This window comes from Gobius niger (assembly GCF_951799975.1).
Source record: "Gobius niger genome assembly, chromosome: 2".
Lineage (NCBI taxonomy): Eukaryota > Metazoa > Chordata > Actinopteri > Gobiiformes > Gobiidae > Gobius > Gobius niger.
The window spans coordinates 13,528,817-13,777,494 of record NC_136853.1 but is presented as its reverse complement, the minus strand read 5'-3'; the positions used below and the strand labels follow the sequence as shown (position 1 = coordinate 13,777,494).

The 248,678-nt window shown below is 41.7% G+C and overlaps 2 protein-coding genes across 3 annotated transcripts; one reads left to right on the top strand and one right to left on the bottom strand.

The window, feature by feature from the left end:
- Nucleotides 1-5,762: 5,762 nt before the first annotated feature.
- plppr1 (phospholipid phosphatase related 1) lies at nt 5,763-76,314 on the top strand. 2 transcript variants are annotated; one of them, XM_079582633.1, is made up of 8 exons: nt 5,763-5,961; nt 30,497-30,607; nt 45,959-46,147; nt 58,353-58,485; nt 64,780-65,030; nt 69,155-69,331; nt 74,615-74,746; nt 75,798-76,314. In XM_079582633.1, the coding sequence occupies exons 2-8, from the start codon at nt 30,548-30,550 to the stop codon at nt 75,801-75,803; spliced, it is 948 nt and encodes a 315-aa protein (XP_079438759.1). In that variant the 5' UTR covers nt 5,763-5,961; nt 30,497-30,547; the 3' UTR covers nt 75,804-76,314. The 2 variants fall into 2 exon arrangements, with proteins under 2 accessions (XP_079438759.1, XP_079438758.1); XM_079582632.1 differs by having other exon boundaries at nt 5,766-5,961; nt 75,973-76,314.
- Nucleotides 76,315-82,061: 5,747 nt separating this feature from the next.
- On the bottom strand, nt 82,062-169,353 carry grin3a (glutamate receptor, ionotropic, N-methyl-D-aspartate 3A). Its single transcript, XM_079582562.1, has 10 exons — nt 168,403-169,353; nt 149,639-150,351; nt 128,105-128,774; nt 124,473-124,856; nt 119,957-120,102; nt 110,192-110,307; nt 107,529-107,680; nt 99,263-99,424; nt 97,773-97,843; nt 82,062-83,567 (listed from the first exon to the last, which is right to left on the bottom strand). The coding sequence occupies exons 1-10, from the start codon at nt 169,063-169,065 to the stop codon at nt 83,024-83,026; spliced, it is 3,621 nt and encodes a 1,206-aa protein (XP_079438688.1). The 5' UTR covers nt 169,066-169,353; the 3' UTR covers nt 82,062-83,023.
- Between the last annotated feature and the right edge of the window lie 79,325 nt (nt 169,354-248,678).

Sequence of the window (248,678 nt, the reverse complement as noted above, 5' to 3'; positions counted from 1 at the left end):
CTTCTTCTTTTCCTTCATCTTTTCTCTTCCTTCTTCTTCTTTTCCTTCTTCTTTTCCTTCTTTCCTTCTTCTTCTTTTCCTTCTTCTTCTTTTCCTTTTTCTTCTTCTTTTCTCTTCCTTCTTCTTCTTTTCTTTCTTTTTCTTCTTCTTCTTTTCCTTCTTCTTCTTTTCTTCTTTTCCTTCTTCTTCTTCTTTTCCTTCTTTCCTTCTTCTTCTTTTCCTTCTTTTCCTTCTTCTTTTCTCTTCCTTCTTCTTCTTTTCCTTCTTCTTCTTCTTTTCCTTCTTTCCTTCTTATTCTTTTCCTTCTTCTTCTTCTTCTTCTTCTTTTTCTTCTTCTTTTCCTTCTTCTGCTTTTCCTTTTTCTTCTTCTTTTCTCTTCCTTCTTCTTTTCTTTCTTTTTCTTCTTCTTCTTTTCCTTCTTCTTTTCCTTTTTTCTTCTTCTTTCCTCTTCCTTCTTCTTTTCCTTCTTCTTCTTCTTTTCCTTTTTTCTTCTTCTTTCCTCTTCCTTCTTTTCTTTTCCTTCTTCTTCTTCTTTTCCTTCTTTTCCTTCTTCTTCTTCTTCTTCTTCTTCTTCTTCTTCTTCTTCTTCTTCTTCTTCTTCTTCTTCTTCCTCTTCTTCTTCTTCTTCTTCTTCTTCTTCTTCTTCTTCTGTGCAAGCTGCCATGCTTGTTTTGTTCAGGATGGACCATATGTTTCCCTGGTTGGTTAATCCATGTGTCCGTTCCAATCATGCCCATTGGAACTACTGGACACCACATGAGGTGATGGTATTGTCTGTCTCACTAACTTGCACTGAAGGCTGTAATTTGGCTTGGAAATAATCTTCTTTTGAGATTAATTAGTTAAGTGTAAATCTAATTTTCCACAGGTTTAAGCCAACCTGACCCTCATCCATGCTGGCTGATTAAAGAGTGTGGTGCATGGATGTCCTCTCTGAATGCCATCAATGTTTGTTTGCATGACTTTGCAGTGACCCTTGTCTGGTCAACAAGCTGCTGTTGCCCTCTGTGAGCTCTCACTGAGGCTCAGCTGTATAGATGGCATCTCCTCTGTAGTGCGCTGTAAACTCAGGGGAGTAGAGCGGCGCTACCGGGAGTCAGTCATGTGTAATAGATAAAAACATATAGTGTAATGCATTTGTAATACGTAAAGTCTACTTAATGTTACTGACTGCACTACCTAGAGTTATTTAGTTAGTTAGTAGGCTTGAGTTCTATATTTTCCTGACAATAAATACTGTATTAGTTTTTCTGTTGGGCAATGGCAAAAGATGAAATAGTATGGCCATTTCAGTGCTGTCCATTAAAGGCTATACACAGACCAAATTAAAATTAAAAACAAACAAAAACAAACATTCAGTTCAATTAGTAAATAAATAATACAAAATATGTAACTTATTAGCCTGACTTTAACAAGTCTTGAAAAATCGTAACTGAACTTAAAGGGACTAGATGCAAGTTGGCCATTTTATACTCATTACTGCCACCTCAGGCCAAATGTGTAACTGCACCTTCTGTATTAAGCTCGTGCATGACGGCACTTCGGACCCAAAGCAACAACTTTTTGAGTGACAGTGCAGGATTTTAGAAGCAGTTGTGGTGAACAGGTCTGGGCTCGTTCTACACATCAGGACATGGCTGGAACATGTAGGGGGAGGAAAATACATAATCTTAACATTTTTAAACTCTGTATAGTCCCTTTAAGAAAGCAAACTTTTGGTTTATTGATTTCAGTCAATAGCTCGTCTTTGCAGCACACAAACAGTTGAGCCTTCCCTAAAACTATTTATAAATATAAAAAAAAACAACAACAACGTCTGAATATTTTCCCACAGCAACGGAGCCACAGGAAAACGGGGGACTCACCACAACTCTCTTTTATCACTGGAGACATTAATGGAGTTTGGCTCAGTAAAAAAATGTGTTGTCATCCAACTCTGATGGAAATAAACGGAAGCCATGCAGCTGTGTTTACATGAAAACTATGGAGCAGCCACATTACAGTAATGGGCTTACACCACTGGAGGATTTGACAAAAATTATGGATAATTCCATCTAATGTGTGCAGATTAGTATTTATACTATTTTGTTACATTTTCTGCACCTTCAAAGTAAATTAGAACTCTAAGGCTGTGTCCAAATGTCCACCTTAGCCCCTGCTTCCTCATGTACTATATAGTGCCACACTATTTAGTGGACTATGTCGGACACTCATGTGATTTCGGACATCCAGCTCTCTAGTTTCCCCTCGCCGCATGTTGTAATGTGCTTAGAGAAAGCGGTTTGTGTCCAAACCCCCAACTGAGTGAGCGCACAAGGAAGTTTGCCAAACTCCATTAATAGCCTAATCTATTTCTGCAAGAAAGACCAACAAAATTCCAGGGACTGTTTAATATTTATGGATAAATATTAGTAAGATATGTCGGATTTTACACGAACGAAGAAAAATGAATTGGAGTATTACCTTATTGCCTCCAGGGGGAAACTATGGATCCTTTAACTGCTCAAGCTAAAGGTAAGCAACTTTTCATTATATTTATATGGTTTATTTATTAAGAATAAGCAACACGCAACTGAAACAGCTTTTTCCATTCATTTGTGTTGTGGTTAGTTCAAGGTCGGCTGTTCTCGACTCTCGCAATTCACTGTAGTCTGTATTGACCCGTCGAGTGACCATCGCTCCTCACTACTTTTCAGAACTTGTGAGTGCACTACTTTCTTCTCTCTGGTCTTTCAGACACGTCTACAAAATTCTGTGACCACGACATAGCTCACTATATAGGAAATAGTGTGGACATTCTGACGCAGCTAAACTTTTAAAACCTGGGTTTCCATTTCCTGGACAATTTTGTGTGAATTGTTCCTTGGTGTGTTCCTGTAGTTTTGAGTAATCTTGTTTACTTTGATCGTGTCGTGAAACGCTCTGACCTGTATTTCCAGGATGGATTTTTGTTGCGTCAGGTGGAACACAACTTGTAAAACCCATATCCATCCGCCGACCAAAGTGTGTTCATCAAGGCATCATTGATGAGCATGCCGTTAATTGAAAGCTTGTATTTATCTTTCCCTCGTTTGCCTACATCTATTCGAAACAGTAGAAAATGATTGGACCCCCACAAACTGTTATAGCTGTTTTCAGTCCATGCTTTATTGCTAGATCTAAGGTTCTAACTCTACATACTCTACATATGCGAGACAGATATTGATGGTATTGCAATTTATTCTGCTCATATCATACAGATGTGACTGAAGGCATTTTAAGAGACGTCTGGGGAGTCAGTGCAGGGCTTACGGAGCAGCAGGAGAAGGAGGGATGCTGAGTTTAATGTAGCATAGTCCTGGAATCTAGATCACTGAACACACTACAGTCTCCTTAGTCAGAAAGGCTACTCTGATCTCCACATGTCTGCCCCACTTTAACGAAGAGCCGCCGCGATGCTCTGGGTCCTCACAGTATCGCAGTGGAGTAAAACAGAAACGGAAACAAAGATGTGAGAGTTAAACTTACTCATATTGGCGGAGCAAGTTGTGGAGCGACGGCCCATGGTCTGCTGCCAGAATGTGGATGATGTCTCTGTCAGTGGGGGCCCTGACAGTGAGTCTGATGAACCAGGTCTCGGTGGGTTTCGTCTCTGGACGTGTGTGTGCGACGGGATGAGCACAGCCTGTCAGAGCACTGCCTGGAGAAAGAGAGCGAGAGCGAGCGAGCGTGGTCATCAGGGGGATAAGGATGCAACCACGGCCAACATAATGCAAGGGCAGAGCAGTGATTCAGTTGTACTCATATAATAGGGATATTAAATGTTGTTGACGGATTTTGCGAATTGCTCAAATTTAAAAACATGAGGCCTCGAGCCAGTGTGCCCTGTGTCAGTGGTAACAAGCCTAAATAAAGCAGGTTAATCCTCCATAACAGTATCCAAGTGTGGGACGCAGCCTTTTTTCAAGTTCATGTCTTGCTAAATGTTTCTGACACTGATGATGTGAGAACGTTTAATTATTTTTGATCGTTTAAAGGAACAGGCCACGGCTTTTCCATACTGAGATATGTTCTTACCTGAACTTAGACGAGTCGATGCGTAGCTGTCTGGTCTTTGTGCGTGCGACCAAAGACGTTGTTAGCATATCGCCTCTCCCAGAATATTCCTTCAGCTTCAAACTGGGGTGGTTAGAAGCTACCGATTTAAATACAGCTACGTGAAAAGTTACACGATCCAAGCCGAGCTACAAAAAAATTAAACATGTCGATTTTCTAAGCCGATGAAAAGGGGTACTATATTGTAAGGCGCAATAATACCTTAAAGCAGGGGTAGCAACGTCAGACCCGGGGGCCAAATTCGGCCCTCCAGCATAAAACCTTTGGCCCCCAAGAGAATTTTGAAGAAACATTTATTCATAAATCAGAGACCAAATACATGAAAAGGACTCTAAAATGTGGAAAATGCTGTCAGTTTTTTCATATTTCCCAGCAAAACAGCCCATTGCGTCATATATTATGTGCAAAACTTATATTTGTAGAAAAAGGATGCTTTACTTTGGGCTACAACTGTGTGTTTCGGCCCTTGGTGTTTTGGAAATGAAAATTAGCCCTCCATGACACAAACTTGCCTACCCCTGCCTTAAAGGAACAGGCCACCGTTTTTCCATACTGAGACATGTTCTTACCTGGGCTTAAACAAGTTGATGCGCACCTGTCTGGCCTTTATGCGTACGCTCAGTCACGCAAAACGAACAAAGATATTGTTAGCATTTGGCCTCTCCCAATGTATTCCTATGGCTCCAAACGGGGGGGAAGTTTGAAGCTACCACGCTCTTCCACGGGCACGCACACAGACCAGACAGGTACGTATCAACTTGTTTAAGCTCAGGTAAGAACATAACTCAGTATGGAAAAAACGTGGCCTGTTCCTTTAAGAGCACTTCGATGTCGGCACAGTAAAGTCGAAATGCTCCTAAGGTATTATTACGCCAAACAATATAGTACCCCTTTTATCGGCTTTGAAAATCGACATGTTTAATTATGGTATTGTTAAAATGGTGGCCCATTCCTTTAATTATGGCTATGTTCATGTAACGTGGTAAGGTATTGGGTTCCCCTTACATCACAAGTAGAGGCAGAAATAGAAAAAAAACAATAGGTGTTTTACTGTTTACAATGTTTAAAATGCATTTAGTTAAATAGGTCCTTGTTACTTTTTTATGCCGTCCGTTTCAAGCCAAACCAGTGCCGTGAGCAAACGCATACATTGCATGCAACTTCCCAACAAATACAGAAATGAAGGTAAAACAAGAATGCAGTGGCTGCCTCTGTCCCACGTTCCAGTGGACTTCTCCAAAACCACTGATTTGTCCTGGTTTTACACAATTTCTGAGCCAATTTGGCTTCCCCCACAAACTAAAATTGAGTTCAGTTTTTAATGTGGAAAATCTGGTCCCCCTAGTGGCGCGTGTGTCCAATGGTAAAAAAAATAAAAAATAAAATAAAGCCTGCCTTCGTCACATTTAATTAAAGGTATTCCAGCGTCACCGCCGTGTGGCAAATCCCCCTTATCTTGTTCATGCGTAAAAGTGAGTCTTTCCGCATCCTCCTTCACTTTTCAACATGAACTCAAATGACCGTCTTTTCCTGGACGCCGAGGTCTCCGGGGTAGTCCGTCTGGGAATACGAACATTAAACACTAGGCTGCCCTGTCGCCTTTAACACAGGGCCCCAACATAGAATTAGGTTCGCTCCACTAGAGGCGAGTGTGTGCGTCTTGTCCCCGCCCCCCCGACAAGGCACAGCATCCATCCTCATGCTTCCTCACGATGCGTGAGCCCCATCTCAAACCAGAGAGGAGCTGAGCAGCCCAAGGAATAGTAGTAGCGTAGTAGTGGCGGTGCTCACGGCTTCCTTTCATCGTTTCCCCCCCCCCATTCTCTTTAATGGATACACATTTTTTGTGGAATACGTCCCATCGTGGTAAGTACCTGGCACTTTGGCGTTAAGAGATTTGGTCGTGGGAAAGGAAAGAATCGAGGCTGTGTTGCTATTGTCTGTAGCAAGTTCTGACTATAATCAAGTCGTAGCGCCGGTGTGAGTCTTTTTCTGCGCTCGGTTTGGCCAGGACATTGGAAATCTACTGCTTTGCCTGTGCTTATGTGAAGAGAATAGTATTTAAACGAGATGCGATGTCGGTATTTGGATAGACACCTGTCTCTACCAGCAACAGTGACCGCCCTCAAGCACGGTTTCTCCACCATGTTCATAGATTTTTGACACTGTAACCCTAACCGAAAAAACCCCCAAAACGTTTTATTTCATGCTCAAACATGAGCCTTAATCCGTGCGTAATTTTCACTCGTTAGGCTGCTCAATCGTGCCAGTTAAAATTCGCGTCCTACTCCCCGCCCCCCAACAACACAGACTGGCTGGCTGTCCGCTCCCCTCCTCGCAGTGCCCCCAGACGATGGGTTTCAGATCACTCACAGATTGAAATCCCATGGCTATTAAGAAGCCTCGATAAGCCACAAAAAGTAACCTTGAAATGGACCCCGCTTTTATGGGGCCCCCTCCTCGTTATGTTCTACACCTCTCTGAAGACCATTCGGCCTTTCACAGGGAATAAGGAATGAATGAAGTGTAGCTCAAGAACGTCTACCCAGTGCAATCTATCTTCATGGAGTTTAATTAAATTTCTGGTTGTCATAATTAGGTTAAAAAGAAAAAAACAAACAAACAAGCATTTGTAACAGCTTGTGATGTTATGAATCCATCCATCACCCTCATGAAGCATGTGTGTACAGGGATGTGGCCATTTTACATGGAGACACTCCTTGCCTGCAGTTTGCTTTTGGTGTGCAATGGTTAATCTTCTTTTCAACTAAAAAATAAGAAGCATTATCAAGTGTGACCCTGTTATAATATGTAATATCTAGAAATACAGCATTTCCTCACTAAATGCTATTGTTTTAGGCATTGATAGGTCTGCTTGACGATCCTAGTCAATCAAACATCTGTCATGTTTGGGATAGGCTTGTGACCCTCTGAAAGTCGTCCCAAAAGTGGGTTGCAGGACTTTTGTGGTCGAAGACGTACATAAAGTTGTTACTTGAGTAAAAGAATACTACTGGTGAAAAATTACTTCAATCTAAGTAAAAGTTGCTCAGTCAAATTATGTGAAAGTGCTGAGGTTTTCACCGTAGAAAATACTTAAGTAGTCAAAGTAAATAGTAGCCTCAAAATAATTTTAAGTGTTGTGAATAATAACTGTTGGAGATGTAGCAATGGGCTTCGAGAGGATAGATGAAGAATAGGCAGCAGTCAGGATGTCTTTATTTACCATCGGCATTAACAGAGACATGAACCTGAGACATTGCGCTAGTTCTACCATTGAAGTCTGTCCATGCTTCCACAGAACAGGGATAAATACCCTCGATCGAGCGTCAGACTGAGTGGCTGAGAGTATAGGCGCCTGAGCACCGCAGTCAAGGCTACGACAGAGATAGTACAACTTTACAGCTTGACACAATCATTTTGCAGCTTCAAAAACATGAAGGGATCACACTCAAGGCCATTGACAGTACGACTGCACTGCGCCACCTACTGTTCTAAAGTGTTCATTATAAGGCTTCAAATGCACAACATACATGGCCTAGTTTTACTTTTTGACTTTGGAGCTTTTGTCGAAATTTAATGGAGTAGAAAGAGTAGAAAGGAAATACATCTCAGGTAAAGTAAACTATTTGGTCACAGATGTGGTGATATAAGATGAATCCGGATACTAGTGTCATTCTATCTTAACCTTATCCTTTTCCGTACTAAAATCTCAGAGTAAATTCCACGTATTATATTGTTTATTGTAAGTGCCACCAGTTGTTACCGTGTAATTTGCTTGTGCATAATGTTTTCTCTGGAATTGTAATGTATGTCATATATGCCTCTAACCATGAATTACATATTTTGCACAAACAAAGAATCATATGGGAAAAGTTGAGCACCCTTAGCGTGCGTAATATGAGTTGCTGAAGCTTTTTGGAAACACATTTGGACAGGTGTAGATGTGCTTTACACATACTGTAGAGTAGAGTCCCTGATCTTAATAATAATAATGCATTGGTTTTATATAGCGCTTTTCTGGACACTCAAAGACGCTTTACATTGCACTATTCATTCATTCCATACTTGGTGGTGGTAAGCTACTATTGTAGCCACAGCTGCCCTGGGGTAGACTGACAGAAGCGATGCAACCAGTCTTTGCCATCGGCCCCTCCGACCATCACCAACCACTCACTCACTCACTACATTCGCTAGGCTTCCTGGTGTTACCAAACGGTCTCCCATCCAAGTAACGACCAGGCCCTTCCCTGCTTAGCTTCCAAGGTCTGACGGGATTGGGCATCGCAATGGCGGTATGGCCACTATGATCTTGAAGATGACTAAAAACCTTCACCAAGGCATTACACGTACTACCTCTACTTGTAAATAACACTTGTGTGTTTTGAAAGAATTGCTGATGATTTTCAGTTTTATTCCAGCAAGAATAAAACAAATACTTCATCTGGAAAATATTGGGATTACATTGGGTTTTTAACGTTAAGATAGATACAGAGGGCATCGCGTCATAGAAGGGGGCGTGGCCTTGCCGAGGGGGAAGGAAGTTTGGAATGTTTTGGAAAACTAACATTTTCTTTTTTTGGCTGAACTTGTTTATCACACAATAAAGTCAAGTCTAAATCAAAGTCCATATGGATGTTTTTTCACAGCAGATTGCTCAGTAGAAGCAAAACAAAGGCAGTTGTAGCTAGTGCTAGCTAGTGTTAGCATGTAGCAGGATTCTAACATGAAGCATTCTCTGTTATTTATGTATTTATGGGTTGTTGAACCACTTTGCTCCTCTCCACGTCTTTGTATCTTTATTTTGTAGAAAACTATATTCATAATTCAACATTTGTTAAAGTAGTTTTTGAATCATTAGAGAAAGATTAGATTTTCTCCACTTTGTTTCCCCCCTCAACTGCTTCAAAACATGACCATATATGGGCATTTCTGTATCTATTCACTTCATTGTGCATATTTTAAACATGTTCAAGAATTAACATTTGACTGAAGACTGAAATATGATCTACTTAAAGCCACACTGTGTAGGATTTTCACTTATAAATAAAATTGAAATACTAGCATTTATTTTATGATAGATTTTTTCATCATTGGAAAAATACCTCATAAATGTACAAACAAACATGTGTTTTTGCTGTGAGCGGCTCAGCTCTCCTAAGACATGACTGAAACTTTACTGGGAGTGGGTACGTCTCCAGCTCGTCTCCGTGGAGATGTTCACCATGGTCAGCAGAATTTGAGATTTAAGTAGGTTAGTTCCTCATCCAAATCCATTCTTTGATTATTCACTGCAGTAATAGCATTTTCTGTGTTGAGCTGGTCATTAGGAGCATGTTTTGCACTGATGGCAAAAATATAGTCCAAAAAGTTACACAGTGTCCCTTTAACTACAAATACAAATGCATCTCATATCATGCAACGTCTGTGGAGGTCTAAACTACAGGGTTCGCTGTAGTTTATCAAAGAAGAATAATGTATTGACACAATGCTTGTTCTATGTGGTTGAAAATCTTAAAAGGTCTTTTTTTGCAGGTATTTGTGGTTGAAAATGGAGGCTGCGAGTTTGTGGGTTTTTGCTGTGTGGTGGTTTTTGACAGGTGTAGCGGGGCACTTTCGTGTACTACAGCAGAAAGTGTTATTGCGCAGACAGATGGCAGGTGGCTGGGCTTCAGGTGAGCCTTTCCTTGGCTGTCACACACACACACAAAGAGAACGACTGCGCCTCCTGGCAAACATGCATTCTACTGTACCATGAGGCTGTAGCACAAATGTATAAGGCAGTGTTAACAACAACAGATGCTTTGTGCGTCAGATGTTGCTTTGCCAGTTTATATGATGAAGTCTGAAGTCATGCTGAGAGGACACTTTTTACCGCATGGTCCATCTCTCACATTATGACATCAGTGGAGGGCATCACCTCTGCTGAAGTCTACAGCAATGAGATTGAGGCACAGGCTGCTGTCAGGGATGTCGTAGCTTCTCCAAACATTCCTTCCGGTGGAAACCTAATAGCATGTTTCGACAATGAGGTGTTGTTGATTATTTTGCTGTGTGTGGTTTCAGGCCTGTGCACTTAATCACATTTTAACTTGATTCAATTATTGGTGTGGTGCTTTTGAGCAGAGGCAAGTTTATTTGTATAGCACCATTTGCACACAAGGCAAATCAAAGCAAGTCGAAATTAAGACTGCTATACATGCTTTTCAATCATGTGACCTTTGTTGTTATGGCGGCCATTTTGAATACCGAAGTAGAATTATGCAGTACTACAACATGTAACAATATCTCTCCTCACGATGAAAAAGAAAGACAAATGATTGACTGTGGCATTTTTATGTACTCGTAATCATTGCTCAAGAAGTAAATAGTAAAAACACGGCCCCAGAGATGCACGTTTATGTGAAGAAACCGGTGTTTAAGCTGCTCAAGATTTTAGCCCGCTACCGGTTAGCATTTAGCTTCAACAGCTCAGCTCCGACCTCTCCAAGAGAAAGCCTTGAACCACACTCCAAACATCTAGCCTTGGATACAACATCTGGGGTCAGTATTTCCTCAGTGTTCGTAGATGTGAGCCACACGTAGGGCTGTGCAATTAATCAAAATTCGATTACGATTATTACACTAAACGATTACAAAATTAGCATAATCGTTTTTTCTTTTTTTCAATTTGTTTTTTCAATTTTTTCTTTCTTTTTCATTTTTTTCTGGCAAAGCAGACTTGCATTATTTCATGGCGCTGGGATTATTTTCCCTTCACATTTCACGTGCCATGGCTCATGCTTTTGCCTGACATAAAAACAAACAGCGCTGTGTGATGATGTCATCAGGCCGCGCTGCTCAGTTTGCTTGCGCAGGTGTGAGGGCTGGCCAGCAGGGGGCAGGTGTGAAACAGAGACCTCTCCTTAATCGAGGCATACATGAAATCATTTGCACTTTTATGAATGCTCAGACAACAGAAAATATTCAGCATCGTTTTTTTTAAAATTAATAAATATATAAATAAAATAAAGACTTTTTTTTAAAGGCAACAAATAATCGTTTGAATAATCGTGATTTCAATTATGACATAAATAATCGTGATTATTATTTTTTCAATAATCGAGCAGCCCTAGCCACGTTTATCGTGTTGAAGCCAGCTGTCAATGGTTGACAGTTGCTAGCCAGTAGCATGCTAACGTCTTGAGCAGCTTAAACACTGGCTCAGACTGAGACTCTGTTGACATGACAAACTGTAAAAATCACAGAGAAAGGATTTTTGTTTCCTTTTTGATGTGTTAATTTAGTGAAGCAGCTCTTTAGTAAATCCTGCTGTAGCTCAACAGACAGAGCTGCGACGTCTGTGCCACATTTGCTGGTTATATCAGATAAACGTGCGTCTCTGAGGCCGTGTTTTAACTGTTTACTTCTTGAGCAATGATTACGAGCACATAAAAATGCCACTGTCAGTCAGGTGTCTTTCATTTCATCCTGAGTAGCGATATTGTTACATGTTGTAGTACTGCATAATTCTACTTCGGTATTCAAAATGGCCGCCGGAACTATGTGTGATGTCATTGGAGACGGATGTATACAGTGGTTGTCTTGCTGTTTCTAATTAGGATAGTCAGACTGGAGTAGCAGCCTTCTGGATGTATTGCTGCTAGAGGCCAGTGAGGAGGCCCTTACAGTAGTCTAACCTGCAGAAGACTTACATATGTGGATAAGCCTCCATAAGTCTGTTTTGGACACAATGCCTGTGTCTTTTGATTATCTCCATCATTGACTCTCAATGTTTAAACTGACTTTAAGGTTAGGTTAGATTCTTTTTGTTTCCGTGGGCCAAAGACAATGATTTCAGTCCTGTCTGAGTATAGCTGGAGAAAGTTGTTTTGCATTCGCACACTGATCTCATCTACTGCTCACTCAACTGCCATCAGTGACAGTAGATAATCTGAGTATCATCTGCACAGTTGTGGTAGGACGCATTATTGAGATCTGTGAGAGCATAAATGCAGCTTTCAGACCAGAAGATGCTCTGAGCTGAGAGGGATTCTTGGAAACCGGTAACATTCTAACCAGATTATCACATTTTGAAAACCTTAGCTATTATAATTTCCAATGGTTAAAGTCTTTTGCTAATTTTTGGACAAGGCAGACAATAACTTATCCACTATAATTCCCCGATGTCTGAATAAGAGGAGGAAAGCCGGAGCGTCGGTTAGTGAATTCTTAGAGAGAAAGACTCCAAAGGTCAGCGCACAACAGAGAGAGGACACTTACCTCCGGGCTGTTAACCTCGCCGACAAAATACAATCCACATTATATGAAACTAATTAAAAAGGGAAGTTTATCCAAGTGAATTAAAAAATTCCCTTGTATACAATCATAAATAAATATGTAACAAAATATATGTAGTGTATCATTTTCCTGCAACTCATAATAAAGTGGTCATTGCAACTATTTATTCAAAGGTTGTATTGTATAGTACAGGGGTGGCCAACCAGTCGGAAACCAAGAGCCGAAATTTTCAACCTTGATCCTATGAAGAGCCACAAAGGCACCGACCATTAGCGAGATCCCGGGGCGGTACTTTATTGTGATTAAATAGAATGTGACCGTTTTATTTAATCACAATAAACTATAACTTTATGCCTTTTTCTTTTTTTTAGATTGAATGGTTTTACTCCTCAACAAGATTGAAATACATGTATATTAAATGATATTTTGTGTTTCCTGTTCTGACTGAGACAGAATTAGATTATTATTATTATTTTTGTTTTTTTTAATGCTGGGGTGTGTTTGTATGTGGGGCCCTGCCCACTGAGCCCCCTTATCTGATCCACCCCTGGCCTGTGCGCTCAGTGCCTGCAGCTTCGTCCTGACTGGACTGTGCAGAGAACGCACTCTAGGCTGCACAAAGTTCATGAACTTTAACCAGGAGCCTCTGGACGTCTGAGAGTCTGTTTTAAGTTGCATCTGTTACAGTTATAGCACGTGTGAAAAGAAAAGTCATGACTTTGCGTATTTCCGCGTTACGATGTCGCGCTTCGCATCATACGCTTAATAAGAGCTCCGCTTTTTTCCATTTCCTAATTTTGATATTTTTCTGTGAATATGTGGCCAAATTACATCAAATAAAGAGTAGCTGATCAGAAATCTGAAAAAGCACAGAAGCTAATCCTAGTGCCACGATCTGCCTGCCTGTTGTTCAACCTACATCCCACTGTGAGTGACGCTGCACGGGCTCCTTTTACACGCCGCCTCGAAAAGGAGAGAGATACGGACTCTCATTCATGTAGAGATGGAAACAGGGTCTGTAGGACGATGGTTGGATTTTTGGTCAAAGGCTGTTAGTTTATGGGAAATATTTACCATTTATTTTGCAAAGAGCCGCATTGTATTAAACATATCCAATCATGCAAAGAGCCGCACTCTGATTGGCCAAGAGCCGCATGCGGCTCGAGAGCCGCGGGTTGGCCACCCCTGGTATAGTACAAGTCTTTTCACATCATACAGTAACTCATCCAGCAGTTCATTTACGCAATGATGGATAGTCTTTGCGAAACTGCCTTTTGTATTTAAAGATTATTAAATACAACACTCTCTTTCAAGGCCATTCTTTACAGTATCTTTGGTTCATTTACTGACTCCCACAGGTAGACTGGTTTGTTCTATTTGGCAACATTGGAAAACATGCTTTCCGATCTTGTACAAAAATGACTTTAAAGTGCTTCAATTACCTGAATTGATGTTGATTTTGAGTAGATTTGAACAATCTTATTACCAATGGAACAGGAATGATTCTTCTTGGCTTTGACTTTTGTGTCTCATTTCAAGTTTTTTTTTTAGATGTTCAAGATAATGTATCTTATCTTATGCAAATTAATGCTTGTTCCATTGGCAATCTTATTTGGAGACAGTACAAACCTGCTCAAACTCAGCATTTCTTGTCCTAATTCAAGTACATTTCAAGCCTTTAACCTAAGTTAAGAGGGCATTTTTTCCTCCCCAGTGGCACATGTCTGTTAACAAAGAGAAATCCTTTTCAAAGAAGTTATTTTTGTGAGGCAACACATACTGTATAAATGTGTCTAAATGTTCAATAATCGTTGAATACCTGAATATAGTGAAGTATTCAGGTAGTATTACGAGCACTACTACACTGCCCAAAAAGTGCACAGACCAACCAAAATGAGCTCGAAGCCCTCCACACCCCTCAAACTCTCGCTCACGCTCTCTGGTTCTTGTGCACGTCCTGGAAAATGAAACATTGTGATGGTACAGCACTGCCTGAAGCTCAGCTACTACTAGCTGACTAACATAAAGAAACCAACAACTTTGATGCTATAATTAAAGCAGTACTAAGTAACTCATGCCCCTAGAGGCCATAAGCGCCACTGTAGGTGTCGTAGCAAGTTACGATTTTTACTCATTAATTGTCTGTGAGAGTAAATACTACAGTGACATAAGATTACAATTACAATTACACAATGGAGATCATTTTTCTTTACTCAAACTTGGCTGTAAATACTGTTTAAGTGGCGCTAGCCTGCTTTTAGCTTTGCCCATTAGCCTGTTTGCTGCGTGATTCCATTAGTGTGTATTGGTGGCTCTAACCCGTAGGCAGCGAAGTTGCATTTGTGGTTTTCTGGCCAGAGACACCAGGGGGAGATGAAAAAAACAAAACAATCATCCCATTAACACACTTGTATTACCTCAAGAGGGACTTCGAAAAGATTTATTAAGGTTATCAAGTTACTTAGTACTGCTTTAACAGCAAAGCTTTAAACAACACAGGCATGCACTAGTAGATTATAAAACCAGTGACACCTTATATGTCCCGCCAGTCCTTGGACATTCAGCTCCCCTCCTCCTGCAGAACTGACTATTGATCACAATCACACATACAATCACACATACAAGCCCTCACTCAGCCTCTCCACTGATGACAGGTATTTGATCACTATGGGATAGAGACCGATGGGGGATGGTACTATTAGTGCAGTGGGGGTTTCCTGACAAAGCAGAGGATATGTAATTGGGACGTCCCGCGGGAGATCTCTCTAGCTGGAGGTGAGATAGGCGGCGTCTCTGGAGATCGAGCTGCGCATGCTGATACATACATACGGCGTGGAACTGCTGCACAGCCAGGAAATGTAGGCCAAATTTGACAATGTTTTGGTGATTTGATGAACATGTTTGATGAATAAGAAGCGTGCCAGATATAATTCAAGCTTTTCATCCAAGACATGTATAATTAGCTCCAATGAAGGGGCGCTAATGGAGAAACACTTCACTAAATCATAGCCGCACATTCCAGCTGGCTTTGTACAACGGCTGATTTTGTGGGTATAACGATAATACGTGTTTCTCTAATTTTGAAATATTCTAATTCTTTTGTATTGCTAGAGTGCATAAAGCACAGTGGGAGGTTTGGTCCATTTGTCTTGGGGGGCCACGTTGACGCCCTATGTTTTGTCTGAACCACCCAAGGCGCTGGACAAAAAGCATTTTGTTGGAAATTCCATGACATGAATAATTATTGATGAACCACTGACCTTTGTGTTTACTTGGTTTATTTATTTATCTTTTTAAACTCTCATTCAGGCCACATTTTATCAGCTTGCTGCGATTCAACATTTGATTTGTGAAATATTAAGAATATGAAAAAAAAAGGACATGTATTTATGGGATTCCTTTAAACGTAGGTGAGAAGCTCCAAGACTTGGAGAAATGGTGGTATTTAGACCATTGTCCTTCTTTCCCCCTGGTTTTATGTCTCACAGTGGCACTTTGTCCGGTTCTCAAAGGGGTTGCTGCAGTGGAAGAGGATTTATTGCTCGTATGGATGTTTTCTGGGAGAGCAGCAGCAATTTAGGTTCTCGTCTTCTCTCGTCACATGATTGTTAAAGCTTGAAATGTATTTATCAGCCACACAAGCGTACTAATTAAAGGCTAAGCAGGCTACACCAAGTTTAATTTACAACTGGTTTGAGACATGGTTACCAGTATGGGTGTAGTGTATCATTCCAGCCAGCATAGCATGTTTGGTTCAGTCTACTTTTCAACCATTGACCTTCAATTCTGAGTGAAAGTGCAGAACGTCTTTTCCGATGTATTATTTGTTATATAAAATCAAGGTTTAGAAAGGGGTGGGACTAGGACAAGGTAACCCCTCCCTGTGGTCTTTATTTATTCAGCCTGTGGTCAGAAATTGTTTGTGTCACTGACGGAGCTTATTGGATGAGAGGAGCAGCGTCCTACACTTTAACTAAACAGTACAGATGATGACTCAAGAACCTTTGTCTGTGATGAGCTTCCTAACACAGCTTAGTGTTGTGTCAGAAACATACCTATGGTTTTGTTATGGGTTAGTCTTGTTGAGATGCTCATAGGGATAGGTACTGTTAATCGATACCAAAATGGTATCGGAAAAACAAGTTTTGGTACTACTGGTTTTAAAAGCTTGAATAAGTGATACACATGTAAAAGAAATAGTCTTTTTTCTGGTTCTAGTTGACAGATATTTCAGTAAAGGTATTGAAAAAGGTATTGTTCAGATATCGGTATCGAAAACCAAGTATCGTTAAAATACCGGTATTGAAAAATAAAGTAGCGGCACCCAGACCTAGCTACTCATGCATGTTTTAATCCTCGTTACATTTAAAGTACCATCTTATCTTATCTTACTCTCATGGCAATTATTTAAGGCCATTACACCTACCTCAGTTCTATAATAGCCAAACAGTTTGTCTATCTCTGGGACTCCGCTCTCATTATCTTCCACCCAGGCTCCCCTCCTCTCTCCCTCCCCCAGAGAGCAACAAGAGGCAAAAATGTCTACACGGGACCTGGCAACTAACATTTACAGTGCATGTTGAAAGCTTTAAGTAAGCACAAGATGTGATAATCACGATCTTCCTGTACTGCTCAATAATTGTATTTGTGGATGTGCTGCAGGAGGTTTCTGTTATGAATCACCTCATGTATGCAGATGTCCTGGATGTGTTCTGTCCAGTTAGTGCAGAACTTCAACATCTTCTGAATATCTGTTCACAATATGGAGTATATGAAAAGCAATATAATGATTGTGAGAACTAAGGATGACATGTCTCTAACATCCCTTGAGTTCACCCTGTGTGGCAGTGTTCTTAACGTCACAGATGAGGAGATGAAGTACTTGGCTCATTATATTTGAAGTGACCAGCTGTGTAAACTGTATGGACAATCTAACATGTTATCATTATGTGTTCTGTGGATGTCAAACTTAACTTGTTTATAACCTTTTTTTCCCCTCTGGACATACACTGCACAGCTGTGGCAAAGTTTTAAAAAGTCCAGCCTGCAGAGGCTCACAGTTGCATATAATGGCAGGCTGCTGTTACAGATGCTGACTGTGGATACGCTCTTGTCCTGCTGCACTTAGTCACTGTAAATTCATGCGTAAACTTAGCAACTCAGAATGCCATTGTACAGACTGTAGTGTGTCTTGAGCAGAGGTTCCGTTTCGGGGCACTGGCAGACTGGCAGACCTGCGTCCAGATCCGGAGTCTGGACCCCAAAGCCTTTCCATCCTCTCTATATACTTAATATCTCAGGATGAATTGGCAATTATTTAAACAGTATTAATAACACTGATCAGCTCTGCTATGTAATTAGACAATCTGTGCTTATGTTTTGCATTTTAAGAGCAATTACTGCACATGTTCAGACCCTGAACATATATCGAAAGTTACAAAAGTAAAGTTTGTGGACCTCGAGCCGATTTTGTTGGGGACCCCTTGTCGGACACTTTGGCCAGCTGGGTAGGAAAGACAGGTGGTAAACTTATCACAGTCCCTGCCTATCCAGTTCTGTCTGTGTGATCAGCTGCACAACGCGTGTTGGGCTGTAGGATGCCCTTCCGCACCTGTAATGTGGCTTCAGGTGCAAAATAAAAGCGATTCATTTTCTCACAGCTGAAATATTATGGAAGGACAGAGCAAAACACAAGCTAAATGTATCAAAAGACAGCCTCAAATGATTCACCATGCACCTAGCTGCCACACTCAGAGCGGCTTCAGACACTGGGAAACTCCCGGGGCAGTCTGAACGGACAAGCCGGGGAAAGCGCCTCTAAACACGGCCACACTCCCGTGAAGAGCCGCTGGGAGGCATCGCTTTAGTTTGACTGAACATGTGCAGGTTGAATATGCATTAGCTCTTAAACACACTTTTGTAAAAGTACCTGTTGGAGAAAAGTGTTTCCAGTGCGGTGATAGCGCTTCAACTGCGCTGTGTAAAAGAGCCTAAAGGCACGATGATAGACATATAACCATTTTTAATATTTAGACCTGTCTCACACTTTGTTCTACCAGTCATTGACTTACGTGCAAGATTGTATTTAGCCGATTTTCCTTTTTCTTCTCCAGACTTTTTCTCTCGAGGGGAAATTAGTTTTCACTGACATCTCTTGTCAAACCGGCCAAAAGATGGCTTCAGCCGGCTGACGGAAACCCTGGTCCTGAGATCAGCTCAATGAGATTCACATCAAACATCCTGTGTGCTTCTGCCTTAAAGGGACTACACAGAGTTTAAAAATGTTAAAATTATGTATTTTCCTCCCCCTACATGTTCCAGCCATGTCCTAATGTGTAGAATGAGCTTAGACCTGTTCACCACAACTGCCTCTAAAATCCTGGAAGTGCCGTCTTGCATGAGCTTAATATAGAAGCTGGAGTTACGCATAAGACCTGAGGCGGCAGTAGTGAGCATAAAATGACGAACTTGCATCTAGCCCCTTTAAAGTGTGTGGCAGCTAGAGAATTGCTGGTGCCTATCGTTTACCTTGTAACTATGGATCATGTGTTCGCACTTGTGTCCTTAATAAAGATTGAATGAATATCACCAAATATCACAAAAAAGCATAGCATGAATAAACTTAAATGTAATATCTCAAAACTTAAAGGCACAACTTTAGTCTGAAAATGATGGAGCTACAGATCCGTGCGATGAGGATACACTGCTGACGTCTCATTCGGGCTAAAAACAGAGAGCTCTGACATCATGCGCTTTGATCTAAATATATGTCTCAAAATTTAACAGGAGCAAACATGGGAAATGAGACAGAAAAACACACTGAGCTTTCTCCATACTGGGGGAAAATGCGCACCATTTTCTCGTCTTCTTAGATATTTCCACTCATCCATATGCAATCGGCACCTACAGCATTCGCTCTTGTTAACTAATAGCCCTTGTTGTGGTTGGGAGCAATAATCACGACCCGAGGCATGAATACCCAACAGGACGCTAACTAGCTCTTTTGATCTTGAATAAATAAAGATATACCATTTAATTGAGTGCAAATACAAGAGCAGGGCATCTGAGTTATCTAAGCCTTTGCCGCGAGCATGAGCTACGTATCAAAAGTCCCAACAGATAAGCAAATTAGACGGTTATTGCTCCTTTAAATAGATGGTATCTCTCAGATGTTGTGCAATTGCTACAAGTAGGCGTCCATTTAAATTTTAAACTGAGGTTTTATCCAGGGGTGGCCTTGAAAACAACTAGTCCACTTCTTACATCAACTAAGTGTTTGATCAAATCTAAAACTGCAGATGATCCTAACACCCGGAGGAGCCCAAGTACCACAGTTTGATGCCGATACTGAACTCTGACGATTTTCAAAACACAACATTCACACCATTACAGTAATAATAGGTGTGTTTGGCAGTATATATGCATGATGATATACCTACACTGTATTTCAATTGCCTCTTTGGTGACAGATCCACGTACACAACCCTCTAAGTGCATTTTTAGAAAGGCTGCTTTGAGAATCTCGTGCCTCTTTAGAAGCCACTCTCCTAATGATGTCCCCAATGTTATCCAAGACAGATATTCACATGCTCTTAATAATTCAGCTGTGTAAAAGCTTTTTAACTGCCTCGTAAGTGGAAGTTTGAATATTTATATGATTGTGCTAGATTAAAAAGCCGAGTGAAGAAAAGCTCTTAAAGTCAGGGGTAATTTGCGACGCTAGAACTTTGAAAGGACTCTTTGGCGGTTTTGGTGGCGAGATGGCTTTGCGTAATCGGGGAGAAGCAGGAGGTGAGAGCGGGGCCAGCCTCGATGGCGTTCTGGGAAGTGTAAGAGTTGAGACAAAGTGCGTTTCAGGTTTTCTGAGAAGTTCACAGGATCTCATGAAAACGGCCTAAATCTGCCAAAGACAGCAAATGCATATTGATGCTGCGTTCCAGTTCGGTCGGAAGCCGGAAATCCAACGTTTTCTCCGAATTGTAGCGTTCCAGTTAGGGCTGTCCCGATAATTACTATATCGACTTATCGTTCAGTAAATAACAGATAAACTCTATATTTTTGGGCTCTATATTTATCGTTGGTACATTTATTATCATTTCCCCCTATTTTTTCTTTGTAAAACTTTGATTTCTGACTGAAGTGAATTGAGTTCCATTATATTTCATGTTTATTGCAGCTTGTGTGGTATTTCAGGATATATTGATGCACTTTTAGAACAAAGGTTTGCTGTCATTTTTATGCCTGAGACTTGACAGTATCTAGTATCATTAGAGTCATTAACATCGTGGTGACAAGCCGAGTTCCAGTTGTTCAGTTCGTCAGAGATTGTCAAAAGTTACAACTTTGTTGTGGATGCAAAATCAGTTTGCAGTGGTATTGTACTTCATAGTAATATTGAGTCAGAGCTATTTTGTCTTTTAACACATTGAGGCTGTGCTGTTTTGGGGATTTACCTGTAGAGTGCCAACAATCCAGCCCATTTTTCATGATATTTGTAGGACCACAGCATATTCTATGTTTTAGCTATGGACACATGCTATGGCTCGTTTTAAAGGTGAGACTCTAAGAGAGACTCTAAGCTCTCAGTAGGTGAAAACAGTTTAATTCTACAGAGGCTAGTTTATTATCAAAATCACAGATTTTTTTCTAGAAACGGAAATAAAGGGGGTTTTATGCAACACTCACCTTCCTTTTCTCCTCTCTCCAACTCTCTCCTCTCTGGCACTAGCGTTATGGGAAGAGGCAAATGCCTAAATATCTCTGTTTCAAGTCAAGTTTCAACAACAACATTGCTGACACGTTTTGAAACACCACGTGTTGCCGCAGATCGATCACTTTTTATTGCATGCGCATTTAAACAGCCTGGTTCTCGGATTGAAGACCTAAACAGGATGTTTCTCAGTCGTCCTTGAACTGATTTTGACCATTTAAAAACTGAAAGAAACGTTAAAATCTCAAATGTTTTGATCTTTTCATGGGAAGCCGCTCTGCTTTGTCAAAAGTGCTCCAGAAAGCGAGAGAGAAGTGTTGGCTCTCCAGCTGTTCGCTATGCAAAATACCACGCCCCCTTGGACTAAAAAAAAAGAGAAAGAAATGCAATAATATATATATAATGTCCAGATCATGACTTTCACAAGTTTTTGATCTTCATTTATTTAACTTCTGTTCATCACAGAGCTACCAAAATCACACATAAGGAATTCTTTCTTCTCCCACCCCGGATGTGTTTAAAAGCAGGCACTGCGTGTACTGACGTGCAATTGCAAGTCTGATTGCAAGAAATGTTGCAAAATTAGACAGAAGTTACCGTGTGCTTGAAATTCAGTTGAAATGGCTTTCCGGGCTCGCTTAATCCACTTGTTCCCACTTGCCATCTAATAGAGACCTCTCCACCCTCCATTGCTTCAGTTTCTGTCTCCTCTCCTCTGGCCTGACCCTGACCAGGAGACGTCCACTCAGATGATATATCTGCAGTCATATTTCATAGTCAGCCAGTGGCCCCTCGGAGGAAGAGAGAAAACCCCCGTCTAGACCGAGTCATCACGGAGCTGCCTGGGCGAAGACGAGACACTGATGACTTTTGACAAGGGCTGTAGGCGAAGCATCTTACTACTTCTAATCTCAATACAATAGACAAGCAATTGAAAATGTACCTTCCACCATTTTCAGTTACTACATTAATATTTCAAAGTATGAATTAGATGCGTGATTAAAAAAATTAATAAAATGCACAGGGGATGTCCTGTGATACTCCCCCTCCCCCCCCTTTCAAACTGTGAATTACATTTGATTGCAATTTTAGAGTGTCCTAAAGCAAGAGACTTATGCCAGTGTCTGGGTGCGATGGTTCAGAGATGACTCTGTGCTAAGCTCTGGGGCTGCTGGGAAATAAATGAGTGCAGTGGAAAGTGTGTGACTTGATGGCAGACCTCTGGAAACGCTCTGATTTGAATCATCTGTCACGCAGCCTGCAGTCACATCAGCCTCACTCACTGTGTCCGCTCCGCATGTGTCACATGTGCTACAATTCAGGAACGCCAGAAGTCGGGCTGCAGGATTTTAGAAATCAAAACTGCAACGTGTGCAATGTTTAAACTTGGCATATTGCTGTAATTATCTCGATAGAATAATATTCCCAAACAAATTATGAAAACATTTACAAGATTTGACACATCCACGTCCTGCACACAAGAAACATGGATACGCAAAACAGGGTTTATACAGGCAGCAGCAAGTAAGTTAATGGATTTTAATGACATTTTAATGCCATAAACAGAAAAAAATCTGCAAATTTCTTTTCTCAACATTAGCACTCATTCCGTGAAATGAATTAGGGGAAACTTTGAAATTCAAAAGCAAAAGGGAAATGACCTGTGAGCAAATAATTGTGTACGATTTCAACCAAAAACTGCAGGAAAATTAGATGTATTGCCAGTTTGAGTCCAATTTAATGCTTTTCATGACATTTAAGGCCTTAAAGGTACATTACACAACTTTTTTGTGTGGTAAAAAAAAAATATATATATATTTGTGTTTAATTGACTTTTTTGTGACCCAATGGCTGCATGCGTGGTTATCATGGCACCTTTACTTCCCATCACGGTGGCCTCTACAACGCTCCAGGATCAACTCTTTTGTAGGTTTTGTGGTCACTGAGTCACTGAAAGGTCAAATACACATACATAATGAAAAGTTGCGTAATGCTCTTTCAACTTCAGCAGAGTTAATTTAATGACCTTTAAAGGGACAAGATGCTCGTTGGTCTTTTTTATACTCACTACTGCCACCTCAGGTCTTTCGCGTAACTGCAGGTTATTCGGACACAAATTAACACCTTTTTGAGTGACAGAGCAGGATTTTAGAGGCAGTTGTGGTGAACAGGTCTGAGCTCATTCTACACATTAGGACGTTGCTGGAACATGTAGGAGGAAAATACTTAATTTTTACATTTTTAAACTCCGTATAGTCCCTGTAATGTTTTTTAATGCCCCAGAATGTATTCCTTACATTTAGCCAAAACAATCAGCAATGTGTCTATTCTACTCGCTTAGATAATTTTTTCAATTGAAATATATTGAGATATTGATGTTCACTGTGCTGCTTGAGCAAAGTCGTGTATGGTCAGAATGGCCTATGGGCATTTCTGAATTACTGCACCAATCACATAACGTTGTCCTTGGATGCTGGTAAATAGCAAATGACCTTTTTATTTATTTGATTGGGACAGTGCACATAAATGAACAATTATATACAAATTGTAATAACTGTGTCAGATTATAGCAAAATTACACGAGTGGTCCCAAGGCAGGACAGAATAACAGCAGTACAATACAGGAATACAAAGCACCGTATAAAAACAAAACAAATGGCATTTTAATTCAAGTGAGAGCAGGACTGATTTACTTTAGGAACATGTTTGTTGCTTTCTCCAAGAGATGAAGTTTGGTATTCTCTTATATTTGTTGTCGCTGTTCCAAAAACAGAGGTCACGGACAGTAGTTTGTCCAAATGTTGTTCTTCCGTGTGAGACTCTGAGACCCCTCACCAGTTTGGTTTTAATGTAGTTACATAGTGGGGGCGGGGCATGAAGTGGTTTGTACTGTATATAAGGCAACAGTTTATACATTTTAAAAATTGAGCATTTTGTGTTTTTCAAGGATTTTGCGTTGATGATATGATGGGGGTTTTTGATCCAGTATTTGATAAGGGTTTCTATGTGACCAGGATGTGATACAGTAATCTATGTGTGAAAGGATCATTGATCATTGGCCTGATTTGTTTGAAGTTGTGTAAATTGACTTTATTGCATCAGCAGTGTGTTTAATGTGTTTTTAAAGGAGAATGTTGGGTCCAGAGATACTTAAGCTCCTCAACAAGGTCAAGCTTTGCGTCAAAAGGGAACACATCGGATCAATCCAGTTTATTGGGGTGTGTTTTTGTGAACATCATTGATGCAACATTCTTTTTGTTTGATATTAAAGCAGTACTAAGTAACTGCTTTAAGAAAAGGGTTTATTGTTTACCTTAATAAATCCTTTCCGTTGTTCCTCTGGGGGTAGTGCAAGTGTTAATGGGATGATTGGGGGACCTTTCACCTCCCCCGGTGTCTCTGGCCAGAAAACCACAATTGTAACTTCCCTGCCACCGGGTAAGAGTCACCCATAGAGTTTGGGAAATTCCACAGTTACCAAGGAGATCCGCCATCTTTGCAGCTGTTAGCATACATTTTCATGGACAAAGAAAATAGTCGTGGAACAACCCTGTTAGCTGCTGAGTTACTGCTGGTAAATACATCAAACACACTGTGGTGTCCAAGTGTTTTAATGTGAACAATAACAGTATTTTAACTTTTAAAATCTCCATTAGTTTACAATTGCTGCTAATCCCATAATGCTTAGCGATGTGACGTCACATTCCCGAACTCTATACACACTAATGGAATCATGAAGAAGAAGCTAACAGGCTAACGGGCAAAGCTAACTGTGGGCTAGCGCCACTTAAACAGTATTTACAGCAAAGTTTCAGTGAAAAAAAATGATCTCCATTGTGTAATTGGATGTACAATATCCCTCTGCCCCTATGTCTTTTCTGTCAGTGTAGTATTTACTCTCACGGACAATTAATGAGTAAAAAAACGCTACATGCTACGACACCTGCAGTGGCGCTTATGGCCTCTCGGGGCACGAGTTACTTAGCACTGCTTTAAGTTTGAGTCGGTGAGCCGCTGTTGCATGTCCACCAGGGCTGCTGGGAGGGTAGATGGTGTCTCTGCAGAAATCTTAGAAAACTGTATTAAGGCAACAGAATTCATCCATGATTTGTGTCTGAGCTAAACATGTTCTGTATCCAGGGCTTGCGTTCACGTGATGCATCATAACATTCCTGAGAGTCTATTGTTAAAACTGAGGTCATGCTTGTCTTTTCTGCGGCCAATAACTGAATCTGCTCATAAGAGGCAAAGTGCTAACACGGTATTACCCGCAATATTGCAACTGATACCTTGGTTTCACTATTTACCCATTTGTAATGAATCATCAACCGGATTAAGTCGAGCATTTCTCCGGAGGCACCACTGAGCTGTAAGGCTGCTCTGACATTGATCTTCAGTGAGCAGAGGGAAATGGGAATTATTACATTTTCCGCCCAGGTAAATAAGATTACAAGTTAATTCTGCAGTTCCGGTGGGTGTTAAACGCTTAACAATATGTTGCACAGCTGAAGGGTGGAGGTTGATAGTGTTTACTCGGCGCCTGGATGCTGTTTCCCACACATGCGGACTGACAATGGATTATTCCTCAGTGAAGTGTGGCTCACGATCCAGGCAGGTCGATAAAATGGACACGTACTTAGAGACTGATTAGAGTCCTGGACAGTGCAGTCTGATGCGATCAATGTGTTTGATGCTTCTTTTCCTATACGTATCAATGGGGCGCATTAAATAAAATATGGTTTATGTGTGTTTGGCAAAAAGTAAATTATAGATATGAAGGATTGTTCGAATAATTTCCTTCGGTTGCACGTCATGGCGCTGACCTCAGAGCCCTTGTGCTGCCCCCCTCTCTCTGTAATTGTGAAGTGCAGTGGCTGAAAAATTCATTCCATGTGTGACTGACTTTGACTGGGCCCTTGCGAATATGACTTTGATGTCTGTTACTACGTTTTATTTCAGAAAGCATTTGGGTGTAATTGGATTAGTCATTGTTATTGTTTTTCTGAATTCATAAGACACTGTTGTTCCTGAAACACGTCTCCCTAAGCACAAGCTCACTGTTTTCTTCATTAGGAATCAATCCTCAAGTGCACTTTGTTATCTAATGTGAACTTTGTTGTCAAAACTTCCATGTGCTTGAAAGTGCAAATACAAATGAAGCTGCAACAAAATAACAGTTTACAAGAGAGTGATGAAAAAGACAGAGAGAGCACTCATATTGATTATAAAGGCTTTTCTCTCTGGTCAAGTCTGATAGTAGTAACTTCAACTGAAAAAGTCACCGTTGTACCTTTATGTACAGCAACATAGCATAAGTTTCTACACTTGCGTCCATGTTGCTTCATAATCGTTTTACTGATTGGTTGTGACAATTACAATATGCTTCTTGCTTGAGATTTAGAGAGAAAAAATAAAGTAACTTGGCCCCTTCAAAAAGTTTCACTGTATTTGCCTGATAGTGCTGAGAGTTTTAAGAATCCACTTGATTCATTTTGTGCACCACATATGTTAGCAAATCGAGAACACATATGACACTCATCATCATCATGAAAGTACATTTTTTATAAAGGTTTGTTTCGGTTTGTTTCTTAAAGTCCTATATCTGCCTCGTAGGCAGGGCAAGGCAAATGTATTTATACAGCACATTTCATGCACAAGGCAAATCAATGTGCCTCACAGCAACAACAAAAACACAATAAAACACATCAAACAATACACTCATAAAAATATACAAAATTACAAATATGGGTCTATTAAAACTATATATTAAAAGTAACTAAAATACCATCAATTGCCATAGGCAGCAGTACATAGGCAGCCTGGACTTAAACATAGTAAGAGTTGAGGCCTGTCTCACGTCCTTGTTGAGGCTGTTCCACACTTTTGCCGTGTGAAACTGAAACGCAGCCTCACCGTGTTTAGTGGTGACTCTAGGAACCACCAGGAGACCCCTCCCTGAGGATCTCAAGGCCCAAGACAGTTCATACTGCTGTACCACGTCAGCTATTTACTTTGGTGCCCGACCATGAAGAGACTTGTAAACAAGCAGAGCTGTTTTAAAATCTATTCTGTGAGCAGCAGGAAGCCAGTGCAGAGACAGGAGCACTGGACTAATGTGGTCGTATTTCCTGGTTTTGGTCAGGACTCGAGCAGCAGCGTTCTGGATGTACTGCAGCTGTCGAACAGCTCGACAGAGGCCAGTGAACAGGACGTTACAATAGTCTAACCAACTGGAGACAAATGCATGAATTAATCTTTCCAAGTCCAGTTTAGACACTATGTTTTTTTTATTTTAGCAATGTTTTTTAGGTGGTAATAGGCAGCTGATATCATGGACTTAATATGACTGTTAAAATGCAGGTCTAAGTCCATGATTACCCATAGATTTCCAACTTGATTTTTAGGTTCTAGTGAAAGAGCTTCAAGATGACCAATGACAACCTCTCTGTGTTTTTGTGGGTCAAAGACAATTATCTCAGTTGTATCTTTATTTAACTGAAGGAAGTTATTTTGCATCCACACACTAATCTGTTTGATACAGTGACACAGTGTATATACAGGCCCATGTTCAACTACTGACAATGAAACATAGATCTGAGTATCGTCTGCGTAATTGTGATAAGATACATTGTTACCGGATATTAATTGACCTAACGGAAGCATGTACAAATTGAACAAGAGGGGCCCCAGAATTGACCCCTGGGGAACCCCACAAGTCAATGCCATTTGGTCTGAGACACAGTTTCCCATGGCGACATAGTAAGTTTGTTCCTCGAGGTAGGATCTGAGCCACTCGAAGGGCTTTCCAGAGGGCCTTGTAATATTCTCTCGTAAGAAGTGTTGGGTAACTTTAGTTTAAAAAGTAACTTGTTCATTTTGCTCATAACATTACTGTGTTATTTAATTATGAAAGCAACATGTTAGAGTACTTATGCGTTACCAATAAGAAACATCTATACTGTATATAGCCTTCATAGTCGATCACTTTTTCCGATGAGGAATGCTCCATTTCACAAACTGATTCACCAAAAAAGCTAGCTCACGCTATCAACAGCCCGATACCAGTAAACATATTCAATAATAGTACACTAAATTTGCTTCTGAGATTCATTTTGTATGTGGACAAATTACAGGTGGTGACTGGCCGTGTGATGGTTGTGGCTGGTCCTGGGTGTGGTTGTGCGGGGACGTTGTATCTTTCTACCACGTGACAGAAAAAAATGTGATTGGCATACTTGGTTGGAAAAGAAAACGCAAATTCAAGTATTGTACCCATAATTGGCTGATTACTACTTGCCAATATGCATTACAGGAATAATGTTATATTGGTGCGTTGCTGATGTTGTTGCGTTGTCGCCTTGCTGCAGCTGTGATTGGCTGTGATTGTTGTACTGTTTGTTGCCATCAGGTTGTCGTACATTGCCTTGCGCTACTGATACTGATACTTACAGGGGTGGGACTTATAAGTTTACTTCCTCCCACTCCTTTTCGAGTTTTTGTACAGTATTATTATGTATATTTATTTATATATATGAAAGCATGTGTTGTTGTTTTGGAGGGCTAACTTTTTGTGGTTTTCCTTTTAAGCTTCGCAAGTTGCAACCATTACTGTATTGTCCTTTTCGCCAGTAGGTTCAAAAATAATGTTAGTACTTCCATGATATGAACGTGCTCGCTTGAAAGCACTGCCATGTTGCTGACCTGATGTGAAGTTTTGGAGCACAGTCTGCAAGACAAGGGAGATATCAGGACCCAAACTAACAGTGTAACTGATTTGATCTGACCTGCAAATGCAAAACCAACTTGTTACTTTTCTCGTTACTCTGAAACCAGTAAGTCGCGCGCTACCCCCAACACTGCTCCTAAGAGTGAAGTGTGGACAAATTAGGAAAAAAGTCTGCAGTCCGCTTTCTGAGTACTGTGTGCAGTCAATTTCCAGATTGAAAAGAATTTAGTGTCTATTTTATCAACCCACTATAACAAATAAACAAAGATACAGATATAAACTTGAGCTTTAGTATACGATTTGTGCTGTTGCATGGTATACTTTTGATACATATATGCACATTCTATTTTTATTTGAATATAAATTGAACCTGAAATTGAGGGACAAATAACATTGTGGACATATCCGCTCAAGTTTCTGACGCTCGGTTATGGCGTCACACGCTCAAGGTCTGTTGAAAAGTGAATTCTTCTGCTTTAGTGTACATGTAACCACATTTGCTTGTGTGGACTTTGACGACTCTGGCACAGTTTAAATATCAATATTTTTCCAGCATAATTAGAAAAGAATATGCTAGTCTTGTGATTGTTGCGCACTCATGATTATTCCCTGTTTTTAATTAAAACTCTGATTTTTTCAGAGCTTATCTAAGTACTCCACCTCCTCACCACATGCTCCCTTTGTTATCAGCACTGCACAGTTAGCAAAACGGAGCACTACAGCAGCAGCATAATGACTGTAAATCTATGACAATTATTTATACAGGCGAGTCTGATCAATAGCAATTATTCAACCATTTCTTTAGCACAAAGAAGAAACTCTTGCCTCTTTCGCTATGCACCTAATCAATGCCTTTTATTCAAAACAGCTCAATGAATGTCTATTGGTTATTGGGCACACTAAGAACTTTTGCAGCTTTTAAGCTCTATCTGACAAGCTGTATAAGAACTGATTTGTATAGTTCTCGGCTCATCATTGGTTCAACGTTTAAGCATCCATTTGATAACGTTTAAATTCAGTTCTCAAGTACATGAGTGTTGAGTTTCAGCAAGACACTTTCCAACTCCTATTAGAAAAAACAACAGCTTAATCTATTTCGTAAATTGTTTTTTGCTGTCTTGTTTCCTCTAAATGAATCTCACTAGCTTTGTATTATATTCCTATTTAATGTGTCTTCTTTGGGATCTCTTTGCCTGATTGGAAACCTAATTGGACTAAAACGCTTGTAATTAAATACCGGCCACATGTTATTATGATGATCTCTTGCCTCCAGTGCTGCTAAGAAGCAAAAGACAATGCTTTGCACGCATTAATGCGGAATCCTTGCAGAACGCCAGTCCCCTCAGTTTTGTGATGAGGCTGAGGATTTGAGTGTCGCACTGATGTGCAGAGGGGATTCCAGAAGCCCAAAGAGGATACAAGGGCATTTGAGACTGCCTTTCATCTCCTGCCAATAGGATTAGTTTGCGTTCAAATCAATATAAGGGGGCAAGGAATTCATATTTTTTTTTATATATTTAAAAAGCTGTTGGTATTTAAAGCAGATGTCGGGATGTCACCAATGAAGGTCAAATGGTGTCATAAAAACAACAGTCCTAATAGATCTTTGCAACTCAAGTAAGTGTATTTAATCTATGGATGATTATTTGAATTCTTGACATTTGTTTTGATTTATGTCTCTGCAGAGTGAGCGGCAGTGAATCCGGAAAGGGGGTGGGCCCCCGAAAGGAGACAAGATGGCCTCTAACAACACCATTCGCAGCTATTCCATCATCCCGTGTTTCATCTTCATCGAGGTGAGGAGGTCTCTTGTTCATAAATCAAACATTACTCATGATTGCATTCTGCATACAGTGGGTTGTTCAGGACGTTTTCATACTGTAATATATACAGGCTGTACCTTCTTTCTAGTTTAGAAACATTTAAAGGAAGTCTGAAACCTCTCTGACCACACTTGTGGATAGCGTTTCTGCTGAATCTACAGTGTACACAAAGTGCTGTTTCACCGTTGAGCTCCTCTGGTAAATTATACACAACGAACTGAAGCGTGAAGTGCTGCACATCTGCTAGGGCTGTATCTGTGCAAAAGTCACTTCGTCCATATTTAATTACCGCATCAGCTCCAAGTCCTTAATCAGAGCGATGTCTCCAGACACCTTGCATTACTGTATCCACTCCCTCCCCTCTTTTTCATGCTTCACTGGTCAGAAAGCGTTCTAGTTTATGTCAGAGTTTTGTTTCACTCTGCCGGGCAGCTCCTTTAAAGCTTCAGCCTGAAGTGTGTGCCCTAGTTACATTGGTCGAACTTGATGTGGATTGAGACTGATTGGTTTTCAAGCATATTTAGTAGCAATGACCATTCTCCTTACCTTATGAAGCATCCAGCAAGGTTGTCCATTGGTGACCACAGTATTTGCCAATAGTATGCGGATAAACTGAAGCCTTATCATTAGCTTAAAGGATCTGCAACTTTTTCTTTGTAATGCGTAACACTACGTTCCACATATTATGCAAATTATCTTTTTCTAAGATTTTCTAAATTATCAACTCAAATGACAGTCAGCATAATTTTCGAGCCTTTAACTGTTGGAGGATAATATGGATAATGGATATATGGATATATGGATAATAACCCCCCGTGGTTATTATGCAACTCATAGTTTCAATACATTTTAAAGGTTGTAAAGAACTGAAAATGGTCATTTGTTGAATTTGCAGCATTAGGAGGTCATATTTACTGAAATCAAAAGCTATTTCAATCAAAAACATTGTAATCGGTCAAGTTACATTTTAACACGGGACCATTATTTGATAGCAGCTTAAAAATTCTTGCATCCATTAAACTTGTGAGTTTTTGGAGCTTTCTACTTCTTTGCAGGATGTCAGAATAGCCTCCCAGAGCTGCTGTTTGGATGAAAACTGCCTCCCACCCTCATAGATGTTGTGCTTGTTGATGCTCCAAAGGTTCTCAATAGGGTTGAGGCCATTTTCACACCTTCAGGGAGCCTAAAAGGGTTCTGATTCTGTCCCAAAACATGACTCTGCCCCCTCCTTGCTGACGTGACAGCCTTGTTGGGACATTGTGGCCATTCACCAACCATCCACTACTCCATCCATCTGACCATCCAGAGTTACACGACACTCATCAGTGAACAACTGTTTGAAAATGAGTCCTCATGTATTTCTGGGCCACTGCAGCCGTTTCTGCTGGTCAGCATATACGTGTTCAGATTACAGGTTGAGAAGCACTAATAGTGGGGTTGAATGGCCAGCCAGATGCTCCTCCTTTCTGTTCAAAAGAAGAATCGTCAATTTAGAATAATTTGGACAATCTAAAATCCCTAAAACCGGAGCAAGAAAAGGAAAAAGGACATTTTTGAAAAAAGCTTCCTGCCACTTGTTCCTGCGTCATATCTAGTGTTTCTCTAATTGGTTGATCCCATCACGCACGCTCCCAGACTACAAGCGTGTGGAGAAAGTCCTTCTGTAGAGCAGTCTGTTAGCATGATTGAGGGACTGGCTCAGATTCAGGTTTGAAATGCCAATTTGCAGACACAGTGCCAATCACTGGAGTCAAATACGTGTTTATGATCTTGGCGTGTAAATGCTGTGAATGCATGTGTTACACTGCTCTACACATCTACCATTTCCATAATCATGCTCTTATAGTCCATAGGCGCTAATCCATGGAAGGAGTTTGCTGGTTCAGGACCAATTGGCAACTAACCTATTTCAGAGATTATAAGTAGATGTTTTTTTTTTCTGCATGGGCATTGCAGAAGTTGAGGTTTTAGCTCTAACACTGATTATTTATCACTCAACTATAGACTTGATCTTTGTGTAATTGAACCTTGTTGTGGTTTATATATATATTTAGTTTTGGTGGCCTCTACAACACTCCAGAATATTTTTGAATTAGTAAAAGTAGCTATGCTGCCAAAAATCTGAACGAAATGCCTGTAGGTGTCACGTTTTTCGATTCCCCCTGACAACAGTGCATGCTCTAATTTGAAAGAGCCTATCCTGGAAACACAACATGACTAAAGCTGATCAAATGCTCTCTCTTTTTTACTTATTCATGTCAGCTATGTCTTTTAGAATCTCTACCCTTGACATGGATTCCTTCACGTTAAAGCTGTTGTTTCAGTAGCTTTCTCTGCTCATTATCAAAAACATAAAAAAGATTGAAATCTCACATTTCTCTTCAGACCCTCTTGCCGATGTTTTCGTAGCTCCCACCTCCATGACTCATCTAAAGGCACTGCTTTTTCTTCGGTTTCTTTCATGTCTGTGTCAGCCTCATTTTTCTCATGCTCCTCCCCCATCCCAATATTTCACAAAAGCTTTCCTCTCTCCGTTTACACTTATTTGCATCAGTCCGTCTTTGCAATCCAGTCGTCCTTATTGCATTGTTCCTTCCTCCTACTTAACGGAACCCATGTTATTCAACATTTTGTAGCCTTTTAACTATAGGGGTGTGTATTGCCTAGTCTCTGGTGATACGATTCATATCCTGATTCATAGGTCACATCACGATACGATGCGATATATCCTGATATTATTAGTATTACACAATTATTGCAATATGTTTTTATTACTTTGGAAACAACTAGCCAATAAACAAGTACACCTTCATTAGATTTGTATCAAATTCTATCTATCTATTAGGGCTGGGACAAAATATCGGATCGGACTTGGATCGCAATACTTTGTGCTGCAATACCAAGTATCGATACTTTATCACGTATCGCAATACTTTCAATACTTGTGTTTGGAGGCATTTTTTAACATACACTCCTTTTTTTCAGTAACAGTTACAGCACTTTTTTTTTACATTTCGTGTTATTGTATTTTTCAATCACTTCAGTTAATGTCAAATGGCATTTGGTTTATAAACTATATCTATCTATCTATCTATCTATCTATCTATCTATCTATCTATCTATCTATCTATCTATCTATCTATCTATCTATCTATCTATCTATCTATCTATCTATCTATCTATCTATCTATCTATCTATCTATCAGCATCTCCTAACTCCTCCATAGTAAAACGTTTGCTGTTTCTCAACACTCTGCGAGACTACACTGGAAAAAGCCATTCATAGATCGGGCTGCGTGGTGTTATACTTATATACCTTCATCAGGCCCAAAGCGCTTTACAGTAACTACTGAGCCATTCACTCTCTCATTCATTCACCAATGTACGCGGACACTGGAGGCAAGGAGGGTGAAGTGTCTTGCCCAAGGACACAACGACAGAGCACATCTTCAGGAGTACTTCTTCAGGAGCTGGGATACTAGACTAAGTATTGTAGTTTTATTGAGTACAAGGCAAGTTGGTGTCTGTTGGTGCTACTTACCAGATGTTGTTGCAGCAATGTGAGAAAAATGCATTCTCAGAAAATGGTCCTTGAAGTTTCCCACAATGTCCCGTTAATACATATCTCTGGAGAAACAAGAAAGCAGTGCATTAATTCAAGATTGAAAGTAGATTGTTCTTTAAGTAAGACAGAAGATTTGTTTATCAATCACACATTGATCAGTAGTTTTAACTAAGAAGACAGCATGAATCCAGGCTTTTTCATGATGAGCTTATCTTGGTTTTGATGAAACATTTTACACACATGTTAATGTGTTTTGCGACTTGGACAGATCAAAAGGCTGTGTGGTCACATGACTCTGGGCACGATGGGAGCATCTGGGTCAGCGCCGCACAGCCAGAGGGCAGCTTACTTATGCACAGTTGTATGTATTTAGTCATATCAGTGTGCGCTGCTTTCACATCTGTTCTCAGATCTTGATCATTTGCAACTGGATTTTGCAAAGAAAGTAAATTGTGTGATGCCTCAAATCTTTGATAGCATACCGTGACCTCAGTTTGTTAAGATTTGTGTGTTTTATCATTTAAATTAGCCCAACTTGCCTGTACAGGTGTAAAACAAACACTACAACTCTGCACAGTATATTCATTTCCTTGTTTATTCTTGAGAAAAGCCAGCCACACCGTATAGTGAACATAAAGCCGAATATATGCAGGGCTACAGGCACACATATTAGGTTGGTTGTGTTAGAGAATTATCAATAGTGTTCGAGAGGATAGATGAAAAATAGGCTGCAGTTCCCATGATACAGACGGCATCTCGTCATAGAAGGGGGCGTGGCTTCGCCGAGGGGGAAAATAGAATCTTTAGAGAAACACAATTTTCCCTCTTTTTAGTCATTTTCTGGTGGAATGTGAACTTATTTATCACACATAAATAAAGTCAAATGTAAATCGGGCCCATATGGATATTTTCTCACAGCAGATTGTTCAGTAGAAGTGAAAAAACAGCAGTTATAGCAAGCGCTAGCTAACCGTTAGCATTAGCCCGATGCTAACATGTAGCATGAAGTTAGCATTCTCCGTTATTCATGTATTTATGGGCTTTTAAACCACTTTGCTCCTCTCCATGTCTTTGTATCATTATTTAGTAGAAACTATATTCATAATTCAGCATTTGTTACAGTATTTTTTGAATAATTAGACAAAGTTTAGATTTTTTCAAAATTTTCAAAAATGACCATATTTGCCGTCTGTATCTATATGACTGTACAGCCTGACCCAGTATGATAAATAGCGATTTAATGTTATCCTCTAACAGGTTCCACCATTTGTTTCGGTGCACCAGAACATAATTCTTGAGCACCAAAAGTGAGATTCATCTTCCATATTAACACATTTTAAATAGATTTTAAGAGACAGTTACATTTATGTTTTAATGTAGTGTGTTTAAGAACGGAGTGCAGAATGAGAACATTCTGTTGATATTGGGGACATTACTGTTACTGTGAGATGGTAAGTTACAGATAAAGTTAAATTCATGAAACAGCTGCATTTAAAAAAAAAATGACGGAGAGTGAGATATCTGTGCTTTGAAGAATCGTTCCATCTTCTGGATGCAGAGTGATCATTTTCAATGGCGGATTTAGACAGCGCTTTGCTTAGTTTTCTTTTTAACTTTATCATTTGAATCTGCAGCGATAGATCCTTTATCTGAGTAAATCAAGCGTGCCTGGATAATGGTTACTCATATAGAGCAAATTTACTTACGGTATCACTATTTGCAGTGTAAATTATGATGAAAATTCTGTTCAAGCCATGAAACTAAAGTCTGGACACTCGTTCTAAGTGCTTTGTCGCATAAGTCGCACTTTGAAGCCCTGCTATGTGACTTTTTGCCTAAATTAGCTACATCGCTGGGATGTGTGTAAACCTCCATAATGTTAACCACTGCTATGCCAAAAAACGTCTCTGTTATCTCAATTTTTGCATCTCCTTTTTCACAAAAAATATAGGGTGAACAGTGGTTTTCCTTTATTGTCGTGCATTGGCGAATTCCTTCAAAAGAATCAATTAAAAACGGCGATTGCTTCAAGGTGAGAAAGACGAATAAGAACCGGCAATGCGTTCTGGAAAAGACGCCGACTCATGAAACATTTTTAAAATCTAGTCAAGAAAGACATGTTTAATATTAATGTGCGGATTGGAAGGAGAGCAGAGAGTTATGACAGGGGGAAACGAGGAAGGAAACGGAGATGAGTGGTTCGGCGGTGAATAATAGACGGAGGAAGAGGAAGGTTGCAGAAAAGATGAGAAATTAATTAAAGCCGATCGACGGGGGTGAGAAGAGAAGAATGAGGAGAATGAGGAGAATGGAGAGTGCTGTATGTTCTCCACCGGGACCTTATGTAACACTGAGCTCCAGGCTGCAATTAATAAGTATACTGTAACTAGGACTACACAGGCGTGCTATTGTCAGATAAGACGGGTTTTCTAGAGGAGCGTTTCAAAGAGGTCCCTCCTTAGTATGAGCAAGACAAGGGGTAGTGCAGCACATGATTTATTTCTTCTTAATTTCAGAATTCAGAATAATGTGCATGTGGGGTTCAAGGGGATTTAGCTCCTATTTCTGAGGATACAAACACCCAGACTCAATCTCTGCTGACACAGAAGAGAGCACAGTGGTTTGTGAAAGGCTAAAAATAATAGCTGCTTAAGTTATTTGCGTGACTTGCTGTATTCAAGAAGCAATATGGCCAATGCAATTGCACGATGGAGTCCGACGATGAGGGGAACTGTACAAATGTATAAAGATGCATCTCCAGGATTGTCTTATATACGAAGTCAGTTAAGCAAAATATGTTCCTTTTATTGTTTCATTTTCTCGTCGCAACATAAGGGGATGATGTATGAGTTGCAGCAAATTGTCAGAAACGTTAAAACCTTCCCAAGAACTCTATAGTCTGGAATGGAGCGAGATCTAAATTGTGTGTATCCAATGAGCGGTCTCTCTGGCTTTCTGTGCCCCCTAAAAGATGGAAATGATAATGTATTGAAAGAGTAGTTGCAGAGGGTGGGGGCTTAGGCACGAGAAGTTGGACCAGGAGTGTATAAGATAGGGGGCAAAGATGGAAGTGTATGTCCTACCCCAAATTTTTCAGATGACAAAATGTATCTTCATTCAGGTTGCGGATGGCCCTGGACACAAACCTTTCTTTAGCTGTGAAGTGCCACCCATGGTTGTAATCTGGAGCACATGGGACATTTGGGTAACACAACCCATGAAAAAATATGTCTATTGTGCTCGAGGTAGAAAGAGAGTTGGTTATATAATGTACTCCCATTCTTACTGTATAACGGCGTCATAAAACTGACTTTGAAGAGTTCTGCCGCCAACTAACTGCTCTCTCTCTCTGGAGTGTGTGCCTCCGCTTCTGACAGCCTTTTAAAACGGAACTACACAATGTTTTGGGGACAAATATCCTCCAAATGTAGCTGAATGTCAAAAGAAGAAAGAGGAGTTTTAAATCTTGATACATCTGCCTTTTACTGCATACAGCTTATAATAATGGTGTACAAAGTGTATCAAAGGTGTTTTGGCCGTCATATAGATGTGCCAGCTTTGATGAAAAATAAATTGTGGAAAATGACTACATAACTAATGCGCAAACGTACCGTACCTAGTGTTAACTACACATGGGCTGTAATCTAGAATGAGACGCTATGCACGCCTTTATTACTCTTTGTACATGTTACACCTCACACTTTAATGTGTAATTAATTACCTGTACATACGTGTGTTAATACTTTCTTGTTACCTGTACCTTGCTAAGGAAGACTCCGCACACCCGGGAGGCGACAGGTGCGTATAGAAGGCGAGGCAATTGATGCAAAAGTGAACAAAAGCTCCCGCACCCCGTCTCACTCATTAATGCATTTATTGCTGCCTGAAAGGCCCTGTCTCCCATGGTGGGCAGAGGTGTTGACTGCATGCTGTGGAGTCCTCCTGTGGTGATGTGGGGGTTCAGTTTTGTGGAGGCATTGGTTATATTTTGTACCTTTTGTGGAGTTGGATATGTATCTAGTGGCCAATGATAGTAAAAATCAGACCTGAATGTCCTGAAATCAACAGGCTGTATTTTTATCTTACATATTAGCATGTTGAGAGAATCAGAATAAATCCAACTGCTTCTGTGATTATTTACCTGACCAATAAGAGAGGGGATTGTGTGAACAGTGGACAGCATGTGTCTGTGTTTGACACATGCATGAAACAGAAAAAGCACTGATCGTCACAGGGTTTAGATCATGATTAAATTTTACATATTGACCACACAGAGAACAGAAAGACAGACGTTGGAGCAAAAAGCAACAAATGGATTGTCATAATAATGAAAGAGACTGCAATTTACTATGTACAAAGGCTGGCCTATTTACAACATAGCTGCAGGAGAGGCCAGAGAGAAGGATTTGCATGGTTCTGTTGTGTGTCGTATGGCCGGAGTCTCGGATGAGCAAGCATTGCATCTGCTGTATACGTAGACAGGCTGATGCGTAACAAATCAAAATATAGCCGCTGTGACAGATTTTCAGCATCAGATTTATCATAGTGTTTTTTTATTTTATTAATTTTTTTAGAAGATCTGCCGATGTTTTGACGATAAAAACTACCTTGAATAGCTTGTCACACTAAATGAGAAAAACAAAACAAGACTAAAATATTGGTGCTTTATACTTCAGGTGCTTTGTTTTCTACGAATGCATTCAAAATCGAAATGGGCGGAGCTTCACAGCCAGATGGTCCCGGGTTCTCTGTGTGGAGTTTGTTTTGCCCGTTTCAGCGTAGGTTTCCTCTGGGTGCTCCAGGTTCCCCTACCGCTAAAAACATGTACAATAGACCGGGAAGTAGAGCTCCCAAATTTTTGCTGTGATAGTGCTAACCTTTAACAAACGGAGGTGGCTGTTTCAAGACATCAGGAAAGCCTTCGATACATAGCCACCGACTCGACTGCTGTTTTTATGTGTTTTTGTATTTACTGTTGTCTACGATGATTCTTGTTTTTATCCTGGAAAGCGTTCTGGGCACCTTCTGGTTGTTGTTGGGCGCTATACAAATAATATTTGATTGATTGATTGATTGATTGATTGATTGAAAAAGTTATACAATATTTTAAATGATAAAATACGCACCCCCAACCTCGCCATAAAACACACTTTTCCAGTGAATACGATAGTGCTTTTCCTTTGTTGTAAGGGCACTGTGAAATACGGCAGTGTATGTAAAATTCTAGCTGTGGCAGAGTGCTGCTCTAAAATAGCCTGCTAAAGAGCTCAACTGCAGCTGCCAAAGAAGACAGATAATAGCACGCTGCAGTGACTTTGTATAGGCTTTTTCCTGACAGGCGTCTTGTCACACTGTCCTTCACAGCAGCGAGGCAGCGAGGGGCTAGAGGCATCGCGGCTATAATAGAGCATTAACTTATGCCTTACCCAGAATAAGACACGCTTGTCCAGTCGGAGGAGTGTGACACAAGAACCAGCTTAAAGTTCCTAGAATAGCAGGACGCCATTCTCAAAATATGTACGTAAAAGTACTGTTAGGATGAAAAAAAGTGCAAATGTTTTAACATGCACTATAGTAAAGTTGTGATAAAAAATCTAAATACCCTGATATGGCTATTTTTCAGAGAATATGAATGATAACACTCATAGTTAGTGGTTGTGTAAAGCCAGTTATGGTCAAACAACTGAGTTTACAAGACAAAATAAACAACCAACATGGCCCTGATCAAATGTTTACATACTCAATTTTTCTGCTGGTAAAGCGGCCCATTCTTCTTTGCAAAAAGCCTCCAGTTCCTGTACGCTTTATGCCAAAAAAAAAAAAAAAAAAGCCTACAGGAACTGGACAGCCCAAATTCCTGGGCTGTCTTGCATGAACTGCACGTTTGAGATCATCTCCTCAGAGTGGCTCAATGATATTGAGATCAGGAGACTGAGATGGTCACTCCAGAACCTACACTTTGTTCTGCTGGAGGCAATGAAAGGTCGGCATGACCTTGTGCTTTGGATCGTTGTCATGTTGGAACGTGCACATTTTCATCAAGTTTCCTATGCCTTTGTAACTCACACATCCCCAAAACATGAGTGATCCACCTCCGTGTTTCACTGTAGGAATGGTGCACCGTTCATCACAGGCCTGGTTGACTCCTCCAAATGTAACGTTTATGGTTATGGCCAAAACGTTCCATTTTGGTTTCATCATTCCAAATGACATAGTTTCTGAAATGTTAAGGCTTGTCACTGTGCTGTTTGGCATATTGTAATTGGAGACTTTGTGGCATTTGAGAAGTAATTACTTTCTTCTGACGACTTTGCCATGCAGTCCATTTTTCATCAAGAGCCACGTGCATCTTGAATCAGATTCCCCCCCCCCTAGGGAGTCCTGTTTTTCAGCTGGTTCTTTGTGGGGTTTCTGTTCATCCACAATTTTCCTGCCAGTTGTTGGTCGAACTGACCTTGATTTGGTTTCAATAAAATCCTGCATTTTCCACTTAGTTTGAACACTGCAGATTAATACTCTCAGTGCCTTGGACAGTTCAACCACCTTTTCTTTGACAGTTCTATTGCTTTCCTCATGACTCAGAAACCAGAAGCGTCAGTGCAGCACTGGATGAAAGATGCCAAGGTCTGTCAGGAGCCCAAAAACTCACTGACCTTTTATACACACACAATCATTACAAACACAGATCACAGGTGAGGATGCTTACCTTTAGCAGCCATTCAAACCAGTTTGTGCATTTTAGGCCAGGATCACCAGGGTATGTGACCAGAGTTTTGGTAGTTTCTTTTTTTTATAATTTTTATCATGATTTAAAAAGAGAAAACTCAGTTGTTTGACGATAGATAAAGATGGCATCTCTGGAATCGCCCATATATGGTCATGTTTGAAAACAGTTAAGGAGGAAAACAATTTGGAGAAAAATCTAAATCCCAATGATGCTCTGACTGGGGACCTGGACGTGGGTGATTGGGAAGGAGTCCTACCTTGTGTTGCAGCGCGTGGTCGCAGAGGCAACAACTCTGGAGTTCGGAGAGGCCATGGAGGAGGACTATCGGTCGGCCTCGAAGAGATTCTGGCAAACCGTCCGGCGCCTTCACTAACTCTGTTTACAGTGCGGGTGGGGGGGCTGCAGACCTCGACTGGGGATGTCTGGGGATGTCTGGAAGGAGTACTTCGAGGATCTCCTCAATCCCACCATCACGTCTTCCGATGAGGAAGCAGAAGCTGGGGACTCGGAGGGGGGCTCGCCCATCACCGGGGCTGAAGTCACCGAGGTGGTGAGAAAGCTCCTCGGTGGCAGGGCTCCGGTGGTGGATGAGATTCTTCCTGAGTACCTTAAGTCTCTGGATGTTGTAGGACCGTCTTGGCTGACACGTCTCTGCAACATCGCGTGCTTTGGCCACATTGTATTGTAGACCTGACCAACTACAGCAACCCCAGATCAGACGGCAAACTACAGAACACACATAGTCTTCATGGAGGGTTAGTCTGTATTAAAATTACTAATCTGGTGCTTTAGACCTCTTCTTAAATGCATATGATTATTGTATTAGTTTAGCAGCTCATAATATTTCATTTATCTCTTGAAAATGCATCTCACTCTTGACAAAACCTTGACAAATGTTTTTTTTTTCCTTCCACTGAATTGGCCTCCTTTAGCTGACAATCACAGACTCACTAATAGATAGATGCCTGCAATAACGGACAGATCGGGTTGGAGAAGATTGGAGTTAGATTGAGCTGAACAAGTTGAAATTGCCTCTTTGGTGGCCCGTTTGTGGTAATTTGCGACGTTTTCACTGCGCTCATGATGTGGCGTGGCTTGTTGCGCGTTTACGTTCTTCTGTGAGTAATGTCTATGAGCTCCACAAGGACCTGGGCTGAGTGAGAGAGAAAATAGTGTGGCAGCTTAATAGATATTTCCCGTGAAAACAGGTTATGGCAGAGATGAAAGGGCCCCATCTTTCTCACGGGCAGTCAGATTGATCCATACCAATCCTATAATTTGGAGCTGGAGAACGTTTTAAAAGGGGCAACGGTATACAGCTAGAAGGATGATGGAGCGGCTTTTTCAAATGCAAATAAGCTTAAGTTCAGGAAGAAAGAATGTTTGAGGGAGTGCATGTGTTGGAGGCCTTTTCTTGTAAACATGTCATCTGAAGCTATGTTGAGGATTATGCAGCATTTTCAAAGCAGAGGACTTTGCATATTTTAACGTAGATTTTCGGATTCTACTTTATCCAATTAGCCTGCTGGATATATAGTGTTTTAGGGACAAATGGACTGAAACTGGAATGAAAAGTAAACCCAGTTTAAAATGTTCATTTGACCTTTGACATTCATGGAAACTTCAGTGTGGTTTGTAGTTTTTCTGTCAGATTCTGTAAAAAGAAAATGCTTGAACTAATCATGTGTAGGTTTGCATCACCATGTAGAGATTGGGCAAGACTGACAAACTATTTCCTTATGCAAATCTAAATGGAGATTGTCCATCATCGAAGTCCCAACGTTTGTTTCTCTTTTATGATCACATGGTATAAATACCACAGCATGATGCTGCAAAAATTGCTTGGAATTGCCTAAAATATTAATAAATAGTCCATATTCAGTGAGTTGGCATGGGAACTGTTATAACCAGCACACAAACACACACACCTAGAGCCATCTGTCTGTGGTCCGGATGTGCCAACAGTCCTCCCTCTTTAATTCCTCAGTCTTTCTGTTTCTGTCTCTCTTTGCCCTGCGGCCATATTGTTCCTCCTTCTCTCTCTGCAACGCTTTTTTTTTGGGGGGGGGGGATGCTACACCCAACGTCGATTAGTAACAGGCTAGAGGTGTATTAAGCACAGTGAACAATGGAGGCAGAAACATGATTTGCAAATAACTTTTATTGCTGTATCACAAATGTATTACACAGTAAGAAAAGAGGAGTTCTTGCCGAACCTAGAAGGTCCAGATTGTCACTGGTGTGTCCAGAAGTGCTATGAGTGTAAATGGATCATTGTTGGCCTTGCAACTTACTTTAAGCTCCTGCTACAGTCAGCGGCGAATCTAATTAGACAAATGCAATTCAGTTCTGGCTCACAAAAAGTTAATATCTATAGCCACAGTGGCCAGTGAGCAAAAGTCTTCAAGGTTCTTATCTAGTTTACAACGGGCTAGTTTATCTTTGTGTTCAAGATTCTCAGGCGACATCATTGCCCTTGTATCTATAAAACAGGGATACCAGCCGCTAGATAGTGTTATCGTGGCGTGTCAAGGGTGCTTTCTCATTATACTTTTGGCCTTGCTGAGCTTTCGGGCAGCTAGAGCGTATCCAATTTTTTACATTCAGCTCAAAGAACAAGTTCCAATTAAGACGGCTAACAAACTAATTTGTCCATTACAACATTGTGTCTATATCATGCTAATTACTTAGAGAATGCACGGCAGTATTTATTTTTACCAGAACGTTTTCACATGGCAGAACATAAGAACTTAATTAAAGCCAATGATCATATTATGTTTGTCTTCCAGCAGCAATGTGAGAGTCCCTTGTAGGGAAAGGCAGTGGGACGGGGGCATCTTGTGTGTGAAAGAGGTACTGCATGCACAAAGAAGGGTCTCACTTCATATCACAGAAACAGCATGATAAATGGATGGAAATAACATGGTAGCAAATGAATGTGTTGTTATTACAGGTTTGTGACCATATGATGAGATCTCTGAAGTAACGCTGAGCTGGTCTTGATTATTTACTCTTATATAGACGCCCTCTGGAAATAACAGGGAGCCGGGGCGAGAGTTGTGAGACAAGGTTCAACTGTATTATTGTTCCAATTCAGGAAATTTGTATGCAGCAGGTGTCCACACATGACACAGTAAAACAACAATCGTATGTAAACAAAGATCATACCGCCACAGCCATATGTATTAGTGCGGCTCTGAACTGCTGAGACTGTGGCCTGAGGTGCAGTTTCCCTGCTGAGCAACAGAAGAGCATTTAACTTTGTAGCAGCCTCAGGAATAAAAGAATTCCCAGCTGGATGAGTTCCCATCCAGGGCATTCTCAGCCTGTGTCTAGAGAGCGAAGTTAAACTCTTTCAAGACAGTGTTCATTTTGATAACATATTTTATTTTAGTCTTTTGACTAAAATGTAATTTAATTTTAGTCGAGATTTAGTCGACTAAAATTGCATGTCAATTTAGTCGACTAAATTTAAGACTAATTTAGTCGACTTTGCATTTATAATATTCATTATAATCATATTTAATCAAGGTCCTCGACTTCATGGAGCTGCTCCACATGAACAAAGCACAAACCTGTTCATTTGGCAGTGAATTTAAATGATCTGAAAGCTCTTTCAGACGGTCAATAGAAGTTTGGATGATTTTAGTCTCTCCTTTTTTCATTTTTATTTAGTCTTATTTTAGTCGACTAAAATATCTGGACATTTTAGTCATAGTTTTAGTCTCATGAGAAACTTTTAATTTAGTTTTAGTCCAATTTTAGTCGTCAAAAATAACACTTTGACTGAAATTAAGACTAAATATTTTTGTCAACGAAATTAACACTGCTTCAAGACACTCTATTATCTGTTGGGCTTCTTCTTCTTAAAGAGGAGAGTCTTTGCTGCACGTTTTTGCAGATAGCATTAGTGTTATTGTGCTTCAAAATCCTTGTCAATAATAGTCAACAATCCAGTTTCCCCTGGATTGCAGCGTCACTGCCACTAGGGGGCGACTTGTGAGTCAAGACAGTGGAGGGCAGCACTACAAACCATCAGACAAAAACAAAATATTGTGTATCTGTGCGTAATTGACCTTTTAGTGACCCCAGTATAGCACCTTTAATGATATAATTATGTATATATGAATAAGACTAATTTACTGGTTAATGTATTCCGTCTAGAAACATGTTTATTTAAATGTTAAATGCAAATGAAATGATGCGACAGACACTAGAGGGCCAGTTTGGGCCATTTTCAGTGAGTGAAGCGAGGATCCGCTATTTTTCATTTTGCTTTGTTGTTTTGTGCAATTTTGTGCAGTATCGGTATATTGTTATCATTATCGTGGGCCATGCATCGCAAATCATATTGAATCATGAGCTACCCAGCGCAACCCCAAGGCAACTGTGGCTACATGGTTTACCACCTCTGAGTCTGGAGTGAATCCCTTGTGAAACCCTTTGGGCGCAATGCAAATAAGACCTTCATCACCCCTCACTTATGTGGTCAGGAGTATCCAATTGATGAAGCAACCTATGAAGCCAACAGAAAGGCCCACGTAATTCAGAATCAGGTCTCCACGCTGTGAGGTGCTCGCCGCTCAGCCACCGTGTTGTTTCTCATCTAACCACTTCACATCATCAGACTTAAAACAAATTCTATTCCCAGCAGAGAGACGGATCCAGCGCCACTGGCTTTGCAACGCCCCCATGACTCAAAATACTGCAAAAATCACATTACCAGGCCGCTGTGACGCTAGCATGCTCTATTCATTATCGGTGACTAAAGATCCTGCTATACCATATAAAAAAACCCTCACCGCCTGCAGCTGCTTCCAAAGAGAGCCGGGAAAAGAGGCCAAAGACAAAAGATGCAGGAGAGAGAGAGAGTGGCGAAGGCATTTCCTGATTTATGTTGCTGTTTTTGCACCATACCATGTTCCAAAAGACGTCACAGCAAAACAGACCGGGGGTTGACTCAGTGTTCTTAAAGCATTTGAATTGAACAGAGCCGTAACCCGGACTGACTGCCATCATGTTCTTCTTCCAGCTGGTGATTATGTCCGGCACGGTGTTGCTGGCCTACTACATGGAGTGCACGGACCTGTTCAGCGTGCACGTGCAGGGCTTCTTCTGCAATGACGCGGAGCTGATGAAGCCGTACCCCGGGAGAGAAGAGGCCAGCTTCATCCCACCGCTCATCCTCTACTGTGTGGTGGCAGGGGCGCCCACTGCTGTCGTGAGTATGAATAGGAGTTATGCCAATATGTGCTTGTTCAGTTCTGGAAATTAATATTGGACATGGAAGATGACTGTACAGTGTGTCTTTATCAAGTGTTTAAAAGTTTGACCAAAAGTGCATGTACGAGTGGTTTATAAAAGAAACTACAACTTAAACACAATATAAACATCGGATTTACAAGTGTTCGTGTTTGTGTCCCCGGCATCATGGCCAGGACACGCTTGGAAAATTGATTTTTTTTGTTATATCAATTAGTTTTAATTGGATAAATAACAAAATAAAATAAAATGTAGTCATGATTCATCATCGACTGGAGGCCTGCACTTTCGTCAATTAGGGCTTGATTCATGACAGATGCCAGGATTTTACTTGTGCGAGACAGTATTTTTTCTTTATAGCAAACTGGTGTCATTCATAGGATCTGGCGACTGTGTGGTGGTCAGTCTGATCAAAAGTATATTTGTTATCAGTGAAATTAACATTTTTACCTCATATCTGTAGCACTAAGTTGTTTACAAGCCTGGAACAGTAAGTGTCAGTACTTTCAATACTTTTGAAATGTTTAATGGACTGGCTACTCTACCAGATATTTGTAATACTTCTCTGTTTATGGGCTGCTAGTTGTTTTAGCGCATTTTTATCTTGCATTTTTGGTCTTCATTTTCACTTTGTTGTGTTAATGCAGTTTTCAATCTTAACACTTCAGTGAATGTGGCCGTACCGCATTTGCTCTCTCCAAACTCGTCAGACCTGGGAAGCTAAGCAGGGAAGGGCCTGGTCGGTACTTGGATGGGAGACCGTTTTTGTAACACCAAGAAGCTTGGACGAATGTAGTGAGTGAGTGGTTGGTGGTGGTCGAAGGGCCGATGGTGCAGACTGGTTGCCTCGCTTCCATCAGTCTACCCTAGGGCAGCTGTGGCTGCAATATTAGCTAGCTTGCTACCACCAAGTATGGAGTGAATGAAAAGTGCAATGTAAAGCGTCTTTAAGTGTCCACAAAAGTGCGAAATACCATTACATTATTAGTATTATTATTATTAATGTCAGATGGCTTTTGTTTTATATCTTTTGGACTCATAACTTCTACAGTATCATATACGGAAGCGTCCTGGTCTAACTTGCGTGTCTGTTAAAATTTTTGCTGGTATCTCGTTATTTCAAGATAATTTCATGTTTGTACAATACACAGATCACATTATTTCATGAAATGAAATTATCACGTTATTTCATAATACCAATTTATTAAAATATCAGGTTATTTCATGAAACAACATGACTGGTTTGTTGGTGTGCGCCTGCCGAGCGGGCGGGATCATTTAATACAGACAATTTCTCTTTTCGTTGTGGACTTCTTTCTACTTTTTATGTTCAATCAACAATGACAAACTGTAGGATGACCAAGTATCAAACCAAGTATCTCTTCCAAAACTTGTGGTCGCTGTTTATTTGTTATTGGGCCAGAAGATGGCGCCGCATCACGTTCTGACTGCTGCCCGCACCAGTTGTGATTGTTGTGGGGCAGACACCGTGTGTCCACTTCAGGTCCAGTAATGGTTATACTGCCTGATTACTGACGCTCCATTTACTGCGTATGGATCGCTACTGGGCCAGATAAGACCAGTCGGGTCGCCAGTCAGCCAGCTGCGCCACAAGAATGACTCAGACATGATTCCTACTTGGGTTGGTATGGTATCATGAAATAATCTTTTTTTTTTTTTTGTATATTTCATAATAAATTGGTATCATTAAATAATCATATCATAAAATACTGGAACTTGATCTGTAGATTGTACAGACATGAAATGATAAAGAACGTGATATCAGAGAAAAAATAACACATATGCAAGTGAGACCAGGACCCTTACGTAATCATAAAACTTACTGTATGGTAATACATAATGTATAAAGCAGATCCTAAGTATTGTAATATGCATTGTATTGTGACTAATGTGTATCATCCCAGCCCTGATATTTACCTAAGAAACAAAAGTTGAATAGTGGCAATTAATTAACTTACTGCTACAAGCACCACATGACCACTACCTTACCCCTATGTTACTGTACAACGTACAAAATCCAAAATCAGTCCCTGGCATAGTCACAGTAAATACTGTGTGTCAACCAGTGTTGTCCCCTCTGACAAAGTGTGTTGGCACATACAGTAGTACCTGTTACTCCACTCTGTGTAACTGGCAAGCTTATGTATTGGCAGATATAAAGCGATTACAGCGCCGCGGGAAATGGGAAACTGAGGAGACATTTTGCCTGAAAATTGTGTTTGTCTGCTGTATTGTCTGATAAGCTGCAAAACATCCTATTCTACAAAATAAGCTGAAAATGCATCCACCCTCTCAAACAAACTGCCTTTTGCAACTGAAGAATCATACTTTACAAGAAAAGAAGTCATGATCCTCATTAGTCAGTCAATAAGACCTTAAGGACCTTTAGGATCTGGACAGTTCTTAAATGCTCTGCTGTCACTATTGTGTTCACTTGATTTCAAGTGTTCCTTTAAGGAGGATTTTTTAGGACCGGAGATACATGTGTCATCTGCATTTGACCCACGATTAAAAAATGCGACAGTCATGTTTCAGTCATGCATGAAGTTTGATACTATTGTAAGAAATGTGTCACCTGCATGTGATCCATCCTTCCTGTTTTACATAGCAGCAACAGCCTCCTGTACATTCTGCATATAATATGGATAAATCAGATCAACACGTCATATATGCTGTCAGGAAGTTGGCATACTCCAACACACGTATACTTGCTTTGAATACTAAATAGCTTGGCTTTCCTTGAGTGCTTAAAACAAAGCAGTTGAATCATATCTTATGGTAAAGCAAATAGGGCTTTTTATTTAATTATTTTTCAGGAGCATAAGCATTATTTGCTCCCCTTTATTCATAAGCACTCTGAACCATCTCCTTTAACTGCTGATGAGGCTGAAGAAAACATGAGCGTGATATTGAGACCAGGATACAAGGGGTCGGGCAAATGGGATGGTGAGCCAAGAGGATCATTTCTATGTCACCCCGGTGTATTTGAGGAAAAAAAGAACACTCCAAAAAGACTTTAAAAACTGTCAACCTGTCGCCGCCGATTTCTGAGATTTCCTAATTGCGGTTCAGCTGCTCATTTTGCAAGTCTACCTTACATAATGCCATGACCCATCTGCTGCTGTAGGACTTATCTGCTGTCACTATTGTGTTCACTTGATTTCAAGTGTGGACGGCTCTTTCTTGAGGTTAGGTTCATGTTTTTAAATTATGCACTGAATATCGTGAACATAAATACTTAATTACTTGAAATGGTTTTCTCCACATTATGTATACTTGTACTGTAAACGCTACATGGTGTTAGTGTGTGTGAGTTCATATTCATTCACTTTGCTCTGTTGATGTCATACACTGCCCTTGTGTACTATGACTAACATTTCTGATTCATTTTGGATTGCCCCTTGAGATGCACCATCTCATTTTCAAGGGAGTCCTTTTAATCATTCATTGAAAAGAATAAGAAGAGCCAAACAAGCACAGAACATGCCAATACACAAAAACACATGCCAAAAGAAAGACAGTGTGCTCCCCCTAAGACCCACTACATCCCCAGATTAACAAATTACACAGTTACATGGACAAGAATACGAAATGACATAGTGTTAAATTACATAATGAAGTCTCATAAGCTGTTTACATGACATCACAGCATTCTATAAAGCCTATGATTAAATACACTACAGAGAGAAAAGAAGAAGCCTCTGTCGAACACATGTGCGCTGTGTCTTTAAATGTGAGAATAGTGCCAGTTTAGATAAATGAAAAGATGTGTGATATTGGGAGGTTATTCCAGTCGGCGGGTGCTTTGTAACAAAATGCCCTTCGCCCTGTTTCCCAGTGAATTCTTGGTGTGGTAAAAAAAAAAAAGGATGTTGCAAGTGTCTTATGGGATAGGCTGAGGTGTGTCTGACATAATTAATAGATTTGAAAATAAAAATATACAAGTGATACAGTCTTCTTCTGTTTGGTGGCAGCCAGTCCATTTGTGTGCAATGATGTGTCATAAATGGACACCTTAGAACAAATCTACATATGGAATTAAATTAAATATAATCTACAGTATGCACTCACTGGAACATTAACAATGTCCTTTGATACGTGTACATCCTTTACAAAACAACTGAAAAACCACTGACTTATAAGGTTATAATGAAAGAGATGTTTATCCAAAATCTTCATCAGCCTTTATCAGAAAGCATAAACTGATTTACACATTAGACCAGACAATCTAAAATACTTATTTCTCATAAAAATAGTTATATTTGCAGCAAAAGTAAAAAAAAAAATCATATTTGAAAATTCTCCTTTCACTGCCAAGTATTGCTATACTTGCTCTGGACCAGACATTCATCATATGACATCACACAACAATGCATTATCCCGAAGTAATCCAAAAAGTACCTGTTTGAAGCAAATACTCCAAAAATCCCTTTTTAAAAAAAAATTGTAGTTACATGTTCATCCACCAGGTGTCACTCTTGTTCCACGCCTTCCCACAGACCACACCATATGTCTGTGGACTCTTGGGGTCAGTTCATTATTGATGCTCGTCCAACATTGTGGAGGAACCTCCTGAAGCATGCCGCCCTGCGTGTTTGATATCAGTCCATTTCTTTACGTAAGACATGCCGTCATGGTGTCTCCTATAAAGCATTCAGGTGCCTGTTGTCTGCTGAAGGTGACGCTGGTCCGAATCGCTGTGACAGTCAGGCAGGGCACACATGAGCTGCATGTCGATGGCATGTCCCCAGAACAAGAGGCAAACACCTGAGGAATGCATGAAAAGAAAGCATGGACTTTGCAGGCGAAGAGCGCGTGAAGTGAGACTTCAGTGGGGGTGCAGTATTATTAAAGATATCCTAGTCTTCAGTTAATAAACACTATTAAAATAAGTGCTTGCATCCTTGAAAGCAGCTTCCCGCACCGTGGCTTTTTGTTGAAATGATATTTGGCCAATAAAAATAAAATATTCTCTCTATACTGTACAGCACGGTGGCTCGAAGGTCAGCGTTTCGATTCCCATCTGGACGGGGCCTTCCTGTGTGGAGTTTGCATGTTCTCCCCGTGTCTGCGTAGGTTGGTGGTAAAAACATGTGCAATAGGTGAATCCTCCAGTCAGGTGTGTCTGACCACCAGCCTGGCTCCACATCATAGAGATATTTCCTTTGTAGTGACCTAGTATGAGTGGTCAGCATGGCGCCTTTATTTTCCATCACGGGGGTCTCTACAGCGCTCCAGAATCAATTATTTAGTTGTTTTTCTGGCGTGAGGGTCCGTCCGCAGTGAAAACCAACCAAACAGTTGGTCCTGGAGCCTCGTAGAGACCACTGAAATGGAACCTCTGTGATGGAAGGTAAAGGCGCCGTGCTGATCACTCATACAGCCGCTGAGTCACTACAAGGTCAAATAGTCACAAATATCAACTTTTATTTTCCACATAAAAAGTTGCATAATGCAGCTTTAAAGAAATAGGCCACTGCTTTTCCACACTGAGATATGTCCTTACCTGAGCTTAGACGAGTTAGACGTACCTGTCTATGGCTACAGGAATATACTGGGAGAGGCCAAATGCTAACAACATCTTTGGTCGTCGTGCTTGAAAGAGCGCACGCACAAAGACAGGTTCGCATCGTCTAAGCTCAGGTAAGAACATATCTCAGTATGGATTAAAGGTGGCCTGTTCCTTTAAGGAGGATTTTTTAGGACCGGAGATACATGTGTCACCTGCATTTGACCCACGATTAAAAAATGCGACAGTCATGTTTCAGTCATGCATGAAGTTTGATACTATTGTAGGAAATGTGTCACCTGCATGTGATCCATCCTTCCTGTTTTACATAGCAGCAACAGCCTCCTGTACATCCTGCATATAATATGGATAAATCAGATCAACACGTCATATATGCTGTCAGGAAGTTGGCATAGTCCAACACACGTATACTTGCTTTGAATACTAAATAGCTTGGCTCTCCTCGAGTGCCTAAAACAAAGCAGTTGAATCATATCTTACGGTAAAGCAAATAGGGCTTTTTATTTAATTATTTTTCAGGAGCATAAGCATTATTTGCACCCCTTTATTCATAAGCACTCTGAATCATCTCCTTTAACTGCTGATGAGGCTGAAGAAAACATGAGCGTGATGTTGAGACCAGGATACAAGGGGTCAGGCAAATGGGATGGTGAGCCAAGAGGATAATTTCTATGTCACCCCGGTGTATTTGAGGAAAAAAAGAACACTCCAAAAAAGACTTTAAAAACTGTCAACCTGTCGCCGCCGATTTCTGAGATTTCCTAATTGCGGTTCAGCTGCTCATTTTACAAGTCTACCTTACATAATGCCATGACCCATCTGCTGCTGTAGGACTTATCACACTCACTCCGCTCTTTCAATGGATATTTCTTATTAAGACTTCAAGAGCTACTTCATCAGGGCAGTAATTGGAAGAAGTGGCTGGCGGCGCGGCAGGCATCATCTATTTATTTGTAACGGAACATTGCCGGCCTTTATGCGTCCTGACCGGGGCTTTTATTAGCTTTGAACTCTAAGCATCCAGCATTGTTAAAGTTATAGGCCATTTTACTGCGGGCATAAAACACAGAGTTGTTTGTGTTTCATTTTGGGAGAAAGTTTTCCACCTCTTTTGAATATTTCTGCTTTATTTTGCCCAAGAATTTACATTAAAGGGGCTAGATGCAAGTTGGCCATTTTATACTCACTACTGCCACCTCAGGTCATACGTGTAACTGCACCTTCTATTAAGCTCGTGCACGACGGCACTTCGGACCAATGGCCGCTGGCTGCTCTGCTTTTTGACAGCGACACTAGGGGACGCCCTTGCCCATTGCTGTAGTACCTCCATATGGCCGCTAGTTCCCCATTGGAAAGCATTGGACTTTAGGCATGTTAAAAACAACTTTGAAGCCTGGTCCCAATTGTTTTGGAACTACCTAGAGCTAGATATTCCTCCTGTGATAACGCTGGGTTAGTTACAATTAAAGAGACCAGGGTGGTTTTTGTAAGAAAAAATGTAATTAATGAGGGCCGGACTGTTAGCATTGGAGCAGCGCAAGCTACACGTCACGCAAGGGCCGAGACGACAGTGAAGATCCTGTCTATGCTTCGGACCCGAAGTAAGAATTTTGTGAGTGACAGTGCAGGATTTTAGAGGCAGGTCTGGGCTCATTCTACACATTAGGACATTGTTGGAACATGTAAGGGGATGAAAATATATATACTTTTAACATTTTTAACTCTGTATAGTCCCTTTAAGGCAAGACACAACAGGTAAAATATGAAAAGAAATGTAGAGATATCCACCAGAAACCTGAACATGACTGACTGATAGATGTATTAATGTACTTCAAGTTTTGTTTCATTTCATATTTAATTTGTAGGTGCTTGTGCGCCCAACATGTTGTCACTTTGGAGCCCGATAATATCTATGGAGTAAAGTGGATTCAGGGTCATTATGAAAACACCTTTTTTGTCCTGCAGGATCTGCCCTTTAAAAATGAATAACATTTGTAAAAAATTGTTGTTCTCGAACAGTTTGGGGTGCAAACAGCAAAACAATGCAAGGCATAAAGGCAAGGCGATAAATTACTTAGTGTCTTCTGCGATTGGCAGAGAAAAAAGATTCCAGCGTTACTTCCAGCTGAGTGAGGGGTGACGGAGAATATGTTTGCAGTTTGGACACACTGTTCTGCACTGATTACGGCACACATAAATATAAAATGTGGGTTGCTGGTGCCGACTGGAGTGTGCTCATTAAACTGTTTGCCAAGTTGCACAGCTGCGGTTGATGTAAGATTTAGGGAGCCATCCAAGCTTATGTTAGTTACCCCTGCCATGGGGTTATAGGCCTATTGCCTTTTGATACACAAACAATGTGGTATGGTTTATCGTCGCTATAAGGCAGGGGTCTTCCTGTTTTTACAAATTCTAAATGGCATAGAGCTACTTACACTTTGAGGAAGTACTTTGAAGTAACTATGTGAATGTTATAGTAAAACCTTGACAGTTGGTTGTAGTAGCAGTAGTAGTAGTTGCCAAGATGATTGTATTTCAGCACAAAGGATATGAATTTAGTTGGCTCTTAATATTTTACTTCATTGACTTAAATCTTTGCAGATACAGAAGCACAGAAGCAATTTGTTTGACCAAAAGAAAATAACACACATTTTAAATGTGAGTTTCTTCTCCTTCACCTCATGTGCGAGCAATAGAAAACCTTGAGGGAGTTGCTAGAGCAGGGGTAGGCAACGTCAAATCTGGCCCTTCAGCACAGAAACTCTGGCCCTCAAGATGATTTTGTGAAACTCTTCTTATTATGCAAATAAGAGATCAAATTCCTTTTACAGTACTCTAAAAATGCAAGAAATAGTGTCAGTTTTTTAAAAATGCCCAGGGAGAATATCCCACTTGGTCCTACAGTATGTAACGTTAAACAGTGATTCTCAACTGGTGGGTCGGGACCCAAAAGTGGGTCGCGGAACCTTTTTCAGTGGGTTGTGAGTCTATAGGGAACTTTTTTTCAATATTTTACATCTAAAACTGCATGGAATTTCAGTTTTTAAAGGCATATCAACTGCTTGTACGATATATGACAAATAAAGTTTTTTTTTTGGTTATTTGGGCCTGCCATCCGGCGGTAGCGTTGGGCCGCAACGTGGGAACCACTGATGTAAAACTTTGGCATTTGCAGAAACAAGTTATTTACTTCACAATGTCGAGGTTTGGCCCTTGGTGTTTTGGCAATGAGGAAACTCAGCCCGCCTCGACGCAAACTTGCCTGCCCCTGCTGTAGAGGGTGCAGTAGGTCCATGTCCCGACTGAAGTGTTCCTAAATGAAGCAAACTTGTCGCATTATGGAGAAAGTATTTGGAAAACATTGGGGTGTTTAATGTATTGTGTGTTGTTCATCTGTACGCTAGTACAAAAATGTCTCTGCCCTTTGGAGACACACACGTTGATTACGTTTATACTACAGATAGTATCAGCCAATCAGAATTAACAATGGCATGCCTGGATGATGTCCAATTAGCATTATAGGCTTTAATTTACGGTCCACATAGCCGGAGGCGAGCTAACAGTGGAGGTTAGACAGGACATATTCATATTGTATGGTCTATGAAGCCGCTCATTCATCACAGTTACAGATTTATGGACTGCACGCTGGCTGTGTTTTGTTGCTCTTTTAACAAACTGGTTCTAGCTAAGGGACAGTGAGCTTCCAAGTTGCCAAAACTTTGGGTCAAGACGGTCAGATTTGCCAAGTGAAAATAAGACATTTTCAACAGATGCAGTAGTATTTTTTATTATCTAGTTTATCTAACTCGTCTACGTACTATCAATGCAACCAAAACAATAGATACATCAACGACAAGTGTATAGAATGAGAATTGAGGTGAACAATGCCTTTTTCCTGGTTCCATTTCTGCTCCCATCTCTGATCATTGTTGTTCACTCATCAATTAATCATGGCAAGACAACAGTGCCATAAACAACCGCTTCGACCTTTGCACCTCGGACCGAATGTCAGGCATTACATTCAACATACCCCCCTCCGTATTCAAAATGGCCCCCGATCTCGGTGAATCTTCATCACACCTGCCCGTTATATGACAATGAGGCTGGATAACGGAGTGACAAACACTCTGCCTGAATAATGTGGGCAGTGATTTTGTCATTTTAATGTCCTCTTTAATGCCACAGGTGAAATATGGGATGGCCTTTGAAGGGTAATGAGTTGTGAGAGTCTATAAAAGGGTGGATCTGATGGACCAGTGGCCAATGTTATCCACACGGGGACCAGCCAACTGCGCGGGTCGGCTCAAGTGTTCCTTAGACGTACAGCTCTCAATATTTTATGCGTGTTTTGACCTTTTCTATAATATACACAATGCAGATGTTCTCATTTGGGAACCGCTAAGTCAATTACAACTCATGCATGCAAACGGAATAGTTGTTTGTTTCTTAGTGACAGTGTTGTTTGAGCTGGGAGGATTTCCGAGAGAGAGAGAAGCGTGCATCTTGAGTTTAGGTTATTATTCATCAAGGGATAAATAGATGGTTCATTTTTGGATTTGGAAGTTGCAGAAGCTTGCATAAATCATTTGAGTCCAATGCAAATCGCTATGCGCGGTAGACGAGATTACTCCGTGCGCTCGCTGAATCAGTTACACTTTTTCTTTGAGGCGGGCTGAAAGAGAGCACACATGGCTCCTGCAGCGCTAACTTTTCATTTCAGTGATTAATTATGCGCCTTTGTTGCAATATAAACAATCAAATGCAATGTTTATCTGGGCATTTCCAACAGGATTTCGAACAGAAGTGAATAATCTCGGGCACCCCTGTTCGCCGCCCTCGTTGAATCTTGGCCACCGTCTGCTTTGCCAAAATGCTTAGCGCAAAAATATTTCACAAAGCCGGCAAAAGTATTTTCCTGGCACAAATTTGCTGGCGAGAATTGGGTAAAGGCCACAGGCGAGGACGGAGTAACCAGCGTGAGTTGCTCTTTATAACAAATAAATAGAACTCTGGTTGTGCCAGGCCAGTAAAATTACTCTAGCTCTTGTTTTGTCTTCAATTTTCACATTTTCTGTTTTTTTCAATACCACATTTCAAAAGAACCTCAGTAAACCAAAGTCCTTCCCAGTAATGGAAAATGAATTAGCGCTGTCAATCGATTATTTTTTTTAATCACGCTTAATCGTGGTTTATTTTTCTCTAGTAATTCTATACATTTTTAATACTTGGTGCTGGCCGACATTAAACACTCAAATGTAAAGCATTTACTCACATTTCATGAACCAAATCTTGACAGTTTCATAATTCTGTGAGAAAAGCCTCACAGCTTATGACGGGGATCAATCCAGCCCTTTCGCTCGCCCAAGGCTCGATAAGTCACATTTAGATACATTTTCTTGCGCTGAACATTTTGATCTGCAAACTTTTAGGTAAATAAAGTAGAGTTTAAGCCTGTTTGATGCATTAGTAGCTCTCTTTCTCTTTTGTTACGTAAAAGGACCTCATCGTCAGACCTCAGAAGCTAAGCAGGGAAGGTCTGGTCGGTACTTGGATGGGAGACTTTTTAGTAATACCAGGAAGCCTGTGTGAATGTAGTGTGGTTGGTGGTGGTCGGAGGGGCCGATGGCGCAGACTGGCAGCCTCGCTTCCCTCAGTCTACCCCAGGGCAGCTGCGGCTACAATAGTAGCTAACCACCACTGAGTATGGAGTGAATGAATAATGCAATGTGTTTCGTCTTTGAGTGTCCAGAAAAGTGCTATAACCAATGCATTATTAGATCACTGACATACAATAGTTAATGCAAGTGCTTTGTCTTTCAGGTCATGTGTGAACTCAGATACAGGAGTGTTTTTTGTCCAAACATATGACGCGATCGATTGATTATTTTTCCGATTGATCTGGAGTTAAAGCTTTAACTTTGACAGCCCTATGTTAAATACAAAGAAAAAACAGGCAATAAGACACAAACAATTCAATGCTGTACTGTTCCAGGACATGATTTATCAGCAATGCCAAAATGCCATTGATACAAATAAATAAATACAGGAAAATTTAATTCAATTACATCAAATTCATAATAATACATAATTATTGTATTTTAAGTGACAGTGTTTGTCTATTATAATTTCGCTCTCTCTTAGTTTCTTCTCAGTGTGTAGCAAGTACGAGAGTCTTTAATCCCAAACCCATTTTAGAGGCAGCCTGCCTCACTACAGGCATCTGGCAGAACATTTCAATTTGAATGTCCAGCAGCACTTTTCCATTAGAAGTGATGTAATATGCAGACCTTAAGATAGGATGCATCAAGACAAATGCTTTAACACAATCTGAGGCAAAGTCTCTCAGATAAAAATAATATAACAGCTTTTATGGTCTCCACTTCTGCTTAAATGGCTCCACAGTCCCTAAGTTGTTAGAAACATTGCCAGACAGAAAGATTTGGAAATGTGTGTCCCATGGGTGGGCGTCTTCCGGGCATTCCTACTGGTTTAAGGCTCCATCAAGCCTTAAACCAGTAGAGTAGATGCTGTATGGCTCATATTTGGCTCCTTTTTTTTTCTTTTTTCTTTTTGTTATCTCCATGCCAACCTCACATTTCCATTTGTTTTACAGATCTTTATTGGCGAGGTGGCCATGTATGTGATGAAGTCCACCAGGGAGGCTCTGCTGGTCCAGGAGAAGACCATAGTGACTGGCGACTGCTGTTACCTGAGCCCTCTCATCCGCCGCATCATTCGCTTCATAGGTAAGACCCTACCCCTTTGTGCAATGGTCACACTTTACACACCTGACATGAGCTCACAACTATGAACAGGAACATACAAATCACAACAAAGATCCAGAAGGTTTTATCACAAGAACTTAATTTTAGAACAGTAGGAATCGGGACTCTACCATTGTACCTGTCTGTATTGGTAAACAACGGGAGCTAGGTAAGACATTCAGCAAATTGGGAACATTGCCATTATTTTTGGTATACTTTTCTGCATCCACTGTGTCCACATTTCACCCCAGACATAAGACCATGTCCAGACTTGAAGATGTGCTCCCTCCATCACTCACACACAGGCCTGGGATGGATCCATTCATCTCTCTTGTCGGCCTTGAGAGAGAAGGCTGTGACTGAGCATCATGTTTAGTACTGTATACCGCCTTCAAACTGAATGGCAAGTGCTTCATAACAAGCTATTATTATTTCACAGATTGGATTCATGATACAGGGAAAGACAATTTGACTCTGTTGCTGATATGTTGGCTCACCTTATAGCATCATTGTCTTCCTCTGTCTCTCTATTTCATTGTTATGCATTCCTGCTTTTTTCAGTATTTTCCACCAGCTTGAGTCACGAGGCATCAGCTCAGCAAGTGCGAGAGGAAGTGTTCCTCTGTGTTTATATTGTCCAAGACGTGGAGATTGTAAATACATGAGCCTGCACTCGTCTCCACTGTGCGGTGGTTCAAAGAGAGCATCGTCGCTACCACCAAAGTTTCTTGCAGCGAGTTTCAAGCTCCAGGCGTGTTTAGCTGAGGCAAGTGCCCCCTGTTAGCGGTGTTTATTTCTGCGGAAAAGTGCAGGGAAAGTGAAATACGGACCCGTTCACGCCTGGCCTGTTATGTTTTGTCTCGATGGCTCTCTCTGCGACTATTCCAAAATATTGTACAAATGTTCTACTTTTAATCTTTGTTCTTGTCTCACTGTATGACCTGCATATTTGAGCTACGACCTAACATTTCAACAGTCTCTCCAAATCTAGTTTAGACACTTTTTAAAAAATCTTGGCTGTAAAATTGAAAATATTTTGAATTTACAGTACTGCTTGCTTCTACTTGGTCTTTATAAGTAAGTAAGTGCTTTGTCATTGCTCAAGAAATTGCATTAAAGTGTTGGGTTAGTCCTGAGCCGCTGTGACTGAGCGCGTCGCCATTGTGGGCCAACCTGCAGTCTGTTTTTGGAGGTGGGAGAAACCGGAAAACCCAGAGGAAACCCAGCTGGCTGCCTTCAGTGCTTCTGTGAAACGGTGCACCGCCTCCTGGGTTTGTCAAAAAAACAAACAAAAAAAAACACTTCTGTACCAAGAGAGAGGGAGGTTGCTGCTTGTTTGGCCCGTGCTTTGAACTGCCAGTGTTCAAGGTTGTGCTGCTTCTTTGGACTGAGACAAGAGTGACTAACCAAGCACACCAGAGCGCGTCCATCAGACGTCTCTGTGACAGCTCATACTTACGCTGTCACCTGTGAGGGGAGCCCCAATGCAAATCGCCCACTGTCAGCCAATATTTATGCACCACTTACTTGGCTTCCCTCTTCCTCCCGCTCTGTTTTATTGCTGTAAATAGGCATTGATTCAATAATAACATAGTGCTGTTGTCCAAACAGCCAAGTGGGCAGCTGTATTTCTATCTAAGCATGTGATGAGTTTACAATATACGCTGCCAGGACATTTCTGTTGGGACAGACTTTAAAAAAAAGGTACTGACAAATAAGGGAGATTTGTAAATGCATATTTTTTCATAATCTTTAGTGCCTGGATCCTGACATATTGTAATGTCAGTAATGTGATGGAGGATAAAACAATGGATTGGTATTTTAAGTATCAGTCCCAGTGGGTTACTCAAAGAAGACATAATAGTAGTTTTCCTCTTGTCTCATTTGGTGTGCATTCAAGCATAGCCACTTGGTACGTTGGGCCTGATACTATTTTACTTCCTTCTCCCAACTCGAGACAAAATGAGCCAAGTACTTTTAAGAGGGCTGTGAGGGCAGGAAATACAGCATTTGTGTTTGAATATTTTACAGATGAAACATAGAACAGTTGTAAGCAGCTTGTTGACCAGTGTGGTCTATGTAGGTAAAAAAATAATTTAAAAAGTCGTTATAAATGGTGCAGCTTATATTCAGGTGCGCTCAATAGTTTAGAATTTACGGTAGTAGCTTTCCTTCATATTTGGTTTCCCTTGTTTTTAGTTTTGCACTTTGGCTTTATTCGTTGGGTGATAAAACTCTGGAGCAGGCATTAAAACAACCTGCATTGTTGTTGTGCCATTTGTGGACTGTCTTATTTCCAATTTGCCAGTTTTAATTCAACAGACAAAATCCTTAAAGGTTATACATCATGCTTCATCGATTCTGAGAATGCTTTTGCTTTTTTTGTACAACACACCTGATGACTACTGCTGATATCACAAATTACACATGATTTTTTGTTTTTTGTTTCACAATTTATGGCGTCATTGAAAGTAAATCTCTTTTGCTAGAACAGTACTGTACTCAAGTAAGTTTCCTAGCGCCTAGCTGAAAGGAGAAAAATGCTCCTCGTTTCTCTTTAACGGCTGTATTGAAAATTGAAAATGTATTTTTTGCTCTTACGGTGGCAATGTGCTCATGGAAAATAAAAGGAAAAAGGCACACCCCACTTGCACACTTATTATTTCAGCTAGGAACTATATTTTGTACATTGTTTTATGGAACTTTTAACCCACAAACCCGTCCTGAGATCTGTCCCAAGGATATATTTGAACTAAACAGTGTTACGCTCTAAGCCTCATAAAAATTTCATAACTTTTTCCACCTCTATATCACCAAATGCTTCGTGCTTGAGTGCCTCATACTTAGATTCATTGACATTTAAGAAAATGTTTTTTTTTTACATAAATATATTCAATCTAAAATGTCAAGTTGTCAAGTCTTGGGTCCAACATTTGATTGCCTTTTTGCAAGTAATGTTTCCAATCTGATTGACCCTCCATTAGAGACTTGTATGTTTCAGTAATTTATCAGAGAACCAAGTTGAAATGAGCCCAGTTGTGATGATGTATAATGCAACTTTTGACTAAAACTGACAACTGTGAAAATGACACCAAACACAACATATCTGTAATTAAAGTAAAATACACATTTCCAGGATTTACTTCTTAATTGAATTGAAGCTATTATGTAAATATTGTAGAATTATTATAATTTTTTATACATTAAAGCAGTACTAAGCAACTCATGCCCCTAGAGGCCATAAGGCAGGTGTCGTAGCATGTTACGTTTTTTTACTCATTAATTGTCTCTGAGAGTAAATACTACGCTGACAGAAAAGACAAAGGGAGAGAGGGATATTGTACATCCAATTACACAATGGAGATAATTTTTTTCACTCAAACTTGGCTGTAAATATTGTTTAAGTGATGCTTGCCCCCAGTTAGCTTTGCCCGTTAGCCTGTTAGCTTCTTCTTCATTATTGCATGAGTGTGTATTGGGGCCTCCGACCCGGTGGCAGTCAAGTTGCAAGCATGGTTTTCTGGCCAGAGACACCAGAGGGAGATGACAGACCCCCCAATCATTCCCACAACATTTGCGTTACCCCCAGAGGAACTACGAAAAAGATTTATTACGGTAAACAAGTTACTTAGTGCTGCTTTAAATTTCAACTCCATTTCTTATTACACATTCACAAAGAACTTAATTTCAATTTTCTTTTCTTTCTTTTTTTATTATGTTTTTTATAGCTTTACATCCGAGTGCACCTGCCCGGCTTTCCTGACACAATCACCACCTCATTTCGGAATTGCCCATTTGAAATTCATAAGGCTGCACCTCTTCATACGAATTACTCTTCCATCCGGTTTGGGGACAATTTCTCAAATTTGCTGGATCATTGAAGTTTCAATAGTTCTCGTCTCTCTCTCTCTCGTTCTCTCTGTCTCTCCCTCCATCTCTGCTCCCCTCATTGCCCTTCACACAATCCATCCCCCTCTCCTACCTCCAGCAGATGAGAATACAAAGGAGAGTAATTTCATGGCTAAGCAGGCCAGATAATCAGCTGCACAGTAGCGGGAATACGAACACGGTCAGTGGTTGAGGTTGGTGAGCTTCCAAGTGTCAGCAGAATCATTCGTGCTACTTCATTTTGTTTATTTGCCAGCTCTTACCTGATGTCCACAAACTGCTTAGCACATTTTATTTCATGGAGAAAAACTGCTTTCCTGCCATGCCGGGATCTCGCTAACGTTAACTCACTGTGATGTGTAATCAATGCCTGAAGGTAAAGAGAGGAGTTTATCTCATCAGGCCCTTGTTAAACTAATCTGTGCACAATTGGTTGCATCAGGCTAATTGGTATGCTCACTTATCCCTGTGCTTTAAGTCTTTGATCAAAATGTTCCCCTGCACTCCATTGCCCTTTTCATTAAGGCAGGCATCCATGCAAGCTGACTTTTGGTTGCATTTTGGCTTCCCATCTTCCTCTTATGAAAACGATTACAGAAATGCACCCTGTGAAGTTCCTGCAGAGTCATAATATTGAAGAAAGTTTACCTACGGGCAGCAGTAGGGCTGAGCGATTTTGGGAAAAAAATAATCCGGATTGTTTTTCCCCATATTGATCGATCTCGATTTTCAATTACTTTTTTTTGTTTAAAAGAAAGAGACAATAAATGAGACCTTTCCTTGGACTAGCAAGTAAACAGATGCTGCAGCCAAACTGAAAACTCCAGCTCACTCAGAAGCAAAAACAAACTCCACACTTCTTGCGTCACAGCAACATCCCCTCACAACAACACACAAACATCTGCAAAAAGTGGAATGTTTGAAGAATGTCAGAAGCAGACAACGCGCGCATGTTTGTGTGCGGAGCCTCAAAAGAGTAGTTCAAAAGTTGAGTTCAAAATATGATCAAACTTATTCACTGTTAGAAGTCCAGCTAATCCACAGCTGCAGCCTCAAAAATAATCCACATGGTCCAAATAGCGATCAATAGTTTTCGAGATCGGTAGCTGATTTTACACTTTAAATCACCAGGTCCTCTCCTCTGGCTGCCGCATGTGCCATCCTTTGCTTCCTGTTTGTTTGGGCCGAGTGTTTCCCTGGGATCGACCTGACAGGCGCTGCAGCATTGCGCCGTCCATATTTTTTCCCAATTGGCCAATTCTCCTCGATTAAAACGCACCTCGATCTTATCGTGATCGACCTTTATTAAAATCATGATTAGATTAAAATCCGATTACCTGCCCAGAACTAGGCAGCAGTCAGATTCTAGATTCAGATGAGCTCAGCTGACTTTTGTAACCCTGTGTTTTTTAACCAGATAAGTGGTACAGTTTGAATTCAGTTACACCGTTTCGTCTCATCAGTCTTGACTCCTGTGTTGGGTGTGGGAGTCCGAGGCCCTGTTGTCAGAGATGTAGCTTGTCGCTACATAGCTTACCACCCCCGAATATGGAGTGTATGAAAAATAATCCGTTGTGAAGCCGAGTGCTTTGGTTATGGTTGCCAGGTGTCAGTGGCCAAACCTACTAAAAGTATCATACGGCATACGGACATACATACAGATGTATGGGGGGAGCTTCCAATGTGTTTCACTCCACAACCTTACCCCGTCTCTCTCATACCAAAAAAACAGCTCTTGTGGCCTTTGATTTGTGGTTTTGATCTTCAAAATAAGGTTTTTAATTAAGGAATAAGCTAAACATTGAATATTTTTCTTGGAAACAGCCCGGCAAATACCCACAGACAGGTTTTCACCCGCCGAAAAGCTGGTTTTGACTTGTGTCATGTGAAAAGCACTAGGATTCCTTTGTTCATACAAACTGACCATGACCAAACTTACATATTACTGTACATATGGTAATACGTTTTGTGTTCATTTGATGGTTAATATGAAACAAAGATTACAGAAACCCCTGTGAAGTTTTGAGGAACCTGATCTCCAGGTTAGGAATCCCTGACCATTTGATTCAGGAATGCTTCATGGGAAATCTTTGGTCAAAGGCAGCGTTTTTCAACAGATTAAGTTTCAGGAACCATTTCCAATTAATCAAGACTTTAAAGGTCTTTTGATTCCCTAATCATCCCATGACAATTTCACACAATAACCAGTATGTCAGGTGATATGTTCTGTGTTTTGCTTTGCCTAATGACAGCAGGGAGATGAGCTGATGGCACTGGGAGATGTCAATCCACACACTAATTTAGCCCGGATCTGAGTTGTACAGGGACGTAACGCCAGGCGGAAGTGATCTACTTATCAGCTCTCATAATGGTCTGTGTGTCCCGCAGGTGTGTTCGCATTCGGCCTCTTTGCCACCGACATCTTTGTGAACGCCGGTCAGGTGGTGACAGGGGGGCTCTCTCCGTACTTCCTGTCAGTCTGTAAACCCAACTACACCGGGACAGAGTGTCGCTTCAACCACCAGTTCATCATCAACGGCAACATCTGCACAGGCAACCCTATCGTCGTGGAGACGGCTCGCCGCTCCTTCCCCTCTAAGGATGCTTCTCTGAGTGTTTACTCGGCAGTGTACCTTACGGTGAGTAGAGAGAGGAGTGCCAGTACTTTAAATATATAATAATATTCACCATATTATATGTAATTTTACTTTTAATGTTGCACTGGGTTTTGTGTTGAGCAATATAAAAACTACTTGTGGTAGGCTCAAAAAATTTCCTGTCATGGAGTACTGTGACAACTGATGCAAGAAGAAAACTGAAGCTATAAAAACAACTAAAGAAGTTGAGACAATTGGGCACCACATCCTGGCATTAAAGGGACTATACAGAGTTTAAAAATGTAAAAACTAAGTGTTTTCCTCCCCCTACATGTTCCAGCCATATCCTTATGTGTAGAATGAGCTCAAACCTGTTAACCACAACTGCCTCTAAAATCCTGCACTGTCACTCAAAAGCAGTGGCGCAAAAAGGGCATACGCAATATATGCCTTGCATAGGGGCGCCAAAAGGACGGGGCGCCAATACGAGAGAGAGAAAACATATTTAAATATACACTGCTCACAAAAACTTAGGGCACACTCAAAAAACACAATGTAACTCCAAGTCAGTCACATTTCTGGGATATCAGACTGTCCAGTTAGGAAGCCACGCTTATTGTGAATCAATTTCACTTGGTGTTGTGGAAATTAAACAGACATCAGGTGGAAATTAGAGGCAATTAGCAAGATCACTCCAAAAGAGGAATGGTTTTGCAGGTGGTGATCACAGACCATTTTCCTGTCTTCATCCTTTGCACCGTATTTTTGGAACACTTTTGCATTTGTCCAGTGTTCTCACCACTAGAGGCATCATGAGGAGGCATCTACAACCCACAGAAGTTGCTCAGGGAGTGATGCTCATCCAAAATGGCATGTCCAGTCGTGCTGTGGCAAGAAGGTTTACTGTGTCTCCCAGCGCAGTGTCCAGAGCATGGAGGAGATACCAGGAGACAGGCCAGTACACCAGGAGACCTGGGGGAAGCCAACCGAGGTCAACAACCCAGCAGCAGGACCGCTATCTGCTCATTTGCGCATGGAGAAACAGGAGAAGCACTGCCCAAGCCCTACAAAATGACCTCCAGAGGGCCACAAATGTGCATGTTGGTCCTCAAGCGGTCAGAAACCGACTCACACACAAGTTGGGCCGGTGCTTACTGCCCAACACCGTGCAGCCCGATTGGCATTTGCCCGAGAACACAGCGATTGGCAGATTGGCCAATGGTGCCCTGTGCTCTTCACGGATGAGAGCAGGTTCACCCTGAGCACATGTGACAGACGTGACAGAGTCTGGAGACGCCCTGGAGAACGTTCTGCTGCTGCAACATCATCCAGCATGACCGGTTTGGTGGTGGGTCAGTGATGGTCTGGGGAGGCATTTCATTGGAGGGCCGCACAGCCCTCCATGTGCGAGCCAGAGGTTCCCTGACTGGCATTGGGTACCGGGATGAGATCCTCAGACCTATTGTAAGACCATATGCTGGTGCTGTGGGCCCTGGGTTCCTTCTGATGCCTGATAATGCCAGGCCACATGTGGCAAGAGTGTGTCAGCAGTTCCTGCATGATGAAGGTATTGATGTTATGGACTGGCCTGCCCGTTCCCCAGACTTAAATCCAATACAGCACATCTGGGACATCATGTCTCGGTCCATCCATCAATGCCACGTCGCACCACAGACTGTCCAGGAGCTGACTGATGCTCTAATCCAGGTCTGGGAGGAGATCCCTCAGGAGGACATCCGTGGTCTCATCAGGAGCATGCCCAGGCGTTGTAGGGAGTGCATTCAGGCACGTGGAGGCCACATACACTACTGAGGATGATAAAGACTCGTTTTGAGGAATTTCTACAGAATTTGGATCAACCAGTGACCTGATTTGTCACTTTGATTTTGACTATAATTTTGGATCCAGACCTAAAGGGGCTGAGAATTTGATTTCCATTTATCATTCTTATGTTATTTTGTTATTTTATTTTTTTTCAACACATTGCCCTACACTATGAATAAAGATTTTCATCCGAAAAATCGAATTGATTGACATCTAGGATGTGTTTTTTGAGTGTGCCCTACGTTTTTGTGAGCAGTGTAGTCGGTGCGCAAGGGACAGCGCCCCATACAGCACTTGACAGCGGAGCCCCATAGCGTCACCAGCGCCCCATTGTAGAGTCCTGCCCGGGAATGGATTTCAATCCCGTTCCCGCCCGCTCCTGACGCCCTACCCTGCCCGCTCCTGAGTCTCCTGCGGGAGTGCCCTCCCCTGTCCGCCCGGGGGAGTCTCAGGGGTCCCGACAAGTCCCGAGTTTTTGAAAGGCCAGCGCCGAGCGCACACCAGAACGCAGTGCACCATGTGCCAAGTGCCAACACGCTTCAAAGGCTTTTCTCAAACCGTGCAGCTTTAAACGCATTATCAAACACATTATCAGACAGAAAATGCCAAACGCAGGCCAGTGTTGTAAAAGAGAGAGCAAATGTGGCTCTTTTTTGCAGGTTAACAGCGAGTTGGTGACGGAAAGCTTACCCTCCCAGAGTGGAGTTCTGACGATGGTTTGTCTTTTTCCGCTACGTCTCTCGTAACTCCCAACAAAGTTTACAGCAGTCTCCTTTTGTCACAGCCCATGGCCTTGCCTGTGTCCCTGTAGAAGGGTAAAAACCTGTGTTTTCCTCCACGGAGCGCATCACCTCTCTGTAGAAATGTGATGAAACTGCGTTTCATGGCGTCTTGGTGTGCGTTGGCTTTAATGACTTATCCAAAGCGCAGCGCACGGACAGAGGGAGGTTTTGACAGGTATTGAACTGACCTGCGCCAGGAGAAAACAGCGGGTTTGACTGTGATTCAGCTGTAAGTCCGGTTGGTCAGTGCGGAGCAAAAGCAGCCAGTGGAGCTGCAGCGGCGTAGGGATCTTGTCTGCATCATCCCGGTGTCCACTGGTGGTGATGCGTAAAAGGCTGCACTACGTGTGTCTAGGCCTCTTTCAGACCGCACGCCGAGCGCCCTTTGCGGCCGAACTGCCTTGCGGCGAGCGGCATGTATTCATACTGCCACGGAGCGGGGGTGAAGTAGTATTGGACACAATGGCGCCAGCTTTGTGTCTGCATACCCCCCCGAAAGTGGGTAGTCGCATAAGGCCTGAGGTGGCAGTAGTGAGCATAAAATGACTAACTTGCATCGAGAACCTTTAATGTTTAACACACTGGGAAAACTGTTTTTTAGTGACCTCTAGACTAATTAATTATGTACCAGCATGGAGAATAACCTCCAAGCCCCCAAAGTGTGTGTAATTTCATTATTGTTATTTTAGAACCACCCTTGCTTCAAATGAACACTAATATTAATTATGTATAGTTTGTTGTTTACTTAGTTAGTTATGTATGTATGTAATATTGTCTTGGTGTAGTTTAGATGCAGACTGCAAAATGGTGACCAAAATAAGAACAGAAAATAAGATGTCAGACATGAGAAATGTCAAAGCACTAAACTGTCACCAGCCTGTGAACATAGAGGACACAGAGGTCCTTTTATATGCCTGTGTGTCGTAAATTCTGCCAACGTGTGAGCCGGCGATAACAGACATGTCAAACTGAACACTTCAAAGGTCAAACTTTGCTGTTCCTCTACGGAGTGATCCAGAGCATTCTTTCATGTTTCTACAGATGTCCTGCAAGGTGACATTTAACATTCCCATCAGGTGTAAACTTCGGTTTGGTTAAAGTCTTTGGATCAGAATGCCTTTCAACTTGTGCTTACAAATACACAAACAGGATAATTAAACACAATGTTAGTGGTATCTTTATTTTACTTTTTTAATTCATTATTGAATCAGTATTTTCATAACTGGTGTGACATAATATGTTAAAATATTTCTGATAATGGTGAAGGACAGTGCAATATAAAATTACTTTTAAAAAGATATGAAGAATGAAAGAGCCCAAGGATTTACCTGTTGTACAGTTCAGAAGTTCCTTTTGCAGGTTGACTCCACTTTATGATCTTTTATTCACATTTCACACACAACAAAAAGGCTTTGTTTTGTGAGAAATTTGACTTACATGATGTAAGGTTTTGACATCGTTTTAGTCTGTGCCCCTCCAATTCCGGGAAAAAAAAAGAAGAAGAAAGAAACGATTTAATCTACTAAAAGCGAAAATGATGAAAAACATTTCTCTTTTCAGATGTACATCACGAGCACGATCAAGACCAAGTCGAGTCGCCTTGCCAAACCCGTGCTGTGTTTAGGCACTCTGTGTTCAGCCTTTCTCACCGGACTCAACCGTGTCTCCGAGTACCGCAACCACTGCTCCGATGTGGTGGCCGGCTTCGTGCTGGGCTCTGCCGTCGCTTTGTTTTTGGTAAGAACAAAGTGTGGGTATTTCGAGGGGGGTAAAAAGAAGATTTAAATTTGAAAGTAGATCAAATAACTTCCATCTGTCACAGCTCTGGTGTTGAAATAAAGTAATGGTTCAAGTGAATTCATGATGTAGCTGCAGAGGGAGTGTTTTTCAGAGGCGTTTGAGCTGCTGAGTCCAGATCACACTAGGCACGCGAGCAAACGCCATCTTTGACCCAAACTCCCAAACAATTATACAAACAAACAAACTCACAAAGACTACCTAAAAGCCACACTGCGTAGAATTTTACCCAATAAATAAAACTGAAATACAAGCATTTGTTATATGACCAATATTTTCATCATGAGCCTTTGCTGTGAGCGGCTCACCTCTCCTCAGACATGACTGCAACTTTACCAGGAGTGGGTACGTCTCCTGCCCGTCTCCATGGAGATGTCGACTAAAGGCAGCAGACTTTGAGATTCAAACAGATTAGGTTCTCGTCCAAATCCACTCTTTGATTACCCACTGCTGCAATAGCATTTTCTGTGTCGAGATGGTCACTAGGAGCATGTTCAACAGTATAGTCCAAAATGTTACACAGAGTACCTTTAAATTGCCTATGCGCTTTTATTTAAGGCACATAGTCACAACCTCCTCCTGGCCATGACCTTTTGAAGAGTTGATTTTGAGGGGTTCAGTATCAGTGCCGATAAAGTGAAACCTCTTGACCATGCCACCTGGATCTGTTTAAACTACTCAAGTTTTGTATGAGATATTATTCAGTCTTGACCTTATCAGGGTAATTCTATTTCTGTACCGATTTATCCATAGAATCCATGAATAAGATCACTCTTTGTACCAGTATGTATAAAATAAATTGAATTTGTCCAGAATGGCTCTCCCATGCTAATGAAAAGGATCTTGATCCTGCCAGTATTAATATAAACAAAGTACAAGATTTCAAGAACCAGCATGTCAACTCATCAAACTTAATTCAACCTATCTTTTCCTTAAAAGCATGACAGCAGGGAAGGGAATTTTTTGTAGCAGCTTGAGTTTACACTGAAAAAAGACCGGAATGATCAATACCCCTACCAGCTCAACACGTAGTCGTGTCTTTGGGCCAAACACTTCACTCATGATGCTTAAAATAACTTTGTAAGTGGGTAGGTGCAGTTTGACTTCAATTGATTGAATGATTTATGAGCTACAGCAACTATTCTTGAACTCTGAAACGTCTTACTGAACTGGTACTAGGAATGTGTGTATTACGTTTCGAGGGTGTTTTTGCATGTACTGAATACCGCGTGGTCGGCAAGCAAACCCTTTCCATCGGACTCATCCCTTTCAAGGACAGCACATGATTCAAGTGATTTGTGGCACACTTCTTATTGCTTCACTCACTGGCACTGAATTTGAACTTTGTCAATGAAATGCAAAGTGATTGGTGACACCTTTAGAGGGTTGACGTCGAACAGGTCATGTACGTCTGGATTCCTATTCCTACCTAATTTGGAAAACTGGGAGCCATCTTTTCTGGTCTTCTGCGATGGACAAGTGAAGCGATATAGCGTTGACCTGAGTGGATATTGGTAAGGAGGGCTTTGTCCTTGAGTTACGAGGATGATCCCACCACCGCTCCCGTAATGAAGGTTATAAGCTTTCAATGATTGGGCCATCAAAATTGACACGGGCTGAGTGAGTGATCTCCCAGGAAAATGGACGTCCGAAAGTCGATCATCACCTCAGCACTTTTGAACCGGCTCATCTTCAGCGTATTACCGACGAACCATGAAGTGAATACAGCCACATATAACTCACACAATGACCTTATGTTGCCAATTGCGCTTATTAAAAACTTGTCACCAAAATGTAGGGGACGACTGACGGACTGCTGTCAAGAGGTGCGATAACTGGTGCTCGGAGACTGGAGATAAAATACTGTACGCTATGAATCTCTGTTCTACTGATCATAGGTAGTGATGGGATTAATGGAGCTGTAATAGGAGACAACTCTTTGGGATCCTATCACTGAGAGTGGATTCAACCAAGTTCACAAATGTTTTTCACCCTTTCAATTACGTGCATGTGGACAGGCTGCAGCGTGCCCTCACTCAATGCGCCTCTGACCATTTCAAATATCACATCCATCCATCCATCTTCTTCCACTTGTCCGTTGCCGGGTCGTGGGGGCGGCTGTTGGAGTTGCCCAAATCACATTGCACCAGCCCCTTATGGCTCCTCCTGCAGGTGGTGGGTCCACAGGAGGACGGCAACACGATTAACCGGGCCTGTTGGTCTCTCATAAGGGGCTTCTGACCCGCTCTTTGTCTGACCCGTCACCTAGGACCTGTTTGCCATGGGAGACCCTACTAGGGGCACGAAGCCCCCGACAACAGAGCTCCCAGGATCATGCGGGTGCTCAAACCCCTCCACCACGTTAAGGTGGCGATTCCAGGAGGGGTCAAATATTACAAATATTACTTTGGGGTAAAAAGAAGAGAAACAGACTTAATAATTAGTGCAAATATTTTTCATTTGTTATTGTGGCCATACCGCCTTTGCTATGGCCAATCCCGTCAGACCTTGGAAGCTAAGCAGGGAAGGGCCTGGCAGGACTTGGATGGGAGGGACACCAGGAAGCCTCGCGAATGGAGTGAGTGAGTGAGTGGTTGGTGGTGGTCGGAGGGGCCGATGGCGCAGACTGGTTGCCTCACTTGCGTTAGTCTACCCTATGGCAGCTGTGGCTATAATAGTAGCTTACCACCACCGAGCATGGAGTGAACGAATAGTGCAATGTAAAGCGTCTTTGAGTGTCCAGAAAAGCGCTATATAAAACCAATGCATTATTGTAATGTTCACATTAATAGAGCACTTTTCTAGCACTCACTGTCTATCAAAATCAGTCTTCTAGCTTTTGGAGTTAGTAACTGAGCTTATGTCAACCAAAAAAATGTACAGTGAAATAAGCAGCACAGCAGATGAGTGTCTTGAAAAGCACTATACAAATAAAATGTATTATTATTATTATTATTATACAACTATGTGAAACTATTGGAAAAACTGAAAGAAAATGTTACGTCTCTTTTCTCAAATGAAATACATTTCAATGATGCATCGTGGAAATCAAACACGTCCTGGCCATAATATCGCCAATGCCATTTTGAGAACGGGGTAGGGACATCAACTGCGAGAGAGCCTTAGACCAGAAGATCTTATCAAAAGATTTAGGAATCATTGTTTGGAGCTTTTGGAGATTGAGAATGGTGGTTTAATCCACACTTCCTGAGCTGGAAGTGTGTCTGTCACCGGGACAAAAGGAAAGCGTGCTCAGTGGACTCTGAATGAACTGACTGAGGGAAAGGCAAAAACAATAGGGCTGCGATGTTAGTCTTTTTCATTCATACAATTGCACACAGTGTTTCCATGAAATCCTAGGTTCGTGTCAGGTTCACCTTAAGATGATGGTGCTGATTGGATCATGCACACAAAATAACCTCCTTTTCACTGGTCATTTTCAGGACACAGGTGTGACCAAACGTAAAGTGTATCAAGTCCACGTTTTAATCCTTTTAACATTTACTTTGAACTAAATGCAAATTAAATAATGATGCAACAGTGCACTACACAAGCAAGCCTTCTCAGTCCAGGAAATCTGTTTTGTTTGCCAAACAATGAAACAGAAATGCATTTGGGGCATTTATTTGGTTACAAGGTCATATCACAGCACATGCAGCTGCTATTTGCTTTTTCAGCACTGTTGACGTATCAGGCACTGGATGAACGATGCGAAATCAACTGTGCATCCTTGAAAATGTGGAAATATATTTAGTTTGTGTGTTCAGTTTTAGTATTTGCAAAGTCAATTAGTGACATCTCCGACTTGGGTTATTGAGGCAAAAAATGAATGAAATGCTGTGGGAGTCAAGGCTACATCGTGAGTTTGATCAAAGTGTCTTGTTAGATCAGAAATACAAACTATCCGCAGATGGAGTTTGTGCACCATGTTTTAAAACAGATTAATCTAATCAGAAGCAAACTATCCAAACAAGTGTTGGAATCTGGATAATTTCTGACTCAGCCATGCAGGAGACACATCATAAATTGCAGTGCGGAGGCTGCAATTTCCCTTTGCTCACTGGCCCATGAACCCTCACAAACACAGGGACCTTGAGCCCTCTCTCTTCCGGTGATTCAGCCCGGCTTCATTTTCTGTGTGCTCCGCCTCAGGGCATGGCTGGCCAGGGGAAAGCCGCTCCCCTCTGGCTGCTTGCTTTGATTAACCAGTCGAAACCAGCGCGTGTGCCGGTGCCTCTAATGTTAAACACAGCACAGTGAATTTCTAACAGAGGGTGATTTACGCCACACTCTGATGAGGCAAACACAGGAGGGTCTGTCAACATGCACACGGCCCTACCTCCAAATATGGCCATCCGTGTTATCTTTGCGTTTGTACTGTAGTGCGTTGCCTGATTGAGTGTTTTGCTGCTGCAGCATTACCTATACAATGATTTTTTTTACAAATCACCAACTCCCTAATTGCTTACAGCGATCCAGTTTATCAAAAGTTGAAACCCTTACCATCCAGTGCCCATAAAAGGAGGACCAAAGTAATCAACAGATAGATGGACCAGGTGAGCCGGCCAAACTCAAAATACAGACGTGGCCTCGGGCCAACTGCTATGCAGCCAGAGAGGCCGAGACACACATCCAAACTAAGCAAAAAAACAACTGCACCAAGTCAAAAGAAAAGCGAAAAGAGGACAGCCGGTCTCACCTGGCCTGCAGCACCAGCGGACTCTGGACTGCAGGTGTGTGAGGGGCGAGCGAGAGGAGGAGTGGGAAGCTTCATAGGCCAGCGCTCCAGAGACAAATACAAACAATATTCAAAATTACTAAAGGAAGGTAAAGAAATACTAAATACTCATTAAAGCTAGACGTTTGCAAAACATACAGATATGTACGGAGCAGTCAGTCTGTCTTCTGGATTAATCTATCTGAGTTTGTTTGTGCTGATCCTCAGAGCAGTTCATGTTCTTACCAATGGGGACGCTGCAGCACAGCTCAACAGGTGACAAAGAGCAAATGGCAAACTAAATATGAGCACACTCTGCAAACTGGCTACCTTACACATATTTTTCAGGTATCATGGAGTAAAAAACGTTGTATGTGACACTATGCTTGTCATTGCAGTTTTCCGTCTTTGCAGCGCCCACTCGCAGAGTAAATGGAGAAACTCGTTATTGCTCCTTATCTCATTTTACTCTTCTGTTGAACTGTTGCCTGCATGTCTTTCTCCAGGGCATATGCGTCGTGAACAACTTCAAAGGCGTTCACGGTGCAGCAGGTAAACGGAAGCAGGAGGAGTACCGCGGTCTGCCCCTCATGACCTTCCCTCGAGTGGAGAGCCCCCTGGAGACGCTCAGTGCACAGGTAAAGCACATGCAGTTGACCCAACATCCAAAATCAGTTATCTCTATATAAGTACTCGTACCCCCAGTGACTGCCCCTCCCAGGGATAATTTGTGATGTTAAAATTTAAGGATGTACCAAATGGTTATGAAAAGCTAACGCTGTATCTGTAATTTTAAAAGCTACTTTAAATTACTGTACTTCTTAAATTTAACCATGCTGCCAACAACTATATATATGGATCCTTTTTATTTGAAATTATATATTTAAGATGACAGCTCAGATTGATCTTGTCACCACATCGATGTTTTTCACCTCTGTCTTCTTAAAGCAGTACTAAGTAACTTGTTTACCTTAATAAATCCTAGTTTTTCTGGGGGTAATACAAGTGTTAATGGGATGATTGGAGAGGGGGGGGGGGTTCATCTCCCCCTGTGTCTCTGGCCAGAAAACTACATTTTCAACTTCACTGCCTACGGGTCGGAGGCCCCAATACACACTAATAGAATCACAAAGAAGAAGCTAACAGGCTAACGGGAAAAGCTAACTGTGGGCTAGCACCACTTGAACAGTATTTACAGCCAAGTTTGTGTGAAAAAAAAAAATCTCCATTGTGCAATTGGCTGTACAATATCCCTCTCTGCCTTTGTCTTTTCTGTCAGCGCAGTATTTACTCTCACGGACAATTACTGAGTAAAAAAACGCAAACTGCTATGACATCTGCAGTGGCGCTTATGGCCTCTAGGGACATTAGCTACTTAGTACTGCTTTAAAAATGTTGAAATTCGATGTTATCAGTCCCCAATTGAGGGTGTCACTAAACATTTCTGTGTGTGTCTGTTTATCTTATACCTTTTATCTTCTTTCTTTCCATTTTTCTTTCCTACTTTTTGTCCTTCTTGCCTTCCTTCTCCGCACGCTGTCATTCTTCTCTGCTTGTGGCGTTTGTTAATTTCCCTATTTTCCACATTTATTCCTCGTTCGCTGTGGTTTCCCCCTTACATCCTTGCACTTTTATGTCTCCCTTTGTTGCTGTCTCTTCTATTATTCGTGTGTATCTGCTTTGTTACAGAGATGACACATGCTCTAAATAGCACCTCCCTCTCTTTTCTAATACGGCACTATACGGTCTGATAACACTGACTTTCATTTCAACCCCTTTTTTTTTCCTTTACCTTCCACCTCGGCCCTTTTGCACTTTGCGTTCTGCCCCCCTCTCCATCCCTGTGCTCCACGTGTGTTTGCAGAACCACTCGGCGTCCATGACAGAGGTCACATGACTAAGGGGGCAGCACCGGGTCACGTTTGCGTCTCCGCAGCACTTCCAGACACAATGACACGAGACGCAGGATGGCGAGGCTCCGATGGCTCAAATACTCACACACTACTGATATAAATGTTGTAGTGGCTGCAGGGATGCTTCTTTCAAATGCTTTGCTTTTTCTTCAGGCTGTGCAGAGCTGCATCGCCAAGGCACAACTTAAAGGTCAGGCTTTATATTAGGATCAATTCGCTTATTTGAGCTTTTAACCACGCTATAATGATGTTTCCGTGCCAAGAACCGCCCTGGACTGGTGTTTTGTTTCTTTCACATTGTTCTTCCTGTCAAAACCCGTCTCCACTCCTGCATAGGCGAGAATGTTGCAACCAGTGAAGCTCTTCAATGTTTTTAGAGTCGATACACACCTTTGCCTAAGTTGTTCTAATGACCATGTCCTTGCTCTTGCTCTTGTTCTTGTTTTTCTTTTCACTCTGCTGCATACCACAATATTAAGTTAGACTACAGGAAACAAAATAATCTGGGGGAAAAAGCATGATATTGAACCTTTAAACTGAACTTTTACTTAAAGCACAGGTGGCTCTTCCTGAAGGAGTAAAGCATTTGAAACATTGTCCTTGGCAGATCCCTGTGTTGATGTTGTAGAAACTTTTGTACATTTTGTATGAATGAGTGCTGTAGCCTGACGATGGGTTGCACAAGATTGTACTGGCCGGACGGACGGTCCATTCTGATTGGTTTTTAAAAACCCTTTTCTGTTGTCTACTGTTTTCTCTGTGTGAAAGCTTTAGAAAAAATATCAAAAGGTTCTTTGTAACATGGACAGTGCGGCTCCTTGTGAGTCAGTATGTTTGCATTTACACTGGGAAATCAAAGGTTCAGTTGTTGTATATAGGAGCACCAAGCACTCCCTTGCAAAATGAAGATTTGTGCCCAGAACTACATCTGGTATAAAAGCCAGTGTTGTGTTTCTCATCTGCTGCAGGAGAAAGAAAACAGGTGCTATAATGCATATATAGATCACGCGACAGGAAAAGCATTACAGAAGTAAAGACATTTGCCTGTTTGTTGTTGTGCTATGACAGTTTACCATATCTTACCCCCGAGCAGTACGAACTAGCATCAACCATTTTAACTTGGCACAATTTCTGTCTGCGGACTCTGTTAGTTTGAACTCACTTCTTCCAGGTGCTTTCCATATTGTGTCTGAAAACCAGTAAATGAATTGATGTTGTTGTGTGATATATGTCATTTGTACAGAAAATAAACAAACAAACAAAAAAATCCTTTTTATTATCTCCACTGTATATTACATGACCACAGGTCATATTTTGTAAAGATTTTTGTTAATCTGTATGATGCTTATGATCCATTTGGACCTGTCTGCCTGCTGTAAACTTGGATATGTTTTGGTATCAGTTTGGTGTTTCTTCCCTTTGGAGGAAATGAAAAGGAAAAGTGAGACATCCTTGGATTAAGAGGGTGTGTGGCACATGTAGTGCCATATCAACCACAATGTACTATAATAACAAAAGTGGATGATTTAATTGTGTGTTCTCTGATCTTCATCCCTGTTTGTTTTTCTTATTGTTTTTCAAATGTCTGTGTAATTCATCTCGTTTGTCATGGCATCAAGGGAAAGGCTTTGAACACTGCGTCTTTCATTGCTGTTTCCTGATTCACTGTGACATTATGAAGGTGGAACTAGCCATCATCGAAATGCTTAAATAAATCTTAGTTGGGATTATTTTACTATTCATTGAAGTATACTTCCTGTGTGAATGTGTAAAATAGTATAAAAACTACTTAAAAGTAATTTTTGGTCTGGCTAGTCATTAACACATTCCATTATTCGTCCTCCCTCCTGACCCCTGACCCCTGACTCATCAATGGACTATGATATTGTGACTCCATTTGTTTTTGGGTGCTGCCCAGCATGATGAAGTTGCCATGTTTTATAGATATCATTATCATTGTGTGTTTTCTTTTTGAAATGCTGCTTACTTTTTGTGTTGGTTTGTCCACAAATTAAATATTCAGTAGCAAAATGTGGTCTGTTGTGCATTTATTACTATTATTTGAAATGCAAAATGCCTGTTTGATTTCCTCATTATGTCAGCATCAGTATACTGAAGAATAAAAGCACTGTATATCAACACGTTATCTTTGATTTCTGTTGTGAAGAGAAGGATTATAGATGTTAGAGTTGCCCTTATATGAGAAAAAGGGCCATTTTCATACTAATTATTGCAAAGTCTGCCAACGCACAGAGCTGAAACCCTGAGACAAACACAGATTAAACTTCGCTGTGTAAATGTACTCGCAAACTCATGGCTGATTACTAAACAGATTTTGCCTAATATGTGAGATGAGATTTGACTTTATCCATTTATTTATTACACTATAAGTATCATGAGTCAACCATGTGAACCGATGGATCCCTGGATCCTGCAAGAGTCTCACACTACTGTCCCGGCACTGCAGCACCCATGGACCCTTCTCCAAATCTTGAAGTAGAAATGGATTAAGATGAAAATAATAAAATAGAATAACAATTCAACACAGAACATGGATTTACAGATGCATTGGCAGCCGTGTGGACATACACCACACATAGTGCAAATGGCTGGAACAGGTCATAAGGTCATGAGTCGGATAGAGAGTGATTGGGTGCTTTTTTAAGGTTACGGTATACTTTATTACCCTCCGTATGGAAATCCATTCTCAGCATTTGACCCAATGCCACCGGGGCGACCTGTAGGAGCAGTGAGCAGCTAGTGTGTGCCGGTGCTCGGGGACACATGTCCAGATTTGGAGCCCGGCTATTGTACATGTTTGTAGTCGTAGGGGAAACCAGACAGTGTCGGGGAGAATACTTTGAAATTATATTTAGTTCCAGAATACTGAATACTCACCTTAAAAAGTATTTAGCAGCGTATTCTGTTCTTTTGTCTAATCAAAGTGCAATGGATAAAAGCAGCATATCATTAAGTAGATGATTAGCCAACACTACACGCCTCTTACACACTTATTTACCACTAATTTAGAATGACTTAGAAGGACTTTTACCCGGCTGTTTTGATCTTTTCTTTCTGCTATGAAACTGAAATTTACTGATTGAGTACTGTGATGCTCTTTGATATCAAGCAAGTATTCTAAATACCCTGAAATAGAAGAGCAACTACCTGAATGTGTGTTAAGGTTCTAAAACATAATTCCAGGGCTAGAACAGGGACTTGCTCATGACCCTTGTGTACAGCGTCATTGCTCATGTCCAATAACGAACATAAAAAGTGTCAAATCAGGGAAAACTACATTTTCCTTTACTTTTATGCACACTTTAACTTTCTCTATTGTGTTGTTTCTCCTTTGACCAGAGGGATGTTTTTGTCACGTCTAAGCAAGTCCTGCTGCACAAAAAATATCCAGTGACAGCTCAGCGCTGCATGCTGATCCCATGGTCTTCTGCTCGGTCAGGTATTCATTTCAGCACTGTCAGACCCAGCCTCCCCTTCGGGCACACTCGCTAAACAGATCGGCCGTGCATCTGAGAGGGCACTGACCACACCACGTGTTTATATAAATGTCATCTTTAGCTTTCAGAGTACGCCTCTTCCTGTGGTCTCTTTAATTGCTGGTCCTCAAGCAACGAGAGAGAAAGATAGTGCCACAAATAAATGCCAGCGCAGAGCTACAGGGTGTTTTTTTTGAAGCCATGCTAGAGTCTGTTTACATAAAATGGCTAAAAAAAATAAACTTTGGGAACAGTGTTTGCTGCTAACATTTTTGTGACCCACTTTCAGCACTCTTCCAAGTTCAGCCTATTCAAACTAACACTTTCTAATTAGTTGAAGCCTTTAAACTAGTGATAAGCAACTGGAGTCCACAAGAAAAGTCATTGTGAGAAAAGGAAAGTGGTGCGGGTGCATTCAAATAGAGAACGCGGGCAAACAATAGAGGTAAACTTTAATAACATCCAAACAAATCAGGTGCAAGAACAGTATATCTTCACAAAAGGACTCCTTCAGTGTGTGCAGTTGTAAGAGAATTACATATCAGAGTGCGGATTATGGTGAACTTTGGAAGAACGACCACAAAGAAACCCCATACGTCCCATATGAAAGCAGAGATTTGTTTAAATCCCAATATGTGATTTAGAAATGTGGCTCCAGGGCAACCGTCCCCACTTTGGACACGGCATAGGGGAGAAGCAGAACTTTAAAATAATACCATCAAAAGAATAATTCTCCAGATAAGGTGCCAGAAAATGTAATGACTTTTCTTTCATATATGTGGACAGTTTTTTTGCACAGTGGGAAGAGTAACCAAATGATTTAAATATGAATGAAGTAAATAAAAAGATTTCAAGGGGCCCTGAGTTGATCAATAAAAAAAATGCATTGGATTTTTGACCTGAATAGCCCGCCCAACTGATCCATGTGAGCAATGTGTCTCAACACATTATGGGGGTCATTTTACAAAGTGTTTTCTCATGAGCTGTTTGCGCCTAAGTGGATCAGCAGCTGTCATTCGGGTATATTTAACTTGCTCTCATTTACATTTTGGATTTCGAGCAATAATTCTGTATTAAACACAATTCTAAATGTTCATTTGGATGCAACAAGGCCACAAATCGCAAGTTGCACTCGCTATTTAGCACCTGTCTTAATAAATGAGCTCCCGTGTTTCTGCTAAAGTCACAAATGGGAGTGTAAGAACAGGATGGTTCAGGATCTATTTGTGAAAAAAAAAAAAAGGGTCCTTTTCCCGGTGGGAGCGCAGATGTGTCCCGCCGCATGGAGACAGGCCTGAGGAGGGGGCTCATCTGCTCCCCCCACGGGAAACCCAGCCTCACTTAACTGGGAGGAAATTGTGCAGAAAGTTGAGACGTAAGATGAGATCATTTTCCCAAAGTGTTAAGATACATCGGGTTCAGAAAGTATTCAAACCACTGCTGTTACGTTGACATGTGATACTGAAAATGCTAAATTTGCAAACTTAAAAAAAAAAAATCTTTCATTGTTTGATCGAAATAACAATTGGTATATACCGTAAATTATATAATATCGGCCGGGGCCTTTATTTACTCAAGGGCATCTAGGACCAGGCCTTTATTGGAACCAGGCCACAATTAGAGACAGGCCTTTATTTCTATTTGAGCAAAACGGACGACCAGGAAAACGAAGAAAAACGAGATTTGTGTCCATTTGCACCTAAAATATTAGGTTCATTTATTAACATTTCAAACACTCTCCCAGCGGCTGGAACATTGATGCCTTTTATTTTGTCGGGACAACAGGAAGTGTTTCGTTGCTGTTAGCGGAGCATTGACATCGATGTCCCTGCAGGTTTCTGTTTCATTTTTACCGCGGACTGGATTATTTGTTGTTATCTCGTGTAAAAGGTGAGTTTAGACGGAGCGCTTGTGTTTGTGATCGATCATGAGACAGACCCGAGAGATGACGAGACGCTCGCGCTGATCGGAGGAGTTATTTTGAGGCCTGGGACTGACCTGCACACGGAGCAGCTGGACGTGCTTTGAAGACGCGATGGTGACTTTATTAAAACCCTGGAGGGTCACACAACATTTGTTACTTTCCCTGTTTCCACAAATAGTCACTGGAGGTTTGAAAAGTGGCTAAATCTGTGTCAAAGTTACGCTTGGATCAGCTCCACTCCGCAGCGTTCCCCCTCGGCCCGGGTTCCCGTTTGTTTACTTCCTGCAGTTCCAGTTTTCTTTTACACGAGTATGAGACAAATTCCTAACATGGGGAATATTTCTACCGCTATAGTTTCTAATAAAAGCCCCGGCCTGATTTAGAGACCGGCTTTAATTTGCCTCCACCAGCCGCAAACCTGGCCACTGTTAGAGACCCGGCCGTTAATGGAATACAGGCCAGTGTTAGAGAATTTACGGTAGCTAATGCATCATCACCGAGCGGGAGAGGTTGCTGTGTTGAATTTGAATATTTGACATTATTAATTAGCGTTTTTCTTTTTCTTTTCATAACTTGTAATTATAGAGTTAGAAAGAATAGTTAAAAGAGAGAGTGAAAAATGTCTGAACAACTCACTTTAAGTTTTCATACGTAAAACGTCTTCAAAACAAACATTTCCATATCACACCTTGGGTTTATAAATGCACTGGATACAATACATATTCAACCCTCTAATTCATGAGCTCTTATGGTGGAAAACAGTGGATCAAACTCTGACACAATGACAGTAATTCTTCCGCAGTGTAATTTGTGGAAAGTAGGGGATTTCTACACAGTGATCCATTGACAAGAAAGACTTGCATTTAGCAGAGAACCGAAACCGCCGTGTGCAACCTCACTAAATCTTGCCACTTTTAATCTCAATAGCCCTCTAAATTGACCCCTGGACCTGCCCAGAGGGTAAGAAATTGCAAGTTATCAAAACTGGTAACTCAAGGGCAATGGAAAGTCAAATTAAACTGTATATATTTCCCCCTTCACCAGTAGAAAGGTTGAGGCAAGACTCTGGGGACTTAACGCCATAACTGGGCGGGTTCAACTCGGGGTCATCTGCATTAGACGCAGGTGAATTAGCCCATTAGTCTTAAATACCAGCGAGCCCTCATGTATCTATGGCCGGAGCTTATCTTCCTTGCAAGCAAATCTGTGCCTTCAAAGAGGGAGCGGGAGATTGGATGGAGTAAAGGGAGAGGATGGAGAAAGAAGGAGAAGATTGTGGACTGTAAAATGAAAAGAAACGAGGGGGGGAGGGATTTCACGGCGTTCCAGTGAGAGAATTGAGCAAGTGAAATACTGAAACACAATTTGGCCATGGTTCTTGCGTTCGGTGCCACCCGATCCGATCTCATTCCAGATTTGACAAATTGTCTCACTAGAATATTAAATCCAGATCTTATGTTTAGATCGACCAGCGCTGTAACCTCCAATCCAAAAGGAGGGTCCTGCCCCCAGTAATGCGTTCCCTTTCCGAACAGGGTCCAAAACAACATCAAACCAGGTTTCATTGGACAACGGTATCCATCAAAACTCCGGTAGTGTGTTTGTGTGTGGGTTAGTCTGCTGGTGGGGCTGGGTGTACGGGGAGAACTGGTTGCCCTGGTTCGTGGTGGGCTGATTCGAAGGAGTATGGTGCTCCGCTTGGTACTGTTCGAGCTCCCTCTTTCTTCTCATAGCAGACTGTAGCTGCTGCTTAATCACGTGGATTTGACTCTCCAGTTCTGAAAGCTCTTGTACCAGGGGATTTCGGCCCACGCCCCCAAGACCTTGTCCACATTCCCCCAGTCCCCGACAGTGCACCGGGGTTATGCCTGGACACGTGCCCCCCTGTCCCGCCGCCAAGCGTCCCAGCAGGTCGGAGCGACCGTTGGAAGTGGTCACTATGGGCAGGTGTTTCTCCAGTAAGGGGATAGAGTGTGGGTGAGGGGAGGACGATGTTGGAGCTGACAGGTCCTGGGATAATGGGTGCTCCAGGTCGTTCTGCACCTCCGGAAGGACCCTCCGTCTGTTACAGTGGGACAACTCGGTGGCGTTCCAGCACGCCGATTGGTTGTTTCCTTCATTGCATCTGGGGAAATATATCAAATGAATATTATTTTCATATTTATATTTGATACTTGGATGGTTGTTTACAATTTTTCAATTCTGTTACAACAATGCTGTTTTCCCCACTGTGTAGGGTTTCTTATATTAAAACTGCATTCTCTGCATATCTGCATTGATACCTGCCTGTGACTTATCCTCTTAAAATGAACTCTCTGCCCTCCATGATATAGATGTTTCAAATTTGCAACTCCCTTACCACAGCAGCAAAACATCCATCTCATATTGTAATGCACCACACTGCCTAGGAACATCATCTACCAAATAAGTTAGGGCGGCTGGGTGGGGGTTTGTTGATGAGGAGCTACTGCTCTCGTCAACTTGCCCGCTCTACTCCTGTTTAACGCACTACACTGTGTAGGGCTTACATAATACATGTACTTAAAAAAATAAAATAATAATAATAATTTAAAAAATATACATATTGTACTCAAATTAATATTATTCTGAGGATGGTAATGACAACTGGGAAGCAGCAAGATCACGGAGTATAATATGTATATTAATGTGTCATTTTTAAAATAAAACTAGTGACTCTCGCTAATACTATCAATGTTCGTCATGGTAACCATCTGAAAGAAATTGATCAATGATCGCTTTTTGCAACTCGCTTTGTACTAGACCCCGTACATGAAACGAGACCGTTGTTGTAATTGTTTTTCTTTCCTGTTGATGTATGAACATTTCAAACAGTGTTTTGTAAGTTATAGTACTTAGTAAATAGTTTGTAAGTATGTGGCTTTATCATAGTTTGGGGATCCCTTTTGGGGATTGTATACAGTGCATACGTTTCAGTCATGTAAAGCCATAGTGTAAATACCATCTTGTAAATGTTGTTTCCTTGTTGTTGTTTTGTTCCTTTGTTGTTCCACAATGTTCTTGTGAAATGATCATTTTAATTGTATTGATTTTGGGGGTGGGCACTCATAAGCTCTTGCTTCGGCCCACTCCTTTTGAGCAGAGTCTTTGCTGCTCAAATAATAATAATAAAAAAAATCATATTGCTGGGTTGCAGGTTCTAGAATGTGATGATGTCATCGGACCCAGCGGGGGGCAGGAGCCAGTTTTTCCTATTCATAACATTACACTTTCACAAGTCGAAGCTAAAAAGAAAATATATGAATTTAAAAAATGATCTTTAATATCAGTCGCTGGGTCCAAGATCTCTCTGTACAAGACCAAAAATGTCCTCAAAAACAAAATAATTTTTCCTCTATGTAATAGTATAGGCCTTTAGAACACTGTGATGTCACCTGCAACCCAGCAATTCAACAGTTTCTGAATTCTTTACTGAAGGCCTTAAAGGAATAGCCACCGTTTTTCCATACTGAGATATGTTCTTACCTTAGCTTAGACGAGTTGATGCGTACCTGTCTGGTCTTTGTACGAGCGCTCAGCCATGAAAAAACACCGAACATGTTGTTAGCATTTAGCCCCTCCTCCTCTCTTCATGGGCCCAAACGGGGGTGAAGTTAGCGTAAAGACCAGAAAGGTACGCATCAACTCGTCTAAGCTTTTTTCCTGTACACTTTTTTTTGTCAATTTAACCTCTTAAACCCCGCCCGAACCGAGCACATTTTCTCCAGCTCAACTCTAACCAAATTTAAAAGCTTCTTGAAAAAAAAATTCAAAAAAAAAAAAATCAAATTAGCAACAAAAATGAGACGTAACTGAGGATGAAAATGTGAGGACAACGCAACAAAAAGGTCACGATCAGTTATGCAGGTCGTAGCTTTCAAATGAGGCTGTGAGCTCCAGCTTTTAGATTTGGGTAAAGCTGAACTGGAGAAAATGTGCTAGGTTCAGGTGGGGGTTAACTGGTCCAATGAGGTTCAATAGGTTTTCTAGTAACAAAGACAATAGGCCGTCTGGCTACAGGAACTTACTGTCAGCATCAATTTAAGTAGTTTAGACATATTTATTTATTTATTTTACTTGTAAAAGCTATCCTAGCCTTTCTAGATTACGAAGCAATTTTGTGAAGAGTGAAAATGCTCAAGTTCAACAGCCGGGGGTTGATTGGAGCCGTTTGCACTCTTTGTATGTTATTTTAATCGTGAACAAAACATTTCCCAAAGCCAAACCAATTTCCTCTTGTGGATCGTTTTGAAGCTGCGCTCACGGCAGGCACTAACAACCCAAACAAAGCCCCCGCATCCCAGTTTGAAGGTATGTTTACTTTTTTAACATACTGTATGGATGCACACAACTGGTCAGGAAATACTGTACATATTTTCTATTCATCAGAAACATCTTATCAGTGTTAATTTTGACAACATATTTTAGGTTAGTTTTAGTCTTAGTCTTTTGACGAAAATGACAATGTCAATTATAGTCGAGATTTAGTCAAAACAAATATCTTCTATATAATTATAATCATATTTAATGAAGGTCCTCTGCTCATGGAGCTGCTCCCACATGAACAAAACTCAGAGCTGCTCCTTTGGCAGTGAATTTACATGATCTGAGGCTCTTTCAGACGGTCAACAGAAGTTTGGAAGATTTTAGTCTCTCCTTTTCATTTTTATTTAGTCTTATTTTAGTCGACTAAAATATCTGGACATTTTAGTCTCATGAAAAACTTTAAATTTAGTTTTAGCCCAACTTTAGTCGTCAAAAATATCACTTTGACTCAAATTAAGAGTAAATATTTGAGTCGACGAAATTAACACTGCATCTTATGTAAGTAAGCGTAAAAAATTAATTAAACTGAATTATTTTTCCATAACATACAGTGCCGTAAACATGATGTAGCACTTTATTTTATACTATGTTTGATAAATTGTACCTGCCAATATTAGTACAATGTAATGTGCTGTAGCAGTGTGTAATGACTGTAAGTATGTAATACACACAATGGAATCATATGCATTAGGAGGTACATAATGTAATAAGACATTAAAAAAAAACCTGTCTACCCTTTCACACTCATTCACCAGTTTATGCAGACACTGGTGGAGAGGTGGGTGAAGTGTCTTGCCCAAGGACACAATGACAGTGTGCATCTTCAGGAGTTGGGATTTGAACCCCCGACCTTCCGATCATGAGACGACCCGCAGTACCAGCTGCGCCACTGTCGCCCCGTGGTCGTGTGCCAGAAATGTGCAATGCCCTGTTCCCAGTACATCAGTCAAACTGTTACAAAAGCTAAAGAAAGCATAAGGCCAAGTGTCAGGACTAAAGCTTTAGGCTGTGGTGTTGACAGACCAGTGTGTGGGTGCACCTCACAGTCAGGAAACAAGTTAAAAGCATGGGCGGAGCACTCAAGATTGATAAGCAGCAGTGTTTTGTCCAAATTTAGAAGATAAGTTTCCTTTAATCTTTATGTGGGCCATTATTTTTCCACTGTGGGCTGAAATGTTTGACTTGTTCATCTTTGATAGGCAACACCATCCTTTATTGCATTAATAAAATGTAGCCTTACGATAGCATTTTATGAAAATTAAAATCCACAACTTGAACCATAAACCTATGGAAGCCCGTTTCCTTCCAACGGGAAGTCGAAATTACGAGATTTAAAGTCATAATTTTGTGTTTAAAACACAAAATTTCGAGTTTAAATCTCGAAATTACGACTTTTAAACTCGTACTACGACTTTAAATCTTGAAATTACAAGTTTAAATCTCGAAATTACGACTTTTAAAACTCAGAATTTCGAGAATTAAACTCGGAATTTCGAGTTTTTCAAATCCGTGATCATAGACGTCGGTACGGCGGGGACAGCGGAACCACTGGTGCAAATGTAAACAATCATGGAGGATTAGCTTCATCGTGTTGTGAACCGGAGCTGCAGCAACTCTTACAACTTTTACAAAGACACACAGAAATGTTTAATTTACTCTTACTTTAAAAGAAGTGACAAGAAAACTTATTAAAAATGACTGTATCCACGATAGGAATGTGTTTAGGCCTTGATGATGCAGGGGCATTCCCAAAGCTAATGCTACGATCGTAGCATCATGAACTTCGATGAACTTCGGATGATCATGATCATGATCATGTGAAATATGCATGAATAAAGTCAATAAACCCACCGTCTACATAAAGCATCACTTTAACAACGATCACACACTGAGCGGGGCTGGATGATTTTGCAGTTTATGGCTGTAGCCGATTGCTTAGCACCCGGAGCTAACTAGCTTCTTAGCAGCTCTAGCATCCAGCTCCAATAATGGATCTTGTGGAATTAAGTATTATACACTAAAAACGTCAATAAAGCCAGTAACCACATAATGCAGCCTTGAAGATTATCACACACTGGGTCGGGATTTAATAATTGGTGGTTGATTGGAGCCTTTTTTTTTTTATCAACAATGAGGTGGATTGCACATGCTAACTGGGCAAACTAGCCACTGTCAACCAGCATTGCCTTTTTATCAAGCGGGGAGACCTTAGGGGGGATCCATAGGACATGGCAGAGGCAAAGAGGGACGAGTTTGCCCCAAAATAGCAGTTGTTTTTCAGGCATGATACGATTCCAAGATACGGCTATGCTGGCCAGATCAAGCTCCACAAATCAGACCGCATCAGACAGGAAAGAGAACGGCAACAACATCCGGATTTTCAAAGTAAAATAGGGCTGACGTCTATGATTACGGATCTTAAAAACTCAAAATTCCGAGTTTAAATCTCGAAATTCCGAGTTTTAAAAGTCGTAATTTCGAGATTTAAACTCGAAATTACGAGTTCAAATCTCGAAATTTAAACTCATAATTTCGAGATTCGTAGTACGAGTTTAAAAGTCGTAATTTCGATATTTAAACTCGTAATTTCGAGATTTAAACTCGTAATTACGAGTTTAAATTTCGACTTCCTGTTGGGCTTTTATTTTTTTAACATGGCGGAAACGGGCTTCCATATAAACCTGCTGGGGCACCTCTAAAAGGCACAACATCGCAGTCTGTTCAGTTAAAAAAATCTGGTTTATTATAAAAAGTGTGGGAGGCACAGAATTTTTTTTTCCGTCATAGGGCCCAGATTAGTGGCACCCCTGAGCACCTTATACGGTCTGTGCTTTTTGTATCTCAAGAGATTTTAAAATCTTCTGGTCTATCAGGCCTTATTTTCCAGTTTGGTAAAGCCCCTTATCATTACAATGTACTATAGCTGATTACATTTTAGAGATTTAGTCGACCAAGTTTACCGTCTTTGTCAACTAAAAAGTCATAGCTATATCCTGACTAAAACTAAAAGACAACAACAAAGACTAAAATTGAATCAGGGAATATGAAAGTGCAGTTTGAGCACTCTGTTTAGTTCAATACTGCACAACAAATCAGTGCACAATTCCACAAAGCATCAGCTTTTCATTGAATGCAAAATATGCACACAACTTATCTTTTGACTTGCTTTGAGGCTTTTATCTTTCATTATCCGGCCGTGATCTTTGCTCTTCCATTCAGCGAGCCCTTATTGCTTTTATTTATGAGTATATGATGCTTTCCACTTGAAGGCACTTATCAAAGAGCTCCAGGTTTCCAGGAAAACGGTACGCGCATTAACACGGGGAGATTCTATTACTTATGGTCCAATCATTTTGCTTTATTCGTTCATCTATTGTTTGTTTGCAGCCTTTTTTAAGCCTTAATGAATCCTGGATTTTTTTAGAACAGTGCAGCAAATACATTGGAAAAAGTCACGCTCAATAAACCTTTAAGACTAACTCAACCCATGCTTTATATCAAAACAGAAGAGACTACTACTACTACGACTAATACTGCTGTGTATATTTATGATAACCCAGAGTAAACCAGTGAGAAGCTGCGCATTACGTTCGACTCCAAAAGGTTGTTGTTGTTTGCCACAGAATTCTTCCCGGGCCATCTATTGAATCATTTCATCAGAATAGAATTAGGATCGCTGGCTGTCGCTGTGTTTCATGGTTGTGCTTCGCTTCTGTTAATGTTTATTTTGTGAACATTTCATACAATGCCTTGTCATTTTAGTCTGTGCTAGAATAACCACTCTGAAGTGTAACAGGTCTCTTTTGCCATTGAGGCAAATCAAAGTATGATTGTACAACGTTTTTTTTCTATAGGATAAAGATAAATAATAATCGGGTATGCTGTGGGTATGTGTATATGTTGTTTTCGTAGGTTCCTTGTACTATGTACTTTGTAATATGTAACGTGTACTATTGTGATATGAACATTTTTTATTGTACTGATTCGGGGGTGGGCGCTCATAAGCTTTTGCTTCGGCCCACTCCTTCTGAGCAGAACGATTACTGCTCAGACAAATAAATAAACAAAACTAAAATTGCCATGGTTTGAGAACAGGTTCACAAACTAGGAACTTTTCTAGGTACAATCGTGTAATATAGAACATAAAACACAGAATTTAGATTATGATAAGTTATACAAACTTTAAGACTATAATTTGACCTTTTTATATTTACAGCCTATTTATAAATAAAGATTACCATTTTTATTCAGCAAATGCAATCTTGGATCGGCTTAAGAGTTCATTTGTTTTACTGAAAGAATCTTAGTAAAAAAAAAAAAAAGTGTTAGTTTTAAAAGCAATTATTTAAAATATTCATCCGCCACATTTATTATCATCTCCTTGTGCATACGGCAGGATTGGAGCACAGGTTCATAAATGCCACATGCCCTCCAATGTGTGATCAAAATACATCAAAAATATACACTATTCTGTGTGCGATGTTGATAAATGACTGCCAGTCTATTTTTGTTTTTTAATAACAAGAATCTTGCTCAGGGGCATGCACATTTTAAATCTCAATAGTATCTTCAACATTGCAAATTAATTGGCAGATTAAAGAATGACATTGCAGACTGTCCACTATTATTGTTACTACTACTACTATTTACTATTGCAACAAGAAAACAAAATCTAACTGAAAAAGCTTTTTGGAAGAAAAATTAAATGTATTCACTTCTAAACAATATGGTTCTGACCTTGTTTTAGAGCTTTTTCTTCTTCTTAAAAAAATAAAGGTAAAATATGGTAAGGCAACAATTGACATAGAACAACAGTGGGATTGTATTCACAGATGTGCAGGTGTATTCAGTAATAGCAGCAGATCTAAGTGTGGACATACCACATAGTGCAATAGAGCTGTGCAAATGGAACAGGCTATTATGTTCATGAGTCTGATAAAGAGTTACTGAGTCTTGTTATCATTCATGAGTCTGATGGCGGAGGGGAAAAACTGTTCATCCATAAAAGGCCGGTCTAGCCAATAAAGTTTCACTTTTAAACATCCCTTTGCATCTAAAACGCCTCTCCTAAACCGTGCACAGTAATAAAACAGACTAGTTTTCACTTGTAGTCCACATTTCTTTTAGAAATGTGTAGCGCAGACACAGCGCCCCCCTCCTGCAGTCAGCGGCAGTGCAGTAAAGGTTAGCCTCACCTCGGACTCTTTATCCAGATGATTGAAAACGCGCTCAACAAAAGACCCATTTATAAATGTGTTTTACTTTTGGGGGGCAATAAAAGCACAGAATAGGAGAGAGCGCTGAGCGAATGGACCGAGGTCAGTGTGTGTTTTGAATTTATTTATTTTTGTTTCATTTTTATTTTTCTATGATGGTTGGTGAGGCACTTGTCTCCCCTGACCGCATGTCACTGGACATTTTACACAAATCAATCTGCTGTACATCATATTTTAGAGGCAAAAGTGGGATGGGCGGAAGAAGGTGAATTGGACCCCCGGCAAGAGCTTCTGGGCTGGTATCTCAGCGATCCATCAACAAAGCTAAACAAACCTGCTTAGGATAAATTCAGGCGCTTTGGAAAAGCCAGAGCCATGTTAGTCACCAAAACATTCATGCAAGGACGACTAGTACAACAACTACTACTGAATCCTACACAATCTGAGCTTCTTTAAAAGGAACAGGCCACCGTTTTTTACATACTGAGATATGTTCTTACCTGAGCTTAGACGAGTTGATGCGTACCTGTCTGGTCTTTGTACATTGCACTCAATCACGCAAAATGACGAAAGATGTTGTTCGCATTTGGCCTCTCCCAATGTATTCCTATAGCTCCAAACGAGGGTGAACTTGGAAGTGACCACGCTCTTCCACGGGCACAAAGACCAGACAGGTACGCATCAACTCGTCTAAGCTCAGGCAAGAACATATCTCAGTATGGAAAAACGGTGGCGTGTTCCTTTAAGACACACTGTAAAGATTTTTACAAATTCAAGATTTTACCATACTGAAACTCAGAATGAACCTGCAGTGACTCTCTATGTTGTTGTTGTTTTATTCATGTCTTTTCATTTCTAAAGTGGAATAAATCTTATATTGTAAACGCAGACATTTGAGAAGAAAGACCTTTTGTGCACCGTTCTCCTCTGCTGGCAACTCACCACCATACTGTATAATATAATGCACTACTGTACATAAACTTTCAAGTGTTCTCCCTTTGTCAACTTCAAAATTGTTCCAGTAGAGTATTTACTCATTATTAATTTCTACATCAATATAAAAGGGCTGGTGTGCAAACAACACAGAGAGGCGTCATTTTCTCATAAAGTTCTAAGTGAACTCATTATGGCCCACCTCTGTTTCAAAGACGTGCCTTTTTAAATGTAAACGAAGCTAACAAGGGCACCGACACAGCCACGGGCCTCAGACGGGACAGATAAAGCTTGGGCCAATTAGAGACAGCATCTGTAGAACTCCCAAACTCTCTCTGATGCCCAATTAAGATGGACTGATTCAATATCAAAAGCAGTGTTCAGGTCAAACAGGAGTCGCAAGGTCCATCAGCCAGATCACAGATTAGATACACTTTCCACAACATCATAGTCTTGCACAGGGGAAAGAGTCCAAAAAAACAAACCAAAACAAGCCGAACAACTTTGTCGGAGGCCGTGAAGTTTCTGATTTATGGCTGCAGATTGAGCAAGGCAATGAGTATTAAGGACTAAGTGAATAAGCAACTGCAAGTCTGTTGTTTGGATGTAATCAATCAAGGTTATTTCTTAAAGCTTTATGATAATTACCACATTATTTATAGAAGTGGTGCAGTGGAAACACCAACACAACAGCCGTAATTAATCTATGCAACAGAGTGTTTATGATTACTCATATGAGCACAGAACATTCGAAAACCAAAGGCTTTATTTACTCCTGAATTATGTCAGCTGCAACTGTGAGTAAGTATTATGGTTCAGTGTTAGGCAGCATTTACATAAGCATCTGCATTGAAAAGCTAACAAGCCAGTGGGACAAAGCCAAAGTGTCCTCATCTATACAAACCGTAAAAAAAAAAGAAAGAATTGCACTCACAACCCAATGAGGCAGGAGTAATAAACGACAGGTATCTGGGGAACAAAATATTAAATGATTGTTCAATGACTGCAAATGGCCACACAAAAGCAGCCACCCATTTAATGATGAGAGACCAGGCTAAGAGAGCAACAGGGTGGATCTGAGATAGAACTACCATAGTAGAATAAGGCTTAGGATCAGCAACAAGCCCAGTTCTTCATACGTGCAAAAGGGTGCTTTGAAACCCCATTTTAGTATGTTTGCCCCTCAGTTGCATCACAATGGACCTCATTTATCAAACTTAGAAAACGGCTAAATTATGAGCATATGCCGGGTGTACGGACAATCAGCGTCTGTTTCAGCATTTATTCTGTGCCTGCAAGTGGCCTGGAGGTCAAACAAAACCTCGACAGCACCACAGCTTTGGCCAAAGAATAAAGATAAAGACAATGAGTGCATCTTTGGGTAAATCACACTTTTTCACAGGCATATTTGCAGGTGCTCCGCAAGGGTCCGAACACAACATCTTAAATGTTTAGAGGAAGGAGGTGCTCCGAGGCACTGACGTAGGGAAAAATCCAGGAACATCACAGAATGCCGATGTGTTTCGACCACGAGCGTGGTCTTTACCAGGGCACACGTACAAATTAACCCGATGGTCTTAATAGAGACCCATGTCACCTGAAAAAGATCACATGGATATAAGTGAAGTCAGAGTCAAATCACCTCCTTCCTTTTAACAGCACCACAGCTTTTTTTGGTCTACGGGTTTGTCACATCCTGCTTTGAACGGCGGGCATCAGGCCTGCTGTCCACGCGCTCTCCTCTCGATAGGGGAATAGAAACACTTCCTGTGGCTGTTCCAGACGGGTTCATAGGTCCCGGTCTGCTGCCAGCTCTGCGCACACCTGTTCCCTCCCCGAGGAAAGCTCTGCTCCTGCTGAGAGACGTGCACTCTCCCCGGCTCCAGCTCTAAGTCTGCAGAGCAGACCACAGCCACGTCACTGGTCTTGGTGCAGACTCTGGTCTGACTGCAGCGCTGTATCCAAGCTTTTTCCCATGCTTTAACCAGGTTATATATTTACAGCCTATTTATAAACAAAAAACATTTTTATTCAGCAAATGCAATCTTGGATCGTCTAAAGAGTTAATTTGTTTTACTGAAAGAATCTTAGTAAAAAAATAAAAAATAGTTGTGTTAAAAGCAATTATTTAGAATATTCAGCCGCCACATTTATTATCATCTCCTTGTGTGTACGGCAGGATTGGAGCACAGGTTCATAAATGCCACATGCCCTCCAATGTGTGATCAAAATACATCAAAAATATACACTATTCTGTGTGCGATGTTGATAAATGACTGCCAGTCTATTTTTGTTTTTTAATAACAAGAATCTTGCTCAAGGGTATGCACATTTTGAATCTTAATAGTATCTTCAACATTGCAAATTAATTGGCAGATTAAAGAATGACATTGCAGACTGTCCACTATTATTATTACTACTACTATTTACTATTGCAAGAGTTACACCATGAGGGGCACAAGAAAACAAAATCTAACTGAAAAAGCTTTTTGGAAGGAAAATTAAATGTATTCACTTCTAAACAATGTGGTTCTGACCTTGTTTTAGAGATTTTTCTTCAATCTCTGAATATCATTGAAATTTTTCATTCAGGCATTTTCCAAAATTGTTCAGTTGTAGGGGTGGGTGGGCCGAGATACAAACCCCACGAGATGAGACGAGGCACAAAATTGGGTCCTCGAGAACGAGACGAGATTTGGACATAATTTGCAAAATATAAATGCATGTTTTTTCATGTATTAGGCAGGTTGTAGCTAAATTAAAACACATATTTAGCAGCTATGAATAAGTGATAATATCACACATGTGCCACAGTATCTACTGTAAGTAAAAACTGGCTTCAAGATATGTGCATGCATGTAGTTTAATATTTGAACAGGGCGAAGGAACTGGGGCTCTTTTACTACTATTTGATTCAAATTCCAAATTCAGAGCCTATACAAAAGGCTATTAAAGTAAAGCTTAAATGTTATCATCAGAGGAGCAGGAGACAGATTCTCTTCATAATAAAACGTTCATTTGTTGCACTGTGTGCCAGACTGAGGCAGAGGAAGGGCTTCACTGAACAGGTAAACAGGCTGTTAGTGATTTTCATTTAGTGATTTTTTATTAAGCCAACCTTTTCCTTGCTCAAATGTCCCACTTCTGACTTAATTATGAAAAACGGATATTCCTGTCAGCTCCTTTGCTGTGCGATCTCATTTCTGCCCTAATGTCCATGTGCGCGCGGGCGGAAGCAGGTCGGCATTGCTTTGTACCCACTATTAACTAATCCATAAGCACCTTTGAGCAGTAGAGAGTAAATGTATTGGCTTCAGGCAATCTAGTTAAAAACAAAGCCAAAACATAAAAAAACAAACCCTAGGATAAACGACCGTTTGATGGTTTGATTCTTGTTTCTAAATGAACCTGCTAGAGTGAGACAGCAGTAAAGTGTGATACTCACTGCTCACCCATCCTGACTCTTTAACAGCGTGGGGCTCTTTGCAGAAGTGGCTGATTGAATGAGCATAATTACACAGGAGTAGCTAATTCATTCTCATTACCAGAGGCACTCCTCCCATAGCCCTATACTTTGCAATAATCTATGTGTTTAATCCCCCTTCTTGGTGCTTCACCTGAGTGTCCCTTCAATTGGTCCACAGCAATAACGGACAATGATATGGAATAGAGCCTCCAGGCCTCCTTTGCAAATGCTCTGGGTCTCTCAGGTGTCGTTGCACTCTCGTTCAACAGCAGAAATGACTGCACCACTTTGCGTAGTGATGCGCATTTCAGACAAATCAAATTACAGTGCTCCCGAAGCCGCCAAAGCTGCAGAAATGATGATGGGATGGAGCATCATATACAGTACATAGCGGAGGTGTTTGGCATGTGTTTAGCCTGACAATTACCACTGTTGATCCAGGACTAGGATCACTTTTGGGGTCAATTGGGCATTTAGGCTATGAAATTGTGATCTGGGACATAAGCCAAGTTGATTCCAAAGTTAATTTCTAGAGTGGAGCACAATGGATTGGATTGTCAAAGGTTTATTTACTTCACATTGCGGAAATGGAATGGATCGGGGGTGGTGGTATTAATGACCAAAGTCAAAATCTCAAAATGACCACTGCGTTTGATCCCAGATAGACGAGTTTACCGAGCTTCCAAAGCCACACGACTGCAGCATAAAAATGACCGGATGGGTATTTTGATTCTGGGTTCTGCGAAAGTCTTTCACGCTAATCTGGCCTAAGTGCGCTCATGCGGAATATGACGGTGTAACGGACCAAAAAGAAGGCTCTTTGATTGACTTCCCTGCCCCTCACCGAGTCAAACCATCCAAGGATGACGTCAGATGAGATTAGCTCCGCCATTTGCCTCCACAGATAATGCGCTTCCAGCAGACTGATTATTTAGTTATTAGCAACGAGTGCCTTTAACAGACACACAGACACTCGGTGTTAATTGGTGTCACTTACTGTCAGCCAAGTTATCAGGCTGAGGAAACGGAACTCAATTATAAATATTTCCGCCTGCTTCGGTGACCTAAATTGTTAAAGAGATATTTGAATTGCGCACACCCAAATGTAATATATAAAGCAGACAATTTGAGGGATTACAAACTTCACAATTCACTCATATTTAAAGGATGAGTAATGCAGATCTTAAATGGTGCTAGTGTAAGATGTATGACTTTTATCCGATAACGAATGTGGCTGACCTCATCAGAGAATGTTTGTTTGACCACACTCAAGTCTAGTTAAAACAAGCAATGATCTTTTCCAAGAAAGTTAGTGAGAAAATACAACACCAGCGCTCCAACACAGTCAAAAGCAGTAGTTCCCAGTCAAGAGGGGACCAGATTCACATTCATTTTATCCTGAAATGATCGTAACTCAAAGTATCTTAAACTTAAAGCAGTACTAAGTAACTCTTGCCGCTAGAGGCCATAAGTGCAACTGCAGGTGTCGTAGCAAGTTACGATTTTTGAACTTATTAATTGCCCATGAGAGTAAATACGACGCTGACAGGAAAGGCGAAGGGAGAGAGGGATATTGTACATCCAATTACACAATGGAAATATTTTTTTTCACTCAAACTTGGCTGTAAATACTGTTTAAAGTGACGTTAGCACGCAGTTAGCTTTGCCCGTTAGCATGTTAGCTTCTTCTTCGTGATTCCATTAGTGTGCATTGGTGGCTTCGGTCCGGTGGCAGTCAAGTTGCAAACATGGTTTTCTGGCCAGAGACACAAGGGGGAGATGAAAGACCCTCCAATCATCCCATAAACACTTGTATTACCCCCACAGGGACTATGACAAGGATTTATTAAGGTAAACACGTTACTTAGTGCTGCTTTAAATGTAACTTAAAGTGTGGATATGCTACATCTGGACGTGTGTTGTCTTCATTTGACCCAGCCTGCAATGCTAAGTCACCCATAGGTAAAAAAAAAAAAAAAAAAGGTCAGCCCTGAATCTGAAACCTTCTCACGCTACAATGGAACACACAACTCTTCTCTTATGTGTAACATTGACTACTTGCTTGCACATTATTCATTGCTTCAGACATAGTTCTTCTTGTGCTCATAAAATCATGCACGAATGCTAACCAGTGTTTGGACAGCTGTTTCCTGATCATACACATTAATAATACAGTGAAAAAATTGTTGGGTAAGCATTCCATTATAGAGCTGCTTAAAGGTTAATAAGGCTAAATCCCAAGTTGCACTGAATACTCTGATAGGACATAAATAATACATCTGTGCTGAAGTTCAGCCAGAGCTGTAGTAAGAGGAAAAACTTCTCTTTCTGTGTAGTTTTAGTTGATGTAGGACACTCAAATGGGACGTACCTTTTCTCTGGTTTGGTAACAGTTGGTAATTTGTCATCTGTGAAGACCGAGTTCAGGGCTCGATGTAATCTCTGAAAAAAAGATACTTTTGTTAGTAAGTGTATATGTTACAACAATTTAAAAGTGTTGACTTTTTAAATTATTTTGCAAAACAAAACAGGTACACTAGGCACCCCTCTGGGACTAGTACTACCATGACTGAAAAATAAAAAAAGAATAAGTAGGACGTTTTTGGCAAAGGTCAAATGAAAATAAAAGAGAGTGAAGTGTATGCTACGAATATATAAGTCTGCTTTTGACCATGCTTTCAATGTAATGAAAATGACTTACAAACAACTAATCCATCTTAACTCTGACTTTTCAGTTCCAATAGACCATTCCATGGCTCAAGCAAATTGTGAGCTAATGCCCTATAGTCTCTGCAACATCGGTCAGGGACGGTGCTTTTTGATTGGCAGGCCGGGTTGGTGGTCCGTCTGTTTAAGAAGGGCAACTGGAGAGTGTGTTCCAACTGCAGGGGGATCACACTCCTCAGCCTCCCCGGTAAGGTCTACTCCAGGTGCTGGAGAGGAGAATCCAACCGAGAGTCGAAACTTGGATCCAGGAGGAACAGTGCGGTTTACGCCCTGGTTGTGGCACACTGGACCAGCTCTATACCCTTCATCGGGTGTTCGAGGGTTTCATGGGAGTTCGCCCAACCAGTCCACATGTTTTGTAGATCTGGAGAAAGCGTTCGTCCATGTCCGGGAGTACATGGCTGCTCGGACCTGGCGAAGGACAGTGGAAGTAGCTAATACTGACAAGCTGAAGATGGAGTCCTATAGCCAAAGCTGGCGGGTCACAAGGACAGGAACGAGTTCAGGGAGGCTATTACTTTCGGTTAGCTTAAAATTAATTTTGGCATCCGTCCCGCACCTCTGAAGGGGAAGACAGTGCTTCTCCAACACGGTTTCCAGTGTTGGTGGGGAGCTGCTATCAACTGTAGTTGCTGTTGCATGGTGGAAAGAACACTCCAAGGGATCCACAACCCCACTATCACATCTCCCACAGAGGAAGAAGAGACTCAGACCCAAAGGTGGACGGTTCTATCACTGTAGCTGAGGTCACTGAGGTGGTTGGAAAGCTTGGTGGCAAGGCAGCGAGGTGAATGAGAGCCTAGTCCCTTTAAGGTCTGATTTATGAGGCCAGGTGCTAAATTGGCAGACTGGTGGGTGTCCCTCTGTTTAAGAAGGGGAACTCGAGAGTGTGTTCCAACTACAAGGGGATCACACTCCACAGACTCCCCAGTAGGAGGAGGAGCAGTGTGCTTTTCATCCCGGTTGGAGAGCACTGGACCAGCTTAATACCCTCCAAGACGTGCTTGGACTGGATGGCTGGAGCAGGAGGTTGGTTCGTTGCCAGCCGTATTTCTGAACAGATTCCTCTACTTGCATTTAAACATTGTGCAGTGCATTTGGCTACAGTTATACAGTCGCATATGGCCTGCGTACCTGACTGGTATGCAGCCAGTATTTAAAGCGTGGCTCCTTGACTCGCGGGATGACCAGCTTGAAGACAATGTGCTCTGCAATAGTGGTGAGGAGAGATAAGGCCACGCCCACACACAGCATCACAAACAGGCCAGAGAAGTGCTTTATGCCCATCTGCAGCGTCTGGAGACAAGACAAAATCAAAGTTAGAAAACATCTTATTATTTTACTAGCTGTGACCCGGCCTTCGGCCGGGCCTCTCTAGTGTCCACATTTGATATTCTGAGATTATGAGTGATTACAAAGAAATGTCCAACCCGTCACACAGTTCAGCTGTAGACCAGTGGTTCCCAACCCATTCCAAAAACTGTGGCCACTACAAATGTGTAAAATAATGAATGCTAAAAATAATGTCAAACAAACTGCAATTGGAGTGTTTGATGCACCCGTGCTCCTTTCTTATAAACTACATCGACAATATTTTCGCTAAACTCAGGGAATAGAATTCAAGAGACAGTGGAATAATTATGGATAAATATTAGGGGTTCAGCTCTAACGGTTTGGGTCACGGTGCAGGACCTGTGGTTTGGTGCATCACGGTAGTGTACAATAAAAAAAATAATGAGTAGGTTTTGAACTGAAATAGCCTAATGATCGTTGTTAGACAGTATTTATAACCTTACAATAAAATTGGCAATGCGTTCAAAGCTGCTTTAGAATAAAATGTACCTCTGGGCTCACAATACGTGAAAGCAAAATAGAAAACAAATGGTACAGCAGCAAAGTAAAAAAAAAGAAAAAAAACTACGCAGTGCAGGCCATGCGCTCGTTAAGTAGTAGTTTCATTTTCGCTTTTACGCACACGGAGGATAAATCAGTCGGAGCAGCGCGTTTGATTAGAGGCTCGTGTTTAGCGTGTACTGTTTTTTCGGAGACAAAGCTTTGGAGACGTATATGGGCAGGATTGGATGTTACGCATTTGTCTGCGTCTCTAACATTACGCAGCCCTGGATGTAAAATGAACCACAGCCTCGGTCACTGCAGGAGAGACTGAAACAAAGACACGCAGATGTGTTTTGGAGGATGTAACTGTACCTGTGCGGAGCGTCTGCAGGTTAGCGGTGAGTGACAATGACACACATCGCCCTGGTTGGATCCGCGCGCACACATACACGCGCGCACGCACACACACACACACGCACACGCACACACACACACACACACACACACACGCACACACGCGCGCGCACACACACACATACGCACACACCGCCCTGTTTGGATGCGCGCACACGCACGGCAGCACCAACCACGCACACACTCAGTACTGTCGCCAGGCTTCCTGGTGTTCCCAAACGGTCTCCCATCCCAGTCCTAACCAGGCCCGTCCCTGCTTAGCTTCAAAGTCGGTATGGGAAATAAACATGGCGGCGCCCAGGCGGCGGCCATTGAGATAGCGTTTTCTATAATAGATCTCATGCCAATTTTTGCATTTTCATAAAAAATACATAAATAAATAAATTATAATAAGAATAAAAATGCTGGAACCCACTAAATATCATTTCCCCTAGCCCCTAGTTTTAGTTTAGATAAAATTGTTGTCAAGGCTATTTTTTTTAAAGTATGCAAATAAAGACAACTCTTTTGTCTTATCGTGGGGTCTAGACGTGACTTGTGGGTCCAGTGCACCTACTCTATCAGCGTATAGAGCAAGAAACACTTAGTCTGGCCAGCCACTTATTTCCCTTCATATAAAGAGTCTCCAGTTTAAATAAACACAGTTAAAATAAATTGAGGAGAAGAGTCTCTTTGAAAGCACTTTGAAACCACATTAAACGTGACATGATACATTAATATACAAAATAAGTAGTTACATCAACAAATGGTATATAAACAGTTATAAAACAAACACATGTAATCACTCAGGTAAGATTATAGTAAAGTACCAGAGGGACTTATTTGCATCTCCAATGTTTAGTTTGCCTATTTGACATGGTCATTTTTCTTTGAATATTCTTAGCAATCGAGTTCCATTCAATTTATTTTCCCTGGACCATTTTTTCTCTTGTGTCCTTTTTATTATCCATCAGTTCCCCCCCTCTCCCCCCACCACTTTATCACTCTTTTCCACTTATTGATGTCATGAGGTGGTGTCCTGCTTGTGAAGGCCTGAATTAGGGTTGGGGCTGGTTAGTACCAGGATAGGAGTGGTTATCTCCCTTCGACCAATCTACTGGCTATCCGTAGTTTACCACCATCCAGTGCTATACCTACGTCCGCCAAGCAGATCAAAGCTATTTTAGATACTTTTTCCTTTTCTCATTTTAAGTGATCAAACTTAAATAAAAAGAAAGTTTTAAAAATGCAATGAACCCATGGCGCTCAGTGGTTGGAGCAGCATGTCTTAATGGACACAGAGCCCGATGCGTCTCAACCAAATGGCCTTTCTCACAGGGAAAACAGAATTCAAAATGAACCATGTGAACTCAATAGTTGTCCGTGGCATTTTATCTAACCAGTGAGTGCCTTGGGTATTTGTATTTCTTAAAATTGACTATCCCTTGGCCAAATAGCACCACTGTTTAATGATTTTTGCATCGTCGTCTGGAGGTGTAGTTAATGTTCCTCTTGTACTTTTTAAATAGAAAGTTTTATTGGATTTATGTGGCCCAGATGAATGCAAAAAGCGATTTTTCTAAATATTTCCCTCTTGTGTTCGTGCTCTACATGAAATGACTCCCTGCTCACTGATCTCGTGATGGGATTATCGCTCATAACTTCATTTGCATTCATTCTGTTACCAGTCTATTATGGTTTTCTATTAAGATACTTCATAATACTGCACCATCAGGCAGCACCCAGTCATGGATGCATAATTTATTATGCATCCATTTTTATGACTCCTCTCACTGAACACTTGTAGCTTTCTTTCCATATGTTCAGTGTGAATTATTTTGAGTTGCAGCCTAGTGACTATTTCTCAAGTCCAAGTCACTTTCAAGTCCTCGTTGTTAGAGTGCCAGTCCAAGTCACTCAGGAGTCATGTACAAGTCAAGTGATAAAGTCTTCAACGTCATTAAAATGAAGGTCAAGTTTTAATTTTATGAAAGACTTGAATCATCATTGGCTAAAACTGAGTCTGAATGTAAGTCCGAGTCAAAGTCAAAATCAAAGTCAAAAGTCAGTCCAGCCCATTTAAGAACATTTTTAATATCTAATAATACACACACTGATACATATCACTTTAGATTCCTCTATGAGATGCAGTGAGCCAGAGCTGGATACTGTTCAACATTCACTATTTGGAGGGTCAGATTTGATTCTCCCAATTAAAGGGATATTTCAGGATTTTTGACATAGGGCCTCATCTCCTAGTTATCCAGAGTGTTGCTGATTTCTGGAGATATTTTTTGGTTGTAATTCATGCAGTTCTTATATTTGAAGAGTTACGTGGTGCTAGGCTAGTGCAAGGCTAGCGCATTTCTATGGTATCAGCTAGCCTGCATTAAAACAGTCTGACACACTCCACAGAGCACCTGAGGCAAATCATTTATAACACCAGACTTACCATATAAATGTCTGTGTCGATAGAATAATTTTTGGAATATAACTGACCTGCATCACATGAATGATCGCATTTTGAGGGACTATTTTCTGGCCGATCACTCCGCCGCTGCGTAGCTTATACAACCACGAAGCTGATGCTGCTCAAATATAAGTCATTTTAAATGCAAAATGGTTAAAATTCTTCTATCGACACAGACATTTATATGGTTAGCCTGGCGTTATAAATGCCTTGCATTAGCCTAGCGCCACATAACTCTCCAAACAGAAGAACTGTATAAATTACAAAAAAAAATATCTCCAGAAATCAGCAACACTCTGGATAACTAGGAAATGAGGCCCTAAGTCAAAAATCCTGAAATATCCCTTTAATTTCGTGCCAGTGGAAGAAGTTTGTGGCCAGACGTCCTGGAAAAAATCCAATGTTTTTCGAACCAGCTTTGATATAGATCCACACCTAACCACACACCACAAATAAAACATGTACGGTAATGAAAGTGATTCATTCCTTTAATACTCTTGAGCGTATTATTCAGCATCCCACATAATAAGTGACCAATGGCTATAGTGAAGCACTTGGGAGTTGGAATATCGTTGTTCTAATCTTTTTCTCAATATCTTACGTACCCTATCGGAAATAAAGATTGAGCAAAAAGACAAAAACAAAGATCTCTCTTCCAGTCTGATTTTCTAATTTACAATGTTCTCTCTTTCTTAGAATGTACTCTGTCACATTAATAATTTCATTTCCATAGACCAGCGGAGCAAACTGACGAGGAGCGCCTCAGAATTGGAATCTTGAATCCTTTGATCACAATTTATTTCTTGGTAATGTTTCATTTGGCCCGCTTAATGTTGGCTAATTGAATAATATTCCATTTATTGGTATTGATTTCTTTATTGGATGTAGGGGATGAGAACAGCGGGGGTGATGGGGAGTTGTATGGGTGCCAGTATAAGTTTGGCTGCCGCACTCGGGCCAATCCATCAGCGTTTTCATCTTTCCACGGCGGCCCGGCCCCACGGCTGTAGCGGTAGCATTTATCTGAATAAAAGATTAGGGAATAAAATGCTGAGCAGGCCTGAGCAGAGCCAGCTCCTCACTAATTCATACTGTTTGAATCATATGAATTTTCCCTGTTGAAGGTGTTTTGACTGCATTGTAGAGTTGCCAACACAATGCAAACGCTGATGGACCAAATACGCTAAAATACAATTTTAAAAGTAAGCTATTTGCAGAAAAATGCTGTAGCCACAGTTGCTTTTAATACTGAACATGTTGCCAACAAAGTTCTGACCAATAAACAAGTTCATACTGTATGAATTAAACTCATAATATTGACATTTTAACAGTTTCGATAGTATACATATTACAGATTTTTGTTGGCTATTTATTTTTGTAACTATATGGCTTAGCTCAGTGGATTATGAATGTCTCATGAATGTATATGCAACCTTTAAATGAATGTATATGCAACCTTTAAATGAATGTATATGCAACCTTTAAATGAATGTATATGCAACCTTTAAATGAATGAATATGCAACCTTAAAAGAAATGACTTTGCATATGCATCTGATGCAGCCCAATACTGGACTTGGGGACTCTGATGGGTTCAACTTACAGTATTGTGCATGCATTCAAATTTCTTTTTACATTTTTTTCTTTTTCTTTTTTAAATTCCCAAATCCCTTCCCTGCACTTCCAGTTAGTTCATTTGTTTGAAGGACAATGTGCAGTTAGTGCAAATAGGCTGTTGAATCTGCAGTTGAGAAGCTTTTAGATTTGGGTAGAACTGGAGAAAATGCGTTTGGTTAAAGGAATAGGCCACCGTTTTTACATACTGAGATATGTTCTTACCTTAGCTTTGACGAGTTCTTTAGGACCCGTCTGGTCTTCACCCGTGCCTTCAGTCACGTAAACACAGCGCAGACGGCGTTAGCATTTAGCCTCTCCCCCTCTCCACTATAGCTCCAAAGCTGGTCAAGATAGAAGCTACCAAGCTCTTCCATGTTTTCCTTATTTATTCTATCTTGACCTGTTTTGGAGCTATAGTGGAGAGGGGGAGAGGCTAAATGCTAACGCCGTCTGCGCTGTGTTTACGTGATTGAAGGCACGGGGATAAGACCAGACGGGTCCTAAAGAACTCGTCAAAGCTAAGGTAAGAACATATCTCAGTATGTAAAAACGGTGGCCTATTCCTTTAAGGCGGGGATTAAAGCAGTACTAAGTAGCTATGGCCCGTAGAGGCCATAAGCGCCACTGCAGGTGCCGTAGTATGTTGTGCTTTATTTTACTCATTAAAGCAGTACTTAGTAACTTGTTTACATTAATAAATCCTTTCCGTAGTCCCTCTGGGGATAATACCACCCCTTGTGGCCATACCGCCTTTGCTCTGCCCAATCCCGTCAGACCTTGGAAGCTAAGCAGGGAAGGGCCTGGTTGGTACTTGGATGGGAGACCAATTGGGAACACCAGGAAGCCTAGCGAATGTAGCGAGTGAGTGAGTGGTGGTGTTCGGAGGGGCCGATGGCGCAGACTGGTTGCCTCGCTTCCGTCAGTCTACCCCAGGGCAGCTGTGGCTACAATAGTAGCTTACCACCACCGAGTATGGAGTGAATGAATAGTGCAATGTAAAGCGTCTTTGAGTGTCCAGAAAAGCGCTATATAAAACCGATGCATTATTATTATTATTATTATTATTAATACAAGTGTTAATGGGATGATTGGGGGGGTCTTTCATCTCCCTTGGTGTCTCTGTCCAGAAAACCGCCATTGCAACTTCGCTGCCACCGGGTAGGAGTCACCAATACACACTAATGGAATCACGAAGAAGAAGCAGGCAAAGCTAACTGGCTAGCACCACTTAAACAGAATTTACAGCTAAGTTTCAGTGAAAAAACTTTTCTCCATTGTGTAATTGGATGTACAATATCCCTCTCTAAAGTGTCTTGCCCAAGGACACAATGACAGTGTACACCTTCAGGAGGCGGGATTTCCAACCCCCGACCTTTTGATCATGAGACGACCCGCTCTACCACGGTCACACTTGGCTAAAGAAGTTCTCTTCCCACACCCTTTCAGGCAGAATTAGATGTTGATGTTGCTGTTCACACTACATGACACATATGGATTATTATCTTGTACTCCTCTGTGCCATTGCCTGAAATAAATGAACTGATGAAGAAGAGGAAGAAAAACAAAAACAAATGGACAAGACACTTCACCCACCTTGCCCAAGTATGTGACTACATCCCTTTTTTACAGCCTCACGACAGCTGTGGCTACAAATGTAGGGATTGAATAACAATAATGCCATTCATAAGCCATTTACTTCCTCGGAAAACATCAGGGCCCCTTTACGTCCATACGAATCATGAAGGCCTTAAGGGCCTCTTTTAGATTTACTGTCTATTGGGTGCAGGAGATAGTCAATGTGTTGTTGTGCCATTTTCTGAAGTCAATTATTGGGTTTCCGCTGTATTTGTGAACAGCCCACATCCTGCTGTTCCTAACTGTTTGATTTCTCAGTTTTATGTAGTCTACCTTAGAAAATAGTTGCCATGCATCATTAAGCTTTTGTAGACTTCAATACCTTTGTTTGCACTTTATACTATATTTTTGGGGGGCTAAAAGTACTTATGTTACATTTATGTGTTTATTTCTTACCAATTGTTATTTGTCTTATTACAACTTCTTATAATTATTTTGGAATACAGTACATTATACAATGGCTTTTCTGTCTCCACACAGGCTGATGTTAAAATGTCCCTCCAAAAATGACGATGAATAAATGAACTTTGAACTTTTCAAATGTCTACAGCTGCCAATAGCATCTAGAACATGCCCATTAATAAAACACTTTGCCATCAGCAAAATCCATGTAGCCAAGCCTGTCGGGCATCTCTTTCCAGACAATACAAGCTCACGTTAATATTTTAGAGAATTGTGGTGATGATGCCGTTGGAGCACTTAAACAGAGCCTATGAACTTGAATGTAATGACTTTCAAATTAAACTGCCCCGTGAGCAGCTTATGGCAGGCTGAAATGTCAGTGAAAATAAACAGAAGCAGCCACTCAAGCAAAGACAATGAACAAATGTGATTTTAATTTGTGTTTGCTAAAGGGCGTTTTGTTGCGGGGCGGCAAAAACACTTGTCTGAGCTAGTATTGGACGTACAGCAGTCCCGGCAAAGCTGTGGACTGGTATAAAGGGTTCTTCGAGGTACACATTTTGGATCAGCATGGTTGGTAACATGGAGGCAAATAGATATGTCATAACTGGAAAGCTCAGGTGTAAAAGTACAAAAGAGAAGTCAAAAAATCAGCAACCCCTCACACACAGCTGATCAAAGCATGACAGCATGAGAGCAGTGCACAATAGCAGCTTAGAGGGAAGATTGAGTACAAGCAGAACACTCGCCATATATGCACTATTGAACAAAAAGTGCATGTTTGCTAGCTAATTTAGAATTATACTTTCTTAAACTTCTGTCAAGAAAAGGAAAGTTATTTCGCAATTACCTCCTGTCACACCCACATAATCACTATGTGAAAAGCCATATGTTTCTGTCAGTGTGAGCATTTAGCTTGACGGACACATTTGCCAAAACCTCTTTGGCAGTTGTTGAACTGATTGATAGATGTATTTGGTGTGGTAATGCATATTTCACGCTACACTAACCCTTCCATCATGTTTCCTCTTGCATTAGTTGCTCTTACCTCAGTGACTGCGAAGCTGCGTTTTCCGCAGGGTACCACCTTGTACCATTTGTCATGCAGCATGTCCATGAAGCCATCAGACTTGTACTGGCTCACCAGCTCCGAGATGTTAGAGGTGAGCGGAGAGTTCTGAGGCAGGCCGATGCCATAGCCTACAAAACACAAAGGACATGATGTCAATGTCTGCACCGGTGGTGAGGAACAGAGGGTAAAACCTGAATAATAGTAACAATAGTGATAATAATAATTCGATGCCCTGGGGTTAGACTGATGGAACCAAGGCTGCTATTCTGTGCCATCTCCAACCACCACCAACCACTTGCTCACACACTACATTCACCCGGGTGTCCTGGTGTTCCCAAGCGGTCTCCCATCCGAGTACAAACCAGGCCCTTCCCGGCTTAGCTTCCGAGATCTGACGGGATCGGGCAGAGCAAAGGCGGTATGGCCTAATAATTATGCATTGGACTTATATAGCGCTTTTCCAAATACTCACAGTCGCTTTACAATTTGATGCATTAATCATTCACACCATACTTGCTGGTGGTACTATTGTAGCCACAGCTGCCCTGGGGTAGGCTGATGGAAGCGAGGCTGCCAGTCTGTGCCTCTCCAACCACTCACACACTACAGTAAATGTTTTGAAGACATTGTGTTATTGTGGAGTAATTAAAGAATCCTGGATGTTCCTTTGCATTCTTTGGACCAACAATGACCATTGTCAAAGCTGCTGCTTGTGTCCAGTTTGGACGAGCATTAAACTAGAGCCACAAGCTTTGTTGTACAACAATAAAAATAAGGAAGCGCTTAACCTTTATTTTATATAACAGTGAAATTTTTCCTTTTATAAACATTTGAAGACTTTTGGACATTCAAACATATGCTGCGTTCCAGGCAACTGGTAAATTTCCAACCTCGCACTTGGAAAAAAAAAATACTAAAGTACTGGCAACTTTTTTTGGCGATTTGATGCACTGAATAAAACCTTATATTTTGAATTATATCTAGTTTGGAGAGACATTCACGTTAGTCTCCTATTAGCTAACTGTTGCATTCACTGTTTTGTTTACATACAAGTGTATTCAGCTGAAAGCTCTGAGGTCAAGAGTCGTAATTTCACAGTTCTTATGCTGGAGCACAGCATAAGATAATGGTTTATTGCTATGACAATGGTCCTAGTTTAACATCACTTGCATCCTTGGATATGTGAGGAAATAGAACAAAATAGAAAAAGGCTCATCCAGAGTAAGCAGGTTTTGTGCTGGATCCAACGGAAAGAGGGTCCACTCCAGACACCTTTCGTGACATTTCAGGCTTGTGTCCTTTTTCGTACATGAAGTGCTTGAGACACACCCCTTTTTTTTCTGCTTACACACTGGATGTAACACCTGATGTAATTTTTTAATTGTGTATCTTTCATTACACAATGAAGGCTTATTTTAAATATAAAAATATCTTCATTTTCCCTGGAGAAATGGTGAGCTATATTATTCTAATTAGGTGTAAAACCGTTTAGGGCCTTTTATCGGTTGTTATTTCAGCAGAAGATTCAGATAGAGTTGTGTTTTCAACCATGCTTGTCTATGGAACAGTTCTGGACCCCAGAAGTAGCTTATTATTATTAGCATAATATCAAAGCCATTATGTAGTATTTGTTTCAAATGTATTGCCACAGGACTTACAGTATAGTTGCAGATCTGTGTTCAGTAATTGTTATTGAAGACCATCCCGATGCTGGGGTGAAGGTTTGAGGTCTGTGATTAAAGTTGAACCGTGTCATTTCTTTGTGGGACAGATTGTTGGAAACGAGGTTGTGTGTTGGTGCAGGTATAGGCGACTTCAGAAGTTTTGAGGCGCAAGTGAAGCAGAGATAAAGCAAACATAATTAAAGGGAAGATTAGTTGCACAACTGGATGAGCTGTTCTCCTGTTTAATGAGAGGGCAATTTGATCCCTTCTGAGAGCCTTGCATACTCCTCTTGTGACCTTGGGCCATAAATTTCATCCACCTGGCTATAAAAATGAGTAGGTGTGATTGGATCTTTCTTGGGCAGCCCATTAGCACAGAAGGGCTGCCCTGCCTCCATCAGTAAGCCCCAGGGCAGCTTTGATCGAGACTAATTTTAAATGCTTCAGAAGTAACGCGTTGTTCATTTGTATTTAAGCAACTCACTTTAATTTTGTTACATTCCATCACTGCCTTCCCATTGTGTGCACCGTACAACGAAAGAAAAGTTAGGGAATCATCAAGCGGCGGATCGTCTCCAGGTAAAGATCCCGATTCAGTGCGAGCCAATTACGCAAGCACCCTTTTACTTTGTTGGGATTGCGCTCATTGATTTGCATTGTGTGCCGAAAGCTTAGGGGTGCATTAAGTAATTAACAGCAGCGGTGGAATGCACGGCAGCGGAGGCCAGTAATGGAAGTGTCCGCTTGGGAAATGTCCTCGCAGCGGGAGGAAGAAACCTGCTAAATGGACCGAAGATTAACAGCACGGCTAACGCTAAATAATCTTTTGAAAGCCACGAGATTAAGCATTTTGTACGGCTGAGACGCGGATTGTCTTAAATTTCGGAGGCCGGGGGAGTTGGCGACGATTAAAAATAGATAGCGGCTCCGCGCGTAAAGAGCGTCTCCGCAACGTGTGCGCTGGTGCGTCCTTACCTTCGATGGCAAATGGTTTCCCGACCGTTAGCGTTTTGCAGTCTGCATCGATGGACACTTCATAATCCAAAAGAGCCTTGTCCATGATGAATGCGTCCAGCTTCTGCGGATCGGCCCTGGGAACGCACGGGGGACATGCAGAGTAAGTGGAAAAGGTGGTACAGGAAAATGCACAACAACAAAGTGCAGCGCTGTGGCTTCGGCTGTATCTATTATGCATACATCTAAATGGTCTTTGGGATGGCAATTGTTGTATGAATAATGTGAAAACGGGGAAATGCAAGCCATTGCCAAATCCAGAGTCCAAGGGTCATGTGAGGTCTTACTTTAGTTTGAATATATTTAGTGATACTTTTTTTTTAATGCATGCTGTCTATAACTCAACTTGTTACACCTGTGAGCTGCATTTTATGTTTGCAGTTGTAAAATTCAGTAAAATACTGAAAGTGCATTTGTTGTAACATCAAGCAGACAACACACTTTCCTCATTAATTACAGCTGATTGTTAAACATATATATATATTGAATTGTGATTTTTTTCCAAAACAGAAAACCAAATGTCCAAATCTACTACTTTTGACAAACACAATGAGTGGAAAGCAGTCATAACAAGAGGGATGGAAAGTTTGCAAAGGATTGGTCAGTGAATAATTGTTTCATCGTAACGTCCACGGTTTCTGATTAAGTGACTTGGCTTTTGTGTCGCCAGTATCAGGGTTAAAGAAAAGTCCTCTTTGAAAACTGCAGGACTGACTGAAGCTAAACGCCTGACTCCAAAGGTTGAAGACAAGAGAGCACTTGGTCATGTTTGACTTTGACGTTATGTTTCAGTGTTTTTGGATAATGTCGCATATGGTGTGAGGTAGGGCTGAAAGATGTATCGTTGTCGTATTGATATCGAGTTATGAACATTCAAGATATTAAAAAATCGAAAAAGCAAATAAACTATATAGATTTTCATCAATAAAACTGCACTCTTTTGGATTACGATTTTATTTTTCTGAAAAATGCTTAGTTTTCACCATAGACTGTATAGACAGCTCCTGCTCAATCCTCCCCGTTTACCACAATGACCATGTTCGAGGGGGAAATCATGGCGGATTTACAGGCTCCTCCTCACCAGATACTGACGAAGCCTGTTCCTAAAAAGGGCAAGAGGGCGGGATCTTCACTGTAGACTCGGCCCTTGCTTGACGTGTAGTTCACGTAGCTCCAATGCTAACAGTCCGGCCCTTATTAGTACGAGATTTCGAACATTTTTCTTACGAAAACCATCCTGGTTTCTTTAATTGTGACTAACCAAGCGTTATCACAGGAGGAATATCCAGCTGTAGAAAGTTTAAGAAAATTAGGGACCAGGCTCTAAAGTTGTTTTTAACGTGTCTAAAGTCCAATGAATTCCAATGGGAGACTAGCGGCTATATGGAGGTTCTACAGCAATGGCGGCCTCTAGTGTCATCGCCGCAAAGCAGAGCAGCCAGCGGCCATTGGTTTTCACCTAACCCATAGTTATATCGTATCGATATCGAGATATCTGGCATGAATATTGAGATATGAAGTTTTGTCCATAGCGTTCAGCCCCAGTGTGAGGCCTTTTGAAAGAAATCCAATCAGATGTTACGTCTGTCAGGATTACGGCCATGCGAAGGTCTGAGTAAGTGTGCAAACTCTGGAAAGAGTGAATGTGAAGAAGCAGATTGTGTGAGAAAGGATGTGGCCTGCACTGCGATGGAGCTCATCTGGCTGGTTCTACTGATTGTCCCCGAAGAGTATTGGAGGATAAAGGTTAATAAAATTAAAGTCAATCAGAAGGTGTCATATGCTGAAGCTGTCAAAAAAGTGAAAGAGGAACAATGAAAGAGATACATTTCCTACTCAGGCCCAAGACATTTATGGCGATGGTTATGAATTGTGGACTACAAAATAAGTCTGAAAGGATGCTGCAAAGATTTTCATGGGTATAAATTATATTCCTGGGAGGTTTTGCCCATCGTACTTTGTAATTGTGCGTTGATGACTTTGTATGCATACAGTAGATTCACAAATCACTGCAATATCGTTCCAGTTGGTGGGACAAATGCAACACTTTTCATATTCATCCAGTCTCTCTAAGTGTTAATAGGTCATGACCTTTTCCAAACAGCATTCAATGATGATTTCACCAAACGCACATTCCCCAACTGTTGTGTACAGACTGACCCATGTATGGATGCCGGGTAATGAGAACTGATACCAATTAGCATAATAAAATCGAGTAATTATAGACATAAAAGGATGACTTGATGACTTGCTTTATTTGTGTGATTATTTAACATAGACACAGTTAAATCATTTTAACGTAGCCTATATATTTGTACATAACCAGTTTTTGACACCGCCCGTCACTAATCCCATCTACATTGTCATCCCAACATCTAAGTTCTTCATTTCTGGACACACTAGCATTACTAGATCAACTTTGCTTTTTCTCCCATCTTTTGCCTCTCCATTCCTTTAGATCTTTCAATTTCGCTCTCCAAGTCTCACATGGTGACGCAATTGAAGCCATCCCTCACTTGTCCACTAAATATCCAGTCCAAGGTTTTCAAGCACTCTCTCTCAGTGTTGGTCATCCCAGGCCGAACTGCATTATGCACAACACATTCTGAGACTTCCACTGTAACATCCATTTCTCTATACGTAAAATAAACAATAAAGTTTGCTCTGGCTTCATTGAGAATCTAAATGAGGTGAAACCACGCACTGACTGCATTGTGTAGGAGCATTTCCCAAATCAACAGGAGAGTGTGAAATGCTTGTGGTCATTTATCAGAGAAAATAAAGAAATAAAACACATGAAAAAGATAAATGATGATGTTTTTGTTTTTGCTTTGTGTTCTAGAGCTGTAATGGGTCTTACATTATGCATTATTCAGGCTATTGAAATACTTTTGGAACCCTTAGGAATGGTGTTTTATGTTTTACAACTTGGTATTATTATTTTTGATTTTTCATTTTAACCTGTATTTAACCAGGAATGTCCCACTGAGATTAAGAATCTCATTTTCAGGGGAGTACCAGCCCCAGGGGAGATCCTATTGTACATATTTTAGTGGTAAGAGAACCTGGAGTGAATGGAGCCTGTGCAGGAGGGTTCACAAAGCCTGCACTCATCCACTGCTAACAGAGCAGAGAGTGAAGCTGTTTAAAAGGCAATGTAAGAGCTGAGTTTATTGGAGGTATCTCGAGTGCTGAAATGATCAGAATGAGTCTGGGCTTTAAAAAGCAAAGAAGAGCAATGGCATGTACCGGTTTGTATGCACAGGATTAGCTCTGCTCTGGGATTTTTGTTGTTGCTTGATTTACTTGTTTTTATGTTTTTTTATTACAAGAACTTTAAAATGAAGTACATTAAAAAAGTCACACAGGCTGATAAGACAACGTGCAAAAATGAAACCAAACACGAAGCACGGTGCCTTCAGCTTTGAAACATTTTCTTGCAATATGTGGCGCAAATCGATGTTCCTGTGGAGATTGCCTGGTGTGAACTTGGTTTCTCTGATCCCAGCCTCGTCGGTGGTTTCTCCAGCACATGGACTGGCCTGACGCCATTAAAATGACTGTGAGCCTGTCAGCCACTTTCAGCCAATTTACTAGTATTTCTCACTCCTGTCTGCAGTACAGAGGTGTGATATTAAGTCACTACGCTGTGAGCAAGGCCTTCACAAATCAAATGTGAGGAGACAGCCAGAGCCTGCCGGGACAGCAGAGTCCTGTACTCCATGCTTTTTAAGTTCTCATCAAGGACGCCGTTCCCCACGTCGTACCCAATCCTGGGTCCTTTTTACCATCGGCTTAAAGTTGCAGATTATGTCCTTGGTCTTTCAAGGCCCTAGGGTTTACCAATTTATGTTATTGAGCTTTTAAACGTGTTATAATGTTTAATAATTCTGATCAACCGCAATAACCTTTTGTGGTTTTCTGCTTTGTCCACATGTTTGCGTAAACCTGCATTTAGTCCATCTCAACTTTTTGGACCATGTTGGAACATTTTGGAGCATGTTGCGACTTTGTTCTCTTATCAAAAACATACGTATATGTAGCAGGCTGGACTCACCACTAGATGGCGCCAGCCCAAAAATAGAAATAGCGTCCTGTCCTCTGCTTTCATTGTTACCGGCCCCACACACGCCGCCTAAACATCCCTCTTCCAGGTCACGGAGCGTTAGCTGTGGGCGGCTCACAGGTAACCAGTGCATTCCCTTTATCGTAACTGTTTAAAATCAGTGTTGATTAGGTGATTGTATCACTTTTAGCTCCTGCCTGCACCGCGGTGTACAGATGACCAGCTATGGCGGCCTCTGACCTGGCTCTGGTTGTTTGTGTCCAGACACAAACACTCTGACTCACTCGGACTCTGCACTTGGAGAAGGTACATGTAGTCTAGATCAAGCCAGTGGTAAAAGTGATCATTTCGTAGCCGAACATTTCCTTCTCTTAAATAGGTTCCCACAACACCATGGCTGTCTCGCCTCTTTGTAGCCTTTCGCCTGGGTTACGTCCTGCCCATGTTTCATCTGGATCTGTATGGACACAATATGATGTTTGTAAAACTTGCCTCCATTTTACTGTTTGGTAATGGATTGTAACATGAACTCCCATGCAAATGAAATGTTACCATGTTTTACTAATGTTGACTTATTTATTGAACTTAACACAACGTAAATAAATGAAATACTATATTTTTCTGACTGGAACTGTATATGCCAGTTATTCAATTACGAACCTGTGTGTCCTTTAGTGCTTGTTTATTCATGATTTTAATTCTTTTTTAAGTGTATTATGTTTAAATTCTAACACCCTAACCACTCGCCACATTTATGCAGTTGTACCAATAAGTTTACAAGCCCTTGTGTATTTTTTTTCCTTTTTTTTGGGCCATTCTTGTTGTCAACAAGGCCTATGATGAAAGGCCGTTGATGCCTATGAAGAAAAGTGCACCGTACCTACTGTGAAATATGGAGGTGGTTTGCTGATGCCACCGGCTCCTACAATATCATTGAACCACTGTGGGGAGAGCTGGAGACTTTGTTCCAAGAAGAATATGCCATGTTACCATTAGATTATAACAGAACCTTCTCCACATATAACCACAACAGACTCCAAGCTGTCATTGATGATAAGGCGGGCAATAGACGTATTAGGGACTGGGCTGTGAACACTTTTCAGCAGGGTCATTTTATTTTGTTATGGTGATTTGAAATGAATTCACACGAGTTGTTGTGTTTCATTCTAATTCTTTGAGAAATGGCAAAAAAAAAAAAAATCCACCAGGGTGAGTCAACTTATTGGCAAAACTGTAAGTAATGTTTCACTTCATTCACATAATTTGTGTAACCCCGTCCACTTTGATTGTTTCTTCTGTATCTGCCGCATGGCTCCAATCTGTACTTCCAAGAAATACTGCATCATTCGGAAAACACAACACTGTCCTACACAATTTGAAAGCCCATAAGTAGGACTAATGCCAAATCAACAAAATGAAACCTGTGAACCAAAAAGTCCAAGGGAAATTTGAATGATATCGAATAGACACTGTACCAGTCTTTCTTTTTCTTTTTGATGAACACATTTTGTTACCAGAAAATAGTTCCACTCAAGGCGACCAAAAAATACTTCAATACGCACCAAAGAAAGAACACTGGCTGATAATATCTCCATCCAGCACTTTCTCAAAGCAGCAATCATTTACAACTGGCAGCATTTAGCTGTTAGCGCTGTTGTCCCTGTAATGCAATAACATGGTGCATTGTTCGCAAAAAAAAACTTTTACAATGCACCAGATGTTTTCACAGAACTATCTAAAAAAGTCATGAGTGATTTTTTGAGCACCACCGGTAACACTGTCATATTCACTCGCTTCAAAACTCCTATAGTTGTGAGCAAGTTTGATAAAGTAAGACTGTGCAAGATTGTAGGTTTCGAGGCATGACTGGGCAGAGAGTTTATATTTTATAATGCTTATGAACATTGTGCCGCATTTTTATGATAAAGATTGTGCAAGCTCTCAGTCATCCGTTTTGTTAGCACTTTACCACAGCACAGTATTAGCGTGATATGGAAATTGCATGGTGTGGTAGTTCAAGACCATACATTTTCTAAAAAACGTGCTATTACTGTGCTATTAAATGCGTTTGAGAGTGTCAAAGAGACTCCTTCATGGCATGCTCATCTGTTTTTAATCAGTGCATTCGCTGATGCCCCTATTTGGAAACCGAGATAAAGCTATTTGTTAAATTTAAGTTTCACACTTTGCTTCACATAACTGCTACGGCCGGGACAAAATTATGACAAAAGAAGCTGCATCTCAAGGTAAGGACACTGCAAATGCCCCTCACTGGTGTGCAAACAGCTTTCAAGTACAATAAAAAAGGACATAAAGGGATCCACATACACAGAAGAGGACACGACGTTAGACACAGGGCGCTGTGTTTGTGGAAGTAAACATGGATTGAAAGGCGACGCTGAAGCCAACAGAGTTAATCATTTTAAGAAAGCGGAGACAGTTTTTGGGCCTTTTGGGACGCAGTGGCAGCGACGTCTGAACAAGGGGAATGCATCAGCGTGGAGTTGTGAGATGAGCGGCTTTACTGACACAGGCTTCATACGTAACTTTAAATGGCGAATGGCAGAATGTGTTGTTTTAATGCAGAATGAATGACGTTTGAAGTGTAGCAATAAAGTGTAGGCGGGATGACCTGGCTGTCAAATTGTAAAAAAAACCCAACAACATTTAAAACAAAGGAAACATATTAGTTTTAGGAGCAAAACAATAATCAGTCTCATGTGGTTCATACTGTCATGAAAAGATCAAGGTAACATATGGACAAAAATGGATTTGGATTTGGATTTGAAAGCTGAATACTCCTTACATTTGCATGTATGGATCCAGGCAGTATGGAAGCCCGTTTCCGCCATGTTTAAAAAATAAAACCCCAACAGGAAGTCGAAATTCCGAGACTTCAAAATCATAATTCTTTGTTTAAAGGGGCTAGATGCAAGTTAGCCATTTTATGCTCACTACTGCCACCTCAGGTCATACGTGTAACTGCAGCTTCTATATTAAGCTCGTGCATGACGGCTCTTCGGACCAGAATTAACACTTTTTTGAGTGACAGTGCAGTATTTTAGAGGCAGTTGTGGTCTGGTCTGGGCTCATTCTACACATTGCTGGAACATGTAGGGGAGGAAAATACTTCATCTTTTAATTTTTAAACTCTGTATAGTCCCTTTAAAACAAAAAATGTCAAGTTTAAATCTCAAAATTACGACTTTTAAAAAATAGAATTTCAAGATTTAAATTCAGAATTCAGAATTTTCAGGATCTGTGATCATAGACCTCAGCCCTATTTTACTTTGAAAATCTGGATGTTGTTGCCGTTCTCTTTCCTGTCTTGTGCGGTCTGAACTGTGGAGCTTGATCCGGCCAACTGCTGTTTTGGGGCACTGCCATGTCCTATGGATCTTTAACTATACCCCCATGGTCTACAAGAGGATCCCCCCCCAGCATTTAAGCCTATATCCATACACTTGAAAAAAGGGCGATGCCCGTGGACAATGGCTAGTCTGGGTTAGCCCGGTTAGCATGTACAATCACCTACAGCTCACTGTCGATGAAAAGTCTACAATAAACCACACATGTGTCAATCCCGACTCAGTGTGTGATCATCTTAAGGCTGCTTTATGTAATTACCAGCTTTATTGATGTCATTAGTGCGTAATACTTGTTTCCACAAGATCCATTATTGGAGCTAGCTGCTAAGAAGCTAGTTTGCGCCGGTGCGGCCAATACATGTACATGAAACGTGAGCAATAAACTACAAAATCAACCAGCCTGGCTCAGTGTGTGATCAGTATTAAACGGATGTTTTATGTAGATGGTGGTTTTATTGACTTTATTCATGCATATTTCTCGTTTTCACATTGACCGGAACTGTAGCTTGTAGCATTACCTTTGGGAATGCTTGTGAATCATGTGTTTGGGCCTTGATGATCCCAAACAGAGGATTCCCATCGCAGATTCAGCCACTGGAATAAGTTTTCTTGTCGCCGCCTTTAATCCTGGGTGTTTAGGTAAAAGAAACACTGATGTGTGTCTTTGTAAAAGTCCCAAATCTGAAAACACCATGACTCTGTTTACATCTGCGCCGGCAGTGGCTCCGCTGCTGCTGTTACCCTTGTTCTGACATCTATGATCACGGATCTTAAAAACTCATAATTCTGAGTTTAAATCTCTTAATTACGAGTTTTAAACGTCGTAATTTCAAGATTTAAACTCGTAGTAGGAGTGTTTTGTCTTCCTGTTGGGTTTTTATTTTTTAAACATGGCAGAAATGGGCTTCCATAAGACAGAGAGAAACTTATACTATTACTACTATACTACTATAAATGGAGAGACGACGGTGGCGCAGTTGGTAGACCGGGTGGTCTCGCGAGCGGAAGGTTGTGGGTTCAAATCCCAGCTCCTGCAAAATGCACACTGTCATTGTGTCCTTGACACATGTGTGGTTTAATGTAGACTTTTCATCAACAGTGAGCTGTAGGCGATTGTTCATGCCAACTGGGCTAACCTAGACTAGCCATAGTCCACCGGCATCGCCCTTTTTTCAAGTGTATGGATATAGGCTTAAATGCTGGGGAGATCCTGTTGTAGACCATTGGGGCATAGTTAAAGATCCATAGGACATGGCAGTGCCCCAAAATAGCAGTTGGCCGGATCAAGCTCCACAGCAGGGTGCAGGGCAAGACACTTCACCCTACTTGCCTCCAGTGTCTGTGTACATTGGTGTATGAATTAGAGTGTGAATGGGTGACTGGTTCCTTACTGTAATGCGCTTTTGGGCCTGATAAAGGTAGAAAAGCACTAAGTTGAGTCCATTTACCATAATAAATGTGTCTGACGTCTGCAAGAGAAATTGCTAGAGTTTCCCTTGACACCAGTTAGCAGCAATCAGCCTTTTTTCTTCCACTCCCACTGTCCCCTGTGCACTTAATGTTACACTGTGCCACCCTTGTACCCAAGTCTTGTTTCTCGCTTGTAATTTCCTTTCAGACCCTTTTTTTCTTTGAACTTTCTAATCAGCATTTTACAAGCTCAGTGAAAAATCTGGTGTCATCCATTCTAATGCGGTGCCCTCCCCCTCTCCTGGGCAAGCCTTTTCTTAGGTTACGCTCCACGGGGGATGCCAAGGGAATGTCGAAGCAGCTTAAGATGGCAGTGATGGAGGGTAAAGAGTCGCCGAGATTGGAATGTCAACTGGCATACAGGAGCGAATGACAAATGCAAGGATGGACTTTTTTAGTGGGGATACACCGCTCAGACTCCCTCTTCAGCATTATACAGCTGTTGTTCAGCCAATGACGGCAAGAACAGATAAAAGATGTGAGAGATCTTTGAAAGCCAGAGGACTCGTTTGGTGGGTGATACATGCTGATTTTTTTGAACAAATCTTAGTTGACATTGAGATGTTTGCAGATGCAGATCGACTGATCATGGCACCATGGCGATTGGGAATGTGTTGTCAAAATAGTAAAGCGTTGAGGGACAAGTCAAACTATGAAGTATAGGAGAAAACATCCATTGAAATGTATTTACTTGATTGACAGTGTTTTGAGAGTGTGTTCACCAACAGTGACACAGAAGTAGACTTGCATGGGATATTTTAAGAAGGGAGGGAAAAAAAAGATATTATTCATGATCAAACTTTGACTTAAGCCACTTCTTACTTGAGATTGTGGATGCCGTCTGGAGTGGCCGGGACGTTGTATCTTCTCATGTACTCGTGCATCTCAGGAAAACTCTTTTTGACGTAGTCCTCTGCGCTGCTTTCTCTCACTGTGGCAAACCTGAACCCCTGAGAGGGATGGTGCAGCTAGAAGAAAGAACAAAGAGGCACCTTGAAAAAAGCTTATGAAAACGGTGAGTTTAGTTTTTCACCTGAGGGCTGCAGTCCAAAGTGAAATCAACTTTCATTTCATTAAGGACCGTTTAGACTTTCAGATGAAAAAGAAATTTGGTTTGTCCACACATAAAAGCAGGTGCAGACAGTGACAGCTGATGGGCTAAGCTAACAGAAAGTGTTGCTAGCAGTTTACTTTATTGCCTTCCCTCCTTTTTGGTGAATATAGGTAGGTTGAAAAAACAATACATATAAAGTTATATATTTTAAAGCAGTACTAAGTAACGTGTTTACCTTAATAAATCCTTTTCGTAGTCCCTGTGGGGGTAGTACAAGTGTTTATGGGATGATTGGATGGTCTTCCCCTGGTGTCTCTGGCCAGAAAACCGTGTTTGCAACTTGACTGCCGCAAGCAATACACACTAATGGAATCACGAAGAAGAAGCTAACATGCTAACGGGCAAAGCTAACTGCGGGCTAACGTCACTTTAAACAGTATTTACAGGCAAGTTTGAGTGAAAAAAATTATTTCCATTGTATAATCGGATGCACAATATCCCTCACTCCCTTCGCCTTTCCTGTCAGCGTAGTATTTACTCTCCAAGACAATTAATAAGTTATTAGTTAATAACTTGCCACGACACCTGTAGTTGTGCTTATGGCCTCTAGGGGCAAGAGTTACTTAGTACTGCTTTAACAAACACCCCCTCTATTTTCTTTTGTGTTCACTATTGTCTGTATCATGACCAGTAGAAGGTGCAGTAGGCGCTACTGTGTTGACTAGAGAGGCTCAGAACTGAGCTGGTTCATACATATAGTTATACGTTTTGAAGAATTATATTCTGAACAAACTCTGAAAGTGTCCGATAATTTGGTTAAAGTGAAAGATGTATTTTTCGTGTTGAATGCAGTAAAACGAAAAGCTAGTTAGAAAGGTACTAGTTAGAAAGATTGTATGTTGCTTTGTAGCAATTTTTATGTACTTACAGACTATTTAGAGTCAAATGTTATCCCAAATCTAAGTTTATTTTTCAGTTAGACCGATTTCACCGCCATTTTCAAAGGCACTTTCTTTTGATGTTGCCATGCTGCATGCTTGTGTATGTGTGAGCGCGGTTGAGAAGAGGAGGAGCAGTTGAGGGACATGTGCTGTTGGTGATTTGGTGGACTTTTATAAACTGGCGTCGTGCAGATTTGTAATGTAAAAGAGAAGGAGTGTGTGTTTTATTTTGTAAACTGTCAAATATTGTCTTGAATGTCTGTTAATGTTGAATTGTGCGAAGTAAACGAGCTGTGGCCTGGGTTACACTGTGTCCTCTCCATCTGTCCACAGCTACATGACCACTGGCAACACCGTTACACTTGCTGTGTGCCACTTGTCACCGCCCATTCTCCCCTCGGGCTGGCGCCGGCAACAAAGACGAGGCATGGTCTCAACAAGGAACCAAAACATTTAATCGAGAAAATAAGTAAACATGAATGCAGTGCGATTCCCATTGGAAACTGTGTAAAGCTGTCAATGTTTGGCAAAGCAAACATTGTCTGCCAACAGGGGCATTGCATTAGCACAAAGACAAAACGAGATTGTGAGGAAAAGCTGTGGGGCACACGAGCTGTCACTGCGGGCATCAGACGAATCCGCGTGTTTCTGGACTTGTTTGATCACTGTTTATTTTTAGATCGCCTGTTAGCGGCCCACCTGTCAAGCACGCAGTTTGCGAGGGATACATTAAAATGTTCTAAAACGAGTCAATATAACTTGTTTGACTGTGTGTTTGCGGCTCATGAAAAGGCAACACATGAAGAAATATCACAAGACTCTGTTGCAATACAAGACGACAGACGTGGCCTGCATCAGTCAGTGTGTGATAGTGCTTAGGTATGTCACAAGCGCAGTGGCAGAGAGGTTTCTGTCTCTCTCTCCATAACAGAGGGATAGTAAAAACTCCAGCCATCGGAACTGGTAAATAAAATGATTGTGCAAATATACGACTGAGCGGCTATAATGAATGGAACATCGTCTGCTGCAAGCGAGGCTCAAGGGACATTTCCACACGTGTGCTTTGTCCACTGCTATGCCCACCAGAATCCAGAATGATGACTCATGGGACAGTGTCTCAATACAACAAGCACACAGTCTTATGTCTTTGCTTTCCGATACAGACTTTCTTTTCCTGTTATAAATTTTGCCCTTATTTATGTTGATATTATGTACATTGTTCTCCAAACACGCACCTAAAACGCACTTACCACAAGTCGTGGCGAGGTTTACCTCCTCCATAACTTAACAAAAGACCATGCTGGCCAAGAGGCAGAGGGACTTTCTGACGAATGGACATGGCGGCCAGAGGGGCAAATAATGTCCAAGTAGCCACTCAGTTCTGTGATATAATGATCAAAGCCAGAGCTTTTCCTGCACTTTAAAGGGGCTAGATGCAAGTTCGCCATTTTATACTCACAACTGCCACTTCAGGTCATACGTGTAACTGCACCTTCTATATTAAGCTCGTGCATGACGGCAATTCGGACGCGAAGTAACACATTTTTGAGTGACAGTGCAGGATTTAAGAGGCAGTTGTGGTGAACAGGTCTGGGCTCATTCTACACATTAGGACATTGTTAAAACATGTAGGGGGAGGAAAATACATAATTTTTTTTAACATTTTTTAAACTCCTCAGAGTCCCTTTAAGGCTACATTTCCTGAAACACAGCTCCTCAATACAATATTTCCCTATGATTTGCAGAGAAAAACTGAAAAGTGAGCCCTTGCAAGCTCCTTATGAATGCAATGGCTGTGCTGTCAATCAAATGACACTTTATTCAAAAAATACCGGACTTCAATGACAAGGTGATTGCGACTCAGAAACGACGTAGATGTGAACATTTCAAATAAGGTATGCACATCTCTGCCTCTTAAAACCAGACAACACTCAATGGGCCCAATGTTGTGCATCTAAATGCAGGTTTTAGACTAGACTGACGTGGTGCGCTCTGTGCAATCTTCACTAAACACAGTAAGTGGGTTGTTGGGTGTGCTGGTGTTTTGATCACATGTCTGAGGTGTGTAGAGGCCAGTGTGGCGCTCTGCAACACCAGAGCCAGCAGTATGTTCTCTTTCTTTCGGGACAGGGCCAATGTTTAACTCACAGTGGAATAAAGTCTGCAGTTTGTCCTGTAAGAGCTTGAAAATGATGCAGCTGACATGCTGAAGGAAGTACATGAGGCTGCGCATGAAAGATGAGTCAATTTTTCTCAGCCCCGCTTCCACGCCCTGACTTCTACTAGATATACTTCTATTATTGAAACCTTTACAATAATAATACATGTTTAACTATAGGCTATTTGAGAGATAAAAAACAAAACACAACCTCAAGTTAAATGACCTATCGGCTATCGGCCATGAACCCCCTTCATATCTGACCCCACAAATCCATGTCAGTCAGGCCCAGATGCGCACAGTCAGCCAGGAAAATGAATAAACATAATTGTGTGATACCGTGTTGTGTGCTATTATCAGTTTCCTGATTAGCTCCTGCCCCAAGTCCCCATTAGCCGACACTGCACTGCAAATAGTATTTAACTAGATCAGTATAAACATCTCAATTTGAGCACAATAAACCACATTTTAGCTGTTTTGACTGGTCAAGAAGTTTCTGGGCATTTGTCCTAGATTATTTCAATTGTTCTGAGATGTTTCTGACTCGTTTCGACACATTTCGTCCTTATTTCAGGTCATTTTCTTTGCCAATGGGGTAAGAAAATTGGTCTTATCTCATTGGCAATTTTACTTTATTTCAAGCGAGATTTACCTTAGAACTGGTCTGAAATGTCCTCAAACAAGCAAAGTAAACTTGGTCCGATCAGGAAAAGTGTCTAAATGAGTGAAAACCGCTCAAAACAAGAAACATTTCCTCAATTCAAGTCATTTAAGACAATGCTTGATATTCACTTTTTGCAGTGTGGGTGCTGAAAACAGCTTCACTTTGGAACTCTCTCTCACTCTCCGCTCCATAGACCTGCCACTGTTTAAAGCCCAGCTGATGGCTCACCTTTTCAAAATGTCTTTTGACACTTTAAGGCCCTATACATGCTAATTTTTTTTTTTTTTTTGACAATTAAACAGGAAGTCACAAAATGTCACCCCAACGTGTAGGAAATGTACCTTGATAAAATGTCCCTTGAAGTTTCCCATATAAATCTATGGAGCAGCATAGCAATAGTAACACCTCATTGTGAAGATTAAGCTTTTTCTTTATGTTGAGAGAGCAAACCTAAATATTTGGCTTGAAATGCATTTGCTTAACACAGTGGTTTGAGAGTTGGTTCAATAAATCATCATTACCTTTGGGTCATGTATCCCAGACAACTGCTCGTATGTCTTCTCCCCCACCATCACCGCAGCCAGGTTGGCAGTGTATGTGGACAGGCAGAACAGACAGAAGATGGCCCAGAGATTCATCAGCAGGCGCCCGGTCCAGCACTTTGGGGTCTTGATGGCCACCGTCCGTCCAAACAGAATGGCGTAGCACACGTTCAGAGCGGAGGAGAAGGAGAAGACTTTGTCGCGGTTGCGTCCGCGAGGTGTCATGCCGAACGGGCTGTGCCACTCATACAGAGTGAGGAACACAGCGGTGACGTGCAGAGAGACGAAGATTCCCAGCCACATGGACCAGTGAAGCGGCCACATGAAGGCCCCGATGGGTGCAGCCGTATCTCGGGTGCGCACCTGGAGGAGGAGAGAGATTTTCTCATTACCATATGGCCAAGTGCTGTGACAAACCATTTAACTGAAGTGACCTCTTCTCAAGATTTTTTTTTTTTTCTATGGACATGTGTATAACAATTAGGCATAAAAGTGAATGAAAACAAAAAAAATCTGCTTCTCCCTCAGGATTGTTTGATTGTGTTCTGGGCATTGCTTGATTTGATACAGCTCTGCCATTGTTCTATATGTACTTTGCTTCCAGTTTGCTGTTGTTTGAATAGGTGCTAGCAAAAAGTGTGAGTCCAAATGAATGAGAAAACACTGGAGATATAGCCTAGAATTACAATGTGTGTGATCATTCCCATGCGATACATCGAAACACATAAACAAACACCTGCACAGCTCAGTCCTCTCACCCTCACCTCACAAGTTCTCTGATCCCAACTCTGATGATGCATAAACATGGTCTGGGTGTGTCCCAGTAGCATAACACGACTGACTTACTCGGTGCTAGCCTTACTAATGAATATTAACAGAGTGACTGTCTTAAACCTGGATTGGAAAGACAGGCCACATCGATCAGTATTTTCAATTTGCATGTAAATTAAAAAACCCCACTGGAGTTAATTTGTGCACACATTTACTCTGTTTGCGTAACACACAGTTGGAGTGGACTACACTACCCTGGTCGCCCTACTGTCTGATGTCTTGGTTTGATTGCGTGTGAGCCCTGGGGTGGCCCTGGGATGTGGTGCGAATGTGCAATGGGGGAGAAAAGAAAATCAAAGATGAAATAGTGTCGAAAACTGCAGAACAAGGGAAGAAAATCACAAAGCAGTGGGATAAGAATAAGTGAAAAGTGTCAAGAGGGAATAGGATAGTAAAAGGGCAACTGTGAGTCCTGTGACTTAATCAGAGCCTGTTCAATTTATGGTACCGTTTTGTCTCCGTTCTTAAAAGGTGTCAATATTCTACTAATTTAGGACATAACTGGTCCACATTAGAGTGCGGATCGGGCTGATTTTTTCTGTCCGAGCCCGGCCCTCGTCCGACAGAGCAGTGATCAAATCCGAACCGAGCCCGACAGGCATTAAGATATTTGTGTCCGAGTCCGACCGAGCCCGACACATTTAAAATCACAATATTTCCATAAGCCTAATGACACAGTAGGATACGATATTGTTTGTGTGGAAAAAGTCAGATTTTATCCATCAAAAGGCATTCGGAACGTCAACACAGATGAGCGGAGCACGCACGGCCACACGCACGCACGCACGCACGCACGCACGCACGCACGCACGCACGCACGCACGCACGCACGCACGCACGCACGCACGCACGCACGCGGAGCAACAGTTTTACCTGTGCGGTCACTACACGTGTTTCGTTGTCACAGCAGTTCACAACTTCTTAAAAGCATTACTGCGTGCGCACTGCGCAGTGCATAAGCGGGTTTAAATGCCGCATCTTCTATTTATTTATTTATTTATTTAGTTTTTTGACAAATGAACGCTTGCTATGCATGAAATGAAACAGACCCATTTTATTTTCATTTTTTATTATCGTGCTGATGTGTCCGAGTCCGACCCGAGCCCGAAAATAAGTTCTAAATATTTGTCCGAGTCCGACCGAGCCCGTCGGGTTCCGACGGGTCCCGTCGGACGTCGGACGGGTTGCAGCACTCTAGTCCACATGGAAATTCCAACAATGAGTTTTACCCATTTTTCTGTTGGGGCAATCTGTCAGGAGTAGGATCACGGTCAGGAGAATGAGTCTGGAAGTGTGTATTCATTGGTGAGTGTGGATGTGTATCAGATTTATTTATTTAAATCTGCAAACCTGCAAGATCTTCAATACAGCGGGACGAGTATTCCTAAATTATTATTTTTTTCCTTTTGACCCAGTGAATGAGATGGTGGCGCGGATTGTGTTGTATGAAGATGGGTAGTTTTCAAATAGCGCTGCTCATGCTTACAAATAAGCGTCTTACATGCATTGGTGTGGACACCGTCGTCCAGCCAGATCAGGTACCAGAGTAATTGCAGTAATGGGGTCACTCCACAAAGCCGTACACGCACCCACTAGCCCCATATGGGAATTGCATTACAATCCAATAACCAAAGGCTCTCAGTAATAAAACTGCTATATTGATACGAGGCAACAGCATACCAATCAGCAGGGAGTTGAGTTGAGGTCAGGGAGTGTGCGAGGTGGGGAATGCACCACATTAGAGCACACAGAGGAAAAGAGGCACAAAGCACGAGCAGCATTTTGACCAAGACAGTGTTCATTTTGACAACATATTTTAATTTTGTTTCAGTCTTAGTCTTTTGACTAAAATGTAATATAATTTTAGTCGAGATTTAGTCGAAAAAATCTTTTCAATTTTAGTCTAGTTTTAGTCGACTAAAATTGCATGTTAATTTAGTCGACTGAATTTAAGACGAATTTAGTCGACTTTGCATTGATAATATTCATTATAATCATATTTAATCTGGTTCCTCTGCTTCATGGAGCTGCTCCACATGAACAAAGATCAGAGCTGATCCTTTGGCAGAGAATTTACATGATCTGAGGCTCTTTCAGACGGTCAATAGAAGTTTGGATGATTTTAGTCTCTCCCTTTCATTTATATTTAGTCTTATTTTGGTCGACTAAAATATCTGGTCTTTTTTTTTTAATTAATTTTTTTAAATTTTTTTAAATTTTTTATTTTTAAATTTATTTCATTCAAAAGTGATGTTATGCAATCACAATAAAACCGCCAAGCCAACACAGTATGAATGAAACGGAGCAGAGGAGAAGAACAAGTCTTATAATATCTGCCCCTTTTGTTACTTCACACTTTACACTTCACACTGTTGACCTTTGGAAAATGGTATGTATATATGTCTACATTCATATATTTACATTTTAGTCATAGTTTTAGTCTCATGAAAAGCTTTTAATTTAGTTTTAGTCCAATTTTAGTCGTCAAAAATATCACTTTGACTAAAATTAAGACTAAATATTTTAGTCGACGAAATTAACACAGGAGTAAGACATTTGTCAGCTGGTGCTTTGTCACCATTGCAGTCATTTATTGTATTTTTTATGTTTTAAAGTACGGACACAGCCAGAGCACGTGTTCAGACTGAGCTTGAACCCGCAGCCTTCTGATTCCCGGATGAATTGCACTATAGCTTCCCCACAATCACACAACAAACATACGTAATACATTTCAGAAAAGTGAATCTCAAAGTGATTCTCAGATGAAAAGTGTTACTGACCAGGATTCCCAGGCTGGTGGAGAAAAAGGGAGAGGTGAAATCGATCACTTGGCTTCTGGCCGAGTTAATGCTAAACGATGTCACGGCCAAGTGAGCCGCTCCACTGAGAAGATCCCCCACCAAACCGGTCCAGCGCCCGTTTTTGTAGCCTCCGTACTTTCCATCGCCCACAATATAGAGGTCAAAGGTGAAGCCCATGTCTTCTGCAAGCTTCTCCAACAGATCAACGCAGTATCCGTAGCAGCATTTTTTCAACTCGGTTGGTACAGATCCGTTTGGTCCGGCTAGGTTTTGGAAGAGACCTTGCAAAACCGAGGATTCATTGGTGAGTGGGTCAAGGCACAGCAGGCCCGCGGGACAATGGCCGTCTCCATCGACTTCCCTGGTGAAGACAAACGGGTGCTCCACTAAAGTGACCACCCGCATGTGCAGACGTGTGGGGCGCCTCCAGTCGCCCCCTCCGCCCGACCCGTGGTGTCCAGGCCAAGCCCCCTGGTCCTTCAGAACTCTGCCCCGTCGCCAGCGCCCCAGCCGGGTCCACGTGGGCTGCCCTAAAGGATCCAGCTGCAGCGACCAGATGTAATGATGGGCTTCAGAGTGGAGGTTTTGGCTCCCGGGCTCTTTGGATATGAAGCCGCTCTGGCCCTCAAACGTGGTGTTGGAGATAAATCTGGGGAGAAGCAAAAGGAGATGTGACACTATGAGGAAAGAATTTAAGGCGTTTCATGGTTTATGAAAGTATAACGCATCATAAAACATATGATAAAACATATATAGCAATGAGGCAGTTCTAAATAGAGGAGTGTTCAGCCAGGACATGGGGAGGGCAGCACTCCACATCTAAGGAATTGATCTGCACAACACCACAATGGCCTTTTATGTCACTTTATGTGCAGAATGTTTGTCCGACTGTTCGTGACTTATATATATATATCATGAGTTGTATTGCAAAGTGACCAAATTGATTTAGTTCTGACATCATTTTTAGATGAGATCAGTGCTGTGCTGGATTTCCATCCATCCATCCATCCATCCATCCATCCATCCATCCATCCATCCATCCATCCATCCATCCATCCATCCATCCATCCATCCATCCATCCATCCATCCATCCATCCATCCATCCATCCATCCATCCATCCATCCATCCATCCATCCATCCATCCATCTTCTTCCACTTGTCCGTTGCCAGGTTGTGGGGGCAGCTGTTGGAGCTGCCCAAATCACACTGCACCAGCCCCCAATGGTTCCTTCTGCAGGTGGTGGGTCCACAGAAGGACGGCCTCACGATTCTAACCGGGCCTGTTGATCTCATGGGAGACCCTACCAGGGGCACGAAGCCCCCGACAACAGAGCTCCCAGGATCATTCGGGTTCTCAAACCCCTCCACCACGTTAAGGTGGCGGTTCCAGGAGGGGTGGATTTCCATATTATGCCAATATTAGATTAGATTAGATTAGACTTTATTGTCCCTTGCGGGGAATTTGTCTTAGGCTCACAGCTGCTTGCTGAATTAGACAACATTACATACAACACATGGATGCATTCATACAGTACATACTACATACTACAGCACATCCTGTTCTATGCATCTAACAGACCTCAAAGTAGTGTGGCTGGCATTACACTGAAGAAAGTACAGCCAAAAGCACAACACACATGTGGAGACAGCTGAAAAGCAATTTAAAGTAAAAGACATTAATGGCAGTCAGTGATGCCCGACTTGTTCAAAAGACTCACCGATGTGGGGACAAAATAAAGCTTAAAGTGGTTGTTCTTGTATATAAACGCCCTGAACCGCCTGCCAGAGGGGAGAACCTCATGTTCCCCGTTCAGTGGGTGGCCTGGATTTGTGATCATTTCCCCTGCCTGGTCAAGAGCTAATCTGTCGTAAATGTTTTTTTTAAAGATGGATCTTCTGTTTTTCCAATCACTTTCATTGCATTTTTCACAAGTCTTTCAATGTTAGCTCTGCTCTGAACAGTGAGCGACCCAAACCAGACTGCCATCCCATACCTGATGACAGTCTCCAGCACAGAACTGTAAAAACATGACATGATTTTAGTGCTCACACCGAACAGTCTGAGCCGTCTTAAAAAGTGTAGTCTCTGAGAGAGCTTGGAGCACGAGTCGTCCACATGAGTGTTCCATTTCATACGATTGTCAACACAGACCCCCAAATATTTAAAAGTCTCCACCTGCCTTTTATCTGCACAGGTTCATGAGTTACAAGGCCTTTTGGATCAAACAACATTTCTTTGGTTTTGACCACACTTAGAGAAAGATAATGGTCCTCGCACCAAGACTTGAAAATGTCAACCTCTTTAAAACACTCTGATGGGCAGTCTCCAGCCTTCAGTAGCCTTATAATGATAGTGTGACCTATTTGAGAGGAAACCATGGAACCATTTGATGAGAGCAGGATTTACATTCAGGTCCTTAAGTTTCTGCATGAGAAGGAGGGGGCGAACAGTATAAATATCACCACATAAGCCCAACACTTTTAACTCTAAAACTACAACAATACAATTAATAAAAGAAAACTGTGTCTTGTGTATATTTGTATTTTACCCAATCTTAAAGTGTACCTTTTGCTTAGAGCGATATGTTTCAAAATATCTGAAAAAATACTGAACTTGTCTGAATCATTCTAAAAGCTGTGTTTTAAGAGCAATACAGGCAATGAAAACAAATCTTCCAACAAATAAGCCGTCCACTTGGATACAATCACAACCTCATAGCCATGTCTTATTATAAAGGACCCAATCAGCAGCAGACAGATAGCCTCTCTGACACCTGCTGCGCACACCTGCCTTCTATCGCCTAACATCCACCAAACAACACAAGGTCAGCAGGAGCTCAGCCCGAAGCGGGGGTGACAGACGAGAACCAGACTGGCTATTCAGCACCATGGACAGGGACACAGGAAGGAGACAGCCTGTTCAGCAGAGACCCTGCAAGTAACACACAGGCAGCATGATAGAGGGCTCAGCAGAAAGCCTACAGCTGTTAGTTAGGATTCAATTGATCTATTATCTTTTATTTATTTATATTCATTATCCATGCAGACTTCATCATGTTCAATGTATTAGGTCTATTTTCTAGAGGAAAGAGAATGATACAGTACATTGAAACAAAGCACAACTGTAGATTCACTTGTTTATCCTGGTACTTTGGATTGCACTGGATCACATTCTATGGGAATAAATGATCTTATGCTCGGTTTGGACACAGTTCATAGGTTCCCTGCAGCAGTAGATGGCTTTATTATGTGAGTGACCTCAGCTTCTGTCAAAACGCGTTGGGGTGTTTGACTGGAGCAGACGCACCATGGTCCAAGGACTAAAGCATTCTTCTTATTGGGCCACGCTGCAGGCAGCTGAAGGTGCCATGTGCCAAAGACTTTATCACAAAGCAAGTGTGCGGTAATTAGAAAACCAATTCTGTCACAAAAGAGGACTGCATGTGTGATGAAGTTGGTGTACTATTTATGTTAATGTGTCCTTTGAATTTGACCAATCCATCAGTGTAGAGGTTATGCTATAGGTACATGGTCGTACAGAGCTGTTGTGTGTGGGGCGCTGAGGAGAGAACATTGGCACATTGTTCCATTAAAAGCTTCAGTGCTGTGACCTGAGTAGGGCTGAAACGATTAATGATTAATCGATGACTAATCGATTATTGAAATAGTCGACAACTATTTTAGTAATCGATTAATTGTTTTCTGGTTCACAAAGACTCAAATAGAGCAAAAATGACATGAAAATGTAGTATTTTTGATGAAATCCTACTTTGTTTTTCATAGTAAGTGTATGTAGTGTTTTGTGCATTGTAAATTTCAGGAATATCTGTCTGTGTCTCATCCAATCAGAAATCAGAATTAGCACTAAGAGCCTCCAACAAGCATTTACTTTAAGTTTACTCCATCAACACGTCCTCAAGCGACGCCACTTTAGCGTTATGTGATAAAAGAAATTGAAAAAATCACATTTTCATACACCATTCACAGCCAAGCGATTAATCGATTAATCGTAAGAATAATCCATAGATTAATCGATGACAAAATAATCGTTAGTTGCAGCTCTAAACTGCTTTCTAAACTTCAAAATGCAAACAGACTTAAAAGCGTTTTCCTAACTATGTTAAAGGCACACTGTGCAACATTTTGGACTATACTGTTGCCATCAATGCAAAACATGCTCCCAGTGACCAGCTCGACACAGAAAATGCTATTACTGCAGTGGATAATCAAAGAATGGATTTGGATGAGGACCTAACCTGAATAAATCTCAAATTCTGCTGACTTTAGTCACATCTCCATGGAGACGAGCTGGAGACGTACCCACTCCCGATTAAATTACAGTTATGTCTTAGGAGAGCTGAGCCTCCCAGCAAACGCACCTGTTTGTTTGTACATTTATGAGGTATTTTTCAATTATGCAAATATCTGTCTTAAAGAAGACAAGATTAGATACAATGCTTATCTTATCTAATCTTGTCTTCTTTAAGCCTTTATTGAGCTCACAATGGAGAAATGTACTTGTTACATTCAGCTCTTAGACACACTCAGGGTGTGCAAATAGGCAGGAAATGTGAGGAAAAAACAATTAAATAGTAAATAGTGGTATCTTATATACAATGATTTACTTGTTACATTCAGCTCTTAGACACACTCAGGGTGTTATACACAACCCTGAATCCCAGTCGTTTGAAGTGTCTTGTCCAAGGACAAAATGATAAGTAAGTACAATGGGAGCAAGGACCAGTTTTCAGGTGAGTGAGAAAAGCTGAGCTTTGCAATTGTTCACATTTTAATCACAACACAATCTCATCTATGGCTCATCTCAACTATCGACTTGGGTCTTTTTAATCCTCAGGTCACAGTGAATCCTGTAGCAGGAACAGCACTTGATTTGGACTTTTAAGAAATACACTGGGACACTCCTTTTTTGTGTTAAATGGTGCAGGAGTAGCAAGACTGTCTTAGAAGTTATTAAAAAAGGCTACATTTATTAGTGTAATATGAAAAAAAGACACATTGAGATAGTAAAATATACAGAATACTGCAAAGTCCCACTCTGGGACATATTTGATGGTAATAGAGATTCTAACTTATATCTCTGCAGTCTTCAACACACCTCATGGACTGACATAAACATTGTGTGACCTTTTACCCAAAATATGCGCTTCCATGCCACCTTTCTCCTCACCAACTCCCGTTCTCATCACCGTGTCTACCCTAGCGCTTCCTTAACAAGCGCTAAGCCGACATGACAGCGCGACTACACTTTCTGAAGGTCAGTGACTTGTACATGTGAAGCTTTACCACAGCGTGTCAGAGTGTGTCATTCTCCTCATCGTACGCACTGACACATTGTTATACATCCCCAGTAGAGCACGGAGAGCAGTTTCATGCAAAACCTCCAAATGTCATATTCCCGTAAAAGGGCACGTGTGGTAATAGATAATTCTGGTTGCTCAGGCAAAACATCACTAACATTTTAACGTGCTCGTGTTACAGCACTTTGAGAGCAGCAGAGCCTGGCAGCGCTGCGGAGTTATGAGAAGAGAGTTTCCCTCAAGCAGGAAAAATAGAGTTTTTTTTTTTTTTTATGTTGCTCTTTCAATCCGACGTTACTCTTACATGATCGCACAAAGACGACAGACGGCCATAAGGGGCATAAATGCCACATGCTATGACAAACTCCAGCCCGATTTGCATGTTTGAAGAGATGTTTTCTCATTCACTCTGTTGGAAAAGCTGAAGCACATGATGGAGTCTGATCTGCCACGCGTGAATAGACAGCAGCAGAAAGCAGGGAATCAAAGCTAAAGACGAGTGGAGCAACTTTGGAAGGAAATGGAACACATTCAGCGACTCGTTGATACTTTGAAAACTAGTCTGAACCCTGATTGCAAAGTCTAATTAAAGACATTGATTCTCATTTAAGGCGAGACACTGCAGGTGAATAGGGAATATGTGTATTCCGAGACATCATTTGGAAACTTTTGCTGAACATGGTATAAATATGAGAAAACATTTAGAATGTGTGCAAGTTTTCTGTCACTTTATGTGTTCATATAAAAATACAACATTTTATGCAAACAAATGGTCAAAATTGCCAATATTTTCAGCAACAAAATCTAAATAGTGGATAGACCCAGATTTCTATGGTTTCATTTTGTTTGTAACTTTTGCACCTTTCGTTGTCTCCCAGAAAGGAAATTACTGTATTTGGATTATAGCGTCGCAAAACATACAAAATATGTCAATATTTGTGAATGAAAGCGCATGGGAAGCCGTCTTTTTCAGCGCAATGTTGTTGCTACTTCCTGGAAATAAACATCGTAAAGGGTACTTTTTTGTTTTTGTTTTTATACTTTTATATATGACATTAAAACGAAAGATGTTAAGCGAGAAAACTAGCTACAAATCTCAACATTGACCACTAGGGCAGGGCGGTACGGCTTAAAATCTCGATATAAAAAAGAAATATCATGATAAAGATGATAATAATGATAATAATAATATCTAATCAAGCAGTTTACATCCTTCATTTCATTTGACGTTTTAAGCAGTATTTATGCTGCTCTGATGGAGCTGAACGTAACATAAATTATATCGATAACAATATGCAACATAATATGGCCCACCCCTATTCACCACTATGTCAAAAATCTATGTTTTCTTATGAGTTTCTGGGCTTGGGTTTGAGCTCTCCCCACAGTGGTTCAATGATATGGGCCATCATAGGCCTTGTCCCATACCTACTGTGAAATATGGAGGTGGTTCACTGATGCCACTGGCTCCAGCAGAATAAGATAAGATAAGATAAGATAAGATAAGATAAGATAAGATAAGATAAGATAAGATAAGATAAGATAAGATAAGATAAGATAAGATAAGATAAGATAAGATAAGATAAGATAAGATAAGATAAGATAAGATAAGATAAGATAAGATAAGATAAGATAAGATAAGATAAGATAAGATAAGATAAGATAAGATAAGATAAGATAAGATAAGATAAGATAAGATAAGATAAGATAAGATAAGATAAGATAAGATAAGATAAGATAAGATAAGATAAGATAAGATAAGATAAGATAAGATAAGATAAGATAAGATAAGATAAGATAAGATAAGATAAGATAAGATACGATACGATACGATACGATACGATACGATACGATACGATACGATACGATACGATACGATACGATACGATACGATACGATACGATACGATACGATACGATACGATACGATACGATACGATACGATACGATACGATACGATACGATACGATAAGATAAGATAAGATAAGATAAGATAAGATAAGATAAGATAAGATAAGATAAGATAAGATAAGATAAGATAATCCTTTATTGATCTCACAAAGGAGAAATTCCCTTGTTACAGTCGGCGTTCAAGAAGATCACTCAGAGTTAATAAAGTGCAGCTGATACAGAGATTATTGCACATGTTACATAAAGTGTCCCCTTAGTGGCCATCTCAGTCTCCTGACCTCAATATCAGCCCAGGAATTACAGAAACTGGAGGCTTTTTGCCAAGAAGATTAGGCCACTTTACCATTAGATTATATACAGAACCTTCTCCACAACTATCAACAAAGCATCCAAGCTGTCATTGATGTTAAAGGGGGCAAGGAGCTCAGGAACTGGGGTGTGTAAACTTTTCAACAGGGTCATTGTGGTGTTTTCTGTTGTTGTGGTGATTTGAAATGAGTTCACACATTTCTTTTCACAATAAATGGATTCCCGACATCACTGACCATGAGTGAAAAAAAAGTTTTTCTGTTTTCTTTGAGAAATAGCCAAACAAAAAAGTCCACCAGGGAGTGTAAACGTATTGGCACAACTGTAATTAATTCTTTTTTTCCCTATTTTTATGTCATTGACATTGGCTCAGCAGTTCAGTAGTGAAGCATTGACTGAAAAACCTGGAGGCTTAATCCCAGTTTCTCTCATTGCTTCAGAAGGAAGGTGGCACAGATTGGCAGTCATTCTTCCATCAGTCTGACCTATGGCAGCTGTGACTTCATGGGTCTTACATTTCCCTGTGTGACCGAGGAGGCAATAGCAGCAGACATGGTGTGTCAAGGAAAGCACTAAAGTTCTGTAGGTGAAAGTGGCGGGTCAAGCTATTTACTTGGCGATGTTGCTGCTTCATCAAATCCCCCCAGGTGTGACTCACTCTGTCAAAATAAAGCGTTGACTTGCAACACTAACCTGAAGTGACAGTGTTTGTGTGACGGATGACGTCTGTGAATCACCTCGGTTTCAAACAAACCTGTCACTCACGCAAGTTTGAAAGGCGGATAACTCATCAGAAGCATCAGCACAAACCAACTTTTCAGCAACTATTTTGGATTGCCACCATTCATCGGCAATAGGGACAACAGATGTCAATTATAGCTAGAAAGAAAGTAAGCAGATGCTAAGCTTTCTACAGTACAGTAAGATATATTGTAAGTTGTAACTGTATAACGTCACAACAGGGTCTGATGTTATTTTAAAGGATCTATATCATGCTATTTTAGCCATTCCATGAGTGCTATTGAGCACTCATTTTTGTGATAAATATAAGTGTTTTCTGGAGGTATTTTTCAAACCCGGAAGACACAACGCTTCGATTCAGTTAACTCCGCCCCCTCTCCCTGCACATACTTTACCGTAATATAAATAAACAGCAATAAGTGAAGATACTTCACAATGCAGTTATAAGGAGTTGACATCTGCAACACAGCTTCATAAATGGCTAACACACAAGCTAATATGCTAACCCGCGTTTGGACTGACTCACCGCTCTGGTCCATCGCTGTTTACATTATGGGACTTGCGTTGGTTATAAAAGTTAATCCACTTTGATTCAGGCGAAGGTTCACCAAATATCCATCTGTCACAGAAAAACACCATTTTGGTGATAGTCGCTGAATCCCGGAGAAAAAAACAACTTCAAGTGGCCTCTTCTTGAAAAAGGTTGAATAAACTCCCGTCCTCGTAGCCAAACGCTCTTCTTTTTCTCCGTCCGTGACATGATCGTTAGGTAAGAATAAAAAACAGGTGTGTCCAGAATAGGTTATAACGAGCTCCATCTTCACAGCTGCAGCGCAAACATGACTGATCTGTTCAGACGCTCAGGGATGTGTTTGTTTTGGCCTCAGCTGACCTGGAAGCACATCCTTTTTTTTTTTTTTTTTCCTTTTTTTTTTCTCTTTGCATCTCTTACGACAGAAATAATGAAAAAGCTGTTTTACAAATTAAAACCCGGCCGGAAGCATAGAATTAAGACATTGCATTACAGACGTCGAGCACTTCCGTTCCGCTGTGACGACACAACTGAACACTCAGTCGTTCACCAGGAGAGGGAGGAGCAGCTGCTCAGAGAGCAGGATTCAGGAGGATTACTGAGAGCTGCATGAATGAAGCCACAAACCACTCTGGGGGTGTTTTTGATAAGGAAATAGCATAACAACATGGCTAAAAGCTTCAAAAAAGTCGATTTTGCATGATATAGGACCTTTACGGGTGTCATTTGGTGTGTACGATGGCCTGGAAGTGCAAAACACATTTTCAAGTTTTTTAAACAATTTTACAAATAGTGAAAACACATTTACAAGTTTTGAAACAAATTTGTGTTTCTTACGGAAAGGGTAGGTACTTTTGGGGGCGGGTCTTGTGTTTTGCACTTCCAGGCCACCGTAGTTACGGGCTTTGTATTGTGCCTACTCTTGTGAATAGCGTGATACGAGGCGGCACGGTAGCTGGCGACTGGCTAGCACTCTCGCTTCACAACAGGATCCTGGGTTCAATTCCTGAACTCTTGGCATTTCTGTTTGGTGTTTGCATGTTCTCCACTCCGGTTTCCCCCATCAGCCCAAAACATACACAATAGGTGAATTCTCCTGCAGGTGATTCTGCCCATTTGCCAGGCTCCACATCTTTACAAAATTGCTATCGATAGGAAATATAGTGACGCTACAAACTTGACTTAAATTTTAACCAATTTGTTTTCAATGGATTTGATTTGTTTTCCAAGTGAAAGTCATCAAGTGTTCAGGAGTTTAATCAGTGCTAAATTAGCTTAATTCTGATGGAAAACTCGTTGGTGGAACTATGATTGAACCTAACTTACCCACTAAACCTCATTCACATCTTATTTTGTGAAAAAGTGAAAAAGTTCTCCAAATCCAAAATCCTCTCTTTTGGCCATGGATGCTGTGTTGAGAGTTAGCCTGCAGTCTGCCCTCGGATTCGAATCCTAAAAATACCAGCCATGACCGGGCAGTAACCTTTTTGCTGGACTGCAGCAGTGGCAGGATTAGAAGCAGCTGATTCAAGAATAACTCCCCGAGTTGTTAACAATATATCTGGACCTTTTCTCAACTCTATAAAAACGGTTGGAGCAAGGCTGTTTAGAATCTGGCCCAGGCTGCTCTTTGAATACTCCAAGCGCACGTCGTCTTGTTAAAGCAATCCCTCCCCTGAGCAAACCGCGCATTTGGCTTCCCTGGTTCATAGAATACAACCCTCAGTGGGGGCATTTCTTATAGAGCAGCACTATCTCTCCGCTCTGCTGCCTGGGACTTTCACTGTTATAGACACGGATCAGTTGGGCATGTGTGGCTTTAAAATTATTTTTATAACAGCAATTTTCTGGGGAGAACTCAATAAGATAAGCCATGAAATGCGCTATCCTGGGTAAATCTGGTCAACGTTATGGTTTGATATCTACATCTTTGTGGCTTAGTGTTCAGCAGGATTTATCTAAAATGTCTCACTTTAAGATATTATGTGTGATATGACAGATTTGTTCTATTTCTCAACTGATGCAAATACATTTGAGCATTGTGTGCCATAGATAAAAGAGCCAATTTCATCTCAGAGCAGCATGAGTTGCTCTTTAGAGACGTGACGATTTAACTCCATGGCTCGTGCATTCTATAAAGAGTCGATAAATCATTACAACCATTTTACATACTGTATAGTTTGCATTTTAAACAGCAGAGTGACTCTGTACTAAACCTGTATGAAACCTTTGGTATGAAGTTCGCCTGTTCTCCGACATCTGTCTGGATCTACACCCTCTGAAATATCTCTTCATCTCAGCGCTCCTGACCAGATGTAAGCTAAACATGCCTTGGCCCCTCCCGTTCCCACATCCCGGATTCAGCATCCAGCTTCTGCATCATGCACCCAGCATTCTTCAAATGCACGCTGCCTTTGTCCATCATGCATAATAAATATTTCAAATCTACTCTGTGACATGGTCCTTGCAAGTGAACCGAGGGTCGAGGACCGTGGATCTCTCGTCCGCCTTCTTCCACTGGCTCCTTTGCTGTGCCAAGGTCGTGCACTTCCCAAGAGCTGTTTTGGTCCAGTTTTTAATCCCTTTGTCTCTCCCTCAACAGTCTGGTATCAATTGTTACCAGGATTTGGGGGCAGAGGTTTTGCGCTTTGATGGTATGGCCAAAGTTCTGTAATTTTCTTTTCTGCGCGGTTGCGATTATCTGCCTCTCAGTACCCATTTCTTTCATGACAAACTCATTTGTCCTGTGGGCAGCCCAGGGAATCCTCAGAATGTATGTGACGTCCCAAATGCTGACAGTCTGTTGATGTCAGAGGCTCTTGAGGTCCATGGCTCGGTCCTTAGCTGTTTGGTCTTCTTGGCGAGGGAGCGATCCCTCAGGGCTGATCGTGCTGGCCCTAATCGGAGTTTGATCTCATTTCTCCCATCTGCTGTGTGGTCAATAATGCCGCCCGCCCAGATATTTGAACTATAGCATGCAAAACATGTATTTAACCAATCTGGGATGGTGCTGTATATGTGTTCTTTGGCACCACATGGTCACCACTGGGAAGAAAAAAGAAGTAAAGCAACTTTAAATACTCACTTCAGCACTTGATATTTTGAATGAACTACTACTGTACTGCTGATTACTTTTTCCCATTTCTAAACATTTATGGCAGTACTGCCAGTTCAACCCAAACTAGCCCAGCTGCACTGCACACGTGTTCTTGAACATTTCCAAACGCATGGGCAGGGGTGTGCCTGGAATATTTTATGAGACGTTACAGTCCGAGGAGAAAACTCCGGCACATGTGAATAAATTATAATCCTTGCATCATGTTATTTATAAACAGTCATTAATCTTTCAGCATCAAGTAATAAATAATTAGGCTCATATATGGGCCATTTTACTCTTTGCAAATATCTTGACTTTCCCTTTCCCAGTGTTGAGTCAACGATATGGCCCATAGGAGCGGCTGAAAGCATGACAACACACTGATAGAAGAGAAGACCACTGACCCGTTTTCTTATAAGAACTTCACAATAGAATGAAACTGCACTGCCTGACCCCTACCCCCCCAACCCAAAAAAAACAAAAAGATCGCCACGAGGAAAAAAGATCAGAAACAGTTATATTTTGTTCCACCTTTGATTACAGCACATTCGCTGTGGCACTGTAAGCTTCTGCAATGTCAAAAGATGCCTTCGCTCTTCCTCAAGATCTTGTATTGATGATGGGAGAGTGTGACCACTGTGCAAAGCCTTCTCCAGCACATCCCAAAGATTCTCAATGCGGTTAAGATCTGGACTGTGTGGTTGACAATTCATCTCCTGCTCCCTGAGCTACTCTTTCACAATGTGAGTCTGATGAATTCTGGCACTCTCATCTTGGAAGAAGAAACCTCTTGATGGAATAACCTGGTCATTCAGGATGTTCAGGTCGACAGCTGATCTCATTCTTTGAGCACATAGTGTCGCTGAACCTAGACCTGACCAACTGCAGCCACCCCGAGAGTGTAACAGTTTAATCCAGGAGGCAACTTGCTTTTGTTTTGGTCGGGCAATGAAATATGGAATAATATATGAATAAACCTGCAGTGAAGAATGCTTTGTTTCGTTATATATTTATATGTGATGCAATTAACTCGGCAGGAAATGTTTGTTTGTACAGATTACAAATATAAATTGCACTAAAAAGTATTTTGGACAATACAGATATGCTAATGAGTATTGCTTGTATTTTCTGTTGTTCCAAAACCAATCTGTCTGCACAATGAGTTTGTTTTAGTGCCTTGAGAAAGGGAAAACAACACAATCGAGGTTGTAAAATGAACAGTATACAATTGCCACACTGACTCAAAGGGTAGAACAGATCATGTTTTATTTGGAGGGTTCAAATCCTCTCGTTGTGTCCTTTGGGCAAGACATTTCTCCAGCCTTGCCTGTGTAAATATTGTGAGAGAATGAGTGAATGGGGGAGATGTTTTTTTTTTTTTTTTTTTGCCAGTTAGAAAACTACTTTGGATTTGTGTATTCAATATATTGTGCTTGGTAAACAGAATGTGTCAGTAGGCATTTTTCCCTGATGATAACAGCTGGTATAGCCGCATCCATTATTCTACAGTGTGTCTTATTGGCTTTACTGCAACAGGGGACAGAGCATAAATCCATACTCATCATGCACTCGATCCCCTCAAGGGTTACTCCGTCCTGTCTGAAGAGAGAGGGATCGGGGGAGACGGAGTGCAGGGGTTTGGAAGGCGAGTTAAGAACAGGTCTGTTTGTATAGAGCTAACCTAAAAGCCAGATTGATATTACAGTGCAGGAAAGTTCCTATTAAAATAATTTGAAAAAGAGGATGGACTGGATCAAGGGCACCTCATAAACTAAAGCATTTCCCTCCGAGTTCTAGCCAGGTCCAACTAGTGGGGTTAGCACTATAATGAGGATCCTCGGGCCTTCAAAACATTCTTCCCAGTTACATTTTTGCTTTTTCATGCCACTATGATTTGGTTCAAGCAAGTATATAAAAAACAAAAGGATAGTATGGCATTGTTTAAAAGTTATCGCTTGTTATGGAAAAGAAGAAAAACTGTATGTCACTTGCTAATGATCCATTCAGCACTGGTAAAGTTCTGCCCGGCAGAAAGATAAAAAAAACAACAACAAAAAAACACTTGCAATATGTCGATTCATTTTAGTAGATGTGAGCTGCATGTTGACATACCAGTTTACTCTAATAGTTCAGTATTAAAAAGAACAGATCCGAACAGTTAATGTTTGAAAAGATGCTCATCAATGGCATTTGTAAAATCCCTTGATGATAGGTGTAATTATAGAGTTTTTTCACACAGAGTAAGTAAACTGGCTCTTTGCGTGATCCCTGAAGTTAAGTAGTAAGTAACTCATGCCCTTATAGAGGCCATACGCGCCACTGCAGGTGTCGTAGCATGTTACGTTTTTTTTTTACTCATTAATTGTCCGTGAGAGTAAATACTACGCTGACAGAAAAGACAAAAGCAAAGCGACATCCAATTACTACACAATGGAGATCATTTTTTTCACTCAAACTTGGCTGTAAATACTGTTTAAGTGGGGCTAGCCCACAGTTAGTTTTGCCCGTTAGCCTGTTAGCTTCTTCTTTGTGATTCCATTAGTGTGTATTGGGGCCTCTGACCCGGTGCAGGAAAGTTGCACTGGCCAGAGACACCAGGGGGAGACAAAGGACCCTCCAATCATTTCATTAGTATTACCCCCAGAGGGACTACGAAAAGGATTTATTAAGGTAAAAAAAAAAGCTACTTTGTACTGCTTTAAAGGGCCTATATCATGCAAAATCGACTTTTTGGAGCTTTTAGCCATGTTGTTATGTTGTTGTTGTTGTTATGTTTTTTTTACTTCATTCACACAGTTTTCAGCATTTCTCCTGAATCCTGCTCTCTGAGCAGCTGCTCCGCCTTCTCCTGGTGAACGACTGACTTGCTCAGTTGTGTCGTCAGAGCGGAACAGAAGTGCTCGACGTCTGTAATGTGATGTCTTAATTCTATGCTTACGGCCTGATTTTAATTTGTAAAACAGCTTTTACATTATTTCTGTCGTAAGACAAAAAAAAGAAAGTGCCTGACTCGTCCGCGCTGCCTCTGCAGAGAAAACAAACGCACCCCCTTAGCGTCTGAACAAATGTCATGTTTGCTCCGAAAGCCGTGAAGGAGCTCTTTCTAACTTACTCTGGACACCTGTTCTTTTTTCTTACCTAACAATAATGTGGCGAAAATGCGAGTTTGGCTACGAGACGACAGACTTTATTCAACCTTCCTAAAGAAGAGGCCAGTCGCCAGGAGTTAGAATTTCTTTCTGGGATTCAGCGACCATCAGCCAAAATAGTGTTCTTCTGTGACTGTCTCTTGATGGATGCTTGGTGAACCTTCGCAAATGAAATGATTCAGACAAGTGGCAGGCAAGATGAGAGGCCACACGCTTCCTGTTGTTTGGAAAGATTTAAATCACACCCCCCCAAGAGAGTCATATGATTGAGGCAAGGACTATCAGCGTCCAAATAAACATGGAAGGAAAATGGAATCGTCTTTGTACAGCGGTTTTCACATGATGATGCCCAACATGTCAGATACCGGACAACATCGGGCATCTGTCCTTTCATGAGCTCGTATCTGCAGCAAGAGGGACCTGAATAAAAGCTGAGGATAAAAGCTGAAGAGAAGAGCTGAGGTGGCGGTGAGTCCCCTGATTGGATGTTGCCACACGAGCATTTCTTAACTCGCAAGCAACAATAAACATGCTTTATCATTGGAGTCTGTGGAGGCTCTGCTTAGACAAATGATGGTGACAAAATCGCACACATGAGTAGCCTGCACGCCAAAAAAAAGTAATTGCTTGCGAGAAACTCTTCTTAGGTCCCAATAGCTTTAATCAAGCACGTTGGATTTGAAAGAAACGTTGCCATGTATAAGTTAATGGAATATTCAGTGTCTTGTTATCATGAGCTAAATCAAAAAAACTAAATTGAGCAAAGCTATGTTGATGTGTTTTGGCAAGTATGCATATAAGCACAAAGCAGAGAAAGTTATTTTCGTAAGTGACTACATGTTATATCTGAGTAATCTGGCCTACGGGGCTGTCACATTGCCACATTATGTTAGCAGGTGAGTGTTTGAAGTTTACACACTCACACAGTGGCTGCTGGGTGAGCTGAGGCCAGCACCTGTTGGCTCCTCTTGCTGAGTTAACCTGCTTTGTGGAGGAAGATGAGAGGCATAGCACACATTTTCTATCAAATTAATTCTGAGCCCTTTATATTTCATACAATTAAAACATGTGCAACGTTATATTCACATCTGCTCTAAATCTCCTTGGAGGAAAGAAAGGATTTATCGAAAAGTAATCACAGACTGCAATATCTCCGCACACTTCTCTTGGGTGCAAAAGTTCAAGCCCCCTCCAGCAAAATAAGTCCGAGTGGGTTTTGAAAATAAATGCTTGGCAGAACTTTGTAATTCTGCCAAGCCACTCCAATCACTTCCTCATATCTTTCTCAACCTGAGGATATTTACGACCAATGCTTTCTCAAAAGATGCAAAAGGCCGTGACGTGAATGAACAATGATTTGGGGATTTACAGAACAAAGAACATTTTGATAGAATCTGCTTTGGTCACCCATAAACACAGTTGTTCTCTATGACCTAAAGAAATGTAAAGAGAACAGTGGAATTGCCAGAGCAACTGTACTTAGGAATGAAACAGTTGTTACTTGTTTCCTGCCACCTTAGGGCTTGGGTTTGGTTTAGGGCTAGCAATTATTTTTATCCAAATCTCAAAGAGTATTGACAGGAGAGTTTACAGCCTATATGCCAGTGTGATTCTGCATTTGAAAGCCAAGATCGTCCAGTTTCTAAAAACATGTGTGAGATCTGTGCGAGTGAAACAGATCTTACATTTATGTTTGCCGTTCCTAAGCCTAAGTGTAACCCTAATTAGGGTTACCTAACCCTAACCCTAATCCCCTGATTATGGGGAACGGCTTTAACTAGAAACAAAACCACATTATTTGTCATTTTCATTTGTGGTCCAAACTTTCCTAACTTCCTATTGAGTTTATAAGGAGGGAAGCCAGGACTTCATTCATATAGCGCCTTTCACAGACATGGTCACAAATCACTTTACATGGGACCTTTTACATTCAGTCCATTCTCCATGGAGGGAAACGACCAAATTTAGCAACATTTTGTGAGATTAAAAAAAAAGACTCACCAGGTAAAAAAAATAGAGAGTGCTGCGCTCATGCAGTTTTCTGTCTCTGACTCTCTCCCAAATCCTCACCCTAGTGGGCCGGGTTGACATCAAGTACGGCAATAGACTACTAGCCTGGCATGTCCAGAATTCTAACATCCATCTGGTCAGTCGGCCCTCGTTTGCTGCTCAAAACTCAAACAGAACCGTGCAATCAGACTAGTTTCTTTGCAGTCACTCTTGGGATGTGGAAGTCCCTTCAATAACAATTAATGCATGCAGCGTGAGAACAGAGAGTTTGGACCAATTGGCGGTAATGACCAAAAACACATCTGCAGTAGTTTTGTGATTTATAACTCTGTTAAAAATCGTTACAACCCTTTTAATGCAGAACCACAAAAACACATCAACAACAACACACTCTCATCCTTTGTGGATTGCTTTACTCCTGTCTTCCTGTTTGCTAAACCTGAGAAGTTTTGTTGATGACCTCTGGCACAGCAGTGAGTCTGGATTTCTCCAGGCAAACAAACATACTCACTTTGGATTACTAGCTCAATCTTACCCCTCTGCTTGCCTTATGGGGTAAGTAACTTCTTTGTTTACATAAGCAATTGTACAGAAAAAAATACTCTGCATACTCCAACTTCATTCTGTCTTCTGTTGTTCTCTTGGCAAATACTGTATGCGAGATGATTTGTAGTAAACAAAGCCAAAATAAGCTACTTTGTTTTTTATTTCAATAATATTCTCCCTAGTCTATTTATTGATTTTGGAATTTAGTTTAAATGAATTAGCAAAACTGCAAGTCATTTCTATTTGCACTTGCAGTATCACTGCTTGGGATGGGATTTGTATTTGAGATATTACTGCATGCCCTTGTTGGCAACAGTCCTTTGCTCTGGCCAAACCAGTGGTCTATTGGGTTGACATATGGCAATGAAAAAAAATCCCCATCATTTTGCATTTTCATCCAGCAACTAATGAAGCCCTTGTTTGTACAAGGTCGTGGCCATAAGGAAATGCCAATTGGCCCCAACTTTAGATTTTCTTATTTGATTTTTATTTATTTATGGCAACACTTTATTTTACACAGCCCCGACACATTGTACCTGCCAAACTTACTATAATGTAATGTGCTGTGTAACAGTGTGGATGTACGGTGGAATAACATGTATTTGTATGGAGGTACATAATGTAATGAGGCAAAACACGTTAAATCTAACCTAACCTTAAGCCCTAGCCCGAAGTGTCTTATGTCTTATTACATTATACCTCCAAAGTACTAATACACATTATTCCACTGTGTATGTATGTCAAACTTTGGCTATCTGAGACCTGCAATTTGTGATTTTACATCAAGTGTAGTAAACAGTAGCGCCAACACCCCCCACTGTTGTGCTCATGGACCAATCTGCCGAGTCAGGAGTTTAGGAGGGATTCTCTGCAGGAAAAGGTCAAACTGAAAGTGTCTGATTGTACTGTGATGATTGGCGATCGCAGGGAAACAGTTTTATACCATAATGGTGCAGCTGCATAATAGAGAGCTGCTGTACAATACGTCTCATGATTGGTCATGGGTTTGCAAATGAATAATGATATATAACAATGATATTTTATCATTAGATTGCTACATAATAATTTGACATTTGACAACACATTATTTTAGGTTATAATTTCTCTAAAACTCTAAATATGTTGAAGACAAAGGAGGTTGTTGTGGACTTTCAAACAGTGAACATCCAGCATGCTCCTCTGGGTGTGCATGCTACAGATACTTATCCTGGTCCCCAAACACCACCTCACAGGCCAAGAAAGGACATCAGCTTTTCGTCTTTCCCTGCAAACTAAGAAAAGCCAGAGCCCCTGTCACATGTACCTTCTAGTGTCTATAGAGAGCGTCCTGTGTAGAAATGTGCCAACACTTCATCCTGCCATACAAGCCTACAAGCCACAGCATCACCATCAATAAGGAAGAACACTGTAACACAAAATGTTCAGTTTAAGATTGAGTTTCTCCAGAAATGTCATCCTGGTTTAGATTAAATTCCAAAGATGTAGTGGAAAGTATTTAGGTTGAAATAGCAAAGTAGTTGTGGCATACAATTTAGACCTTCTAATTGTTATTCTTTACTTTTCTAAAAGAAATAGTGTAAAATGAAATATCCTGTCAAAAACACTTGATCATCGAGACCAGAGCCCGGAACTGAAATGGGTACATGCTGTGATGATTCATTTTTAAAGAAGTCAATATCCGCTTTTGTAGCTCTCTCCCAGTTCCATCCAAAATCCAAGCCTCCCCAAAGCCATGAGCAATTGTGTAACCACCCACTGCAGGCAGAAGAAAGGTCTGTCCCTGGCAAAAAATCTATTTCTGCGAGCTATTTCTTTTATCATCAACCACAAGAGACAACTGATTACTGAAGATATGACTATTCCCATACATACACCCGGAGAAATTATGGGGGATATGATAAAATGTGTTCTGAGCAAATCTTAATTTAGTATATTATCATTAGAAATTGCCATATAAGTATTCTGCTGTGCTCGCTCATCATTATATCAGCCAGTTTGAAATAGATTTAAATAAACAAATGAACGCCGACGTCCAACAAACCATTCAACTTAAGATAAAATCACAGAGCCATTTTGCACTGGCCAGCTATCGATCAGGGCATGTCTAAAAGTGTTGTTTTGTGATCTGCACAGTTCACAGTGTACCGGTGCAGGGGAGATCAGGAGGTGAGCTTTGAAAAGAAAAACTACCTTTAAAATAAGCACAACCCACATTCAGCTTCCTTGAACCAGTCTTTGTACAAATATAATGTTTACTATAATAGTAAACAGCATTCGGAGGTTAAGGCCAACCTGGTTATTTGACATGACCTGGTTTGTTTGGCAATTTTTTTGAATAATAGTTAAAGGAACAGGCCACCGTTTTTTCCATACTGAGATATGTTCTTACCTGAGCTTAGACGAGTTGATGCGTACCTGTCTGGTCTTTGTGCGTGCCCGTGGAAGAGCGTGGTAGCTTCTAACCTCACCGCTGTTTGGAGCTATTGGAATATGCTGGGAGAGGCCGAATGCTAACAACATCTTTGGTCATTTTGCGTGACTGAATGCACGCACTAAGACCAGACAGGTACACATCAACTCGTCTAAGCTCAGGTAAGAACATATCTCAGTATGGAAAAACGGTGGCCTGTTCCTTTAAAAAAAAAAAAAAGAAGTATGGTGGTACAGTGGTTTAAATTCCCACCTGGACAGGGCCTTTCTGTGTGGAGTTTGCATTTTCTCCCGGTGTCTACGTAGGTTTCCTCTACAATAGGACAGGATGAATGAGATTGTGTTGAGTGTATCAGGTGTGGTGTGTTCATTAACATGCACTGTCCCTTCCAAAAAAAACAATAAACACATTTAAGCAGTTGAGAAAATAAGTGGAGTTTGAGAACATGTAACAAAGTCACAATAATAATACAAAAAAATGTATTGTATTGTATTGTATTATTTGGTAAAATGTGGCCTTAAAGGGGCTAGATGCAAGTTAGTCATTTTATAGTCACTACTGCCACCTCAGGTCATACATGTAACTGCACCTTCTATATTAAGCTTGTGCATGACGGCACTTTGGACCCGAATTAACAATGTTTTGAGTGACAAGTGCTGGATTTTAGAGGCTGTTGTGGTGAACAGGTTTGAGCTCATTCTACACATTAGGACATGGCTGGAACATGTAGGGGGAGGAAAATACATAATATTAACATTTTTAAACTCTGTATAGTCCCTTTAACCCTCAAAATTGTGAGTTTTAGTCCACTTTATCAATATGAATAACTGAACTGAACTTGATTGTCTAGTAAACATGTTTACCATCTTGTTCTATTATGTGGTTTCATTGTAGCAAGATGTGTGCTCTTAACGTCCAAATTCAGAAAAATTAGTGAACTGAAGTGGTTCAACCACACACTGTGTGTACACGTAAAGTCTAGTCCGTCTCAACTTTGCGTGAAAATAAGTCAAACCAGTCTTTTCATGGGACCCACCTGAACTGCTTTTCCACAAATCCCAGTTGGCAGGAGGCAAGGGGTTGGTGATTATTATGATTATGCGTATTCTAACCGCTGTTTTGGGGCTAGCTTGTCCCTCTTTGCTAACTGTGTGTGCTATATAGGCTATACACCAGCCTACAGCTCTTTGTTGATGAGAAGTATATAATAAACAGAACAATTCAACAAGCACAACTCAGTTTGTGGTCATTGTAAAGGCCGCTTCATACGTGGATGATGGTTTAATTGACTTTGGTGCTTTTTTCTTGTTTTGCGCCGGCCAGCACATCACATTTAACCATTCAATGTCCAGCTGAACTGCCCAAGTATCGATTTTCAATCAGACGCGTCCACATCAGACAGTGAACACCACAAGGAAAATGAGGCCCAAAAAACAAATTGCTCGGAATAAAATGCGACAACGCTTACCTTGATAAGAACTCCCCGGAACTCCCGTTGATGGCTTGCCGTACATCCATACAGTTTGTACTCCCGGGTATAAGGGCCAAGGCTGGGTTTTGCATGGCCGCGCTGCCCACTGCTCGCGCAACCAACTCCATGGAATCGTGTACATAGTGATCCAATGAGGGCGACCCCATCACCCCATGAGCCAATAATCCCAACGGCAACCCCTCTGTCCTGAGCTCTGCCACATTCTGACTATCCCCCAGGACCCAATGGTAGTCCGGGAGCATTATCTTTGTGGCTAGCATCCAAATCCTCCGTACGTCTCGAATATCGCACCCAAAAGTCACCACTGTCGTCGTCGTTGAGGTATCCCGAAGCGCATCCAATAGTTTCATGGCAGCTTGCTGTGGGTCGGTCTTAAGAGATGAGGGTGGAGCGGTGGTCGACGCGGAAGCGGGCACAAAATACGGCAATGACGACAGCGAGGACGGCTGCTCTGCTCCAACAGACGGCGGCAATGAGGGCGGACCTAGAGGCGAGGTGGAGAGGTTGACGAGAGTGCCCAGTTGGAATCGCGTGTTGTTCTTGATGAGGTGGAGGAAATCGCTGATGTTCCAGTCCTGGCACAGGAGAAGGCTGAGGTCCCACCAGCCGTTCATCATGAGCAGGGAGAAGAGCAGGCGGGATGCGGGGGCGTCCGACGTCCGCATGGCCACTTGGAAATGGAGCGGGTTCTGCAAATGAGACATTGGAAACAAAGGTTAACAAGCACGGAGAGAGCTGTCGGCAGAGATGGGACGAACAAGTGCAATTCATACAGCGCATTGTGTCAGGCTAAAGGAGAATAGGTTATTGAGAGTATAGGCAGTTATTCACACTGGTTGTTTTTGGAAAAAAGTGCTGTATTGGTGTCAATTCTGCTTGGCTTATTGAAGTAATAATTCAACAACTTCCCAGATCCAGGTGGAAAGGTTGGAGAAACTATGAGTGAGCCAGTCAAAGTTACTGAAAAGTCAGCAACAGATCGAGTCTTTGTCGAACGATGATTGTTTCTATGCACAATATTATACGACCACGGATTTTTTTTAAAAAGAACAATGTTTGGGAAGGGACAATGAGAAAGCACACTGCCAAAGATCGACAGTATGAGACGCAAGAGGTGGCATTTGAAAACTGAGCCAGTGACCATCATCATTCATATTTAATCGAGTTCACCGACATGGACGGTTATTGGAAATAAAGAGCCAAGGAGCTTGTGAGTGCTGAAGAACTGAACAATAACAGTCGAAATAATGAGAAGGGAGATGGGGGAAGCGGAGTATGATGGTAGGGCCACAAGTTTGAAAGGAAAATGAAATGATTCTCCAGATAAGGACGTAAATCCGGCATCACTTCCCGTCTTCGAGTACAATTTTCCTGAAGAACAAACACGCTGCGTACATGGACCTCATTCAAACATGTTCAAGCACAATCGCTCAGGACTGCATAGAATAAAACAATTCCATGAGCAAACACTCAGCATTACTAATTTACCTCTATTCTCACAATGATAATCCTGTTAAAGCTTCATGAACAAACCACTTTACATTGATAATCCTGTTAAAACACTTTGAATGATTCCTTGGCAGCTGGAAGACAGACTACAGGAGAGGAAATATTAATACTGAGCATTTTAGAAGTGAAGACAGTGTACCAAGGAGTGATGGATTTCCAATAGGGAGATTGTGGACAGGGCACTTGCTCTGTGTTGAGTTGTCTGCACACCATTGTCAATTATTTTTGGTCAACTGCCGAGCCTTCTATGAAGCAGAGCTCCCACCATATGGATTTCAGATATTTGATCACTTTTATTCCTTGGTTTAATGGCAAAGGTCCCCTAAAAGAGCTATAAGCCCAGAATTTAGGTACCTTATTATACACAATTCATAGTATTAGACAGCAAGATCTCAAATGTGCTCAATGAGTTACAAGGGAAAGAGTCAGGTGTAAAATATATGTGATTTGCCTGGGCTTGCGCGTGCTATATGCCTAGGTTACTTGGTCAAAGCGTCTCCCAAGCAGGCATGTTCTGAGGCTTTCATCGGATTCACAAAGAGAGATATGTGTAAGAGGCCATGGCAAGTCCAAATAAAGGGCAGCGTGGTGGTCCTGGGTTTGACAGAAGTTTGCATGTTCTCCCTGTGCCTCCGGTTGCCCTTGGATGCTCCGGTTTCCTCTACCTCAAGAAAAAAAATAAATCACAGGCCAGGATGAATGAGAATGTGTTGCCGGACAATGGATGCAAATTCGCCCATGGCTACAATATGGCCTGGCGTATTTTATACATATATCCTATGTGTGTTCATTAACATGCACTGTCCCAAACAAATAAACAAACAAATAAAAATGAATAGATAGATAAACAAATGGTTGCCAATAATGTCCAGGAATTGAACTTGAGATCCTCTTGTGCCGAAGACATGGGAGCAACATTCGCCCCCACCCCTGCCTGGGTTTGCACCAAACAGTTCATGGGGACAGTCTGTGAAGCCCCCCCAGTCCATGTCCAGAGGAACCCCCTACCGTGCATGCCTCTGTACATGCTAACCTGCCACACTGGTCGCTGAACAAAATTGGTGGCATGTGTCCAAAGGCATCGAGATCACACTTTAAACGTGGAAAATTGATAATTGATCAAGAAACACAGCACGCACTGTTTGACAGAAAATCAAGGATTTGCTTCCTTTTAATGAGGAATTTAGCAGCTGGATTGTGTGTTTTTACTATATATTTAAAGATAACTGCCAAATGCAGTGATTCACCTCTATGTCACCAAAGAGTTCCTGGTCTCACTAGAAAGTACGACCCTAGGCCAAGAGCTAAAGAAGTTCCTCCGAACACAGCCCAGTACCCCAATTCAATCGAAACGCGAGTACTTAAAAAGCACCAAGAAGTGCAAAAGGTTTCTGCGTTAGGAAAACAGCCATTGTTCTCAGTGGCAGTAGATCCAAATTCTCAGATCTGGTCTCGCTCTAGGTATAACACATTCCAAAATAGCAATCACTACCATGATGACCAATCTTACTCACAAACTTTTTATTTAACTGCCAGTGGAAGATCAGGGTGCGTGAAAAATAATACCAAAGCAAAAATGAGGCAGTGACCTTCTGGCGACGTGGAAATGACATATCCATCCATCTGATTTCTTCCGCTTTACCCAGGGGACCGGTTGCGGGCCTGGGGGGGACTCTGAGACGACACCAGGTCAGCTCAGAGACAGAGGCCCTCCAGCATGTCCTGGGTCTTCCGCGAGACCTCACCCAATAGGACATGCCCGGAACACTTCCAGAGGGAGGCGACCAGGAGGCATCCGAAACAGACGCCCGAGCCACCTCAGCTGGCTCTTGTCAACGTGAAAGAGCAGCGACTCTACTCCGAGCTCCTCCACTTGAGGCAAGAAAAGGGAAATGACAAATCCACCCATGGCATATATCAAATCCAATCCTTTTTTTGTTTTGATGGCATATTAAAAAGCAAAATATGAAATGAATCAAAATCTTTATGTTATACACCAAACAAAATCTTTCAAAACTGTCACAATCCTTCAAATTGACAGTAAGTGCACTACTTTCAAACACTTTCTGGCTTCTGTGAGAACGCCCTTGTAATTAAGTCTGAGGAGCAGCTGAAAGAAGTGGACCGCTGACCCCTATCATAACATCTCCAGTCAGCTCTTCATACACTCTCAGAGTCTATTGAAGGTGCAGTATTGCAGTAGGCTCTGACCAGATACGTTATGGGGCTTTTCTGTAATCCGTCAGATGAAATTAGCAGCGGTTTGTACAGCCTTCTCGATCCTCTGCTGAGATAGCTTGGCACACTCCACTGAACACACAACGGTCACTCGACTCATCGGTCATGCCTTGCTCACACACGTAGTCAGACAGGCACGGCTAAGAGGGACCTCAGCACTCCTAATTGATTGAACAACTTTTACACCAACGCTGCACTAAAAGACCATTAGGGGGCATCTATCGGTCGATATTTCAGTTATTTGATCAATTACCTGACCCATTAGGCATGCAAATAGGGTGACTCTTTTCTTTTTTCATCCACTTATTGGAAATGCATGGGGGTGACCAGAGACAAAAGAAAAATAGATGGCTTTTAGATAAATTCACATTTTCATTAGGGTCAGCAGTATAGTGTGAAGGATAATAGCGTCATGTAGGTTATTTTCTTCATATACCAATGATGCTAGCTCTTTTATATCTTATACTTTTTGGGTGGAAGCATTCCTTGGTTGTTGTCTGATTTGTCTGATGATTTACCTGTTACCCCCAGATTCCACATTCTCCGTGCTCGGCCCGCTCCGCTCCGTTCCACTCCGCCCCGACCTCCGCCGCAAATGCGTTGCTATGTTGAACGTTCAGAAACATTCCACATCGTCCACTCCGCTCCGAGGGGCCTACGTCGCCTCTCCGCCACTCCGCCTCGCCACGATAAAAATACGGATCAACCCTATTTCCAGGTCCGTCTGCGCCCCGTCAGCTCCGGCCGGATCAAGCTCCACAGCTCAGACCGCCCCAAACGGGAAAGAAAACGACAACAATATCCATATTTTCAAAGTAAATACCCTCCGAGCGGACTTTATTTCAACGAAAATGTCACTATTTCACACAAAGTGACCTCAATAATTCCCTCTGGGGAGTTTATCACAAAAACAATCACACGACCCGATTAAGCTTCTGTTGCTTTTGTTCACGTAACTTTTTTTTCTGCCTCTCTCTTCCTCGCGTATGAGGGGGGCACAGGCTTCATGCTTCAACGCGGTATAGCTTGCATGCTCATAAATAGTTGTTTATTATTTTATTGGGTTTATTAGGTTTATTTCTCAAAGTCGTTGCTTTGTGCGCGTGCTCCTCGTGGAGCTGGAGCACTGGCGGAGAGGACCGGGGCGGACTGAAGTGGAGACAGTGGGCATTGATGTCGCAGCTGTTCGGAGTCGGGGCGGAGCGGAGTGGAGCTGAGCGCACATGCGGGTGATGTGGAATCCCGGGGTTAGCCTTTAGCACAAGGTTTTCAACACAGTGGGATGCACAACACTGGAACTGTTTTTGATAATAAAGCTAATTTAGAACTTCTAGAATAACGTACTTCTGAATGCATGAAAATGGTCCATGTTCTTCATTTCATCCATTGAATAGCAAATGAGTGATGCCAATCCTCCTTCATTAAAGGTGTAGGCCTACTATGTAATTAAAAAAGCTGATATTATTGATGAACTTTTGACCTTTCAGTGTCCCAGCGGATGCTTGGGTGTTTAGCATAGCACCTTTACTTACTTTACTTGGCCTGTAGGACGCTCCAAGTTCAATAATTTTTTAGGTTTTCATCCACCTCCTGAAAGTGCACACTGTCATTGTGTCCTTGAGCAAAACACTTTACCCACATCGCCCCCAGTGTCTGCGTACATTGGTGGATGAATGAGAGTATGAATGGGTGAGTGGATCCTTGCTGTAAAGCGCTTTGAGTGCCTAATGTTGGTGGGAAAGCGCTATATAAGTTGAGACCATTTACCATTTACCATTGCGTATTGAACTGTATCCATGGTAACGCATACATTCCATTCTGAAAACCTGCCAGAAACCCTAAAAAAACAGAAAAAAATGGATCCTGAAGCCTCATAGGAGCCACCGGGATGGAAAACATAGGCGCCACTGGGTCACTGAAAGATCAAATATGCTCTAGTATGAACTTTTTTTTGGCACTTAAAGGGCCAGATCTTGTGGTTCATAGCGCAGGCTGTAGAGAAGACGAGTACGCATGCGGGTGGAGCTCCTTGCAATCTTCAGTGTCATACCTGGCGCAAAAAGTGGGCAGGACAGGGGGGTGGACAGACTCGCATTGTGATGTTGTGGTGCCGCCCCCTCCCCATGCTTTCCCCAGACCTGCGGAAGGCGGTGGGTTGCAAACGCATAATATGCATGATGCAGCGCGCAATGTTTAATAAAAATAAAAGAAATAAAACTGTCCCTCCGCTGCTGCAGCCACTCACTGCAGATCCAAGATGAGCGGGCGGGAAAGAGAGGCAGCAGCCTCGCGCTGGACACCGTTCGAATGCGCAAAGTTACGAAATATACAGGATTTAATTGATCAGAAACTGTCATATCGGCTGCGGAGGAGTTGCAGAGTTGTGCAGCAGTTGCAAGAAAACTAGCGTATTGGAACATTTGCGCTACAGCTGCAGGATTCTTGGAGCGGCTGAAAGTGCCCTGTAAAATGTCTTTCTTTTGGACTGAGTTGTGGCTGCACAAGGAGCATCATCAGGAGGTAAAGACTGACACACGATGAAAATGTCACCTTAAAACGCAGATTAGACGTGGTGTTGTGGTTTATTTATGGAAAACTGTTGTTGTCTTGGTGTTGGGGGTGTGCGCGTTGATCTACAGTATCAAAGTAAGCCCATGCGTAACGCTCAAACAGACTTCGCTTTTGTTTTCAATTTGACGTCAATTCTAAGGAAGAAGACAAGGCAGCGCGATGTACAGAGGAACATAATGTGAAGGTTGCTATAGAAGAGTAGCGCGTGTGCTGCTTGTCATGAACCACGCCTCAGTCGGCCTCTTTTTCTTAAAAAACGCCCTCTCCCTAGTGGCGCAGCAAACCCTGCACCACATGCAAGATCACGCGTGTATTATGTTGCGTTTAGAGTTGCGCACGGACTGCGCCAGTCACAAGATCTGGCCCAAAAAGTTTCATAGTGCACCTTTAATTGCTTGTAGCATAAGAAAAGAAGTTTGCAAATCAATCGCCCAACACAGACAACACTGTATGCCACTGCTCTGTCCATAGATAAGGCTTATATGTGCTTCTTTTTTATTGTGATCCACAAGTACTCAATTTGAAGTAGACTGGTACTGATAGTCTTTTCTTATCTGTCCTTTGCGAAGCATTGATAAGAATTACTGCATGACACGAAAGGTGACAACTTGTTTCTCCAGGCCTCCATCACCTTTTTATCTGCAGGAAGCAACACAGTCCTGTACAAAGTGACAACTCTTTCTTTACACCCGAAACTCTGCCACTTAAAGATACACTTGTTAAAAACCAAGTACCTATAAACCAGTCCATTCAGCTACTGCCACGCAACACCCGCTTTCTCAATCACTGAAGTTAATTCTTTGTGCAAGGCTGCTGTCTGCCTCCCGTATCCATTTACTACTTCTGAATGGAAAACCCCGCTCTTACATCAACCTCCTTTTTTCAACATTCCTCTGCTGTATCATCCGCCAATAACGCAGCCAAGAAACCTGGAACTCTTGCTCTTTCCAAAAAAAAAGAAGAAAAAACTGCAGGGAGTTTCAAAACCAAGAGCCAATTGGTGACTAAAAAAATGTATAATGACTCGCTATTGATTTTTGTCTTGATTCAAATAAAGGCATGCTTTGTTTATATTATATCTGAAGGAAAACACATCTCTCAGTCAAAGGCATGCCCGTATGATTAAATTAACTGAAAGGCTGAGTTGGCAGGATATATATTGCAAATACGGCACATTTCGAATTCCCACGGGAGCTCAAGGAGGCCCTGACCCTTCATTTTATATGGATCTCTCTTTCCATAGGCTTTCATCTCAGTCCTCAGGATCATGACTGGCAACATTACTCATCAAAGGAGACTCTGCAATTCAACGAGCCATGCCCGTTCACCCGAGGCTTTCACACTCAAACGCACTCCCGGTATTATCTGTAGACACAATTATAGCTACAACACGCTAATCAGGTGAATCTACAAATTAATTTATCAGTAATTGAACGGCATAATGCTCAAGCGAGCCCATGTGATTCCAAGAAAGGTCAATGAAAGATTAATCACTTACAGGAGCGTACACAAAGAGCATACGAAATGGGGGGGATGTATGCCGTAGTAGCTTGACATCTGTTCACCCTGTAGCCTGTGAAATCGTATAAGTCAGATACATGTTACGTAAGAAGAGATGTTTGTTTTGGAAAGGGCTGCAGTGATCGAGTCATGCGAGGTTTGGCGTTTTGCTTGGCCTCGTGCAGCTTTCTAAATCTCTGACATGATTGAGATATTTGCTTATGTAACGCCACAATCTTCCGAAGACTGACGTTTTGCAAAAAAAATGTTTAAAATGCGGAATATCCAGTGATTTGAAATGGTGATATTGACATGTGCTTCAGGCCCATGTCCAGGTTGCCGTTGGTTGAAAAGTGATCGGTAATCTCGTCGAGTTTTTATCCTGATCCGATCCAGATAAAATACACACGGGTGTTGTTGTGGCAAAAAGTTTCACCACTCACCAGGAAGCTTCATCAATTCTGAAGTTCCACTGGTCTGAAAGCTGGAATATAGTGTACCCGGGGAGAAGGCTGACACGCCATTAGTCCGGCCCCGTTGTTTTGCAATGAAAAACTCAACTCAAAACAGCCAAAGCCAGATGACTTTAGTGTAACACGCCCAAAGAAACAAACAAAACATTGTTCATCTGTCAATATGTTGAGTCTTTTAGGGTTTAAGAAGACTTTCTTAAGCCCTAAAAGACTCTTCTTTTTTGTTTTTTTTATTTTTGTTTTGTTTTAAATGATCACATACACTGCGTTCCAAATTATTATGCAAATCACATCTTTCTAAGATTTTCTAAATTGTCAACTCAAATGAGAGTCAGCATAATTTTCAAGTCTTTAACTGGTAGAGGATCATTTAAATGTGGTGGAAAAAATTTCCTACTGATAACAGTATTTTTTTCAAAAATAAATATAGTAAAAACCTCAAAATCCACTGTTCCAAGTTATTATGCAACTCATCGTTTCAATACATTTTAAAGCTCGTAATTAACTGAAAATGGTCATTTGTTGTATTTGTAGCATTAGGAGGTCATACTTACTGAAATCAAAAGCTATTTCAATCAAAAAAATATTAACAGGTCAAGTTATATTTTAACATAGGAGCCCTTGTGTGACAGCAGCTTCAAAATTCTTAAATGCATTAAACTTGTGAGTTTTTGTAGAGTTTTTGCTTGGATTTCTTTGCAGGATGTCAGAATAACCTCCCAGAGCTGCCGTTTGGATGAAAACTGCCTCCCACCCTCATAGATGTTTTTCTTGTTGAGGCTCCAAAGGTTCTCAATAGGACTGAGGTCAGGGGAGGAGGTCCACATCATGAGTTTCTCTCCTTTTATGTCCATATCAGCCAGTGTTGCAGAGGTTTTCTTTACAGTATGACATGGTGCGTTGTCATGCATGAAGAGGATTTTGTTCGGGAAAGCACGGCTCAGGTCATTTTCACACCTTCAGGGAGCCTAAAAGGGCCTAAAGGGGTTGACCAGCTCTCTCCCTTATGATTTTGGCCCAAAACATGACTCCGACACCTCCTTGTTGACGTCGCAGCCTTGTTGGGACATTGTGGCCATTCACCAACCATCCACTACTCCATTGATCTGACCATCCAGGGTTACACGGCGCTGATCAGTGAACAAGATTGTTTGAAAATGAGTCCTCATGTATTTCTGAGCCACTGCAGCCTTTTCTGTTCATGAACATTCAATTAACCGTTTAGGGGAGGCCCGGATGGAAGGTTTATACACAACTGTAGCCTCTGGAGGGTCCTACACCTTGATGTCCGGGAGACTCCAGAGGCACCAGCAGCTTCAAATACCTGTATGCTGTTTTGTAGCATCTGTTCTCATAATCTGATGTGTTTGTCTGGCAGAAACCGTCCATATTATTCCTTTACCTGCACAAACCGGAGTGTGCTCTGAATCATCCACAAATCTCTTATCAGTATGATGATTACGCTTAATCTTTCATGAAATATCGAAGGTTTTCATACCTAGACCAACGCATTCAACTATTTCACGCTATTCATCAGCAGAGAGACCCTTTTTCTTTACCATATTGCTTGAAAATGATGATCTGCATAATAAAGTGGAACACCCTTTTTCAGTAGTTTTTCCCTTAACTGGGCTTAACCTGAACACTAATCATCCCAGGTCTCTGAGATTCATGTCAGTGATTCATAGAGGCCCAAGACACGATGCCATCCATGTGTTTCATTATTATTGTTTTTTTTTTAACCTTTTTGACACAAAAATCCAATTTGCATAATAATTTGGAACGCAGTGTATATCCAGCAATGCACAATATGTAGGCAACGCGGTGAGTGAAATTAGGGCTGGGTAGAGTTTAATTGTTGAGTCCTAATTTTTATTCTTACTTTATACCATAGAAGTATCTTTCTTACCTTTAATATTAATTTGTCTCGTGACTGGTTCATGTTATCAGTAATTTTTGGGTACCTTTGTCTCTGTTGAGTTAGCCTGGTTTTACCCTCGTCCTTATGTTGTGGGGTCTAGAACTTATCAATTGAGCTCCGTTATCAGGTGGGAGGGGTGAACTCCTTTGAAACGATTGGATCTGATTTTCGCTAGCGTTTGGTCGTGACGTATGTAATGCGCCCGAGTGAGTGAAGCAGCGATCATAACTCTATCATAACTCTTGGGGATATTCCTTACACATTCCAAGGCTTCAATTTCTGGATATTTGGGCGAGCCAGGATGGATTGAAGAGCTTTCATTACTTTCGTATCCGCCGCCATTGCCAAACTACAACCAGCAAATCGGCGCAAATGCTTGACGTCGCCTACAACACCCGCCTCCCCCGCTCGCTGAATGCTAGGTAGAACGTCAACCGATGTAACGCAGCCACTGAGATCAAGCCCAGACGTGCATGCAGGGAACTAATAATTGACTGGAGTTTACGGTCTAGGCTAGTGTTGAGTGCTTGTTTAAAAAAAGTTACTTAATTACTTTTAAAATCAAATAATCAGTACAGTAACTAAGTTAGATTACAAGTTACTTTATTAGTTACATCAGTTAGCCACCAACATCACTCCCCCGCCTCAAAATGCAAGTCACAACAGGTTATGCCAATACTCGCGTTATTGGAAGCGCATTTTAACAGCAACATTAACAAAGCTGCCATAGATTCAGAGTAGTGACGTATTCCCATCTCTCTCCTCGTCTTTTGTTGTCTTGGTTTATGTCATGAGTCGCTTTGTGCTGAAAATGTGACTTGCCGCATTGTTACGTCACTCCACGAGACGCAAAAAAAAGAAGTAGATATTTACCCAAAAGGAAAATGACCGAATTGTAACTCAGCAAGACCTGGAAAAGTACAATAATGTAATGCGTTAGATTATTCGTTACTGAAAAAGCAGTTAGATTAGATTAACTGGCATTACTATTCCTGAAATGAATTTTTAGTTTTGATACAGAACCTCCTTTTTATCCATTCCTAGAGAAACAACTTTTAAAGGTCTTTCAAAAAGAAGAAAAAAGACTCCCACGGTGCCTGAGTTCCTGCAGAGTTTCTGACCTCTTAAACACCTTAACTCTGTTGTGCTCATGAGCTCAAAGTCCCATGTTTTCACTCCGTGGACACTTTCCACTGGTATACACTGTGCGCACACTCATAATGCGATCTGGATCCGTGTTTGTTTTGCAGGGACCTGCAGTCAAACAAGGTCAATCTATTGAATCTCCAGCTCTCGGGAGACTTTCAAAGTTTTCACAGTTCAAAACCTCACTTCAGAATATTTTACTTTCGGAAATCTGCAGGGATTGAGTTAGACGGGAAGTTGAGACAATTCCACAGTCAAATATTTACAAACTCCCGTCACTTTTGTCAAATTACAATTGCGTGCAATGCATCATTAACGCTTAAGGGTTTAATTACGTGAATTAAATTAATTGCCGGTGAAAGTGGATTTATCTACAAGCTGTGTCAAATGGCTCCATTGACGCCTCTAATGAAAGGCTTTTATACACACATGAATGAAACTGAAATTAGATTGCTTCATATTATAAGTACGTATTATAAGTACTGTAAGCAACAGATATCTGGTGTAGACTGGTCCTGAGTGAAGAAAAACATATTTAATTCCTAACCATGCCGTTCTCAAACTTTTCACACCAGGACTAAAACCGTGATTCAAGTTTTTCTAAACAAAGGGCAACAAAAAGAGAACAAAAAAGTGAATATGTTTGAGGAAGCTTATTTGTATAGTGCTTTTCAAATAACACAAGTCTCCCAAAGCGCTTCACACAGTGTAGGGTATTTGTGTTTCCCTAACGTTTGTTTTTTGGCAGGAGTGTGGTCCCGAACCAAAGGAAGTTGCATTTAAAAGAATGGTATTCATTTACATAAAGATATATCTCACCTCAGACCTTTATTTCTTTGGTGTGTAACATTCAAGCTATGCCTCAAGCAAATTCTCCCTTAACGTTCTTTCTCCCACAGAACTGAAAAAAACTAAAACATTGAAAAGAAATAACCACAACGAAAAGTGTTTTTTGTGGAAGAGGGAAAAATATGGCCCATTTCAAAATAGAAAGAACAAAAAAGAAAATCGCTCTTTCGCTCTTTCGATGTTTAGCTGGGAACAATGCTACTCTGTCTGCCCTCACAAACAATAGGTGCAGAGGAAATGCAGCTCGTCATTAGTGCTCATTGATATGCTGTAACTGCCCTGTTAGTGCCACCTAATTAAAGAGCCCTACAGCGCCGCACAAATCATTCTGTGAGGGTGGTTACTCCTGAACACTGAACACGTGTAAGTAAACTTCTACAGGCGCAGCAGGTGCTTCCCCCTGTGACCTTAGTGGATGTTGCAATGGAGAAACCGAACCTGTAGCCCAGGCACATTTGCTGTGGTTCAACATTACGAAAAAGAAAACGATTATTAAAGACATGGTTTCCCTCCACAACTATGTAACAGTTCAAAGACGTTTGAAGGAGCAGAGTGAAGACGTGAAGTCTAAACATGAACATGGAATCTAAATGGGATTAAAGAGACTGACGGTCAATGTGGAAACTTATGTTTGAGCAACAAAACCCAAGCAAATAAATTTGGCTATGGCAACACAATGGCACTTTCAGATGTGGAAACTGCAGTCACTGCTCCTTTGTTGTCTATAGGCTCGAATGCCAATGCGGTTGCTTTTATATAGGCCACACTAAACGGAAGCTCAAGGAGCGACTCGCAGACTATAAATATGCCATAAGAACTCAGAACATGCTCTAGCTAATGGCTAAACACTATAAACAGGTTGGCCACAGTAGCCCTATCTCTCTGAAAGCTATGGTTTTGGAAGGCATCCCACTGACACCCAATGGGTGGTGACCGTCTCCAACAACTTCTCCGCAGGGAGATTTTTGGATAAACCAATTAAAAGCTCTGACACATCCAGGCCTTAATGAGGAAATTGATTTTTCTCCCTTCCTTTGACTTTTTGTGTGCGTTTTTTGTTGTACTGTCCTTGTTTTGATAATTTCCGATATGGCATTTGATAACGTTCCGCACTGTATTTCTGAACTGTTTGTTCAGCCAGTTTAATGTCCAGTCTGGTCCGTGTTTCTTTGTACTTGTATTTCTGCTCCTGTCTAGATGTTACTCCATGTAAATATTGTAAATAGTGTAAATATTGTGCACATTTTATCTTTGTTGCATGATTCTGGTGTCGCCTCACTAATTCTGATGAAGACCTTGTGAGTCGAAACGTGTCAAATAAATCTATGCAAATTCAGAGTGCCTCAGCTTTCTCTATACGGCCCAAATAAATAAACATATGTTTTCATTTCACTTTCATTTTGCTATGCATGTTTAAAAGATTACAAACCAACCAATTAATTAACCAGATTAACCAGATTATATATGTGTTTGACAACAGGAAGCGTTTGATACATGGCCTGAAAACCAGCCATGAGGAAGAGATGTGGAGTGACACGTCGGCTTTGCTTTTAAATGTAAGTCCAGTTGTTTTGTTTTATTGTCAGAAGATTGAACTAACCAACTTGATGACTGAGATTCAACAGCCGGATCCCAAATCTCGTCCCAAACTGCTGATCCTCGTCCTGGATCAGCAGCAGCAGCTTAAGACAAACACCAGACACCACGGTTAAGGCTGGTTATTATTGCCTGACACAGTGCTACAGCTCACAGTGGCGCTCCACCCCAGTCAGCAAACCTATCCTATAGGTAACAGATGCTGCATAGGTCATTTCTGCTGATCATACAGACGGGATGGGATACTGACTGACATGTGGATGACTGTTAACTTTATTGAGGACAGTGAATACAGCTGCAGTGAAGAGACAAACAACAACTCCAAATGTGCCAGTATTGGAACTTATACAGTATCTCTCTGTCTCTCTTTTTCTCGCTGTGGTCCTTTATTCACTGATCCCAGCATTGTTTTGGTGATCAGCGGATAAAACACTCCTCTGCTTGGATCAAAGCCTGTGTCGCGACTCGCTCTGTATGAATGCACGGTAACAATGCATGAGCTCGTCGCGATGAAAGACGCATGTGCACAGCTCGGTAGACCATGTGCTTTAATACTAATTGAGGGGCTTCTATGGCAAACACAAGCCTGCTGGATTCAACTGGATTCAAACGTTTTTCCTTTTTTTTTCTTCTTAGTTGGATACTCTGGGCTAGAAGTAGCAGCGGCAGTATCATCAGCAGCAGCAGTCACTGTTGTTTGTCACTTTTTTGGGGGGGGGGGAATAAAACCCAAAACAAAACACATAGCTCACTCTATTTAGGTCTGTCTTCTAATGTCAACAAAGCCTTACACCGCTGTAGCTCCCGGCACAACTTTGACATTGACAGCAACTTAAATGGAACACACAGCATGCAGCTCGCACTCCCTAAAGAAACCTTAAAAGATTGTCAGAGCGTGCAGAGATGACATTTGGAGAGTTTCTCAATAGTTTACAGCTGACTTAACGTGGAGCGAAATTTTCTGAAGAGATTTAAATGGCACTTTATATAAACACCTGCCGCAAGATGATGTTTTTTTCATTATGGTCCATGCCATGGTTGACTGCTATTATTGAAACTTAGCCAGGGGCGGACTGGGACCTTATGTCGGCCCGTGAGTTTTATCATTTAGACCGGTCCACTCCTCCCTGGAGTTTTAGCTCAAATCATAGGGCATTAACTTTATAAAGCCTTTTACAATGTCGGAAAGAAGCCCAGGGTACTTTGGTAGTTTGCATATGAACAAATGAGGAGAGGCTTAGAAATGCAGTGGTACAAATTTAAGGCTAACTGAATAAATGAGCACCGTTCTTCACAGTGCTGGTATTTGAACCAAACATCAGTGTGCACCTTAACAACACAGGAAAGTGAAGTGTTGGGGCACACATGAGTAGCTTATTCTCCTTTGAAGGACGCCAGTTGTGCCACAAGAGCCGCTCTCAGCCCTGGGGAATGAGCCGTCTGAACGTGCATGTTTTAAGGCTTAAGTCAGACGATGTAGGATCCCAGTTGGTGCCACACTCTCTGGGCTTCCACACACATAATCTGGGCCTGATGCGTCTCACATCACAGTCAGCATGAAAAATATATAGTTCATCCACTTTTTACTCATTGATAGCTGATGCCTTTCGTTCTCAGCCTCTCCTGCCTTATTACCGTCCACTTCTTTGCACAGACTGGTTCGAGATGGGGCTGCGCGGCATAATCGGCAAGAGTAGACGGGCGCAATGAGGGCTGAGAAAAAAGCCTGATGTAACGCCAGCCGCTCCACACGCAGAGAACTACGTGAGCAGCCTCATCACGGTGCATTTCATTCAGATATTTTTCGCTCATTTCAAGTTTATTCTGAACAAGACACATTTTTAAACGTTGAGCCACCTGCTCTTTCCTTCATACATCACTGTTTGTACCGAAAAGCATCAATCATGGTGCCTATTTAAGGGATATTGGACAATTTCAATACTTTCAGTTATACTTTCAATAACATAATTGGCCTAAAGGTAATGGAGAGAGAGGTGGGGCTGAGAGAGGACCGCGTCTTTAATCACAACAAACTCATATCCAATCACCTGTGCGTGTATCGCGGATTGGAGAGTGTTTTCCCATCATGCACAGGGCCAAGTAGCCTCTGCAGTTGCCCTTGGGGAACTGCTGTGGCTGACCTAGACGGCTGTAGGGTCTCATAAGCTTTCCATGCCCCACATGTCAATGACAGTAGAGCAAGTCGCACAGAAATCTAAACAGCATGCACCAGGCTCTGCAGGCATTGCTCCAAACGGTGCCTGTCTGGCTCCTCTCAAATGAAGCTAGTGTTATCTCTGCGAGATTTGGACTGCACCGACTTGTACTGTACCGGCGTGTTTTAACTCCTAACCTAAAGGCCTGTAATAGCACAACTCTGAGAGTCCGGTATGAATTTAAATTTCATTTCTGCGGGCCCAACCGAGAAACTCCGACTCTCCTGATTACCCAGCGCGCCAGTGAACTTAGATGTACCTGCCAAAAGTAAAGTTTGTTTGAGTAGACCTGAAATTCCTAAATACGCCAAGCCCCGAGCATTGTTGAGTTTTTGAATGGACCACTGGCACAGGCAAAATGCCAGCTGTTTTGTTCAATCAGTTCTTTGTTCCACTCACTTTTCTTAAATAAGCTATTCTTCCGGGCCAGAATGTGAAATGTGCCACTGAACTTTGCACTTAAGGATTTGTGAATGATTACCTTATGACCTTAACGTTGACAGATGGGGATACATGAATAAACATTGTACTGCATTAAACTCAAACCATATTATAAAGTCAAGGTAAAGTTTCAACTTTGGAAAAACGGAATATGAAAATAAAAGTAATGAAGCAGTAATTATGTATGAGATTCTTGCAGTAAAGTAAATAAAGTAGACAAGAGCATCATCAACTACTACTAAATGTTCTGTTACCACAAGTGCCTCACCTGCAAAAAGCCTTCACATACATCCCATTAAAAACATATACATATTTCATGTTTTGCACATGCACACATCACACTGGGCTATCTGTTGTCCTGCACTCACTCCCACAAACCACACCAGAGTGCGGTGCATAGACGCCGCACGCAACCTGGCTGAAGTGTCTGGCCCAGGGACACAACGACAGGATGCACTGGCTAGAGACGGGATCGAACTGACAAATGGCAGTGTGCAGCTCCAATTTGAGTTCATGTTCACCGCTATCCATGGTTCTGAAATACTGTATCGGTCTTAAAGGAAAAAAGAAAAAATCCAATCAACTGTAGTTTCCCAGATGCCTCTGGCTTTAGAATGGAAACAGGAGACATGACACCCTAACAGATCCAACACGCTTAGTGAGACTTTTATGGTGGTCTTATTTATAACATTGCCCCATTCGGTTGAGTAAGTGAAGGGCAAATAACCCTCACTATTAGCTTAGCTTCTGTTGGATTCCTAGAGCAACACACACATGACTCTCTTCTGATATATTTCATTTCTTTACACAGTATCACTGCAGCAGTAAAGACATTGGGAATCACTAGCTCTATGTTACTGTATTTCGTTACCAAATACTGAATACTTGCCTTAAAATGTGTTTTGTAACATATTCTTTTACTTTGTCTAATCAGAGTACCATTATTTTGAATACTTTGAATACTTTTAGAGTACTTTCACATTGGTTGCCATTATGTCCATGTATACATATGGCGTATAATTACAAAAATGAAGACTACAATTGTTGGAACACCTGTTATAAACTCACTTACCATTAATGATGAACTCTTTCACTCTCCTGGCAGACGGAGCAGCAGATACAGCATCATGTGACGCATGTCAGTGTTTGTGTGAACTGTGGCATAAGGCCTTAGGAGGAAAAACAGGTCAACATCGAAGTTCTTTCTCACTAATGTTGTGCAATATGGAGCTACAATTTAATGATTGAGTCCTGAGCTGAGCTGAGTTCCCTTGATATTTGGAAACCTGTATTCTAAATACTCTCAAATGAAAGTGTAACTTCATCAGAATACAGTTACTCAAAATGAGTATTATTCCATGAATAATGACCTCACCTGATCCTAGCCATAGCCTGTAACTCTACTCAGATTACTAATGCTTATGAATACGTTGTTAATACTTATTGAGCACCCCTAAATATAAAGCCATACCTCAGCTGTAGAGATGTAAATATCATCAACTGGGTTGATGGGGCTGAGGACGTTTTGCTTCTCTCCTCAGAAGCTCCTTGCTTTTATAAGACTGGACATTTCACTATAGTAACATTTGACTATAGTGTGGCGTCACTACCAACTACCAGGTGATGTGCATTTCCAGTAAAACGGGAGCAGGGAATTCACTCCCTCACGACTGTCTGTTGGTCACGACAATGTGGGATAAGGAAGCACCAGCACTGTTTTAGAGGAATTGGCCCCTTGAAATAAAGGTTTTCCAAGATAAACTATAGAGAATTGTTATGCCTGCAGAGAGACTTGTTTTTTTTTCTCTTCGCTGAAAAGGCTGAACTCATTTTCTTGATCTCATCATAATCACATCTAGTGCACGTCTATCGGCTTGTTAAAGTAATTGAGTCACCACTTATACTCGACAGAAAGCATTTAAAACCAAGATGGAAAAATCAATATTGGTGAAAAAGAGAAGACAGAGAAAACGAGTGATTAAAATGACTCTTGAAGACCTCACATCGATAATGCTCTATCCGAATGCACGTAATCAGACGGAGAACAGGTCGGAGACACGGGCTCCTTCACGCGGCTTACTAATGTCATTTCTATGATTTCACATCGACCGGTTCTACTTAGCCGCACATGGATCTATGAGCCATTTACGCGCACATTGGCTGCTGTGTTTCTGTCACTGACGCACAATCACCTGCGCGCCCACTTCCACGTCACTGCAGCTGTTTAGTGTGCGTGTGCGCAACAGTTCCGAACACACTGAACTCAACAGGAAGTTTTACCTGGCTGAAGCGCGTGAACTCCCGCTGCACCACGCTGACCACGGGCACCTGCAGGGCGCTCGAGACAAACTCCAACTTGACAAACTCGTCCCTGTTGCGCGGGAAGGCGATCATGGCCAGGACCCCCTGAACGACCACGGTGTGACAGACACTTTCCACAAAGGACAGCGGGTCTTCCTCGGTATCCGGAGCGGAGGAAGAAGAAGAAGAAGATGAGGTGAAGGAAAAAGAAGGCAGTTCTCCGAGTCCAGAACCCACCGCGAGAACCATCTCCATGGTCAGGTTATAGGGCAAAATCCCGGCCCGGTTCAGAGCCTCCACTGCGAGAAGAATCGAGTCCCTGGGTGAGAACACGCGGTTCTCCTTCGGGCTGTTGTCCTCCCGCTGGCGCGCTTGGTTCTTGCTCTTGCTCGCGCCTCTGGTCCTGAGATTCGCCGAGCCTGGCGCGCTGGCACTAGTTCGAACCTGCCTGTCGTCCCACTGCTCGGACGCGGCAGAGGGGGCGAAAATCCGCGGTTGCACGTGTAGAGCCCCGAGCCGGACCGTGTGCCCGATCCTTTTGAGCACCTGGCAGGGCTGCGGGTGCGAGTGAGCGCGCGGCGGCAGGAAGGCGAAGGCGCACAGCAGCAAACACGCGCCATTCATCGTGGTCGTCAGCCCCATCGTCCCGCCTGGCGCTCCGCAGCAGCAGCAGCCGCGTTGTGGTGCGTTGCTCCGCGGACACAAACAACAGGCTGCCGAAGCGCGCGACCCGGCACCAGCTGATTTCCAAAAGTGTCCCTTTTCATCTCAAGGCATCCCCCTATAGTCTTTGGTGGCAAAACAAGGAGCAAAAGGGAGACATGGTGTATTCCTGAAGCGTGAAGTAAAATACCAAGCCCCAAATTGTGGCTCTATTGCGCATCACGCACAGTGCAAACACTCCAATCCGCTGGAAAATAAAATAAAATAAAAAAAGAAAGAAAGAAAAAAAATCTTTAAATCATTATCCAGAGCGTGAGATGGGAAAAGGTGCAGCCAGTAAAAAGCACAAATAATAAACAGCAACAAATGGCAGTTGTCCTTTGCGCGCGCGAAGCCTGGCTCGAGTCAACCTCCACACTGACACTTGTACCGGGCAGACCTCCGGCACGAGAGCGCGGACTTGTGCGCACGTTCCTTTACAGTCAGTCCACCCACAACCCCACCCGCTCCCAAAGTGTGACAGGGAACAAGTTGCATAATGACTGTGTGACCAAAGACATGCAGCGGAGAGGGAAGGTGAAGTAAAGCATGGAGACCATAGGATTATCGTATTATTTTTATTATTATGAAGTCAAAGTAGTGTTCCAGTTTTTCTGTCATGATCTGAGTCCTCGCAATGGACCTTGAGATATTGTCAGAGTTTATTTCATAGACAAAGCCCTCTTAAGTCCATATTTTTAGTACAATGTCAATACAGGAAAACAGATACTGATACGGATTGGATAGAAGAAAGTGGGTGAGTGCATGGGAGCTATTGTACTCACTTACATCTGACATACATCCAATGTATTCATTCAGAAAATTATAGGTAAGAAATAATACTAATGCAGTGTTATGAGTGGTTTGTGTGGTCAGGGGGGCGGGCCCAGGGTGGCACTGCTGCTTTGAGACACTTTTGTAAAGTAATAAACCCCATTATTATCGATTGGACCGGTATGAACTCACACGAGGTGCGCATGTTTTCATGACCTTATTCAGTCTGACATATTCTTATCAAAGCTTTGTAGAACAAACAGAGCAAGACATGACTTATAAACATCTTTATGAGTGAAAGTTAAATGTACTGAACACACAGTGGGAAGATCTGTTCTTTTCTCTGGAAATTGAGCTCTGAACTTTTGACACATTTTCCGTGTGATGTTTCAGTCTTCGCTGAAATGAGTTTGAGACACATTCTCCACTGGGCTTTTAAGAATGTAATTGTCATTCAGCTCCTCATGAGAATGTGTTTCAATCACTCACATGTAGAAGACTATGCCTCTCTAGTGAAATCAGTCACCAAATATACTACTTCAAATGCCATTGCAACACATCCAAACCAGCATTCCCAAGGTGTCCTTTGTTTAATCCAAAGCCCGCATGGGGAAGTGAACTGAACTAAGTGCTGCATTGAGTTTCTGTGTTTGTCATGGGGGCCAGGCTGGACATGGTTTAGAGGGCGTGTCATGTAAGTGCAATTTTCAACTATGTGCAACTGCCTGAACGCTTCATTTATTCATTTATTTAGGGACAGTATTAGTGTGCTGTCCCTATTGAACATACATAACATGTAAATATGTCAGAGCACATCAAGGCCATCCATCCATCCATTTTCTTCCGCTTTATCCGGGGCCGGGTCGCGGGGGCAGCAGTCTCAGCAGAGATGCCCAAACTTCCCGATCCACACACACCTCCTCCAGCTGTTCTGGGGGGACCCCGAGGCGACACCAGGCCAGCTCGGAGACATAGTCCCACCACCGTGTCCTGGGTCTTCCACGAGGCCTTGTCCCACTAGGGCATGCCTGGAACACCTCCCGCGGGAGGCGACCAGGAGGCTCCTTTCGACGTGAAGGAGCAGTGACTCTACTCCGAGCTCCTCCCGGGTAACTGAGCTCCTGACCCAATCTCGGAGGGTGCGCCCAGCCACCCTGCGAAGGAAACTCATTTCGGCCGCCTGTATTCGCGATCTTGTCCTTTCGGTCATTACCCAAATCTCATGACCATAGGTGAGGGTGGGAACGTAGATCGATCGGTAAATCGAGAGCTTTGCTCCGACTCAGCTCCCTCTTCACCACGACAGACCGATACAGCGACCGCATCACTGCTGGGCCTCTGCCCACGGGGCCCGGCCGGGCACAGCCCGAAGGGACGACGTGGGCCCGCCCTCCTGTGGACCCACCACCCACAGAGGGATCCGTAGGGGTCGGGTGCGGAGAGGACTGGGTGGCAGTCAGAGGCAGGTGCCTCGACGACCTGGTCCGCATGCGCAGCACATCAAGGCCACAAAGCAATATTTTAAATTTGATGTTTGCATGTGTGACTTGATTGTGCAGCTGATAAACTGAATTTCCTTCGGGATTAATAAAGTATATCGTATCGTATCGTAACAATATCAGTACGTCAGGGTTGACATACATAACTAAGAACAGTAGGACAATACAATACAAATACACAAAATAAAGTAATGTCACACTTACACTGGGGTCACAAGCAACTTTAACGGGAGACTGGACAGAGGACAGAGGACGGAGGACGGAGGACAGGAAGGAGGACAGAGGACAGAGGAAGGCAAAGACAGAACACAAATAGTTCACTTACTCAGACTCAGGTGGAGTCGACAGATCAATGAATCACATAATTAATAATAATAAATGAATAATAATAATTACATAAATGAAGTTTATTCAGACTGCAAATTGTCCGGTTTCCCTAACACTAAAAACATGTACAATACGCCAGGATGAATGAGGGTGAATGAGAGCGGGTTTGCGTGACAACAGATGCAAATTAGCCCATAGCTACAATCTGGTGTGGCGTGTTCATTGTTGTCCCAACCAAATAAACCAATAAATAAGTACATTAAATCATCAATTAACCAGTAGAATTTCATTGAGTTCCACTATTTTCTAATGTATTTTTATTTGAATTGCAAATAAGTAATCATTTAATCCATTCAGAGAACCTCTCCTGGACCATGCACACTACATCACTGGTCAAGAAAAGTATTCAGCTTTTCTACTTTCTCTGCAAGCTGAGAAGAGCCAGAGTCCCAGCCTCTGTTATGTGCAACTTCTACAGAGGGACTATAGAGAGCATCCTGACCAGCTCCATCACTGTGTGGTTCTTCTACAGAGGGACTATAGAGAGCATCCTGACCAGCTCCATCACTGTGAGGTTCTTCTACAGAGGGACTATAGAGAGCATCCTGACCAGCTCGATCACTGTGTGGTTCTTCTACAGAGGGACGATAGAGAGCATTCTGACCAGATCCATCACTGTGAGGTTCTTCTACAGAGGGACTATAGAGAGCATCCTGACCAGCTCCATCACTGTGAGGTTCTTCTACAGAGGGACTATAGAGAGCATCATGACCAGCTCCATCACTGTGAGGTTCTTCTACAGAGGGACTATAGAGAGCATCATGACCAGCTCCATCACTGTGTGGTTCTTCTACAGAGGGACGATAGAGAGCATCCTGACCAGCTCGATCACTGTGTGGGTCTTCTACAGAGGGACTATAGAGAGCATTCTGACCAGATCCATCACTGTGTGGTTCTTCTACAGAGGGACTATAGAGAGCATTCTGACCAGATCCATCACTGTGTGGTTCTTCTACAGAGGGACTATAGAGAGCATCCTGACCAGCTCGATCACTGTGTGGGTCTTCTACAGAGGGACTATAGAGAGCATTCTGACCAGATCCATCACTGTGTGGTTCTTCTACAGAGGGACTATAGAGAGCATTCTGACCAGATCCATCACTGTGTGGTTCTTCTACAGAGGGACTATAGAGAGCATTCTGACCAGATCCATCACTGTGTGGTTCTTCTACAGAGGGACTACAGAGAGCATCCTGACCAGCTCCATCACTGTGTGGTTCTTCTACAGAGGGACTATAGAGAGCATCCTGACCAGCTCCATCACTGTGTGGTTCTTCTACAGAGGGACTTTAGAGAGCATCCTGACCAGATCCATCACTGTGTGGTTCTTCTACAGAGGGACTATAGAGAGCATCCTGACCAGCTCCATCACTGTGTGGTTCTTCTACAGAGGGACTATAGAGAGCATCCTGACCAGCTCCATCACTGTGTGGTTCTTCTACAGAGGGACTTTAGAGAGCATCCTGACCAGCTCCATCACTGTGTGGTTCTTCTACAGAGGGACTATAGAGAGCATCCTGACCAGCTCCATCACTGTGTGGTTCTTCTACAGAGGGACTATAGAGAGCATCCTGACCAGCTCCATCACTGTGAGGTTCTTCTACAGAGGGACTATAGAGAGCATCCTGACCAGCTCCGTCACTGTGTGGTACAGCACTGCGTCCTGCCGCAGGAGCCTCCAGCGCATCGAGAGAGCGGCAGAGGAGATCTGTGGAGCCCCTCTCCCCTTTATTAAGGACATGTACTCCACCCGTCTCACCTGCAAAGCCTTCAGAATCACCAGGGACCCTTCGCACACATCACACAGTCTCTTCAAGGTAATGCCTTCAGGGAGGAGACTGCGGAATCTACGGGCTAGGTCCAGTTTTATCCACCAGGCTATCGGGAAGCTGAACTCCCTGCCTTCCCTCCCTGGGCTTCCACCCCTTGCCAATCACAAAACTAGAACTTACAAAGCTTTTTTTTTAATTATTATTAGATAAAGCCTCTCAATTACTTTTAGATTGTTACGCCTGCAGAGATCACAGTGTAAGCACATCATGGCATCAATAATTGACCTTCTTATTTGATTAAAATTGGTCACATTATTTTTACTTAGTCTAGATATCCTTTTGACATGATTCTCAAAGGAGATCGTTGAATCGAACAATCATTTTAAATATCTGACAGATTGCACAAAGAAACCAAATAACAACAAAAAAAGAGGTGACAGAACTGCAGACAGCCGTTGTCGGTGAGCCCATCATGAATATGAGTTAGGGCCGATATCAGAATATGACTTCTTCCTCAGATGATTTTACATTTGTGTAGGTTTTGTGTAGAGAAACAAAATGGCTGATATGCATTACCTGTTTCATAAGAGTGAAATCAATACTGCTGTTCTGCCAGTGCTTCACAGCAGTGGTTGTTCTCATGAGCTGTGGGTGTTGGTCAGCTCGGACATTTTGCGGGCCGGGTTGAAGGCTAGACTGCAGTAGCCCCCGGGCCTCAGTTTGCTCACTGATCGAGCGCTACGTATGTTCACATTTTCCTTTTCATCAGCAGAAACTCTTATATAGTTTCAGCAGTCAATAAATCCTCTCTTTTACTTGGCCTTCAGCAGTTCATCTATTTCTGTAAAAAGCTTTGTAAACTTTAAACAATTGAAGCCCTTTAAGCATAAAAGTGACTTGTTTGTCATTTGGTTATTTAACACTGATATAACTGACGTGTTCCAATAGTTAATCCTGAATTCCCTGATGTTTGTGTACATGTACAGCCCACTTCTCTCCCCTCGACTTACGTACTTCTCATTCCCCATGCGTTCCCTGTTCCCTTTGTCCCACCTGAATAACCCTCTGACCTCTCCATGTCTGATCGCGTATTCACTGCGCCCCCCCCCTTGTAGTGACCCAGTGGCTGTATGAGTGGTCAGCATGGTGCATTTACTTCCCATCACAGTGGTCTCTAGGACGCTCCAGGATGAATTGTTTGGAGGGTTTTCACTTCTGACGGACTCTCTCAGCAGAAAAGCTACGAATCAATCCACCCTTGTTCCCCGGTTCGTTTGAGAGGAAAGTAAAGGCGCCATGCTGGCCATTCATACAGCCACTGGGTCACTTACAAGGTCAAATACGCACACATATCAAGCTTTGTTTCGCATATAAAGTTGCATAATGCACCTTTAAGTAGATCAAATGAACTTGAACTGTTGATGCCCACGCTTCACGTTGCCAGATCCTATGGAAGTTTGTTGCTTCCTCTTCAGATTGAGAAAATGTTATTGATCCCAAAGGGCACTTGATTTGTAGCAAACCTCTGAACAGGCTCAAGATAAACAATAGTCCATAACAGTGATAAAGATTTCAAATCATATGTCTTACTTGTAATAAACACACTCCCTTCAGAATTCAACAGTTCAGTGACAGAGTGGATAAAAGAGTTGGAGAACCGATTAGTTTTCCGAACAGGTGCATAAAAACGACGTCCAGGAGGCACGAGCGAAAAACTCTGAAGACAGAGAATGGCGAGGCCGAGCTAAGATGGAAGTCTCTTTGTGTAACTCCAATGATTTCTGTTTTGCATTTTGTTTGTATGTTTCACAGAAAAAAAAACTCTTGTACCAGCAAAGAAATGAGAACATTAAGAGGCTCTCTATGAAACAGCAGGAAAAGTGTTTACAGTTTCCTTAACCCCTTAACTCCCACCTGAACCGAGCACATTTTCTCTAGTTTGGATTTACCCCAGTCCAAAAGCTTCTGGAAAAAAGCTGTGAAAATAGCAACAAAACTGAGACGAAAACAACGATGGAAATGTGACAAAAAAGTGAGAAAACATTGACAAAAAGTGACGAAAAATGGATGAAAAAGTGGCAAAAATGTCACAAAAATGCCACAAGAAATTGACAAAAAAATGACAAAAAAATGACAAAAATGTGACAAAAAATGACAAAAAAAATGACAAAAATGTGACAAAATATGACAAAAAAATACAAATATGACAAAAATGTGATAAAAATTTGACAAAAAATGACAAAAATGTGACAAAAAAATGACAAAAATTTGATAAAAAAAATTGATGAAAAAATGACAAAAAGTGACAAAAAATGACAAAAAAATGACAAAAATGTGTCAAATTTTTTTTTACAAAAAATGTGATTCAAATTTGACACACAAAAAAAATGACAAAAATGTGACAAAAAAGTTACAAAAATGAGTTGAATACCAAATAAAAAAAATGATGAAAAAAAATCTGATAACGTGAAGAAAAAGATCCTCTCGGTTCAGGCGGGAGTTAAGAGGTTAAAAGATATATATTCAGACACATATTTATAGTTCTAGTCCTCACGTGTAGTTTTTGCTTAGTTTTCCTCCGCACAATTCTTGCATTGATGAAAAATATCAACAAACTCTCCTTCCTGTGTCGGTGGTGTTGCGTAACTGTCTGCCTCTCCGCCCTCCAGCCTGTCCCTGTGTCTCTGTTTTAGTTGCTGAGCTTAGCTGACCCTTGCACCTGTCATCCACATTTCTCCATGCTCCGATACCCTCCTCTGGTGACAGGCTTATGGACGGACCTAAAAGCCCCATAAAGTAATCTCAAGGTTGGAACACTTATTAGCTACAGATCTGCTTCTCTAAGGCCCTCTGTAACGCCAGTTCACCTGAATAAGAGAGTTCACCTGAAAGCGAACAGTAACTGATGGAATGAACCTTTTTTTGACCATACAGAATTCAGGATCGAATATATATTTATGTATGTATATTTTGTTGTACAGTTGTATAATGGCAATAAAAGGCATTAATCGTTCCACATGTTTGGGAGATGAATGATGAATGAATTACTTTTGGGAATTCTGCAAATGTTTTTCTGCAAACGGCCAGAATACAGCAATTTTTTCCCCATTGACTTATAAAGGGGCTTCCGCAAATTCATGGTTTTCAGCAATTTTTTCCACACTTTCTGCAATCTGTGCATGTTCAGCTTCCGCACTTGTCAGTTTACAGAAAAATTACGCCTTTTGCAATTTTCCAGTTTGAGAATTTTTCCCTTTCATGTGTATGGGGAATCTGGCCCATTCATTTTAATAGGATTTCAGGCACTCCAGATTTTTCAGCCATTTCTCCAGCTTCTGCAATTTCAGCAGTTCGGCTATTTCAACAGTTTGACCAGTTTGTACAATATAAACATGTTTTTGCAACACAACAAATTATGCAAATGAACCAATTTATGCAGTTCAAACAATTTCAGCCATTTCCGCATTTGCGTATGCCACTCCGCAGTCAATGGGAAAAGAAACTCATGATGCATTGCAAAAGTTTCTCGCTATTATGGAGTCACATTTCCCAGAATACCTCAAGGTTTTCCTGACAGTCGAGAGCTCTGTATTGTGTCTTTAGCACGCTGAGAGATTTGTGCGCATATAAAGACCTCTTCTGGGCACTGACAGCATTTTACAACAAAGCAACCATTTATCCATTCACGTCTCACACATCAAACATGTAGACAGGAGTCAAGGCCCAAGGGCACACTGACATGTTACACACTGTCGTTGGAGTAAATGAACCATGTACTTTTGGGGTAAATAATGTGGACTCCGGTAACTGAGCCACTGACACTGATCATAGTGTGCAAGAGCTCAATTGACAAACACAACTCTCTCTTATTCTCCCACTGCAGCAGGACATATTATCTCCACTGGCAGGTTTGCTCTCCTTCAGTGATGTCTTTTTGAGAGCACAGTGCTCTACAGTGTATTAGTGGCACACGGGGAAAATAATGAAGAATCTGCAAAGAACATCATGCCGACATTGTGGTCAATAAGCCAAGATCTCTGCATTAAAGATAAGGTCCAAGCACTCATCATTTGCACAAATAGAAAAAAAAAAAATACTTTATTTCAGGACCAGAAGCTCTTTGTTCAAATGTAATGATCCACAGTTGTAGAAATGTCACACTTTCCTTGACCTCCATGTCGTCAAGCAAATTCTTGAAATTACAAGTCAACAGGATATTTGAGATGAGAAAGCTTCAGTGATGTAACAGGCTCCAGAGCTGATGAGAGGAAAGTACCGGGGTGTGGAGGTCCTCACAGTTTGAGTCACATGGGCCCGTCTATGCTTTGAAGCAGTCGGTGCAATCACAGTCACCTAACTTGAATTATTTACTCTTGCACACAGATGGTTGACACTGCATCAAGCTGTCCGTGTTTGTACATCCATACATACAAACGGCTGTGGCTTTAGCACAACTTTTTGGGGGCCTTACATTTTGTTATTCATTAACAACCTATAGCTGCGCACCTCTGTATTTGTCTGTTTGTGTTTATTGAAATCAAAATCACTTGTACAAAGCTAAAGGTGAGCACTGCCATACTCAGAAAAGGGTAAATCTGTGTGATTGAAGATAAAGCATGACCCCAGGTGTGCTTTGGACGAGTGGACAATATAACATGGTCAACAACGAACATGTTAATGTTGCGGTAACTTTACATTACGGGCCGGTAAATCCGTGGTACTTACAGTGGTAATTACTAGTAATGACAGTGGTACTTTTTGTGGTACTTACAGTGGTAATTACAATGGTACTTCTTGGTACTTATTGTGGTACTTAAAGGGACACTGCGTAACATTTTGGACTATACTGTTGCCATCAGTATAAAACATACTCCTATGACCAGCTCAACACACAAAATGCAGTGGGTAATCAAAGAATGGGTCTGGATGAGGACCTAGCCGCTTTAAATCTTTAATTTTGCTGACTTTAGCCAACATCTCCATGGCAACGAGCTGGAGACGTACCCACTCCTAGGAATGTTACAGTCATGTCTTTGGAGAGGTGAGTCGCTCAAAGCAAAAACACATGTTTATTATATTATATATTTTAATTATGAAAATATCTGTCATGAAATAAATGTGTGAATTTCAATGTTATTTATTGGGTACAATTCTACGCGGTGTGGCTTTAAAGTGGTACTTACAGTGGTAATTCTAGGTACTTATTGTGGTACTTAAATTGGTAAGTACTAGCATTTACAGTGGTAATTCTAGGTTCTTATTGTGGGACTAAAAGTGGTAATTACTAGTAATTAGGGTTAGGGGTTAGGGAGACAGAGTTACCACTGTCATCTCTCATTACTAAGAGATTCAGTGGTAATGCTCTTAGTAATGAAGGTTGTACTTCTATTTACTTTGGTACTTTAAGTGATAGTTTCTAGTAGTTTCAGTGATACATCTATGGTACTTATTGGTAATTCAAGGATGCTACAGCAGCAATTCATAGGTAGTAAACGTGGTACTTCTACATACAGAAGTAATTTCTAGGATTTTGTGACTATAAAACAACATAAATCAGCATTAGAGAAAACAAGAAGTACAACCTTCATTACTCAGAGTCACCACTGTATCTAGAAGTACATAACTTGTAATTCTCACTATAGCATCCTTTAAGTACCACGATAAGTACCTTAGAAGTACCACTATTATTACTAGTATTTACAACTGTAAGTACCACAATAAGTACCCAGAATTACCACTGTAAGTACCACCATAAGTACCATTTTAAGTACCACTGTAAGTACCACCGTAAGTACCACCGTAAGTACCACTGTAAGTACCACAATAAATACCTAGAATTACCACTGTATCACTGTAAGTACCACTGTAAGTACCACAATGCGTATCTAGAATTACCTCTGTAAGAAACAAGGACTTACCGGCCCGTAATGTAAAGTGTAGTGCTGCAGAGCCAAGGGCAGAACGGGAGTAAAACAAGTGTTCTCAGTTTAAATACAGGTTTGATTATGCGCTTGACCTGCCAACAACACTCAGCACTATTTGGCCCTTGCATAGATATTCCATTGTTCTAATCATCGGACAAATCTAAAAGGTGCTTCAGTGTTAGGGAGAAGTTCATACAAATATTCTGCAAAGTATATCCCACACACCAGAGCATTGATTGTACATTATTGTCTTCATGCATGGGTAACACAAGAGGCATTTTTCTTTCTTTCTGTCCCTTTTCCCAGAGTAAGGGCATGGGAGGATGCAGAAACACTGGCTTGGCCTCCTTCATAAATGAGTCATTGCATCCAGGCAACTGTGACAGAAACAAAGGAAGTGTGTTTGTTACCCTCAGTAAAATGTGTGACAAAATGTTTTAGGTGACAGTTGCATATTGTGACAGATCCAAATGACACGAGTCTGTTCCTTGGTGTTCCTCCCACTTCGACGCCTCGCTGTTGCTCGCTGCCTGATACAATGTGACACCAAATGACACGGTGAAAGTGTTGGTCACCGGGATATTTCCTGACACTGACGCGGCTCGACGACACAGATGTTGCTCTCTGCGCTTGATACACGTGTCAGTGCCTCAGCTCATTTAACCCATCGCTCCAAACAGTGGATGACAGAGGAAAATGCACCAGCAGTTACAGAGAGAAACATGAATGTATGGATTATAAGCTCCATGTATTATTATTGTTTTGTTTCTTTCCCAACAAATGTATCTGTATCGGTATTTGATCCACACGGGGCCCAACAGTTCGCATCCCATGGTTATTCAACTAAGAGAAAATCCATTTACGGTCAAAATTAGTTTCACTGTGCAGTAGAGCAGGGCAGAAGTGGAACAAAATGACCTCAATTCAGGCCCTGAAACTGGGATTTAGGACTACTACTAGTCTATTTCCCAACTTTTTAAAATAAATGGTCCCATTCTCTCACATCTGGTCCCTGACCCACACTTTGGGAACCACTGATTTAAAACTAACTGAAAGCTGCACTTGATAGTTCTTTCTGTATGACCACTGAGAATTAGCCTGTGAGTAGCCCAATTCGTTTTAGACTGTGCACATTCAGAGAACCAGAGTTACTGTAAGTAACTGCGTACATAAATGAAGAACCGTGTGGATAAAACTGCTCTTTGAGACAAATAGGCCCGTAACAACGCATTGATTAATCAGTGTAACCACACCGTAGTTTGACTGAGATGAGGGGCCGTTGCGGCTGCGGGGGCCCTAAGCAACTTGCATAGTTTGCCTATGGGAAAAACTGGCTCCGTCTGATATTTTCATAACTGTCTGAACAACGCAGATTGTTTTTCTCCTCCCCTGTGCCACAATTAGTCTTCAGTCTTGAAGCATATCTGTTCTTTTGTGGCTTCGTTCTCAACAGCCAGGTCTGCTACAAATGTCTGAACATCACCTAATTCATGGAAATGATCAAACACAATTGTCAATAAATGGCAAGTTGGCGACCTCTTTTTTGTCATTCTTTAGTTCGACTTTCTTAAAATGCCTGTGGAGTTAACCATTCTGCTGGAGAAATTGAAGAGGTCGCTGTATGCAGTTTAAGGCTCTGTATGATTTGATAGTTTGCAGTTCATGTATCTCAGGAGCAAGAGGTGGATTCAGGCAACAGAGAAATGAGCCCAATGATTCATTTTCCCTGCGCTATTACTATCTGTGAGGAGCTTTGGAGCGGCCGCAGTAAAGAGGCTGTTTTGTGAGGAAAGTGGAACAGGGTCTTTCCACTGCTTCCTGCGCTTCAGCTTCTCTCCATTTTCTACTTCCAAGGCACTATCACAGACCACCTGATAGATCCGAAAAGAGTTTTTTTGCTTTTAGCATTCTGCCTGGACACTATAGATAAGAGGTTTCACATTTATGTAGCCCATAGCTGTCAGACACTGCCAGTATATGCTTTCTAATGGCATGAAGGTCATTCATATTGTTCAGGACTCTCACTGAACAGAGATGGCTCATGTTTTCTTTTATTCTTGTTTTGTGTTATCTGTCTTAAATGTCAAATACATACTAACCAGCACAGATCGACCAAGGGGAGAATATCTTTGATTGGTGAGGGGAGTTTGACTAAAGCCGGTCAATGGAACGCACGATGATGCACACTCCTCTCAAAGAGTGTGGTTAAGTTGTGCATTTGGCAGGTCAGTCAGGGGCGAGAGGAGTCAGTGAGCGTAGTGCAGAGATCTACGTGACGTTTGGATCTCTGTCACCTCTCTCCGTTTGCATTGAGGCAATACTTTTATTATTGCTCAATGCACCGGGCACTTAGCACTGATAACTGTCCAGGCACACGCCTCCAAAACTGGACCGTGTGAGGCTGGCAGCCATGGTCCCCTCCCAAACCTGAGCCCGGTCAGCCGGGTAAATCCTTGTGTCCACTCGAGATGCGTAAAGGCTTAGTACAAGAGTGTGTGTGTGTATGTACCAAACTATAGTAGGTGCAGCCGACTATAGTTTGCTTCTTATTAACGAAGAGCTATAGCCTGGTTTAGCCTATAGTATCCTTGCCTTTAGCCACGAACATTGCAATTATCTGCCTCTGAGTTTTTGGTGGATTTGAACTTAAAGGGGGGGTATTATGCAAAATCGACTTTTTCAAGCTTTACATCACGTTATTATGTCATTCCCTCATTAAAAACATGCCTGAAGTGTTGCCATGGCACATTCACGTATTTCTGAGTAATCTGTAACTCTGATGGCAGCCATTTTAGGGATAGGTTTGCCTGAGTCCTCCTAGGAACGCCAGATCCCACCTCCTGGAGACGCCTCCGAGCTTTCCCCCTCCACACTGATGCCACAGACAGCGTGTGGAGGGGGCGTGTCGGAAAGGGTCAGAGGTTCTTAAAGAGACAGAGGCCTATTTCAAGACATTCGCTACAGCCATTTTGAGAGAGCAATTTTATACAAGGCAGTTATTCTAATTTACTGTATTTACAGACCAATTTACATGCAGGCTTTAGATAAGTGTTTCACTTCAGCCAAAACCCTTTTCAGTCATTGTTTCTGTGTTTTCATGTTTTGTAGTCAATCGTGTCTGTGTGAAGATACTGACTGAAATAAACTAAACTGAAACCAACTGAAGGTTTCGTCATCATTGTAGTGTGCTATAGACTGGTGCTATGTGATTGAAAAAAGCATAATACCCCCTCTTTAAACACAGGGGAAGCGCTGGCTTAGACCATGAATGTATTATTAAAGATCCATAGGACATTACAGCGGTTCGTCTCAAAGCATCTCAGGCTAACCGTGGATAATTGTCACACCAAACAAGCGCAAGTAGGCGAAGGTCAACCAGAACAGGCGTGCATGGTCAAAAACCCTCTGATTAGATCTAGCTGCATCTCAAAAAAGCAGATCGGAGTCGCATCTTCAGCATAGTCGGAGTAAGTTTCAAGTTTCAAGTTTAATGGTTTTGTATAGCCCAATATCACAACAGAAGTTGCCTCACAGGGCTGCACCAAACATTAAGCAATAAAACAGAGCAATAAATATGACAATTAAAAGTTCAGATGAATCCAGGCAAATATAATGTCCAATAGGAGGTAGCGACGAGCGGCGCGGGTGTCCCCCGTCCTTAGACTCTCCAGCACGGCAAGGAAAAACTCAAAAACCCGGCAGGAGAAAAGAGAAACCTTGGGGAGAACCACAGAAGGAGAGATCCACTCCCATGGACGGACAGAATATAGAGACCCAGGGCCGAAGGATCCCTCAGCAGACGGGCCAAGATTGCAGACCGTCCAGTCGACTTTACATGTAAACGTAATGAACCAAAACCCCTCAGAGAACATCACACTTCTACAGATGACAAGGTTGGATAAAGGCTGGCCAGCCAAACTACACACTTTTTCAAAGATATGTAGTCTGGGAGCAAGCGTGATCTCAGTGCTTTCCCGGTGGCCATGATTAACAGGCAGGATCATCCAATTAGAGAAACGCTGGATATGACGCAGGAACAAGCTGCAGGAAACATTAAACAAGGAAGATGTGGCATATCTGCCAGTACAACAGTGTTTCTTATTTAAAACAGACGAAAGAGCAGAGAAAACAGCGTATCAGTCGCCGTGCACGCCATCTTTGATGTTTTGGCGTCTGGCTGGCCAGGCAAGGTTGACGATGCAATCAAATAAGGCCCATTCTTTTTGTCGTCACAGGTCGTGTTACCCAGTACTGTCGCAGATTTGTCTGATGCTGAAACATTTCTACACAAACACATAATAAAAAAGAGATTCCGCACCCATGCCAAATACTGTAATCAACTGGTCCCTCTGTTGATCATCGGTGAAATAAGGGGCTTAACACCCACCATCATGATAATTATGTGATAAATGCCACATGAATCATTACTTTATGCTATAATAAATCTGTCTTTGAACCAACAACAAGGTCACAAATCTTGCATCTGGAAAGCCATTTGGCATAAAGCTATAACATTTGTGCTATTTCTGAATATATGAAACAATAGTAAAACACAGTCTCCTAAAACTACAAAAACCCAGACAGCAACTTTATTCCGTTACTGCAAAAAAAGACCCGACTATTTTCCATTAATCCCATACTCCACAGGTGATCCATACTGTTTTAATTACTTCTGCAAACCACATCGATGCTCCATCAATAACCCTCAGTCATCTCAGTGGAGCAATTAGCCGCCATCTATATGTTATTTTTCCAGCACCTGCCACGGACAGTCAAGCCAGCGCTCATATTTGCACACATCAGAAGGCATCATCGGCGACACTAATCTCCATATGACACTGTTCATGCTAATCGCTGGCATGTCAGTAGCTGTTATCCAGAGGGAATGCCAATAGTGATACTGCAGCCCACTTACACATGCAACACAGGACCCTGCTTGACTCGCGCATACATCAGCGATGGACAGGATGGTTAGCCTGGGGTGCTTAAGTCAGAACAATGACAAGTAGAGCTCCTGTGAAAAGAGGTGTCAAAAAGTACTGTACCACAGGAAGGGCTGATGAGTAGGGAAATGTTATGCCTGGAAGGAGCATGGACATCGATCTGGATTCTATGCCTCACGGTGCTGTACCAAAAAAGAGTAGGAGAAGCATTTTAAAAAGCTTGAACTTGGCTGAAGTCATTCGTTCGTTTTGTTTATGTCAAGCATTTGTGCATAATTGACCTTCTAGTGACCCAGTGGTTTTACATGTGATTGACTTGTTGCCTTTACTTCCGAGTACAGTTGCCTCTACAATGCTCCAGGATCAATATTCTTTTTGTTTGTAGGTTTTCTGGTGCTGGTCCGTCAGCAGAGGGCTATGCTATGAAGATCGAACATGATCTGGATTTGTTCCTCTGACAAACCCAGCCATGGAGCTTCTGGATAGGTGGTACTACAAAGCGCGTTATCAGTCAGTTTAGTTAACCTTGAGTTTCTCTGAGGATTTGGGTTATGCGTTCATGTGAAACAGGAGGAGTCAGCGCCTATAAGAGGCACGAGTCTTAAAGCAGAACTAAGCAACTCATGTCCCTAGAGGCCATAAGCGCCACTGCAGGTGTTGGAGCATGTAGCATCTTTTAACTCACAACTAATTGTCCGTGACAGTAAATACTGCACTGACAGAAAAGACAAAAGGAGAGAGGGATATTGTGCATCCAATTTTTACTCAAACTTGGCTGTAAATACTGTTTAAGAGGTAGTCCGCAGTTAGCTTTGCCCGTTAGCCTGTTAACTTCATGATTTCATTGGTGTGCATTGGTGACTCTGACCCGGTGCAGGGAAAGTTGCAATTGTGGTTTTCTGGACAGAGACACCAGGGGGACATGAAAGACCCCTCAATCATCCCATTAACACTTGTACTACTCCCAGAGGGACAATGAAAAGGATCTATTAAGGTGAACAAGTTACTTAGTGCTGCTTTAACCAAGCAGCGCATATAGGAGTATGTTCACATTTGTTCAAATTCTTTATTACAACTGAAATGCAACACTCATCAGACACAGGTAGTAAAAAAAATCCATGTGCGCTTTCAAATGCAGGAATTCTCTCGCCGCTGCTCAAGGTGCTTCCTCCTCTTCTAGCCTGTCCGTCCATGGGAGTGGATCTCTCCTTCTGTGGTTCCCCCCAAGGTTTCTCTTTTCTCCTGCCGGGTTTTTTGAGTTTTTCATTGCCGTGCTGCAGAGTCTAAGGACTCCAGGACGCTTACTGGACATTATATTTGCCTGGATTCACCTGAACTTTAAATTGTCATATTTATTGCTCTGTTTTATTGCCTTAATGTTTGGTGCAGCCCTGTGAGGCGACTTCTGTTGTGATATTGGGCTATACAAAACCATTAAACTTAAACTTAAACTCTTCCCTCTCTGCTCCTCAGCCCCTCCTCTGTTCCCTCTCTGGATTCTCTCCTCTGATTGGTCAAAGAGCTGTCTTCCTATCTTAGCTGGAACTAAACCTGGTCCAGAGTAGTTTTTGCGTCAAGGGCATGTTTCAATAGAGATCTACAAAGTTATCCCTGTGTTAACCCTGAACTTACCACGCTGACCCTCTAATCCAGCTTCCTAGTTTACCCTTATGTGAAAACCTACCAGAAACTCTATAAACAATTGATCCTGGAGCATCATAGAGGCCACTGTAATGGAATGTAAAGGTGCCGTGATACAGCCGCTAGGTCACTGAAAGGTCAAATTCATTCAGGCCTTTTTCATTGTCATGGTTGAACTTTAAAATAGCCACCCCTGGACCTTTGCACTGGTCTCGAGAGCCGCATACAGCAACGACGTGCAAATAATTCTAATGCACGATGCCAAATGAATGAACCTGGAGCTTTACCAGAACAGCGTGTTTCATTTCAATCGGGAGGCCATATTTAAATCAGTTAAATGGGTATGGGCCAGTTTCCCAGATGCTTGTTAGATCTGACCTCTGTGTCCGGGGACTGTGGAATGACAGATGTTACGGCATACCCATGAGTCTGTGTGTTAATGACATTTACATATGCTGCCCGTCCGAGGTGGTGGAGGAGGAGGAGGTAGGATAGGAACTTCATCTACTACATGTTTTCTGTGGATAATGAGAGAATGTTTATCCAGACCGACTGTCATTGACAATAAGCACTCCCCCATCAGCTAAAACAACACAGCTGTCTCTTTGTGGACCCGTAGCAGAACGATTTAATTGGCGAGTGAAGCTGCTCTGAAAAGGAACAAGGACTGATCCAAACACAGGCTTTAGACATGCATATTGGATTCCACTGAGAGAGGGTTGTATGTTCATTAGGGTTATATGTAAAACAGTCTGACTACAGCCTAAGGGAAGATGTTAACACAGGAGTAATAACTATGCAGGTATTCTGCATTGTATGGGAAAATGCAGGGACCTTCTAAGAACACTATTAGTTACTGAAAATATCAACGCCAAGGTTAACATCGTTTATTTGCTTTTCTTAATGAGATACAATTTCAGTTTAGGACCTCGGAAGGAGCAGTTGCGATAAATGTAGTACAGAGGTAGCTTTGGAGGGAAGGGTGAGTTAGTGGAGCAGATTTACCGATCGATCTACGTTCCCACCCTCACCTGTGGTCATGAGATCTGGGTAATGACCAAAAGGACAAGATCGCATATACAGGCGGCTGATATGGGCGCAACCTTCGAGATAGGGTGAGGAGCTCAGTTACCCGGGAGGAGCTTGGAGTAGAGTCGCTGCTCCTTCACGTCGAAAGGAGCCAGCTGAGGTGGCTTGGGCATCTGTTCTGGATGCCTCCTGGTCGCTACCCCTTGGGAGGTGTTCCAGGAGGCATGGAACACCGTATCCATGGAAGACCCAGGACACGCTGGAGGGACTATGTCTCCGAGCTGGCCTGGTGTCGCCTCGGGGTCCCCCCAGAACAGCTAGGGGAGGTGTGCGTCAATCGGGAAGTCTTGGCATCTCTGCTCAGACTGCTGCCTCCGCGACCCAGCCCCGGATGAAGGGGAAGAAAATGGATGGATGGATGGATGGATGGATGGATGGATGGATGGATGGAGTCCCGTGCAACTGGGACAAGACCAGTGTGGCTTCTTATCCCAATGATAAATGGGTTTTATTGTGTGATTTATTGTGTTTAATGTTCCCAAATTATGGAAAACATGAAAATATTTGCATTGTAATTACTAATGATTAATTGTGAGGATCAATTATAGTTAACCATATAAATTTGGACAAGTTAATGTTTTTTAATAATGTCATTCTTTTTCTTCAATAACGTTGTCAATTCTGAAAAAAAAATATATAATTGAAATCTTCTCAATAAATAATTGTTGGTTTTGGGGACAGTCTCAGACTCAAATACAAAATCAATGGACAACATTGGACATGAATCCTCTCTTTTTCAAAACAAGTCATGTCTGTCACATGCTTTTTAGCATGTAGACCAGCGCATGATTTAGTTTCTGGAAATATCTCAAACATCACATGCTTAAGAACATTTTCAACTCCCAATCTACCACCACTACGTAAAGTAATTTCCACCAAAAATAGACGCAAGACTGGCCGTGAACAACTCCAAACAAACCAGTCACGCCGGCAGCATTTGAAAACATCTAATCAATGGCCCAGACTGGTACGAGCGCTCGCTTTCCTGTAATTGTGTCTTTATTCCATCCCAGACACCTGTGTGAATGCTTTTTAAGCCCACGTCAGTCAGCGGCAGGTTTAACAGGAAATAAATAGATTTTCTTTATCAATTTGGATGCTCTGGTAACATCCAAACCACAAGGTAAACAAACGCACGCCGGCTTTCGGATGATAAACCGAAGTGCAAGACGTGGGCTGCCTGGAAGGAAGCCAAATGACTTTTTTTTCCTAATGAAATTGTGACAGTAGCATAACCTTGTCAATGTGGTGTAAAATAGGTGCAACAGGTGAAACTCGACTCGAGAGCGATTTAGATGTAGCATGAACATTTGAGTGAAAGTTAAAAGTGTTCTAGGATTTGATGGCGTAGATAATCGAGGCATCCTGAAGCATCAACAGATGGGAGGAAATGAACTGCAGACTTGGGCTTTTGTGTTCACATCCACACATTATAAACCCCTGCAAATGTACAACCCCAAAACCTTTTTACAATGGAGCACATGCAGGCGAGCGGCACGTAGTTTCCGAGTGAATTCTCCGACGGCTCTGCTGCTCAAGGAAACATGGCAGGCAGTGAGTTTTCATTATTTTATTATGTATTATTAGGCCTCAATATAGGCTAGGTTTAATGTTATCAAAACTTGCGCTGCCCTGCTTTATTATTTGTCAGATGTTTTGATGAACAGACGAAGGAATCACTTTCCTTTCTGTGAATTGCTGAGCAGAGGAGAGCGTTTGCTTTTTGTTTTCATCCTGAGCCAGGTGTGGCAGCTGTTTTCGAACATTTGGACACCGTTTATTGGGAATTATGCAGTTCGTTGCCTTGACTTGGACATTTAGAGTGAAGGATTATCTCCAAGATGTTGTTTCATATTCGACGTATCAGCGCCTCTTGCTGCAGCAGCCTTCCGTCGACAGGATTTGTGTGACGGATGTCCATAATCGGCAACAGCTGGGCCGTCTTTTGGATAGCTAAAGAGGGCCCACACTGCTGACTTCAGTCGGTTCTTTGGGTGGATACAACTCTGCCTTGCTCAACTACCAGTGAGCTTGCATAAAAAAATTGTCGGCAGGAAAAATTTCAGCCGTACACTGTGGCTTCTAAAATATCTTACAGTTAACACACTGCATCCTTTTATAATCGTGGTGTAACGCCCCTTATGTTCTGATCACCAAGGAGGCAAGAAAGATTTTAGATGTTTATTTTGAAAGAATGTAAACAGTCTTTGGGGAGGAGCAACTCAGTCTGATGGGGTGCAGCTGTTTTTGGTTTGGGGAGTAGGAGGAGCTTGGGAAAAGGCGGGTCAGTTGATTTGGGGGTCCAGGCTTTGGTCGGCAAGGTGGGGTTCTGCAGTTTAATGGCAGGCACAGCTGGTATGGTGCTCGGTCCGCAGTGTGCAGAGCGGCCGACTGTTTTCCAGACAGCCTGGATAGCCCTGAACAGATAACCCAAGGGATAAACAGAGTATGAGAGCAAGCAAATAATAACAAACAAATAGCTTAACAATCTAGCAGTCCCATTTCTTTACTCTTATTTGTGCCTTTAAATGTGCGTAGCTGCTGTTAGAGACTGACCTGAACACCAAGGGAGAGACAGAGTATGAGAGGGAGAACAAAAGGTGCACAGGTGTTTTTTATCATTTTAGTCCCGCCCCTAATAATTGCCCCGTAACTTAAAAAACATGGTCATTGGCCCACTGCAAATAAGGAAACACCCACAAAGTAAACCACACCCGAATTAAAGTGGCAGTATAGGACGATGCAACATGATCTGTTACACCGGTAATCGTAAAACTGGTTAATCTTGACATCTCTAAATTACTAACACTAAATAATCAGCCGCTCGGGCACGCACACAGACCAGACAGGTACAAATCAACTCGTCTAAGCTCAGGTAAGAACATATCTCAACATGAAAAAAGGGTGGCCTGCTTCCTCCAGTCAAATACTTATGTATGTCATGTTTATGACATCATCATGTATCATCAACATGGTAACTCACTGTCTGATGTGTTTTCTTGAAATACTGGTGGGTAAGGAAAAGCAGCGGCCTCCGAAAAATTCACACAGAAGTCACGTGTGTATAGAGTCCATTTATGAAGTTTTGATGCTGACTTGAATGACCCGGCAATTGTGACTTGACTTGACTTTATTTTATTACATCAATCTGACTTTTTTTTGCTGTGCCCACATAAAGCAGTAATCAGAGGAAACAACTGGTCCAAAGTCACCCCTGCTTGTGTTGTTGCCTGAAATAGACTTCTGCCGCTCTGAGTGAATACCCCAGACTCAACATGCCTACATTGTTTACCCAGTGAAGTGGCTGAATGCACAGAATTGTGATTGAGAAAGTGCCTTCCACACCACTTTGCCTCAAGAGCACACCGCAGCTGCTTACCTCATACAAAACAATTTCACAATATTGTTTTGACAAGGTCCCCGTGCGCCGCGTGTTATTTGATTTTCTGATCGTTCTGCCGAGCACCTGCAGCTTTTTTTTTGACATGTGACTCAAATCTGTAAGAGTGGAGGATTACAGAGGCTTAGGACGTCTCAGAAAGTCTTCAACTTGATCCCCGCTCACTCCAGTCCACAAAGGAATCATGTTAATTTGTGGTTGTCATTTTAAAGAGATTCGACTATACGTTTTTTGCCACTGTATCTCCCTCTAGTAATTTGCACTTAACGCCAAGAGGCCTAATCCTGTCAACTCTGGCTGTTTTCAGGATAAACAGTGCATTTGCTCAAAATGGTTTTACCAGTTGGAAGCCCGAAAATAAGGGAAATGATATTTCAATTTGCTGAATCACGCTTTTGTTTGATCCACTGTTAACTTGAAAAAGACTTTTGTTTGTTCATTAACTTCAAGTCAATGAGGGTTAAGTCAGCGTTGGCAAAACACGTCCATGGTTATTTAATGAAACAAGCAAAACTCCTTCCAGAGGACAATTCAAAGTATATATAACTCACTTTGATTAGTTTTGTGCAGTTGATTTACATAAAAATAAGTCACTGTCTAAACAAATGTATTGTCTGCATAAATATGTTTTTATAATACTGGTAAACACATTTGTATTCATTGTCTGAACCTTGGGTGAGCAGCTCATATGACATTCTGCTAATAATCTTAAAATTTCATTAAAAATAAAGGTAGTCTGCGCCCTCTGATGTTTGTCTGCAGCAGTGGATGCAGTGATTTGAGGCCTTTCTCCTTTTCAAAACCGGGGTTATATTCAAATGTATCAACCAGAGCGTAATGCTCAAGTTGGAGTGGAAAGCACCCGAAGGAAATTGAAACTAGCAAAACCATGGAGGCTGAGTTAGACCTTGCCTCACAACAAGATCTAGTGGTGATTCCTGAACCATGTGGAGCCTTCCTGTGTAAAGTTCCCCCAGGCTTATGATGGTTTAACCAGGATACTCAGTGGCAATAGACAACTGACTTATCATATTGAAATTATGGACAGACAGTAAATCAACTGAGTAAACTCCAGTCAGTCCTAAAATCAACACCAAATTATAACACCTATTTACTCTGGGATTTGGAACTGACACTCATCATGTTTGACTGTATTTATCCAACTGACTCTCTCTCTCTCAAATACACATTAAATACACACAAAAACTCACATACTGCCACGTCACTAGAACCAGGGACACAAGTCGGCAGCCCAGGCTGTAGAACAGACGGGTGCAATCTTCAGTGTCATACCTGGTGCAAAAAGTGGGCAGGACAGGAGGGGGGGACAGACTCACATTGCAATGTTGTGCTGCCGCCCCTTCCCCATGCCTTCCCCAGACCTGCGGAAGGCGGTGGGTTGTGAGGGGGGGTTCTCCTGTAAACGCGTAACATGCGTGATGCAGTGCGCAATGTTTAATAAAGATTAAAGAAATAAAACTGTCCCTCCGCTGCAGCCACTCGCTGCAGATCCAAGATGAGCGGGCGGGGAAAGAGAGGCAGCAGCCTCGCGCTGGACACTGTTCGAATGCGCAAAGTCACGAAATGTGCAGGAGTTAAATGATCAGAAACTGTCAGATTGGCTGAGGAGGAGTTGCAGAGTTATGCAGCAGGTGCAAGAAAACTGTAGCGTATTGGAACATTTGAGCTACAGCTGCAGGATTTCTGGAGCGGCTGAATTAAAAAAAAATGCGCTTCTTTCTTTTGGACTGAGCAAGGAGCAACAATGTAAAAAGGAAACATGAGGCTTATTACAACGGCCTTAAAACACAGATCAGACCTGGTGTTGTGGCACTTGAAGGCATGTGTGGTTTATTTATGGAAAACTGTTGTTGTTTTGGCATTAGGGGTGTGCGCGTTGATCTACTGTATCAAAGTAAGCCCGCGCTCAACCTACGCTCAAACAGAGAACATTGCTTCAAGGCAATTTCGCTTCTGTTTTCAATTTGACGTCGATTCTAAGGAAGAGGAACATAGTGTGAAGGTTGCCATAGAAGAGCAGCGCGAGTGCTGCTTGTAATTAACCACGCCTCAGTCGGCCTCTTTTTCTTAAATAATGCCCTCTCCCTAGTGTCGTAGCGTTGAGCGCAAAACCTGCGCCACATGCAAGATTGCGCGTGTACCACGTTGCGTCTAGAGTTGCGCACGGACTGTACCAGTCACAAGATCTGGCTCTTTGTCTGTGTGTATTTACATACCGGGTAAACACCCATCGTGTTGGATGAACTCCGCAAAGATTGTAGCAGATGAACTGAACTGTGGACGTTACAACGAACATGTTTGGAAGTACTTCTGCGAAGTGGATTTATTAATCACGGATTATGTGGCGCCGCTTCCTCATGATTCCTGAAGAGCCTTGATACCAAAGCAGCGACAGTGGGACATAGACACTGCTTTGCTTCCCAGAAACTTTCACAATCACCACGCAACAAGGCACCAAACTATAAGTTGTATCTTTTTATTGCGGTGGATTTTGCGTTTGAGTTGATCTCTGATGTCTCGCCTCCCACACTCAGCTGAAGCTCCGTCACCGGCGCCTCCCTCTAAACCTCGGACCTGATTGCGTAGCGCCGGCCTGTTCTGTGCTCCTTCAGACGTCTGTGTCATTTTTCAGCTTGCTTCTTTTCTCTTGTGATGTGGTGCGCGTTTGTTAAGTGCTTTCTTTTCCCTGCGGAATTTAATTTCGTTCAAAAATGAACGGGACAGGCGTGTACACCCCTCGCGCTCTTTCACACAGAGACACACAGGAAAACAGGAGACATTAGATCACAAGCTGCAAAACGCTGCTTGTTTTGTGAAAATCTGACGCATATTTATGTCAAAGACCTGCTGTAATGATAATAAATAGTGATGGCCATAAAACCTGACGATCCAGAGCTTGTATCGCTCTTCCTGAAGCAGATGCTTCGAAACACTGCGTCTGAGCCTCTTTCAGTAACACCTGGTCACGTGACTGTCTCGAAAACTGCTTCATTCTGTGAGTTGCGTATCGTGTCTTAAAGCTTATCATCTGCTCAGAGCGTCTCACTGAGCTGCCTTTAGCGGCGAGGCGCTTAACAACGGATGTTTCTCGTTCCTCGTCCATATAGTGATGTAAATCATTCATCATAGATAAATAAATGTCGTGTATTTCCCCCATTTCCCATTTAACTGTGTGATTGTGTTGGTGCTTCAGTCTTGTTTATGAGAAGTCGCGATAATAAAGTTTGTCCACAAGAGGTCAGTGTTCAAACAGAATGAAACATCTCAGAGACTTCGAAGCTTACAACACTTTTTTGCTAGGAAAGCCTCAAAGTGTTACAAGGCTTCATTCGCCCATCACTAATAATGAGTCGTAGCTGTATAGAATGAGACCATGTGTAAGAGGAGCTTGTCTGCGTGTGTTTGAGAAAGGAATTATCCACTATCCAACCAACTTCCTTTGTGCAAGACAAGAGACATTTATTTCCAGGGGTATGCTCTATTGTCACCCCAGCTGCAGAGGTGAGAAGTGCTCTTTCTTTGAAAGCCATTTACTCGTTTCAACCTTCGTTTAAGGCCTAAATTCAAAAGTAAAAAAAATGGTCCAAATATCAGATTTCCATGTGTTACACATTGTTGGAAAGCTTGGAGACAACACTTGGAGACAATCTGTGAGAAGCTTAAAATGCCCCAAAACTGACATGTGTCCCTACTTTCCATGATCAGTCACATATTTTATAGTGACCAAAAAAGTATACATGTCAAATTGTATAATTTTTCTACATTTTCTTCTAATTTCATGCAAAAACTATTACAATGATACTTATTTAACTTAAAGAGAATAAGGTGTGTGAGCTTAGAACATGCACACACCCATGTAGCAAGCTGGGGTTTATTCCATTTAATGTGCAATCACGGCTATATCCCCCAATACCTAATGTGTCACCCTCAGAGTCACACGTTGTCAAGGCGCTGGCCGATGACCGCAAGACAAGCCTGATCATCTAGGACTCGACGCAGTTGGAGCACCAAAGCTGTGTAGTGGACACCTGTCTGGAGGCTGTTGAAGTGTGTGGCCATTGGCTGCACGATGGTGTATGATTGCTGCAACGTTACGCCTGGTATGTCATCATTCTCATGTTTTGTTATGTGTGTGTAGCAGAGCGACGTTTTTATAACCTTAACTTGAGGACACACAGGTAAGTTCCATTGAAAAAGGGCACAAGTGTTCCATTAATTGTTGAGTCCTTCAACAAGTCCCCGCCGAGCTCAGACCCAAATCACACACAGACATGACTTGTAGAAGGAAGACAAGACAGCAATGGGCAGTGCTGAAAGTATTGAAACTACGATCGGTGCATTTTAATTTTTATTGTTGGAAAGGAGCTACTGTTTATCACTTTGTGAACAATGGCCACACAGGATATGATTTGGAGACGAACCTTCCACACCGGACGCTTGGAATAGTGCCTTAGCTCCGGGAGAAAACCACTCGGCTACGACTCACTGTAGATGAAATGTGAGCAATAAACTACGAAATCAACAAGCCTGGCTCCGTGTGTGATCATTGTTAAACGGTTCTTTATGTGTGTGGTGGTTTTATTGACTTTATGTGTGCATATTTCTCGTTTTCACGTGATGACTCGAGGTTTAGCTTAGCATTAGCTTTCTCCGGAGGCTCTGTGCATCATCAAGGCCCTAAGACATTCCCAGCGCAGAACCAGTCACTGAAATAAGTGTCCGGTTTTAATCCTGGGTGTTTCGGTAACAGAAACACTGATGTGTGTCTTTGTAAAAGTCTCAGAGCTGCTGTAGCTCCGGTTCACAACACATGAAGCTAATCCTCCATGATGACTCTGTTTACATCTTAGGGCTAGACACTGCGGGGAGGGGGCTCTGCTGAGGAGCAGTGGTTGGTTACTCGGCTGGTGACGAAAGGTCGGAGGCGTCTCCTGGAGGTGGAGGCGTTCCGAGAAGGACTCAGGCGTTTTATCCCTGAGATGGCTGCCATTAGAGTTGTTACAGATTACTCAAAAATACGTGAATGTGCCAAGGCAACACTTCAGGCATGTGTTTAATGAGGGAATGACATAATAACATGATGTAAAGCTTGAAAAAGTCGATTTTGCATAATACCCCCCCTATAAGAAAATAAGGCACCAGGCTCTAAAGTTGTTTTTTTATGTGTCTAAAGTCCAATGCATTCCAATGGGACTCTAGCGGCGATATAGAGGTACTACAGGACCATCGGGGGACCGCAAACCCAATCAACTGCGATGCTACAGCTTTGCGCCATGACGTGCTCCCATGAAGGGACCCACAGCAACACTAATATTAGGGAACACTAATCAGGGCGAGCATAAAGGATGAATTTTAAGTGAATATTGAAGAGATATCTACTTGTCGGACAGAGCACCCCAGCAACGGGTACAACAGGAAGCGGGAAGTACACAAGGTCAGAGGGCAAACAAGACTAAACTGAGGCCTTTTATAGTGCGCCCCCAGTGGGCACGCGAGAACAATGCTACCACACAAACATTCGTATCATCACACAAGTGTTCCCTTCTTTTACTGGGTAACGCTCTTTGTACTGGGTGTTTGGTACCGTCGACCCAATTTGGGTGAAGCCTAAATTAACTGTTTCAGCCACAGCCCTTGAATATATTTATTTGTGAAAAAATAAGTGTAACCTGTTTTGCCTAAACGAATCCTCTACTTTGTAAGCAAGTACGTATTAAGTATAGTCTTTTTAAATATTAATGAATACAACATCGCTTCATGTCTCATTTAGTAATTTAATCTGGCTTTCTATCACTCCCCTCTGGTCACACCTGCAAAAGTTATAAAGCAGATATGAGACTCCTGTGTGGACTAATAATACCATATCATTACCAAGATTCACTGTAACCAATTAATTCATTTCAGACAGGCTGTCAGCTGCCTTTATGGAAAAGCAATTAGCTGTTAGAAGAGTCCCAACCAAATAGTTTAATGTTAATTAGTCGCACAGAAGTCCATCTTGAGATTTGCCGGCCCAATGAATCAGATTAAAGCTGATCAACATTTGCTCTTTTACAAGTTTGACGGATTCCCTTAACTGACCCCATTCACAATCATTGTGCATGAAAGTTCCGATAGTGACGCAGCCTCCAATAGCTTCAGGATTTGCATAAAAACATCCAACATCGGCAATAGGATAATAAGCCGGTCCCACCGCAGCCATGTTCACATCACAAACCCCCGTGTCCTGGTGCGTCTCAGTCGAATGTGTCAAATAATCCAATCAGACTTGTGCCCCGGTGTTTGGGCAAGGCGATAGAGTCAGCGCTTCAGTCGCTCCTCAAACTTTGCCCTATTTTGTGTATTGTAGGAGCGCGGATTATAGAGCCAGCGGGGGGCCATCTCTCTGCTGAGCTTTCACAATAAAGAGCTGGCCCCAAAATGCTGTGCCTTTCACTCTCTTTCCTGTAATCTATGCTGCCTCGCGCGTGACACTCGGCCTGTCTGTCACCGTTGTCGGCCGTGGAAATTTATGCTGCAATTCCTCTTTGAATGCCCATTACTATCTTATACTGTATACTCTCCCGCAGACATAAATCTCTGCTGTGTACAGCTCTCCTTTTCATTCACTCTTCTTCTGTGGAGTCAGGAGTATGTAGATGGTTCTCGAAGGTGCACTGCAGTCGTTAGCAGTCGCGCCTCACTACAAGATGATGCCTGGTTCCATTGCCTTTCTGTGTGGAGTTTGCATGTTGTTGTTCCCGTGTCAGCGTGGGTTTCCTCTGGGTACTCCTGTTTCCCCTATTTCCCCAAAAATGTGCAATAGATAGATTTCCATTGACGTCACTCTCCCGCATGGTTCCATATGGCGCCATCTTGTGTGTCAAGGGTCTAGTTGTTTGTGTTACGGATCATTGATAATATGGTGAAGAAATAGTGCTCACACCTGTGTTGTGTGGGGCTAATCCCGACATGACGAAGAGAAAGTAATTCATCACTAAGGCACAGAAACAGAAAAACGTTTGTACGAGAGATTTAAACTATGGCCACCTACCGCTCGTCTTGGGTGTCGGGTCTGACTTTATGGGGCAGCCTGTGCTTATTCCGCCCTGTGTCTCAGGTCTTGGCTGATGCACCCTGGTTTCGCCAGGGTCTGTCAGCTTTTATCTGACAGATAAATGAGAAGCAAACAGATTTGACAACGGGGCTAGCTGGTAGCATGAAATAAAGCATGTCTACGGTGAGCTCGTAGACTTGTATTATTCCATGCTGCTGCCAAACGAAACCAGGGTACAGTTAGCAGGATAACAGAGAAATGAGACTCGGACAAATTACGGAGGAAGCAATGGCCGTCCCCGTAAAGTGAGACCCGGCGAGAGCGAGAGGCCACCGGGGAAGAGCGCTAGTCGGCCGCTGCTACCTTCTTCGTTTATCAGGAGGTAAACGCAGCACAGATTGGCACTGATACAGGCTATAAATACAGCCTTTTTTCATTGTTTAACCGCTCACATGTTTAAGTGCACGCTAGGGCCTACGTCTTTTACTGTTATGATTACCGTGCATGTGTACATCACGATGATTATGTTAGCCTACCCCTCACATGGCTCATTGTGAGTGAAAAAAAAAAAAACAGCGACTACAGAACGCCCCTAGTAGCCACAAGTAATAATTAATAATTGTACATGCGAGTCAGGAATAAACATTGTGGAATGCCACACAACATGGCGGCCGCGGCTGTGGATCGAGAAACGCTAACCCACCTATAGGATCCCCTATGCGCAGACTGCTATGACTGACAGTCTCAGCAACGTCTCCGCAACTTGGACTGATTACGTGCACACAAAGGGCCTGTCTCACCGGCCTAGAGACGAGTTGGAGACCAGAGTCCCTGCTAGTCATGGGGATGTGTCCGATACGTCCCCTGGCAAAAAGGCAAGTCTCCAGGTAGTTTCGGTGAAAACGAACAGGTACGATTTCAGCGGAGTCTACGTATGGTCCACGAGAGGTCTCTGTGGTCTCAAGCAGCTGTGGCAATGTTGTGAACACTAATTGCTGTCCTCAAGCTTTGACACTCCTTGGTATCCCACTGGTCTCAGAGACATTGCGGGGACGTCACAGAAACGTCTCACAGGGTAAGGACAACAAATACTGTAGTATTCGCGACACAACTTCTTGAGACCACGGAGACCTCTCGGAGACCACATGGAGACTTTTTCAAGTCTCAGTGCCACATTTACACTGTGGACACATGTGAGAAGGCCGGCTAATACATGTAACTGTGATATGGCTATGTGTGGATTCCAACAAAGATTAATATCATCCAGGTAGAAGTTACAACATTTCAACTGGACATTTTCTTACATAGAATTGGATGATTCTCAAAACGTCGGGCAACTATGTATGAAAATGTCCAATTGAAATGCATGGATTTGATAGAACTTTGTATATGGCACTTTGGCACAAGACCAACTTTTGTCTTAACATGTAAGTACTTTATATCAAAGGTACCACAACATTTGTGTTAAAGAAGGTGAGTAAACCAGGAAGAACTCAGAGTAGAGCTGCTGCTCCTTCACCAAAAGAGGAGCCAGCTGAGGAGGACTGAGCCGTTCAGATGCCCCTGGTGACATGTGTTTCCGGACATGTTCCAAATTTCTTGCCCATGAAGAAGCTGGAGGAAAGGTGAACGGAGAGGAGAGCCTGAACATGTTTGCTGAGACAATTGCGCCCAGAGAAGCAGTAAAACAAGTGGCTGCATGTTCATTCATGAATATATTGGTTGTAAATCCTTTTATTTTAGTGTGAATTGTTCTAATGCCAAACCAAGCCTAATACCGGCTTTGGGGCCATCTTCCCCCTGGGCCAAAGCAAGCCGTGCTGATCCTAATGTGACGTGAACAGAGCGCTGGCCTCTGATTTGACCGACATCATCATCACCATCACCATCACCATCACCATCACCATCACCATCACCATCATCATCATCATCATCATCATCATCATACATATACCTTTGTGTACGAAGTTACTTTTCACATATGAAGGCCTGAGCTTAGTTTATAAATGTACTGTGTTGAATTGATTGTAGTTTTTTATTTATTTACTGAGTCCTGGTCAGTCATAGTTTACACAATCGAAGGTAGTAGTAAAGTTTTGAATATTTTGCTCTACCTTCACTTGCACAACACTTGAACTCGGCATTTATCACAGATTAAGAAGGTAAATCTCAAAACTTAGCCTGAAGTTTGTCTGAAGTGCCCACGGGTATCTCAGCTGCTGGCAAGTGCCTCATTGAGTCCAATTACAAAATAATGATCTTAAACAATCCCATCCTTTCAATTCATCTTCATTAGTTTTAATTGCTTTTACTTGTCTCCAAATGACTCAATTTGAACATTTTCACTGACCTTGTTTTGACCTAGATTGTTATCAACTAATGCATTCTGGGATGTATTCTGTCAGCGGAGTTTGTGCATGCATGCTTGTCAAATGTTATCACCTCACTGCTGCTGTAGCTGTCCCTGTCCTGTTCCACGCTGGCTCCTCTGCTCATTTGAGAGGAAAGCCTGTTGATCCATGACATAAAAGACAGGCCTCAGAGTGTGCAAAGTAATGAAGACTGCGATAAGGCTCAGCTCCTTCACTTCAGCGCTGGATTCTGTTCTTAGTTCAGGCAAATGAACCCTGAGACCCTGAAGGGCATGGGAGCAAATGGGGTTTTATTTTCAACGTGGTTAGAAATTAAAGCATTCGGATTAATCAGCCCCGTTGCATTTGGTTTGCTTACAAATCGGATCCGAAGCCTGGCCTGTTTGCTCGGATAGAACGTTTCTTTGAGGTGTTGTGAACGCACACGCGGACTCTGATCCGGGCCAACGAAGTGAATCCTGCAACCAAAACAAACCAGTAGCGCGACAACTGAAGAGGCAATCGTAAAAAAATGTTTACAAAATAAATAGATACATTTCTGACCAGACGTAAGGCGGTATATTGGTATCATTTCATCATGGCATTGAAACAGAGCATTGTTATCTTGATTTGACACTCATTATGTACAGTATGTTCTACTTAAAGGGGCTAGATGCAAGTTGGTCATTTTATACTCTCTACTGCCACCTCGGGTCATGTGTGTAACTGCACCCGAATTAACACCTTTTTGAGGTCTGGGCTCATTCTACACATTAGGACATTGTTGAAACATGCAGGGGGAGGAACATACTTAATTTTAACATTTTTAAACTCCTCATAGTCCCTTTAAAATTAAGGGAACGCCTGAGAAAATTGAGAATAACCATTTTTACTTAAAATGAACAAAGATAATACAAAATGGACTTATAATATAAGGTTGAAACCTTTGAAACAGGCTAGCAGCTGAGCCTTTTTGGTACCTTGCTCCGCATCGATCCCACAGACACGTAGTTTTTTTAGTTTTTGACGTCTCTGCCATGAGCACTGAGTCTTCACAGTTGTCTCAAGTGAAGAAAACTTGTCTCGGTGCCTCGTCTGCTAATCAGAATGAGCCCATTGCTGCACGGTGTGTCTGCCAGGTATTACAAAGTGCGAAAAGAAAATGACACAGCGACCACAATCTGATCCCTCTCCATTTTGTAAATAAGAAACGTAAAAGGAAGTGGAATTTTATCGACCAATAAGATAAATTGTTTTTTGTTCTCTGTTTTTCATCACGTCTCCTACAGAAGGTTTTGATGCAGCGCCTCCACAGGCTGCAGAGGATCTCTCCATCCAAAACACCTGTTTCCCGTATACGGCCCCTCGAGACCATTTGACCAGGCCCTCCAATGCATTTTTCATATTTAGTATAGTATAAAGAAGGGTCATGTGATTTTACGAGACATATCACGCGGCGGTGATCGGCTTGATTGACAAGTGCTGCATCATGGCGACCGCTAAGAAAAGGAAGATGGATCTTGAAGAAATAAACTTCCCCTAAAATGATGATTTGATGGACAAAAAAGAGGTGGACATATAGGTGTGAATATAATAGGTGTGAATGTGAGCTTAGAAATCATAAATCAATCACGAGGAATCTTCAGGTGTGCCTAGTAAAAGTTGTATAGATTAAGAGATGACAATCAATAACTTCTGAGGTAGCACCGCAATACCCCAAATTTAAAGTAGCAGTGAAAGCTCTTGATTTCATCACTTTAGTAAAAGTACAATGTACTGCCTTCTTCTGAAAACTACTACACATCAAAAGATACAAACAAAACAAAAGAACAAGAAAATGACCCATTTTATTGAAAATGTTTACAAAATAATAACTATCAGATTTATGCTATAGAAGAGAAAACATCCAGGAAAGCTCAGCTCTTACCGATATATAATAATATACCATGGCACGAGATGAAATACATCTTATTACCATGAGATAAGGTTTTATATATATATATATATATATATATATATATATATATATATATTATAGAAAACGCTATCTCAATGGCCGCCGCCTGGGCGCCGCCATGTTTATTTCCCATACCGACTTTGAAGCTAAGCAGGGAAGTGCCTGGTTAGAACTGGGATGGGAGACCGTTCCTCGGATGCTAAGCAGGGAAGGGCCTGGTTAGGACTGGGATGGGAGACCGTTTGGGAACACCAGGAAGCCTGGCGACAGTACTGAGTGTGTGTTGTCACAAAAACGCGAGTGCATTAGATCTGACTGCCGTGCGTGTGCGCGCATCCAAACAGGGCGATGTGTGTGTGCGCGCGTGTGTGTGTTCGTGCGTGTGTGTATGTATGTGTGCGCGGGCATCCAAACAGGGCGATGTGTGCGTGTGTGGGCGGGTGTGTGTGTGTGTGCGTGCGTGCCCAAAACCTGCTCAAACACGAGCCTCTAATCAAACACGCTGCTCCGACTGATTTATCCTCCGTGTGAGTACAAGCGAAAATGCAAATACAACTTAACGAGCACATGGCCTGCACTGCGTAGTTTTTTTTTCTTTTTTTTTTACTTTGCTGCTGTACCATTTCTTTTCTATTTTGCTTTCACGTATTGTGAGCCCAGAGGTACATTTGATTCTAACGCAGCTTTGAAAGCATTGCCAATTTTATTGTAAGTTTATAAATACTGTCTAATAACGATCATTAGGCTATTTCAGTTCAAAACCTACTCATTATTTTTTTTTTTGTACACTACCGTGATGCACCAAACCACCGGTCCTGCACCGTGAACCGAACCGTTAGAGCTGAACCACTAATATTTATCCATAATTATTCCACTGTCTCTTGAATCCTGTTCCCCGAGTTTAGCGAAAATATTGTCGTAGTTTATAAAAAAGGAGCGCGGGTGCATCAAACACTCCAATTGCAGTTTGTTTGAAATTGTTTTTTGCCTTCATTCTTTTACACATTTGTAGTGGCCATAGTTTATGGAATGGGTTGGGAACCACTGGTCTACAGCTGAACTGTGTGACGGGTTGGACATTTCTTTGTAATCACTCACAATCTCAGAATATCAAATGTGGAGACTAGCGAGGCCCGGCCGAAGGCCGGGTCTCAGCTAGTATATATATATATATATCAACAACAATTTATGACTTAAAGGGCCAGATCTTGTGGCGGCGCACGGGGCGGCGCAGGCTCTTGGCAAATTATTTTCCGAGTGGCGGCGCTATATGTGCCATTCGCCTCCGCCATCTGTGAGGGGGCGTCACAAGAGGAGGCGACTGCCTCCTCTTGTGACGCCGTGAGGAGGCGTCTTGTCAGCCGTGATGGAAACACGGCTGACATTCACTTCCTCGTTTACATTGCGCTGTCTTGCGTTCTTTCTTAAGCCTTAGGCTCTCACAGGTCAAACTAAAAACTTTATTTACCCCATCGTGAGCTAAACCATGTTCACGTCTCCAGAGGAAAAGAGCTACAGCGTCCGCTCTGTGGCGCGGATTGGCCGCGCTCGGCGTGAACGCGAAGCAAAACAAAAGCACATGTTCACCCCCCACTTCCCCACAACCACTCTCCTGGACGCAGAGTCGATCTGGTTGGAGGAAAATGTCTGTGTCTCCACCCATGTAAATGCGCCAAGTCTGGAGTGGCAAGATCACAAAGTGTGCTCCGACTGAGCACAAAATGTCACGCTATCGTCTCCGTTTTGATGCACAAGATCGGGCCCAAAGACTTTCTCACAGTGGGAAGAGCAACCAAATGTGTTACTTTAATAAGAGTGTTGATGCTTCTTTAATAAGAGTGTTGATACTTCAAGAAATATTTTACTCAAGTTGAAATAAAAAGTTCTATGACTTAAAATTTACTGTATATAAAATGTAGTAAAAAAATAGTTACACACGTAAATATATAAAGCAACTAAATACTCCCCACTTTTGCCTGTGGATGGACATTGAGGTTCCCTTTCTCATATAAGGTTATATGTGATACAGTTTTTTATGGAAAGGGGATAGATACAAGTCCAGTTTATGAATTACCTCAATACTGTACAATCAGTACATACTATCATGATCATGCAGTACTCAGGTCAGTGTTTGACAGGGTCACAGTGAAACATGGATGACAGATGACCAAACATGAAAGGAGAAAAAGCAGTAAAAGAACGGGCCCATAATACGGTTTTGGAAAATGCCTCAGAGCTCAGAGGCGAAGTGCAGCGTTATCAGGAAGCCCCAGCCCCCTCAGACGGAACCTAGCCTTACAGTTTGGGGCGCTGGGACCATAGAAACCCCATTTGCATTGAATAAGAGGCCTGAGCCAAAATCTCTTGGCCAGACACTCCTCCCAGATGGAGCAGCCGAACGTCCTTTCCCCTGGCCCCACATGCTCTGTCCCTGTCTACGGCAATGTATTACAACCAGGCAAACACCGCCCCGGTTTGGAGACCTCAGAGGAGCATTTTCTACTCCTCCTCCTCTTCCTCAGATGCCGGTTGTCTTGAAACAGGGCCCTTTCGTAATAACGCTTGACAGTCTCTAAAAATATGTCTTCAAATAGAGTACCCGTGACTTTAACCCCTGCTGGGACTGCTGCTGGATTATACATGACAGAGATGCAAATGAAAGGAAATAAAGAAAGTGGGCAGAGCAGAAAGACCAATTTAGATATCGCGCTATACTTAATGCAAACAGCTATTGGGGGGAAATGCAGAAATGAAGCATACAGGGAGAAATCATCAAAAGTAATGCCGCCTCCGTTTCATAAATTAAAATAATGAATATGAATGGACAACAAGTAGATGGAATTCGGGCCAAATGTAAACTTAAACACACTTTATTAGTACAAAAGTTATTCATTTGCTTCTGTTATTCAACTTAAAATGTGAAACTAATATATATAGACCCATTACATGCAAAGTGGGATATGTCAAGCCTTTGTTTGTTGTCATTTTGATGAATATACATTTTTAAAATATTGTAATTTTCTGAGATTTTATTTGTTTGTTTTTTTGCAAGCTGTGAGTAATAACAATCAAAAATGATAACAATATGCCACTTTGCATTTAATGAGTCTATCACAGAATAACAGAAGTGAATGCACTTTTTCATGATATTCTAATTATATGACGAGCACCTGTAAGCTCAATTATGAATCGGTTAATTGTTCTTATAACAGTCTCACCAGCCAAATAAACAATAAAATGATCATACAATTTGAATGAAGTAATTAATAGAAATATATGCAATATATGGCATTTTTGTTTCTGAGATCCTGTATCATGTACACAAATTCCAATGAGTCAAGAGAGCATAACGCGGTGCAATGCAGACGGTGAAGGAAGAAGGTGAACTTTATTGTCCCCGTCTTTGTTCTCTGCATTTGACCCCAAGGAGCAGTGGACGTCCACAGTGCAGCGCCTGGGGAGGAATCTCCAGATGTGGAGCCGGGCTTCAGAATTCAGAATCAGCTGGAGGCCAAAACATTCACACTAGGTTACATTGTGAATGTTTTTAGTGTGTATACACAGTGGGAAGAAAAAGTAAGTACACTGTTTCTTTGCTTAAATTGGTCACTAAATGTGGTCTCATCTCAAAATCATAAGAATGATTAAACAGTGTCTGCTTAAAGTGATACCACCAAAGTATTTACATTTTATCATATTATTATTGGCCATAACATGTAAACATTCACAGGAGAGCGTGGAATAAGTAAGTACACCCCCTGAATCTCGCTGAACTGCAGCAGTTTTGTAAATTTGTGAATTCATTTTTCTATTGATGATAAAATGAATTGAATGAAAACCCTGAGACATTCACAACAGCGTGTGAATAAGTAAGTGAACCCTTGTATTAAATATCTGCTGACTCTTCTTTTGCTGCAATAGCTGTTTTCCTGTAGTTGCAGATTAGACGTTCACAACGATCAGGATGAATCTCGGACCTTTTTCCAAAACTGCTGCAGTTCAGTGAGATTCAGGCGGTGTACTCACTTACTCCATGCTGTCCTGTGAATGTTTACATGTTATAGCCAGTAAAAATCTGATAAAATGTAAATGTTTAGTTCATATTAGTTTAAACAGACACACTGTTTAATCATTCTGATTCAGGAATGGACCAATTTTCCTGCCAACTCTTGTGAGAAGCTTGTGGAAGGATATCCAAAATGTTTGACCCGAGTAATACAGTTTAAAGGCAACTCTACCAAATGTTAATGAAATGGCTTTGTAAAAACGTGAATGTAAAACCATGTAGAAAATGACATGTGGGAATATTTTTTTAATTCTAACTGATCTAAAAAGTAAAAGTTAATTCTTGTTTCATGTCAGACGGGGAGAAAACAATGTATACATGCCTTTTTATATAGTGCATGTAAACATATGGTTCCTCACAGTGAATGGCCAGTGAATCAGACTGTGGTCCACCTTTCTTTAACCAGGTAAGGCCGATTGAGAACCAATTCTGATTTACAAAAAAAAAACAAAAACCTGGCCATCTAGTTATCAATCATTTAAACCATAATTTTCACAGGAATGAACTCAAACTCTTTCCCAGCTCTTGTCAGGTCCGGAATCCACCAAATCACCGGGCCATGCTGTTGGAGTGCAATGTGCTGTCTGTAGAACACACCACCGTGATAATAAATCTCTCTCCTACATTTGGAGGTCATTTAATCCCTCAGGGCCATCTAGAATCCAAACCATCTTTAATTGAAGTTGATTCCCGATCCAACTCAGTCTCATTATAACAGTGAACAAAGACCTGGTCAGTGGCTTTCAGTTGTGTTAAAACGGACGCAGACTGTTTTGAATACAGTTACCCGCAGAGTGTGCAAGGTGCTGGTGCCCGTTTTGTTTTATCGGTCCATGAATCTGTGAAGGGGTCACCGGGTGAATGTCATCTCATTAAATGTGTTGTTCCGGGGGTTGCACTGATAAACCACATCATAAATTTGAAGGAGGGCTGTGACATTTGACATTTGTGTTAGTTTTGCTGCCGCAGAACATAAACACGGGCGGCTTCCAGTGACGCACCTCATCACCACAATGCGCCAAAGAGGGATATGTTCATCGAGACATTTTAAAGTCATAACGTGTTACAACATTTGACATTTGACCCCAATAAACATTATCTCATTTTCAGGAGTTTCTTGAGAATTACCTAAACATGCTTCTCCTGACCTGACTCACACCTTAACAGTGTTATTAGAAAACAAAGTTATTCCACTCTTTTAGTAATTATCCATAATGCCCGCTGTGAGCTTGTTTGTTTAATCCTCTCTGTGAGCCGTTATAATCTTAATTAAATGCAGTGTTTTTAAACATAGAAGATAAAATCTGTTTTGTTGGCAATGCTGGATAATGACGGGGTCTAAGGCACTCTATAAGCACATGTGTCAAATAAGGACAAAGCTGAAGACTTATGCTGTGCAGCCCAGGATGTTTACTGAGGCTATTACACCCACTAAAATGTTTTATCTGAACATTTATGCAGTGCAATATAAAATGGGCTATAGTGACTGGAAGTGCTCTTTTAGCATTTGGGTTTTAAGAGGATAAGGAGAGGAGCAAAGGACTCACAAGAAAAAGGGGAAACTTGCTTGAGACAACAACTCAACAGACTGTGTTGTGTGTTTTTAAATTCAATATTCAAATTTTCAATACTTCTTGTGACCAGAGGGAGCAGTATGGCAGTATAGTATAAGCCAAAGAAGAGCTAAAGTTGACAATGCCACCAGAGAGAAGGATCCGGACCTCTAAGGGTGTATTCAGACCTGCACTGTTTGGTCCACTTTAAACGGATCAGGGTTCGTTTTGAATGCTGGTCCGGATTTTTGATTTTTTATTCATTCATTTTATTAACGAATCCTGTTGCGGATCAAAGAACCGGACTGAGACCCACTTTTTCAGGTGGTCTCGGTCCAAACGGACTCTGGTCCAGTTGGCTCCAGGTGTGAATATAAACCACTGTTGATCCAAAACAACTGCGGGATACATGCGTGTTTTTGGGCTTAACAAGCCACCGTGGCAAGGCACCGTGGGAATAGTTATCCCTTAGCGGCTGCTAAAGTTAATACTGGATGGATGCTACAAACAGTGAGCCGTGGACAGACCTGGAGCCTCCTGGATATTTGGGCAGATGCACTGACACAACTGCTAGAAAGGACACACCAAAATGAAAAAGAGGGACTTCGAGCGTCTCCTGAACAGCCACGGTTGTCAAAGTGGAAAAAACGTCGCCAAACTTAAATGATAGTACGAGACGCATTAAAGAAAAGTGGAGGATCAAGACCAACAGTTTATCCCATGGACATAATGGAAACAAACAGCTCAGCAGACGACCCTTCATCCGCACAAAACACCTCTGCCTCCAGCTGCTCCAGTGAAGCTGAGGTTAATGGTAAGTGGTTTAGCCTCTCACGTTTCTTTTATTATCACAATATCATAACATTTTTATTTTTATTTCATCTGTTATGGTCCTTGCTGTCCAATGGGAGCCTCGATCGTCACACACGTGTATGTGTTTACAAAATATAGCTCTCTTGCAAAAAGTACAGTCTGAATACGAACTGCAACAGAGTCCGCTTCTGATCCAGAACAAACAAGCAGAGTCTGGTCTGAATACACCCTAAGGCACGTAGGTTTGTTTACAATGCTTCGTTTCAATACTAAATTAATCTGTTTTTCTTTCGTTGTTAAAAGTTCACAAGTGGTTCATCATTTCATAGTTTACATTTGGTTGAGTTCACACACAAACCAAAAAGGAGTCCATCTTAAAAGGGTAGACTCTGGACAACCTTCCTTTATATACAGTACGTACTAAACTTCGTAACGTTCATTGTGTCTACTTGTATTCTAGTACGTACTATAGTGAACCAAAGCTAAAGACAAGGCAACAGCATTTGGACTGCGCTGTCAGTGCATCGGCGCGGGCCAGATCACCTGTGAAATAATTAAGACCGTGAACAAAGAGCCTGGTAGTATCATAGTGAAACTCCATCCCAAACATACCACCGAACACAGGGCACAACACGCCGGTGTGGGGCCATGACCGCGAGATGCACACCATCCCTGCACAAGGAGCATCTCGGAGCTACATTATGGAACCGTTGCCTCCAGTTAGGGTCAGTACATACAGCAGTTAAATGCAATCAAATCTAGAACAAGCGCTACCTGTCAACAAGCGCCATGTCACATTAAACAACTCCAACCCACAAACACCCCTTCACACGGATGCTTTGATCAAAACCGTACATTTTGTTATCTCTAAAGATTTGTGCGCTCCTGCCAAACCAATTTCACAGCAATGAGTACACTGTTGTATGAATGAGAGTGTGAATGGATGAGTGAATCCTTGATGTAAAGTACTTTGAGTGCCTAATGAGGGTAGAAAGGCGCTATTGCTGGGTTGCAGGTGACATCACAGCGTTCTAAAGGCCTATACTATTATATAGAGGAAAAATTATTTTGTTTTTGAGGACATTTTTGGTCTTGTGCAGAGAGATCATGGACCCAATGACTGATATTAATGATATCTTTTCTAATTCATACATTTTCTTTTTAGCTACGACTTGTAAATGTGTAATGCTGTTAATAGGAAAAACTGGCTCCTGCCCCCCGCTGGGTCCAGTGACATCATCACATTCTAGAACCTGCAACCCAGCAATATGAAATTGAGACCTATCTAGAGTGGTCGATGTACGGCACAGACAAAGCCACTCACATGCTTCTGGAGAAAGAAATGTGATTCCAAGTTACTTAGTCAAACTGCCAAAGACACACACATTGAATTCAGGTAAAGCATTATTCCCCATTCTGTAGAAAGAAAATGTCAATTATAACGGGAGACAAGTTTAAGTTAAGGCACTTTGTATTTGACATATCCTTCAGTTCTGCTGAGGACACCGACAGACCCCGCTGGAGGATTCACTCTATGAGGATTAAGTGAGGATTATGAGAATCAGAACCGTTCACCCCCTTGCCAAGGTACCACCATAACTTAAAGCCACACTGTGTAACGAGCATCTATTTTATTACAGGTCATTTTTATCGTAGGGATGTACCAAAAATTGATAAGAAAAAAATGTGTTTTCGCCGGGACCGGCTCACGTCTCCGAAAAGCTGACTCATAACTTCACAAGTAATGAAAAAGTATAAATGTTACGCATTTTGAGTTATACTTTTAATCCCATAATAAAACAAAAAACAGTGAGTTAAATCTGTACCTTGAAGTTCTAATCTTAAACATTAAAGGATAAAAAAACAGCAACAACGCAATAATACAAATAAATAAATCCACATATAATTGCTATACTTAAAATAACCCACGCATTTGATTGAGAGATGCAACTATACCTTAAAATCTGTTTGGCAGCTTCAGGACCACGGACAGCTCCTCACAGCCGAACAGATGATTGAGCTGAATGTAAATGAAAGTAATGCATCAAAGTCTCAGCAACCTCCCACGAAGTCTGCCATCTGCTCTCCCTACTAGTTTCTGGAACAATGTGAAGCCGAACTTTCTCACCCCCGGACCTATTGTTTGCATTTTTAATCAGCCCAGCCGCCCCTGTGCGTTCCCCTGCGAGACCAATTCTACTTATCTTTCCGTTGTGTCTTTCGTGCTTGGTGGTTTGCCGTGGCCTAAGCTGAGACCTTGCACCATATGACATTGTTCACACCTCCTGCCTCGGTCAACAGTGTTTAATCTTTGTTTTTGTTTTTTTTGTTTTTTATTCTTTGCGCTCTGGCACAGTGGACCATGAACCGGCAGACAGCATGCTCTTTAATCACTGCAGGCAATATACGCAATGCTCCACTGAACTCTAAAGGAACTTAGCTCAATCAACCTGCGTTTTAACTATCTGCCATTAATTTAATGGGTTATTCATGAAACGAAAATCAAAGCAGAGGCGGGTGAGGAAGTATATTCGAGGCGTCTGTGTTGTTTTTTTTGCCACAAAAACCGAAGGATACGAGGAATCAGTAGCTACTCGGATCAGAATATGCGACGGCTTTTTCAATCAATGTGCATTTGGAACGTGACGAAAAAACGCTCGATTGGCAGCGACAAGAAGAAATTACGATCAGGGAAGAAGCGTCAACGTCTATGCAGGTTCATTCTTGTTCAGTGCATTTAAGAAAGTATTTTACTAGTGCTGGATTTGGTTTATGCCGTGCCAAGGTGCTCTGTGATTGGATCGATATGAAACTTTACGAGATTTAAAACAGAACCGTCATGCGTTCAAAGACGAGCTACGACCGACATACAACCTCTACCATACAACCACAAGCAACAGAGGCCAGGCATGAGGGGGTCCGACTGGCATAAACCCCGCTAGCATGCGGCACTCACCTACGAATGCTTGATATTACCGTCCCAATATCGTGCAATGTGACGTCTAAAATGTGACAAAAGAAATTGCACAGTGTACACCAGGCATAAAAGTTACAGCCTACAGTTTAGAATTGAGGTGATGGTAACAATGGTAAGGTGTGCATAAGTTATGATATTACACTGTATATAAAAACATGTGCAGGATTTTGACAATCTTGTGAATCCAGTCACTTAAAAATAATGATCGGGGAAAATTTTGACATTTTCTTTTATGAGATTTCACACACACAAAAACAATCTCTCCCATTAAGCTGTTCTGCACCCTGATGGATGCCACCATTTTCATGTAGATCTTGGATATTGACTACTTGGATTGTCCAACAAGAGACAGCACTTGTATGCTGACTCCTCCAGGGGCTAAGACCTTCCCTGTCCCGGTGCATCTGTCTCCCGTCCCCTGGCTCTCCCCTGTGCCTGCCCGTTACTGTCCTCTCCACTTTCCCTCTATATAACCACTGTCGCACCCACTTAACACATCAGCGCCTTCTCCCCCTTTTGTCCCCTAACAAGTTGTCCCCTGGTGCGTTGGCATGGTCCCTGTACACAGAGGCTTTTTTTCCCCCCTATCTAGTCTGACATGGAAAGCAAAATGACGCCTGCTGTGGACATGAAATGTAAATTCAGCTTTCAGTACAAGTTAACAATTCCTCACTGTCCCATGGGTGCTTGCCATGGCCATGGAACAGGGTTTCCAGCTTTGGCTTAACAGAAGGACAAGATCGGCCAGGCTGCTTTTTGTTCAAAAGATGTGAAGTGAAAATGTTGCTGCTGTTGTTTTGCAGCAAACAGTGACTATGACTTTGAATTACTTTATTTATTTATTTTTACTTTTTCATGGTGGTCTTGGTGACATTGGCACAAGAGGTCGAGTGGTGGACTGATAATGCGACCCCAGCTCTGGCCAGTTTATATGAGTCAGTAAGTTACTTAAGGCGAGACACTGCAGGTGAATAAGGGAGAAAAAAATTTTTTAGACGTATCAATTTGAAACTTTTGCTGAACATTACAGATATAAATATGAGAAAAAAATGTATTGCATTTTATGTTTTCACAAAAAAAAAAAAGGCATTTTGAGCATTAAAATTGCCAAAATTGCCTATATTTTGGGCAACAAAATCAAAATAATGAATTGAGCCAGAATACATTTTATGGTTTTATTTTATTGACATATTAGTCACTAAGATTTTTTCAGAGGGGATTTTGGATTTATTGTTCAGTTTCTCAATAAACTAATCATCAGTGAAAAAAATCTGTAAAAACTCAAATTTCGCCTGTTTTTTTTTGTTTCAAAGCTGAATAAATCAGGCTAGGAATTAGATATTAAAAAATCCCTCTGAAAAAACCTTCAAAATATTATTAAGTCCAAGACTGGAAAGTTTGGAGTCTGTGGGAGCTTCTATAAGGGCTCACTCACTGCCCAAGTGCGGCTTCTCTCATTCAGAGAAAACCAGCCCTGAAGTTTTGTAGCGAGTGCGCATGCGCGGCCCGTTCTTCGGCTTTTCCGCACCAGCGTCTCGTAGGAGGAAAAATACCATATTTGGGTGAAAGCGTCATCACGGGGACCCTTAGCAGGACACGTGGATGTAAAATCTGTCAATATTTATGAATGGATACCCGCGGGAGAGACGGCCTTTCTACGCAGCGCAGCAGCCACTTCCAGGTTGCCCCGACCTCGCAGGCGACAAAACATCATAAAATAAACATCATGCGGGGTGAGTTTTGTCATTTTTATACTCTGACATGAAAACTAAGATGTAAAGGGAGGAAAATAGATACAAATCTCCACTTCGACCACTGCGTGAAAAATCAATACTTTCACCTGCCGTGTCTCGCCTTAAGGTAACTGTACCTACCTTAAAGGAACAGGCCACCGTTTTTCCATACTGAGACAGTTCTTACCTGAGCTTAGACAAGTTAATACGTACCTGTCTGGTCTTTGTGCCCGTGGAAGAGCTTGGTCGCTTCCAACTTCACCCCCGTTTGGAGCTATAGGAATACATTCGGAGAGGCCAAATGCTAACAACACCTGTGGTCGTTTTGCGTGACTGGGCGCACACACAAAGTCCAGACAGGTACGCATCAACTCGTCTAAGCTCAGGTAAAAACATATCTCAGTACGGAAAAACGGTGGCCTGTTCCTTTAAAGTATCAATAAGAGTAAGAGAGTCAATTCAAAATGGTTTGAAAAGTGTCAAAGAAAAGTCAATGCAGTACTACACAAAAAAATAATAATCGGGCAACTGCGAGGATCAATGGATCAACAGAGGATGAATCTTCTTTTGTTTGAAACAGAACTATAATCATACACTATGTTGGACAGAAGCTCAAATGCTCCTTTTGTTTTCTTGGTTTCTGATACAAACACCTGATGCGACGCACAAGCAGAGAGGACCAAAGATAAATGATAAGTCAGCAGACGTATTTCAAACCAGCGAACACAGTTTTATGTGGGCTCTTTAGCACTGTGGGGGGGTTATATAAGGATAATGTATAGATCTAAAGGGGATGTATGTGCGTATTCTGGGGAGGGGGCCAACTTATTCTTGGCAGAATTGTGTTTGGTGTCAGCTTTTATTGGAAATCACGCAGTGTGGAGAAAGGAGTGCTTTTAGTGGCTCTTATTAAGTGCGGATATAAAACAGGACGAGGACCAGATCTCTCGGATATCGCCCTAATGTGGCTGAAGAAAACACTGCCATTTAAGTGAGAAAACAACAGAGAGCTTTCATCACCGGAATGCACAGACTAATAAATATATTCACAGGAAGTCTCTCGTTGAATTGAACTTTTTATTTTTATAGTGATATAACTTTAAAAAGCTTGAACATGTTGCACAATAACGCCAAAGTTAACTCATTAAACTGCCCAACCCTCGCAGTAATTATGCAAAAATATATTCCTACCTCAGTATATTTTATTTATTGCTCTGCCACACAATGTATTTTTAAATATGTTAATGACAAGTGTTCCCTTCAATCCTCTTGATACTTGGTGGTATACCAGAGAAGTTGTGCTCTGCTTCGAGATGTTGTTTTTCTGTTTGACCAAGATTTATGACTTATTAATAGCACTCCTGAGAAGGTTTCTGCAGACTGCTGACAATGGCTGACATACCTTAAACAAGTCACAAGTTCGAGCCCAAAGAGTGCCGCTAAAGATCGTATTAATATTGCAGAATCTCACATGTTTGTTAAGTGAATTACTGAACTGGAAGCTGAATGACGCACATTTCTATGCAAAATGGCACAATGACTGAGGCAACCAAAGTTTGTTGTGCTTTGAACAATGCATACAGATTAACATAGTCTCTGTGTTTCTACTGATTACCCATTAATTCAGCAGCATATGTGGTTCACAATAGAAAAAACTTTTGTTATTTTGTTTTTTCCTTCTTATAGGGATGCAGAGATCCTGTTACGATAGGAAAACAATTCTGTTTTGAACAACTTTTGCACTTAGTCTTGTATTTTACTGTCTGCACTTGGCTGTGATATAGACATGACTTTGGCAAAGGCCCCAAAACATTGATTCAAAATGCGCTTGTTAATGATCAATAATACAAAGTGTGCCTCACTGAGTTACCTTTCACTTCAAATTAGCCCACTCTGTCCAACAACCCACTGCATAACACTATCTGGAGGCTTGGTGGAATCTGACAAAACAAAAAGTTTTCAGACCTGAACTTACAGATGTACTGCCTTTGTAAGCTGATCTTTAATTTATTTCTTCTGTTTTTATTGAACATAAACTCCCTTCATTCATCAGCGTGAACCTTTCTGACGTTTTGAAGAGTTTCTGAGATTCAGACAAGAAAAAGGGTGGGTCTCGAGACTACGTCCCTGTACTGAATAGAATATAAAAGTGCACCGGGCTTGACACAAACAGGATTTGTGTGATGTCAGAAACTTTATGCAACTTTTGATGCAAGATTAGTTATTCTATCATTTGGGCAACTGATTGTCCATCCTACAAGAACACACCTACAACTAATGGGAGAATCTTCTTGCTTCTGTGGGTTAATTTTCATTTTCATTTTCTTTTTGAATTTTCATTTTATATAGTTTCATATGTGTGTCCTTTTTTGCACGATGATTGCCACATTTGCCACAGTAATGGCTGCCATTTCCAAGCTAGAGTTTCATTATAGATCTACAGTGGAGCCGCAGGGTGATGTAGAGTCCTTTCTAAGTTTTGTACAAATAAAGTCCTGGAAGGAAAGATCCTTCCAGACTCTGAAATGTGATTCTTTTCCCCACATCTTCACTGATGCTTCCAATCTTGACCCCGAATTCAAACCCTATCCTTAAAGCAGCACTAAGTAACTTGTTTACCTTAATAAATCCTTTCCGTAGTCCTTCTTCTACAAGTGTTAATGGGATGACTGGGGGGTCTTTCATCTCCCCCTGGTGTCTCTGGCCAGAAAACCACAATTGCAACTTAGCTGCCTCCGGGTAGGAGTCACCAATACACACTACTAGAATCATGAAAAAGAAGCTAACAGGCTAACCAGCAAAGCTACCTGTGGGCTAGCACCACTTAACCAGTATTTATAGCCAAGTTTGAGTGAAAAGAAATTAGCTCCATTGTGTAATTGTATGTACAATATCCCTCTCTCCATTTGTCTTTTCTGTCAGCGTAGTATTTTACTCTCACGGACAATTAATGAGTAAAAATCTGCAACATGCTACAACACCTGCAGTGGCGCTTATGGCCTCTAGGGGCATGAGTTACTTAGTACTGCTTTAACCCAGCCAAAGTTCCCTGCATACTCCACTGGTGAGTCCAAAGTCATATACTGTAAATGTGCAAGATTCATCTCAAGCAATTTGAACCGTGGTGTTCTTGTTGTTTGGTATCAGGATGTTTTTGTTTTGTTAAACTGCATCAAATTCAAAGTCACTGTTAAGGTAATCCAATTAAACTGTACAATAACATGCAGTAGTTGTGTTCCCTAAGTATTTTGATGCTAAAAAAAGTACTTTTGGCTAATGTTTATAAGAATACTGTACCTGCTAACAGCAAATAGCGGATGTTACCCTTAATGTTAGATTTCTTTTATGTTTGATCCCAATCTCTAGACCTGAGAAATCTGGATTGCATTCACAGGGTGCAGTAACAGCATTAGCCAGCAGGGGGGGAAGTGTGTCATTACTTGCTAGTAACAGAAGGGGACCTTACACTTCTGTTACAGCGAGACTGGAAAATGCGGAGGGAGAAAAATCAAAACTCAAACGGAGAGAGAAAAGTAAATAATCACCTGGTAGCACCTTCTCGTTCCCTGGGCCAATGGATTTGACCGGTTCACGGGAAAGATTGTCTTGGTCACAAAAATATCAAACATAACTAGCGTAATCCCTGGCCCATGCGTCCAATCATACGCAATCTTAAAACATTTAAACTTACAGACTATCACTTTGATATTTCTCATGACATTACTAATTCCATGTCACAATCAAAAGGAAACACTTACACTGGATGAACACAACCTTGTCCGTGTTTACTTCTATACTCTGGCATTGACTGACTTTAGGGTTCAACTGTTTCGAAAGGTTCATCATCCTCTTTCCATCCAAAAAAGACAACAAAGACGACAGCCAATTCATTAAAACAATTCACCGGTGCAAGGATTCATCCGTCTTCCATTCAATACTGTATAGATTGTGTGGCGCGTTTTCACCTTCACCTTTACTGTACCCTGCCTCTTCAGGGCAATGTGCTGAATCACATCGCAGGACTCTGCTGAGCGTTACGCCAAGCCTGCTTAAGTTTATTTTTCCAACAATAAAGACAATTGACTAACATGACAACGAAAGAGGAAAATAGGGGGGGAAATGTGTGTCTCTTCATGCCTAATTAAATAATTGGCTCTTTCATTTCTGGTCTGTTTCTGGAATCTGCAAAAAAAAAACAGATCTTATAAAGTATAAGATGGAGAGCGTGGAAATGAATAGATTAACCCTGAAAGTTACACACAAGAAGCAGGCTTTGTATTTAGTCTGTGCAGTATATTTTGTGAGCGCATAATATATATACTCTTTTGGTGCTAACAGATAGCTTTTATTTAGCTGCTATTAAGCTTAAGACTCCTAATGGATAAACAGTCGTGCTGGGCTGTCATCTGCCTTATCAGCAAACCCTGAAAGCTACCGTGTATAACAAACCCTGGTCTGATTGGCCTTGACGCTTTCCTATCACAGAACACCACATATTGTACTCCTCCTCATGCCACCTCTGGAAGCACTTTACCTCAGCTGCCCGGCTCAAGGATTCACACAGGAGAATCCGTGCCACAATGTGCATGAAAAAGGGTGGTACAGACTCTTATTCCTTTAAAAATGTGAAATAATGGGCCCCATGCGTAGAATATGATGAGCAATTGGGAATCGACTGGTTGAAATGTGCATGCAACGGGTATTTGTTTTTATTTTGTTTTGTCTGTGTGTGTGCGTATTTATTATTTATTTTGATGGTATATTGCTGTAGTAAGCCGTCGTTTTATGAAGAAAAGCTAACCAGCTACTGATGATCTTCACCCATACTTGAACCCATGAGCACATCCTTCCTATGCTTCCTACTTTATTACTCTGTTTTGGAGCTGCGGAGTATGGGAATTTGGGAGCTATGTTTAGTCCATGAGGATGCCTCTACTGTAGATTTCATGGTACTCACTATCTGACATAAAGCCATCTGTCAAATATCAAGCCTGTATGCACTAATGACATTATGGGCCTGATCTTGGTAAAATGGTAAAATGGACTCAACTTATATTGCGCTTTTCTACCTTCAGTGGGCCCAAAGTGCTTTACAGTAAGGAACCACTCACCCATCCACACTGTCATTCATACTCCAATGTATACAGACACTGGAGGTGGGTGAAGTGTCTTGACCAAGGACACAACGACAGTGGGCACCTTCAGGAGCTGGGACTCATGGCCAATGATGATGTAGAACAACCTTTTTCCTCCAACCAGACTCATTCCGGGGTGGAGGGGAAGTGGGGGTGAGCAGGTGCATTTCTTTGTTTTCGCATTTTCGGCTGAGTGCCGACCATATACATGGACCCATACCACAGTGGGGCCGGCTGTACATCTCTTTTTCTCGGGACACTGGACATGGCCAGTGTTTAAATCATGGTGGGATCAATAACGTTTTTAGTTCGGCCTGTGGGAGCTTAAAAGCCTATAATGCTAAAGGGTGAATAAACACAAGCTAAAGAGAGGAAGCTGGGACATTAACATGAAGTATTTCTCTATTTTAAAAATCCCCGGCAGCAGCAGATGCAGTATTATAACCCTCACAGTGACGGACTCATGTGGATTGGTGTCCAAAGAACATCCCAGTTCTATTGTATAACTTTGAAGGGCTGAGTTGCACCGGAGCATGAGGAAAACACAAGGATGTACAGTACTTTAGCTCCTTTAGCTCCTGATTATATTACGTGGACGTAGTGCTGAGTCTGGGTACAGATGAACCAGGCAAAGAAACGCCGTCTGCATCGGGAGCGGCACATCAGCCACAACAACAGGACGCCCAGCGGAGGTGCAGCAGAAACACCACATCTCCATCCAGGCACCCAGAGGACAGTGCCCACACAGCCATAGCCAACCGCCGCTCCAGGGGCAGAGGGCTCCCTCAAGGTAGCTTTTCCAAAGTCATTTCATTGACGTTTGGGTGTTTAGTTGCGCTGTTTGAGAGAATTATATGACATCCTCAATGGTTCACTCATACAGTGTGAGCAGGTCAGTCGTCTGCGTTTTCGCTCCGTGAACAAGGATCATTCTATTATGAAATATTCATGGAAAATATGGAAAATATTAAAGCAGAACAAAGCAACTTTTTTCCCTTGAGGCTACAAGCGCCACTGCAGCTGTCATAGCATGTTGCGTGTTTTTACTGCCACTTCTGATCGTGATAAACCAAATAACAACGTTTTGCAAAATGCTCATCAATAAGCCGAAAGCTAACAGGCTAATGGGCAAAGCTAACTGTGGGCTAGCGCCACTCTAGCAGTATTTACAGCCAAGTTTGAGTGACAAAAATATCTCCATTGTGTAATTGGACGTACAATATCCCTCTCTCTCCTTGTCTTTTCTGTCAGCGTAGTATTTACTCTCACGGACACCTGCAGTGGCGCATATGGCCTCTAGGGGCATGAGTTACTTAGTTCTGCTTTAATCTATTGCTTGCACATTGGCTTGTTGACAATCTCAAAAGGCAGTATAAGACAAAATGCTACACACTGCCTTGTTGGTACCTTTCAGCTCCTAAAAGTCCTTGAGCCGAGCCCATGCATTAGGGTTCATGTCACAGTTGGATATGGGCTTCCCAGAACATGAGGCCGTATACAATTACAAGCTGAAGGGAAAGTCAATAAGAAACAATCCGCCACGGCTCTTCCTCCAATTCCCCTTCTTTCACTTTAGGCTGTGATCACATGAATCGTGCACAGCACTGAGAGAAAACATAGAGGTCAGTATAGCAGTCGCCCATGGTGTTGAATGTTTCCCATCATGCATTTTTTTTTAACAATATAATAGCTTCTTGCTTTGTTTTAGAAGCAAGACACTACAGGTGAATAGGGATTTCTTTTTAAATGTAGTGGTATCAATATTTCAAACTTTTGCTGAAGATTACTGGCATAAATATGTATAGATTATAATAATGTATAGAAAGTTTTCTGACATTTTCATATAAAAATAAGGCCTTTTATGCCTACAAATGCCCACATTTGACTGTTTTTGGTTATGAAACCTGAATAATGGATTAAGCCAGGTTTAAAGTTATGTATGTATTTATTTATTTATTTATGTATTGTGTTTTATTTTGTTGATACATTCGTTACAAAGACTTTTTCAGATTGGATTTTGGATAACTTTTCAAAATAAGCTGTGGGGATAATATCCCAAGAAAACGGATATCCGTAAAAATCAAAATCTTACCTTGTTTTCTTTTATTCAAAACTCAATAAATCAGCTTAGATATTTAAAAAAAAAATCCTATTCATCAGTGAAATAATTAGTGTTGTGAAGATATGTTTTTTTTTCTTTTCCAGGTGAAAGGTTATGTTAAGAGACCAAATTGGCACAAAACCTTAAAATTGAAAAAACAAAAACAAACAACAACAAAAAGAGCTAGCTAATAGTATGCATATGTTGCATTGATATACAATTAAGATTAGGCATTTTCAAACACATGCCAATACACACATGTGAATTTAAATTGTATTACTCTCCAACACTTGGTGCATATTGAGTCCAGCCTCCTGACAGCCTGATGGATGAAACTGTTCTTCAACTGACTGGACCTGGCCCAGAGACCCAGCAGTCTCCTCCCGCAGGGCAGAACACTGAAGAGACTGTGTGATGGTACAAGAGTTCATTGTGATTCGGAAGCCTTTGCCAGTCAGCTGGATACAGTATTAGACCCAATCTCATTTCTCCCCCTTAGCCCTTTGCCTTTGCTCTTCCCCTCCGTTTGGCACGTTCAGGAGAGATGACAGGGTGTCCCAATTCTGTTTTTAGTGAGGCGTAAAGGGTTAAAGGAATAGGCCACCGTTTTTACATACTGAGATATGTTCTTTAGCTTAGACGAGCTGATGTGTAACTGTCTGGTCTTTGTGCGTGTATTCAGTAACGACAAATAGATCAAAGACGTTGTCAGCATTTAGCCTCTCCCAGCCTATTCCTGTAGCTGCAAACTGGGATGAAGTTAGAAACCAAGCTCTTCCATGTTTTTCCCAGAGGCGTAGCTTGCGATTAGGCAAGGCAGGCAGCTGCCTGGGGCCCCCAAACCAGCACGGGCCCCCAGAGGACCAACAGATTTGACAGCAGCAGCAGTGACAAGGTGCAACGACAATTGGCCGTCGCATATTCCCTGAAAGGGCCCCATGAGCCAAACTCATCCCTCCCTCACCTGCTTCTCAGGAGGAGAGAGAGAGAGAGAGAGAGAGAGATAGAGAGAGAGAGAGAGAGAGAGAGAGAGAGAGAGAGAGCGAGAGAGAGAGAGAGAGAGAGAGAGCGAGAGAGAGAGCGAGAGAGAGAGAGAGAGAGAGAGAGAGAAAGAGAGCGCAGCGTGTGGGAAGAAAACAGACACAGCTCCGACAAAATGTGGGTTAGGGTTAGTGTGGAGAAGTTCTGCTTCTGGCAGCAAAAACTAAAGAAAAGGAGGATGAAGAGAAAGAAGGAGAGCAAGACAGCTGTGAGTGTAATAAGTTACTGTAGTTGTATGTCTCTGAAGTGCTTTGATTTTGCAGCCTTCATTGTTTGGCATGCAAATATCATTAACAAGCTAGCGTTTGTCGCCAGATGACCCCCTACTGACATTCCATACCGCCACTGGTTTTCCCTATTTAAATACAGTTACGTAAAAGTTAGACGATCCACGTCTAGTTGCACAAAATTACATAAAGTTATTGGTCTCTTCTTTTGTGATTTTGTTCACAGTACGCCACAATTCAAACTAATTACCTAGAGACCTGCTATAGAGACAAGTGAATGCTGGCTTTTTACATTTTCTTTCATTTAAGTTCTAATTGATTAAAATGACAAAAAACTTGCTAGTCTCCTCTACATCTTTGCTTGTTGTAAACAAGGGGGGGCTGTCCCAGATCTTAGGACTGTCTTTTCAGCCCAAAACCTGAGCCCTCTTTTTTAAGGTATAGGGGAAGGGCGAGGGCTATATGCTCCTATAGAGGTGCTAAAATGTCTGTACAGCCAGCAGAAGATACATCGTCTAAAGAAGTTTAAATACGCCTAAGAGCAATTACTGCATTGATCTAGTGAATGTGGACACGAAGGAAGAACTTCCCGTTAAAGTTGAGCATTACTGCAAACACACATGAATTTGACTGCAGAATTTGCTTCATGCATGCAGGGAAATGGATCCTTTAAATCCAATTATTGACTCAGGCACATTTTCAACAGTTCAGGTTTATAATTGCCAGCATTCCCCTGTGCTCATCTAATCATCCAATTTGACCGCCAAGGCCATGGCTAAAAAGCAGATAATTAGCAATATATTGATGCCTTAATCTGGATGCGTGGAGAGCAGGCTGAGCTGGCAGTGCATGGACATGGGAGAACGAATGGGGAAAAGGGACTTGGAAAAGACAAGACGAGGAGTGCGATAATTGAAAAGCTAAGTGTGAGAGTCAGACAGACATTGTGATAGGAAATAAATGATGTTTTAAATGTTGATTTGAAAGCTTGTATTGTTCACCCATCAAAATCAATTGAGATATTATTTCATTCATTCAAGTGAATCCCATCTACTCAGACCTAATTTCATCCTGCAAATATCAACCTCATTCTTCCTTGATACAGCTGCCAGTAGGAGCTTCAGTCAAAGTCTTCACCAGCTCTAGCCGCTGTATTTCATTGTTACTGATTCTTACAGAGATATAATCTGTAAAACGTGAAATAGCAAAGCTGAGGCACCATCAATAATGTTTTTAAGTCTATTTTTAAGCCGCATATATACCGTATGCATGGTATGTCCACTTTAAAACCAAATAGCCAACTCTAGTTATCTTTGGCATCTTTGGAAATGCCCGTAAATGGTCATGTTCGAAGCAGCCAGCAGGAGAAACAAAGAAGAGCAGAAGAAGAGAAACTGAACTTTCTCTCCCATTTTTACTAAATAAAGATACAGAGACATGGAAAGGAGCAGTGGTTCAACAGCCCATAAATACTTAAAGAATGTACAATGCTATCCTACGCTAGCTTCCTGCTATATATGCTAACTTTTGGGAAGTGATGCTAATGAGTGCCGGTTTTTTCTTCAACTGAACAATTTGCAGTGAAAAGACCTGATTTTGGCTTGACTTTGTTGATGTGTGGGAAATATGTTTATAAAAAGGAGTGATTGCCATGAGAGGTTTTCTTCCCCCTCAGCCCTTGTATGACGTGTTGCCGTCTGTATCTATACCAACTCACTTGCACCTTGTACAATGCTGCAGTTATACCCATCATCCATAGAAAAAAAAAGGAGAAATGTCCTTAGTGGCTTTTCGTTCCATTGTCGCAATACGGACGCCATCTTGGTACGGCATATGTTATTATGCCAGCCAATGTAAACTGTGATGAAACCCATCATAACAACACATGTAAGTGTGATCATCAGAGTGAAGGATTGCTGCTAATCACAGTTTGATAGTTTTGCAATATTCTTGCCACATAAATATATATCTTTTGTGAAGTTTTCATCGAAACAGGCCCTTATTGACCTACACAAACAGTAGATGGCAGGCTTCACATCCACATGACTTACGTTGTTCTGTTCAATCGATGGATTATTATCCATATATTTTAAGTTAACTAAAGTTTTATATGGCACATTTTCATAAACAATACCAGCAACACTAACTGCTGTTTAAGGGACTAGATGCAAGTCGGTAATTTTTATACTCACTGCTGCCACCTCAGGTCTTACGCGTAACTACAGTTCTATATTAAGTTTATGATGGCACTTCAGACCCGAAACAACTTTTTGTGTGACAGTGCAGGATTTTAGAGGCAGTTGTGGTGAATATGTCTGGACTCATTCTACACATTAGGACATGGCTAGAAAATGCAGGGGGAGGAAAATAGTTAATTTTAACAGTTTTAAACTCTGTATAGTCCCATTAAAATTTGGTCAAACGAAAGTTAACCAAATCTGATTGTGACAAATAACCAAAAATAACAATATAACAATACTAACATTATAACAATATACTTTTAAATCATAGTTCATACCTGTGAAAGGTAATGAAGGAGCTTTAGATGCTAAATTGTAAATTATTCAAAGGTCTGTTCATGTATTAATGATTTCTAACTAGGCTTTGGCCTCCCCTAAACATGGTTGATGGGTTGACAACAGCTGAAAACATCTGAATCGTTCATAATTTGAGATGTTTGGTGGCTAATGCTAACGGCTATACGGATACTAATGGAATGTGAAAAGTATACCAGAGTAGCTTCTTTGCTAACTGCATTTATTTCTGTGCTATCATGACCGAGAAGGCGAGACAGTAGACATAGAAAAAAATATATAATATTGGGCCTTCTACATGTAGCAAAGCAAATCAAGATCACTAACTTTTTTGTTTGTTTGACTTTTAATTAACCTTTTGAAACTTCTCCAGAGAATCAATGAGAAACTAAATAGTTAATGCACTTCCTAAGTGCTCATCTGTGCAAACTAAGTACAGTGAGACCTACTGCACTTACATTTATTTGCGGGTGTCCTCCTTGGGCACACTTGCTAAGTGAGAGAGGCTTTAAGGGGAGCTCTATTCTGACTCTGGTCAAATGAGTCACCTGGGAATCAGAGTACATCAATCCTGCTGTCAATACTGGACAGCTGAGCCATTCATTCAGGCCAGCCGCCCAACAGTGCCAAAGAGAGAGAGAGAGGGAGGGGAAGAGGAGACAGAGAGAGAGAGAGGAAAGGTCAATCAACAGACAAAAAAGAGAGCGCTTGTTTGAGCCAGTAAGGATTTGGACAGATTAAAGGAAGCTGTTTCTGATTAATCCGCACCCAAATTAAGCAAAATGAATCCAATTAATTCTTTACGATATTCTAACCTCTTGTCATCATCTGCAGCTGTCAGACAGAGCCTGGTGTGACTGATATGCAACTGTAGTTACTAGAGTATTGATACATTCAGTACTTTCAAAATGGAGTATTTCTTTAGGAACAGTTAAACCTATTTTGCAGAGGTAGTGCACTGTATAATTTTAACGCATTTTAAAAAGACAATCATCTCCACAAATCAGACTGATAACATGTTGTACTCCATTTTATACACTATTATTTAATTTTCATTTTCAGATCATAGTGCGGCCTGTTAAGTGTTCACTCTGGCATTGACAAACATTTCTGTGGCTCGGCTTCTTCAAAAGAACGCGCAAAGCATCATTGTAGGCCACCGGCAGCCTGCTGGCTTTCTTATAATGAGTCCAGACATGAACCGTGTACAAGGGAGTACAGTACGCTTTAACTAAAGTCAGCTTTACTCTCTCTGTACAACAGCCAAAGCTCCGTGCCAGAGTATTGACCTGGGCAAAGAACATTCTGCATTGTCTGTAAATGTCCTCATCGTCGGACATGTCTTCAGTGATGATGTGCTTGATTGTATTGACAACATGCAAATCATTACACAGAAAAAAGTTTGTAAGTGTCATGTTTTTACAAATCATAGCCAAACTCTTAGAACTGTTGTACTTAATTACATGTCTTAAATTGTCTGCATACAAAAGACGATTTAGAACAATCCTTCCAGTGACAAAGCCAGTGTTTCAGGCTCTGGGTTTAGTCGACAGTTCATCTAAATACAGGTTAAATAACACAGGGGAGAGAGCACCCCCCTGTCTGACCCCATTGATCACTTTAAAACTGTCCCCCATTTAATCTGCACTGTTTGCTGTGCGTACCAGTATACACCTTTTTGAGCTAATTTCAAGAATAGTTTTCTATGATTTACCCAAAAAAGCACTTAAAAACAGATGAGTTTTTTCTTTTATACAGTACAGTACGCCGTAAACCAGTTCACCAGCAAGGACCACGAATCAGCGCTGAAAAGTAAAACAGTCATGGGGTCGACAGTTTCGAACAAACTGAGCTGACGAGTCTTAGTCTGCGTCTGAAACCATCAAATTGTAGCCTCTAAGCACTAACACTAGCAGCTAACTCCTTAACCTTTCATGGGGTCAACTGTTAGATCTCTATGCAGTTAGTGAACTGGAGCTTCAGCAGCATTTTGAAAAATCCGTCCGTCTTTAAACAGGGGAAAGGGAAGTGACATCACCAACAGCTGTTTTTCTTCTTCTTTAAAGTTATTGGTGGAGTGCAGGCCAAACAAAAGTGCATGTCGACCCGTACTGTACAGTGTCCAACAACAACATAGTGTCCAAACAAAGACATTTAAGGAGAAAAAAAAAATCCAAAAGATCCATATGTTTCCCTTTAGTGTTATTTTATTTCAACAGCTGTTCCATAAAGCTACAGTAGCAAATGATCCATGTGGCTTAAGTTTCTACTAAATGAAAACAAAAGCATTTAATCCGTTTACTGAGCTTACTCTTTAACACACTGACATGTGACTGAGCTGTGGGGACAACAATATGGATGTTGTCACTTTTATAAAGTTTGGCTTGTGCAGAATCTTTTTTTTATTTTTTATTATCATTATTTTTATTATTAAATGTGCTCCTGTCAATCAACACTGGTTGCGCATGAAACACTCGAGGGTGGAGCCAAGTGGGGTGGGGGGTTTGGCGCAGTGGCTTATAGGACGGCACATAGCTCCTAATCACCGGTTAGTTAGCACCAGAGGTCGCTATGCTAAAGTGGCTATGGTATCCAACATTTTTGCATAGTGTGTACAAAAAATCATTTGGCATATGAAATCCACAGCTCGAGTCGTGTCAACAAATCGGCCTGAGAAGGATTGGGACAAGTGGTTGGCAACAATGGTGCAAATGCTGCCAGCAAATAGTGAACTGTGTGTTAGTTTAAACCCCGGGATTCAGCCCTCCTGGTGATGTTGCTCCTTTCAACAGCCAAAAAACATGAGCCGTGAGCCTTACTCAAACTGAGAGCTGGAAAAGTAAACAGAGAAGTCAGTAAACAGTTCTGTACCCACTCCTGGGTTAGATTTTATGGGAACCATTATTTATAACCATTAAGGCGTTATTGTTTAATACTGTAGTGCTATTGCCTGTCTTTGTTCTAGACATCTTTCACCTGAACTATGCTTCCACTGAGTGAGTGTTTTTTTAGACTATTCTTCAGATTCATCACTTCATCATGAAAAAAGGTCTTTGCCGCCATCTGTACTTGGTAGTGTAAGAGTAGATATTTCGCCTCCAGTCAACAAATTATCTTTTTATAGCAGCAGACGGGATATACCTGTTTGCCGTCCAGAAGTAGAAGTTTCACAGTTGTTTACCCATATTATAAACATAAACGCTGACAATAGGGATTGTTGAATAAGTTCAGGTTAGCTTCTTTAGAGTAGGGATGAGTGGAACCACTTAAGTTGAACCTCCCCTATTGGATATGAGCCTCCAATGGAAAACTCCTATTGACTTTTCTCCAGATGTTCACGTGGGCGCTGCCATGAATTGTGCCCACCCCATCTCTCCTATTAGTTTACATAGGACTGGAGAAGTCCTGATAAAGTCAGTTACTACAGAAATACAAAGCCTTTTTAGGCCGCGCTGAGAAACGGTGCAGTGTTGACTTGTTGGTGCAAATGAACTTTGGATATTTCACACAAATCAATCTACTAAACATCAGATTTTAGCGGCAAACATTTTCCCTCGTTCTCCACTTAATTAATGGACTTCGCGCTTTACCGGAAGTGTCAACACAATGGACGTGCTGATCCGTGGCAAAAAGGGGCAAAAGTAGGCGCCCCAACAAAGTCATGCTCTTGGTTAGTTGATCTCTTCTTATGTTAGTCCAGTATTGATTCAAATATGATGAGTCTGGGGTCTGCCACTGCTCCTGGCTGTGGAGGAGAGAGAGGCTGCCTGCCCTGCACGGCTGCGCTCAGCCAGGTAACATAAGTCATTATTCCTCAGCATATACAGTATATATTTAAGCCGCACTGTCCCGTGTGCTATCAGTGCGGTGAAATCCACCCACGGCTGAAATATTAAGGTTGTGCCAAGAGCAACTAAATCTTACTGTAGCACTTAGAAAGTAAATGTGCCAGATATTCCAGTGGCAGAAACTGCTTTATTACGACGATGTCCAGCAATGACAGCTCATGAAACTCATGGAAAACGTTTTGGTATGTTCTCTCATCAAAAACAAACCACATAATCCATCACCATTCTGAGCGGTTCTGCGCTGTAAGTGTGTCATGCCACCCATGAGTTTCTCGCATGTTGCTTGCTGAAAGTGAAAGCTTGTTTGCATTGTGTCATACAAACTGCTGTTTTATTTAGAATTTTAAAATATCACTACTGAGGTACTTTAAGAAATATTCATACAACCAAATATAAGAATATTTTTACATATTGATCTGTATCAAAACATCCAAGCTCTATCGGTTTCAGTTCATAACATCTCACTATGTTGGTTCTGCTCCTGTTGTCGTGTGTGACAAATCCACTGTGATGACACTGGTGCTGGTTTATTTGGCTTGGGGATTTTGGAGCTGAACCTGATTGTTTAGGGACGACGTTCCCAAAGCCATGAAATGTCATTTGAATGGTCAGTGGAAATGTACATCTACAAATATCTGCAAACCAAGAAACACAAAAAACAACGGAGAAAGTTCGAGACATGCAGTAATAAAAAACTATGTTGGCGTCACCTTACCCAGGCTTAGTCAATTGGCAGCCCGGAGGCCAGATCTGGCCCGCCATACAGTCTGGTCTGACCCACTGGCAATTTGCCATAAAAAAGAAATAATTGCCTAAGCTTATCGCGAAACATCTGCTAATGCTACCACGGCTACTACTAATGTCCACAGCAGCTTATACTTTCACTGAGGAGGCTCTGCACCTGCAAAAAAAAAAAAAAGTTTTATTTAACTTTTTATAATGAAAAAAAAAAAAAAATATATATATATATATATATATATATATATATATATATATATATATGACCAGAGAATTCTTATTATCTTTGCATTAAGAGACAGAACAGCTGTGACGGCATCTAAAACATGTACTTATGTTTACGCATATTAAGTTGCTGCGTGTTCATGCCTCTTAGTATCAGGCCTTACAAATGATGAAATAGTGGTGGACAGGCCTTTAGATGCCTTTAACTTTAAGACACACAGGTAAGTTCCATTAACAAAGGGGCACCAATTTTCCATTAGTACATAGGATTTACTTTCATTTAGAGTTTATTAGTATACTTGCAAAAATGGGGTCGATGTTCCCCCATCAATAGAAGTGGGGGGAAAACTATGTATTAAGATTAGGCACCAGCCCACTTTCCTTAAGGTTAGTGGATAGGTTAGGGTCAGGGTTAATCTGATTGATAAATGTATAAATTTCCCTGTCCAATGACCGACAGTTTCTTTTGTCAGTTTTTTAAGAACAGTGTCATGATAGGCCTGTCATGTGATTTAAAGGCACTATACCCATTTTTTATTGTAATGGAAGGACATTTGTTTTGTCCTCCTCTTGTATATTGTTCACTCAAACATGTGTGGTTAAAAGTTAAGTATTTCAATCCTTTTCACAAACTAGTTTTCTAGCATTTCTGCAAACATTAAAGGGGCTAGATGCAAGTTAGCCATTTTATACTCACTACTGCCACCTCAGGTCTTTTGCATAACTGCACCTTCTATATGAAGCTGGTGCACTTCAGACCCAAATTAACACCTTTTTGAGTGCAGGATTTTAGAGGCAGCTGTGGTGAATATGTCTGGGCTCATTCTACACCTTAGGACATTGTTGAAACATGTAGGGGGAGGAATATACTTAAGTTTAACATTTTTAAACTACGTATAGTCCCTTTAACCTAAAAAGTGACCCTGAAAGTCTTGAAACTTGCCTGTAAACAAAAACAAACAAAAAAACAAGGAATACAGGGCCTTTAATTGTAATTATAATTTGGCTGCATAGGATCTAAAGACGTCTCATGCTCATTTGTATTTGGAAAGTAAGTGGAGCCCAGGCCTTTGCACTTTCTGATACAAGTTGTTACATTTGCATCAAACTTTCAACTAGTCTTGTCATGAACTTACATTTACGGTAAGAAGCATTGGAGAAGGCTTTGAAAAGAAATGCATTGGAATAATTGAGCTTGTCCACAGAGAGACACACTAGAACAGCTTGAGCATGCATTATAGAAGCCGTGAAAAATGAATCAGCAGTCACAAGGTAAAAAGGTTACTCTGCTTTAATCATTGGCCTTAACACAGCCACAGCTCACCATCCCCTGGCTGGGCATTCTCCGTGAGTAATGCGCCGCTTGACACCAGAATGGATGCCAAAGCAGGCCCATGTCAATAGCGGGTGGTAGTTGTGAAGTGTTTCTTTCATTGCTGGCTGTCATAAGAGAAGTGTTTGCTTTTGCATCTCTCTGAATCCAAACACTACATCACTGGACTCTGTAAACGCACCGCAAAAAAGGCATGCCACAAAAGAGCCGTAGATGTCTGGCTTGCACCATGGTTTGTGTTGAATACCAAGTGAAGTCAGCCTCAGAAGCTTTCGCAACACAAAACATAGGCACAAGGCAATTAAAAAGTTTGATAATTTTATGTACAGCCCCCTTTTTAACGGAGATGGGATTAAATTATTCAGGTACCCGTTTGGGAACAAATTAAAATGAAGGTACTTTTGGTACTGAAGCGATAAAACATGTCCTTTGATACCAAGTTGGATGCTTGTTGGGCGTAGAGAGCGCTAAAGTTTCTGCACTAGCGTCTTATTCACGCTAAACTGAAGTGTCAAAACAAATAGAAATTTCATAGCTCCATATTGGCAGTCATTTGACAGCTGTTCCCAAGCTGCGAAACAATCTGCATCCCCTCTAGAAAGATTCTTAGCAGATCTGAAAGCGGTAACCGTATAATGAAATAGGCACCGAATAAAAAAAAGAACGGTCCCATTCATTTCCCCGTTTAAAACACATTCAAACACAAACCTATAAAAGGGCATAATTGTTCAGAAGGATCGCGACTCTCTCTCGGCTTTCTGTACAGCAGGGGTGTGTGTTTACATCCCCGGCCCTTTCTCCTCTTCCCTCCATCCTGACTCCTGTTGCTGCGCTTCCTTCCACTGTGACGACTCATTCCGCCCGCAGCCCTGCTCTCATGTGGAATCCTCTAAACTCCACCACGAGCAAGTGTGTGAGCATCAAACGCACGGCGGCCTGGAGTTCTATATAAAGTTACTCTGTGAGCCGGGATGCCTGCCAGATGTTTGCCACAAAGATGCAAAAATCAGCAAAACAAGGCACTGTTAGTGGAAAGAAAGAAGTTTGGTTGGCTTTGTGTGTTGACTTTATTGTTCTGCAAGTCATGTAAATCCTTAACAAATGGAATAGTATTGCATATTACGATGATGTTAGAAGGTAGGACGTACGGGGTTTGTTGAAGGAATTAACCTGCTATCTGCCAGTTTAGCGCTAGGGTTGGGTTTAAGGTTAGTCAGAGTTAGCAATTATACTACTATATGCCAGTGTGATATGTATCTCATTTAAAAAAATATGTGTAATATCTGGTTGAGTGAAACACAACTTTGATCACATTTTCCGTTCCTAATCTCCATCCATCCATCCATCCATCCATCCATCCATCCACCAGCCCCTTATGGCTCCTCCTGCAGGTGGTGGGTCCACGGAAGGACGGCCTCACAATTAACCAGGCCTGTTGGTCTCTCATAAGGGGCTTCTGAACCGCTATTTGTCTGGCCCGTCACCTAGGACCTGTTTGCCATGGGAGACCCTACCAGGGGCACAAAGCCCCTGACAACAGAGCTCCCAGGATCATGCGGGTGCTCAAACCCCTCCACCACAGGTTCCTAACCTCATAAACCCTAATCCCTTACCCTAACCCTCGCCTCTTACGTTACGTTGACATGATCAGGGGGTTATGATTAAGGTTTGGGACCGTAACTGTGATGTTAGTTGCCTCACAAATCATAACATTATTCTTTAGAAATAAGAAGGTCTTGGCTTTCAAATGAGGTATCAGCTCCATGGCATATAGGCTGTGAACTCTCCAATCACTACATTTTGAGATTTGGATATGCATAACTGGAGAAAACAACTCCAAACATAAACCCTAAAAGGCTAAATGGCAGATAACAAGTTACACAAAGTGGACTATCAAAGGAATCCAATATGTAATAAATGTTTTTAAAATGTACAACTATAAAGTGGATGTATCCATTCATTTTAGAGTTGATTTTAAAATGTTACTGTTTGTTTTTAAGGCTTTGCACGGACTGGTACTCGCGTACATCTCGGACCCTACATTACCATGCGCTCACTGAGGTCTGAGAACCAGCTCCAACTTGTTGTCCCCAAAACCAGGCTTAAAAGTCGAGGTGACTTTCAGTTGTCGGCCCCAAACTTTGGAATGCTCTTCCACCTCACATTAGAACAGCGCACTTTTCTTCACTGGCGTTTAACCCGGCAGAGGGATCGTGTTCCTCCTGACTGTCTATCATTCATTTCATGTTTATTTTATTTTATTTATGAACTCTTTATTTTTTGATAGTTACATTTGCTTGTATTATAGACTTTGTTGGTAAAATGTGCTATATAAATAAAAGTTGGATTGGACTATTGTGACTGCTATACTACTTGATTAACCTCACTTGGTAGTTTCACGATGAGGAAGGACTGCGATTGAAAAGTGTCAATTCAAGATCAATAAAAACATATATATGGGTAGACTTTTTTGTTGTTTGTTGTATGAATGTACAGCATACATTACAACTATGTGAACAGACTTTCCTCACGCACTTGTTTCCCATATTTCCCTAGCTGTGGGTGTGATTGTACTCTTAGTTTGTGTGGATGTGTTTTATAGGCGCAATAAAGTTTAGCACTTTATTGATCTGGACTGATGTGGACTCACTGGCATCAGCTTCATCTCCGCGCCGACCCATATCGACCACATTCATTTCCACTGGACAATAAACCTTAAACTGTTCCGCTGATCACCACTCCAGGTTCTCAAACTGACTGTTCAGCACTATTAGGAGGGAGACGGATGGAGAGCAAGGGATGTACAGATTCAGAAAGAAAATGTGAAGGACAGAAAAATGTCCTTTTGCTTGTGTAGTGAAGGGAATGTCTTGATGTTTGCCTCACTTTGGAGGACGGTGGTACCGATTTAGGCTCATTCATTCAGTTATAAAAGAGTGAGACAGGTGGCAGATGTTTCGATTTCACTGCCTAAACTGTCAGAATTCGCACTGTACGGGATGTTGGCGACTTCTGTAGGTGGTCTTGTGGCCAGGCTGTCGGCTAGCGAGGTGTTCGCCGCTTTATTGTCCCGTAGCTGTGTGAAGCACAGCAGCACGCAGCCTTAACCTTGACATAGGACTCACTGCAGGACGGTTTGGGGAACACGGCGATGCATTAAACCGGCGCTGTGTGAGAGGGCGTCTTCATATGATTACTGCTGTTTTAGATTTCTTTTCATTTTGTTTATGATTTGGGTCTGAGTAGCTTGTCTAGAGTTGGTCATGTGTGTTTTTTTTAACTATTGGTTAACGACGCCAAACGTATCAGTAATGTATTGATTAAAAAAAAAGCGGAATAGCTTAAAGCAGTACTAAGTAACTCTTCCCCCTAGAGGCCATAAGCGCAACTGCAGGTGTAGTAGCAAGTTACGATTTTTTAACTTATTAATTGTCTTGGAGAGTAAATACGACGCTGACAGGAAAGGCGAAGGAAGAGAGGGTTACTGTGCATCCAATTATACAATGGAAATATTTTTTTTAAATCAAACTTGGCTGTAAATACTGTTTAAAGGGACGTTAGCCCGCAGTTAGCTTTGCCCGTTAGTTTTGTTTTTTTTAAAAGGAAAAAAAAAGTGAGTGAGTGGATTGTGGATTATATAGGCTATCCAATAAAAGAATAAATAAAAACAAAAAATATTTTTAAATTTGGCGTACTCAAAAATAATATGTGACAATAGTTTAAAAAATATAATTTTAAAATGATTAATTTAGCTTATCCAAAACCAAACCTATGTAGCCTAGCTGAAAACTTAAAATGTTACATTTAATTGTTCACTTAAACAAGTTTTTTTTTTTTTGTTATTTAACCTGAGCATTCGGTTTTACAATGTTGAAATGAAATGTAATTGTATATTATTCACTTTTTTGTTATAAATCAGACTAAATCTTTACTACGTCTCAGTCTCTCTTAGCTAAAAGCACTACCTGATTTCGTTTTTTTCTTTTTTCTAGTAGTGGAACAAAATAGGTTGTGTCCTCCATTGGTGTTTTGTAAACTCAAACAATTGTGGGGAAAACACAGTGCCTCTAATTATAAAAGTGACCCTGCAAGTTGACCCTGAAATGTGTCTATAAACTCATCCTTGTGAAGAATTGGCATGATATAAAGTGTTAGGAATTGGATTGGACCACAGCTAACATTTTATTTTAGTGGTTTCCTCTTTCATTGTTTCTAATGAAAAATCAAACAAATAAAAAAACAGGTGCAGGGCTTTTAACTTAATCATGGTATTTCATTGAAACGCAGAGTCGTCCAGCTTTTAAGCCTCCTTCCACTTTCGCGTATGCCGGGATCTCATTCGTTGTTTGAATTAACCGGAGCAATTTACTCCGGAGCTTTTGTTTTGTTATTTCTGGAGCATCTTTATTACTCTTGGAAATTGAGCAGCCTTCCAAAAACAAATGAATGCCCTTCCCCCTTCGTTCAAAATTGGAGTTATACAGACGGCATCTCTGGTCACGTTTGAAGTAGCCTGGTCTTACCCTCGTACTTATTTCATACATCTGATTTTACCCTATCATAAGTCTTGGGGGCAGCCTTGTGCTGGAATGCTGGAATTTCTGGATATTTGGGAGCTGAGCCAGAACGGATTGAAGAGCTTCCTTTACTTCCGTAGCCGCCGCCATTGCCAAACTGCAACCAGCAAATCCGGCGCAAATGCTTGACGTCACCTACAAGCCCCGCCTCCCCCGCTCGCTGAATGGTAGGTTGAAATGCAACCGAACACGGCCACTGAGATCAGTCCCAGACGTAACATGAAGGGAAATGATAGTTGACCAGAGTTTACTGATGGCTACGGCCAGGCTATGTTTGAGGCAGTTGACGGCGAAAACAAAGAGGAAAAAAAATCTAAACTTTCTATAGGCAGTACTAAGTAATGTGTTTACCTTAATAAATCCTTTTCGTAGTCCCTGTGGGGGTAATACAAGTGTTTATGGGATTATTGGATGGTCCTTCATCTCCCCCTGGGGTCTCTGGCCAGAAAACTATGTTTGCAACTTGACTGCCACCGGACCGGAGCAACCAATACACACTAATGGAATCACGAAGAAGAAGCTAACATGCTAACGGGCAAAGCTAACTGCGGGCTAACATCACTTTAAACAGTATTTACAGCCAAGTTTGAGTGAAAAAAAAATATTTCCATTGTATAATTGGATGTACAATATCCCTCTCTCCCTTCGCCTTTTCTGTCAGCGTAGTATTTACTCTCCAAGACAATTAATCAGTTAAAAAATTGTAATTTGCTATGACACCTGCAGTTACGCTTATGGCCTCTAGGGGCAAGAGTTACTTAGTACTGTTTTAACAAATGCTTAATTATCAGTATAGTTTTCTACTCAATAAAGATACAAAGACATGGAGAGGAGCAAAATACATAACGGAGATTTTTTTTCGCTTCTTCTGAACAATCTGTTGTGAAAAACATCCATATCGACCCGATTTAGACTTGCCTTTATTTGTGTGTGATAAATAAGTTTATATTCTGCCAGAAAACGTGAAAAAATGTGAAACATTATTTCCAAACACATACTTACTTCCCCCAGAGCAGGGCCATGTAGTAAAGTTATCAGATCAGACTTGTCAACTGAATGAATAGCCGGCGATATGGACAGAGGCATTTTTCTGTAGCACTTAAAAGAAGAATAGAATAACTGGATGTGGGGGCTTTGTGAGAATGATAACTATCCTACACCGCGCGATAAGTTCAGAAAGACATTTAAGCTAATGTGTTCTCGGAGAGTGACTACGGTGACAGAGGAGGAAAAACTCAAGTCGGGAAGGGCAGCGTGATAAAAATTTTACACCCTCGCTGCCGTTGTTTAACACTTTAACGCTTGTGAAAACAGGACGATGAAAGAATATTAAGAGGCGGCATGAAGGGAATATAAAAGTCGAGCATATACGGAATATGAAAGTGCACATATGGACAGAGGCGCGATCGGAAGGAACAAGTGCAGTGATTAAACTTTTAAAATCTGCACACCGGGTTGTTATTATTCATGTGGGAACGCATAGGAGAGTAGATGAGAGGTGGCCAGAGTGGTTCATAGAGCAATGTGTAGAAGCAAAAGCAAGTCCGAGGCTTAGTTTGTGATTAAATATTTAAGACCAGCTGCACCTATTGACTTACCAGAAAAGCACATGATCAGGCATAATTTTTGCATCGCATTAATTTATGGAATAATATAGGCAGTGTTCTTCTTCTTATTAGTTTGACATGTTTTAAGTCTTTTCCAATTTTGCTTTGACAAATTGTTTTGTATAGGCGAATACCACAACAGATGCCTTACAGGGCTGCGCTGATATTTCTGATTTCATTAAACAGAAGAACAGTTTGGAAATCAACATTGACACAAATATCAAACTGTAAAACACTATCCAAATGAATAGCAGTAAAACAGCAGCTCGACAGTGCGTTCCCCATCCATAAACCCTCCTTCAATACTAGGGAAAAGGAGAGATAAGGAAACAGAAGTGAAACAGAGCAAGGCGTCACCTGCAAGTCATTTGGATTAGCTCATACCCTTCATGTTTTGAATAAAATTTGACATAAATGCATAACTTCTACCACAAAACATTATTGTGCCGCCACACTTGGACACTTAAAGGAACAGGCCACCGTTTTTACATACTGAGATATGTTCTTACCTTAGCTTTGACGAGTTCTTTAGGACCTGTCTGATCTTCACCCGTGCCTTCAGTCACGTAAACACAGCGCAGACGGCGTTAGCATTTAGCCTCTCCCCCTCTCCACTATAGCTCCAAAACAGGTCAAGATAGAAGCTACCAAGCTCTTCCACGTTTTCCCTATTTAAATATGGTTACGTGAATAAATCCGCGCAGTAATTTTCACTTTACTGCGCAGTAATCTTCACTTTACTGTGCGGATGCCAAACTACTCCTGGTATTACTACGCCTTACATTATAGTTCCCCCTTTTATCTGCTTAGAAAAACCACATTGTTTAATTTTGTGTATTTATACTTTGTAGTGTAACACTTCACGTGACCATATTTAAATAGGGAAAACGTGGAAGAGCTTGGTAGCTTCTATCTTGACCTGCTTTGGAGCTATAGAGGAGAGGGGGAGAGGCTAAATGCTAACGCCGTCTGCGCTGTGTTTACGTGATAGAAGGCACGGGGGAAGATCAGACAGGTCCTAAAGAACTCGTCAAAGCTACGGTAAGAACATGTCTCGGTATGTAAAAACGGTGGCCTATTCCTTTAAGCTCTCCTTGTCACCTGCAAGAATCAAAAGACATGTTAAAAGTCCACCCATCCAGTATTCTATCCAGTATTTCACACAAAGCCACAGCCACAATGAGCTTTTTTCTTTTTGTTGATTTTGGACCCTTGTGAAGCGTGGAAAGAAGATGGTGACAATGAATAGACTTGAGAGATGGACAAGAAAGTGAGTGATTGCAGCAAACAAAACATGTAGTGCAGATGGGGGTCCTTTGTATTTGGCCGCACGCTCATGACAGACCACATGTGCGTGTAGAATACAAACGACGTTCACAATAGGCGGGAAAAAAAATAGCTTCTTTGGAGAATGCGATGGCCACGACCGAGGTAAAATACGTTGTTTTGCGGAACGTCCTTTATGTAACTGCTCGGCTTTAGCCTCTATCCTACGCACCCATCCAAATCGATGAGCGGAGTCTAAAATACATCCTCAGTTGAAAATGTATGGACTTTAAAAAACACATAAAATAACATCCCCTTGAAGGAGGGCACCACAGCTGTGAACTCAGAAGAATACGTTGCATGTGATGAATGAATGACAAAAACCCCCAACTGCAATCCAGTCCTGTGTTTCTGAACCAATGGTATGGTATTTTTAAATACAAACTCTAAGGCCAAAAATATGATGAGTATTAATATACCAGTGCTGTGTGGGTCAATGTATAAACAACCCGCACCCAACCTACGTTTTCAACTAACCCGCCCGCAACTCGGACCGCAAAACATTATATGTATCTTGCACCCGACCCGCTTCCTGACCTGCATTTTTTAGTACGACTGGCACTATATATAAATTACAAAGGTTTAATTGGCATCTTTATTTCAAACGACCCGACCGGCCGCGACCCGAACATCATTAAAAATATTCTTGGATGACTCGTGCCTGCGGTCACCCACGCTCGGATCATTTCGGAATAACCCGCGCATCACTGATATAAACATAAAGCGTGGACTGAAGAGAAAGTCCGAGCAGATGGAGTCCGGAGGTTAAAGCAGAACTTAGTAACTTGTTTACCTTAATAAATCCTTTCCGTAGCACATCTGGGGGTAATACAAGGGCCAGAAAACCACAATTGCAACTTTGCCTGCACTGGGTCGGAGGCGCAATACACGCTAATGGAATCACGAAGAAGAAGCTAGCAGGCTAATGGGCAAAGCTAACTGCGGGCTAGCACCACTTAAACAGTATTTACAGCCAAGTTTGAGTGAAAAAAAAAGATCTCCATTGTGTAATTGGATGTACAATATCCCTCTCTCCCTTTATCTTTTCTGTCAGCGTAGTATTTACTCTCACGGACAATTAATGAGTAAAACAACGCAACATGCTACGACAACTGCAATGGCCTCTAGGGGCATGAGTTACTTAGTACTGCTTTAAGTTAAGATCCTTTGACCACATTAATGATGGATGAATAGATTGACATAAAGGAGCATGGAATGGGGATTTGGGACATTATTTGAGACACACTATTCAGGTTTTATAGGAGTATTAGTTTTAATGTTGGTAGAAGTTGGTTGATGCATAAATAGATGGAAGTGCTCACAATCAGACTAGGTTTTCAAGTTTAGATTCATTTTCAGTTATTAATAAAGAATACATTAAATACATGAATGAATGTACATGAATAAATCAATAAATAAAGGTAATTCACTTTTTTTTTTTTAAGTCTTGCAAAATGTGTTATTCAAAGAGTGTGTCTTTGCCTACATTTACGTAATTCAAGTACAACACAGTTTCACTCTTTTATAGCCGACAACAACCTCCAGTGCTTTTACGCTACTGTATAAATGCGGGGACAAAAGAGTATTAGTTTCTCGCCGTAAATACTGTAGAAGTACGGCGGTGAATATGCAGCTGTTAGTCCTGCGGCTGTGGTTTTACAGTCTCTACCTGCCTGCCGTTGCCTGCCTGTGTGGGATTTACTTGACCTCTCTCATGAATCATAGACTTTTACTGGGGTGTCTCTTAAAACCTGCGCACCGAGGGGAAATTTATGGAGTGAGGAAATGAGATTCAGAAAACCTATCCTAGACAGCTGCTGCCTTCTTCTTATTATGCGCTATGGTCATGCGTGTCTCAGTCACAGCAGTATCCGGTTATTACGTTGGATAGTGATATGTAATCTGTTTGTGCTGCGAGCTCTAAACATACGATAAAAAAAAAAACAAGATGGAAAATTTAAGTTATTTAAATTCATGTTTTACTTTGTGTGTATTAAAGCAGCAGTCGTTACATATCGGTGGCAGCTATTGGCCATTCAAACAGAGGAGGCTCATACTATTTTCTTTTAATCATGGACTTTCATATACCTTTTTTTTGTAAAAATGCAGGGTAAATGTTATTTTTTGTGGGCAGACACAATACATTTAGACTTTTAACTCATATAGATCAAATCAAAATGTTAAAATTCAACAACTGAGTTAGGCCTAATATTTAGGGGAAAATGTATCAGCAACTGTCAAATTCAAACAATAGCTACTACGCTAGCAAGGTTTTTAATCTGGAACATTACAAAACTTGGACTAAAGAAGAAAACCTGGGACTAAACCAGAACTAAACCAGGTCCTGGTTTATACCACTATTTTGAAAGGTTCCTTAAAACATGTTGTCCATGACTGCTTTAAACTCCGTTCCTGTTGGTCTCAACAGCTTCAGTTTCCTCTTTTAGCTTCACTGTGACAGCAGCTAATGCTAAAACATGCTGCATAGACACGCAGAGCAGGGGCAGTCAGGAAGAGCTGAAAGTGGAGGCAATCACGGTAGCGCAGCGGTTAGCGCCTCCGCTTCACAGCTAGAAGGTCCCGGGTTCGCCTCCCACCAAGGACGGGGCCTTTCTGTGTGGAGTTTGCATGTTCTCCCCGTGTCTGCGTAGGTTTCCTCCGGGTACTCCGGTTTCCCCTACCACTAAAAACATGTGCAATAGGTGAATCCTCCAGCCAGGTGATTCTGACCATCAGCCTGGCTCCACATCATGGAGACGGGTCCCCGGGCGCGGCACTGCCGTCGACCACTGCTCCTTACGGGTTGCCCCAGCGGCATCGAAGGATGGGTTAAATGCAGAGGACGAATTTCCCTACGGGGACAATAAAGTTAACAAACAAACAAACAAACAAACAAACAAAACATTGTTCCCTGCTTTGAAGCAGAGCTTCACAGTAAGCCAATCAAAAGCTGCTCTCTAAAAGCAGGGCTTCAATGGGTTTCCCATAGAGCTTCAGGCAGCTCTGAGGGGACAGGGATATTACAGGGAAGACCACACTGAAACACATGATAAACAACTGACGTTCTCAAAAAGAAATAGCACACATAAGTGGATTTATCATGTCATTTGATAACTATATTTGTAAATTCAACTTCATTTTAATAAGCAATTTTTTTGGAAAAATCTTGGGGGGAAGTTCAGCTTTCCTTTTCTTTCCTCCTCGATGAGGAGCTGCCACGATAGATGCACAAATCAGACTTGTTCAGAACACAACCACACAGAGAAAAGAAACAATGGTTCTACACACATGCCATGTGTCATATGTGACACGTCGCGAGAACGAGGGACACAAGTCAGCAGGCCAAGCTTCGAGAAAAACGCATAACAAGTTTATTTATTTTTAATTGGTGATTTTCGCTTTTTTGCAGAATCGTTCAGTTGAAACCACAAAGAAGCCTCTCCATGTTTAAGCTGCAGTATTGGTATATTTAAAAGTGTAAACTTTTAGGTTCAAACTGGCTTATTTAGGGAGATGTCGGAGCGTGCGGTCGGGGCGTGACTTTGTCTGTGTGTATTTACATACTGTGTAGACACCGGGTCGTGTTGGATGGACGCGAGCTGAACTGTGGACGTTACAACAAACATGTTTGGAAGTACTTCTGCGAAGTAGATTTATTAGACATGAATGTTTCTCCACCCCATGTACTTCCCACTTAAATGCACTAAGTCTGGAGTGGCAAGATCTGAAAGTGCTCTCTTAATAAGTGGTAGTAATATAATATTTAAGTAACATTATGCATTTGGAAACACAAGATCGGGCCCATTGTGTTCCCTCGCCTTGCCTCAAGTATTTATGTACACAGGTGTATGAATGGGTGTGTGTTTGTGTTTTGTGTGTGTTCATTAAAGTGATGGAGAGCAAAAACAAACTTTTAAAAGTAAACAATCAAGCACCCTCCTCCTCACCTGATTGGACCTGACAAACCGGTTCACAGGAAAGCTTGTCTCATTGGACAAAGTGATAGCCCGAGGATTCCAATTTTTGCTCAAAACAGCAAAATGAGGGACTTAAGGCATTCTTATCTCCTCATCACTCGTTTTTCCAGAAACGTTGTGGCGCATTTTCCACACTTTCATGCGCTAAATGGACACCATCATACTACTTTTTTAGTCCACTGTGAGAGTAGACTGTTCTGAGATGAAGAGCATAAAGCAATTGTCTCGGAGTAGTGCCGATATCAAAACCTTGGCCTTGCCATGCTTTAGAAACGTGACCAATACACTCAACACGTGTACTCCCCCAGCAGCACCCCCCTCAATGCACCGAGGTCTGGGAGTGGTCTAGAAGTAGGAAAAAGGGCTGAACTATGGAAAAACTCCTCTATATGATATCTCAGCCCCAATTTCTGGTCGGGCTGAGATCTAAATGCTACGCCGCAAAAAAAAATTACCCGCATCGTTGTATGCATGGTTCAGATGCACTGTTCCCTTCAAATTAAACATGCATTTTTCACATATATTCCAATGACATTTCCCTAACCGAATTTGATGGGGTGTTCTCCCTCTTGTTGCTGTGATCATGTTTTCCTCAGTGCCTGTGTATTGTGAGTGTATGAAGCTCTCACCTGCCGCCTCAGCAGCAGCACCACAAAGGGTCAGGTGTTAATGTGAATTTCCTGACTTACATAATCCAACCCATACATAATCTCCTGAGCCGCTGACAGACAGGCGTGCACAGCATCAGCCGCTTTGCTGCTCCATCTCGACTGTCTGCCGTTTACAGTGCTGAGAGGTTTGAAATGTCCAATGGGATATATTGTACACACCAAATCGAAAGGCAGGGACAGAGAGTGACTAAAACTGTAATTTTTAACTATGGTCAAACATTGACTCTGATGGTAGAAGAACACGTTTGATGTGTTCCCAGTTCTGACCAGTGGTTCTTTAATAGAAAATCACTGTTTTTGCACCAAACAGGTTGTGCTCCAGCTCCTCTTCAGTCAAGGGAACCCTTCATCCCCTGTGCTCATGTTCACACTGCACAGCCACAGCAGCACAGGGGCTCAATGAAGTCACACTATCAACAAATTTTGTAGCATGTGTTTGAAGGATTCACTTATGGGGCCACTTATGTGCCAGCCGACCGACCCATGCATATCCTCATTGGTTAAACAGGACCAATAATGCGTCCTTCAAAATGAACTGTTGCCGTGGACAATTGTGATGACACAGGACACAGGACTTAAGAAAGCTCGATACGTCCTCCTTTAGTTTACCATTTAATGTTAAGTTCCGCCAATACAGAATATTAGGGTTGGGTATTATATTAGTAAATTAGCCCTAATATAGTATTTTATAGTGAAAGTGCATGCAGATTTGTGGTTCCGTTCATTTTATCTGAAAAGGCTGGAAAGAGTCTCTTTGTGAGGATTCCAAAACTACTTCATTTATAGATCAGCCGGGGTTTCACTGTCGATTACGCGCTATCATTTGTGTCAATGATTGTTTATATTACAGATCTATTTTTAATTATGGAGCCACAGCATGCGCTGTCAGCCAGATCAGAGATGAGACTCCAGCTGGATTAACACTTGCTGTGAGACTCGGAATTAATGTGGGACTCCAAACGCTCATCACTTCAGCACCAGCACAAAGGCACTCACTACAGGTTCAACATGACACAATTTCACTTGTGTTCAAATTGCCTCAATAAAAATAAGTCACCCCCTCTGATGAAAAGACAAGTGTTGCCTTGAAGACTTATTATGTCTTGCAACCATCCATTCTCAAGTTTCATTTTGTACCACTTATTCCATGCAGAAACCAGTCCCAGCTGCTTTAGTGCTAATGTGGCGTGTGGATGAACAATCATCTGTTAATTGCTGATAAAACTGAAGTATTTTGTTGTTTGGTATGAGTGCAAAACCACCACAATGAACCTCAACCCAATTAGGTTGATGCACTCTCACCGAACGGGCAAACCACGATCGATTTACTCGACATGTATGGAGGACGTACGAGATATCTGAACGTGCGTTTAGCCGCACTAATGGTGCACGTGCGGCGCACGACACATATACCAAGTCTGCAAGTGCGAAAAAAAAGTCCTACTAAATGTACTAAACGACATAGGTGGCTGTGCAGATGACACACAAAGACGTACAGCGTGCGCAAGTTTGTCTTGCAAGCTGAAAAACACCTGAGCGCCCAAAGAGTTGGGCTGGTCGAAATTAAACACAGAGACCGCCATAATATCGTTGCATAGTGTGAAGCGGAAGTAGCTTTATTAAACTCTAAATAAATATATAAAACGTGTCTTGTGTTTTATAACTAGTACATGGATATGATTAAAAACTTACTGTCTGACTTCATGAATAAAAGTTGACTTTGTCATTTAAATAACAACAAAATGTATGATGCAACATGTAAGGCTTCCTGTATACCTCATAACCCTCTCATCCTGGCTTAAGATGGAGTGCCATATTAGTTTGTGTATAGGGTTGCAAAATACGTTGGCATTTTTACAAGGGAATTAATGGGAATTAATGGGCATTAATGGAAAGGAACAGCTCAAGGATGCTTCTTTACAGACAAAACATGGATTTGACAGTAAGACTCATTCCATGTTTGTATCCATCTTGCATACACTCATCAAGTGTGTGCAGTATGTTGTCACTTCTACTTGTAGTTTAGGCCTTCATACAACCCTGTTTTATAATATCAAGAAATTAGTTTAGGCCCTTGCCAGAATGTACCTTTGCTGTGAAGAAAATGAACAAACGTAAAGCCCTCAGCTAGGGCTGCAACTAACGATGATTTTGTAATCGATTAATCTATCGATTATTTTTACGATTAATCGAGTAATCGCTTGGCTGTGAATGGTGTAGGAAAATTGTATTTTCTATCTAAAAAAAAAATCACATATAGTTTAAGTGGCGCTGCTCGAAGATGTGTTAATGGAGTAAACTAAAGGGAAATGTTTGTTGGAGGCTCTATTCATGAAATTTACAATGAACAAAATGTACACAGACCCTAACTATATGAACAAAGTAGGATTTCATCAAAAATACTAAATTTTTATGTCATTTTTGCTCCATTTTAGTCTGTGTGAATCAGAAAACGATTAATCGATTACTCAAATAGTTGTCGACTATTTCAATATTCGATTAGTCATCGATTAATCGATTAGTCGTTTCAGTCCTACCCTCAGTTGAAAGAAGAAGAAAAACTACACTATTATGACCAGAAAGCCCCCTTTAGTTAGGTCGACCTAAAGGGGCAGTCGACCCGAGAGCGGCACTTTCAGATCATTGTGAATCCAACTGCAGCACTTTATGCCGGTCTAAACAGCCACTCTCGCTTTGACGCCTCTTTTTTTGCGCAAAGAAAGAATGAATATGCACTGCATGAGGACGTTTGGATTACTGCTACTACACTTTCTTCATGAGTCAATTAAAGTGCATTTCTGCTTGCGTCGTGTATATCAGTCTCACTGTATTTAACCATGAAGTGTGCATGTATGTGCGCACGTGTCGGCGAACTGTGTGCGAAAACAGGCTTATATTAGACTTATATTTGTTTGTATTTATCAATCCTGTGTGACTCACAGGGCTGCACCAAACAGCAAGTCAATGAAACAAAAAACAAAACAATGTAATGCAATGTCCGGGCAAACATAATGTCCAAAAGAGGCAAATACACTGTTCAAATACACTGCGTTCCAAATTATTATGCAAATTGTATTGCAGTGTCAAAAAGGTTAAAAAAAAAAAGTTTTCCAATGAAACTCATGGATGGTATTGTGTCTCAGGGCTCTTTGAATCACTGACTTCAATCTCAGACGCCTGGGATGATTAGTTTTCAGGTGAGCCCAGTTAAGGGAAAAACTACTGAAAAAGGACATTCCTCATTATTAAGTAGATCACCATTTTTAAGCAATATGGGAAAGAAAAAGGATCTCTCTACTGATGAAAAGCCTGAAATAGTTGAATGCCTGGGACTCGGTATGAAAACCTTTGAAATTTCATGAAAGATTAAGCGTTATCATCATACTGTTAAGAGATTTGTGACTGATTCAGAGCACACATGGGTTTATGCAGAAAAGGGCACAATAAGGACGGTTTCTGTCAGACAAATGCATCAGGTTAATAGAACAGCTGCTACAAAGCAGCAAACAGGTATTTGAAGCTGCTGGCTGCAGTTGTGCATAAACCTTCTATCCGGCCTCCCCTAAACGGTTAATTGAATGCTGATGAACAGAAACGGCTGCAGTGGCTCAGAAATACATGAGGACTCATTTTCAAACACTCATGTTCACTACTGAGTGAATGGCCACAATGTCCCAACAAGGCTGTGACGTCAGTAAGGAGGTGGCAGAGTCATGTTTTGGGCCAGAATCATGGTGAGAGAGCTGGTCGGCCCCTTTAGGATCCCTCATTTATGCATTTTTTACTCACACAGCATTGTCTCATTTACATAATATGTAAATGAGACAAGGCTGTCTCATTTACATATTTACAATGTAATACAGGCATCATCAAATGGAAAATTAAAAGTAAGTAAAAATAAATAGCATATTTTATTTTTCAGCGTTCACCTGCCATTTAGCACCTGCCTTGATAAATGACCCCCTTACTTACTTACTTGTAAGTACATCCACATCCATGTTTATTGAAGCGTATAATTCCTCTGATCTGAATGCCTGGGCTCGGGAAAGGTATTTCAAACCACAGCGGCTTCTTGTTATAAAGCTTTTCCACCTCTTTTCAATCAATGTTTCCGTTTCACTTTTGTCATCCTCAGACCTCGTGTGAGAGATCTGTCCTCCTGACCTCATGAGAGGGATCTGTCCTCCTCAGCAGTGGCGTGCACAGACATTTTGAGGGGCAGGTGCTCAACCAAGACAAAAGGGTAACCCCCCCACCCCGCAAAAAAAAGAAGTTTTTTTTTTTTTTTCTGTCACTACTGACACTAACAGACTATTGATTAAGACAGCAACCAAAAAGTCCAATTATGTGGACCTAGTAATAAACTAGACAGACCTAGAGGATGATGTAGGACTATCACAAGGCTCTGCACTTAAGATTAGCACAAATACAAATAAATTGTGCAAAGATACTATAGCCTACACTTAAAACATCTGGTTTGTCAATATCATTGCTTTGTCCATGTCAAAAATATGTTAAATAACAATAATCTTGGGCTGTTCATGTTCCTGTGCTCCTACCACAGATGCACAGTGTCCAGAACCCAGGCACCCCCCCCCCCTCTACGCTCAGTCCTGACTTAGTCTGAATAATACAGCTCATTTTCAGAACATTTTATAGCGCGACAAAACAGAACCGCTAGAGTGACTGACTTCTTACCGCTGACTTCATCCGGCGCGGGCGCTGACATCCTCGCCCCGACGGCCATCTCGTTTCCTTTCCCCTTAATAATCCCGTCATGTCGCGCTGGCTCGTTCATAAAGTTCTCGAATTTACTCAGTTTACTTTACTCCCGCGTCTCACAGAGATGGGCTGCACCATCTTCTCAATGGGGGAAACACGGGGACAGCACAGCTGCCCTTTATTGGTCAGGAGCTTCAGTGCTGGCACGGCTCGAGAGGCAGAGGAGGAAGGAAGCGCGATTTGAAGTTGCTGAACATTAAAACTGTATTTTCAGCACATGTTGGCTTAATAGGGCAAATATCTAAGAATAATAAAAGAAATAATACTTAATATTGGGGAGGAAGGAAAAAAAACAGGTCTTGAGAAGGGCACTTAAAGGGCACAGGGCAAAGGGGCTCTATCTGTGCATGTGCCTGCTCTGCAGACCTCGTGAGAGGGATCTGTCCTCCTCAGACCCAGTGAGCCTTTTTCCTCTGAGCCTTCTCCTACTCTTGAAGTCTCCTTCCGAAGATTTGCACCTTTGAGCTGTCCACAGTTTGATTTCAGCACCTAGAGAGAGAGAGAGAGAGAGAGAGAGAGAGAGAGAGAGATCTGTCCTCCTCAGACCAATTGAGCGAGATCTGTCTTCCTCGTGGAAGACATCTGTCCTCCTCAGACCTCGAGAGAGATACAGTATGTTCTCCTTAGACCGTGTGAGAGAGATCTGTCCTCCTCAGACCTCAAGGGCGGGATCTGTTCTCCTCAGACCTTGTGAGAGAAATCCTTCCTCCTCAGACATTGTGAGAGAGTTCTGTCCTCCTCAGACCTTGTCAGAGAGATCTTTCCTCCTCAGACCTTGTGAGAGAGTTCTGTCCTCCTCAGACCTTGTCAGAGAGATCTTTCCTCCTCAGACCTTGTGAGAGAGTTCTGTCCTCCTCAGACCTTGTCAGAGAGATCTTTCCTCCTCAGACCTTGTGATAGAGATCTTTCCCCCTCAGACCTTGTGAGAGAGTTCTGTCCTCCTCAGACCTTGTGAACGTTTTTCCTGTGAACCTGCTCCTTCTCCTGAAGTCTCCTTCCCGCCACTTTGAGCTGTCCACAGTTTGACTTCAGCGCCTCAATAACCATCGTTGCACTTTCTTTCTGTGGTATGAGGGCCCGACGTCCACAAGTTGGGCCGGTGCTTACTGCCCAACACCGTGCAGCCCGATTGGCATTTGCCCGAGAACACAGCGATTGGCAGATTGGCCAATGGTGCCCTGTGCTCTTCACGAATGAGAGCAGGTTCACCCTGAGCACATGTGACAGACGTGACAGAGTCTGGAGACGCCCTGGAGAACGTTCTGCTGCTGCAACATCATCCAGCATGACCGGTTTGGTGGTGGGTCAGTGATGGTCTGGGGAGGCATTTCATTGGAGGGCCGCACAGCCCTCCATGTGCGAGCCAGAGGTTCCCTGACTGGCATTGGGTACCAGGATGAGATCCTCAGACCTATTGTAAGACCATATGCTGGTGCTGTGGGCCCTGGGTTCCTTCTGATGCCTGATAATGCCAGGCCACATGTGGCAAGAGTGT

Bases quoted from the DNA above. Each gene is read 5' to 3' on its own strand.
- plppr1 (XM_079582632.1), top strand. From the start codon at position 30,548: ATGGCCTCTAACAACACCATTCGCAGCTATTCCATCATCCCGTGTTTC. The intron at 30,608-45,958 runs GTGAGGAGGTCT...TTCTTCTTCCAG, and splicing joins CGTGTTTCATCTTCATCGAG to CTGGTGATTATGTCCGGCAC. The intron at 74,747-75,972 runs GTAAAGCACATG...GTGTGTTTGCAG, and splicing joins TGGAGACGCTCAGTGCACAG to AACCACTCGGCGTCCATGAC.
- grin3a (XM_079582562.1), bottom strand. From the start codon at position 169,065: ATGGGGCTGACGACCACGATGAATGGCGCGTGTTTGCTGCTGTGCGCC. The intron at 150,352-168,402 runs GTAAAACTTCCT...TCTCATTTGCAG, and splicing joins AGTTCACGCGCTTCAGCCAG to AACCCGCTCCATTTCCAAGT. The intron at 97,844-99,262 runs GTACGCAGGCCA...TCTTTTTTTCAG, and splicing joins ACTGGCTGCATACCAGTCAG to AGATTACATCGAGCCCTGAA.